Below are 204,743 nucleotides of genomic sequence, written 5' to 3'. Positions count from 1 at the left end.
TCTCCGCCATCATTTTCTCATTGAAACACCACATTGGTCACCCCGACATGATCATGTCCAACTGACAGAAAATGTGCGAAATGTGCAGAGTTTTGGCAGAGCGACCCGGCCGCTTGGTTCTAGCATGTGGAGGCAATTTTCCACCTGCATGGAATTTTGTTGGAGGATGCCAGGTACTTCCTGGTCATTGTGGCGCTGGACCAGCAGACCATGAGGCCTGCCATGGAGCTGTTGTGCGATCCTCCACGGCATGGTAGATTTACCGTGTTGAGGAATTTCCTGCTCCGGAGGCACAGTCTGTCTGCCACAGAACGGGTGGACAGGCTGCTTTCCGGTGAAGGAGACAAAGGAGTTTGGGGTGCATATGCGCACCAATTTTTTGGTTTCAGGGGATGTTTACCAACGGTTGTTAGCGTATTTTCCGTCGCTGACAAAAGGAGGACGTGCCCAAGACTGCGGTGATCACCCCGATTGGCCTGTTCAAGTTTCTGCATATGCCCTCCGGATTGAAGGGGAGACGCCCAGACCTTCCAAAGGCTTATGGACACGGTGCTGCGTGACCTCCCATTCGTCCTGCCTGTCTACTAATGTGCACCTGGAGCACCGAACTCGGGTTTTCAGTTGTCTGGAGAAGCATGGCCTCATTATCAACCTGGCTAAGTGCCAGTTTGGTCTGTTGGTGATTGATTTCTTGGGGCACTGCATTTCACTGTAGGGCGCAGTTCTGTTGCCGTCAAATGTGCAGGCGGTGACTGATTTCCTTTGGCTAGCATTGGTCAAGGCATTGCAGGAGTTCTTGGGCATCGTCAGTTTTTACAGTCCGTTTCTCCCTCACACTGCCCACCTCCTTCTACCGCTTCACGGGGCTTTATGATCCCGACAGGCTAAGGATGGGGTTGTCTGGATTCCAGAACGGGTTCCAGCTTTTGACGGGGCCAAGCGGGCCCTAGCTAACGTGGCCCTCTTCGCCTATCCCGCACCCACAGCTTCCATAGCGTTGGCAGCTGATGCGTATGACGTTGGCGTGGGGGCTGTGGCGTGGCGAATGCCTGGCAACTCCTTGCATTCTTTAGCCACAAATTGCGGGACAGTGGATGCAAATACAGCATTTTCGACAGGGAGTTGCTGGCCCTCCATCTGGAAATGCGGCATTCCGCTTTCTTCTGGAGGGCCGCTCCTTCACGGCATATGTGGACCACAAGCCGTTGACTTTTGCCATGTCAAGAGTAGCTGAGCCGTGGTCCGCCTGTCAGCAGCGACACCTTGCGGCCGTTTTGGAGTTCACCACAGATATTAAGCATGTGGCTGGGAAGTCCAATCCTGTCGAGGGTTCTTGTGTGTTCTGTGTATGCCAGGATTGATTTTGTGGCTTTGCCCGCCGACCAGCCCGGTGACGCGGTCCTCCTCGCCCTGAAGTCATTGCATACTTGCCCTTAGCTAGAAGATGTGGCTGCTTGGGATGGTAGTCCCGCCCTTCTCTGTGACATCTCTACCTGCCTGATGGTTCCTTTGGCTTGGCGGCGTCAAGTTTTCGACTCTGTGCACTTGCTCTCACACCTGGGGGGGCCGGGCGCCGGTGAAAATTGAGCGCGCCATGTTTATCTGGCCTGGCGTTTGTAGAGATGTCACGTGGCCAAAGGTGGCCAAGGTTCACTGGAACGTGGTTCAGCCGAGTATATAGGGGCAATCCCAGTGGTTCATGGTTATTGTTGTTTGTTAGCGTTTCTATATAAGAATATTAAACTCCTCCACATCTCTGACATCGTTTCCTCGTCGAAACACAACTCAACCTTCTTTTTTTTTTAAGCGAAGAAATCTAAATAGTATAAACAGATAATATGTACAGATAATATGTATAAACAAACACGGCAAAATAGAATTGAATGTCAATGACATAAATGGGCATGAGGAAATATAAGGACATAAGAAAATTCGTTTTGTATGTAATCAATTACCTGTAAGTTAATTAGTTAGTCCTCTTGCACAAGATGCGTAGAGCCAAAATTATCTGTAAGAGTGAACAGGATTACGACTGATATTCCTTTAGAACCACCGAGTTAAATACATATTGTATTCCCCTTGCCAGTAATTTTTAAATTTAATTTTACGTCTTTTTTTTTAAATTATTTTATTTATTTTCTATATACTTATTTATTTATTTTCTTTTTTTTCTAGAATTAAACGTTTCTCCCAAACCTTTGATCCTGTTCACAACTCAACCTTTTGTCAGGCCAGGAATTAACCACTAGATGACACTGTACTACTTCTCACTGTTTAACAACAGTTAAACTGCGGCTGACTGAATGTGTGAAGCAAGTAAAGACATCCACAACAACTCAATTACATGTATTTTTAAAAATAAAAGCATGCGTAGCTTTCTTTTTAAATCGCGGCGCTATTATGCACAAATCAGGTATAAAAAAAACAGAGTGTCGTGTTTTGTTAATACAACTTCGGATCTTGGGATTTTCATCTAACAAAAACAAATAAACAAAAAAAATACAATGTGTTTTGAAAGAGGTAAACGATGGCCATCATAAGCTCGAAAAAAAAGTGGTGAATTTCCAAGGGATGAAAGCAAAACTCCATTAACGAGGTGGTAAAAAAAAAAAATGTGGGGACTGAGAAGACTTATTTTACAGAGTTACCGAAACAAAGGTGATCCGAGTCAAAATTCTGTTTTAATTTGAAGAGACACCGGAAGTGCTCTGTGTGTCAGCGGTCTTTACGGTAGCAGCCTTTACGGTGTGTCAGTATCCGCAGACCCGCTCCGCATCTTCTCGGCGGGTAGTTATGTGACTCTTCCCCCCGCCGGACCCCCCGCGACCGGCTCTGTCCCGTCCTGTCCCAGGATGGACCGCAGGAAAGCAGAACAAGACGGGAACACCGGCATGAACACGCTCTACGGAGAATTCACGGTCACCGGTACCCGAAAAGTAAGGTGTGCGGTGAGCCTCACCGAGAGAGACCTCACCGTCCAGAGGCTCACGCCGACACCTGTCGGGCGGAACAAAGTGGCGCTCAGCCTGAAGGACTGCGTGGGTTGCCGGGCTTACCGGGACGGCGACTCCGTGGATCCGGCAGCGTATTTAGCCGTGTACTTTTACCCACTAAGACGGCGTTGGGTGACTTCCGGTGTGTCGCGGCAAAGAGTGGAACACGGCTTCAGGCTCGCGACGCTCCAGGACCCGCGAGCCAATCTGGAGGAGGCGGAGAAGTGGGCTCGCGCCATCCGAGAGCGCGCGCACCGGCAGCAGTACCGGAGAGACGGTGAGACAGGAAAAAAAAAATCTTAACATTTAGATATTTTTTAATATGAATGAATCTCTTTTGTGGATAACTTTATGATCGCAAAGCCAATTGAGAGATTTGGTATTCAACACCGGTGATTGGAAGTCGCAAATGCCTTATTAGCGCGTCATTATCACACAAATAAAATGCTAAGAAGAGGCAAAGAAAAACGCAGCTTAAAATAAACAGACCAGAAAATAACAATAATAATAACAATAATAATAACAATAATAATAATGATAATAATAATAATAATAATAATAATATAGATTAAATTTTAATACAAAGCTCTGTGTCCGTTTCTCCATCACCTATGACCTGCTAGATTGTATCAGCGTTTCCTAACGTGTGTAAACACAAGCACAATGTAACAATGTAAAAACGCAGCTTAAAATAAACAGACCAGAAAATAACAATAATAATAATAATAATAATGATGATAATGATAATAATAATAATAATAATAATAATATAGATTAAATTTTAATACAAAGCTCTGTGTCCGTTTCTCCATCACCTATGACCTGCTAGATTGTATCAGCGTTTCCTAACGTGTGTAAACACAAGCACAATGTAACGTTTCGTGGGCGGTGAAAATTGCAAGGTGTGTAAATGGTTTGAAAGAGCTGGGAGTTAGCCGTTTTACATGTGAGGTGATGGATGATCCGACGTATTTTTCAATGCAATGTAAATTCCTTGTGAAAAAAATGACGGTTATGGTTATTGATTAATCTATATTGACCCCCTGTCCATCATGGTTTAAGTATAGGGACGATTACCCAGTTCGATGTTCCACCTTCTCAGTCAACATCCTTCCAACTGATAACACACCTTTTATTGTGCTGCTTTAAAAAAAATGGACAATAGACCTGATTTGTTTAAATGATAAGAAAAAAAGAACAAACATGAAACATTTTACAGGGCCAAAATTAAAAATATTTACCGGGGTCAACATGATAGGTTATATTCCTCCAATGATAATTTGGTCAAACAAATAATTTCCTAATACCTAAGATGCCTTCCATGGGGAAGATTTTTGGCTCATTATCAGACACAGACAACAAAAACACAGTCTCATAAAAAGAAGTAGCACAAGAGAATAACTTGTCCCTCTCCTGCTCTCAATCGACAAATTGATGAACCCAGTTGTGGCTTTCCGTTCAATGGTCGTGTATAACCTTGATGACCTGCGGCAAGCAGCAGGCCTGTCAGCGCTCCCATGTGATTAAATTAGTGAGCGCGTGCCATAAAACTGCTGTTGCTGATGCAACACTGAATCAGAACAACGCACATCTATGTGAAGTTTCAATTATATATTATGTTGTCAAATTTTTGTGAACATTGTGTGAACACTTAAAGCGTCGGGTCCAGATTGACTTTTCTGCCATTTTTTTATTTAGGGCAGCAGTCATTTCATGAGCCACTATAAATATAATTTTCAGTTTACTAGTATGGTCTTGAGACTGCTGCAATCATCCATTTCCTCACTGGAACAGTGATGGCTGAGGCAGCTACAGGGTGCTGACATGCTTACACACAGCCACATACTGATGGTAGAGACATTTGTGTCTTGTTCAAGGACACTCCACTTAGCTGATGGTTTTTCGCTGCATTGGAAAATGTGTTTCTTTGGCTTTATATTTAGTCCATAAATGTGTTTTTTGTTACGTTTATCAATGTCTGCACCAATGAAAAGTAAATGCACATAGCAGGACTATATGAACCGACTGAGTCCTCATTATAATTAAGAATAACGTAATTCTAGTTTTCCTGACATTCTGAATCATTTCACAATATAACAGCTGAAAACATGTATCCCATTTTCTGTGCTCATGATTTCCCCCCTAATTTCTTTGAAGTTCTTTCCCTTTTTTTTTCCCCTTTCACATAGTTTCATTTTGATTCTCATGTGGACCCCCTTGTGTAATTTCAGGCTTTCTCTTCTTGCTTTTGAAAAAAAAGCAAATTCTTGCTGAATGAAAAGAGGAATAGTTGCCAGTTCACACAGCAGAATTTGTTCAAGACTGAAGTTGATTTTGCACACTAGTAGTCTGAAAGGTTCAAAGCAAAAGAAAAACATTCGTATCAGACAGCGAATCTCAGTCTTCATGTGGATGAAAAAAAATTAACTTGTAATTTTTGATTGAAATAAATATAAAATAATTGTCAAGATGTAAATAATAATAATAATGATAATAATGAAATAATAATGATAAGCACCCCCCTCCCCATGCTGTTGATCTTTTTTTAAGTAAAGCTCAACTGACCTATAAATCAATAAGTTTTATAGGATACAAATGTACATATTTATTCAAATATAAAACCGTGCCTGGCCAGTATTTAGCCATACATCTTATTGATTTTTTGTATTTACGGACACACCATTAATTTAGATGTTAATAGTTGAATGTGTAGGTTGCAATATCTGACTGACCTTTTGTCCCCTATTTTTAGTTGGTTCTTTTGAACGTCACCAAAAAAAAAAAAAATCAAATGTCCACAGCAGACATTTGCTGTTATCCACCATCAACATTAATTTCAAACTAAAATATAACATGATTAACTCCTCTGACATTCAACTGATAGTTATAGTATCATTTATTCATCAATGTTCGTCATCGCAGAATTTTGTTCCGCTTTAACTGTTTTAGTATTTGCTTCAGTGTCACTGATGTCATATTCAGAATCTTCACATATATTATATATTAATAGAGAATATAAGCCATCACTCTAAAAAGTCCAGTATGTCTCAGACCCTAACCTTGACCCCTGGGACTAAGTTGAAAGAAACACAATAGGGCAGGTGTGGTTTGAAGTGTGTAATTTCAGTAACTCCTGGCAGTAAACAAAGGGTTTTATGTTAACATCATAAAAACGAGAGTGAGTTCTGCTGCTAGTGAGGTCATGCGAGGATAGCAGATAAAATCATTGCGAGCAGAGATACTCAAACATTGTAGATAATCCAAATTCATCTGCGTACTTGTCCTAAACTGTGCCGCTCTCTGAAGTTTACCTCGCAACCTTTTTCCTTCACACAGACATCCCATCACTGAACACTCTGACCCAAATAGCGTCTCCCAGTTAGCACAGATGTATTTTTAACCAGATGAAATATTCTGCAATTCTATACTTGCTGGTGTTTGTCAGCGACAAAGAGAGAAGACTTATAGAGAAGTCCGACAGTAAAATTAACTCCGCTGCTTAAGGCCTAACTCAAACCAGCAATGAGAAAAGTTTTCGAAATTGGGAAACATAATCTAAATTTGGAAAAATAATAGACTCTATTGTGTGATTTGCTCGGTAGCAATAGTTCTCTCTCCCCAACCAAGCCTCTTAGGCCATAACAGGTATTTTCTTTTGAAATACTGTCAAAAACTTTCTCTGCAGACATGTAGTTACTGTATAAGGGGTGAGACAAAATTAAACCTGGTTTAAATTAATTTAAATAGGGGATTCCTGAGAACCTTTGTGTGGGTCCAAGGGGGAGTCTGCAAGTCTCAGGTCAATGATAAATAATTTCTTGTGAGTTGAAAGTATTGGCATCTGATTCATGTGAGCAGCTTAGGTCAGGGAAGATTTCATCAGTATTGCCCATCGTCCTTGGATGAAACTGAGTTTCAGGAAGATCACTCACGTGTACTGCAAAAAATATTAGCACACATTTCCTCTAACCTCACCAGGGAACATGCAATTTCTGACCATTTGTGTAGTTAATAGCATAATTTCACACCACATTGCAGTTGCAAGGGACAGTTCCAAATGTGTCAACTCAAATCCATTTCAAAGAGAACAAGGTTGCAGCTCATTTCCTGAAAATCATGTTAATTACATTTGGAGGCTCTGCTTTCAAACCTCTCATGCAAATGAGATTGGTAGTGTTTGTCTGACCTCTCCATCAATATCGGTACTTGGGTCAGCTCAAGATGAATTGGCAGTCTGCTTAATCAATGTGACTTACTATATGTTTCGTAAAATCTAAAATATTTCGTCGTGATAAATATTAGATTATTTTTTTCAACCTGTTTCAACCATTATATTGACATTCACTTTTGTTGCATCTAGCCAAAAGTCCCAATGTCATCTACTTTATAATACCACGTTCAAAAGAAAAAAAAAAAAAAAATGAAGTGGCAAACCCCACAAAGCAAAAAGATGGAAGGTTTTTCTAGATATGATTTTCTTATTATAATAAACCAAATAAAAAGAATCTGTCCAGAGAGCTATTGTAGCTCTCACTCCCACACAAACACTCAGACATGTTCAGAGCACAGAGGTCACTTCAAGACAAAGAAGTTTAAGTTGAGATGATGACAACTTCTGCCAAAAGGATAAAACTATACAGGGTTTGTTTCACTTCCGGGAAAAGGCTAGTGTTTTCTTCCAAATATCAGAATGACAAAAGGCCAAATCCTCCAAAACCCTACATCTACACAACCCCTGACCTCAGCAGAAGCATATAAGGCCTCCTGAATCCTGGGAGAAAATTGGGATGCAATGAAAATTGGTCAGACTATTTCAATCTGAAACCATGAATGGTTTGCACTGACTTCTTGATTCTTGTAAAACCACAGGAATTATCTGTCAGCTGTAGCCCTTGAGATATATTTCACTCCAACTCTTAACAGCTGAACAGCTGAACAGAGGCAAAACACGAGGCGGCATGACGACACCCTTGATTGAGTTTTGCTTGGTCTCCATTGAACTGTTGGTTTCTTGTGGGGTTCTCTGGTTCCCTCCCGCAATCGAAAAACATCCAGAAGGTTCATTGAAGACCCAAAATTGTTGAGATGTGTGAATGAGGGAGTGAATGGTTGTATGTTCCTATACATGGCGCTGTACATGCCTGGTTGCCAGTGACTGCTCAGTGACAGCTGGGAACTGTGTGTGTGTGTGTGTGTGGGGGGGGGGGGGGGGCTCCAGCCCCCCTGCATCCCTGAGTGCAGAATAAGATTTATAGCTAATGAATGAGGGCGTTAACATCTTTGAGTCGAGGTGATCAGTTTAACGTTTAAAGGTCCGACCACACATTTGTGTTCTATTGCCACTCTGGCAATATTTTCTGTTCCTTGAGCTTCTTTTAGAATGTCCTTGATTTAGAAATTCCTTAATATTGATCTGTTTTAGTTAGCTCATTGATCAAATCCAGCATGATTACCATCACACGTCAGCTTATGCAACAAACAGAGAGGGGTTACTAGTATTGATGAAATCACCAACAAGGTTCAAGCACTTGGTCTCCTCTGAGCACTGCCAATGAATTTCAACACTAAAGAGAATACCTAGAATCAATTGGGTTCAAATATATCTGATCGGATAGAAATGTGACACCATGTACACTCAGACTCTTTCTTAAATTACTAACATTGAAGGTCTTATAATAGTTCACTTAATTCACAAGCATAATGATCAATTTTGTCTTGTTAACTTCATACAGATTACGCTGCACTATAAAAACTATTAATGGGTTCATTTTTCCTTGTGGTCGTCATAGTAATAGCTGAAACTAGAGCGAGACTCCAGTTGTATCTACCAGTAGTAAAAGGCTTAGGATTTGTTATCCAGTATACTACAGCATTCTGATAGTGAGTGAACTGAGTCTGCTTGTCTTCCTCGTAGATCAGCCTGGTTCTAATCTGCTGATAATCTTAAAGATTATGTCTCATATTAAATAATTAATCATGTTGGATTTTGGTAGACTACTGAAATGACTAAGCTCCTGGTATGTCATGTGCATTTTTCTTTATATCATGAATCAAGAATAAAACACAGGTATTGTAACAATATATCAATAGATAGAGTCCCTGTTATTGAACTATTGTAAAGGAATTTAAAATACAAAACAAGTAAATGCAATAGACTTTAAACCGTTATCTAATGTCTATGGAGGTTCTCACTCTCCCAGGTCATGGCGAATCCTTGTCCTTATCTTTTCCGTGGCAACCGGACATGAATCTCGTCAGTTCTACAGGTATCTAAGGTGTTTCTGCCTCTACTATACTCAAAATATTCTACAATGATGTTAAGGAAAATCTTCCCAGTTTTCTTGTTATTGCTGACACCAAACTTACGCTATTCAAGTCGTCTTTTTGGCTCTTTTTTTAAATACATGTATGGTATTTTTAGAGTGATTAAAAGTAAAAAAAACTGTGTAAAAGGAAAGTAGATATGGAGACTTAGTGGTGGAATGAGGAGGTGCAGGAGTATATACAGAGAAAGCGGTTAGCAAAGAAGAAGTGGGATACTGAGAGGACTGAAGAGAACAGACAGGAGTACAGGGAGATACAACGTAAGGTAAAGATAGAGGGAGCAAAGGCAAAACAAAGGGCGCACAATGACTTGTATGTTGGACAGTAAGGAGGAGAGAATGATCTGTACAGGTTGGCGAAAAAGAGAGATAAGATGGAAAGGATGTACAACAGGTCCAGGTGATTAAGGATAGAGAGGGAAATGTATTGACAGATGCTCGAAGAGTGATGGGAAGATGGAAAGAGTACTTTCAAGAGCTGGTGAATGTGGAAAATGAAAGAGAGGCAAGGGTAGAAGAGGTGACTATTGTAGATCACAAAGTAGCAGAGATTAGTAAAAGTGAAGTGAGGAAGGCATTGAAGAGGATGAAGAGTGGAAAGGCAGTGGGTCCTGATGATATACCTGTGGAGGTGTGGAAGTGTCTAGGAGAGGCAGCGGTAAAGTTTCTGACTGGATCATTCAACAGGATCTTAGAGAGTGAGAAGATGCGCGAAGAATGGAGACGAAGTGTGATGGTGCCCATTTTTAAGAATAAAGGGGATGTGCAGAATTCGGTAACTATAGAGGGATAAAGTTGAAAGAGTAATGGAAACTGTAGACCGAGAGCAGAAGTCAGCATTTGTGAACAGCAGTATGGCTTCACGCCTAGAAAGAGTACTACAACAGTTGCAGTATTTGTTTTGAGAATGCTAATAGAGAAGTTCCGAGAAGGAATGGGAGGGGGCTGCATTGTGTTTTTGTAGATCTAGAAAAGCATATGACAAGGTGCCAAGAGAGCAGCTCTGGTATTATATGAGGAAATCTGGAATGGCAGAGAAGTATGTAAGACTGGTGCAGGACATGTATGGTAGCTGGGAGACATTGTTGCGGTGTGCTGTAGGGGTAACAGAGAAGTTCAAGGTGAAGGTGGAACTCCACCAGAGATCAGCTCCGAGACACTTCTTGTTTGCAGTGGGGATGGACAGGCTGACAGATGAGGTTAGACAGGAATCCCCATGGACCATGATGTTTGCAGATGACATTGTGATCTGTTGTGAGAGTAGGGAACAGGTTGAGGAAAATCTAGAGAGGTGGAGGTATGCACCGGAAAGGAGAGGAATTAAAGTTAGTCGCAGCAAGACAGAGTACATGTGTGTGAATGAGAGGAACTCAGGTGGAGCAGTGAGGCTACAGGGAGTGGAGACCAAGAAGTTGGAGAATTTCAGGTACTTGGGGTCAACAGTCCAGAGCAATGGAGAGTGTGGAAAAGAGGTGAAGAGACGGGTTAGAGCAGGTTGGAATGGGTGGAGAAAAGTGTCAGGGGTTCTATGCGATAGAGGACTATCAGCCAGAGTGAAAGGAAAGGTGTACAAGACAGTGGTGAGACCAGCGATGCAGTGTGGCCTAGAAACAGTGACAATGACAAAAAGACAGAAGGCAGATCTAGAGGTTGCAGTGATGAAAATGCTAAAGTTCTCCTTTGGAGTGACCTGGATTAGGAGTGAGTCTATCAGATGGGATGCTCATGTTAGATGTTTTGGAGAGAAGGTCAGAAGAGCCAGACTGAGATGGTTTGGTCATGTACAAAGAGGGATCGTGAATATATTATTAGACGGATGCTGGCATTGGAGCTACCAAGCAGGAGGTCTCGAGGAAGACCAAAGAGAACACTTATGGACCTAGTGAGAGAGGATATGAAGGCTGTTGGTGTGAGAGAGGAGGATACATAGAATAGGCTTAGATGGAGAAGGTTGATTCGCTGTGATGACCCCTGAAGGGAAAAGCCGAAAGGAGAAGAAGGAGAAGTTATGGTCCAACTATTAACAAAGTAGGGTGTGTCTTCACCACAGTGAGACTCATTATTGGCATACTGCTGGATTTATGAAATCACCTCTGAACATCTACTACAGCTTTCAACAAGATTATTAGCATGATGGAGAGATACAGCTTTGGAGCCAAAACAGCAGCTAAAAATCAATGTAATGTAGATTTGGATTTTCAGCCTTTTCACTGGGTAATTGAATAACACTGGTAACTCAATGTGAAACCAGAGAAACAGCAGTGATGGAAAGTGAAACTAGAAGCACCTTATTCAGCAATCACAGGGGAACTAGCATGTCTCCTTTTAGCAGCAAAATCCAGGGCTCTTTCAGCTCGCCAGTAGTATGACTAATTCATTTCCTCCGACTCAGACAGTCAAAGATTGTTGAGACTATAGTTTCTATGCCCTTCGACATAATGTTAGATGTAGAAGCTAGGATGAAATATAGCTAATATTATATATTGTAAAACCCGCCTGTCTAAAACATTTTATGTTCTAAGATTTGATTTGATAGAAATGCGATTCCCTTTGATTTTTTTAAAATCTAGCTTTACCTCACTACAAAAAGCTATGTAGAAACATGATAAATACCATAAATGTTCTATCTGCAATTGGGGAGTTTTCTATTGACCTGAAAAAGAGAATAGAGGACAGGAGACAACTGGCCATTTATGTTAAAAGCTTTCTTGCAAGTGAGAATGAAAGCGCCGCATGGTTTATTCTTAAAAACAGAAAGAGTTCTGAGACAAATCACAAATCAGTTATTCCCCCATCTCTAGACTATGTTGCAGACAGACATGTCTGAAAACTGAAAGAGAATGTGAAGATGTGTAAGATTATCCTCACAATAACAAGGATCTGTCACGATGTGCTGGGGCGGACTCGAGCAGGGAACCACACTTCGGGACAGAGATGGGTGGAAAGCGCTTTTATTCGGTTGAAGTTGCAGAACTGGATGCGAACGGGACGGGTTGCAGACTGGACGAGTTGCAGACTGGACGGCAGAGGCTGGGCCTCAACAGTACGGGTTGCGGGAGGGAACAGAGGTCACGCCGGCCGTGACTCGGGAAGGGAACAGAGGTCACGCCGGCCGTGACTCGGGAAGGGAACAGAGGTCACGCCGGCCGTGACTCGGGAAGGGAACAGAGGTCACGCCGGCCGTGACTCGGGAAGGGAACAGAGGTCACGCCGGCCGTCTGGGCCCGGCCATGACTCGGGAAGGGAACAGAGGTCACGCCGGCCATGACTCGGGAAGGGAACAGAGGTCACGCCGGCCATGACTCGGGAAGGGAACAGAGGTCACGCCGGCCATGACTCGGGAAGGGAACAGAGGTCACGCCGGCCATGACTCGGGAAGGGAACAGAGGTCACGCCGGCCAACTGGGTTTCGGCCGTGACTCGGGAAGGGAACAGAGGTCACGCCGGCCGTGACTCGGGAAGGGAGAGGTCACACCTGGGGTCCGGTCATAGCAGGGGTGAGGTCCGGGTTGGCAAGGGTGAGGTCCGGGTCGTGGCAGGGTCCCACAGTAGTCCATGAAGACCACAATCCCCCGGCGCCAGGCAGAGAGTGCCGCTGCCCTTTATAGGGATCTCAATTAGCGGCATCTGCTGCAGCTGGCGCAGATTACAACGGGGATCAGCTGTGAACCCTGACAGTACCCCCCCTCAATGGGTGCCTCCTGGCGCCCCACGGAGCTGGCTTGGGTGGGTGTGGTTCCCCGAGTCCATGATGGCCGGGGGATTCTGTCACGATGTGCTGGGGCGGACTCGAGCAGGGAACCACACTTCGGGACAGAGATGGGTGGAAAGCGCTTTTATTCGGTTGAAGTTGCAGACTAGACTGGACGGGTTGCAGACTGGCCGAGATGCAGACAGAACGGCAGAAGCTGGGCCTTAACAGTTCGGGTTGCAGACTGGACGAGACGGGTTGCAGACTGGACGAGACGGGTTGCGGGAGGGAACAGAGGTCACGCCGGCCGTCTGGGCCCGGCCGTGACTCGGGAAGGGAACAGAGGTCACGCCGGCCGTCTGGGCCCGGCCGTGACTCGGGAAGGGAACAGAGGTCACGCCGGCCGTCTGGGCCCGGCCGTGACTCGGGAAGGGAACAGAGGTCACGCCGGCCGTCTGGGCCCGGCCGTGACTCGGGAAGGGAACAGAGGTCACGCCGGCCAACTGGGTTTCAGCCGTAACTCAGGAAGGGAAAGGAGGTCACACCTGGGGTCCGGTCATAGCAGGGGTGAGGTCCGGGTCGTGGCAGGGGTGAGGTCCGGGTCGTGGCAGGGGTGAGGTCCGGGTCGTGGCAGGGTCCCACAGTAATCCATGAAGACCACAATCCCCCGGCACCAGGCAGAGAGTGCCGCTGCCCTTTATAGGGATCTCAATTAGCGGCATCTGCTGCAGCTGGCGCAGATTACAACGGGGCTCAGCTGTGAACCCTGACAGGATCTAGCTGTACGACCCAAAGATTTAAGGTGCTTGGAAGTAAAAGTGCTATTAAACTTTGTCATTTAATTTTGCATTAGCTACTAAAATCAGTAATTCAGGTATGGACAGTCACAGAAGTTCTATATTAAAACACCTATTATTGCAATTAAGAAACCTCTTGTAACCTCTTGTCATCCAATAAACAGACTCCATCTTCAGTCATGCAAATTAAAGTACGAGTACGAGGAAAGATTTCTCAAACCAGAAGCATGTCAGTTGAATTGTTGTATATCACTATATGTGGCCGTATAATCAAATGGCAACTAGGCCAGGATGTACCCCAATTACAAATGGGGCTAACCCCCCCGTGAAGGTATAGATTATGAATGAATGAATTAATTAATCAATTAATCTTGATGTCCAGAAACGTGTTTTAATTACACAAATAAACCTGTATATGAAACAACTGTGGCCCTGCCATTTATCTCTAAGTTCTTACAGTTGATTGTGGCTTTTAAGTAATATCTATGTGACTTGGTGATATTTGTTAATGATAGTTATGTTTTGTACATTTTAAACAAGGACTCGCTGACTCATAAAGTTGGTAAAAAGGAAAATGATAATCATGATGAATGTGATAAATACATGATTTAGTATTACACCACATGTTTGCAACTTGTTTTTTAACATGCTTGACAGAATGAGTGAAAGACTGAGCCATTTCCTGTCCATTTTGTCATTCTCTTTCATTTAAGCCAAGCAGAATGTTGAGTGTATTTTGCCAAATTTCGCCTGTCCACTCTGCTGCTGGATTTACTCTGGGGGAGAATACGGGCTGGGTGATGTCATTACTGACACAGAGGAACAGAATGAGCATGAGAAGACAAACGGAAAGGTAGACAGAGAAAGAGATAGACAAAAAAAGGAGAGAGAGAGAGACCGCGGTACATCTGCTGCAGACAACCACCAGTGAAATTTGCCTTACCAACTAGGGATACCTATGATACTCCGAAAACAGTTTGTGACATATCTATAGATACCAATACTGTTTGCACATTTTCTTTAAAATGCAACCAGTTACAAATTAAGTCTTTCAACAAACTTGAAGCGTCATCACTCTTGTCCTTTTTAAATGAGATTTTTGATTTTGTGACTCATTAGCAACTCTATTACACAAAGACAAAGTACATCCACAAAGTATCAGTGAATTATTTCACAAATCAACTTTCAAGGGGAGAGTCATTATCTAAAATGAATCAAAACTAACCAATTGAACATATTACGCCCAATTACCCAAGGACACCAATAACTAGACATGATCAGCTAAGTATCATGTGACATTATCTGACTTTTCTAATTATGGACAAGTTCTCATATATTTTATATAATGTATTTTTATATGAACTAGATGATATATATTAGATTTTCCCATGGGGCCTAACTATCCAATGAGCATAAATTGTGCTCAGTGTTCACCCAGTTATTCTCAGAGATGGTTTTCAGATTGGTCCATGTTGTAACAGCACTAACATCAACCACCACTGACAATTCACTCTGAGCTGGTTGACCTCAGAGAGAGTGAGTCTTTGACTAGTCAAAGAACATGTGTTTGCATTTTTTTTCATGGTGGAAAGTTAATTTCCTGCACATACTGGCATGCGGCCCATTTTGTGTTTTTTCCCCTTTTTTCTAACCGTTTACAGTAGTTTCTTGCTCTTGTACTATACATGTGTTTTATTTAAGGCTGTCAAGCAACCGTAAACCTACAACCTAATCTTCAGTCTGAGTTAACCAGTTGTCGGAGTTGAAGTTTATAGTTAAACTCCAGTCCACATCCTTTCACTCGGCCTAATAGCGCACACATCTCTTCACTGAAAAAAGAGCAGAGGATACTGCTCAGACAACTAAACACAGTGACACGGTACAGAAGGATTTTAATAAAAACCTCAATGTCGTAAACCCTCTGCCTTTCTTAATATAGAACCACAGCCAGCTAACCACCAGCACCTCCTCCTCCCTCCACACCCTTTGAGGTCTGGGATAGCACAAATGCGCCTGTGTGCCTGATCATCCTCCTCCGTCCGACTCACACACAGCATAAAGGGAAAGTCTGCTCGCCCCACTGCACCTTGGTGCTACTGCAGGTGGATGCAGTGAGGTGAAGACTGCCATCATAAAGAGACAGCTCCACTCCAAAGATGCTCAAATTGATTGATTGGGCTGTTTGCCACTGTTTTTTGTTTTGAACACAACTAGAAAAACAACTCTGGGTAATCAATTACTTCTGTGGAATCCTTGCAGAATAGTGATTTTTGTTTTGTCCTCACGCGTTTTTCCTGAGCTTTTTATCAAATATATCTTTTTGCAAACTATTCATCGTAACTGGCATCAGTGAAATGATTTAGAAAGTATTCACCGTGTTTACATGATTACCGGCAAATGATATTCACTCGCTACAACAGTCTGTTTTGGTATCTGACAAGAAAACAGACAAAAGCTCAAGGTTGTTTCATCCATTTGTTTACTTTTATTTGTTTTCAGTGTAGAGCAAATTTGATAGTCTTTAGTGGCTCTGACAGTTCAGCTATTCTTTTGTAATGAAAATTTCTGTTAGTGACGCTAGCGGATGAATGAACAAAACCATTTGAAACATGGGAAACACTGGAAATTTCCCAATTAGTGTATCTGTTTTAAACATAATGTTAGTTGACATTATGGTTAGGAAAACACACACACACACACATATATTTAAACATATATATGACTATTACCTTCTTTAGCATATAATATATGACACTTGTTTTGATCCAAACAGATAGGAGCTTCAGGAAAGGCCCACATTCATTCAGCATCCACTGAAAATCTATAATCTTGAGGCATACACGCCACACAGTGCTGTATCTCCAAATTACTGTCATGAGGTTACAGTTGGTATGTAGTTAACTACAGTTTGCTGTTGAGGCTCAGTTCATGGCATGGCTATCAGATGACATGCTCCTATCTGCAAAAAGGGATATCTGAAGAATTTGAGAAAATTTGATTGAGGAGCTGAGATTGGATAATGTGTGTCACATCTGGCCAAATTTAAATCTACCTGTCATTACATTTGCAACTGAGAACTTTAGTTGTTAATTTGCAACTGCAACTTTTATTGTTTCTGTCCGTTTTGGCACTTAACATAATGTTATCAACCGTCCAACATTTAGAGAGAAGCTACACTTAGAAGCTTTGAGACAAGACTAACATTTGACAGATTTTGAGGGGAACTTTATTTCAGATCACAGAAGAGAGGTTGAGAGCAAGCAGGTCAAATTCTCATTATTCGTTAATCCTTTAATCCCTTTAATGGGGAAACTAGATTGCTTTCTAATGGGTGTTTGTCAGGGCTTTTACAGTCAGCATCGGCCCTGAGCAACAGGCTTAAATGTAAGCGTAGTCTTCATTCTCAAAACTGCCAATGGGTGATTAGACATGAAGACGCATTCTAGGAGATTTTTTTGCAGCTCCAATGATGAATTTGTGATACACACCCATTGCAAACATGCATAAGTTGTTTAGCCTGAGCATTGGTTGACCAAGGTTAGGTAGACCTCAACCAAATTTGGAAATTTTATTCAGCAAGCACAAGTTATATAGTGTCTCATTTTGCATTGTAATTTAAAAAAGAAGACTTCCCTCGTTGGATCGTTTTTTTTGTATGAACTTAATGAAACAATTACTAGAGCTCAGTGCTGGTACATTGACTTGCGTTACATTCAGTCATTCATCATCTATATTGTTTATGTTTCACACAGGGTTGTGGCAGTGGATCATATAAGGAGACAAAGAACCTCCTTAGAGCATGATTGGGGGGATGAGGGTAAATTAAAGAGTAAATTAAAATAAGCAGTTAAAGCTGAACGGTAAGCAACACTGCTGATCACTGCTTTACTAACAAAACCATGGTGAAAGGATTTAGTCAATGTATTTGGATGGCAAGACCTGCGTTGTGGCAAAGCGAAGAGGGTTTGCAGCTTGGAATTTTTTACTTCACCTCTGTATTATTCATAATGTGTACATCTAAAAAAAAAACAAGCTAGTAATTTGAAAACATTAGTAAGGGTTATTGTCACAATTGCAAGCAATGGGTGTCTGCTTTTAAATACATTTTAAATTTGCTTAAGAGATGACTAGCACCTGTTTCATCCCATTCAATAATATGAACGTCTCGCATTCCTCTTGTGCTTGTTTTTGATGTCGCTGTGTTTGTGGCAAGTACACATTACTCAGATCTGTGATTAAGATCAAATGCTAGCATTTTTGTTTCATTCTAAGCAATCCCATATTTAAATACAGTGATATCACTTAATGTCCTGACAGTTTACTATAATTTCCTGTGATAAAACATCAAATGTTATCCATTCATCATCCCTCCATGCCGTCTTTATATATAGTACAGAAAATGTTTAGAAAGGGCAGGATGGGTTTAAATTAGATACTTTACAGGGGTCTCTGGAGTTAGACCTAGAAAGCCAAGGACAAAAAATTCTCCCAAAAAATATGGAATTATAGTTTTGACATCAGCATACAAGTAGGCTTATATTTGCTGACCTTTATACAGTACTTTGAGTGAACCTCTAGCTGACAGGATTGTTTGGGTTTGCAAACTCAAGGGGGCTAGTTTACCATTTTAAAAACTGTTTTTACCTGTGTTGTTTGAAAGAAAGGGAGATGTCACATAGGTATCGTCCTTTAACATTCAAATGTATGTTTTATATATATATATATATGTATATTAAATGTATAACAAATTTCATGAAAGAGACTGATTTTGGCCTAAAATGAAGGACTGATCAAAAAGGAAGAGAAATATGTCCCAACATATATTCTCTCACTAATGAGATTACATCCCATCTGACTTGCAAATTTACAGCTGCTGACCCAGCTGAACTGCATATTGAGCTCAGCTAAACAAAAAGACCGCCTGGCCCTTGTTTTTTTTTATCAAAGAATTCAAGGGTGTGTGCACTACTGTTGAGAGGCTAATTAAAAGGAAGTAAGTACAATTACACAGCTTTATATATAATGTTGGAGTCCACGAGTCATCAGTGAGTCAACTGTGACTCGTCAAGCAGCATCGACGTGTTTCGGACCGACCATGAAAGGGCATGAATACAATATGCTGAGTTACCGTTCGCAGTCTTCCCTTTTTTAGCCAATTATAAAGGTCTCAGAATCATAGATTTTATTATCATAGAGAAAAAAGTCTTTCTTTAGGATCGAAAAAAATGTTTTTTGCACATAATATCTGCACATTAACAAGCATGTTTTTATGTAACCTTTATCTCAGTATTCAGTTAAGGCAGTTGTGAAGACTTGACAGGCAAAGCTAAAAGCTGTCTATTCTCAGACCCTGTATGCACCCAGATAGCTATTATAAGGAACCTTGGCGGAAAATGTATTTTTTCCGGCTCTTGGGTTTTTCCCTTTCATTTAGGTTGTTATTTCCTATGCTGAATACCTCACTAGTGATTATTCCATTAAGATCTGGGACAGTTCCCAGGGTTTGGTTTAAATTGAACAGATGAGACGGCTGTAATCACAGATCAAGTAAACGTAGTTGAGATGCAGAACTGTGTTTTATTGCTGTAGTTTTGCTGTTATTACATTATACATATATATATATATATATATATATGTGTGTGTGTGTGTGTGTATATATGTATATTTAGGCGTATGGGAGGTTAGGGGGGGTTAGTTTTGGACTGCTGAAATCATTAATCATAAGTTGGTCAAAACAGCCGTGCCATCAATTTTTATTACTTTATTTAAGGCAGCAATTGAATGATGTTCTATAATTGATTCTTTTCAAAAGCAGTTTGGTATTTTAATCAGATATTATGATAACAGATTTTTATCAAATGACCAAACTATAAAGGTTCACCAGTAAGAATATATATCATCACCCGAGCAATCGGGGTTATACCCATAAAAATAAACCAGACGCCTTTATCTGCTGTTACAAGGAACCAGTCTTTTTTAGGAACGATAACATCCTGTTCTGTTCACTCATCTCAGAATCCTTCGAATGGTCAGTGATGTAATTACACGTCGGGGGAGGAGCAAAGCAAAGCAAAGATCGTATCATGTTTGCATTGTGTTTTATTTGAGTTTTGGTGTGTCACACTTGGGCTCTGTGCCACCACAACATTGCATCTAAGCTAATGATAGAGGAGGAAACCCCAAGCATGGACGGACAGAGACATACAGATAGATAGTGCCCTCAGGAATGTTTTTAGAAGGGAGGGGAGGCACATAGGAAATGGCATGGGATTGGATCTTGCCAACAAGGTCCACAGGGATGTCGGGGCTCAAAGAAAGACAGAGGTCAGGGCCTTCAGTGCGTGCTGTCATGGCAGCTGATTCATGAGGCTAGTTTTGTTTCTTTTATTTTTACTTTACTTTTACTTTTGTTCATTTTTGTTACTTTGGCAGGAGTTATGATATCTTTACTCTGAAGAAATAGTCATCCTACAGAGGGAGGGGAATAGTCAAGATGTGGCTGTCAGAGAGGGGATTTGAGATTTGATCTTCAAACAGTCCATCAACACGAACACAAGTATGTAGTTAATAAGGTCCTTATTTAGTTAGTAAGGCCGATTGTCAAGTGTAAATAAGAACATCGCAAGCATGTCAAACACAATAAATTGCAATAAATTGGCTTGCCATAATAAAAATGAAAACATAAACTAAACTGAAAATAGGATCTTTTGTTGTCACTGAGTAACTCATCTGTTGCAAACCCTTATTTCAATGAAGTCTGCATTTCATGTAAAACATTGATAGAAACTGATTATAATGACTTGAAAATACTTTTTGGCCAGTATACAAATGAATACATAACAAAGACTATACAGCCAGTGATCAAACTGATAACCATCGATCTATTATTTACTACTTAAACTACAGATAGGTAGGTTTGTGGAGATGCTGGAGCCTATCCGAGCTGTGATTGGGAAAGAGGAAGGGCAAACCGTGAGAGACAAGCTGTCATTCACAGATCTGGGCAATTTTTCCAATTAACCTCCTGCGTAGTTTTAGACTGCAAGAGGAAACCAAAACCCTGGAGGAAAGCCGCGTAGACACGGGGAAAACATGCAAACTTCACACAGAAAGACCTCCAGTGGCAATCAAACCAGAGTTCCCCTGACGCGGGAGCGCTAACCATTGTGCCACCTGTGCTACCCCAAACTGATAACCATTATTGTCCCGAAAGACTTCCGTAAAGACTGCTTAAGTTTAGAAATGCTCAAATAAAACAATGTTGAGCTTTCCACGGGTTTAGAGGGTTAAACAAGTGAGGGTCATGATTGGGGCATACCCTGAGGATACAGTCGTCATTTTGCAAACAAATTGTTGAACATTTGAAAAAACAAGGTTCTTCAATTGCAACTTCAGATGCAGTCCATCGTACTATCAAAATATTTCGAGAATCAAAAGAAATCTCTGCAAGCAAGTGGAAAGACTGTAAACTACCATTGAGTGCATTGAGCTTCGATCCCTTGGGAAGCACTGCATTAAAAACAACATCATTTTTAAAAGATATTATCTCGTTGGCTCAGGAGCAATCAGCGAACCACAGTTAGCGGAGTATAGTGCTACATCTATAAGTGTAAGTTAAAATTACAATGCAAAGCGGAAGCTATATGTAGTACTGGGCCGAGCTCATCTGAGATCAACCTATGCAATGTCTGCTATGGTCTGATGAGTCTACATTTTAAATGATTTCTAGAAAACCGTAGACATCGTGTCCTCCAATCTTTAGACGAAAATGACCTTACAGGTTATTCCTTGCCAAAATCTTTTAAGGGCAACTGCCCTTGAATTTCATTCCTTGAATACCTTTTACCTCTCATCCGAAAGGCTTCTTCAGTTCAAATGGACTGTGGGGAGTTTTCCGTATATGACTGCCAGGGTTGGAGGCTGATGTATGGGAAACTCCCTGCATTCCATTTGAACACCATTTATAGCACCAATATAAATATTGTATCATTAAATCCTGGCTTTATCAGCCTGTGTTTGCACATGCCTGTTTAAGAATCCTTGTTCATTGTAATTTCCTGGCACCCACATGGTGCTAGGAGATACAGAATGAATACAAAATTGTACTCAAGACAAACCAGAGCTCTTATCTACACATATTCATATTTGATTTTTAGTGTCTTAGCACCTCTTTCTCTTTCTGATACAAAGCGCAGCTGGCTCCTATAGAAGAATAGCAGCTATCAGGTTTGCACTTTCTGACATAAGCCACCCAGCAGTTCACGTTTAAAGCATTAAGATACCTGACGGAAGGTTAAACCAAGAAGTAAGTTGATAGTAGCAATGAGGATTACGAGAGAATAGAAAACCAGTCGGACGGATTCATTTGCATTAGGTAAAACTCCAGTGACTGACACATTAAAGTGTGGCTTACGCTCTTACCTGTTTCACCACATTCTCTTCCTGTGGCTCCAACACAAATGCAGCATCCATTAAACCAAAGAATGCCATTAGGTTTTAGATGTTTTTTCCCCGAGAGGATTCGCATTTCAGTTGTTCCAAACATACATTAGTCATACATCAACTGTCAGACTTGTTTGAATGGCTTGATCCCTTCATACTGATTGTTCTAATCTTTAGAAAAAAAAATCCAGTAGACTGCACAAAATGAGATCACTCCTCAAGAGGAATAACACAGTTGGGTTTCTGCTCTCTGACTGTTGTCTGAAATTGTTTGTTTTATGTGTGTACCAAGACAAGGATAACATAAGAAACCGTTCCTGTGGAACTTGCTGTTTTTCAAAAACAGAGATCAGTCTGTGTTCTTACCTGAAACAGTATTCCAGTTATGCCATGTGAAGAAAGTCACTGAATAAGGCAGTTTTCTACGCTCCAATGCATTTTTAAAATCATATTTTAAAGGAAAAAGATAATGGGCCCTGCTTTGGGATTTTTGTACGCAACATCTGGATGTAAAGCTATGAGATAAGTGGTGTAATTTGCTTAAATCTTAGAGATACAACCTTTCAATCATCTTTTTGAAATACCAACCATCTTCAACAGAGAAGCTTTCTGATTGTCTTTTCTGATTTATGTCACATCTACATTTAGATCTCATTTTCCTCCTATGGTCTTACATAGAACAGAATTGAATATTTTAGAAATGTAAGGAGTTGTTAATTTGCATCGCTTCCCATCCAGTGAAACAGAAGGCCAAAACCAGCTGCTTCCAGTTCCTCTGCTTTTTAGCCCCCTGCTGTATATCTGTAACACTGTAAACCTTCTTCCTCCTCTTGTGTTAGGGTCGCCAGCGACCCGTTTTAGTTTTTAAATGCATAAAATAATCACTTAAAATTTTTTTATTGCATCAAGGCTTCTTGACTTTGTCAGGAACCTTGCTTTCAACAAAATTCAACAAAAACATTTTTTTTCACTGCATTATAAAATGCTCTAGTTAAAATTATGTCCTTTGTAGTGTTAGGGTCGGTTTCGACCCGGGTATAAAAATAAGATTACAAAGCAAAAATTATAGCCAAAATTTAAATCATAAATGCATTGTCAGCCAACACGATGGCAGCCACCTCCTCCCCCAATCATGTGAGCTCCTGGGGATGCTCATTTGTCCAGGATTGCTCCAAAAAATCAAAACAAACAAAGATGAGCATGTCCAGTCACGTCCTTGACATGACCACTGGACTGCAGGGTCACAATATCACTTGTGACAATTTTTTTACAACCTAGGACTTTGGACAAGAACTCCTCAAGAGAGAACTTACCATGGTGGGCACAGTGAAGAAAAATAAACCTGAGTTGCCTGCTGAAATCGTGCAGTGAAAGACAGGGTTCCACTTTCCTCCAAGTTTGCTTTTACAGACACCACCACTGTTGTCTCATATTGTCCAAAAAGAAGACAGAATGTGATACTTCTGTCTACTCTTCATAAAGCTGCAGCTGAGTCATCAGGAAGTGATAAAAAGCCCACAATTATCCTTGACTATAATGAAAACAAAGGAGGAGTGGACAACCTGGACGAGCTGACAGCCACCTTCACTTGCCAGCGTATGACCAGAAGATGGACAATGATATTTTGTGTTATGACCTGTCCTGTGTTTCAGTGTGTTCATTTTAAAGTCCTATTGCTGACATTTTTTTGTTTCTTTCCATTTTCTTGAAGAAAATATATATGGGTCGAAAATGACCCATAACACCATAGATGTTACTATAGTTAAAAATTTTAAAATGAAAAAAATAAATCAACAAATTCATTTCAGAGATGTGTTCTATACCCCTTACCAATATTCTGGTAACACAACATCCTTTAATTTATTTACAGTGTTCTCTTGAGGTTAATTTTTCTGTTTTTTATTGAAATCGAGAAGTATACTAATAACAATAAAAAGGCCCAGAGAACCACAACAAAAAATTTTAAATCCAATATTTTCATGGATAAGGAAGCCTAACAAGGTAACCAAGAGATGAGAAAAAGAATTGGAATTTAAGTTTTTATTTTTAGTGTATTTTAAAGCTGATTTAAGACACGGGTCGAAACCGACCCGTTAACACCGGGGATGCTACCAGAAAACTAACACAGGAGGAAGGTTAAAAAGAGTTTGAATATTGTTAATAAGAAGTTTAAAAACTACATCATTTCATCCTTACAATTGTAAATCTACCAAATGCGACTGGTGCTATGATGGTTGAGCTAATGCATCGCCAGATAGTTTTTTTTTGTCACATTTTCAGTGTCATTTTTCTTGCAGATTTTTCTTGTATATCTTGCAGACAGTTTGCAGCTGTTCATAAAAAATAATTAAAAAGAGTGATGTTAAAATTATTTCTTTGAACACAAAAACAAAAGCTATTGCAAAATGTAATAAAAAATTAGATAAATGTTATCTCTTTAGTGTTGTAGGACAAGTTAAAAAAAAAAAGAGCGACATATACATATAGTATATTCGGAGTGACCTGGTCTAGTTGAAAACCATGTAAGTCAAGGTCTCTAAGAATTTTGTCGCAGCTTCACGCCGTACTGCATGTCCTGCTCTCGCCACGCTTCCTGCCTCATTCCACCCTGACGGCCATACCCGAGGCATGAAATGACCCAAAAATTTGTGGAAAAAAGACAAATAAATGTGGTCTCAGTTGATAAGAAACCAATGTTTTGAATGTAACACTCTAGGTCAATTTTGCTATGTTTGTGACCATCATGCATTTACTATCGTTGTCCGAAACATTAAGTGTTAAGTATTACAAAGTAGAATTAGATATGAATTGCTTGTGCTCACTTGAAATTGCTGCGTGTGAAGATTGAAAAGCCTAAATGTCAGGCTTACCAGATAATATGAGCAACTGACTGTACTCCCTGTTTTCAAATCGGTTGACCATGATTGTTCCTTTTTCTGCAGGGGTGTTGATGAGTGTGCTGTCTCGTCCGTGCCGCATGATGTTACTGGTGAATCCGCAGAGCGGGAAAGGACAGGCACTCAGTCTCTACAACAACCATATCCAGAGGATGCTCAGTGAGGCTGGGGTTCCACACACACTTTACATCACGGGTGAGTGTACTACATATCCAGGCTCTAGTCATCCCTCGTTCGGACTACTGCAACTCCCTCCCTGCTGGTGCCCCAGCGGTGACCATCAGCGGTGACCACCTCTGGAGCTTATTCAGAAAGTGGCAGCCCGCCTGGTGTTCAACCGTCCCAAATTCTCGCGCACAACTCCCCTTCTTATGTCCCTATAGTAGTTAGTTAGTCCTCTTGCACGAGATGCGCAGAGCCAACCGTGGCTACCAGGTTTCTCCATTGGGGTCTGTCGTTGGCAAGTTGCCGTGCCTGTGCCAGGCTCACACCGCAGGCCCTGAGGTCCTGGGCTACAACATCAAGCCAGCGGGTGCGGGGGGCACCTCTTGGTCTTCTCCATCCGGCTGGCTGGGGATTAAAGGCCAAGATGGAGCTTGTTGGATGTTCGGCAGGCAAGCGGATGATGTGGCCATACCATCAAACTCGCCGCATTGCTGCGAGGCGAGATGCTGGAGGCTGCCGGGTTCGATCCCTTAGGGTCTTGTTGGTGACATGCTGGGTCCAGCTGATGCCTTCTAATGTCCTCAGGGCCCAGGAGTCAAATCCATCAAGCCTGGCTGCCAGCGTGTTGTTCAGCGGCCAGGTTTCGGAGCCATAGAGTAGGACAGAGACGACTGAGGCATTGTAGACCCGGAGCTTTGTCACCCGGGATATGTCCCGGTGGCGCCACAATGGTCTCCACAGGGACTGCATGACTGACGTCGCAAGGGCACGGCGCCGGTCAATCTCAACTTTGAGATCTCCGGTGTTTGACAGGGTTGAGCCGAGGTACTTGAAGGTAGCGACAAAGTGGACAGGGGTGCCGTCGAAGAGGAGTGGCGGTGGATCGGGTCCCTCTCCTATATGCATAAGCTCGGTTTTTGGCCAGCTTATCTTCAGGCCGAGTTTCCTGGACTCCTCATCAAAAACACGGAGGGCTTCACGAAGCTGGTCAGCGATCTCACTGAACAGCGCGGTGTCATCCGCGTACTCGAGATCCCTGAGGGTGATTATGTCCCTATACTGGCTCCCGTTAGCCACCCGCATCAAGTTCAAGTCCCTGGTGCTCGCCTACCGGGCAGTGAATGGGACAGCGCCGTCTTACCGTAACCTGGAGAGGTTACGGTCAAGCCACATGTCCCTACCCGTCCCCTCCGATCTGCCACCTCTGGGCAACCGTCCACCCCATCGCTCAGAGCCCCCGGCTGCTGATCGAACCGGTCTCGGCTTTTCTTGGTCTCGGTTCCTCAGTGGTGGAATGAAATCCCGAAAAACGTCAGAACAGCGGGGTCACTGCCCATCTTTCGACGAGAGCTGAAAACATACCTCTTCACCAAGCACTACCCTACTAATCCCACTTAGCCCCCCCCCAAAAAAAAAACAAAAAAAAAACATGAAATGAATGTATGTATATATAAGGTTCTGAGATGAATTGATCTGAATTGTACTTCTTGTAAGTCGCTTTGGATAAAAGCTTCTGCCAAATGACCATAGTGTAGCGAGTGTACACAATGAGATAAATGGTATATACTGGTGAATCTGTCTGCTTCAGTCCACGCTGGCAGATGAGTGAACCGGTGGATTTCGCCTTGATGAAGCTCTGAGTATTTTTCCTATGTTATAACCCCGATTTTCAGGCATCCACAAGCTGGAAAAAGTACTACTAAATAATGAAAAACATATCATTGTAATACTCGATGTTGTTTGAAGCCATCACATGCATCTTGCTTTTTTTTATACTTTGGTTTGAATTTCTGTCTACCACCAGGATGGGGAAATGATCCAATAGGCATTAATGTGTGAAATTCGGAGGAGTTGGGTTGGAGCATGGGTCAGTGAAGAGTGGCCCGCAGACCAACTTTCAGGAAATGGCAACGTCTAGTTGTTGGTCATTAAGCATCAAGCAAACAAAAATCTACAGTTTTTTTTGTAACGTCGGTGTAATCGCTGCTGATCTTATTTAGCACGAGCACATTGACACATTATGTAATCACGCTTTCACTGTCAAACCCTCACTTATACACAAAACTCCAACAATCAATACTCCTTTTGATTCCCCGGTCCAAGAACATCTCCTCTCATTTTAATCTCCTTGTGTTTTCTTACTGTCAGCAACACCATGCTGATCAACCGCCCCTGACCCCTATGCATGCAAAGCTGTTATGTAATAAACATGTGTACACATGGATAGACATACATATGGATAAAGACATGCGCATGAGAAACACACGCACACAATCCCCTTTTGCCATGATTTGATTTAAATCTTGTGTTCCCTAAATGTCCATATAATCTATACTGGGCAGTTATGATTATACAGTGTAGAATTACATGTTTGACTGTCCCACACTGTAGCGGGACAGATGTGTCAGCAGATGTGCTGGATGCTCTCAGCCTGATCATTTGGGTGGACTCTTTCCCTCGTCTGTCATTTTGATTTCCACACGGAGTCTGGGAGTGAACATAAATCACTAGAGTGTCAGATAACAGATAAAAATGTCTTTCATCGCAATGAGAGGCGCAAAGGGCGCAGAGAAGCCAGACGAAAAGAGAGACACAGTGAGGAGGAATGACAGGAAAGCGCAAGGAAAAAAAGAGCTCTTTCTGATTTTACAGCCGCACTTTTTGACAAGTTAATACTGGAGTTGATTTTAATCCCGAAAATCTACCACAATGAAAAAAAGCATGACCACCAGCAGGGAAATTTGGATTCTATCTGTACAACTCATAGACTTCTGAAATGAATCTTTCAGTCAAATCGGTAGATTTAACCCTGAAATGTAGAAGAGAGTAATTTATTTTTCGGCATGCCGTCTGGAAATTTCTCAGCAATCCTAATTGACCTCACAATTTGACTTAAAAAAAGCAGTTTTAGATCTATTTACATTATCAATCTTTTTCATGTTGACTCAAGTGTTGGGTGCAGATGCTCCCTGTCTTCAGCTGCTGCAGGGCAAATTTGATCATGTTTGTCATGTAATTTTATTTGCTAAACTTTCTAAATTGTATTCTAATCTAATCTAATCTAATCAGTCTTCCCTTCAGACACCTGACCACAAGAGAGCAGCTTCATATTGGAAAAGAAAAAAAAAAATCTATCAGGCTTTTTTTTTTTTTTTTTAATTTCAGTGTAGCGTAACACTTGGTTGTTTATTCACTGTGGATTTATAGGTCCATTGCCGGTCTTGTATAAAGATACTGACGATATCGGACGGAGTCATCACTGCGTCCAGGGGAGAATAGATGCAGGGTGACTGCAGCGCTGGGAGGAGTCCAGCAAAGGCAGTTAGTGTTTTGTGTGTTTTGCAGTGCGGCGGTGCACGTGTCTTTCTGGCAGCAGAGCTGGCACACTGTTCCTCCCAGGCAGTCCCCTCACTGCTCAGGCATCCAAGGATGTCTGTCAGACAGCATTAATTAAACAGCAGCTACAGGCTTGTCTTCCTCTTGTGCTATAATCTCATCTGTACAATGCAAATAATATCCAGAAGGAAAAGCTCCCCCTCAGACCTCACTCTCCGTTGCTCATGTGAGGGATGATACAGCACTGTTTGAAGTTGAGCAGCGAAGGCAAGAAGGGGCTCGAGATGTTGGAAGAATCTTTTTCGTATTTGACCGATCATTACTTTAGCAGCTACGCATGAGGAAAAAACATTGCAAATATCAGCCGAATTTGATATTGTGAAATATGTTCTTTGCATTCTATGTCCATACACGGACCATTGTCCAGTTAAAAAAAAGGTTTGTATACTATTCACAAATCATCTCCAGACATTCACTGTTTATCATGGTTCCCACCATTAATCGTGTGCTAAGATTATGCAGTATATACATATATATATATATATATACTGCTCAAAAAAATAAAGGGAACACTTAAAAAACACATCCTAGATCTAAATGAATGAAATATTCTTATGAAATACTTTGCTCTTTACACAGTTGAATGTGCTGACAACAAAATCACACAAAAATGATCCATGGAAATCAATTGTATCAACCCATGGAGGTCTGGATTAGGAATCACACTCAAAATGAAAGTGTAAAAACAAACGCCAGGCTGATCCAACTTTGATGTAATGTCCTTAAAACAAGTGAAAATGAATCTGTGTTGCTTCCTGAGTGGACACTATGATTTCACAGAAGTGTGATTGACTTGAAGTTACATTGTGTTGTTCAAGTGTTCCCTTTATTTTTTTGAGCAGTATATATGTATACAGAGAAGTTTTCTCTGTATACATATATATATATATATATATACAGAGATCTCCATTGATAGTAAGGAAAGGATATAAGCATTATAGTAGACGATTCAGTTAATGCTGAAACATCAAGTTTGCAGGAATGGTGTGGTAGTCACCCTTTTTCAAATGTATTACAACACATTTCTTCAGCTATAACCTCAAACTTCTACCTGCTCAGATATGGTTAAAGACATCGAGTGGACAGTTTAATGTTAAGGCCTTTTTCAATTCAACCACTGTCCGAGGTGGCGTCGGATTCCTTTTCTTTAATTCAACTTTACTCTGAAAATTGCCTCTCCAGAGAAGAGTGTTACATTGACTTATGGTGTCTTGATGGAGATAATATAATCACTTGGGTATTGCCAATTTAGTTAAATGACAATTTCAATTTTTTTCTTGGGGTAGCTCATAAAGAAAAACCACTGGCTGCATGGTACTTCCTCTACACACATCTTCATCTGGCACAACTACAGTGTGAAAATATGAAAACATAATGATATCATATTGGTCAGCAGCAGTAAAAGTTGATAGTCCTATTTGATATTTCTCAAAATAAGAGCTGATTGGTTCAGTGCTAAATTCCATTTCACGTTTATTCATGCCTCGGCTGCACCTCAGAAAGAAAAGACAGAAACAGAGAATTGATTTTAGAAAGTATTGCAAAACACAAGTGATTGGTTTTTTTCCCTATCACATATGTATATTCTATATATATATACACTATATGGCCAAAGTATTCACCTTGAGTCTGAGTCTGAGTAACTTTTATGTGAAGATTGGCGAGTACAAGCAGTCACAAACACAAACAGTAATTGTAGAAAAGTGTCGAAAACTCGAGGTGTTTTACATTATCCCGATCCCAACATTCACTTGTTAATCCCCCTCGGTATATGCAAAGTTTGTTTTGCAACTGAAATATTATAATAAATATTATTACCATGCTGATAAAAAGCAAGACCAGCAATGGTCTGTTTTTTATTTATAATTAGGTGGTTGGGGGATAGAGTAAGAACAGTCAGGAAACGTGCTCATAGATATGCATGAGCGTGATGAATCAGTCACAATCTACTGTCTCTAACCTCTTCCCATCTGCACTTCTTTATGCTCTTTCCTTCTCACACGTCTCCTTCTTTTCTCCCGTCTTTTGCTTTCCCTTAAGAATGCAATCACTACATTGACACGGACACGTGATATGGTCGGGCCCTTGAGGAGGGGCTCTATTCCTTCATTCTGCTGAGTTAAAGAGAGGAAAGGCAAGATGAGAGACCTAGAAATTAGATCCATCCCTGTCGGACTTTTTGTTTACCTTGTATTGCTGAGGCACTCTAGTACTGCTCTTTTTCAGTTTTGGCGATGTATGTGAGAGCGGCTTTTTAATTTCAGGTCCCTGGATCTCACAGGTCTGAAATGTCTGGATGGATTAGGTTCACTGCCACACCTTACTGGTCGCACCCAGTGTGACTTGCAACATGAAGATGAGGTTGGACTGGTTTGTACTCGGAGAGGTTAAATGTCTGGATTTAAAAAAAAAAAAGTTGATGAATAAATCTCATCGATGTTCAAAAACTATGAATGAACTCTGCCGCAATAAACAGTTGTGTGTATCTTATATAATAAATACCAACTCTAGTTTTAGTGAGATCCTGTGGACAAATTGTTTTCATGTACAAGGACTTTTTCGTGGCCTGTAGATGCGCCATAATAGACATATTATGGTGCATATTTTTGGACTTTTGGAGGAAAACATGCAAACTCCACACAGAGAGGTCAGAATTGAAACAGGGTCCTTTGCACTTTTACTGCCACCCCCCAAGAATATAAATAGAGGTCAGGAGAAAATGAATAACAATAATGAATAAACAATAGCACACACAAGAAGATCAGGTTGACTAGCAGATAAAGGTGAAGATATAATGGCATGGTGGTTGTCTAGTTTGGATAAAAACAACATCTACGACTAGCCGGGCTTTATCTGTGAAACTGCAAGTGCTTCTGGGTTATCTCGTTCTTATCAGATCTTTCAAGATCACCTTTAGTTAAAAAAAAAAAAAAAAAGATAGAACAAAAATTGTATCGCTCCACTAAACCCATCTGGCTTTCACCTGCTCATTTTTCACCCTCTTGTTTCAGAATCCGTAACACTTCCCTGCTGATTGACCATGACCTTTGACCTCTCTCTGAAAGTGGAAAAAGCAATGCTTTTCCTCTACGAAGAAACAGATCTTCATCTCTGTTTCAGTTTTTGCCCGCACATGTGTTTTGCAGAGCGACAGAATCACGCCCGAGAGTTGGTGAGAGAAGCAGACCTGTCACAGTGGGACGCCCTGGTCATCATGTCGGGGGACGGACTCCTGTTTGAGGTAAAGACCAACCAAATGTAAGGTCTTGCATGTAACCTATTATCAGTATTTAAGCTTAACAACAGTAAACAAGAGACATGAAGAGAGTTAAAATTCAGTTGGGTTTACAATTCATTTCCACAACATTCATCACTTCAGACTGTTGCAGCCTTTTTTTCCACCTCCACCGATGTTGCATTAATGTACCTAAAATATATCTGCAGAAGTTGGGTGTGGTTTCTTTTATACATGACTTAAGTTCACAGTTGTCGTTGCAGTCTTTAGACTTTTTTTTCCGCCTCCACCGATGTATTAATGGACCTAAAATATATCTCTGCAGACGTTGGGTGTGGTTTCTTTTTTTACTTGACTTAAATTCTCAGTTGTTGTTTGTTGTTGCAGTCTTTAGACTTTTTTTTTCCACCTCCACCGATGTTTTAATGTACCTAAAACATATCTCTGCAGACGTTGGCTGTGGTTTCTTTTTACTTGACTTAATTTGAGAGATGAGATGAGATGAGAACAACTTTATTAATCCCGAAGGAAATTGTTGTGCCAGAGTTTCAAGTAAAAACACAACAGTAGTAGATAATAGTGGAAAGGAGGAAGAGTAAGAAATATAATGAAATATAAATTGTCTTTTCTGTTTGCAGTAACTACAAAGATTGAAGATTCCCTGAATTAACTTAACAGTTACTAAAGCAAGAAGAAGTAATAGAAAAATAGAAGTAGAGAATTTATGAAAAAGAGACACTAAGGTGAAGAGAATTTCTCAGTCGTTGTTTGCAAAGTACAATGAGATTTTTCAATTTTTGTTTTTCTTTACCCAAACAGCAGAACATTATGGTCTGACATTTGAATCTCCTAAAAAATAATAAGACTGCGGAGATCTTAAATACGATACAGCAACCATCGGGTTCTTGTCAGCGAAACCGACTTTCAGCAACAGCTTCTAACCAACAGCTTGGAAAACAGCTTCTTCCTGTTCAACTCATGGAAACGGTGTTTTGCTGTGCCTCCTTATCAGGTGATAAACGGTCTACTTGAGAGATCAGACTGGGAGGAGGCCATCCGGACTCCCTTGGGGATCCTTCCCGGTGGATCGGGCAATGCCCTGGCTGCATCCATACACCATTATTCTGGGTGAGTGGTGAGCGGAATCTACTCACATAAAGCCAGTTTATTCTACTGTCAGTAATGCACACTGCTCAAAAAACATAAAGGGAACACTTAAAAAAACACATTCTGGATCTAAATGAATGAAATATTCTTATGAAATACTTTGCTCTTTACACAGTTGAATGTGCTGACAACAAAATCACACAAAAATGATCAATGGAAATCAATGAGGGGTTTTTTTTGTTTTTTTTTTGGACAGAGACACAAACGTACACACACACACACTGCATAGCCTAACTTGCTGCCAACCTGATCTGGGGCATCAGTGCAGTAAAAAGTCCTGAAAGAGAAACGTTTTTACCTGTTTCTTGAAGGTTGAGATAGATGATGCTAGTCTTGTTGCTTCTGGGAGTTTGTTCCACCACTGAGGTAGTAGAACTGAGAATTAGAAGTAGAATTTTCCATATTTGTTATCAAATTCAAAATCAACCTGTTTAATAAGGATCAATTAATGTAGTGCTTTCACACCTTACAGTATCAAAGTGCTTTACTAGATAAAAACTTTTGATTTAGACATCAAATTATGTTTCGCTATCTTACACCGCTCGAGCGTCAACTGCTCATCTTTATACCAACTGATTTAGCTTTAACCGTACTGTATGTGTACATACACGTGTGTACATATGTGCAAACATTTTTCTCAAAGTAATGCAATGTACACTGCTCAAAAAAATAAAGGGAACACTTAAAAAAACACATCCTAGATCTAAATGAATGAAATATTCTTATGAAATACCATGGAAATCAATTGTATCAACCCATGGAGGTCTGGATTAGTAATCACACTCAAAATTAAAGTGTAAAAACAAACTCCAGGCTGATCCAACTTTGATGTAATGTCCTTAAAACAAGTGAAAATGAATCTGTGTTGCTTCCTGAGTGGACACTATGATTTCACAGAAGTGTGATTGACTTGGAGTTACATTGAGTCGTTCAAGTGTTCCCTTTATTTTTTTGAGCGGTATAGTTGTGGTACGTCGTACATGGTACGTTACAGGGACACGCAAACATGCACGAGCACACCCACATACACGTCTCTGTGTGAAATCATGATTAATTTACTGCAGCAAACTGGAGTAAGGAAAAGAGTGGAAAAGTGCTGCATTTTAGCATCATGACTGTCATGACTAACCTACCGTGAACCAGTTTATCCAGATGGGTAACATACTGGTTTAAACCGTATCACACAGGCATGTTGCCGTTCCACACACGTGCATAGAGTATCCGTGCACGCAGGTGAGTCAGTTGTAACTCATATTCGGCCCGGCGGTTTGGTATTTATGATCATTCCACCACAATGACTGACATGCGGCGTCGCTTAGGCTTTGGACCAGAATCAGGAACGTAACTGTCAGAAGAAGCGTGCCATGTAAAATGTCGCCTCCCACTCCAGATGCAACTAATGGGTCACAACGTAATTATTAATCACCCATACTGTTTTTTTAATAAGATCGCAGATATATTTACTGACCACCACGACATGATTCCCTGCTGCCTTTTGCTTCAACGGCGAAAGATGCACTTAACCGAATGAATTATTAATCATTAGCTCATTTCAGTGATTGTTTGCTCATTTAGCGACAGCGGATGTAAAAAGAGACGAGGGAAAGCCGAAAGGGCAGAGGGAGAGAGGGGGAAGGATCCCTAAGTGTTTTCCACAAACGAATTAATTCATTTCCTGCAGCATATTGTTTGCACTATTTCAAATATGTAAAACTGTATTTGATTCTCCGAGCTGCTCCTCGCCTCTCCTCACTTTCCTGGCACACAAGGACATTGATAATGGATAGGTCAGTGAAAAAAATACAGACGTTATCCGCTAGACTTATAAGCATCCTTCCAAAGGAGCATTTCCGCTTGCTGTGCACGAATGCGGTCCTGAGAGCATCGAATTCTCTGTGGACCAGAGCTCTACCTTCCTTTTTTCACCACTAGCTGTCACTTGACACGTGCAATTCTACTAGCAACTCTCTAGTAACCACCATCATTTTTATGAAAAAAATTTGACTTTAATTATCTGTTAAATTGATGCTTGGTGATGTAAATAGTTTCACTTTCCGATCTTTTTTGTAGTGTTTTCATCAAAACTAGTTCAAACTTTTAATATCAAAAGGCCTAAATCATCCAAAAATGAATATGTATTCATCCCCCATATCGCTAGAAGGTCAATTAAAGTTTTTCAGTCCATTTAAACATTGCTGAAGTTTCGTAGGAAAACAGCTTTTCAGCCTTTATCAAAACAACTGAAGTGAATGGTGACCTAGATTAAAATGTAATAAAGTAACTTAAAAAAAAAGAAAACACTCTGTACTGCTTGTCTGGTGTAATCTAAGCGTTCAGAAGCCCAGGCATTCAAAGTTGACTTTAAAAGATTTACACCACATTTCCAGTAGAAACATCCCTTGTAATCTCTGCCGATATCGTGGCATCCCATTGATCTCGAGCTGAACCCCTGAGAGAAAAAAACAGTAAGACGTAATTAGGATTTTTGAATCCTTATTCTCCATTCACAGCACATGTTCTTCAATGGAAAACCATTTAGAAATTCCAGTCATTAAAAAACTAACTTACATGGAAACTCCTTGTTTCCATTCGAATGAATAGAAATTTAATGATGATGATACTGTAACTATAATGGCTCTCCTGCTTTCTGAAGACATTGTCATCATGGTCCAGGGTCCATGTGTGTGTGTGTGTGTGTGTTTATGTCGTGAGTGAACGATAGACACAAGGACACACTCGGCGAGGGAACGGGTTTCCCGGGTTTCAGGTGGCCGTCCTGATTCCTGCTTGTCCTTTAAGCACTGAAATTATTGATAAACATTGGCAGGAGTCATCTATGAAGACTACAGGCATCTTGATGCTGGTTAGCAGGATCTAATTGGATCATGAGTGATTTATAGTAATTAAGAGCGGGGAAAAGAGGCAGAATTGGAATCCCTAAAAAAAAAAAAAAAAAAAAAAAAAAATCTTCTTGGGGGGGGGAATAAAAGATGACATTTTTTTATGCGCGGTTATATCCCCCCCCCCCGCTTGACCTTTTGAAATTCACCCCCCTCAACTACATCCGCCGATCAGCCTCCCATCAAACAATGGTCTCCCGGTCATGATGGCAGCAACAATGAGAAGAAGGGACCAGACTAAGTATTGTTTTCCCTCCTCACACACACACACACACACACACACACACACACCCCTGTATCCAGAACCCCTCTTTCTCTCTCGCTGTCTCTCTAGCTGCTGCAGCCTGTCCTGCGGCGGCCCTGACCAGAATATATTTGGCATTATTCTTGGCTGAATGTAGGGTTCACCGAGGCTGCGGATCAAACAAGTGACAGGCGGCTGGAATGTTGCAGGTATCAGACAATGTGGTGGACAGAGGACAGGTTTGCTGAGCGTGTTTTTAAATCCGTGCACAAATATAATGAGTAGGAGCTGGAAGGTCATCGGTGAACTGAGTGTTTTCTGAAGTGACGGAAGTGACACTTACTGATACAGGCGGGAATCTCCCGCCCTCGATGGTTCGGCAGACTCCACATGCGAGTCTGTCATAAAAATATTGTTTTGAAAGCAAAAATACACTTTATTCAGAATGTGGCCCATGGGTGATTTGAAATGCATTAACAAACAGGTCCTGACGGTAAAAGAATAATAGTAATAAAGACGCCCCCCTTCACCGATCGATAGAAACACATCTGCTCCTGGAGTTTTTGGGGTGTCCATGTTTGGATCCGACAGTGGTGTTTTCAGAAATTTTCAGAAAATTTGAAATTGTTTATTGCGGCAAGAAATTAATTGACTTGAAATAATGGCTTTTTTTTTTTTTTTTTTTTTTTTTTGCACATGTAAATGCCGTCCTCAAGTGGTCGTTTGGAGAAACACGTTCTGAATGCGTTTCTGATTGGCAGGCCTTTTGAGCTTCAACCATCTGGTTTTATTGTAGACAAGACCTTAAAAACCTTAAACGCGGACATTTGACGCTGTTCTGGTCTGCGGGAAGAACCTTTGAGCCGGGAAGTTTCACTGACATTTCCACAAGACGGTGATATGAAAAGAAAGAACGTGTTGTGTTGGAAATGTAGATGAGTGTGAAGAAACTCGGGACGTTGAATATGGATGAACGACCTGTCTCCTGCGCCTGTGTATGTGTGTGTGTGTGTGTGTGTGTGTGTCATCTTGACCTTCAACCTGCTTTCCTGCCCAAATATTAAGAGCATTTTCCTCTCACATTTTACTATCAGCATATTATTTTTGAACCAGGATTCCTGGCATCAACCCCCCCTCTGATTTAGACCCTTTTTTTCCATTCCATTCATTTGTAATTGGACAAACAAAGTTAAAAAACATTATTTTACATTACATTACATTACATTGCATTTGGCAGACGCTTTTATCCAAAGCGACTTACAATAGAGGACATAGGGACTGCAAATACACTTGCAAATACACGATGCACAGGAAATATACAGAACAGTAAGCTTGGGTTAATGAGGGGTTTTTTTTTTTTTGGACAGACACACAAACGTACACACACACACACTGCATAGCCTAACTTGCTGCCAACCTGATCTGGGGCATCAGTGCAGTAAAAAGTCCTGAAAGAGAAACGTTTTTACCTGTTTCTTGAAGGTTGAGATAGATGATGCTAGTCTTGTTGCTTCTGGGAGTTTGTTCCACCACTGAGGTAGTAGAACTGAGAATTAGAAGTAGAATTTTCCATATTTGTTATCAAATTCAAAATCAATCTGTTTAATAAGATACTAGATAAGAACTTTTGATTTCGACATCAAATTATGTTTCGCTATCTTACACCGCTCGAGCTTCATCTGCTCATCTTTGTACCAACTGATTTAGCTTTAACCGTACTCTATATGTACATACACGTGTGCACATATGTGCAAACATTTTTCTCAAAGTAATGCAATGTACACTGCTCAAAAAAGTAAAGGGAACACTTAAAAAAACACATCCTAGATCTAAATGAATGAAATATTCTTATGAAATACTTTGCTCTTTACACAGTTGAATGTGCTGACAACAAAATCACACAAAAACGATCCATGGAAATCAATTGTATCAACCCATGGAGGTCTGGATTAGTAATCACACTCCAAATTAAAGTGTAAAAACAAACTCCAGGCGGATCCAACTTTGATGTAATGTCCTTAAAACAAGTGAAAATGAATCTGTGTTGCTTCCTATGATTTCACACAAGTGTGATTGACTTGGAGTTACATTGTGTTGTTCAAGTGTTCCCTTTATTTTTTTTAAGCAGTATATTTGAAGTTCCACACTCTGACAAGGTGGTTTCCCTGCTGCAGAGCCTCTTTGGTGTCCAGCGAGGAGCTCCTGGTCAGCTGTGGTTTCCTGCTCTGTAAAGGACTGGTTTCCCCCATGGATCTGATTTCCATCCAGCTCTCCTCCAGCACGCGCCGCTTCTCCTTCCTGTCTCTGGCGTGGGGTTTCGTAGCGGACGTGGACATCGAGAGCGAGAAGTACCGTCACGTGGGAGCCGCCCGGTTCACGGTGGGCACTCTGGTGCGTCTGGCTTCCCTCCGCGTCTACAACGGCCGGCTGGCTTACCTCCCCGTCCGCGAAAACGATCGATCGCCGATCGATAACTCGACCCGTGAGAGCCGCTCCCCGTCTCTACGAGACCCCCCCTGCCGGACGACCCCGAAGAAGACCTTCCACAACTCCTGCCACTCCAACAACTCGCTTAAAGTCTGGAGGACGGAGAGCGCGCCTTCCCGGAGCGACAGCAAAGTTCAAGGCGGCCTGCCCGACTCTCTGCTGCCTCCCCTGGATCGGCCGCTGCCGAGCGGTTGGGTGGTGGTCCCGGAGGAAGACTTCGTCCTCATGTTGGCCATGTACCAGTCGCATCTGGCCGAGGACCTGCTGGCGGCGCCCGAGGCCGCGCTGGACGACGGCGTCATTCATCTTTTCTACGTGAGGGCGGGGATATCTCGCGCGGCGTTGCTGAGGCTGTTCCTCGCCATGGAGAAGGGGGCGCATCTGACTGCAAATTGTCAACATTTGGTTTACTGTAAAGTGCGTGCGCTCAGGCTAGAGCCGCATTCACCCAAAGGGATAATAACTGTAGATGGGGAGGTGGTAGAATATGGACCAGTGCAAGCAGAGGTGCACCGAGGCCTGGCCAGACTAATCACTGGATGAACACGCTGGCGTGCGGTCACACACACACACACACACACACACTCGCACATATCTACAGGAATGTCCAGTCCATAGGGGAAAAAAAAAAACATAAAGCACATTTACCTTCAGTAATAAATGCTTCACTGCGAGAAAAAAAGTATACAGGCCGGAAAAAATATAAATCAAGGCTGTTTTCGAATCAAAGACAGTGTTCGAAGAAGGAAAATATCACGGCCACGAAACCGAAATAATCAAATGTATTTTGGACAAGTCGCTCACCGCAGTTAAATTCACTTCATATTTTATTCAAAGCATTTTACATTTCATCACTAGTTACTGTATATTTATGAAATCTGTCTGATTTAATGAGCAGGCTGTTTGTCTTATCATCTGGAGCCAGAATGTGCTTTTTTTTCCAAAATTCCAGGACGCTGTTTTCTTCCTAAATGCCATCCGTTTGGGGTCACGAGTTGTGTTTTTTTTTTTTTTTCTGGTAGAAAAATTCTACTTGAGTTGACCCATTTTCTAAATTTTACCGAGCAGTCTGGTTTTGAGCGGTGGTTTCAGGCTCAGAATCATTTGGTACAAAATGCCGATCTCTCACAAAACTTCAGCACAAAGTCTGGTTTATACACAAACACAGAACGATTCATTGGTTTATTCATCCTTTTTACCACCTATCCTACGCACAGGAGTTCGACCAACGATGAAAAAATACCCACGAATAATTTGCGGACCCATAATCCCATCAGATTGATTTCAGTTGGTCCGTACAGAAGAAACTTTCCAACTTTTCCATTCTAAACTCTACGAACTGGACTCTCAGATGCCATTTTAAATATCCATATCTCTGTTAGTGATGGAACCCATCACTCTGAGTGACAGCTTGTTGAGACCCACATTTTTAAGGCTTTTAAAAAACAGCAGAAAAAAAAAAAACATGCTTTAGTAGATGTGCTGGAATCAAGTGACAGATAAAAAAAAAACATTTCAGCATCTTCAGCCTCCAGACCTCTTGTCCTATTTGTCTGAAAGCACAGCAGAGGATTAGATTTATGCTTTCTTGGTTTCTCTGCAGCAGATGTCTGACTGTGAGCATGTGTGTGTGTGTGTGTGTGTGTGTGTGTACGATGCAGCGAAACAGAAACCATTGGGCTTCTTCAAAATCCAGTGCTCATTTGAAGCCAAGCATCACACACCAGAGCTTTGAGTCAGTGTGTTGATCACCAACTCAGACATGAAAAAGAATCGTGCAGCGCTCGCTCACGTCAAAAAATAAAATCTTGAAGGCAGGTGCTGGACTAGATGAATGAGGAAAAGGTCAGTACACTGCTGCTTCTTCCTTCTATTATTTAGATCTAGAGCTGATCTTTTCAGATTGTTGCTCAGCTGGTTGTCTGTTAGTAATAGGAAGTCTGCGGACGCAGAAACACACATCGGTGTATCGCCACAGTCATGCCGTATGTTACGACGTTATGCAAACCCAACTCATATTTCCTGCCTTAAGGCCTCATCAGCAGCATTTCCAGCCATTTGTGACTTTTAATTCATTTCGTATTTTGATCATTTTTACGCTGATTTGAAATAGAGGTTTTTATAGTAACTATCTTTGTCATTTTGTAAAAGGAAATCAAGACTTTGAGCAAATACTGACCCGAGCGCGTTGAATGAGCGCACTACGCAATTCTAACCCCGCGGTTAGATCTGGACAAGTTTCTACTGGGATTCTTTTTTTTTTTTTTTTTTTTTTAGCTGATGGTCTCTTAAAACTTTGCTTTTCTTTGCTTCTTTGGCCTGAAATCTAGCTCCGCTTCAGACCAGTTGACTGCTGTTGTGTAAGAAACACAGCAATCAATTTAGTGGATGCAAAAATAGGGAGGAATTACATGGCCTTACTTTTGTAAATAGACCCTGATGAGCATCCAGTATTTAACATGTAAAAGAGTCTTCCTTTTTAAGTCTGGTTCCGGTCAGGTGATCAGTTTACTCTTTCCTGACACGTGGTTGTCATCACCTCGCTGTCCTCATACTTGATGTTCCACGAGGAAAGAACGGGCTGCAGGGAAAGGTGCTAAATTCCTTTATGGAAGAAAAGATAAGGAGACAAAGAGACTTAATAATTGAACATTAATTGAACATTTTGTTGTTGATGGATTTTTTTAAAAACAAAGCAGGAGTAGGTAGAAGCTTGGAAAGGGAAATCATATTTGAGAGAATATCCTTCTTCATCTTTTCTACTGGGGATGGTGCCACAACTTTTGCGCACATTCCTCAAGTGTCACCTGACTTTTCTCCAAATCTTCTATAAGACTTATCTGATAACATCAAGATTGTGGAAAACCAAAAAAAAAAACATTTCTTCTTTAAAATTCTTGTATACATGTATAATAATGTGACGGTTTTTTTCAGCTTTAAGGCGTTTTTTTTTTTGGCTAATTCCAGTATTCCACTTCAATTGAGTCGTGAATGATGGGATGCTGCAGAAATCCAGCTGAATGAGCTGCAAACACTACTTGAAGACACGTTTCCCGGGGAATAAGGAGTTTTCGACTGTTACAAGATTCCAACGCAGTGCGTTGCCACACACACTCCACACAGACACACACACACACACAATTTAATCCAAAAACTTTCAATAATCGGGTCACGGCAATAATCCAATCTGATGTGTTTACATGCAATTCAGTGTCGCAGTATTAGGAAAAAAAAAAACATTTAAGTCCTTGATTTAAAAGCCTGGGGTTTGCTTTTTTATTGCTCAGATTAAAGCAAATCCAGGCAACAAAATTGGATATTACACAAGAAAGCAATTTGTCGAAATAAGTTTTTACCTAATACATGTTAACAGTCTGTTTACGTGAACACCTGAATACTCGACTCTTCAAAAAAAAAACAATTCACAGGTGGAAATTAAGACACACGCGCAGAAATTTCCAATGTTTGTTGTTGCCTAAAATAAGATCAAGGTTATTCAGATGCGCAAACACTTTGGAGGAAAAAAGGGACTTCACATTGAAAAATAAAGTTTCCCAGTAGGTTTTTTTTTTTTTTTTTTTTTTTGCAATATCCTGCAGTTTAGAAACCAAAATAGGAACTGATCAGAGGACTGAGTTTTTATGCAGTCAGTTTTCTCTTAAGAGTGATGTCTTACTGTTTGATGTGCCTTGACTGTTCTGCCTCCTGGTGGTGAATATGCTGGCGCAGCCACCGAACCCCCACCACCCCCAAATGTTTTGAAACATTGGATATGCATGGCGGAGAAGGCAGGTTGGGTTCACTCACAGCATTTCGGTACGAATGCATAACTTGTTGGTTCATTCACGTCAGGCTTTTCTGTGTTGAAACTCTCCGGCCATCGCCTATTTTTTGTCAACTGTCAACTCCAGGAGGTTCCAGGAGTGACAGCGGTTGGTTCAATATTTTGTTGTGCGTCGTTGTAACTACAAATCCAAGCGTCAGACCATGAAAGAATGAGAAGCCCGTCGGAAACCTGCAGGCGGTCAAGAGGAAATCACTCGGTCAGCCAACTCCTCCGTCTCCACCTGCTGCCTCATAGCTATTTTGTGGTTGATATTGTTTTGTTTGTCTGGCACAGTTAAGACAAATGATTGATTCTTTATTATGAGATCTATTTTTCCATTAGACAAATGTCTGTAATTTATATTGCAAGTTTTTTTGATTGAAAAAATAAAATGACTGAGAGAACCCGGCTGGAATTTTTTTTTTTTGTTTGTTTGTTTGTTTTAATTGAAAAATAAAAAAGGCAGTGTTACTATGATACTGCTTGCAAAGTTTAATACATCACTATACAGCTGTCTCAGCACAACAAAAAAAAGCAATTAAAGAAAGAAAAGAATGAAACTATTAGTACAACACAAACTCAGTATTTTGTACATAACTATCTGCCCAGAACATTCACATGACTTGTTTGAAGTCAGGTTTGTGTTAAATATATAATGTATGTATTTGTATACTTCAATATATTCAGGACATCTGTACAGAGAAATCAGGCTACAAATCATAACTTTATTAAGTCATTTTTTATATATCAATAACAGGCCACTGTGGAAATGTAGACATCATACAGTCAAGTCTTGTGTGTAGCCCATTCAAAAGGCTTAAAGCAACATCTTACATGCTTTGGCTGTAAAACAAACTCTTAGCAATAAGAATAATTATAATAATGGTTGGAATCTTAATAATATACACACATACACAGAAAATTGTACATAGCATCATGTGCTTGAAAGACCTTGTGTCAAGATCTAGTGAAATAGCTTCATATTTTATAATTCTGCAACTTTAAACAAATAAGAAGAGACAGTGTTAACCTTGTAATCCTCTGCAATGTGTTGTGCCTGTACCTTCTCAAGAAACAAAACATAATACCACAATCCTGTCAGGTCTCTGGGATGACAGGCAAAAGATAGGGGGTACTCCATCAAGAACTGAGGCGGGATATTTCACAAACAGCAGCCTGTGTGTGTGTGTGTGTGTGTGTGTGTGTGTGTGTGTGTGTTGGGGAGGGGCATAATCGTCGCTACATGCTGCGTCTTCGGCAGCCACGCAGCGTCTTCTGTAGCCTCAAAGGCAACAAAATCATGAAAAATAACCATAGCAGTGAAACACCGTCGGAAGCCTGATCAACCACATCTGGTACAGGAACGCCAGTTTAAGACGTTTTGGGCGTGGAAGACGAATCAGTTCTATTGTTCTATCTTGTGTTTTTTTTTTTTTCCCTTCTCCGAGTTTATTTTCTCTCTTATGGGTTTTTCTCCAAGCTTTTCATTCAGCAACATCGAGTTCGGCATCGAACTTTGTTCAAGTAAAAGACCAGATAGCCACCCTTCATTTTTTTTTATTTCACAAGCACAACTCTGACCTTTTTAATCATCATCATAATCATCATCATCACTAGAATTGTAGAGAATTATATCTCAAGGAACAAAAACAAAATGTTTTGTGGAGGGGCATTTATTCAAAACAATGTAAACAAAGACTTCTCTGATTCCCCAGGGAAGCACAACTGGACCGGAAGGTGACTTTTCATTTTCTTTCACAATAAATACTGAATAAATCGGTCACTGAGCAGGAATTTGTTGAAATAGAGCCAGGATTCTTTTCATCACTGGGGATTTGTGTGTGTGTGTGTGTGTGCGTGAGAAAGTTAAAGAGCAGAAATGGACAGGTCATGGTGATTGTGTTGTTGTCATGATTTATTAGTGTGTAAAGCGAGAAACAAGCAGCTGCGTCTGTGCTCTGCGGCCAGAGATCTTTCAGAACCATTCAAGTAAGGCAACATGTTGACATGAGATGACGGCATGGATGCTGTTTTTTTTTTCCCTTCTTTTGTCTATACTTTAAATCGTGTCCCATCCCAGTGATGTGGATCGACACCCGGAGCAACCTGGAGCCCACACACACACACACACACACACACACACACAAGTGCAACGAACTCAAACTTATCAAAACTCACCAAAGCACAAAGCTTTTTTTTTTTTTTTCTTCCAGAGAGCAAAGAAACAAAAAAAAAAAAAAAAAAATCTAACTTCTACAGGCGATGAAACTCTTAAGTGTAGAAGCGACAGCTGTGTTAAGCCTTTGATTTTCATAGTGCCAACTCATTGACGGGCAGCGGTCTTCTTCCTGCTACCTCCTTCTTTGACCGGCCACCTGGCTGCTAGCTGGAGGTGGAAGAGGTGGCAAACCTGCTGTGTTGGCAGTTTTACCAACATTCAGTATGTTCTACTTGACTATTCGCGCTTGTGTGTGTGTGTGTATATTGAGATAATTTGGCAGAAAGCGTACGAGTGACTCATGTTTTAAAAAGACTCCTCCTGGTCGACGTGTCTTCAAGGCGTCGCCGTCATTAAACCAGATTGTCTATTCGGCTGTAGTGCAGGATGGTACAGTGAGTGTCAGTAGTGCTACAGACAGTCCAGTCCGCAACTGGGCTTTCTCCGATCGAGCCAACCGAGGCGGCGAAGTGGTTTATCGAGCGGGGGGGGGTGGTGTAAGTCGAGGGGTCATGGCACAGATTTTACATCTCTTTTGGTCCTTTCTGCAGCTGCAAAACCGCTAGCGAGGCTTTTAAAAACACAGGCTCCTTTGCATTTACCTGCTTGAGGCATAAATAACAGAAGGTGGGGGTCTACTTTCCGACGGTAACTCTCGAAGATTCGCGCGGAAGGTCCGCCCCCTCACCGTGCGTTGCGTACACCTGCGGGGGCGCTAGGGGGAGATCAGAGAAATTCTATCAAGTCAAATCCTGACCAGGAGTAGCTCACTCTCCTGACCAAAAGGTGCTGTTCTCCTGCGACAGAGTGAAATGACGGGGGTAAAGGCAGAGAACTGTAGAGGCAGGGCGGGTCGGGCAGGATAGAGACTGATTAAACAGAGGCAGAGAAAAGACGTGTAGGACAGTGCTTCGGGAGAGAAGTGTTGGGGGATGGATGGATCGGGGGGGGGAGGAGGGGGCGGTGCAGCGCCACACAGGGTGTGCAGGAGGTTGACGGAAGTATCTCCTCCTCTCCGGACAAGCAATGACTCCTCTCCAGCTTGAGGTGGATGGAGGGAGAAGAAAGAAGGAGCGGTGCAGGGCAAAGAAGGTCGTGTGGGGCGCGATGAGGAGGCACTTACTTGTCCTCTGTGTGCTCGGGGATGGCGGCGGCGATCAGAGCCGCTCGGTACTGAAGCAGCACACATCGAACGCTCTTCACAAAGCCCTTAGACAGCGGGAAGAGGGGGAAGCCGATGTCCGGGTAGCCGCTGCCCTCCGGGAGGAAACTCCTATAGCTCTTTCTCCGTTTCTTTGGTCGCACCACTTGCTGGTTTCCCGCCGCGCTGACGGCGCCGTCTCCGACCGAGGCGGGACCGGACTCCGTCGCCCCGCCGCGGGCGAGGGAGCCGGGCGCTGCTGCTGCGCCTCCCGCGAAGGTATGACCCTGGCTGCCGTCGCAGTCCGTGCTCTGGCTCAGCTCCAGGTCTGCAATTGCGGTGGTGGAAGGGCTTAAACCCGAATCCTCCAAATCCTCCTCCAAAATACCGCCCGCTCCCGGAACATCTTCCTCCCCGGGCTTTCTGGGGCTGCTATGGACCACCCCCGCGGGCAGCTGTTCGTCCAGATGCTCGGAGAATGAAGGCCAGTCCTTTGGGTGCTGCGGCCTGGAGGGGGCGTGCGCCATATGACACCTCTCTGACGCGTCGTTCAGCTCGAGCCACGCCTCCAGGCGGTGGACGAGGCGCCAGCCGTTGGAAACGAAGTGCTCCTGGATTTCCTGTTTGAAGACCTCCACCGGGCTTTGGAGCAGCAGCGTCATGGACTGGACCATTTTGATGAGTGCCATCTCGTTGTAGCAGCGGCTATTCTCGTACCCTTCCTGTAGGCCTCGGTCGCTGTCGAAGCCCGCCTCGTTGTAGTAAGGCTCGTTGACCAAGATTAAACCTGCAGATTAAGGCATTATCTTCAGCCGCTGAACAATCACCCATCTAGAAACTTCTGCCATACCTGTTCGGACTTAGCGCGCGTTATAGACTTTAGGTCAAACTTGCAAAACATTATACATTTATCGAAACAACTATGAACCCGATAAAATTCCATATTAAAATCTCTGTTCAGAGTCTGCGTGACTGCTAACGTGGGTTGAATTAAAATTAGCCCCGACCCGGTGCTGCGGATACTCTTTCTGTCTGTCTTTGAGGCAAATCAATGACAATTCCACATTGCACTTGTGAGAAAATAAAGATACAAAGAAGACATTTTGGTGCCGGAGAGACAAATAGGGCGTCAGAAGAGTATCAGTTGGTCCGTGTGCCCTTTTCACATTTGGGGTTAGAAAACCAGGGTTGGAAAAGAGTGAGCACCTATAGTTGGATGGGGCCCATTTTGAGAGGGAACCTCTTGACGTTACGAAATAAAGAATGTAGCGCAAATGACGCATTGATTACGTGCAACGTCGGGATTCCAGAAAACACAAACAAACCCAATCCCCAGAAAGGAAATGCAGAGAAACAGTAACCTCGGCTTCTGTTCTAAGAGGCCAATGTGTCTGTGACGAGACAGGAGACAACGGTGACTCCTGCTCTGTGTGCAACCTGTATGTGAGGTTCCTTCGGGGTCAATATGTTTAAGGTTTAATAATTACATCTTATTGGAGACATTTAATCTTCAGTGCCTCCCAGTACGTGTATACGTGTGTGTTTATGCCTTACCTTGTATGGAGATAAGGACCTGCAACAAGCTGGACTTGCTCGTCCATCGTTCAGTTCCCTGCCGATCGAGTAAACAAACAAAAAAAAAAAAAAAAAAACAGATCATTGGGAGAGCAGAGACATAAACAAAGCTGAAAACACAAAAACCTGTCCTTGAGCTGCCACCTTACAGTGGTGGAGGGGTTTGAACGTCCCAGTGATCCCGGGAGCTACGTTGTCGGGGGCTTTGCGCCCCTGGAAGGGCCACTTATAGCAAACAGGTACCAGGTGAGGGACCAGACAAAGAGTGGCTCGGAAGACCCCCCATGAAGAACAACATCATAGAACCCAGTTTTCCTCTGTCTGGAGACGGGTCACTGGGGCCCAATGCTAGAGCCAGGCCCGGGGAAGGGGCTCAAAGGCAAGTGCCCGGTGGCCGGGCTTGCACCCATGAGGCTCAACCGGCCACAACCCAAAGGAACATGAGTCTTTTTGTCCCCTGGGCTCACCACCTACAGAAAGGGGCAAGGGGGTCGGGTACAGGGTGAGCCAGGCGGTGACCGGAGCAGGGGACCCTGGTGATCCAACCCTCAGCTTCAGAGCTCGGCTTTTGGGGCATGGAATGTCACCTCTCTGGCGGGGAGGAGCCCGAGCCGGTGCGTGACGCTCCTGCCCCGGACTCCTTCATTTTACTGCTCACGTGGGTGACGACAACGGCGCAACTTGGAAGGGCGTGATTGGGAGCGACGCCCCCCCCCCCCCCCCTGACCAGAGTGGTGTTTTGTTATTAGACTTCTGTGCTGGTTATGGATTGTCCAAAACAAACACCATGTTCGGGCATAAAGGTGTCCACGTGTGCACTTGGCACCGACGCACCCTAGGCCACGGTTCTTTGATTGATCCTTGTAGTCGAGCGGTCGGACTTGCGGCCGGTCAGACCTGGCAGACCCAAACGTAACGTGAAGGTCTGAAGGAATTTCAACTCCCACCTCTAGAACTACAACTACGTCCCGAGAGAAGCGGGGTACATCGAGTGAGAATTGGCCATGTTCTGTGATTCCATCGTCGAGGCGGCGGACTGCCGGAGCTGTGGCCGTAAAGGCAGTCGGCGCCTGTCGGCGTGGCAATCCTTGAACCTGCTGGTGGACCCCGGCTCCGGTGAGGGATGCCGTCAAACTGAAGGGGTCCCATCGGCCCTTTCTGGCCTGCGGGGATCCAGAGGCAGCTGACAGGTACCGTCAGACCAAGCGGCGTGCAGCTTCGAGGGTTCCCGAGGCAAAAACTCAGGTACGGGAGGACTTCGGGGAGACCAAAGAGAATGACCTCTGGTGGGCCTTGAGGAGATTCTGGTCAACCATCTGGTGGCTCAAGAGGGGGGAAGCAGTCCTCCATCAACCCTGCGTACAGTGTTGATGGAGGACTGGAACTGTAACAAAACCTTTTCAAATGCAACCAAAGCTATTTTGAAGACTGCTGCACATTACTTTTCCCCAATTGTAACGACGATGACACACACACACACACGCATGCTGCTGAACCCTAATCTTCACATCATCAACCTAACCTTGCACATATACAAATAGAGACCTCACCCTGCCAATCCAGGTGCCCAGCAGGCTGACGCACACCTTGCCGTTGTCATAGAGATTGGGGTTGAGGCGGCCGCTGCACTGGGACAGATAGCGGAACAGAGGCGGCACAGCTGGGTAGATGTTGGGCAGCTGAATGTCGAAGAGGAACAGGCCGTCCTCATAGGGCGTGCGAGTGGGCCCTTTGATCAGTGCCGAGAACAGATCCTGTTGTGCACAGAAGAGACAACTCGATTTCTGGGTGTTAGTTTAAAAAAAAAAAAGTGAGCTCACTGAGCTCACTAAAATAAAGCCATCTGCGATCATTCTCCCCTCTTTCAACTCTGGTTTCAAAGAGGAAATTTTCATGTCAATAAACCTATTATTGATCTATTAATCTATTATTACTACCAATAAATGCTCTGGAAAGGAGAGGAATGAAAGTTAGTCGCAGCAAGTAAGCTGAGGAAAACCAAAGAGAACATTTATGGACGTAGTGAGAGAGGATATGAAGGTAGTTGGTGTGAGAGAGGAGGATACAGAGAACAGGGTTAGATGGAGAGAGTTGATTCGCCGTGGCGACCCCTGACGGGGAAAAGCCGAAAGGGGAAGAAGACGACGACGAAGACTGTCAATAAAACTGACAAAATCTTTGTGCCTTATATCTTTTCACACGAGCCTTTTGTGAACAGCCCTTTATTTAAGCCCCCTGTTCAGACAATTTATGCACATACTTTTCCCCGCAGAAGAGGGAAAGCTGATATACAGACATGAGATCTCTCTTTAGAATATCAAGAGTTACTGGAAACCTACCATACGATCCTCAAAGGTTTTGACCATGATACCATCGGGCAGTGATGTCGCGAGAAGAGCCATTTCCTTTCTCACCGTGCTGAAGAATTTCTTAGCCTCGGCTGGCTGGAACTCCATTTTCTTAAACGAGTGTGTGTCTGCAAGAGGAGACGCACGCTTGAATCAACTTGCAGTATTCAGTGTAAATACATCGGGCTTCTCACGACATGCGAGCGCTTGTGTGTGACAGTCAAGTATAAGAGGAAACGGGCGACATGTTCTGTCAGTCAGTGACTGAAATGCGTGATTTTTCTCAACATCTGTTACATTAGTTTGGGTTTTTGTCTTGTGATTGTAGCATGTTGCGGTTCAGCTTTAAAATCTACAATTTCTTTAATATTGACTCAGAGGGAGTTCGACTGTTCTGATTCCGTTTATTTTGTTTTCACTTATTCAGTTTAAATCAGTGATCCAGGCAATATGAGAAGAGAGCACTTTAACCAAGAGAAGTTCGAAAAATAAAAAAAAAGAAAACAATGTGAATATTTTCACCTGGTGCCCACTCCAGCACTGAGAACACCTCACCCTTGGCACTGGTAAAGGTGACGCCAGGTTTGCCACCACTTTGTTGGCACAAAACAGGGGTGTCACTAAGGAACTCATTGGGCCATTCTTGACCTCCTACTGGTGTTTGAGGCTCCTGCTGCAGCTTCTCCTCCCCAACTCGCTCTGCCTGAACCAAACAGACCAAGAATGCACCATTAGGGTGACTTCCAATGTAAAAGTGAATGATAGAATGATAAATAAATGCAATTGCATGTGCTCTAATGCCATAACAAACCTCTATCCCTGGCACAGCACCTCCCCCTGCCTCCACCACAGCCTCCATCTTCTCTTCCTCCACGATGGCCACATTATCCAGTGTCTTCCTCAGGTTCTCGTGCAGCTTTTTGATGTCATCCAGGAAGCGTTTCTCCTTGGTTGGCTTCTCAGCGGCCACAGGAGTCACAGAGCTGGCTACGTGGCTGGTGGAGGCGGGTTCGGCAGAAGTCGGGGAGGTGGGGGAGCCGCCGGTCCATAGCTGCTCCACAGTCATGTTCTTAAGGCTCTCCAGGATCTTGAGGGCCTCTTTCAACTCTCTGAAGCCTCGGGAGGCTCCGTCTTTACTGGTCTTCTCAGCTCCATTTACAGCTCCACCCAGATTGGTCGCTAAAACAGACAGGAATTTTGAAGTTTCTTATGATTCAACTGCACGATGAGCTTCACTTAGGAGCCCAGTTATTAATCCTAAGTTTAAAATGCTAGTTTTCACATCCCTGCTGATTAAAATGCACATGTGCATCATGGATCCATTCGAAATATCAAACAGTTACGGAAGCAATTACAGAAAAATGATTACAAACTATCTTAGAATCTCTTTAAAATGAATAAAATCACAAAAAAAATCAACCTGATACCAGAGAGAACCTCACCAAAAATTCTGCAAAAAAAACTAAAATTGGAATGGCATTTCTGGAAAAATAAATGTTACAAAAAATTGGAGCGATAAGAAATGCGTTTTGTATCCAAACTTAAGGAAGAAGAAACTGTGAGAAAAATCATTTGGTTTTGATGGTGCATTTATGCATATTCAAAATATACTGCTCAAAAAAATAAAGGGAACACTTGAACAACACAATGTAACTCCAAGTCAATCACACTTGTGTGAAATCATAGTGTCCACTCAGGAAGCAACACAGATTCATTTTGACTTGTTTTAAGGACATGACATCAAAGTTGGATCCACCTGGAGTTTGTTTTTACACTTTAATTTTGAGTGTGATTCCTAATCCAGACCTCCATGGGTTGATACAATTGATTTCCATGGATCATTTTTGTGTGATTTTGTTGTCAGCACATTCAACTGTGTAAAGAGCAAAGTATTTCATAAGAATATTTCATTCATTTAGATCTTCTTAAGTGTTCCCTTTATTTTTTTGAGCAGTGTATATCAAACCATAACACGTTAAGTTAATTTCATAAAGGTGGCTTGGTTTTATTATCATCAACCGATTGAGAATAGCATAAATATAGTAGAAAGATCCCCACCTCCTGCTGAAGCAGGACTGACCACAGCCACAGAAGCTTCACCCATGTCCCTGGTGGCCACCTTGGTGGGGCTTGTGACACTGCCCTCCTGTGGGGGGATGATGAACATCATGGAGCTTGTGGAAGTGGGGGTCATCGTTTCGGTCACGTCAGTGTTGTTGATGAGGCTGTCTTCCTCGGTGGTGAGGCCGTTGTCGGTCTCCCAACTGTCACTCTCGTCCTCCCACTCCTCGGTGGACAGGACGCTGCTCGTCTCCTCCACCGAATCATAATCCGTCTCCTCAATCTCAGACTCCACGTTGTAGAGGTGCTGCATGGCAATATATAGAATTCATGTTAGAAGGGAGAGATGTTTATCGAAGCACTATTTTACCACATAAAAGGGAGGCAAAGCACTTGCGGAAGGACGATCGTCATGGAGTTGTCAGCCCAGACCACCTCCACCTTGCTGCTCACGTCCACTCTGGATACTTGACCAACTGACGTCTAAGGGGGAGGGATATATTGTGAAAAACCAGTGCCAGGAATTTTTGCGAATCGTGTTGAGACACTGATTTGCTTATTGTGTTTTTGAGTTGTTGAGAGAGGCTGTATACCAGTGGTCCCCAACCTTTTTATCGCCGCGGACCAGTCAACGCTTGAGAATTTTACTTCGGTCTGGGAGGGGGGTTGAAGTACACATAGATTCTTTATATTGCGACTATAAAAATAAACATGAATCCACTGTGCGGAGCCACCTTTACCCCTTTGAAAAGAAACTTTCTGACATCTGTTTTTTACTCTTTGCTAGCTTGTGGGTTACACTTTTGGCGCTCAAGTGAGATGTAACCAAGAAATTTTGGAAATTTTTCAAAATAAAAGGTTTTTTCAAAATAAAGATTGTTCAGACTCAGATAATAAATCCAACGGAAATGGATTATTTCTTGTACGGCCCGGTACCAATTGATCCAAGGACCAGTACCGGTCCGTGGCCCGGGGGCTGGGAACCACTGCTGTATATCATGAGTTCAGGTGACCTCATTTTCGCAGTCGTTCTGTCCATCCTCCGAATTCCATATTCTGATGACAATGTCAGTGGTACGGAAGTGGAAATCAGGGTGATCTGCGATGTCGTAAACGCTGACGTCCTCCTCCAGACCGATAACCTGGATTCAAGCGGAAACATCACAAGGATACAAAACCAGGGACATTAAGATTTGGGCAGTTGCAGATTTCTAACACTTAAAATTAGCACAAATTTTGAACATAGAATGATCCCCCGCCTAGACTGACCTCCACATCTTCACTAGTGGAGTTGAGTTTGATCCACTTAACAACACATGTTCTGCCTTTGTGATCACCAGACTGGATCACGCCATACACTCCGGGGTCCTGGAGGGCTTGGGCTGCCGCAAAGCACACAAACGTACACACAGCTTAGACACCAGGGACCACTAGACATAGTCACTTTTGTGTGTTGCTGGTATTTTGGCCCATTCCTCCATGCAGATCTCTTCTAGAGCAGCGATGTTTTGGGGCTGTCACTGAGCAACAAGGATTTTCAATTCCCTCCAAAGACTTTCTATGGGGTTAAGATCTGGAGACTGGCTAGGCCACTCCTGAAATGCTTCTTACAAAGCCACTCCTTCATTCCCTGGGCGGTGTGTTTGGAATCATTGTCATGCTAAAAGACCTGGACACGTTTCATCTTCACTCCCCTTGCTGATGGAAGGAGGTTTCACTCAAAATCTCACAATACATGGCCCCGTTCCTTCTTTCCTTTACACGGATCAGTCGTCCTGATCCCTTTGCGGAAAAACAGGCCCAAAGCATGATGTTTCCACCACCATGCCTCACAGTAGGTATGGCGTTATTTGGATGCAACTCAACATTCTTTCTCCTCCAAACACGACAAGTTGAGTTTTTACCAAAAAGTTCTATTTTGGTTTCATCTGACAATAGGACATTCTCCAAATCTTCTTCTGGATCATCCATATGCTCTCTAGCACACTTCAGACGAGCCTGGACATGTACTGGCTTAAGCAGGGGGACACGTCTGGCACTGCAGGATTTGAGTCTCTGGCGGCATAGTGTGTTACTGACGGTAACGGCCTTTGTTACTTTGGTTCCGACTCTCTGCAAGTCATTCAGAAGGTCCCCCTGCGTGGTTCTGGGATTTTTGCTCACCATGGGATTTTGACCCCACGGGGTGAAATCTTGCGTGGAGCCCTAAATTGAGGGAGGTTATCATTTGTCTTATATGTCTTCCATCTTCTAATAATTGCTCCCACAGTTGATTTCTTCACACCAAGTTACTTACCTATTGCAGATTCAGTCTTCCCCGCCTCGTGCAGGTCTACAAATTTGTTTCTGGTGTCCTTTGACAGCTCTTTGGTTTTGGCCATAGTGGAGTTTGGAGTGTGACTGTTTGATGTTGTGGGCGAGTGTCTTTTATTCTGACAACCAGTTCAAACAGGTGGCACTAATACAGGTAATATATGGGACTAAGGCAGCTCTTACAAAAGAAGTTTGTCGGTGACCGAACACTTACTGTCCACAATAATTTTGAAAATAAATTCTTTAAAAATCAGATAATGTGATTTTCTTTTTTTTTTGCCATTCTGTCTCTCATAGTTGAAGTGTACCTATGATGAAAACGACAGGCCTCTATCATCTTTTTAAGGGGGAGAACTTGCACAATTGGTGGCTGACTAAATACTTTTTTGCCCCACTGTATATACTGTACATATACTTGTATATATGTATACACACACGCACACACACGCATATATGTGTGGGTATCCAATAAAAGTCACATTTAAGGTGTGACAAAACAGCAACGTCTTTGCATTTTTTGTCCATCTTCTCAGAAACACACACACACAAACTTTGCAAGGTTTCAGCAAACGGCCCAGATACCACACACACACACACACACACACACACACACACACACACACACACACACACACAGAGTGGCCTACATAAAACATTTCAGCGCAAAGAGACCAAAAAGTAACATGTGCATCTTCCAAGTAATCATCCAAACAAAATGGAACAAATAATACCTGTTCCATAAAGCAGAAATGGAAATATCAAAAGAATATGTCTTACGCCGCTTGTCGACAACAAAGTCCCCAGGACAGAACTCGTGGCTGTCAAGGTGTTGGATGGGGATGAGATCGTTTGATCGGATCCCCTTCTCCACACGCCCGTCCTTCCACATCACGTCGGCTGTCGTCTTTGTGGATACGACTTCCACTGCCACACTGCAATAACACGCGAAAAAAAAAAAGAGGAAGAACCATAGTGAATAGAAATCCTGATAAATACCTTTACCTTGATTAAGAAATAAAAGCAATAAAAACATATAAATGGAAAGAGAAATATTTCTAGTTTAAATTTCAATTTGACTCCATTGCCTCATTAGAGTCCCAATTGTTTTTCTTATGTCATAAAAGTGTTTTACAATGAATATGAAAGGCATGAAGTCAAGACTTAAAATCAACACAAGATCGTAAACAACACATTTAACGCGTGTAAAAAGTTCAATGCCGAATCAGATTATATAGATTAAGATGCGAGAGACCGCAGAAGTTCAACTCAAAAGCATGGACATCTAAGAAACAGCAAAAGTCAAAAATATCCCAAGTTCACCCTCTTTGGTTCCCGCACCTGTCACCTGGCTTGAACTCCCGAGAGAACTTGGTCCTCTTCTTCTTGTGTTTCCTTTTCAAGTTGCGGATGGAGAGGGGGATGCTCTTCTTTCGGTTTGTTCCCAGACCGCCACTCTGAGAGGATGCCGTGGAGCTTGCTGATGACGTCAGAGAGCTGTGACCGGACAAAGAGACCGATCATTACTTTAGCTTTGAACATGTGGGGATCATATATTAAGTGTTTGCCATTTTGCATCACGTGACACCATGTTGCATGTCAGCGGGGAGGATTGAGAATACTTCCCTCAAGCATCCCTGCTGCTTTTCCTGCACTCAGGGTTGCAGGAGATGCTGGAGCCTATCCCATGTTTTTGGACTATGGGAGGAAACCCACACAAGCGCTAACCACTGCACCACCGTGCCGCTTGAGAATACTTGTGCTGAAAAATTTAGCCTGATGTAGTCTACTTCCTAAAGCTTGGGCAGACATTTTATATTTCATTGTTTTGGCCGGAATGTGTTTCAAGAAAAAGCAAGTCTAGCAGTACCTGTAAAATATGACGCCATCACAACCCTTTAAGAAAAAAAAATAAGTATTTCAAAGGTTGACATCCTATTGCGGTCCTGTTCAATTCTGATTTGAGGTGTTTTCTTTTTTTAAAGCACGGAGCAGACGCACAAGGTTCTAGACAGAGTTGTGTTCATACAAAGTGACAGACATAAAGGGAAAAAAAAAACTATTCGAACTTCCGGAGTTCTGTGTCCTTACAAATGAATATAAGCTGTTGTGAATCATGTAGATTAAGAGGAATTAAGAAGTAAAGGCCTTGTGTACTAAGACGGTACGATTTTAAATTTACTATATGAAAGGAATGACGTTGTAAAGAATCATAATTCAGTTTATTTGCAGGCAACTGTCAAGACATAAAATCTCTCAATCACCAGCAGCCGAAGGATGCAAAAGAATTGAAGATCTGTGGCGATTTATCCTCCTCTTCATTTTTCAACAGAAAATCTAACCTGTCCTGGCTGCCATTTGGTAGGAGGCAGCCATTCCCACCTTGGAACAATTTATAGTATTTAATTAACCTACTACATGTTTTTGGATCGTATGGGTAACCAGAGCACCTGGACAGGACCAACACAGGATCATGGAGAACTTGAAAACTCCACACAGAAAGGTGTAGATCAAAACCCACCCACCCACTCACCTCACTCACTCACACATGCATCCCCACAAAGTATTTAAAATCAGCACCAATCGGATGGAACCGCGCAGACCTGGTATCGTCAGTGTCCTCTGCAGCCTCGTCGTCAGCATCCTGCTCCCCGTGTTCACCAGACGCATCATTGGCATTCTGGGATTCTGGGTCGTTCGGGACAGTCCCAAGGGGGCCATTACTGTTCTGGTGGGACGAGTCCGCCTGGTCGGATTTGTGTTCACCTTGCAAGAGGGAATGATAAGTATTAGCAATATTTAAAACATGAAATGAAAATTATTAAAAAAAAAAAAAAAAACAATATTATGCAAGGGTGGGATTCGGATGTGGACCAGTTGTAGTTGAAAGAAATGCTTGGTCAAAGCACTGAAGGTTTTAGGTCTAGATGACAAACACAATCCCGGTTCCTCTAAATCAAGCAAACAAATGCATTTCTCACTCCAATTCTGCTGTATTACAGCAAAACTTCCAGTCAGGCTGTTCTCATGAGCTGAATTCTCCCCAGAGCTTTCAATCATTCAGACACTGCTGAGTACCAAGATGCTATTTAGTTCTCAGCTCCTCCTGGGCTGGTGATCCCCTGCTTTTTGACAATGATACATGAATAAGAAGTGTATGTGCATGTGTGTGTGTGTGTGTGTGTGAGAGAGAGGGAGGTAGCAATTGAGAAATGGAGAGAATATAGCTTCTGTTCTCTGTCTCCCCATCACAGAGGATTTATTGTTCAATTAAATTTCTCAATCATTACTCATCTGTATGGCTCTGATTCCCTCCTTTAATACTGAAATAATTACCATGTTACCATGTTTTTATCTGCGGAACAAATGGGATTTCTTTTCTTGTTAATCTGTGGTACAGTTTTGATGGAGATATAGGTTAGTTTTGGTGACAAAGAAATGTTCAAGCTGAGCTTTCTTTTAATACCTGAAAAAAAAATACACCAGTCATGCAAATATGAATATACATTGAAAAATTAAGCAAGTTTCCATGATTGTACTTTTTATCTGAAGTAAAAGGACTAATGTGGCCACTCATCCAAAAATAAATAAAAAAAAAACACCAGAACTGGAAATAATCTCAGATGAAGAATTATATTCTAAATACAGAGGTTATTACAATCCTAACTCAGACTGACAGAAAGTACATAAGATAGTGTTAGAGGAGTCAATGTGTGTGCAAGTGTGTTTCCTCTGCAGCCACCTTGTGTGTCAGCACTGTCATTCTTCTTCCCAGAATCCTTCTTGAACATTCTTTTCAACTGCAGGAGGCAAATGTGCACACAGTCACACACAAAGAGAGTTTGAGAAGGAGCGAAAATAACTTTCACACACAGAATGTGCCAAAACAAACAAACAAAAAAAAAAAAAAAAGCATGTAACTTGACATTAGAGGGTCACATTCACATGATATACCTGTACACTTTTTTTCTTTGAAAAGTTTTGTCTTATAGCACAGACTTTAGGTTTTAAACAAAAAATTTCAAAAGCAAGTCATAAATTAGGAAAGTAAGGTACGAAAACACAGCTCAATCAGGACTGTGACTTTTTGAGACCTTTCTGACAACAGGGTCCTCTGGCAGGATGGGGGCGCCCTCAGGTCCTTCAGATGTGATGCGGGTGGCATCACCTTTGGTGGGAAAGATGTAGAGCACCCTCTCTCCCAGCTGCCTCTGGGTGTGGTCATAGTAACCCAAACGCCTCACCCTGAACGAGACAAGGAAAAGAACATGTACTGACAGGGATGACTATGTTAGTGCCATTTTCCATTTTTTGTGATTTCGTCTCAGATTCGGATAGAATATTATTGCATTATATTTTGTGATTGTTGATTATAGCATAATTATTTATAATTACTTTATTGTATTTAATTTTGCTTTTTTTGTTGAGTACATGCTTATTCATGGCATATGTATTTATGTTTATGTTAACCAAATAAGGTTCGGAGCGGGCGCTGAGCTATGACGTGATCAGTTCAAATGTGTAAAAAGGGAAAACTGTTGGATACTGGGTGATTCAGTGAAGGACGGAGCGAACACACTGTTTTCTACCGTCGTCAACAGTAAACATGCGTAGAGACTCGTTCTCTCCATCTTAGAGCGGTTAAATGAGTGAATACTTTGGCAAATACTTAGAGGGAACTTTAGCCACTACAGACTAAACTAAATCTGCTGATAAACACACAATGTTATGTAGTTGAATATGACTTATACAAGGTTTTTGTACCACATCTTATTTTTAATTCGGAAAAAAAAATCAAATGGAAACTGAATTGCGTGAAAATATAGTGGACCCTTACTACTTTGCAGTTCGGCTAACATACCCTTGCTACTTGTTTGTTTTTTTTTTTTAATTCGATTCTCTCAATTCAGCATTCTTTAGCATTTGTTTTTGCAGTGTTTGAATTTTCTTCATGATGAAATAGCCATATTCTAGCCTAAGAAGAAAAAAACAGTAAAAAATATACCAAAATTAAACTAAAATGAATTTTATAAGATCAATAAAATACAAGATCTCCTTTGTTAAATAAAGATGCCCAGCATTGCAAGCTCTCGCTCCAACCGTTGTGAGATCTCATACGAAATAAAAGCATGCTCTACGACGCCTACTAAACACCCCGCATTTTCCCAGGAGTTTGGTATCGACCCCAAGCATAGCAGGAAGATGCTGACTACTGATGAAAAGGTAAAACAGAAGTCAGGCAGAAGTTTTGCTGAAGTTGGCCGCCATTACAGTATTAACAAATCTACGGTTTGTTACATTGAGAAACAAGAAGCTGTCATTTGGAAGACAGTGACCTTGAGCTTCAGTAAAACAGCAAAACAGGTGATGAGACAACATAAATTAATTGTAAAAAAAGGACTGTATTGTATTTCAATGTTTGCTGTATATTTCAACCATCCAAAACCGTTTAGTATACTGTATAAGAGTGTGGGACGCATAATACAGTCGATGGTGGGTTGATAACGGTTTGCGGGACATTCGCAAAGGGTTTAAAAAGGTTTGTTGAGAGTTAATATACAGCTAGGCCAGGAAATATGTAGACTGACACAATCTTCAGGATTTGGGCTCTGGCTGCCACCACATCGGATTTGAAATGACACTTCAACGGAATTCAAGTGCAGACTTTAAGGTTTAATTCAAGGGGACAAAAATATATGATTGAGCAAAAATATATGATTAAACGTGTAGGAATTGTTGCTATTTTTATACAGACGCTCCTCATTTCAGAGGCTCAAAAGTCATTGGACAAATAACCATAACCCTAATAAAAATATTACTTTTCAATATTTTGTTGTGAATCCTTTGCAGGCAATGACTGCTTGAAGTCTGGGACCCATGGACATCACCAAACACTGGGTTTCCTCCTTTGTGATGCTTTACTGCAGCCGTCTTCAGTTGTTGCTTGTTTGTGGGTCCTTCTGCCTTATGTTTTGTCTTGAGCAAGTGAAATGCATGCCCAATCGGGTTGAGATCTGGTGAATGACTTGGCCATTGAAGAATATTCCACTTCTCCTAGGTTGCTTTTACAGTATGTTGGATCATTATCCATCTGTACTGTGATGCGCCGTCCAATCAACTTTGTTGCACTTGGCTGAATACACTTCAGAATTCATCCGTCTGCTTTTAAATACAAGTGACCCAATGCCATTGGAAGCCATGCATGCCCATGCCATCACACTGCCTCCACCATGTTTTACAGAAGATGTGGTGGATCATGAGCATGAGCTTGGGATCGTGAGCTGTTCCAATTCTTCTCCAAACTTTCTTCTACCCATCATTCTGGTACATGTTGATGTTAGTCTCATCTGTCCAAAGAATGTTCCAGAACTGGGCTCGCTTCTTCAGGTGTTTTTTGGCAAAGTAAATTCTGGCAATTCAAATTTCTATTTTTGAGTCTGATTAATGGTTTGCACCTTGTGGTGAATCCTTTGAGTTTAGTCTCACGAAGTCTTCTCTTTATGGTAGACTTAGATACTGATACACCTACTTCCTGGAGAGTGTTCCTTGAGTGGATGTTGTGAAGGGGTTTTTCTTCACCATGGAAAGGATTCTGCAATCATCCACCGCTGTTGTCTTCTGTGGACGTCCAGGCCTTTTGGAGTTACCAAGCTCACCAGTGCACTCCTTTTTTCTCAGAATGTCCCAAACTGTTGATTTGGCCACTCCTAACATTTCTGCTATCTCTGATGGATTTCTTCTTTTTTTTCAGCCTCAGGATGGTCTGTTTCACCTCCATGCAGAGCTCCTTTGACCACACGTTGTGTGTTCACCGCAACAGTTTCCAAATGCAAACGCTACACCTGGAATCAACTCCAGATCTTTTGACTGCTTAACTGATGACAGGTTTCCGAGGGTGGAACCCATGCAGACTTAATGTTTTTTGCAGCAGCAGCAGTCTGCGTCAATTGCCCATTTACTTTTGGTTTCTTGAAAAAGAGGCAGCTACGTATTAAAGGGCTGTAATTTCTTACCCTGGCTCCAAATTGGATGTAAATACTCTCAAATTACAGCTGAGAGTCTGCACTTTCAGCCTATATTGATTATATAATTGTATCCTGAATATGTTTTCCTAAACAGCTAAAATTACAAAACTTGTGTCACTTTCCAAATATTTTCGGGCCTAGCTGCATCTGTAAATACCATCAAAATGATCATGTCTTTACTTCACGGAAATTCACTTTTCGCGGGAGGGTCTTAGAATGTACTCCAGTGAAAAGTGCGGGTACAGTGTACAGCAAATATCCCAAAAGGACAAACAATTACAAAGTTGGGATAAATCTGCTGCGCGACATGAATCAACATAATGAAGAAATAGTGAAGTACACAAGAGCAAGACAATTCATTCGAGTAAATGTCATCCCTAAAAGGTCTCTGGATTTGAAGTCGTGCAATATGCGGCGGCACACTGGTTATGATAAGAGGTTTCTACTACACTTATTGTTTTAGTAAGTGTAAGGAAAGAAAAACTTTTACCAGCGATCTGCAGAACTCCCACCTATGGCATATGAGGCGTTAATTTCTGTAGTGACACAAACCTGCAGAGGTTTTCCTGTGTGATAGTAGAGGGGGGAGGATACACACTATCCGATCCTTTCGGGGAGTAACTCTTGGTGATCCATGTCACCTTCAGTTCAGCAACCTTTACCTAATGTGAACACACATTAGGTAAGACACCATGAGGAGCATTGACAAAGAACTTTTTTAGCCAAACAAAGTGTACAGGAGGGCTACAGAGCTGAATGTTGAGCTTATAAGAGAAGGGCCAAAAAAAAAAAAAACACATTTGTCGTGACAGGATGCTAAGCCAAAATCATGAACTTTATTAGCACCTCACTTCACTCACTCCTTCACCAGACTGGGATCTAAAAGCATTTCTGCGGTTTAGCACAAGACATTAAGACAAAAAGCCTATGACCAGCTGTAGATGTAAATAAGATGTGAACACTGATTAAATATTACAGATAATGATATAGTTCTCCTTTTTTAGTTGCAAACCTAAAAGATGACTTTCTCTCAACCCAAAGACTGGATGCGGATATGAAGTGACCGATGTGAAAAAGCTAAATCTGAATTTTACCTCTTCTACCACCACTCTGAACTTGCACTTTCGACAGAGGACAGGCTTGACCCCCGACAGCCACTGTACATTAGAGAAGACTTTCGCTGGACCGATCAGGACTTGGCCAGGGTAGAAGCCATATGCCTCATCAAAGAACAGCCCCTGAAAAAGCAGTTACATGGTATCAAGGCTGGACCCGAGAGACATTTGAGCAATTCAAATTATTGATATTAATACACAAAGACTGAAATAACTTTGGCTACTCTGAGGGGACCAGTCTCTGTATTTCAGTAGTTGAACTCTGTGGCTTTACATTCATAATGTTAATCCCCTAATTTTCCAATGACATGATTTGTTTCATACACACCGAATCACTGACATGTGGAGAGACATCATAAAGCTTGGCACCATCCTCCACACTCATGGAACACCTGGATGAAGGAAAGAGGCGGTCAGATCACTGTCACTGTCGATGCTACTGAGAAGTGTTTACCAGCATGCTGACATTCTGACCAACTAACACATGCTCACTATTATTAGTAATTACCAGGGCTGGGACTTCAACGAGTTAATCTTGATTAATTAATAACAGAAAGAAAATTATACGTTAAGAAAATGAGTGCAATATAATCTCACTTTAATCTGCACCATAGAACGTTTCTCAGTGCGCGAGTTGTAGTCGTAAAGATTACACCGATGTGTAGTGTGATCGCATGGCAAGCAAGGCAGTTGAGACTACGCTGGTTTACCGATAAGAAAATTTTCCAGATGAGAGTTTAAACCAAAAAGAGATGCAAACGGAGATGTGTTCTTTGCATATTAAGTGGGAAGGAGTTTAGATATCAGGAGCAACCAAGCAGAGTGCCATGACACTGGATCACATGTTGGGGTTCAAAATGTCCAAGTCAAATAGATTAACAAATTCAGTGGTGCTGTGGACTGTAGACTGTAGTCTACAGAGAGCCACTGTTGATTGATTCCACTGATGCAAATTACAAACTGATGCCCGAAAGGGTCAGTTGACAATCTCAAAAAAAATCCAGCTGCTGGATGACGATAATACAGGAGTAAAACATGCTACAAATTTATAACACAAAACCACAAATTTGTTTTCCGCACCCCTCTATTGGGCTGTGTTGTAAATTGATGAGAAAATAATCATGATCTTGAAGTTTCAGCTAAAGTATATTGATTCCTGCGTTAAACAAACTTCCAAGTGTAAAATATTGAAATGCGATTATTTTAAGTTGATTTATGACAAAGTTTCTAATGAATTTGATTTTTTTTAACAGGTCCCACCCCTAATAATTACACACACTCTTTTTCGCTCTCTACCTTGCTCCGTTGGAAAGTTTGAGGATGATGTGATTAGTCAGGTCATACACTTTTCCCAGCCAGAAGTCAAAGGCAATATAGTCGCCATACATAAAAGACTGAAAAAAAGTGACATAAAAAACTGTCATTATTGTGAATGAAGTGAATGTCTTTGACTTTTGATTTGTTTTTTCCTCGATACAGGTTAAGCACGCGAGTCATTCTATCAACAACCAATGGACCAAAGTGGTGACAACTTGCTCTTGACAAAATGTAAAAATAACATTGTATTACATTGAAAAGCATCCCTTAATAGGTTCAGATTGTGACTTTTAATTCATTTGGTTCTAGCCAAACACTTGAAAATGTGTCGTTGACTTTGGTCTCTCACCCAGATGTGCTGCAGGTCTTTGCTGTTGACTGGATACAGAACACAATTTGTCCCCACTAGTTTCACCGCACACTCGATGTCAATGTTGGTCACAATACCACACTGGCTGTCCTGTAACGCAGCAGATAAACACCAGATGATAATTTTACCAGCCATGGTGCTCAGAAATATTTTCCTCTTAACAACATTAACACTTTGGGAGGCAGAGCTTGCAGCCACATTTCACTTGTTACCAAGAAGCAAGCTGAAAATATTAGGGGAACAGAGCATTGAACAGTGACATGACTGACAAAGAGCAAAGCAGACTGACTGAAATATGTAACTAACAAGCCAGAATGAGGGATTATGTTAAAGGGGGAAAAGATGTTCACTGGATGCTACTTACATTGGAATTATTACGTCGCACAATGTCCCTGATCACGATGGATCGATCTTCAAGTTTCAACTGTGAAAGAAAGAAAATTAAGAAGTAATTACAGCCTTGAAGAATGTAAACTTTGTGACATTTTACACCAAAAAGAAGCTGCTGAATTAACACCAACCCTATGACAAAAATCTCCAGAATAGAATCAGTCAGACAATATCTTTGTTGTGATGAAGGGTGTCAGTGGGGGGTTTACAGCAAATTTACTCGCACAGCTTTAGCCCAGGACAGACAGTGACTTGAAGAAGTCATCCATAACTGACCAGAACACATTTGATTTAGCTTAAAATAACACACACTAAGAGTTAAGATATAGAATTGTTTGTGCAGTTCCTCACCAGAAACAGCACGTCGCTGCCCGATAAACCAAATTACCAAAGATGTATGTGGTGCTTACAGTTACCTTTGTGGAATGTATCGGTTTTACTAAATAAAGACATGGCAACAACTAGCCTAAATATTCACATTTACAACCGTCCTCTACACAACTTCTTTAATGTCAGTGAAATGCTACACATTGTTCTTTTTTTAAGCAAGACAGTTTTGCAGAAGTGGCAGGTGGAGGTTGACAATTCTGACGGCAATATACTTTAAAATACTGCCTCTAAATTAACCCCTCAGATGTGCTAGGGACATCTCTGCCCTATGATGAACCATTTAACAAAAACAGGGAGCAGAATTAATCACATTCACACTTGGACCATGACAACATGATGCGATTTGTCACACCCTCATTCTGTCTCAGCTCGGAGCAATGAAGACTGCAACATGCAGAGTCAGCGGCGCTGCAATGCCCCTGGAGAGCAGATGAGATTTTGCCATATAAAAAGGGAAAGGACTCTTTCACTGAGTTGGCATGAGCCTCTCAGGAGAACCCAGAAATCTAAAGGCAGACAGTGACACAAAATGAGTCATCCATTAGAAATTATAGAGAATTTTTTAATATATATATATATATATATACATATACATCTATTCGCATATATCAGGGGTATCAAGCTCATTTTCACATCAGCATAATGGTTGCCCTCAAAGGGTCAATGGTAACCATATATATGAAACTAAATGTAACCAAATGTAATGAAAAATAAATGTAACTACTCCTTAATTTTAAATAAAATTCATTACTCATTCAAATCAAAAAATGTTACCTATGCATACCAATTTTTCTTGACTCCATCAAGCCTTCCATCTGCATCAGCTTTTCTCTTCCTGGACATTTAGGGATCATTTGTATTTCTCAATTCTACTTGTGCAAACTTGAATTTATGTGGATATTTGGTGGGATGCAATCACTTTGTGGGTAACATTATCAGCATGAATTGTTGGAAATGTAGTGTATGGTCAATGCATGTGTTTGACTTGTTTATTTTAAGACAATCAGACATTTAAGATGTTCTTGCGGCCCACATTAATGGCGTGGTGGGCCACATTTGGCCTGTTTGGTTTAGAAACAAATGAAACCCTGACAGGTCTGAATTAATGCACACCCTAAGGGCGCATATAACAGGAGACGCTAAGCTATTTTTGGCAACAGGCCTTGCTCCCAGGGTTGCCGTACGAAACGATGTTCCTGTGAGCAAAAACTGCCATGTCATACTTGGACAAAGGTTCACTATAAACCCATCGAGTCCGGCAGAGTTGTGGTTGAGCCCTCGGTAAGGAATCATATAACCCCAAGGAGGAGCAACTTCTCTCCTTGGACTTAAGAGATCATTCGATCAAATTTTATCATCTTTGTACTTCTGTCATGGGCAAGAAGGTTTCATACAGATAGCAGACCAGTATACAACTTCCTGGTCCACTGAAATTACTTTATTTGAATTGACATGGCTTTGCTCAATTGGTAAACACATATTTAGATATTTCTGTCATTACACATCAGAGAGCTAGAAAAAAGCTAGAAAACAACAGGGATGCTGCTCAAGCACACTTTAGTGCTTCTGATCATCCACTGTTTCAGGCATGTGGGTTTGATCATTTTAAAAATCAACCCAACTGACTTCTATAGAAGTCATGGACGCTGGAGGAGTTGCAATAGGTATAGATGGCCAGCAGGAGATTCCACCTACCTGTACATTTACTAATGTGTGTAAGTGATGTTCGTTGCCATATTTACTCATAGTGCTGACCTAAAAACATGCCACATTTGGCCTAATTGAGGCATGACTTTGTAACAGCTTACAAAGTCTATTATTCTGGGTCGACTCAAAGTCAGTGAAAAAAACTATCCCAATAAAAAGGACGCGCTACAAGTGTTTGCAGTTGTGATAAATGGATTAACTTAGTTTTGCATCTCACAGCAAGTCTCTTATTTTCACTGGCCGAACGTAAAAAGTATTGGATTATTTGTGGTACAAAATTCCAATTACAGCGTAATTGTATCAGCTTAGTCCAAGAGGCAGGCTAAGCAAGGGAAATGTCTCTTGATAGTCTGGTTTGTACTGAGATGCTATTGATAGTGGTTGATATATTGACAGAGCCACAGCATGAATTTACGCCGGAGTTTACACCGGAGTTTCAGCAACCCCAGAAGCCTGCTTGGCCTTACTGTTCTTCATCAGCTCCTAAGCAAATATGATGAAGATGTAAAGTGGAGTTAAAATGGCTTTTCTTTTCTGTGGGACAAGAGTAGAATGTTCAAGCAGATTACAACTTAAATCAGGTCAGGGCTCCAAGACTGAGGCATCGATGATAGGCCCTTGGAGTTCATCAACAACATGGCCTTGTCAGGTAAGTAGAAATATCATACTGTGTAAACTGTATGCCAAGTTGCCCCACATGACTATCTCCTGTGTTGGTAAATCCAGCTGAAGTCTAACCCTAATCAGTTTACAAATTAGACAGTCAACCGTTGTACTTTATTCAGGGCAGGCGTGATTTTGTTTACGAAGAGATAGATATAAAGATGCATTGAAATTGTTTTTCGAAAGCTATTAGTGGGAGGCTAAGGTCTACTAACCCCCGCTGCTTGTAAATAAGGTCTCATCGGTGATAGATGGAAGTACAGGACAAGCTTATTGTTAGGGTCGAGAAAGAAATTAACTAAAAAGGAAGACGAAACAAAATTCACAAATATGACAGCAAGGTGACTGAATGTAATCTATGTAAAACATTGTTTATAAGGACTTTATTTAAATGAGTTAAGATTATCATAAGTTGCTGTCAGACAAGAGTTTGGCAAATGTTTCACAACTTGAGTGTAGTGCTATTAAATTGAGCCACTTGCATGGAATTTCCTCCTCTGTTTGTGCCAATATCATCTCAACTACAAGAAAAAGAAAGCAAAAACTACCCCGGATTTAAGTGTCACGTCATCCTCCGCAAGCATGGAAACAATATTTGCACAGCTAGCATTTTTAAGATACTTATACTCGGTTAAATATGTTGACAGTTGGATACAAACCAATTGCCCTACTCGTAACATGCACCAGGAACTGAATGTCAAATAAGGGCACACACGCACGCTCGCACGCACAGACGCTTCCAGTGTTGCATACATTTTGTATCCGCCTGTAACCCTATTCCTGACTGGCAGGGTGTGTGATGGTACAATCAATGGCTCGCCATGTTTTCATATAACCTGTTAGACAGCAATCTGTCTGGTAGTTGACGTATCAACACACAGGCAAACGTGTCTTCTTGCCCTAACTGTCCGGCAGACAGAGCGTTTCTTCAGATGCATTTGAAGAAACACACAAACAAGACTCATTACTATTCCCTCAGTGCATGGTATTTAGGTGGGCATTTCTTCACCAGTCCAAGACAGTACTAAAATTAATACCATTTACCCAACTGAAACAGGAAGTGGATACAGTTATACAACACCTTAGGTCACATACAGTCTTGTAAAAATTAACTCTCATTGCCACTATTGAATCTACTAGCATTAGCAGGTTATTGAAAGGAACTGTCATCTTAATTCAAAATGTCAACAAATATGATAACCTAACTTCAATAGGGCGTGCTGTAACTAACATGTATTGCATACTTCCTTCATATATGGCATAGCAATGTTACAGCTAATGTCATAATTTTAAATCCAACGTCACAAACAGCACAATCAATGCTATATGAAGCACATCTATTCAGAATTGGACATTGTATGAATGAGCAATAAAATGACAAGAGCATGAGAAAATTTGAAAGCGAAGTTAAAATAAAGACGATTAACATAATGGCTGGTTTAGTGACACTTAGATACGCAAGTATGGATGGATGGATATGAGCCATTCTGTGCGCAATGGATATAAAAAAAACTTGGCTGTATCTTTTCTCAGGGTAAAAAGCTAGCAGGTTCCCAAATTGATTGCAGGGATCAATTCCGGGCCAGCGCTTTGAATTCCCGACCAAATTGAACACAAGTCATTACTGAGGTGCAGTACAAGGAGGATGAAGAGAGGCAGAAAGAGACACTGCAGAGGACTGCAGCTCAGGGCCACGCCTTTTCTTCCTCATCGTCCATCAAGCCACCAGAGTCACAAAAACAAGAGGAAGTCAAATGAATGCAGATGGTGTCAGTATTGACAGGTACACATTTTTCTTTCAACACACACACACACGCATGCATGTAAATGCACACACGTTGTCAGTAAGCTTTTCTGATGATCACATTACTTTAACAAAAGGGGTTTTCCACCAGAAACATTGTTGACATACAGCAGTAAACCAACAACTGCAGATTTGACTGAGAGATGACATTGAATTTTACAAAGCAAGAAGTGTACTAAAATGGAGTGAATGCCCTAAGGTATGAAACATACAAGGAGCATTACATTAAATACATAGACTAGAGTATTCACAAGTTGACTACGGACCTGAGAATTGTGTTAAAACTACAGTCTCAATTTTTACGTCTAGAAATATTAGAAAAAATAAATAACAAAAACTTTCAGAATCACAACCAATCTGCTAGGTTTTCATCAGCCACTGCTCATACTTTCTCCTTTGATAAATTACAGAGCAGTCACACAGGAAAAGCAAAAGTTCGAAGTAAGGCAAATGATTTACATTTCAGCAAATGAAAATGCACAAGAAAAACATTGTATGCGACAAAATAAAAAAAAGAAAAACTTTAGACATACTCTGAGAAAATGAGTTGATGAAAGTAACAAACCCTTCTGAGTTCATTGGGTGTGGTAGTCAAGATGATGAGTCAATTTTGCATATATAGCAAACCTAGCCTGAGCAATAGCACTGAGGCTTGAAGTTGCATGAAATCTCAGCAAAACAGGTGGAAACCTCAAGAAAACATCATCAGAAAAAAAAAAAAAACATTCATTCACATATCCATCAAGACCTGAAAAAAAAATCTGTTTGGCTATTTCAATGTTTCATAAACTGGACTGTTTGGATATTAGCCTTGTGCAGAACCAACTAGCTGGCCTAGGCTTTAGTAAACATATAAACATACAGATCATATTCATACTTCTTAAATTTTTATCAATGCTCTTTAATTATCATAACAAAAAATAGGGTAATGGCAATGTGGTTTCCGATGTAATTATCTTAATTCTGGCATTGTAAGAGGTACTTTTACTAAAGGATATTCCAGAACCCCTATCACAGAAGTAAAGTAAGTGAGGGAGAAGAAAAAGGAGATGGAGAATGAGGAGAGGTGCAGAGAGGTAAAACAGGGTGTGACAAGAAGAAAAGAGATGAGATAAGAAGTGAACGCAGCGCCAAGGCAGCAGCAATCCCAACAAGTGGGAAATCGACACAGATCCCAGGAGGGAAGAGATGGAGAGTGAGGAAACGAGAAAAGTAAGAGCCAGAAATAGATAAGAGCAATGTGAACGCCAGGTTGTATGGTATAAAAAGGAGGCGGTAAGAAAAGGGTACGAAGAGGGGAGAGCAGACTGTATCCCCACAGGCTGGGGCCACTGCTGCAGAGGAAAAAGGGAGGAGAGAGCAAGAAGAAAGAGTATTGGTAGGGTAGACGCAAGTTCCAGAACCTATGTCTGTCTATTCAGAAGTGTGTGTGTGTGTGTCCTTTATAGGGAGAAGATCAAATAAGATCCATTATCTAAGGGCAGGAGGTAGACAACCATCCAGTCCATAGACAATTACGTAAACTTTCTCCAATCTCCAACACAAGTCTTCTGGGACTTCAAGGGTGGTGTGGTTGCAGGAGGTAGGTGTAGATAGGGAGCTGAGAAAGGAAAATGTGGAGGAAAGAAATGGAAAAGAGGTAGGAGGGGAAAATGGGGATGGAGAAGATACAACAGAGGAAAAATGTGAGCTGATGGGAAGGACGATGAGTGAGCAAGGACTGACATCGGAGCAGGATGGAAAAAATCTGGGTTAGGTTGAGCCTCAGTGTGATCAGTTTAACTTTGAGCACACACTCCTGCCATTCTTATAATTAGACATCTGTACATGGTCGTCATGAATTTGTCTAAAACAGTATTACAGTATTAACGCTGCAAGAATCTGCCCGACAACAACCAATGAACAATTAACACAGCAATGAATGATATTTGTAGTGGCTGCTTCTATGTAGGCTACAGTATGTTGACAACTTTAGACTGCCTCTAACTACTTTCAGGTTCAATATTTGCAAGTGCTCGGAGTGAAAGGAGAATAACTGTTTTTTAAGAGATAAAGGATAAGGAGAACTTCACGGACAACCGGAGGACTCAGTTGAGCTTGGAATTAATTTCATTCAGTACATCTGTCAAAGCCCTTTTATTTTCTTTCCAATTTCCCACATTTATTATTAAGTATGTGAAGTATGCAACTATATTGTGCGTGCGTGCGTGCGTGCATCAGGAAATGTTGAATGTAGGGTTGTGTGATATATAGGATTTTATATTACACTACTATAAGTATAAGAACCACATAAATATCACAGCACAGTGCATTTCATGTCTTTCAGTGTCTGTTATTTTAGATATACTACTTTCCGGTCTTTTACCGTCATGGCTTTTTAACCATGGCCAAACAACAGACCCAACATACATCCACTCACCCATACTTGCATATTGTTCATCTTGTCTTGATTGGCACATACCGTTTCCATCCATCATCCTAGCATCTTCATCCATCGAATCACAACGAGGCACACATTGTAACATCGCCAACCCGTTATAACCGCGCTTTTCAAACTGAAACGATGCTCGAACTGCTACGCTCTAACAGCTGCACTCTAGAACCATCCCTTCCGTCCCTGGAGCGTCACATCCCTGATCGGCTCATTACAAGAGGCAAGTATTAGCATCTGGGCAAGCAGGAACTATTGATCAGTTTTGTGATAGGGTTGTAACTTCTGTTTTCCTGTCGTCTCAACTGTCTTGGGTAATCACTGCATTCCCATGTCATTGCTATTGTTATCTTGTTAACTTGCTGCTCGTCTAATTCTCTCTGCCTTCTTTTCTTTTACCAACACAAACGCGCTTCCAGGTAATTTTTACACAGGACATTATTCATTGGCATATCATTCATTCCTTTGTGACCTCCAGCCCTGGTCACATGGTAGCACCAGGTGGTAGCCTTTAGGCTACACCTGCCGCCATTTTGCATTTTAGATAAATACCGACTATTAAGTTATTTTCCAGCTTTGCTGGTGGTGCCCAAAACAAAGGTTGGTATCATTATGGAGTTCATGATATTCCAAGAAATTTGATAACTAATGGTGCGCCGTGTGAGGCACCATTACTTAAAACAGTCTGTCACAATATCCACGCATAATTCTACAAATTAATTAATTCATTTTAATTATTAATTACTTTAGAATTGTCTTTTTTTTTTTTCCATTTTCAATTTTGATTTTTTTTTTTTTCTATTTCCCCCTTTTTGTTATTTCTCTCTTTTGCTACTTGCTAAGCAGATACGTAGTGTGCTTTGTGGTTTTGCATTCATTGTGCTGGTAATCGAGGAACTTTAGGAAGTAGATTAGCTGTAAGTAACTAACCCCTAACAGGTGTTAAAAAGATAGGTCGTAGTTGGAGTAATTTTGCAGCTTGTAAGTCACAGGGAGCCTCACCTGTGCATTAAATAACTCAAAACACAGTTACTCACTGTGTAAGTATCTTATAACCGGAAGGATGGATCCCCAGACAGATCAGGAGGCCGGAACTGAAGCTCCATGAGGGCACTCGACGCAATGCTGAGAGCAACAGTTGTTGGCCTCCTCAGTCTTGATGAGACGGAAAAGAAAAGGCTTGACGGCTATAGTCTTACAACATTCAACTCGGCATTAGAAGACTTAGCTGACAATGCCAACAATGCCGCTCACCATTAGTGACCTGGTAGGCCAAATATTCCTGGTGTACCAGCAACATACGATCTGCATGCCAAGGAGCAGGACAGCCGTAAGGCTGTGCTGGTAGCTCATAATACTGACGTGCAGGGCCACCTCTATGAGCATCAGGCACAGATCGCCAGACTGCAGCGGGAGAAAGCCAGCCTAAAAAAGGAAGCTCAGAAGAGCAAGGCTGAGCAGCGCAACACACAGAGGGTTTTGAAACGCCTGCATGGTGGAGTGCACTCTTCGGAGCAGATGGGATGCACCAAGAACTCCAACCCAGCCAGGTGATCTACGCCACCGAGTCGGAGGACGAAGACAGACCCTCCAACGGCAATATGCCTGAGTTGGTGAGGACATTGAAACCTCACACCTTGTTGTCAGACAAGACAACAACTGCCCACCGGATGAGGCCCCTGTCATCCTGGGATGACCAAGACCAAGGCAGGAGGCCTGTGCCCCCCATAACCCTCAGTCACCTCATCTTCGATGCAAAGGGGGAGTACTACCCCCACACCCATAGGGGCATGGAGGACGCAGGGTACTATCGCCATGCCCAAAGGGCATGGAAGACTTGGGGTTTTCCTTTACCCACGAGTCATATGCACCCACAACTCGCTCATACTCCTCGACAATCAGGAATTAGTCAGGCTCATTGCTCTAGGGACCTGAACGATTCTGGGTCATGGTTCAGATCATTGGCAGTTAAACGGGCTCTTCGTCTTGCAATAAGCACCTTAAGGAGCTTGCCATAGAGCATGAGAGTTGACAGAGTTGAGCATTTCGAGCCCAGCAATCCAGGCTCTAACATCAACGACTACCTCCGAGAGATCAAAAGCTGTCTGACGGACCTGCCTGATTCCACAACTCGAGAAAACTCAAGCTGATCTGGAGAACCACGGCAAGGAGCGTTCACATCTTCACTGAAACGCTACCACAAGGGACCCCAAGTTGACTACCTGACATTGCGAAGAGCTTTGCATGAAGATACTCATTCTAAATTGACTCAGCCTCTGCTACCCTTAATGCCTTCGCCATCATGCAGAAGAAGCATGAATCTTCTCGGAAGTACTACAGGCATTTGAGAGCCGCATTCTTCCTGGGTCGTAGCACCCCAGGGCTGGAAGGATACCAGTTCTTTAAATTCTTGTTCATTCATAATCTGAATGCAACGGTCCGCTACGACGTTGGGATGTATAGTGAATCGGGTCACTTGACGATGCAGCAAATTAAGAGGTTTGTGCAGAGGTCATGGGAGATGAGAATGAGATGTGATGAGAATGGTTGTTTCAACACACAGAGCTGTTTGGCCCTCGATTTTCTCAAAGACTGCATCCAGCAGGCAACTCTTCGAACCAAAAAGGGGGGATGTAGTGGCTCAAGTACAGACTTTAACAGAAACTTATTTCTGTGAACCCAACTTGTTTCTGTATTCAACCACCATGTGTTGAACAAAAGGGGTTGAATCCTTTGTTCCAGGGATTGACCCCCACGTTTTAAATAAATTCTCACCTTCCACGTTAACACACTCCAGAGGCAAGGAAAGAGAGGAGAGGCCGCCTGCTACAGGAGGACCCGTCCCAGCGCCATCACCCATTGGACCACAATGAGGCAAATACTGTGAGGTCATCAACCCGTTAAAAACGCAGATTTCAAAATGAAATTGTCCTCAAACAGCAATGCTCCAACAGCTGCACTCAAGTGCACAAGAGGGGGCTGTACAAAGATTTTCTTCCCGCCGATGTGGGCCATTGTTCCAAGCTCGATGTCCCAATCCAACTACTAGAGCTGCAGACTCCAATAGCCTACCGCGTGTCCAGATTGTCAGCAGTCTCTCGTCCCCGGTGGTGGGCCCAGAGGACACCTCACTCCTGCCAACGACTGCAAATCCACTGCGGGCCCGACACAATAGTCATCAGAACCGGCCTTTCCGTCCCCGGAACATCACATCCCTGATCGGCTTATTACAATAGGCTAGGATTAGCATCTGGGCACGCATGAGTTATTGATCAGTTTTGTGTTATGGTTGTAACTGCTGTTCTCCTGTCGTGCCGTGGGCAATCGGTGTATTCCCACGTTATTGCTATTGTTGCTTGCTGCTCCTCTCATTCTGTGTGCTTTCCTTTGTTTTTCGAACACGAACGCACCTCCACGTAACTTTTACACTATTGGCAGCCCATTCATTCCTTTGTGCTTTCCAGTCCAGATCACATGATACCACCAGGTGGTTGCCTTTGTGCTACAGCTGCTGCCATTTTGGTAGTTCTGCATTCAGACCGCCATTTTGTAGTTTTCTTGAGGCCATTACCATTTTTGTAGTCCTTTAATACACACACACCTGCATTTTGGATTGTCAAATAAACTTTATTATATTTTAAAAGGGGAGTTTCTTGAGTTTTCTAAGTGTTAATATACATATATTGTGACAAGACTGTGTGACAGAGTCAGTGGTCGAACTTACGCCTTATTAACCTAAAATATCAATACTGTTAAATATTTTAGATAAATACCTATTTCTATACTGTGTTTCACTATTTTCCAGCTTTTCTGGTGGTGCCCTGAAGCAAGGTTGGTATAATTATTGAGTTAATGATATTCCAAGAACTTTGATTGGTAGTTATTACTAATAACTAATTCTAGCTCACTGTGCCACAAATGGTGACCTGTGTGAGGCGAGACTCCTGATACTCGATCCTGTGGCTACCAAACCGGATACCCACGACGCCCTGGCTGTGCCTTGAAATTCTGTCCATAAAAGTAATGAACAGAAGTTATGAACGGGACACCCCTACAGCATCCAGAGCCTTGTGACAAAGGGAAGCCCTGTCCAACTCTCACAAGAAACGGGTCAGACCTCCAACGGGCAAAGTGGACAAAGCTCCGACACAGATCATACAGGAACTGAACAGCCCGTATAACAGTATTCGATACCCCATTCTCCCGGAGCACCCCCCACAGGACTGCTCGCGGCACACGGTTGAATGCCTTCCCCAGATCCAAGAAGCACATGCAGACTTGTTGGGTAAACTCCCATGCCCCCTCAAGGACCCTGCCAAGGGTATAGAGCCGGTCCATTGTTCCACGACCTGGACGAAAACCACACTGCTCCTCCTGGATCCGAGGCTCATCGAACCAACAGACCCTCTTCTCCAGCACCGCTGTATAGAACTTACCAGGGAGGCTGAGGAGTGTGATCCCCCTAAAGTTGGAGCACACCCTCCGGTCTGCCAGACTAGCAGCACTGTCCCCTACATCCACGGCAGAGGCGTGTCAGCCAGGACAGCATCCACAGCATCCTATAGCATCCAGAGCCTTGAGGAACCCAGGGCGGACCTCATCCACTCCAGAGGCCCCGCTACTAAAGATCTTTTTGACTGCTTCAACAACTTCCGCCCCAAAAATAGGCGTGTCCACTCCAGAGTCCCACGGCTCCACTTCCCCACTGGAAAGCATTTCAACAGGGTTGAGGAGGTCTCAGAAGTATTCCTGCCTCCGATCTACAATGTCCCGAGTTGAGGTCTGGTACAAGGGTAATTATTAAAGCTTTGTCCCCTCTGAGCTTCCCCTGTTACCGCCCTGGGAACTTCTAGTAGCAGCTGTTAAGTTTTTCGGAGGTACCTGGCAAAAAAAGGGATGTGCAAGGGGGCGAGGCGATGTCAGGACTGGGGTTGGAGTGTGCCGTGGTAGACCAGATCATCAGCTCCTCCTTGAATGGAAATCTCCATTGGAGAAGCAGGTGGAAAACAAAGTGAGGACTAGGGGGGGGGGGGCGCAAAAAAGCTATGGGCTGAATTGTGATTTAAGGATGGAAAACAATAGTGGGGAAAGAAGGACTGAGATGAATATGGAAATGTGGGAAAGCTGAAGTTGAAGCCGATGGCATTTTTTTCATAAATCACTGAAAAATTGAGAAAAAAAACAGCAGGGAGAGAGTGAGAGAGGCGATAGCTTGGTTCTGGAGGCTGCCATGGTAATCACCCCCTGTTCTGTGAGCCATTTCAAATTCCAAGCTACTTCTCACTGCTACTTTTGGTGGGAATCCTTGCTTTGCTGTTGTTTCACCGAAAAGTCTGCGAGTCAGAAAATCAGGTTGCACTCTGCACAGAATAACTTTTATTAACGACAGGCATTCACGTGCCAACTCCCAACACCATCCGTGCTGTCAATAAATAATATAAAAAAGGTAACTTGTATTAGGAGATTTTTTCATGGAATAAAGATATCTCATTAGAGTTTTACATTTATATATGTGTGAAGAGTCTTCAAGTTGCATTATAATGACAAGATCTGCAGAGTTACTAAGATGGCAAAAAGCCATGGTGGCTTTCATTGCCTCTTATTTGAACAGAGGGAGGGCTAGGAAGTTCTTTAAATGGCACTATATTCATTGTATTACAAGTATTAAAATAGTCATATATGTACTATTATGTCTTAAATGTAGAAATACATAGCCAGCCATTATTAAGCCACCCACATGACTGTACAGATTCCCAATTTCTTATTGATGTTGTAGCTACAGAAAAAGGTCACCCTGCTCTGCTTCATATATTGCATGTGTCAGGGGCAACAGGGACCAGAATCCCTAAGGGAAGCAGTCGACAGTGACGTGACCTCCATGCACTCATGCTTGACTGGTATTTCTCTTTTTCAAATTGGTTATACAAGAGATTCAAGATTCAAGAATACATTTGAGACCGTAGAAATCCATGTAAAAGACGCAAGGTGGTAATGGAGAGATTGCTGCGGGTGCTGCATCATCAGACAGTTCCATGAGTCCATCGGTCATAGTGCCGTTCCACCCCTCTGACTCATTGAATAGTAAAAATGGTGTCCCAAATGGCCCACTGATTCAACGAGTCATTGAACCTTCTTTGGGCAGGGTACACCCTGGACTAGTCGCCAGTTCATCACAGGGCCACATATGTACTTCAAACAACCATTCAATCTCATTCACAGATCTGGGAAATTTTGGACTGAGTAAAGAAACCAGATGCAGACACTGGGGCAACATGCAGACAACACACAGAAAAGCTCCCTGTGGGAATTGAACCAGGGTTGTTCGTGAGGTGGAAGCACAAACCAAACCATGTTCAATCTGTTTATAGAAGTTCCAACTCAGCCAATTAGAATGATCACATTAGTGATGCAATTTGTATTGACACTGAAGCCATTCATTCTGTTGGCTTTGAGTGATTTTCTTTTGAAACTGCACAGGAACCTTTACATAGTATTTTTTATACAGTAAACCCTCGCTATAAGGTGGATCTCCTTATGCGGATTCACTGTTTCACAGATTTTAGTGCAGTTCTTTTAATGCTTTTTTTTTTTTTTTTTTTACAGTACAGTATGTTGTGTCCTGCATCCTAATTGGCTAAAGGGCGGTAGACCAGTGTCAACAATCTCTGCGTCTTGTCTCGGTACAGCTTGCCAAATTTCCGTTTGCAAATTTTCTCCACGACAAATCCCACAATGTCGACGAAACATTCTGCATCGGCAAAGGCACCTGATGACGTGCCCAAAAGGAAGAGGATTTTAACTATCGCAGAAAAAGTGTGTGGGGCGCCATTACAGAATAAATGAATCTTCGGTTTGTTATATAAAGGAGGAAAATAACATATTGATTACTAAATTATTATTTTACTGTACAGTATTTCTAAAAAGTATATAGCTATTTGTCAGAAAGCATTTATATATTTTTTTTTGTTTTTCTTTTTTTTTTTTTTTTAAATGCTTGGGCCTGAAAACAGGTTTTGATCTTTTGTTTCATTCTACAGTACAGCATTGTATTCTATAATGATTGTAATAAATAAAGCTGACTATTTCGCAGATTTCGCCTATTGCGGGTTATTTTTAGAACGTAACCCCCGCAATAAACAAGGGTTTACTGTATACACTGGCAGTCAATGCTGACACAAAAGTAAGTGCTTCATAATTCTGTTGTTGTAAAGACTGCTCTTTCTCTGAACTTTACTCCTAATTAATGAGCAAATTTAACTCCGCAGACCCAGGTGCCAATATGATCTAGTGACATGATAGGGAAAATAAATCCATAAAAAAACGCATAAAGTATATTTATAGGAACACGATTTTTAATCACACCTGGTTTATATGAGAGGACGTCCAAGAGGGGGTGTGGCAGTCAAGACTAAAAGGGTATGAAATTCTTGAATTACCCTTCTATACCTCCCCATCCATCCCTTCATTTCCTTTCATTGCATCTTTCATTTCATACATTATGGCTTTGGTAGGCTCCTGAAATCACCTGTCTCGCCCTCATGTCCTCTCCTCAATCCTGACCTCTAGTAGCCTAGCATCATCTGACTGGATAGCCAATTTCCAGTGGGTGTTAACATCAACTGCTGACCAAACACCATGGCTGACACAGTTGGCGAGACCTGCACCCAATCAGCTTGAAGGAGTGCCTGGCGCAGCAGCCTATCAGCATCAAAACACGCAGTGGAACAATCAATAACAGAAGCCGAAAGCAGAACATGAGGCGAAGACTGAGGATGATGCCAAAAGGGAATATGGTGTTATAAGATGCTGACAGATGTCAAGCAAGGTTTTTGATTTTTCACCATTTAGGGTGAGATAAACCGCCCAGGTCCTTCAGTCCACTTTGATATTGGTGGCAGCCATCCTGTTTTCTTTTTAATATGCCCCACAGAATTTCACTGAGAATACATCTCGGGTTCTCTCTCCTTGACAGCTACTACCCAGTCCTGGTATCAAAGCTGCCATGTCCGAAATGGCTCGTGGATATTCTTGCATACTTCATTATAAATGTGGGAAATTGGAATGAAAGTAAGAGGGCTTCGACAGATGTACTGAATGAAATTAATTCAACACTCAACTGAGTCCTCTGATTGTCCGTGAAGTTCCCCTTATCCTTTATCTCAAGAAATAGTTATTCACCATCCACTATCAGCATTTGATAAATATTGAACCTGAAAGTAGTTAGAGGCAGTCTGAAGTTGTCAACATACTGTAGCCTACATAGAAGCAGCCACTACAAATATCAATGATTGCTCTGTTAAGTGTTCATTGGTTGTTGTCGGGCTTGCAGTGTTAATACTGTAATACTGTTTTAGACAAATTCATGACTACCATGCATAGATGTTTAATTACAAGAATGACAGGCGTGTGTGTTCATAGTTAAACTGATCAGACGGGGATTCAACCTAACCCAAATTTTTCCCGTCCTGCTCCAATGTCAGTCCTTGCTCACTCATCACCCTTCCCATCAGCTCACCTTTTTTTCTCTGCTGTATCTTCTCCATCCCCATTTTCCCACACATACCTCTTTTCCATTTCTCTCCTCTACATTTTCCTTTCTCAGCCCCCCACCACAACCCCACCCCACTCCTGCCTGCAACCACTCTACCCTTGACATCCCAGAAGAACTGTGTTGGAGAATGTTGACGTAATTGTCTATGGACTGGATGGTTGTCTACCTCCTGCCCTTGGATAATGGATCTTATTTGATCTTGTCCTGCATAGCACACCCACCCACACACACACACACACACACACACACACATAAAAAATTTTGCAGGCAGAAATATAAGTCGGTCATATACTAATCATATACAACTCAGACTGGCTCAGCACTGACAGAGCCAGTAACCAACATGAAAGACGTGGCGAGCAGCACACACAATCCCCCTTGGACACCGGAGTTAACCCCTTTAAGAACGACTTCCACTTTGACAGCCATTTTCATCAATAACAGAAGCAGGGCGGAGGGTTTGGCAAAGACTTTACGAATCCCATTGAACGAGATGAGTCACAACAGCAACTGCACCAGCTTTCTGTCAGTGGCTCCTTGTACAAATGTGATGAGTTAACCAGTTTACTGCTTTGCATCATCAATGCAAGGGTTATGTTTGCCTGGGAAACGGCACAAAACTTGCCTGGAACCACAGGATTATCATAAGGTGTCATGGTGGTTTTTAAAGCAATGTTCCTAAAAGATGCCTCCCCGACAAAGTCATGCCTGATACAGCATGGCTTTGTCAGAGACATGCCACAACCAAATGAATCTTCCTGTACTTCATTCAGCCACCTTATTTAATGGCAGCTTCTTTGTTTTGGATCACACTTTTGTCACACCTCACTATCTCTGCTTCCACTTCTACTCAATACTATTAATCATATAAGTCAGTCTTGTTAAATGGGTTTCATCCGATTGACACTATTGTATGTTATTATTGTCCTGTTTTCTTGTCTGCTCGGAAACACAGTTGCTCTCAGCTGAAAAATTTGAATATTTTGCACCCCTAGCCGCGTTGGGCATATTTTTTACAAGCTAACAGACAGCACCACTTGTATATTGGCAAAACTGCAATTGAAAATGCAAGTTACAGATAGGTTAGCTAGAGCACAGCAGAAATTCTGATGGCTGACACGAGACAGAAACATGTTGCGAGTGGCTAATACGTAGTTGACAGAAGCAGGAAAATGTGGCAGCAACCCTCTCTACAACAAAATAAATTGAGAAATCCTGTGTTTATTGTGATAAAATCACTGTTTCCACTGTTATTGATTGTATTCAGTGGTCTGCTGTCATCTGGTATTTGTGATTACAGAATACCAGGTGTCTCCTCTGTGTTAGAAGTGTCTTTTACAGCTCATGTTCTAGCACTGTATGAATGAACTTCTTAGGATTGTTGTTTCAGCAGCGGAGTTATAAATGTTATAATACAATCCAATACATTTTACACATATGACATCACACCTAGAATGTAGCCAAATGTACTTCAATCCTCAATAATTTGTACCTAATGGCTGTTGCTGTTCCCAGAATTCTCAAAATCCCTGGTTTGCTGTCGATTTTTTTTTTTAGAAACCTTAAATGAAAACTGATTTGAATTAATCAGGTTTCTTGTCCCTAATCATTTCAGCAGCATATATTCATTTTAAATTCTGAATAAATGTAGGTCAAAATGTAAATTAAACTTGTCATGAATTGCTAATTATTATTTTATGATCGTTCTTGAGATTAAATCAAATCCTTTGGAGACTTGGGTGCATGTAGATTAGGAATAGCTGAAAAGAAATCAATGAGGAATGATGCCTTACAACAAACATAGCAAGCAAGAAATTGGAATACATACACACTGGCCCACACTAGATCTAGCCACAGAGGCTAGTAATGACACAGCACTAACAGAGTGTGGGATGTCGATACTGGTATCATTGTCTACTTGAGCCTTTGTTGTGACAAGTAGCTGAATGACACTGTGGCCAGAACTTTACTCATTTAGTTCAAAAGGACAAAACGACAGATCCAAAAATAGTGTTTTTCTAGACCCACCCAGCATCTCTAAACAGGATCTCTATGAGCATTTTCCAGACATTCTCATCCTTTAAACCCCATGACCCGTTTTTACAAAGCCTGGCAGATTACTGGAGAATGTCAGCTACAGCAGGTTTGTCACTTCTATACCAATTCCAGATCATTTTGGGTTGTTTATAGAATGGCAAAGTGCTGTAATGCGATACAACCACATCCAAGCTAGATAAGGCTCTTTCACCAGCCCTCATAAAATTTTGAATTTTTACCTAGTGATTGCCTTCCTGTTTGATTGCCAACTCTACACTGGGGAAATCAAATTCTGGGACCTGATTTTGTTCTAAGAAATGGAGGTTGAAAGAAAATGAGAGTTTGCAGTCTAGGGGTAAGATGTACTTGATGTATCAGTATTAAAGGAAAACCTGTAGGGGAAAGGCTTTAGCTGCAATCACGGAGGAACGCCCTTGGTCCTATGGCAACTGGAGGTGAAAATGTTAACCCTCAAATTACTACCCTTAAGAACTTTCAATCACAAGCTAGTGAATGAATTATGAATTATTTTTGTTATCCACATGTAAACCAACTGTATGAAAAAAGAAAAAAAAACAGACAATGTCTTAAGTCAAGCCTGCTCATCACAGCTAATCCTACATCTCTTGATTCCTGTCTTAGACCGGGGCATTGTTTGTGTTCTGTAATTTCATTGCACAAAAAGTACTGCATTGCCGTTAAAACAGTGTGGGTTGGGGGAAATACCTGGTATGACATTTTATGCTGTCAGTTGATCAAAAATATAGATATAAAACGTGTAAGTCCAGATCGTATGTTTACAAGTCCTTGGTCCATTGTGGGAGAAGTCCTAGTAAATTGAAAAAAGCTGAGAAACTGATGTAGACAGAAGTGGATAAGATGGAATGTGGAGGGAGCTTGGTCCAAGGCCAAGTCACACCCAGCTGAGAGAAACAGGAACGAGCTAATGGTTTGATGACAAGGATGCATCTGTCAAAAAAGCACGTGGAGTAAAAACAAAACTTACACAGCAGGAAATTGCTGTTTGTTTATCTTCCTCCTCTAATCGGCGATAGGGAATTAGAGACCGGCTAACCGCAGACAGGTGGGACGAGCCCGGTTTACACTGCCGGCACCAGGTGACTGACATGAGGCTGGGAGCTAAAGTGCTAGCTTGCGTGTTCGCTAGAATGCTCGCCAGTTAGCAAGCTAGGTTCAATGGGAATATGGATTAGTTGGGCCGTGAGTTAGGGTGAATAGTAGCAAGAAATACATGAAATGAAAAAATTCAGAGGGTTGAAACAGAAGCGCTTTTGAAGTGGGCTCTAAACATAATGTATGACTCAGGGTAAACTGTGACATACTGGATGGAGTGTGGTACCTTTGTCTCCCTGATGTCCTGCTTGCCTCCTTCAGGGTACCACTGGACGCGGACGAATCCCCTGCCAAGGGGCCGACTGGGGGTATCCACCGCACTCTCAGTGTCCGAATCCCACGGGACTCGTCCTCCTCCACCGCCACCACCACCTCCTCCTCCTCCTCCTCCTCCTCCTCCACCCCCTCCGCCACCGCCTCTCCCGCCGCCATCATCGAGATCCGAGTCGGAGTTGAAATCCTCCTCCCCATGGATCATACGTACGAGGCCGAACCTGACGGATCCACGATAGCGCCCGGAGACCAAGTCATGGGAGAACAACAGCCGCTGGGAGCCGTCTGTTGTGGGTGAGAGAGTAGTGGATGGGGGCTCCGAACCAGGGCTTGCTACGGGAGAGAGGCCCGGGGTAGTGGAGACTGGCTCAGCTGTGTCCGTCGCATCCGGTGCTGCAGGCTCCGCCATCGTCGTTGTTGTAGGATAGAGATGCCAGAGCGCAAGGACGACGGTGGAATGAAAAAACGAAAACCTGAAAGCAGGAAAGTGCACGCGTTTACGTAATGACGCAGTGCTGCGTCACGTGACCGGCGTCAAAAAGCGGAAGGAAGTAGTACCGTCTTTCAACACTTGATGACAGCCTTCAGCCAGAATCCGTAACACCTAGGGTTTAAAGGAAGGTAAATAAAACTAAATAAACCCTCTTTTCTTCTAACTATCACCTGACCATGTCTGACTGATCTCTTCCTCTCGGCTACTCCCTTCAGGGGTTGCCACAACAAATAAACAAATCAACATCCTTCACCTTACCCTATTCTCTATATCAGACCCTGGGCATTTTACGTTTTGCTTTTTTATACGGCCCGCCAAACTATTTTCTTTGAATATTTGAATATTTTAACAAGTATTTTCAATCAATATTGAATTTCGAAACTGATTTTTTCCTTTAATTTCTTTCCAAAATAATGTAGGTTGAGATGAGATGAGATGAGATGAGAACAACTTTATTTATCCCGATGGAAATTGTTGCTACGTTATATGCCACGGTTGGTACGTTATATTATTATTAAAGGTTTTAAGGTTGAAATAAAATGCCAAAAAATTGAAATATTTAAATTGCAATTTTCATTTTGTTCACCTAGTTGGCCCGCGCATAAAAATTAGACAAGAAATGTGGCCCACCAGCCAAAATGCCCACCCCTGCTCTATATCCTCGCCTCTCACACCAACAAACATCATCCCCTCTTTCACCACATCCATATGGATTTGTTTGCGGCCATACCACCCTGAACACCTGATCTTGGACGCTAAGCAGGGTCGGCCTGGTCAGGACTTGGATGGGAGACCGCCTAAGATCCCAGCTTCCCCATTTGCCCCTTGGGGATAAATAAAGTTTTTCTGATACATCTTGTCTTTGGTCTTCCTCAAGGCCTCCTGCCTGACAGTTTCCAACCTTACCATCCGTTAACCAATTTGTAAAATCCTCTGTACATGACATACATCCCCATCTCTAGACTTTCCTCTACCTGTTCTTTGCTCCTACTACAGGTCACAATGTATTTGCAAACATCATGGTCTAGGGAGATTCCTGTTTAACCTAAGCAGCCTGTCAATCACCACTGCAAACAAGACGGGGCTCAGAGCTGACCCCAGATGTAGTCCCACCTCCACCTTAAACTTGTCAATTACCCCGACAGCACACCGCACCACTGTCTCACAGCGAGCATACATGTCCTGCACCAGTCTAACATACTTCTCTGCCTCTCCAAACTTCCTCATACAATACCACAGGGTGCATTTCTCTGCACCCTGTCATACGGTTTTTCTAGGTCTACAAATGCATAATGCAGCTCCCTCTAACCTTCCCTGTACTTCTTATTCAACCTGTATAAGATAAGATAAGATAAACTTCATTGATCCCCATTGGGGAAATTCCTTTGTCACAGCAGTGTAACAGTTATAATGTCAAAAAACAGAAAGAGATATGAATATAAATAGAAAAGGCAGAAGACAGAAGATAGCAAGACAAAAAGAAAGTCCACAAATAAATAGATAGCAGACAACTACAACATCAGAGATGACAATGGGCGACGTTGCGGAACAGTGACGGTGAAAAATACACAACTAGAACTAAACAACAATATAAATAGAGTGACAAAAATAAATAGCAATGAATACGATAAATAAACAAAAATAGCCAGGATGGGTGGGCTGGGACAAACAAGGACAAGAGAGACAGCAGTTAGGCCATAACATAAATCATTCTCTTTCCATCCGAACATACAAGTCATTGTATACCCTTTGTTTGATCTTTGCTACCCGTACCTTTACCTTGTGCTACATTGAGCATCACACCTTCAATTTCCAGGTTCAGACTCATCAATCTATCTGTCATTCTTTTCACCTCCAGAGCATAATAAACACCTCCTTCAAGATAACACCTACTCCATTTCTTACCCCATCAATACCAAAAAAAGTACAACTTAAAACCTGCACCTTAGCTTCTAGCCTTGCTACCTCTCCACCTGGTTTCCTGGACACACAAGACATCCACCTTTTTTCTCTGCATCATATCAACGAACTCCCTAGCTTTTCCTGTCATCATCCTAATATTCAGTGTCCCTATTGCCAGTCCTTGACTCTTGCATTTCATTTTCTCTCGGTGCTTCTGAGCATACTTTACTCCTTTCCTTCTTCGACCCAGAATTTTTCCACAAGTTTAACAATGAACGTGTGCCCTTCTTAGACTGCATCAGTCCATAGTCTGAATGCTATCTGAGATAATTTGCCTCATAAGCTGGCAAATGATGCACCTGGTGTTTCCATGTTAAACTTCCAGTCTCTCAGGACATTGATAATTCTGTCAGTTTTGTAGAAGTTTCCATTTTTTGAATGGTGAAAGAAATGAAGAGAGCATTCACAATGACATTAAATGACATCTTAGTAGATGAGGGGGGGGGGGGAGAAAAGAAAAAAAACATCAAAAACGTTTTTAAAATGTAATATTACGTGATATTACATGATATTACCACCCTTACGAAGTGTTCAACTGCTCTCAGGGTTGTTTAGACCACATAACTGATCCCTGTTGATAGTTAAATATAATAATAATAGTAGCAACAACAACAACGATAATTATAGAGGAATACAAATTTAAAAGACATACAATAGCTTTTGTATTCTTCATAAGATATTTTAAAGTTTGGTTAGAAAAGGCAAGCTGCTCAGCTGCTCAAAAATGCAAACTTTTCAGTCTTTACATAGTTATTTAAGCCTGAAGAGGTGACAAACCCCTGCATCGTATAATCCTCTTATATGTCGCAAAAAAAGAATGGAATAACATTTAAGTCGAGTGCAGGGACAATGAACAAGAAGCGGAAGTTTCCTCCAAATGTCTATTAAAAGGGTGCACGTCGTCTCCCTGGTATCACCCCATTTATTTTAAATGGCGAAAAAGCGAGTTTCTATCCACTGATAGCTGACAGATTCGATCTATAGATCGTTATGCCTGATTACTGTCGCTTCAGGATCAGTCCATATGTTGGTCGGAAACTCCAACACATGATCAGTTAAATCCAAATCTGCTTGTCTGATGGTGGCATGACGAGGATAATGCTCGATAAACAAATATCCCCCTGACCCTACTGTGTATTGTTCAACAAACTCACGGGGTGAAGGGTTCGGTCATCCAGCTGGCTTCGGGATTAGAAACGACCACCCCTGCGCACCGGAGGTATAAATACCCGGGATGCGCCACCTAGACGCGTCAGTACCGTTACTTACACGGCTTTTAGGAGACTAAACGCTTGTGGTCAAGCGGCAGAACGTGAGACAACTTAATCTACCAGTACAGTTTCATTCGGTTCGGATAGTTGACGGGGGAAACTTCAAATAAAAAAGAATAACGATGTCGGTGATGAGCGCGGTGCCCCTTTTGAAGCCGCTCCCGATGCGCTCTCCGGTGCCACAGGGACGCCGCCACACGCTACCGGCCAGCGAGTTCCGCTCCCTCAGCCCAGAGGACGCCATCAGCGTCTTCGAGATTGAGCGAGAAGGTACGCAGATGCATCATGTTTTATCAGTGAATGACAGCCATGTGTGTGTGAACTATGTTCTCTAGATGTCTCCAACTTTACGCACACGGGCACCACCGGAACACAGATACCCTGATGCAGCCAGGGTTGCACTAACCTTACAACTTAACTTACGGGGTTTAGTTTAATTATTTGTAATTATCACTCTTTATTTAGCCTGTCGGTAAGTTTAAATGAGGTTACTATGTGACACTGATCACCCCCCCCCCCTCCCCGCCCCCCAGCGTTCATCTCGGTTTCCGGTGAGTGCCCTCTCCACCTGGACGAAGTGCGTCATTTCCTCAGCCTGTGTCCAGAGCTTTCCCTGGGCTGGTTCGAGGAGGGCCGTCTGGTGGCGTTCATCATTGGATCACTGTGGGACCAGGACAGGCTTACAACGGTGAGACAATGTGTGTATGTAATGGTGTGAAATAGGTGGACTCTGGAAAGTTTTAAGGAGCACTTCGGCCCCATTTAGGTTTAGGCAAAGATGAGCTTAAGGAGGGGAAAAAAAAAAACAGTGGCTGGGCTATTGCTTCAGTCTCACCTCATCCGACTTTTCTAATTAATAGCATTTGCTTTTTCACAGAGTAAATATCCAGACTTTGATAAAGGAATGAATAATGTGAAAAAAAAACAGCAAATCTATCAAGAAAAATATCACTTGTGTGTCAACTATATTTAAATGTATGACCAAGATTTAACAGGTTTAATAATGCCAAGGTTTTCTGGAACCTAGGAAGAAAATTTAAACTTGAAAGGTGCAACAGAGATTTCCTGTCCATGACAAATGCAGCGACTCTTTAACTACACATTGAGAAATAAAATGGGAACTATTTATAGCAAGTGTGTAAAAGTCCACCCATCCATCATGTGCCGCTTATCCTGCAGTCAGTTGCGGGGGATGCTGGAGCTTATTCCAGCTGTCATCGAGCGAGAGGCAGGGTACGCTCTGGACAGGTAACAGGTTTATCACAGGGTCACATATACAGTCACTCTGTAAAATCTAAACAAAGGTCGTGTGTGAGAAAATTGAAACCTGAGCGACAAATCCCCCAAAGTGTTGGTTTTTCCCCTCTGCAGAGTTGTGTCAGACCCATAGGCAACAAATGACAGCAACTGACAAACATCTCACCGAGCAGCCAGCAGCTTAGCAGGGTCAAAGTGAGCAGCTGTCTGTTTCATGTGTGAGAGGAGCTGTAGTTTGAGGAGTTTAAAGGGCTTAAAAACCCCTTTATCAACAAAGTCCCACTGATCTAATGAACCAATTTTTGAAATTGAAGGAAATTTTTTTTTTTTTTTTCCCAAAAGCAGTTTTCATTGTGGACTCAAAACATCATAAATGATGCCATATGTCAAGATTTTCTTCAAGACATATTTAGTCAGGTTTTCCCGACTGTTCGCAAAAATCAGTGCGAAGGTATCAGCTGTCGGAGATGCTTGCAGCTCTTAACATCATATACGTTCATAAAGGCATCAAGCTCCAAGTTGACCAACTGGAAGTTCTATGGGCATTCAATCTAATGTAAACTATCTAATCATATAATCACTGTAAAAGTCAAATTTTCTCTATGTAGTATTTCTCTCATGAGGTCTATGATTCTATTTCTCATCTTTAAATACTCAAAAAAATCTTATGTTCTGAAATTATAGGCCAGTTTGGGTTTTGTTTTCAAAGGAAACTGAAGTTTTCCCTTTTTGATATGATTTCACTGTATTTCCTCTTTTTGTTTTTACAAGATTTTTGAACATAGTGTTTGAAGTCATTGACTTTTTTAACAACTCATTTTCCATATCTTTATTTTTCTGTTTGTTTCTTTAACTTACTCAGAAGTGATGTTTCAGTGTTAGCAAATGAAGCACTTGGGACAGATGGGACTTTTATGTCAAGGACAGCATGCTGCTGTTCACTTCCCCATGGTTACAGCCCTCTTTTACCTCTGTCTTCCAGGACGCTCTGACTCTCCACAAGGCTCACGGGACCACAGTTCACATCCACGTCCTGGCGGTTCATCGGACCTTCCGCCAGCAGGGCAAAGGGTCAATCCTGATGTGGCGCTATCTCCAGTATCTCCGCTGCCTGCCATATGTTCGCCGTGCTGTGCTTATGTGTGAAGACTTTCTTGTTCCTTTCTACCAGAAGTTAGGCTTCAAAGTGCATGGGCCCAGTGAGATAACAGTTGGGTCCCTTACCTTCATCGAAATGTTCTACCTAGTGCAGGGCCATGCCTTCATGCGTCGCAATAGCGGATGTTGAGGAAAGAAATACACACTGTGGATTCTCCCCGAGGAAACAGAACAACGGGCGTCCGAGCAGCTTCGTTGTACACAAAACGCTGTGTTTGTGACCATCTCTGTGAACAAGAGATGTGTTCTGACTTAAGTCTACAGAGAAATGAATACACAGAGCCGCCACCCAGCTGCCTGTCAGTGTTGGAAAACAGAAAGTACCATGAGAGCAACCTACTGGAAGAATGTAAACAGTATTTTAAACTATGGTTATGTATTTTGATTGTTTTATAAATGCTGGACATTTATTAATATATTAAATAGAACACAGATGCTCTGTGTCCTTTCCCCCTCTTTAATATTCCTAATTTAACCTCAAGTATGGATCTTAGTTCTTCATTAAGAGATCAATTTTTCATCGGGAAAATCCCTTTTACAACAGCTTCAGCTGCTGTACCACAGCAATCTTCAGCTGTGGTACAGCAGAAGTATTGGTATAACTGCACCAGTAAAATGCAGATGAAAACTTCCAACAATTTTGAATCGAGATCACCAACAAGAGGAATATAAGATGTAGTGTATCCGATAATTTGACCATACTTTTCTTTTGTTTTTATATTTGCATCTGAATGCTTGCACCAAGCATGGACACTTTTCTTTGTCAGCAATCTAAAGTCTGTGAGGCATGAACAATACAAATTGAACTTTATTAAATTAGCAAAATGTTGATTTTATTTTTGATATTGCAAACGCTATCCCCAGGCCATCACTAATATCTCTTTATTTTAAGTATCTGATTTTAATATGTTTCCTTAATAGTTGCTTCTTGCTTTTCCATTGCACATGAGATCGCCATCTCTGCCTCCCAAAGTCTTATTTTGTATGTTGTATGTATACTATGTACATTCCAAAAAAATAAAGTTTTATTTTGTAAATATTCAGTGTCAAGTATTTTTATTTATAATACATGGCAATAGTATCTTGGCATGCATATAAAGAATCTTACCACAAGATAGTTTCAGTCTGTTTTTGAGTTTATACATTTTAATCAAATCATTTAAGTAGTGTTGGCAGTTAGTATTATTATTGAAACACACCCATTAAATGTTGAATAAAAAAAAATCATGCCATGTCAGTTATTGACTGACAGTTAACAAAATTTAATTCGAGCAGCATTCAGACAGCACCCGGACAGAATTACTTCTTGAGTTGCATTTATAACTATGACTTCTTTAACCTTAAAAGGCTTCACATTAAGAGTACAATAAATCAACTCAGTGACCACGATGGCAATTTTAAACTGTCCCTTTTATTCCAATATATAAAAAAGTTAAATCATTTGGTCCCAGCCGGAACAGAGGCAGAAACGACGCACCACCATGAGTATTTATGCAGGTTATCAATCGGATCAAAATAACCACATGCTCAAGCATCAAAGGCACAGTTAAGATGTGAAACTGACTAAAACTATTCACTTGCCCAAAATACAACTTGTCTTTTCAAAAACACCGTATGACCTGTGAGTCAGCTCATAATCTTGTAACTCAGTAACTCCCATAATCCTCAGCACGACTGAGTTCACTGTGGCTTTCCTAACAGCTGGGGTCAACACATGCCACAAACCTACACAACAACAAACTAGAGCAAGGGAAAACTGCAGGTACTCACCCTACTCAGAAGAACCGGAAATGTTACCCAAGTAATAAGCTCTAATAATAAATACGTGGAGAGATAGTCCGCATTTACAGTCTGAACCTTTCCACACCTCTGTGGCGACATGATCACCTTAAAAAGCTTTTAGTTTCAGTGGTTCTATCTTGAGGAGATCCAAAAGGTAATGAAAGAAACTTCTACAGATCAAGTTTTAAGGCTCCTGTGAGAAATAAAGGGTAACTCGTGATTCGGACTGTTTTCATCAAATCTAAAAGCTGCAAGAATAAATTACGATGCAAATCACAAAGTTTGCAATGCTGCAGTATAAAATCCATATAAGATATAATCTATTAGCAAGATACAGGTTAAAATGAAATGCAATTCGAACAATTTATTGATGCATGTCAAATCCAGGGGCCATGAATAAATATGCAAGTTAGGTGAAATTTGAAAATTGGAAACTAATTCCGCATGACCAAAAGTAAAATGATGTAACCGTTGGCACACAGACGAGACTTTCATTGTCATTTTCGACAATCCAAAAGCGTATGAATTCCAGTGCTGCTTTTACCCTTCATCATACAAAAGAGTAGAGTACATAACACGATCGTGATGAAAATATATTTTTTCTTGACAACTGTATAGGCTACGGTCTGCCAATACTGCATGGCAAAGCTTAGCTGATTTTCTGAATTCTTTTGCAGGTAGAAATAATGGTTATTTGGAGGATAAAACTGTCCCTCGTTTCAGGACGGATTAAATTACTTGGTATCAAATTGGTGCATAGATTTGAAAGCATGGAAATCATGTTATACACTTCCTATCGGCACATATCCAAAAGCACTCCGGACAGCAAAGTAGGAATTTCACTGTAACGGGAAACACATTTCTACACTGTGCATGTGACAATAAACTCGAATCTTAAATCTTTCTCTGAGCTGTAATTGTAACTGTGCTGCCCAAAGTACTATCTGGGTACTTGCCTTGATGGAAGAAAAAAAACTTGAATGAGAAAAACTCATGAAAATAAATATATCTTCATTGGTTCAGGTTAGTTATAGAAAAGCAGTTGAGGCAAATCAATTATATCTGTCAGATATCTAATATGAAACATGAGTAAAGCTGAATGGACAAATGCAAAAGCAGAACTAATTGCTCTAACCTATTGGTATCTCAAATAAAATATAGTCATGAAAAAAAGGTGCATCAAAGCAACTTTCGATATTAGCTTTGGTAAATTTGCATCAGAAAATGATGGTTCAGTGACATGATACAACACTGTATCCAAAATGTATGGATCCATGAAATGATATTGAACTTAAACAAAAAGTTACACAATACAACTATGAAAAGTCCAAAACAATTTTTAAGGCAGCGAGTGGTTTGAGATACCTGTATTCAGTTTGCCTTACTTGCCTTCTGTGCCTGTTTACAAGCATTTTAGTACATTTACTTCAATGACATGCGTAGTTAATACAGTGTAACCTTCCAAATGCCAACTTTTGCCGGCTTTTAAAAACTGAACCACGAGAACTCGCTGCATCAAATGCTGAAGAGGTAAAGTTGTAGGCATCAGATGAACCACACGTCAAAGACTACAAGACACAAGATTATCTTGCTCTTTTTCAGCTGTTGTCCAGAGTTGTAGGGCAAAGGGGCTGAGAAAGCATTTATTCGCTTGGCATCTTGGAAGTACTGATGAAGCAGACAGTCTTCTCTTTTTTTAGATTGTTTTCCCGAAGACAGCTGCTCTTTGCATATTGATATCCTGAGTTACTGATTCCAAAGACATGCTAGCTCATTGGCAAACATGCCGTGACACCTTGCTGAGGATTTAGAAATGAAAAGCAAACAGATTTTTTTCTGAGGAGGGTAAACAATAAAAAAAAAAAAAAAAAGATTGCCAGTCTTTAAAGGTCACTTAATAAACTTGGAACCAAGGGACTGAGCAGTTGTATAGCAGGTATTGGATCAGTAGCACAGATGTCATTTCCGCAGGTATATCATCAGCTTCCCCGTTAGTAGTGCACCACCTCATTAATGTTGTGATCTATGTCATAATTTTCACAGAACTTGTTTGTGAAGGGCAGGCAAGTCAGATGTTCTAGCCAATGCCAGTTAATGGGGTAAATATAAAACCAAACGATGAGGGAAGAAAAGAGTCCGACGAAGGCCAAAAGGGAGACGCCGATCAGGATACGTTTCCGGTACTTGTCAAAAGTCCCGAAAGTGACATAGGGCAGAAAGGCAAAGGACAGCAGCAAGCCGCTTAGAAAACCAAAAATGTGAGCAATGTTGTCAATCCAAGGCAGAAGGCCACAGAGGAAGAGGAAAAAAACGATGCCCAACAGTTTGAGAAAGGCCTTCCATGGTTTCTCCAACATCTGCCAACCTTGAAATAGCTCAACAAACAGGCAAGCAAGGAGTCCAAACTGAGATCCAGCTGGACCCACCTGAAAGATGAGAAAATGCATTAGATACATGCCATACATAAAGCGTCCATCATACTGAGTTTTCTTCAGACTCTTGTCAGAATAAGCCTGTTATACATGTTTGAGATGCTTCAGCATCATTAAATCCTGCACACTGCCTTTTCTCTTTATCCCACTATGTTGATAACAATGATCTTATTGTTGAATAGCTTTGAACTATGAATACAGTATTCAATTGTGTTTCAGATTTTAAAAAATTGTACATGCACAGTTGCACACCTTGTACTGGAGCAGAATCAGCTGTGATTCAACCGGATTATAAATATTTGTCAACAAGTTCACATCAGAGTGTTTCATGTTCATTGTGCCCATCACCGTGAGGCATATAATCCAGAACCAGGAAAACTTGTTCACAAATAGTTAGCCACCATTGGATCAAATTACCTATCATGTCCAATGATGATTCACAATTCTTGACAGAAACAAAAATACATAATCATTAATTATAGCCTGAATTATAATATATGCGGGACAGACCGGTTATGTGTTGTTTTCCAAAATTCACATGCCCATATTATTTTTAATTTCTAGTTCTGTGGATAGCTGAAGAGCCTGCTCTGGGTCAGACCCAAAGGTGAGAAGATTAGCGTGACGTCAGCACTCAGTTTGGAAGTTTGCCCTATCAGTGAATCAGTTGGCTAATCTGCGAAGGTAAGCAACACCCACAATCACCCATAACAGCGACACAGCTTTTGGAAACTCTACCCTATTAGTCATGAAGGGAATATTATTTCATCATTACATTTTTCAATAGCCTTTGCATTGGTTCAGTCCCAGATGGTTTTTAAAATGGCCTGGTCTTTGCCAGGTTAAAAAAATGAACTGATTTCATTTCTTCAAAGATTGAAATTGCCCTTTACTCGAAAAAATCCTGAGAAACAGATTTTATTTCTAAAAGAATTGGAGAAATACAATTGTGGTCTTTGGTGGCCATGTATCATTAAAGCAGCTCATCTACAGAAGACTAAACTTATCCGTAGTTGCAGACCCTCTGCTCGAGAAACTGGTGTGGCCCACCGTACCAGTACAACACCGTCACTGCTCCAACATTATACAATAAACTTTAATGGTTTGGGGGACATTTCCAAAAAAGCACATAGCTGCCAGGTGGGCTATTAACCACTGACAATATGAACTATACTTTAAGAATCGATTCACTGACCAGTCAATTTGTCTCTATTTTTAAGTGCCACTCTAGCCCTACTAAACACTGACAGGAACATCCAGCAATTACTTGTGTCTCATTGTCCAAAATATGAGGAGCCATAGCTAAAAACTGGGGGAAATTTCTCTGGTAATAACTTGAGTTTTGGAAAATAAAATGAAATGAAATATTTACTTCATAAAATACACTCTGTTTCCAGCTTGGCTCTGGAACCATCTTTAGTTGTTTTTTTTGCAAAACACTCTCAGCTTTTAATACATTTTTATACACATTTCTTTACTTATTGATAGACCTGCCTTTTTTTTTCAGTTGACAATTAGTTTTCAACATTTTACATACTATAGTTCTGCAGTTCAGATTTCTTTGGGCACAATTTAAAAATAGCATCACTCAATTTCAATTGCATCCTTACAATGTAATTGGACTTTGTACGTTTCAGTTTGAATTCTTTTGACAATTTGATTTTTGCAAAAAAAAAAAAAAAAAAAAAAAAATTATTACTTTTGTGAAATACAAAAATCAAACCCCCTCTTCAATTGAAAAATGATGACAGTAGTGGTAAAGTTTCATTAGAGAGGATATAGCTTGAGACAGTAAACTTTTACGACATATTACAGATGACTCACTTGTTAGAATTGCTATGGTAAAAGCCATAGTTGTTGAGTTTACGCGGAAAAGCCACAGGGTCTTCTTAACAGTTAAAGGTTAATCTGCTTAAATCACCTCTGTAAGTGGCTTGACCGCCCAGTGTTGTGCCTTGCATGTGCTATCTCTGGCTATTCCTGGTGGGAAGACCTGTGAGCTTGTCACTTCTAAGGATGGTGAGATTTCTGGCTCTCACGTCAAAATACGCCATACTGAGAGCCATCTCATGTCTCCCCACTCTAATATCTGATGGAGCAACTGGAGTTGTTTTATGAAGAATGTAGCAGATGTCGTCAACATTGTAGAGTCGAAGAATTTATTGCAATTTTAAATCACTCTCATTGCCGAATGTAAAATGCTGTATTTAGTAGCTTCTTTTGACCTTGACATAAGTGAATAGAGGAATTCTTAAAAATATCAACTACAGAATGACATGAATGAATGGTATGCAGACCTGGAATATTATATGACTGTAATATGATGTCTTTCCTTGGCAACAATTGTCTTAAAGAAAGTCATATAAGAAACAATGTCTTATAAGAAAACATGTAATCTCATTCCCCAGCTACCACAACAGTGGCCTGTGGAAATCCACACAATGGCATTACTCTAAGCCCTGAAAGGAGAAAATGGGCTTTAGAGAGAGGCATACTGGCAAAAACAGCAGTGGCGGTAAAAAGTAGGTAATCCAGACTGTGGTCTACTTGATGGTTTACACAGCTTAACAGGTTTTGGCAAACAACAATATAAAAGATGAAGTTAAAAGATGTTGACTCAACTGCCTCTCTGTTCTGCTGCATCACAAGCATACGTGCACAAACATGTACTCACAAATGCCCACGCAAGTTAATCTTGACTGACACGCACAACTTTCCATCGAAACCTTAAGAGTGGATTAACTTGGTACCAAGACCTCTACAACGTGGCCTTTTCAGGCAGTCTATTTAATATTCCAATGCTTCTATTAATGTACAGTTTCATTTGATTTCTTTTAATATTTGAGTCTGAAATGTGATGTAAATGTCTTGCAGATTTATGTCTGTCAAACATTCTTTGTATTTATTTGGTATGACCCTTTAGACCTGATAATCCTGAGCAGAGGAAAGTGAGCTGAGGTACGTAGTGATAAATAATTATGTGTATGTGGACATGTTTGTCACTTCCAAGGAATCATGAAAAAAAACTGTATAAACCAAACATGTTTGTGATTAATAGTTTAATTGTTGATAAAAGATAATTATCTATTATAATTACCCCTTTATTATTTTTTAAATTGAAACTCACAGTTCATCCTCCAAAACAACACAAAATATCAAAGAAGCATTAGCAAACAACATTGGCAATTTTTTTATGTGTTTATAGTTAGATATCTATTTTTGGCCTAAATGCATTTCATTAAAATGTAAATACCTTCTGATGTGAAGCGGTGAGCTTTTGCAATAGGTTTACTGCCATTTTCATTCCATCTTTTACATTGATATTAACATTCAAATAGAATACATTACTGATGTATAACTGCAAGCAATATTTTCTATTGTCTTTATGAATATGAAATATATGACTATGATCACATTTGTTTTGTTTTTTGATCATTGGTCATGGTTTTGCCAAAAAAAATTGTGTCCAAATTGGGTATATCTTACTGTGTTCAAGCATGTTGCTTTGTCACATATAGAAAATGCCTATTCCAATAATGAATATGCTTTTATGAAAAAAAAAGTACATGCAAGATCCTATACTTTTGGTTATACTAAGTAATGTGACGGTCTCCCTCTTATCTCAGATCATGTATACTGATCTGTTACAGTCTGAAAATTAAACCTTAGAACCTTTTATGAGACATAACCTCTTTTCCCCGGGTACAGTCCACATTTCATGCAACGTTTCATAAAAGCTTCAGTTTTGACATCTGTACATGCATTTATTATTGCAAAGAACTCACCTCAGCTCTGTAAGGCAAGAAAAGGGCAGACGCAAGGTTTCCAGTGATACCACTGAGGATATAAATGATAGCAATGCGGACCCAACCAGCCAGCTTTTCCAGATCCCTCATTATAGTCATCTGAAACACCACTGACACCAGACAATGAAGCAGCCTGAAAAACACAAGCGTGCACATCAGCCTTGGGACAATACACATCTATACATATCTGCACACTGCTCATATCACTGAATTGCTCTATCTCCAACATGCTACTATTAATTACAAGCATTTACTTTGTTCAGAGCTCCATTGGAGGATTTATGACACGTTTTAAAACCATACCTTGGGGATTGCCCATGTGCTCAGACTAAACACTAATAACAGCCATGTGAGATGGCAGTGCACGTGCAGTTGAGACTTATTTAGGCTATTCAGTTGACACTGATATCCTGATTGATGAGAACATAACAAGACTGTTTAGTAACCATTAGAATTACAGTAGAAAAGATTTAAACCAAGATTAATCTTCATTGCAGGTCATTTATAGCCAATGGAAATATATGAAGTATTCTAGCTATTCAGGACACTCAAAAACCCATCAAAAGTAATTTCAAAATGCTTATAAAGAAAGAATGATAAAGAAAGTACGATGTGGTTTAAAATACCCTGCATGGAGGAAGAGGGACAGCCAGAGACGATAGAATTGATCAGGTACATCCGGGTTGAGGAAAGGCAACAAACCACATACATCATCCAAACAGTGGACCTGATAAGACAACTGATTAGATATATACTCTTACATCAACAGGCAAGCTCCTACAATTCACACAAATACAGAGAGACCCAAATCTTACCTGTGAGCAGAGTGTGGCCTCTTCATGGAAGTAACCATGCATGAAAGAACAATATTCCCTGGTTGCTATCTCACATCTGAAAGGGGGAATGTCAGATAAAATTCCAAACTTCTTCAGATGGACAAACAACATCTCGAAGAGATCTACAGGCCTAAAACAAGCAGAAACTATATTGTGTCGCATTTCTCACCTGCCCTTAGTTCCTATGCAGCAAGGTCGCCCCTTGATGTTACAGTCCATGTGCCTTAAGCCTGTGTGGTTCCATGTTTTGGGAACTGTACAAACCTGGGTAACAACATTTAATCAAAAAAAAAAACAAAATAAAGATACAAAAAAAATACAATGTTCTTCATACTTCATTTTGTGCAACATCTGGGATAAATAAATTATGAAGAAAGATGTTTTTCTGATCAAAGAGGGAGAAAACATGAACATCGCAGCGAGCGTTCCCTACCGGCCACTGGGTGATGTCATCTGGCCAAATGTGAGGCACTATAGAGGCAGGTACTTCACATACTCTGAACACATTGTGCAAAGCACAAATAAAAGATAATGATTTTCAAATTTTCATATAATCCCAAAACACCAGAACAGACACATAATAATAGTAACATTTATTGTTTACTGAGAAGCAATACACACATAATCCTGCAAACACTTATCCTTACCTTGGATCCTGGTGACAAACAGAGCCAGAGGTCCTGTTCATCATTTGGATACGTATATTTTTCCATTTAATAAAGGTGGCTAGGGTCTCCTGCATTAGATGAAATGGTCACCTTGATGAGATTCAGCAATGAACAATAAAGCTGTAATTGGCAGTTATCTTGTGTTTCTGTAAGTAATATTCATCTCCTTAACATTTGAAGATTTAGTTGCATTTTTATAAATGCAACTTTTGGTATTGTGCCTTTGTATGTTATTTTAATTATCCAAACTGTGCGTATTTAATTGAAAAGGTTGGCAAAATGTGCAAGACAAAAATAAGTAAAGGGAACTTTTAATGCATAGCAATTGCATTTTAGTGCTTAGATGAGTCTACCCTTTGAATATCTATGAGGAAAGCCTTTACAGAAGAAGTCTATAAAGTACAGTATGTTCACATATGCAAGTCGTGAATAAATTGAGAACAAATATCATATGCATATGTGTTGCTTATAGCAGACAGGTATGAGTTTAAATGGAAGATGTGGGTTAACATACTGCAGCAAAGATAAGGATAAATAATGAGGTGTGTGATAACATACTTACAGAGCAGTCAGAGCTGTGGGTTTGTACACATCCAGAGTTGTCATTCTGAACACAGCAGCCAGACTCTCTCTCCAGGTCCTTAGCCCTCTGGATCAGACTGACAATCTGTGTGTCCTGACGGATACATGGAGAGAACTTTGCCCCTAGGTGGATCAGGTCTTCCTGATAGAGCGGGATAAATGTTTGTAAATATATAAATCCCAAATAGCAAATGAAATGCAAAAAAGACAAATTAAAAAAAAAACAAAAAAAAAAAAAACACTTCTTACATACATGCAAAACAGGCAGGAGATACAAATAACTGACCATGACAGCATAAATCTTCTCCTTTCGGCTTTTCCCTTCAGGGTTTGCCACAGCGAATCAACCCTCTCCATCTAACCGTATTCTCTATATCCTCCTCTCTCACACCAAATACCTTCATATCCTCACTCACTACATCCATAAATCTTCTCTTTGGTCTTCCTCGAGACCTCCTCCCTGGGAGCTCCAATTCCAGCATTTGTCTACCAATATATTCACTATCCCTCCTCTGTACCATCTCAGTCTGGCTTCTCTGACCTTCTCTCCATAACATCCAACATGTCCTGTTCCTCTGATAGACTCATTTCTGATCTTCTCCATCCTGGTCACTCCCAAAGAGAACTTCAGCATCCTTATCTGTACAACCTCTAGCTCTGCCTCCTGTCTTTTCGTCATTGCTACCGTTTCTAGTCCATACAACATCGCTGGTCTCACCACTGTCTTGCACACCTTTCCTTTCATTCTGGCTGATAGTCTTCTATCACATAGTACCCCTGACACTTTTCTCCACCCATTCCAACCTGCTTGAACCCGTCTCTTCACCTCTTCTTCGCACTCTCCGCTGCTCTGGACTGTTGACCCCAAGTACCTGAAATCCTCCAACTTCTTAAGCGCCACTGCCTGTAGCTTCACCATTCTACCCGGGTTTCTCTCATTCACACACATATACTCTGTCTTGCAGCAACTAGCCCTCATTCTTCTCCTTTCTAGCACATACCTCCACCTCTCTAGATTTTCCTCTACCTGTTGTCTGCTCTCACTACAGATCACAATGTCATCCACAAACATCATGGTCCATGGGAATTCCTGTCTAACTTCATCTGTTAGACTGTCCATCACCACTGCAAACAAGAAGGGGCTGATTCCTGATAAAGTCCCACCTTCACCTTGAACTTCTCTGTTATCCCTACAGTAAACCTCCCCGCTGTCTCACAGCTAGCATACACGCCCGCACCAGTCTAACATATTTCTCATCCATTCTAGACTTCCTCAATACAATACCAGAGTTCCTCTCTTGGCACCCTGTCATATGCTTTTTCCAGGTCTACTAAAATGCAATGCAGCTCCCCCTGGCCTCCTCTGTAATCTATTAGAATTCTCAAAGCAAATACTGCATCTATAGTACTCTTTCTAGGCATGAAGCCATACTTCTGTTCACAAATGCTGACTTCTGCTCTCAGTCTAGCTTCCACCACTCGTCTCCATAACTCCATTGTATGGCTCATCAACTTTATCCTTCTATAGTTGCCGCAATTCTCCACACACCCCTTATTCTTAAAAATGGGCACCATCACACTTCTACTGACTTCTACACTTCTAAATACTACAGCTAATAATGCATGAAAGCATGCACAGTGTCTTAAAGCAGTACTTTGGTCTAAATAGGTATTGAAAATAAAGACATTTGTTTCACGGAAGAAAATAGTCTTTCAACATATTCTGTCATTAAAAACACGTGCCTTTTGAAATCTCTTGCCTCCCCTGAGTTAAATGATATAGACATACAGCTAAATCCTGTCTTGATAGTTTCAATTCAACAATTTAACTTACACTAGCAAGAGACTTACAGAGCTAGGACCAATCCAGAAATTCTCCTGTTGGATATACTTGACACTCTCATAAATACCTTTGTTCTTCAGTACCTGTAGAGGGCAACAGAGTGATAAAAATTGAAATGGGACTGGTTGGAGTGAGATATGCCATATAGCACCAGGACAACTGCATTTGCACAATTTATAGAGTGATTCAGAAATATAGAAAATTCAGAAATTTGTAAATAATCAATTTTCCAACCATTTTCAGGAAATTCCAAGCACACTCTAGGAGCAGATTCTAAAGCTTTCAAATTAACTCACCAGTTCAGATGCAGAATGTTGTGCAAACCCCACAGGGGCAAAACCATATGTACAGCAGGCTAGCAAAGTGATTACTATGTGGACAAAAGTTATCCAGTAGGTGAAATAGGGCCTAAAAACAAAGAATATATTTTCAATATAAATCATACATCAATAACAAGCCATCATTTTTTTTTTCAACACACTGATTGACTATGCCTACCAAATTTAGTCAAAATAATTCACCAAAATGTCTGTGCCTTTACAACCCTCCTCCCCCACCCCCAGTCTCTATGCCTTGTGTCTGTCACTTGTCCCCTTCCGTCCCACTTCTGCCGCAAAATACGTAAAAATAAACATGAGCAATCCATTGGCTTCTCCTTCTTTCTGGTGTGCATGTTAATGTAGCAGTACATGAAAATGAGCAATTATTTACTCCCAACCTGTGGCTGTGGAAGTCGTCAAGCTGTTTCTGTACGTTGCTGCTGAGGCTGCGTCGGTAGTGTCGGTTCAGCCACTTCCCCACTACACCCATGCCATATTGACGCTTGTGTTTTTGAAATGCAAAGAGCTTAACTTGAGAAGCAATGCGCCGTCCGCGACGAGGATGACCTTTCTCAACCACCGCCGTAGGCGTTCTAGGTGTTCGAGATATGTCCTTCCTGGTAAAAAGGTAAGAATAAAAAGGATTACGCAGGTTTGTTGAGACTGAAATAAAATTTTGATGAAAAAAATATTAGAATTAGTGGTTGAGGAAAAATGTGCAGAGATCTTTCAGCTTAAACTGTCAAAGAATACCATGGAAGCTTAAATTCAATTGTAGAAGTTTGCCAAAGATGTTTGTAGACAGTATACAATAATCTATTTATACTCACAGGCTTGAAAACGGTTCAAGTTGTTCACATTGAGCAAATGAGGCAGACATGGGAGGCGATTCAAACACATCATCAGCCATGGAATACAACTCATCATGAGCGTCAACCTACCCAGACAGAGAAAGAGACCATTGAAAATTGCTTATAAATAACCAACCAGGAATCACGACTGTTCAGAAAAGACGGGCATATATGATTTTTTTATATGAAGTGGAAATTTCCTGACAATGTTCACCTAACAGTCCTATAGTTTAATTGTAGAATAAGATTATGCTTTTAATGATGTTTGCTGGCTTGACTGTATGTGTCAGCATCCTGAGAATAATTAGTAGAGGATGGAGGGAAGGAAGGTAAACAAAGAAAAAAGCACATAAGCATTTAAATCACAATAAATTGGCCATGTGAGGAAGACTGAAATTCAATCTTGGGGGCAATTACAAATGTGATAAGAGTACGGTAAGAAAACAATGATTGATAATAAAACAAAAACAAAATACAGCAAGGTAGAACCACAGGGAATAAACTTGCTATGATATGAACAAGTGTAGAGCCCGAGTGCTTGCTGACCTTGCTAAAGAAAAGCGACTCCGATGTATCAGCGGAATCCACAGTGTCCTCATCCAGCCAGCTGGGCCTGGCAAAGCTCCTTCTTGGGAAACTTCGTCCTGCTTGGGACCCTGCCAGGCCACTACGGCCCTGGACATGACATTACACACAAATCACATTATTAATGTATTTCTTATCTGCATTATGAATCCTGGAACAGCTAATTGCTGCTCTGAATGGAGCCAAGGAATAAGCAATAGAATACCTGACCATTTTATTTCATTCTTAATCAGGAATGGTGCAAAATGACATTGAGAGTACTTAAAATCTGTGTTGTTGGAAAACTTCTGCATTCCAAAATGATGAATCAAAATTAAGTGTAGTTTCAAGAATGAAGAGCCTCATAATCTGTTAGCCTCAACATTCTTGTAACTACAGTAATGTCATGTATGTATGACAGTGTAGTTAATTCCTTTTTACTTTAGGCCTTCATATACAGGGGTGAAAAAATATTTAGTCAGCCATTAATTGTGCAAGTTCTCCCGCTTAAAAAGATGAGATGTGATTCTGGGATTTTTGCTCACCATTCTTGTGATCATTTTGACCCCACTGGGTGAGATCTTGGATGGAGCCCCAGATCTAGGGAAATTATAGGTGGTCTTGAATGTCTTCCATTTTTTAATAATCGCTCCCCACAGTTTATATCTTCAAGCCAACCTGCTTTGATTCAGTCTTACCAGCCTGGTGCAGGTCTACAATTTTGTTTCTGGTGTCCTTTGACAGCTCTTTGGTCTTGGCCACAGTGGACATTGGAGTGAGACTGTTTCAAGGTGTGGACAGGTGCCTTTTATCCTGATAACCAGTTCAAACAGGTGCCATGAATACAGGAAGTATGTGGAGGACAGAAAAGCCTCTTCAAGAAGAAGTTACAGGTCTGTAACAAGCAGGAATCTTGCTTGTTTGTAGGTGACAAAATACTTATTTTACCAAGGAATTTACCAATTAATGAATTAAAAATCCTACAATGTGATTTCCAGGATTATTTCTCTCCATTCCATCCCTCACAGTTGAAGTGTACCTATGATGAAAATAACAGCCTCTCTCATCTTTTTGATCGGGAGAACTTGCACAATAGGTGGCTGACTAAATACTTTTTTGCCTCACTGTCTGACTTTTAAGATTTTTCATGATATATGCACACACGCGCTTTTGGATACCCTACACACCTTTAGAAGGTTGGACGCAGCTCGGATACTCATGCGGGCGACAGACTCCCTCTTACGTCTTGGGAAACGGCTGTAACCTGAGCGCTGGCTAGTGAAGGAGCTGAGTGATGTTATCCCTGGAGTGAAAGGAATCCCCTGGGCAGTGAGGGGAGTCCTGGGGGAGCGACTTTCCACTTCCTCGGGGTAACGGAAGGCTCGCCCTCGTGCCAGAGGATCCACAATCTAGGTGGGAAAAAAAGGTTTTAAAAAATAATCAAAAATTATTTGATTTGTAATTTGCATGTGTCTGCATAGGCTCCCCTCCAGGTTGTGTTTCCTCCCAAATATCAAAAATATTCATTCATAATCTACTGCTTATCCTGCTTTCAGGGCCACAGCGATGCTGGATAGCTTATCCCAGCTGTCTTTGGGAGAGAGGCAGGCTACACCTTTAAACGGTTATCAGTCTATCGCAGAGAACACACAAACAACTATTCTTTCTTTCATTCGGGCAATTTTCCAGTTTTTCTAATTAACCTTCTGTTATTTATGCCTTCTTGCACAGGGAGAATGTGCAGGCTCCACACAGAGAGGCCCCCCAGTAGGAATCACAACAGGGTCCAAATTTCCCATACATGTGAAAGACAGAGCAACCCGTTTTATGCCTCCAATGTATATGTGGTCCTGTGATCGCCTGGCAGCCAGTCCAGGGTGGACCCTGCCTCTACCCCAGTATCAGCTGGGCAAGGCCCTGGTCCCACCACAACCCTGACTGTAGGAATAGTGGGGAGATAATTAATGATTTACACTATGACATGGCTATATTATCAATTATCTATTTAACTAAATCAACTTTAGCATATTTCAGCTAGCAGAGCCACCCTATCTGGGTTCGACACGAGTGAGATTTATTTTATATTGTTGAAAGATTCAAAAGAGCAAAATAATGAACAAATAATAAAAACAGCTTACAAAAATTTGATAAGAAATGTATGAAAATAACCGCTATGTCCAACAGTATGAAAAGCTGTAATAGTAATAGTAATAATCTACAGTGTATAGGGGACAGTTGAAACACTGTCAAGAAAATTATGTTAAATTCAAATATGTAAACAGGATGTTTTCGTCAACTCTCAAGAGTCTCATGAATCATGAACTTCATATATGATTGACTAAAAATAAATTACATTTTACATCTTGTGTGTGCGTCTGTGTGAGTGTGAACGTGCCAGGAGAGAGAAATTGATTAAAAATGTCCAGAACCCTAAAATTACAAGTTATAAGACCAGCATGTTAAAAGGAGATACTGAATGCTGCGAACATGTATTTCTGTATGAACAGGATTTGAATCAATGTTTCACATGGCACCTGAGACATCACCTTAGGCATCTTGTGTGTGGCTGGTGAGTCCATGCCTTGGTCAAAGCTGGTAGCTGTGTCAGGCTCTCTATATTGAGGCTTCAGCTTGCCATAGCGCTGGTTGCAATGCCGCAGGCTCTTCCTCTGCCATACCTGCTGCTTAGTCTCACAATCCTCGCCCACGCCAAACCACTGAGCTGTATTCCTATAAAAAAAGAGAAGAGGGTGCAAAATGTTTCATGTATGACAGTAATACCACAGATGATATTGAGGAACTGAAGAACCAGTATCTGTTGGATACATAGCTTCGTAATGACATTTTCTGGGAATGTCAAAGATGTCAGTGAAGTACTCTGACAGAATGCCTGGACCCATAAGTAATAGCATAGATCCTGTATGTAATATCAACAAACAAATTAACAGCTGTGTCTGTAAGCAAACCATAATCACCATCATGATACAATAACTCACTTACTTACTCCTCCATCTAACCCCGTTCTCTGTATCCTCTTCTCTCACTCTCTGATTGATCACCTCGACAATGGAAACATGTTACATCCTATGCAATTTGGCTTCCGATCAAACCGTTCTACTGACACAGCATGCTGCTATTTCTTCGAGGTGATCAAATCCAGTCTTGACAAAGGAGGGGTGGTCGGGGCTATCTTTCTGGATCCTCGTAAGGTGTTTGAAACTGTAAACCACTCTGTGCTTTTGACCAAAATGCACAATTTTCATTTATCAGCAAATACTATGAATTGGTTTCAATCATACCTAGAAAATCGCTACCAATGCGTCAAAATAAAAAATAAAACCTAAATGTTTACAGCCTGTACAACAGGCGTGCCCCAAGGGTCCATTCTAGGGCCATTACTTTTCAGTCTATACATTAATGACCTGCCCTCCATCTGCAGCGATGTAGAAATCTTAATGTATGCTGCTGATATAGTCCTTTTTGCGCAAGGTTCTGATGCTAATTCTGTTGCTGCCAAACTATCCATCACAATGGCAAATGCACGAGAGTGGCTCAACATCTCTTGCCTTGCACTGAACACTGAGAAAACGGTCACAATGTATTTCTCAAACAAAAAAACTCAAAATGTCTTCCCAAATATTCACGTGAATAATTGTATGATCAAAAACGCTAAAGAGGTCAAATATCTAGGTGTCATATTGGACCCTTCACTTAGTTTTAAAAATCATACTTAAAAGACCTGTAATGCCTTGAATTTTAACTGCTTTGATGCCATGATCATATCCCATATTTCATATTGCATATCATCCTGGTCTCAGGCTAACCTAACTGCTCTAAAATCTCTGAGATCTTTACATAATCAAGCCCTGAAAGTTCTCGATAAAAAGCCAAGGCGCTACCATCATAGCCATATCTTGGGAAAATATGAAATATTAAGTTTCGACAACTTGATCAGGTACTCTGATATCCGTCTGGTCCACAAAATCTTACATAACGCTGCCCCATCTCCTCTTAAGACCTATATCAAGCCTCGCTCCAAACTCACAAGTCGTGTGTTAAGATCGGTGTCGAGAGGAGACTGCAATGTTCCTAAAAGAAAGTCTGCCATTTCTCAATCTGCCTTTCGCTATAAAGCCATCAAAGAATGGAGTGGGCTTCCAGACAATCTAAAGAACATGACTGATTTTTACACCTTTGCATGGGCCGTTAAAAATTGGATTCTGGAGCACCAAACATGCTCACACTAACAATACCAGACGGGTATTTCACCATCAGATGTTACCCTTCTGGTAACATCTTCTGGTAACGTCTGATGGCCCCAAGATGACCAAACTAATAATATCACAACAATATCACTTTCAACTTGGGTTTTACTTATTTTATTGTTTACATATTGTATAGTTATTTTTATTGCCTATTTGTATATTTTATATATATTGTCTATTTGTACAGTTTTATATTTGTATTGTCTCCCCAGGACTACAGATGGAAATTAGCTATGAGCTACAATCTGGTACAAACATCTCTGCCTCTGTGCTTAATGAAATTGTACACTGTCCTAATAAACTTTTTAAACTAAACTAAACTAAACTCTAACTTTATGTCCTCTTTAGCTACATCCATAAATCTCTCTTTAGTCTTCCTATTGGCCTCCTGCCTGGAAGTTCCAACGTCACCATCTTTTTAACAATTAATTCACTATCCCCCTTTGGTACATGTCTAAACAATCTCAGTCTGGCCTTGTTGACCTAATCTCCAAAACATCGAACATGTACCGTCCCTCTGATGGACTCATTCCTGATCCTATTCATCCATGTCACTCCCAAAAAGAACCTCAACATATTTCATCTCTACTGCTTCCTGTCTTTTCCTCAATATACCGTATTTTCCGCACTATGAGGTGCACCTAAAAGTCTTTAATTTTCTCAAAAACTGACAGTGCGCCTTATAATCTGGCGCGCCTTATATATGGATCAAGATTGAGCTGCAAGAGGTCTCACAACTACGGAAAGCAGCCGCCGACTCCTTTTTCTCCCGTAGAAGAAGTAACGCGGTGCATGCTGGGATATATGACTGCGCAAAGCATGAATTTTCATTCCCGCGCGTGTGTGTGTGCGTGTGTGTGTGCGTGAGGACCCCAAAACAGCTCCTTTCAAGAGACACGCTTACGACACAGAGTTTAAACTCAAGGCTATCAGTCACGCAGTAGAACATGGGAAAAGAGCAGCAGCGTCAGAAGTCAACATTAACGAATCAATGGTGCAGAAGTGGAGGAAGCAACAAGATGACCTGCGCCACGTAAAGAAGACTAAACACAGTTTCCGAGAAAACAAAGCGAGATGGCTACAGTTAAGAGGTTGGGTTGTTGAACAGAGAGCAGCAAGTAGAAGTGTCTCTACAGTCACTGTTCAAATGAAGGCAACAGCGTGAGCTTACAAACTTAACATTACTGAATTTAGAGGTGGTCCTTCTTGGTGCTTTCGTTTTATGAAATGTTTTGAACCGCGACAAATGGAGTTGGAAATATATTGTTTTCAACGAAGGCAGCGCAAATACCGGTCAGAGCTACTGGTACATACGGTACCGTTTTGTGAATGCACTAACTTGTTTTGGGAGTGAACAGAGTCGTCAGAGCGTTGGTTTGTATTCTATTACTAAAGTTTGACTGACTTATCTGACTGTTTTGTTGACATTCCCTTTAGCCCAGGTCCATTTAGTGGATGCATAACGCAACCCCAGCCACTACTGTAGCATTTATTTAGCACATATATATATATATATATAGCAGCTAACCTTTACTATTACTCTCCTTTCAAAGGCATACCTTCACCTCACATATTTCCCTCCACCTGCTGCTTGCTCTCGCTACAGATAACAATGTCATCTGCAAATATCAAAGTCCATGGAGATTCTTGTTGAACCTCATCTGTCAGCCTGTCCATCCCCACTGCAAACAAGGGACTCAGAGCTGATCCATAATGTAGTACCCCATCCATCTTGAACTCCTCTGTGAAACCTACAGGACACTTCATCACAGCTGTTAATTAAAAGGATGTAAGGAGGGTTATTTCCCTTCAAGCTCTTATGCAATACTATGAGGAGAAAGCACAGGCTTTTGTTTACCTCACTGGGTTTGACAGGTTTTTGATTGTTTACTTGAGGTTTCCATCGAAAACTTTAACTTGAAAAAAAACCTATGGCTAGGTGGCACAGTTGCCTATGAACATGTTGTCTTACTTGCGAATGCTTTGTGAGAGTGATGTTTGTCTTCCAAACTTTGCCCGTCTCTCTTGTGCTTCATCACAGGCTCCACTGATGCTCTCTGACACAGAACTGGTTGGCTGGCCGCTCACACTTTTTTTCAGAGATGGCCGAAGGGACTGGTCAGACCAGAAGAGAGAACGCAGAAATAATAGCAGTTTGTTAATAGCAGAAAATATGTTACAAAATGCTGATGGCAGATGCTTGTCACACATTTATTCTTTATAATGGAAAGGTATGTATATCAAATTCAATAAATTGTTTTTTTTTTTTTTTACAGCAAAATGTGTAATGCCTACAACCAAACATGCTCATTAAGATTTTTAGGGGTAAATTTTAGTTTATCAAGACAAAAAAGTAATATCTACATGACAAACATGCAGGGATAGACAGAATTAAGTCTACAACCATAAATACAAAAAAAAACAAATGAATCAGAATGACAACTAAAAGAATTTATACACATATAAAAGGAGAGGATTTTATGTCCCCTCATTCTACCCTGAAGCTTTAATGATACTAAACAATACCACTGAAAGACAAGAATAAACTTTTTTAAGACCAAATAACTTTGTTTCAGCATTAACTCCAGGTTACGATGAGATTAACTTCTGTTTTATAAGTGACTTAGATAGAGCTAGCTAGAGCTCCAGTTAATCTAGTCAGCTGGCATCTAGAGCATTTGGACTTTATAAGTTCTGAGGCCTACATTGGGGGAAAATATGGCCTTGTGCCCATATACTCCAAGACAGCTGTCTGGAGAGCATGCCACTGTGTCTGGCCAATAACATTCAACACAATGGAAGAGAGGGAGAGCATATAACCTCATGAACTAATTTTAAAACAGCTTGAATGTTTAAGAGAAAATAAAGCATAGTTTGGTTTATATCATCTTGTGTGTTAAGTCAAACTTTAGTAGTTAGTAGTCACTGCACCTCCTTATGGTTGCTGTCCACCAAGCACAGAAACAAAAGCAAGTGACCCTGATTTAAGTCTTGCAAGGGTGTTCAAGAATATCAATAGAAACTTGGTTGCATAATTCAGATAAATTGTTAAGGTTTTTTTTTAATGCCATCCATTATTTATACAACTGTCCTGCACTAAGGGGCACAGGGGTGCTGGAAATTATCCCAATTGTCAGTGGATGAGAGGCAGGGTACACCCTGGACCAGTCAACAGTCAATCGCAGGGCCACATATAGAGACGAAGAACAATTTGGGGTCTCTTAACAACCTCCTCTATGTTGTTGGGGGGGGGGGAGACAAGCAGACATGGAGAGAACAAGCAAGCTTCACACATAAATTCCTGCTGGAAACACACCAGCAACATTCTTCCTAGAAAGTGGAAATTTAGGCATTGTGCCACGCATCTTTTAAAGTGCTGCTATGACTGTTTTTATGCCCATTTGTGTAACCTCGTGTCCCACAGGTTAAGTCCATTTCAAGCAATTTAGAGCCACATACCAAATACTTTTTTTAGCTACGAAATTACGTTTAGTTATTTACTACTCATTTCTTTTGATTTGTGCCGTGTCTTACGACAACAATTTTATAAATCAAAATTGGGAAACATCTAACCTTGCTATGAAATATATCAGTGGGATAACTGTTTCAGTACTTCCTCTTGACAAAAGCTAGCAGAATTAAAGAAGTATGAATATTACTTTAGCTTCAATTCTATTTTGGTTTATCTTTCATTGATTTCTTCAAAGACGGTAAATGTAAGAACTGGTCCTGGGCTCAAACTAAAAGATGGTTTTACAGACAAAAAAATTTCTCCTTGATGCTGGCTGTGCTCTTTGGCGAGTAATAAAATAAATGATCAAGTCCTCTTGTTGTTCAGGTTTCTAACAGAATCTAGAATAGCACAAATGCAAAAATAAGTGCACTTTCATTTTAGTATTAGACATTCATTGATAAATACTGATAATTTCAGTGAAATTTGGTGTCAATTATGGTATCTTTATTCCCGTTAGGTATGAAATAATAATTTTAAATCTCTTAAATAGATACTTTAGATAGGGCTAAAGTAAATAGGGCTTTAGATACTCCATACTTTGTTGTTTAATGTGTTTAATCTGAACACCTGATACTAGTAGTGCCCTCTCTCTTTTGTACAGCTCATTTTCTTACTAGTATAACACACCATTGTTTAAGAGAAGCCACTTATGCATCTCACAATTCATTTTCAGTGAGGTGTGAGCAGGAGAGTACTATGGCGTGGTCAGTTGTGTTTTGGGTGTGTTTTCTGCAGCTTGAAAACTGGTAAATGTATTCAAATTTTCCTGGACACTGTGTACCATAGCAGGGGAGAGCAGCTAAAGGTCAAAAATGTCAACATACCTGTTTTGCGGGCTCACGGGACATCATTTCTTCAGGTGGAGGTATTGCTATTACGAGGCTGGGTGGTTTCTTGCTCTTTAAACGGCTATCTTTTTGGCCCTCCTTAGGAGGTGGTTCCTCCTTCTCCTGTGATGACATCCTGCCAGAATTCTAAAGATGAAATATTATGCATGAGCCTTAAAAACACTTGACAATGCAATTTCACCTGAAAAGTTATCAGGCCTTCCTCAACCACATTCTAGTTGAAATCATAAAAACACCTATTTCTGAACAAAAATAATTTTCTTTACACAACAGGTTCATTTATTATCACACAGACACTGATTAGAAAATTAAATACGTAATCTATAACATAAGTCTAGAACCACCACTCTTTTTACAAATTGTTCGTGCATAGGGGTTTATACCAAAGTAATTGCATAATGTTGAGTACCCTGAACCTTTTGCCTTCAGGTAAGCTTAAGAGGAATACATGTACAGGTTAGAACTTGTGGGTAGTAAAATCTCAATAATGAGCAACAGAGATACCATAAAGCTGTGTTTTGTTTGACTTTATTCATTTGAAATGCGGGCCGACAATCCATTGCAAAAATAAAATATTACACAATTTACTTTTAACTTGTAATCCACTCCACACACACACGCACACGCACACACACGCACGCACGCACACATACCTTGTCTATGCATAAACAAACAATCATTTAAATTGGACACCATGAATCTTTTCAAACAAACAGCCAGCTGGATTAACTGCAGCAGACATTGGCTCTCCTCCAGGTCAGTGTACTTAACGACATTGGCAACTTCCATTTTAGGCAATTTCATAAGTGATCCATTAAAGCTGCTGCATTAATTTACACTTTAGAAAATACTGTCATATTAAATAGATACTTCTAACCTTTGCTTGACTCATTAATTTAATTGAGAACTTGTCTAAAAACAGACAGTCAAAGAAGGAAAGGGAGTTAATGCCTCAGACTCTCAAAATATTTATTTGTTCAATGTTTTTTTTCCCAATTGCAAAGGCTAATAGTGTATGAAACTAACTTTCTGCCAGTGATACAAGTTACAATAATACAATTACATCAACAGATAGTAAAACGTTTAACAGATCAGGGATCAGATACTTCTAATGACCACGCTAACAGGAATTTGCTAAATCAATATGAGAGAATGCAAAGTCATAGAATGATATTTAGAATATAATTGACTGAAACAACAGAATGGTGCCTCTATGGAGGTTCTCAGTCAACCCAGGCATGGTTAATATTTTTTGTTAAAATCTTTTCTTGGCAACAAGACATAAATTACCATCCTTGAAGACTGCTCCACACAGTGATTTGTAAAATGTATCTAAGATAACTACAGTAAATAACAGTCCCATTTGAAATGTGATAATCTACACAACCATTAAATAGCTGCCCAAAGCCCATCCAAAAATACCATTCTCCAAGGAATGAAGTAATCAATGGCATTATGAATGAATGAATTAATTTACCAGCTAACTATTTTCAATGAAAATCAATTCTAATCACTATTTTAGTCTTCAATTAAAAAGTAACTGATACTAAGATCTTAAAATTAGATCAGTTAATAGTTATCAAGAAGGTGGCAATCATCTTTCAGGTGAGTTATAAGTTAAGTTATAAATAAAAACTGTACTAGTACTAGTGGAATATAAAGAGCATGTCATTTCTACAAGTTTACTTTTCTTATCCACGTGTTTTCCTAACATAGTGAGCCAGGATACATGATGGTTAATTCTTCAAGTGAAATCTGATTATACTGATGCAAAGAAAAATCAGAACTAAAAAAACACTGCCCACCATAATGCACACAATCTTCACATTAGAGTAGATGTAATCTGTAACCCCTTAGTTATAACTAGTCTCTGGAATTAAAATTGACTGGCTTACATGCTGTAGTCTTCCAAAGTTTACATATCAGTCAACAATAACACATCCATCCAGTCTATTCCTGGTCCAAGAGTGTCTTGTAGATGTACTCTTTGTATTTCTGGAGAAATCAAAGGTACTGCAGGAAAAATAGCTGTAGTGTCACATGCCTTAGACAACAAATCCATTATATAATTTTGGCATAAAGAGCATTGAAGCTGCTACTGAGTTGTGGTTCATAAAATCAATGCGGGACCTTGGCTGTCTGTGGCAGGAGCAGCAGGGGGAGGAAATCTGATACCAGCAGAGTCGATAGCCAAGATTTCACAAGAGAGTCTCACATATTGTCTATTTCACTGAAGCTGACCCCACCCCAAACATTTTGGATTCTCTGATGCTAATAGAGGTGTATATTTCAAATCAGCCACTTATGTTTTAATTAATCGTGATAAATATTTCAAGCTCGGGCTGAAAGCCTGATTTAGACCCCATGAGACACAAAAGCGGTTATTCGCAATCTAGGCTGTGGTTTCATGGAAGAGCAGGTAACAACCCCCCATCTCCACCCACCCTAGCACACAGTCATATGCTTACACACACATACACACACACACACACACACACGCGCGCATGCACGGATAATGAAATAACACAGCTTTTCACTAATGGATAGAGTGCTCAAGACTGCAGAGACTGTAGCCGACCTCAGTCTATCAATGAAGACAGGCAGTTCTTTGGAACCAAAACAAAGAAAAAAAAAAAAAAACACAGTTTGTATCCCCTATAAGTAACAAAAAAGGCATATATTGATGAATAACCTAGAGCTTGGGGGAATTTTTTTTTTTATCCTTTATTAATCCCCATGGGGAAATTCTTTCTGTGCAATTTACCCATTATGGATGAACCATGAGCAGTAGGCTGCCATCTACCAGCACTAGAGGAGCAGTTATGGGTTTAGTGTCCTGCTCAACAACACTTCGACACAGTAGGAGCCGGGAATTGAACCAGGAATGTTCAGTTCCAAAGATGATTGCTCTACCTCCTGCATCAGGCCACCCCCAAATACCAATGTATAGTATATTCATCAAACAAGAATAACATTGCGAGCAAAATTTACTTGAATTGCCCAAAGTAAAAATGTTGAATAATATTGACCCTGTGGAATGTTGTATAAATCTCATGCACTTGCCATTCTATTGATATGAACATGTCAGACAAATTTAAAGATTGAGGCATATTTCATTTTGGAATGTTTAGCGACAATAAAACTGAAATTAGCCGTCATCCATCCATCCATCATCTACCGTTCATCCTACACTTAAGCTCGCTGGGGATGCTGGAACGTATCCCAGCTGTCACTGGGCAAGAGGCAGGGTACTCCCTGGACGGGTTTCCAATCACTCACAAGGCCACATATAGATACAAACAACAATTCACTCTCATTCACATGTAAGGGCAGTTTTCACAATCTTTTTACATTTTTGTTTTCTATACTGTGGGAGGAAACCTATGTGGAGAACTTGCAAACACCACACAGAAAAAAGGCACCCTGTGGGGACTAAAAAGGGGCCCTTCGTGCTGTGAGGTCAAAGCGCTAACCGCTGCAGCATCAAAAGAAAAAAAAAAAAAAAAGTTATTTATTAGAGCTGCTACTTTCTATTCTGTAAAAAAGGAGAAGAAATAGCTTCCAATTCTGATGAAACTGACACTACAGCAGAATATGTGGGAAGGGTAGCCATTACAGCATGAGTTGCTTTTATGGTTGTTGCTTACATTTCTGGCTGTTCTAACACCTGAAAAGCCACACCAATTTACTGTATTAATGTTAATACAGGCCTGTAACACTAACATTAAGGTAATTTTAAATGATCTTGAGAGCTAGAAAGGTCTTTCCGGTTGATGTTCATTTGACAGACATATCATTAGTTCAGTTGAATGTATCAACTAAACCGATGATCATTTGCACAAAAAATATTCTGGCATGATATCATGAGGTCAGCAAATGTTTTCAATGGGTATATAACAACTGAAATGAAGTTAATGAAAGCGTCTTGTATTGAATGAATGTATTTATGTCTTAAGATGGTACAAATTTGAATAAAACTATGTCTTGTTAAGCTAATGTAACATGCTGATTTAGTTAATGGACACATGGTTTTGCACATGACAATAAAGTGACATTTTATGAATTAAAAAACAGCATACTTCGCTTAATATACAATTTTCATGATCTTTGTCTATAATTGGGCAGTAGAATAACTGAGTGTTGAATGATTATAGATTTCTGATCTGTATACATCTTTACAAGCCACACAGATCAAATTCAGTGAGAATTTTTCTTGGGAACATGAGCAGGTCACTTACAGTTGTCACACATCCCACACTGTCCAACATTCAAGCAAGGATGACATAATAGAGTGACATCACCCTTAATATTGTCACCATTAGATGCAATTTCAGTGAATATGCTAGTCTTCATGCTCTGACATTTTTGTTGTTGATTACCTTGAACATACGGCACATTATGCCGTCAATAGAATGAACTGGCTGTGTGCTTTAGCCATGTCCACCTCTTGGAGGATAAATTATTCCTCAGGGGATTTGTCACCATGGCTCAGCCTCTTCCTTGCGGGAAATACCTTTCCTGAGAGTGTGTAAATGTGTTTGTTTATGTGAATTCCCATTTCTCCAATGTTCAAAGCAGGATTAGAAATCCCCCTAGGCAGGACTGGCATCATTCATTCAGACCAACAGAAAAACAGGTTGCAAATATACTAAGGGCAAATCCTTAACATAACTGAGATGAGTGCAGTTCAGATATCTTGTTTCACTTTCTGTAACACTGCATATTGGCTAACACCCTGTACTTGGACAAGCTAAAAGCACAGTCACTTAAGTTTCAATATTGGTAGGGCCTGGCAAACACGCCAAATAGGCTTTAATGACTTAACTAAGGTTATAGTTAACTTTTAATCTTCAGACACATTACACTGAGAGTCATGATTGTGTAAAACAGTGACTAGTCTTTTTACACTACACTGTATTTTAACATGATATTATTAGGGGCTTTGGGCAAAGTTACAGCCTCACAATCATAAAAATTATGTAAAAATAAATCTTGACTTCTTTTGAAAGTAACTAAGCACTTTCACTTATGCGTTAAACTGCCTAAAAAGTGGTAGCACTTATTGGCAAAAACCTTTCTCTTTTTGTGAAAAGACAATGAACACCTTTCCTTCGTTGACATTCAAGGCATCTGTGTCTCCAACTAGAGCAAGCTATAGTTTAGTAAATAACTACAGAATCCACTAAAGTGTCCTGTAATTAACCACAGAATTATGGAAAAGAGAAATAATAGTTTAAAGCAAATGACATGATTTCCAGAGGCTTTATGTTTGAATCTGCTCTAGTTCGATATGTGGACACAGGGGCATCGTAATTTAAACCAAAAAATAGCAGTTATCTGTGCAAGAAGCAGGCTTCAATAGGCAGGTATGCTGCAATATAATCGTCACCAACACAGAGAACAACTGTCCCAAGATTTTTAACCTGTCACGTCACCAAACTTTTCTGCTCAAGAATTGAGGAACATTTTACGATTAATCAGTTAGTACAGTAAAACAGTCACACGTTGGTAAATTTCCAGGCCTCCTATGAGTCATAGGTGACACAGTGAGCATTAACAAATCAAAGAATTAGAACCCAAGTTGATTACATAGCACTACAAAACCACTTGGGATATAGCTACAAAGAGAAGAGTGGTAATTTGCCAAAGATACGAGCCGGGAAATTTGCCACTCTAAAATACAATGGAAAATGAGAAAACACTGGTGAAATTCTATTCTATGTCATGATCTATATTGCAAAACTACAGGATCTGTCATTTGTCCACACAAGATACAAATTAGCTCTCCTGAAATAACACAAATGAACATGGAGGTTTGCAGGACATCCTTATTATTATGAAGGTTAATATAGTCCGTGAATGTATCAAAGTGTATGATAGTGACACGAGATAAGTGGATGTTTTGTGTAGCATTTGTCATTCTTAAATTTCAGTTAATATTTAAAAATAAAAATTTCAGTAAAATATACAAAAATTTAACTTGCTTCAAAAATAAGCAAGGCAAGGCATTGGTCAATATGAAAAATGAACAATCGTCTTACATTGTTTTTGTATTCAACAGAAATAGCTTTCTAAGATATCTTAAATCAGGTAAAGAAAACTGACTTGCTTCATCACCAAGTGTCATAAACAAGATCCAACAAATATTGACAGGGAACGGAATTATTACATCATGTGTTACTGCGCATGTGTCAGTTTGTTTAAACTGTTAGGTGCAACCTGATGTTTACAAATGTTTGCATTGCAGAACATGATTTAGGGAGACCATCACATTTATTAAATATGCAAAAATGTACTGCGCTCAAAACTCACTGCATCAACCTCAAGAACAGAGGTAGTACACACAGTAGAAAAGAACCACTATAAAAAGCACAGTGCTTCCATGATGCAATAAGTACGTTCTCCTCATGAAGCCAGTCTTTTTTAACAAACAGACCTCTTGGATAAGACCTGATAGAACGTGAAAGGGAATTCAGTACACTGGCAGGGAGTCAACTGGCAAAGTGCTATATATATATATATATATATATATATATATATATATATATTTCGATAGATAGATAGATAGATAGATAGATAGATAGATAGATAGATAGATAGATAGATAGATAGATAGATAGATAGATAGATAGATAGATAGATAGATAGAAAGAAAGAAAGGAGTTATGTGCCTTCAAGAGTGTTTCTAGACAAGGAGCAGTGCAGTGACATATGCCCTTATATGTTTTACTGGTGATTCAAAGGCAATCTGCAGCATGTTCTCATGACTGTTGCCAGGCGAGAAGACCTGAATATAATGCAATGCGTAGGACAGTGTGAGTTTCACTTGTTGGTGCTTTGTGCCTCTAAACTATAATGAAACTGCACCTCTTTCCTCCCTTCTCACCACAGTATTATTCTCTATCTATCGTTGCTTTTCCCACCAATGATGACACATTTAAAATGGGTCGACATCAGGGGTCAGCTCTGAGCCTCTTGTTTGCAGTGGGGATGGACAGGCCGACAGATGAGGTTCGACAGGAATCTCCAAGGAACATGTTCGTAGATCACATCGTCATCTGTAGTGAGAGCAGGGAGCAGATGGAGGAAAATCGAGATAGGTGGAGGTATGCCCTTGAAAGGAGAGGAATGAAGGACAGAATACGTGTGAATGAAAGGGACCCAAGTGGAACAGTGAGGCTACAAGGAGGTAAAGGAAGATACATAAGGTGGAGACTTTAAATATTTAGGTCCACAGTCCAGAACAAAGGAGACTTTGGAAAAGAGGTGAAGAAACACGTTCAAGCAGGTTGGAATGGGTAGCGGGAAGTGCCAGATACTCTACTATCTGTGACAGTAGAGTATCAGCCAAGTTGCGAGGAAAGATGTGGTGACAGACGGTAGTGAGACAAGCAATGCTGTATGGTTCAGAGACAGTGCCACTGATTGTCATTAGATGGAATACATTAATTTGCTGTGGTGACCCCTGAGGAGAATAGCTGATATTGAAAGAATAAGAAGAACATTTAAAAGCTATGAGAATACACAGACAAGGAATCTTGCTTAAAAAAGGAAGCGATCTTGACCATGACCCTTTCCACAGAATATGTAACATGACACAATTTCACAAGAATTTGCAAGCCCAAACCTGCATAACAGCAAACTAAAAGAAATACTAAAGCAACAGTCCTGTTCCAAATCCAGCATATTGTTTGTTTGTTAGTGATTTTTTTTAAAACAGTACAAAAGAGCTTCCTTCCACAACTGACAATTCAAAAGTTGTGGATACACAAAGCAAAAAGGATTTCTCGGGTGACGACAATGTATTTTTCTGATGTGTGTGTGTATTGATGAGCCATATAAAACATTGTGTCAGAGAAATGTCTGCTCAATAAGATCGTGTATCCCTCCAGACAAATGGTTCCTGGGAGAAAGAGAATAAAACGTTCTATTCTGCACTAACTTTCTCACAACTTTCCTATTATTATAGCATATTTGCCCCTTTCTTAAAACAGCCCAACTCCCAAGTGTGTTAGGACTGCTTTGGTTCCCAAAGCTTGCAGATGGTCAGTGTGATCAGAAAAAACAACATATTCTATCAATGGCATGCATCTTTTCATCTTTATCATTACCATACATGTTGATGCTGTAAATAAGAACATACTGTCAGTTATCCTTACAGTCTACTGCAATAATGGGTGTCGGCCTTCTGGACAGCAACCAATAGTCTCAGACAGAAAACATTTTAAATTTGTTAGCTCCATGCTACTGTACTGAGTTTAAGTGCAAGAGGGGAATTTGCCAATAACGCTTGACAAGTGAAAAGGACATTTTAAAAGAACCATTTTGACTTCACTTTAACATCTTTACCATTTAAGATTGATTAACTGTGACCATCCGACTGCACAAGCTCTGATATAACACAGTCAGTAATGACTATTTTTAATATTACCAGCATAGTTTATCATGAGTCAATGTATCAGAAAACCATTTTACAATAATATTATGGACTGCATAATCTATGAATACTTTCATACTTTCTGCAATGAAGAGAATTAATCTCAAAAACAGAACCATGTCCGTCTCACTCAGAGTAATTTTTTTAATACTACATGAATAAATAAAATTGCAATGTGAATGGCCTGCAAATATACTGAGATTATCTGCATTATGAGCATTGGCATGCATGCAAGTTACTCAAATGTCTTAATGTGATGACCAATGAATCAGTCTAGATATGATGAAGACCCGAGTTCATTTTAACTATTATTTATCCTGTTGCCAGGAGTATATACACAAAAAATATGTCAAGCCCAAAACTGGGCTGATTGGCGATAACTGCCGATTAAATTATCATGACGGGGAAAGCTTACCACAGCACACTGCAAAAATAGTCAACATGTGGAGACAAAACTTTCCTGATTTCAATCAATTTATTGCTGCAGAATCAGAGTCCAGTAGCACCGAGCCACACTATATTACAATAAATTCCTATACAAAATGCTCATGCTTGCAACTCCTGACAATGCTGCCAAACATGACGATGTTTTAACATTATAAATCAAGTCTTTTGAGATGCGTCGAAAGAACAGGGTAATTTTTTTTTTACATGCACGGCGTAATCTCGGAACTATTCACTGTGTAGATTTGCTAACCCGGGACTGTTATTTAATCCGAGGCGCACATTGCTCGTTTACCACGGGCTTCAGAGACCACCACCCCACCCACCATGCTTCACTCCTCTCAAAACAAATGGAAAGAGGTGTTAGGAGAAGACAACGGGTTATAAATGAGTAACATTAATGGTATGCTGGAGATTTTATCCCCGAGGTTTGAGCAACAAAGGACTTGCCGAGACATGCTTCCAGTCACTCGTGGAGCCCAAACTACCGCTCTCAGCTAACCGGGATACGAAAAGACACGCATTGTTTTTCTACCCGTTTTATGTTTCCATGTTTTTCTGAATCAAAGTTTACACTCAAAAAGACGACGCCATGAATCAACATGCGTCTAGACGGCGGTTTTCATAATATTTTACTACCCCAAACTGACCGCTAACCCAAAAATCATCCAACCCTACATTTTAACGGCTCAATAGAGATTAAGAGTTACATTCCACTCACCTTCGGGAAGAAAAAAGTGGATAATCGTTCATTAGAAGGAAGTATTTATGCGACATTCGGCATTGTTGTGATTTGTCGTCCACCCGTGGGTCACTACTTCCCTCTTTCTGTCTCCTCCAACATCCTTGATTGCGACTCACTTGAGGAGCGAAGGGCGGAGTTTCGGCTTCTGTCGGCAGCAGCGCCCAGCACTGGTCTTAACGCTATACCATGGGGCAGGCCAAACTCAAGTCGACAAAAAAGCAGCCCACTCAGGACCAGTGTTCCCTCTAAATTTTCATATGTCTGGCCATATAGACAACCTCCCTGAGCACACAGAGGATCACTGTGCAATATTAGATGTGCACGCAGTGTGGCCACACACCTGGGATCATAACTTCCATTTAGTCCATATTTTTCCATCAGAAAACACGCTGACTACTCTGGCTTCGCTGCATATTTGCAGAGCAGACCTTTCAAGAACCGCATTTCTTTTTTACTTTGGTGTAGTGAGTGGACGTATCATATTCGCCGTCCGCTCGTTTCGCCATGAGAAGGGGTTAGCACGTTAGCATTAGCGTCATTTAACCCCGCCACATTTTTATTATTGTTATATAGCGTGTATGGGCAGAGCACGTGCGCAAGTACTATCAATGTCGTGATTGGCTGCGTAGCGTAATTGCATTGTATCGTATGATTGGCTTGGACACCTGTCACTCACAGAGTTACACAGCAAAGTGATACAGAAAAAAAATGTAACATATCCAATTCTTTTGCTGTGCGCACACTGCGCTGGATCGGTTTTCTTGTGCGAGTGTGCGAGCAGTGCGCAATTGCGCAGTTGTACGGCTTAGAGGGAACATTGCTCCGGACCATGTCTCTATTTAGCCCAGGGGTACCCAAACTTTTTCCTGCGAGGGCCAAATAACTTTTCCCTTCTCTGTCTGGTGGCCAGTTTGTAACAAAAAATGCGACGATCATAACCAAAAATTAACCCTCTATGGGATCTTGACAGGAAGAAAAAAAAAAATTATTAATGGAATAAATAACACTTTTTATGAAATAAATAATAACCAAATAACCCTTTTCAAGTTTTTCCACAGATAAAAAGACCAAGGACTTTCTTAAAGACACAACTGTTTGCAGCTCTCTCATATCGAATTCACTGGGAAAACCAAAAAGCAAGCATGCTATGAAACCTTAAATACACCTACCAGATTAAATACCTTGCATTCTTATTCTGAATCTATTTTTCTCTTATCTAATCTTTTCACTATTATTCCGTGTTATTTGACAGGAGTGTGTCCAGGACTTTTTTTGTTTTTTTTTGAGGGAGGGGTTTCAGATAAGGCACAGGTTGGAATAGAATGTTATGTTCTATGAATGTACAAGTCATGATTATATGGCCAGAATGAAAAAAAAAATCATAATGCATCTGTTATCGTTCAGGGGCCGGGCAAAATGTGGAAGCGGGTCATATCCGCCCCCCGGGCCGTAGTTTGGGGACCACTGATTTAGCCCCTCTCCTTTAATTAAACATTATTGGAGGGGTAGTGTGACCCGTCCTTGCATTGTAACAGACTCATTACACCCCGAATAATAGCTCCGGAGCCTTACCTCCTCACTTGTGTGAAACCTGAGCTCTGAGGGCCGATCCGGCCGTGACCTCTGTTTGTGGTCTTCATCTATCTCATCATCCCCTGTCTTACTTCGGAGAGTCCCCAAGGGCTTGGCAAGCCTTCCAGCAGAATTCCTACTGCCGTCCCCCCTCCAACTGACCACAGAGGAGGAAGCAAGCGAATTTGCATCTCTACAATGTGTCATGTTTTCGTTTGTTCTTCTGTCACATGACATCAGGAAAGCGATTCCTCCACGCCGAGATTTTACAGCAATTGCTATCCAAAATGTTGCATCTCTACCACCTTTGTTTCTTTCCTCCTCAGGATTCATTGCTCTCCAGGTTGTCTTTTAGTCCAGTTGTCCCTCCATTTCTCTCCAGCTCCCACCATCTGTAATAGTTTTGTTTTCTTTCAACGCTTATTTTTCTTCTTTTCCAAGGCCGCATGGCAGTAAGCATCAGTCAGCATTTTCCTGATGTAAAGTGTTGAATCAATAGCAGTGAAAGGAGCAGTAGCTGGACTGATGACTGAAGAAAATTGGCTCACAATCCATATTGGCAACTGGTCCTTGGTACGAATAAAAAATATCAAAATTTAAATCCATTGAAGAAGAAACTTGGGCATAAATCAAACCATAGAGAACTGTTTACTGAACAACCCGTAATTTTTATGATTACTGGTGTAATACCCTGGGTTAGTTATTACAAAACATCAGAATTTACTTCCTCATGATTTGTGTGTAAAAATACAGCTTCACCTTTATGACATCATAACTTCCCCTTTTACAGTGTAATTACATCACAGGAACATCAAATTCACCATTCAATACCATACACTGTGTTGCTCTTGCTTGACTTTAAAACAGCCTTATACCCTCTTTTAAGTTTGCTTTCAAATTATCGTACATACATCTGTCCATTTAAACCACCAGCATGCTGGCCACTTTGCTTTCAATCAGTGATGCTGTAATATTGATATTACACCAAAAGCTGTCTAATAACAGACAAAACACATGATGTTTAAGACCAGAGTCCAATCTAATGCAGGTCTTTTCCCTTTATTGTTATGCTACTTTATTCGTTATCTACTCATTATTTGAGGAGAGGGTACTACATCACCATACTTCATTGTTGTATCAATCTTCCTTAAGTCCCCACACCAAACAATATTAATCTAATGCCTAAGGTTACTCTATACCCTGTCTTTCTTTCTCTCCAAGTCTTTATCAGCCAATCCTTTAAATGGGGAGTTTGGGCATTTTGGATTTTAAAAACTTGATTATTAAAAGTTAGATCATTTAAAGCACCAAAACAAGTTAATCTGTGACTGGAATTTATCTGATAACCTAAACTGTTTTTATTAGAAAATAAAGTTCTCAGATTCAAAGGAGAATCTGTCACATGATAAGCTATATTAACCAGCTTAGCTCAGGGTGCATCCTTTACTTTCCTCATATAACCCTTTCTAAAGCAGCACTTTCCCCGTAACTTTAGGTATTAGATTTAATCTCAAATTAATTTACAACTTTTGCCACTTTCACTCATGGCTGTTTTACTTTCCAGTCCTACCCTTTTGACTGCATTACAATAAGGACTTCATTCCTCTAGTTAAATCTACCCTCACTTTGCTTCTTGTGTTAGAACTTCATATGGTCTGTGGTCAACATTTGGGTTCTCCCATCTCACCACATTTCCCCTTCTCACGCTCTACACCACAGGTGCATATCTTTAGCTTTCATGTGCATACTCAGTGGCTTATGGGTAACATCTTGGTATTTATTGCAACATAAACTGACTCCTTTATAACCCAACACAATGGCGAACCATTAGAATTCATTGTCCCCTGGATACTATGCCTCAGTGTCACATTGTAGAAACAGGTTTCCATTTTATCATGAGCTTCAGCAAAAACAATTTAGGTCAACCACTGCTCCAAATCTCAATCCTACATGCTTCTGAAACACCTACCTGCCCTCCCACATCATCCTCCTCAATGAACTCCAAGATCTTGTTGTCCATTCCCTTTCCTGGCATCCATCTGTCTATGATGAGAAGGGTAAAAATGTCTTTTTTTACCAGACCTACACTGGGTGTCAGTTGACATTCCTACGCTATGTTCACTGCCTTGCGGCCATGGTGTACACAGGTCCCAAAAGATGAGAGTATCAGAGTGATGACTGAGAAAAATAAGTAAGTAAACAAATAAATAAATCCTCAGTAAAAATGTACGAGCATTCCACTTTATTCGGTACATCTCTCATGCATTATCTTCAGTTACCATTCTTAACAATGTACCTAGAATTTTTGTGTGACTTGAATTAGTAGGATTGTTAAAGGCTGTTAACAAAGCATATATACAAAGATGAACAAAATACATCTTAATTATTTCATTGCTATTAACACAATTTACATGTCAAATCATTTACTCTGTAAAAACTATTACTATTCAAGAAATGAAAGAAACTTATCATGATTAGCCAGCATTTCAATCATCCCATTTCTTACAGCTGAAATTAACTGATACAAAAAATGTTTAAATATTGAAAATGTTGTAAGCCCAATGAGATGATGTTTTCAATTAATTACTTTGAAAGGACAATTTCTTCACATCCTCCTCCCGATCATCTCCATGCTCATGGGCACGTAAGGCCATGGTGACTTTCTCAGGCACATAATAATCTAACAAATCACCATTGAAGTTTATCAGTCATAGTACTTTATAAAAAATATATTGTATCATGTCTTTTACATTCCTTAACTCTTCCACTCTACAAACCAGAAAGTTTAATCGAATAAACTAAACAGAGTAACAACACAAATCACCAATCTCTGAAAAAACATGTCCGGTTGATTAAATTCTAACACATGCTTCTAAAAGGTTTTCATGAAATTATAACAAAAATTATGAAGCTTTAATCTAGACAAGATTGTGGTTTGCACAAGTAAGTCATATTTGTGTTGTCAAGAGTAAATCAGTAGAACTTAGCAGTATGAATTAAACTGACCAGTTTGAAAAACAAAACAATTGTAAGATGGGATGAGATCCCTTTATCAGACTAAGATATCAGGGATATATTTGACGTTTCCTTTGCAATTTACTCTCTTGTGGAAACATCTGTCACATTCAATGCAATGCATGAACAACCTTTGTCGTTCGCTGAAGAAAAAGTCTGGTCTTATCCTTAAAGTGAGGGCCACTGAACGGTTCATTATTGTTTGGTAGATTTTTGACAACCTTCAGGTGAGCTCATTCTGTAGAGCACTGAAAAGCAGTTTGTTTACACGCGTCACTAAAAATGGTGAGTCCAGTAAAACAATTTCTAGGGATAACATAACAGATAATAACTTGTCCTGTAATACCCTCTTTCTCAAAAATCAAAAACCTCAAAACATTAATTGCTTTAGTCATTCTTTCAGACAGAACCTGAAGCTGAAAACCTGACTGCAAAAACTTTATTCAAGCAATAACTTGCATATATTTTATAGACGTACCTGCATCTCTCTTATCAACAGGATAGATACCCTTTGTTTCGGGGTGTCTATGCCAAAGGGATAGATACCCAGAAACAGATAGCTTTGAATGAGTTCCGTTCCAAAACAAAATAGGTATTAATTACTTAGAAAAGGGTCAAATTTGAAAGAGAATAAAAGCTGATTCAATGATACTGACTGAGGTATCCAGGCATAACTTGGAGACCATTGTGGCTTTGCATTGCAGATCAATAATAGTCTTTACACTTGTTGAAACCAATTTGAAAAATAGTACATTATGAACATTAACAAAGTAATATTTTAGAATTGTATTATTTAAAATTGCTATGATTTAATTCGACGACAGCACAATTGAAGGAAAAGTGCATGCACAAATCCCTCCTACTGGCAGAATTGACTTTGGTCTGTAGGTGTATTGTTGTACAACTGCACAACAACTAAAAAAAGTGTTACAGTATATTATGGTTAAATATCCATTTATCTTCGTTTGATGAGTCTTTATTTCCACTTCTGTAATTTGTTTTGTAACCTGTCTGATAGAAATTACGGGTAAGCTGCTATTGCATTAGCCACAATCCATTGATGCCACTGGCATATATCGATTAAGGTAATAGGACGCCCCCTCCAAAATCACTGTTGTTTCCGACAACACAATTTTAGGAAAACTGTGTCATTTGTCATTTGTGTTTCCTAAATGCTTCAAGAATTTTCTTCTCTTTTTGTCTTGTTTTCGGGTTGCATTCACTATTCATTAAAGTAACGTTTGAAGGTCAATTAATGTTGTTGACCCAATCTGAGCTGCTTTTCAGTTATCTACTTAATGCCCTCTGTTATATTAGAGAGGGGACTTGACATTACAGAATAAAACATCCTTTAGAGGCTGATACCATGAAGACAGAATCAAAATAGAAGCTTAATTTCTTCAGCTGAAAACGGTCGGTAAAAAGCACCACACAACGTTTTCGAATTTGTGCCTTTTATGTCGTAGTGGTCGATCAACACCAGGATTAACGATTCACAGGTCAGCTCACAGTTTGGACCGCAGGGGCTTCAGATACTTGTGGAAGGACTCATGGACCTAAGAGGGGGGAAAAAACATAAAATCAATCATTAACTACTGTAATGTCCAATTGCAGGGTAAAAATAGAAGTCTCCTAACAATCCTATTTCCTGCTCATTTCAACAGTGGAAGGTAGGGTTGACAAAGTGTGTTTTTACTCACGATTCAAGATTTTTTTCATCACATATATTGTAAGAATATGGTGATTCTGACAATGCAATGACATTCTAATTTTGCACACTCCCTTTTATACCAGACAGATAGGAATAGGAACAATAAGTGATAATAACACAAGACCATGTGACAACAGTATGGTAGACACCTTACAGAGGTGTACCAAAAAGAAAAAGTACAGGCAGTAAGTAAATTATAGCAGTTATAATTTAAGTAAGTATAAATACCAACTAAGAAAGGAAATACTAACTATTATAAATTAAGGAGGGGGAGTAAAATGGCTCTTGTGTTCTGTTAGCAGGCACTAGGGGTTAGTAGTGTGTGTGTGTGTGTGTGTGTGTGGGGGGGGGGGGTGTTCAGGGGTCTGACAGCCAGTGGCAAATAACTTTTTGGGGTTTTCAGAATCCTGTCCGGATGGCGGAAGTGTGAATAGGGTGTGAAATGTTCTTTGTGGTGTGGTGGGCCCTCCTCATGACCTTTGATATAGAATTGTCTTAAAGTGACAGGAAGGCCAGTGACTTTCTGGGTTGCTTTGATCACCCTCTGGAGAGCCATCCTGTTTTGAACCAGTAAATTCCATGCCACACAGTGATGGAAGAGGTGATGATACGCTCCTCTGTGCTTCTGTAAAAGTTGCTTAAAAAGTACAGCCTCTGCTTTGACTTTCTCAGGAGCTGCTTGGCGTTGTAAGACCAGGTGAGACCCGTGCCAATATGTGTGCAAAGGAACTTCACCCTCTCCACTTGTGTCTCCCCAATGTAAATTGGGGTGCGCAGCTCCTTCTTCTACTCACTAACAATAATCATCTCCTTGGTGTTCTCTGTATTTAAGGTGAGGTTATTATCCTGACACAGGGCCACGAGTTCTGCCACCTTTGTGACCATTATACCGGTCACCACAGGTGATCAGTGCAATGACTGTGGTGTTGTACACAAATTTTATACTTTTATGATGTTGGTGGTGGTATGGGATGCCACGCAGTCATTGGTTAAGAGGGTGTAAAGCAAGGGGCTCAGCACACAACCCTCGGAGGTCCCCATGCTTACAGTTCTGGTGCCAACTCTGTCTGACTGGTGTCTGTTAGAAAGTTCAGCACCCAGTTCCAGAGGTAAAGTGTCAGACCAAGGACGAGAAGCTTCTAAGCAAGTCTATGTGTGGTGACTGTGTTGAAAGCCGAGCTGTAGTCAATAAACAGCATTCTGACATAGGTGTCTTTGCCCTCTTAGTGTGTGAGGGCTATGTTGACAATGTCCTCACTGGACTGGTTCCTCCTATATGCATATTGTAGTTGAAGTTGATCCAGGGTGTCTGGGATGGGTCTTTTAATGTATGTTCTTCATTGCAGTTGAGGTGAATACAACCGGGTAATAGTTATTGTGGAAAGTGACTGATCTTCTTGGGTAGGGGCCCAAAACCAGGTGGGAACAGGGGTCTGAGTGAGGGACAAGTTGAAAATGTCCGTCAGCTTTGATTAGCAGACCCTAGGTATCTGACCGGAGATGTTGTCTGGGCCAGCTGCCTTTTGCAGGTTTATCCTCTTCAGAGACAAGCGCAACTACGCTGATGACATGGAGACTGAACTTGTTCAGCTCACCTGGTAGTGAGCTTGAGCTGTTTGTGGCCCTATTGTGACGCTTCACTGTGATATGCTGCAGGCTGTGCCACATTCGCTAGGAATCTGCAGCAGCAAAATGTCCCTCCAGTCTGTACAGACTTATGGCTCATGAGATGGACCTGCACAAGTCATATCTGGCCTTTTTGTATTCCTCTGAGGAAAATGCAGAGGAGTTGGCATGCAGCATGGCCTGCACATTTGAGTTGACGTCTGGTTTATTTATTTATTTGTTAGGATGATGCTCTCCGAGCATTCAATTTGACTGTTCCCCTTTACACGGTTTATAGATCACAATAAGAGTTGCCTTACTCATGTAACAAAACTCGTGGAATTAAAGTTGTCTATGTCTCACAAGACTTATACTGACCTCTGTGGAGTTAAGTGGTGAGCGGCGGGCCCATTCAAACATGTGCTCATAGACATTCCCGTCATACCGTCCCAAGACAGACTTCAGCTTCTTGTCATTGAAATCGAAGGCATCTACCAGCACTACGGCATTGGGCCTCAGCTGAGACAACAGGTCCTTGATACTAACAGAAATCTGTTGCATCTGGGCCGCATTCAGTAGTCCAGCCTCAAATAAAAAGGAAATATAAAGATCAAGATGTGCTGTTAGACTACATTCAGCAACATAAGCAGTGAGGAAACAAGTTTCAGCCTAGTTTCAAAGCTGGCATAGAGGCTTATGTGAGCCTTAGCTGAAATCTCATTGAAAAAGTATTTGACAAAGAATTGCTATGTTTACTTTGTTTGAAATTCTGATTATAGTTGTTGGTATATTTTCATTAAAATGATTGTGATATTTGTGTTTCCAAAAGATATCACTCACATGACAATTACATCAATAAAGTTAGAAATGACACATTTGGGCTGAATCATTGCTATAGAACAAAAATGGCTCCTTTGGTTAGCATACAGCTCAAATAACATTCAGTCTAGCACTGCATTTCATGGTCAGTATCTCACCAGTAAATACCATTTTTACTACCAAAATGAGAGCAAAGAAATAATTGACACAAATTTCAAATCGAAATAAGAACTGACCAATACAAATAATTTCATACTCCATTGCTTCGGCCTAATTTGATTACGAGCACATGACACATCGTTCTCATGTCCCAAATTAACATGAGCTGATGCTGATTGTCTTACAAAAAGATTCAGTGTGTTGTTAATTTAAAACAAAATAGTACAAAACAGCTCCATGAGGGAAAAGAAAAATCCGACCTTCAACATATATAATTCTATTATTATAATCTTTACCTGTAGAAAATCTCCAGAATTCTTGGTGATACCATGAAGTGTGTAGAGCAGAGCCAGAGTTGACAGCACTGAGTGTATCGGTGTGTCAGTAATCTCTCCTAGCTTGTCAGTGAAGAGCTTCACCACAACGTAATGACAGTGGGCCTAAGAGTAGACAAACAGGTGGAACATGGATGTTGAATAAAATCAGTAAAATCAGGAGAACAAATTTATGAATGATTTAATATTTGTTGGCTCGGGTTAGATCTTTGGATTTGAACGCTAATCCAAGCAAAATCTAAACTGCAAGCTCTTGAAACTTTAGAATACATCTGTGGAAAATCTTTGTATACTAAATCCCACATTTCACATTACCCTATGATTCTGGCTTCATATAGAATGGTGACAGCAATTTCTATGTACTGTATAACGAGTAGCTGGCTGCAATGGATGATACTTATGAAAATGATAATTGTTAATTTGAACATTTATATTCGAAAAATTTAAGCTTCTTGGTGTGAGTGACATACTGTATATTCAGATCAAGACATTTGGGCCCTTTTCCAGTATCAGGTTACTGATACAGGGTTTGGACTCAATTATCATTAATCTGTTTACAAATTTGTTTCAGGGGTAAAGTTATGTTTTGAAAATGGACTAACACACTTGAGGAATTGAACTCACATCCGAGGCTCTAACCAGATCAATAGCGCTGCTGTTCCAGGCATCGTGATGACTCTTCCTGTTATGCAATTCCTGCTGGATACACTTAGCAGCCACCTCTACCAAACTACACACACAGACACATTAGAAGGACAAACAAAAGACATTTGCCCCCCCGGCCCCTGTTTGACATGAACACTTTATTTTTTTGCTTTTGGCTACTACACAGTTGTTGCTGCAAGTGTCCCCTCAATTTGAAAGGAACAAGCTGACAATTATCCCTAAGTCATATATTTAACATCCACCTGCTCTCACTCTGATGTCTGAGACCGAGATGCTACATGTGGACTAGCTTGGCCACTGTTTGTGCAGAGGACACAGCTGATGCCGGATGAAATGTGGCCATGTGAAATAGTATTTGTGAAAGGAGACGTGAAAGGAATAAGAATGGTCAACAGCACAGAATAGTGGATTAATGCAGATGGCCTCGGATGAAGGTTATTAATATTGGCCACTGCTAAAACAGTGGCCAATATCAATGTTAAACTGTTATCACTGTTAAAACATCTGCATTCATCATTCATCTGCATTGGGGACTTAAAAAAATACAAAAAAGCAGACAGATGGTCAGCCATTGCCCACTATCTTCCTTCTTTTGCATCAAGTCAAAATTATGATTTAAAATTTTTAGCAGATGGCCATATCTAATTTCCAAGTACTGAGAGGTAATTCTTAATCGTATTGTACCACAAACCAGCACCATTTTGTAGTCTCCAAGTCAAGGAAGGCCTGTAATAGCTGATAGTTAACCCTAAATACAAAGTCTTTGCAATAAAGCAATACGTACAATAAAAAGTATGAAGCATTATTTACCAAGCCTGCCAATACACGTCAACGAAGAAAAGCCGTCTGACACTTACATGGCAGCTCGTAGTTTGTACAACTCCACGAGGCTTGAAAGGTCATTAATGTCCACAACCGTTGGTCTTGCAGCAACAGGCTGAGGCTGGACCCTCCCATACGCTGCCTCATTCAGGTATGACACAATCCCGCTAAGCTGTCGGCCAGCTTTAGCCTGCCTGTAGCTCTTCACCAAGTATCTGTACAGTCAAAATAGCAGTGACCATTAACACACACATTTTTGAAGTATTTTATTTTCAACAGTATGAAATGAAGGTAATAATAATAAGCTCCTCGTTGCAGGGGACAATAACCCAAGGAAATATTGTAGTTTAGTATATTTGAATCCATCTTCAGTTTGTTTGTGCACTTGATGGACAAGAGATTGTGGCCTATTGGAGAATTATTTAATTGTCTTTTCTGTAGAAATTGTAAAACATAACCGGTTTCTAAACCTGTCTTGCTGAGCTTAGGGTGCTAGTTACATTAAACTAATACAGATTCCAGACTTATTATTTTTATTATGGGGTGAGTGTGGATCATCTTCATCTGTGATATTGTTGAGCCTCAAGAAAGTGTGGTTATGTCTGTAATTGTTTTTTGGTCCTACTTACAGTGGATTCAACCTTTTAGTCTCGACTTGTGTATATCAATGTGTACCAACAATGTGTAAAAGCAAAACAGAGCAATATAATCTTTCCAGCTGCACGTGATTGCAAAGATAAGCTGTTGGGAATTTGACAGCCAGTCAGTTTTGCCTTGATGAGGCCTTGCAGCTGTTGCATACACCTAAGTGTGGAGACGTACCTCGCAGTCTGCAACATCATGACTGTGTTCTCGCCCTCATAAGTGCAGGTAGGAGTGAACTCGACATAAATGTCTGGTAAGGCACTGCTGCGAGAGTAGCCATGGCCTCCACATGACATGCGGCACACCTCAATGGCAGAATTAGCCACCCAAGTGGTGAAGGCCTTCAAACCAGCGGACAGAGCGTGAAGCTATAAAGTGGAGGGCAAAGAGGGTTGAGTTAACGTCCTCCAGGCCAAATATAGGGTAAAAATTATAATCAACTGGTCACCTCAGTAAGATCCAGAGTTTCTAGTGTAAAAGAGAAAAGCTAGGTTTGTCAATGAAGCGAATTTTTAGTCAACGAAGACAATCCAGTGAAAAGAATAAGAGAGACAGTCCGTTGGGTGTTTGTCTTCTTCTAGGTGGGAGTTAAAGCCTCTATAATCCAAACCAGTGATAAAATTATTGATTGAATTAAGTTTTTAGCTCTCTGTTGTTACACGTAGATGGGACAGAGGTTGAATAAACATGCCAAATTCTAAGCGTAACCTTTAATCCAGTCATTCAAGAAAAATTATGAGACAATCATCACACCCAGTCAACAGCTTATTTCCAAACAGAATTTATGTAAAGAATCTTCACTCAGTACCTCAGGCATTTCACTGAAGTCCCCCTGGTTAATATCTCCTGTGATTCGGTGGTAGGTCTGGCTCATGTACTGCCCCACAAATGTGAAGGCGTAGGCCGTAGCAAGCAGCGGGAACAGTTTGTACTGTTGTGTCTGGTAGTCGAGGATCTGGGGCTCAGGCTCTCTGCCAAGGAAGAAAATATTTTGTAACTAAAAAGCACAATAATTTGAGAAAACACATACAAAAAAAAATGTAGGAAGAAAGACTGATATATATATACACGCATATATGTGTGTGTATTTATATATACATATGTATAAATATGTATATACATGCATATATACTGAAGATAGTGAACAGCTGGAGTAGGACAAAGCGGGGCTAGAGAATGGATGGATGGACTTTTGCTTGTTATTTATTTTTAATTGTTTTTCATCAGCCATGTTACAGGTACTGTTCGAAAAAAGCATTTCCGGTACATATTTGTGGATGTTATTGGTATGTAATTAAAAGTTGCAGCCCATATATGTACAGATATATTCATTCAGTAATTTTTAGCTGGTGCGGCTTATATTCAGGTGCAATCTATTGTCCGGAAATTAAAGTACACACACATGTATGTCTATATATATATATACATACATATATATATCTATATAAAATTCTCATCATACATTGATCACACACACACACGTATATATACATATACACAGGACGGACGGACGGACGGACGGACAGACGGACAGACGGACAGACGGACAGACGGACAGACGGACAGACAGACAGACAGACAGACAGACAGATGTGAGATGAGATTTGTAAGGACTGACCCTGGTCGGATTTCAGACTGGTGGCGAACGGCACTGTAGCGGATAGCAATGGTACAGGACTTGGCAAGGGCCCGAGCTGACTCGCCTACAATCATGGAGCGGATAAAAACCATGGTGCCATAGGTCAGCTTGGAACTAGGTGGCTTCACATAGCTCCCATCTGGCTCCACCTAGTGTCAAGAAACAAATAATTTTGTATGCAGAGCTGTTTAGCACATGGAAAGAGCAATATTCACTGACATTTAGTATCTTCTGGTTACAGACTGATTTCTTACAGATGCTTGTGTAACTGGAGTCTTTTAAGTCAATTGAAAATCTGAACTGTATTTTCAATCAAGGGAATAATATGGAGTCCTGTTCAATTCTGTTTAATAATGGACTGATAAATATATCTGTTGACTGTTATGATGAAAAAGCACACACAAAGTCTCGCGTGTAACAAGTATTATCAAAAAATCTCATCATAAGAACTGTGATGATTTGAGATCCATCTCAAAAATGTTTTTGAACTAATAGCCCTAAAGTTAAGAATCTAATCAAATGAGTGAAGGGACTTCCATTCATTTTGTGTCTAAGATTGTGTTATTTTCCAATGAAGCTTCAGCTGCCAAGATCAATCCTGACAACAATCAAATACCCTTCGAAATTTGAAATTGGGCAATTAAGTTGATTACAGTTATTTAAGGCACAAAACAAAAAAAAACAACAACTTAAGACTGTAGTAGGCTTCAGGGAAAATAGAGACTTTAAAGTATCAACTTTAAAACATAGTAAATCACCTTGGCATATTTCATGAGCATGTTCTCTCGTGGTATTCGAACATTGTCCATTTTCAGGAAGCCATTGTCAACTTCACTAAAGCCAAACTTTGGTCCAATATCCCCAACCACGATACCTTGAAGATGGCGTCCGAATAGAGTGGTAAGGGGAAAGAAGATAAAGACAGAGAGCCCGCCAGTTATGACAAGCGACATCAGTCAAAATAAGGACTGTACCAAAAAAGAGCACATCTAGAGACAGATTACAAACAGCTGCTACCTGTAAGGGGCTCATGCGTGCTCATGTCCCGGATAGGTACAATGAAAGCATGTAGACCATGGCAGTTTCCCTGAGTGTAAAGCTGGGCAAGGACTATGGCGTGGTTTGAGGTCTTCCCAACTACAAAGAAAAAAAAGTGAGAAGGTTAAAAGTGTTCTTTTTTTTTTTTGCAGGTAAATAAGGCTTTCTCAGGCTACAAAGAAAATGAAAGGAGGGCACGCTGAACAAAATATCAAAATAAATTATAATAGTGATCATTTTAACAATGCAAGGTATATTTCTAACTAAGGGGAACGGAGTGATAATTTGATCAGTATCCTGTCTAATATTAAAATCTTAATGGCCTTTGGGCAAGTCATATCAATTCAAATTCTCATTATCTGTGAATAAATATCTGTAAGCTACTCCCTTCCATGCCCTGCCTTGTGTCAGTTTCCACACACGCACGCCCAGCCAGACAGACAGAGAGACATACGGGGAAAAAAAACAACAAAAAACAAAAATACAAATATGGCATATTCCAAATGTAAACCAACTGTTTATGAAATGTTTACTTTTCCCTTTTATTCCATCTGAATAAAAGTGCATTGTGTATCTCAGCTTTGAAATATATCTTTACATACAGACTACATATGGTGATATTCGTGTTAGACTCAAGACACAAAGAAATCCAGAATCGTAATTTTAAGAGTGAAATTCCATTCTTTGTGAACTCAAGGTTGCAAAATAACTCTGATCAGTCTTAGTATTGTAAATGTACTTACGTCCTCCAGGCCACCATTTGATGGAACTGACTGTCGGACTGTTCAGGACAAATTCCTGAGTGTCTGGGTCATATGTAGCTGTTGTCTCTAGGCCTCTGAGGTGCGTACCTGGAAAAGGGCAGCATATCAAAGCCCAACAAACACATGTCAGTGTGCATAAGGAATGAACAGCGGAATAAAAATGAATTAAAATTCAGGGATGACTGCAAAACATCAAGTCCATCTGTTAGACATTTTCAGAATATAATTAAACTTTATCACTCAGTTATTTAAAAAAAACTTATATCTGAGGGGAAAAAAATCCCAGTAGTAAATACAGGTGATAATACGTTCAATTTGGTATATCTAATATTGAACAGGTACACCAGTTATTACACCTTTACAAATGCAGTATAACAGCAGACTAATTCTGATCTTTAGGGGAATTATAAAATTCAGCTGTCATTAAAAAATGTAGGAGGTATTCTTTTTTGAAATAACCATTTACAAAAACACCTGATGAAAATATAAGGAACGCCATCGCGTTTCATGTGTTCAATGGAAATAACAGTTTTTTTTCATTTGGTTTGTTTTGGAAGTTTTAACATAAATTTCTGTTGTTTTCCATTGGGTGTATTCTGAGCATAGGGGTTTTTAAATTCACTCTGAAGTCTGACCATGTTGTTGCTTATATTGTGTTTCAACCGCACCACCCCTCCTGTTGTTCTGGGATCTGCTTAGTAGGTTGAAAGCCCCTGAGTTAAAGTGTCTTATATAGACTATAATTTAATTAGATTTGATAGCAATCTGTACATTGAAATGTCCATAAATAATGAACATGTTGCTGTTTTATACTGTATTTGCTTGGTTTAAGTGTACCTGATACATGAAAAGGTGATCTTTTAAAAACGTATAGGAGCTAAGCTGAGAACTTGTAAATGTTTGACAGATCTAAAACGATAAAATAAGGATTTAAAGACATGTACTTCCTGCTGTGTGTCATAAACACGCCTTAATCTGAACATGGGTCTACATAAACAAATTCATTATGGCAGGTTTCCTTATCAGTTTCAATCTCAGCAGCCAATTCATATGAGCATGTGTTTATGAGCAAATCAGCAACATGCAAGCTGGAATCCAGGATTGCCTCATGTTGATTTGAATATTCCAATCATTTTAAAAGAAGCACCATGCATCTTAACCAACAATGAGTATGCAAGACCACTTTTGGATCACTATTTTAACAATTTGCAAGTGAAAACCAAAGAAATGAGGCTTTGATTGCATTTGCAATGTTAGTTACTTTGTTACATTGAAAATTCTCACATATCGATTAAGATATCACCGTGAAAGCAGGCAGCAGACAGATTATTATCAATGCAGAAGAGTTTGGGGTTAATTTATCAAATATTTTTCAGTATGCTGAATGGCACAAAGGGTTCTAAGTCAACTATTGCCATTTTAACTCTAGATGAGTTATGATGAGAGTAACTAAAAAATAAATATGTTCACTTTTAGACTTGAAACCAACGACTGCCAATAAACTTCACAGGGGAGAACTTAATAGGAATACATATACAATAGGGCATTCATATTTATGATGCTTCTCTATTCATGTCAGGTCTGTTTGGCTCTGTACTGTTTGTTTGAATTTGCCACCTGGTACTTTTTCAAGCACCACCTCACCAAGATTCCCAGCATGTCACATTGATCTATAATGATTGGTCAGAGAAAAACTTTACCAATATTGGTACAAGTTGAAACAGTGAAGTAATGATTTATTGATTTCAAAAACTCATACAAACATGTGGAATAACTGAAACTATATGTGCAATAACTCATACAAACGTGTGAAAAGCTGAAACTAATAACGCATACAAACATGTGCAATAACTGAAATTCTATTAGTAAAATCTCTCTAGAAAAGTGTACGTGTGCGCAAATGTACATGAATGCTTAGCTGTGGAGTAATTATGTGCTGTGTGATATAGACGGTCACTTGCTGCTGTTCTCTTGAGGTGGTGTTATGAGAGCAAGTACAGATACCAAAACAGCCAAGCAAAACAGTGTTGAGCTGAGATCAACACCCGAAATGCTCCCTCTTCTTGCTTTTAGAGGAATCAGACCTTGATGATCCTTAGAAACAACGCAGATCAGACTTTAAACTTTCAAGAAAGTATAAGCCAAGTTTTTTGTTTGCCGATATTGCACTTCATTTTTTTAATGGCACTGGCAAGAATATATGTGATCAAATAGTTCTAAGAATCAAAAGTTTCTTCTTCAAAGCACTGGCTCTCAAAAACATGAAATGGAATTTGGACTCCTCTCTGATATTTTACCGTGGCCCATCTCAGTTTGAGCATAGGTGCCGATGATCTCTAGATTCCAGGCAGGCATGAAGAAATGGTCCATTTGGTCTGGGGTGGCCTGGTTAAGCAGTGTGGGCAGGAACATTCCAAGATGCAGGTCCAAGGGGTCTGGCCTACCTGGGTGTACACAACTAGGCCACATACGACAGGTGCGAATAGAGAAGAAAACCAGGTGGCCATATAAAGAAAGAGGGAAAACGTATTGGACATTAGGAGTGATTGAAAACATGATGAGCAGGAAGTGGAAGACAGATGGATACGTTCAGTTGTAAGGATAGAAAGGACAAAGATGAATTACACCAGAGTGTGAGAATATTGTGCATTTTGAAACAACGGTTTTGATGAAAATTTCAGTTAAGATTTCATGTGTACTCAGGATGTGCATGCATTGTGTTCACAGTTTGTTTTTTGGCTATCTGGCAGATAATAGACTCAGGCCTGGCTTTTTCTTTAATTCAAGTAGCTCATTGGGCCTTCATTAATATTTCCATATCCATCGATTTAATTCAGATTCTACTTTTAATTAAACAATGAAAAAAGATGGTTGATGTCAGTGAATCATTTCCAAAGTCAGTGCAAACAGACTGTGGCAGAAAATTGAGAAAGATGGTCTCATTAGGTGATTACATAAAACATATTCTTGAACTCAAAGCTACCAAAATCAGAATAGAAGAAAATGTCTAATATCAAAGTCTGGGTCATAAATTCTCAACTTTTGATGTAGTCTTGAACCAGTGAAATTCAAACAACATTCACTATACTTACTCGCAAAGAAGCATCAAACAATAGCTGCTTGGCCCACTTTCTCCCTCAAAACATATTTCTCAGCGTCTCCGTTTACAAAGGGTTATTCATTCAGAAGCTACAACTCAGCCTCATTACAGGCTGCCAGATTTTTCTGCAGAGCACTGGGCACAGACTAGAATTATGTTTGACTCAGGTTAACTAGTAGATGAGACAAACAAACGAAAAATTCTGCCAACTAAGCACACATTTACAAAGTCAAAAAAAGAGCAAGTTGTCTTTTTGTGTAACATGCCCATTTGTATTAGAAAATGTAATTGAGATAATCAGAGGTCATGCTGAATGCAGACTTGAAGATGAGACTAATGATAAACTAAGACAGATAATCATCTAATTCCTCAAATCAACTCAGTCTGAACCTGCTGAGATTTGCATTCAGTGATAGAAAACAACTAACAAGCATATTGTACATTATTTTTAAAACAAGAAGCTGTTTTCCTGTTGATCTGTTGTATTTTTTCTTATCTATAAATATGAGAAGTAAGAATGGAGTATTCTGTGGGTGTCTATTATGATTTAAACATAATGATTTAAGCTGTCAGTGCCTTGCTGCACTGACAGCAAGGCAATTGTTAAAGAAATTGCTGGCAGAGAAAGTTAGCCTAGCAGTTGATAAGTTCACATGATATGCTCGCAAAATAGCTCGAGTCCTGTTTGTTGACCACTCTGCAAAGCAAAACACACTAAAGACTGATGTTAAAAGTATGCTGACAGAGTGCATGTGTTTGTATATAGTATGTAGGTATGTACCAAAGAAAATAACAGAGAAGAGAAGCAGACCCAGCGCTTTTTGTCATTGGAGTTACTGAATCATTAGTACATTAAGAGAGAGAGAGTTGTTAGAAGGAAAGCAGAACAAACTACTAGTGATGGGAATATTCTCTTGTTGAGGTGAGATACAGACAGCTAACTTCTTTTTAGGTTTCTAGAAATCTTAGGGGTCCACAAGGCACACCAATGTTCAAAGTGCAGTTACAGCTAGGACTATAATTAGTATGAATACTAGTACGAACTCCTGCTAGAGATGACTTGTGAATCATTAGCCAACATGCAAATTTGAAAGATTATTTCGATCTGTCAAACCTCTACAAGAAATAATTAATCCCACTGTCTGTGGTAGAAATGCCTCTTTCTATTTAAATGTGTTTGGTTTTTTAATAACACAAATAAGCTTAGAATACAACCTGCCATAATTTCTAATTTTAAAGATTAATATAGAGACCTAAAAATAACAAAAAAATAACCATAATGTCAGCACATCAACAGCTAAGTCTAGGACTGACCGTGACCCAACTCAGTTTGGGCATATGTGCCCAGGACCTGGAAGGATTCAGCCAAGGGTAACCATTTCTTGGACTGCTGGGAGTCACACTGGCTGTACAGGGTTGGGAGGAACATGACATAATGTAGCCCCAGGGCTTCATGATGGATGCCTAGAAATGTACTGGATGAGGGGAAAGTATAGGATAGACAACTGTGGATCAGACTTGGTGTTATTCAAGCGTTGTGAAACTAGCGTGAGTGATATCGCAATGTTATGGAAGCCCTTAAAGACCTCAATCGGCAAAGTCTAAGACTATTGGATTCATGTTTTGCTAAGGAGGTTCCATATTATCAGTGCTTATTTCTACATTATTTCAAGGACTTTTGGGGAAATCGATTGCTGGTGATACTTAATAAAAGAACAGGATGTAAAACAGTACAACTAATATTAATACGGTCAATATGATTTATGTGAAGGTTCTCAGTCATTCAGGTCATGGTCAATTGTAGCCAAATCTTAACGTGACACTAGACTTAGTTTCTCTCCTTGAAGATGTTTCACCTCACCCCAATAACTGAAGATATGTCTCAGATTTTGGTGAAATGTTTCAAGGTCCAAGTCCAATTGCCAAGGCAAGATTTGACAACGAATGATAAACTTTTTTTTTTCAAGCAGCTGTCAAAGTGTTGGCAAACGAAAACTGTAAAAGCTCTACTTGTGAGAAAAGACTGACAGAAAAATAGAAAATCAAGGTGGATGTAGGTTTATTTTGAAGGACAGCATCTCTACAGCCTAGAGAATTGTTTCAATGTACTTGGTGTTTGTAAAGTAGAGCAAACCCATATATTTTTGAGGCAAATAAGAGTAATTGCGAGCCTCAATGAAATAGAAGTTAATTTTCCATATGAGGGACAGACAGAAGTTACATACCAAGAGTTTGACCATAAAGCAAATTTTGCTGTGATTGGGACTTGGAGAGTCTCTACTTGACATTTCTACATAATGATAGCTGTCTGAAGTCTGTATGATCCTTTAAAAACGGAAACCCTTGGACATTGCACCGAGACAGAATCAAACTAATGAATGATCCATTCCACTTTGAAACCAGCTACAGTGAGCTGAAATGCCCTTTGTCCCGGTTCTTAACCTTCTGCTTAACTTCATCTGTTTAGTAACAGGTATGCATTTGCTCACTCTTATAAAAATGAATCCATACTGCTAGTCAAGTTGCTGTTTGTAAAATGATGGCTTAATATGAATTAGTGAATACAACTGCTTCATTCCTTTAATTTTGGACAAAAAATTAGCAAGTAGAAGTGAAATCATAACAAGAGATTTCACAGTTGTCTCTTCACTTCATCTCATACTTTTTAGACACCTTCTAATAAATTATGATCCTATTAAACAAACAACTTTTGAGTTAGACATTATCTAGAAGAAAGGCGCATTGCTCTTCCTCCCTTGAACAAACATATCATGTTGCAATATCATAATCAGTTTCCAGATCTGAATTAATGAGCCAGCAAAACAAATACTTTTAACATAAAGGTACTTGAACAAACAAGCCTAGTCTCATAACCATGTACAGGAAATGTGAGTGGCTTGACTCTAGGGAGACCTGTTAAATGTTAGTCTCCCATGTGGGTTGTGCTATACGTACCTCTTATAGCAGTAGATCTCCTCTGGGTCTGCAATGCCATACTCTCTTATTTTCAGGATCATTTGGGCACTCTTTCTAACAGCCTGGTCATAGCGCTCACTGCGGGAAAGAAAGTTGGGGTCCTCTTCCTGAAAGGCTGGGTCACTGAGGACAATTGATTCTACAGTAAAGAAGATTCAATATTAGAAGACAGTAAACGAGCAAAGCTTATATCATTTCAACAATGGTGCCCTTACCCAAGTCTGAACATACAGGATTTGTATGTTTGGGAGCTATTGGAAAGTGTTTGGGAAAATCGTAATAGGTATGTATAAAAAAATGAACCAAAAATGGGAATTTAAGACTTTAAATTAAGAATTTAAGACAAAAATGGGAATTTTGACTTCTCCACGGTGACATAAGAAAATCCTTCAGTAAGATTTCCTTATTCATTTGTTTTATTAGATTTTACCTCATTCACATTTGAACCCCTTATCACAGCAAAGGATAAGGATTGGAAAAAGAAAGAAAGAAAGCCCTTTAGTATGTTCATATTCAGTGATAAATACAGTACAACATCTGTGAAATTCGGACACCATATTTAACCCATTGCGGATGAATCATGAGCTGTACCGGGGGGCAGTTAGAAGTTGTGTGTCTTGCTGAACACTCCTGGAGGCTTGATGGAGTGCGGGATTGAAACAGGAATGTTTGGTTCCAAAACAACTGCACTAACCCTCTGAGCCAAGTCATCCAAATAATAAACTTGAACCATTGTGGTCTTTTACCACCTGACAAAACTGTATGTTTCATTGCAAGAAATTTCAAAAATTAAAATAAAATCAAAGGCAGGCACATCGGCTATTGATTTTTTTTTTAGTTTTGAAGTTCAGTTTCAAATCCCTACACTAATTCTTCATTTATTGACACGTTTCTACAAACACTTGGTCCTTTCAAAATGTCCACACTCCTTTGTTTGCATGTGGAGGAGAGCAAATGTACCTATGCAGCAAAAATCAGTTGTGTTTAGAGATGTCTTTGTAAACTTGCTCCAGGGCTGGGTCATGTCCCCATATTCAGATTAGAATTAGCTTCAGGGAAACACGAAAATGAAGATGTATGCATTAGTGAGGAGAGAACCGACACAAAAAAAGGTTGACCGCCCTACCAAACTTATGTTATGGTTGAATGCTTTACCACTAGAATACTTTTTGGGGGACAGTTGACCCTGTAGAAGCTGCATGCTAACACTAGCCTGTTAAAGCATCGTTTGGTTTTGCTTCGAACCACATTGATACCCTCAGCCAACATCGACTGTTTCAGCTATGTTTTGATATTGTCAATACACTAAACTGCAAGTACGTTTTAAGGTGAAGCTGTAAAAGACATGAAATGTTAAACCTTACCGATTTCTCGCCTTCTTGTGGTCTTTTCTGGGCCCCCGTCCAAAATGTTGGTAAGTTTGTCGACGTCGAAAGTAGCACTTTGCCGCTCTTTCAGAATGTCGGGATTCATTGTTTAGGTATCACGCCACAAACCAACGAGATGTTTTTTACACCTGAAGGGTGTTCAGCAAAGATTCTGGACAGGCAATCTGACGACTTGTCCAGTAACACAACCTCCGGTTGAGAGGCAGAGGACGGGTTACAAGTGGCTTTCTTCCATGGTGATTGGTTGTTGGTCCGCAATGAATCTTTGCCACTAACCGTTTGGCGAATGGCACGTAATAGTATAGAAGTCACATGACAAACCAGGAAGTAAACCTAGTCAACCAAACACCAGATGATTTCCAAGCATCCATGCTCAAATATCGAGTGAATTCATCGAGGAAATATTTTTTATCAATGCTTCCTGCGGCTGCAGCTTTTCGTTTTCCCTGGGAGATGAAGTCCGGTGAAGTGGAGCAGGGAGAATCAGTGAGAACCTTTGGCAGGTGGATTTCGTTTGTTCTCACCCCGTGAATACAATAAGAGTTGTGCTGAAAAATAAACCCAGTTAATGATATTTAAAAAGAGCTTCGCAATCAGTCCAAATTGGTTCTCTAAACTGAGTGATTTCAGCTCCATCTGTGTTTCATTCAGTAAAGTAAAAATGTTGTCGTACAGGGAAACATTTTTTTGTCACTGTGCATCTTCTTCTCCTCTCGGCTTTTCCCTTCAGGGTCGCCACAGCGAATTCTCTGCGACCTCTAGCTCTGCTTCCTGTCTTTTTGTCATTGTAACTGTTTGTAGTCCAAACAGCATCGCTGATCTCACCACTGTCTTGTACACCCTCCCTGTCATTCTGGCTGATTGTCTTCTACCTTATAGTATCCCTGACACTTTTTTCCACCCATCCCAACCTGCTTGAACCAGCCTCTTCACCTCTTCTCCACACTCTCCTCCAACTTCTTGATCTTCACTCGCTGTAGCCTCACCGTTCCACCCGAGTTTCTCTCATTTACACACATATACTCTGTCTTGCTGTGAATAACTTTCATTGCTCTCCTTTCCAGCGCATACCTCCACCTCTCTGGATTTTCCTCAACCTGTTCTCTGCTCTCACTGCAGATTACAATGTCATCTGCAAACATCATGGTCCATGGAGATTCCTGTCTAACCTCATCTGTCAGCCTGTCCTTCACTATTGCAAACAAGTCGGGGGTTCAGAGGTGATCCCTGATGGAGTCCCACCTCCACCTGGAACTTCTCTGTTATACTTACAACACACCGCAGCACTGTCTCACATTTAGCATAAATGTCCTGTACCAGTCTAACAAACTGTACTTCTCTGCTATTCCATATTTCCTCAAACAAAACCAGAGCTCCTCTCTTGGCACCCTGTCATATGCTTTTTCTAGGCCTACAAAAACACAGTGCAGCTCCCACTGGCCTTCTCAAAGCAAATAATGCATCCGTAGTACTCCTACGCATGAAGCCTTACTGCAGTTCCCAAATGCTGACTTCTGCTCTCAGTCTAGTTTCCACTACTCTTTCACATAACTTCATTGTATGGCTCATCAACTTTATCCCTCTATAGCAATTCTGCACATCCCCCTTATTCATTAAAATGGGCACCATCACATTTCGTCTCCATTCTTCAGGCATCTTCTCACTCTCTAAGATCCTGTTGAATAAACTAGTCAGAAAGTCTACTGCTGCCTCTCCTAGACACTTCCATATCATCAGGACCAACTGCCTTTCCACACTTCATGCTCTTCAATGCCCTCCTCACTTCACTTTTACTAATCTCTGCTAGTTTGTGGTCTACAATAGTCACCTCTTTTACCCTTGCCTCTCTTTCATTTTCCACATTCATGAGCTCTTCGAAGTACTCTTTTATCTTCCCATTACTCTTCTTGCATTTGTCAATACATTTCCCTCTATCCTGAATCACCTGGACCTGTTGTACATCCTTTCCATCGTTATTTCTCTGTTTCGCCACCCTTTATAGATCATTCTCTCTCTCTTTACTGTTCAACCGAGCATACAAGTCATTGTGCGCCCTTTGTTTTGCCTTCGCTACCTCTATCTTTACCGTAAGTTGTATCTCCCTGTACTCCTGTCTATTCTCTTCAGTCCTCTCAGTTTCCCACTTCTACTTTGGTAATCACTTTTTCTGTATATACTCCTGCACTTCCTCATTCCACCACCAATTCTCCTTATCCACTTTCCTTCCAGATGACACACCAAGTACTCTCCTACCTGTCTCCCTGATAACACTAGCTGTTGTTGTCCAATCATCTGGATCCTCTCTCTGACCACCCAGAGCCTTTCTCAACTCCTCTCTGAAAACCATACAACACTCCTCCCTTTTCACCTTCCACCACTTTGTCCTCTGCTCTGCCTTTGTCCTCTTGATCTTCCTTGTCACCAGAGTCATCCTGCAAACCAGCATGCTATCCTGTCTGGCTACACTCTCACCGACAACTACTTTGCAGTCACTGATCTCTTTCAGGTTACCTCGTCTATACAAGATGTAGTCTACCTGCGTGCTCCTACTTTCACTCTTATAAGTTAACCTATGTTCCTGTCTTTCCTGGAAAAAAGTGTTCACTACAGCCATTTCCATCCTTTTTGAAAAACCGTCTGTCCCTTTGCGTTTCTATCCTGTATACCAAATCTGCCCATCGCTTCTTCATCCCCTCTATTGCCTGCACCAACATGCCCATTGAAGTCTGCACCAATTACCTCATCTCCGGGGATATTCTGCATCGCTTCATCTAGCTCCTTACAGAACTTCTCCTTCTCCTCAAACTCACATCCCACCTGTGGGGAATAGCCACGAACAATATTGAAAATCACACCTTCAATTTCCAAGTACAGACTCATAAGTCTATCTGACATTCTTTTCACCTCCAGAACATTCCCGACAAACTCCTCCTTCAAGATAACTCCTACTCCATTTCTCTTCTTGTCAGTACCATGATAGTACAACTTAAAGCCTGCTCCTAAGCTTCTAGCCTTACTACCTTTCGAACTGGTGTCCTGGACACACAGTGTATCCACTTTCCTTCTCTGCATCATGTCGACCAACTCTCTACCTTTAGCTGTCATAGTCCCAATATTCAAAGTCCCTACTCTCAGTCCTAGACTCTTGCCTTTCCTCTTCTCTCTGCTTCCGAACAGGCCTTCCTCCTTTCCTTCTTTGACCTACAGTAGCCCAGTTTCCATTGGTTCCCTGTAGGTCATCGGTACAATTGGCGTTAGTTGTTAACCCAGGCCTCAACCAGATCCAGTGTGATCTGGTTATTATGGTTGATTAGCATGTTTGGTTTTGGCAAAAGTTTTACGCTGGATGCCCTTCCTAACGCATCATTCTTTTTTATCCAGGCTTGGTACCGGCTCAGGGACAATATTTTGTCACTGTGCATGTAACACTTAGTACTTTTTAATCCACTGAATCCTATAGCAACAACATAAGTTTCTACTCAGCGGCTCCCTTTCAAAAAGGCATGAGTGAATTCACATTTTGATAATAAAATAATTGGCTGTATTTTTATTGTTAGGGTTAGTAAATATTAAAAGCTGTAATGATTTTGAATAATAACTAAGTCATACTTTTATTTTGCTGATAAGGTTTTTTCATTTTTTTCAGTATACTCTAATAGTTAATCAGACATGATAATTGCCTTTGACTTGTTTGCATCTATGGTCGAGGCCAAGGGTCGGCAATCTTTACCCCTCAAAGAGCCATTTATGCAGGCAACAAAACATTTTGAACTCCGAAAAAAAGACGTTGGATTTAAGGTTACTTTTAAGCATTATACTCTGTCTATTTTAGTCCCTCTTGTATTTGTGAAAAAAAAAAAGCCAAACTTAAAATATGCACTGGCAGCAAAACCAAAAATGCTGTCCTCTCTCTATGGACTGTAATCCATTAAACGTACGTTTCATTTTTCTAGACTCACCCGCTATCAGCCAGAAGAGTCCAAGGCTACGCTCTCAACACAGCATGCTGCAGAAGAACACCATGTTGTTATCCACACCTTGTTTGTTGAGCCTTTCAATCCAATAGTTGGTGCCCAGTACATGGTCCTGGGTGAGATAGACAGTGCTGAGGGTAGGTAAGGACTTTCTGGTCTCTTACGACCTGAAAATCTTGAATAATTTAGTACAACTCTGAAACAGTAGTTTCGATTTGACTATTTCAAGAGATGTGAGCCTGCTTCTGTAGCTGAGGGTTGGACTGCCACAGTCCCCTACTTCGGCCACCACCCGACTCAAAATACATCTTACCCCCTTTTCTCCTCACCAAGAGGATTACACAAGATTAGTTTGAACTTTATTGTTTACAGTTGTTAAACTTAACAGTTTACCATTTAACCAGAAGTGCAAAAGACCAGCAGGTGCAGATATGATAAACAAATTAACAATATGTACACGGTATATTATCCCATATTAGTCTCTTTTATCCGTATGTCTTCCAGGCGTCGACGTGGTGGTCCGTGCACGTGTACTAAACTGTGTTGATGGTGTAAACATCGCCCTTCTACAAAAGGCCATCACTGAGCAGAGGAGCTTCTTCAGGGAGAGAGGGAACAAACCACCTGATGCTGTACAACCTACAGATGCAACCTGAACTTGGTCGTAGGGCCTTAGTTGACTAGTTGATTTTCAAACTGTATTGCTAATTATGGTTTTCAATATAGACTGTGCTATTTGAGGAGCTCGGTTAGGTTTAAAGCTGTTTGTACCCACTGAAACCAAAATGATATACTCATTCATGATATATCTAGCAGGCACTAAAACTTTCCTCTCCACCATTGACATTAAAGGTTTTTAGCAAATGAATCCTGGTAGTTATTTGTCTAGCAATTTAAAATCAACGGGTTGATCAGGATACCAAGTTGCTTCCTATTGGAAGCAGATTTTATACAATAAAAAACCTTTCGCATTTGATGTCACTTATATTGCCTTTTTTTCCGTTCTAGCCATCTTTGACACAATTTGCCGGTCTTTAAATGTCCATAAATTCCAGCAATCAGACTGTTTCCAGTGTTCTTTTATATTTCTTTGTCTTTTTGTGTTTTTTCAGCTCCATGTATGTATTATCTTAATGCCAACATAAAGGTTGTTTAGACTTTACAAATTCTTGTGTGCTAATAGTTAGACAACCTTTTCTGTCTTGTCACTTTGAATAGCCTAACAATGAATTAGAGCTTTTCTCAGTTGATTATACATTCAACCACATTTACGTATTTTAGTTTGCCTGTTAACAGCAATAATAAAATGAATAATTATCAGACGTGGATGCTGTGACTCGTGGGCGCTTTCATGACCTGACAAGTATTGAACCTCTGGATTAATTGAAGTTGAAAATAAGTACATCTCTAATTTGGATGTAAATAATGAACTCAGGAGACAAAGTTACAAATACAGTTGTATGAAAAATTTTGGGCACCCCTGATCATTTTAAAGATTTTCCTTTATTAATCATATAGCAGACAAACACAGTGATATTTGAGAAGTGAAATGAAGATTATAGGATTTACAGAGAGTGAGCAATAATTACTTAGACAAAAGTAGGCAGGTGCATAAATTTGGGCACCCTTGTTGTTTTATTGATTTGAATACCTTTAGCACTAATTATTGGAACGCAAAATTTGTTTTGTTCTCCTCTTTGCATCTTCTCCGAAGAGTGGCAACATGGGAGCCTCAAAACAACTGACAAATGACCTGAAAACAAAGATTGTTTGACATCATGGTTTAGGGGAAGGATATAGTGATGGGACGATGAAACCTCGAGGAGCTATTGACACTCTTAACAAATTTTCGGCACTGTATTGATACTGTTTTGGTCACCCAATAGTGACCCCTGCAGTAGTTATAAAATCATTGCAGGTAAAGAAATTCCTTGTTTGTGTAATTGCGAACAAGAAGGGGCTCAGAGCTGATCCCTGATGGAGTCCCACCTCGACCTTGAACTTCTCTGTTTCCCCTACAGCACACCGTACCAGTGTCTCACAGCTAGCATACATGTCCTGCACCAGTCTAACATACTTCGCTGCCACTCCAGACTTCCTAAATGGAGAAAGTTGACTCGCTGTGGCGACCCCTGACGGGAAAAGCCGAAAGAGGAAGAAGTGTAAATGCCAAACTGAGTTGGTATGTAAAATGTAGCAAATTTGAGTTACATATCAGCCGTTATGTACACATTTTTGTCAACGGTTAAATCATATGAAATAAGAGACAAAAAAGTAATTCGTTTCTGATTTTTTATCGAGGAACAAAAGTTTTTGGAGTGTCTTTGCTCCAAGGCGATTTCTCCTCTTAGACACCAGCTCCCCAGCCTTAGAAAATACTCTTTCAGAGCCGACACTTCACCTACAATAACATAAAAAGTTAATTTATCTGAAAACAGTTCAAACCTCTTACCAGAACAGAGTAAAAACTAAGGAGGAGCATTGCATTCACTTGTTGAAAAAAATAGACACCCTATCTCATGATTTCGAGATCAGGATCTCGTAATTACGAGATAAAATAAGCAACTGTAAGGCTCTTTAACTATCATAAGTATCACAGGTCATTCACTTGATAAACTGATAAAGTGAGTGCAATGCGCCACCGCAAAAAAATAGAATACAACAGTAAACAATGCTCAAAGGAGAAAAAGATTTACCATGTTTGGCGTCACAAGATCAAAATTATTCCACACAGGGGGGAAAACTTCTTAAAACGATCCATAATTACGCAAAACTCCATCCAACAAATCCATGACTTGTTGATAGTTTGTTTCCTTATAAACACACTGTATAAACACACCTTATAAACGATACAGTTCCTCTTGAGCGCTCGGCGCAGTGCTGACGCACCAGTGTTGCTCGTCCCATCACTAGAAGGATACAAAAATTGTTTACCTTCATCCTAGTTTCCCGTCTCCAAACGGGAATCTCAGACATTATTGCAGAAACACAATCGGGATTTCAGAAAGGAAGGTCAATCCACAATAATGTAAGGCTTGTCATGGACATCATAGAATACAGAGACCTCATAGAAGATAATGGTTTCATATTCTTCTTGGCCTTTTACAAAGCCTTTGACTCGGTCGAATATCCATTTATCTTAGCAACACTCGAGCATTTTGGATTTGGTTTAAAATGTAGGATTTTTTTTTTTTTTGAAAAATGAACATCAAATCCCAATAAGCGTTGAAAAAATTAAATAAATTTCTAAGGCTTCAGTATTATCATAAAACTTGAAGAAATGTGAACTTTTTCCGCTTCATGACTTGCCACTAAAAGAAATCTGCAATGTTCCTATTACATCAGAAATAAGATACTTGGGTGTTTTCCTTTCAAAGGACCAAAAGTTAAATCAATCGAAAAACATAGAATCTAAACTCAATAAAAGTGAAGCTAAATTGAATAAATGGCTCCAAAGAGATTTATCAATATTAGGCCGGATATATTTATCCAAAATGGAATGTTTATCTAGATGCATATACCCAATGTATTCCACTGCTATTCCAAATCAACTCATAAATGTATTAACCAAATAAATTTCAACTTTATCTGGAGGAACAGACCACATTATCTAAAAAAAAATCACATATGGTGAAAGAAACAAGTGAAGGAGGGCTGAAAGTGATTGATTTGGACTGTCTCAATGGGACATTGAAGGTGAACTGGTTGAAATCCTGGATCAAGCATCATCATTCTTTCTTTTTGGTATTGTATTCCTAATAGAATACAAAAAGAATGATGTTGAATAAGTATTTCCTAACTACTTATTCAACAAAGTCGTTGGCCTAAGCCTTCTGCTTATCTCTGACTTTGATATCAACAAGATTGCTGTCAAAATTTTCAGAGTTCCATAAACAAATATCATTGTACTGGAAAATGATATACGGTATGTGCACAATTTCTCACCACATGGTACAAAAATATGGAACAATAAATATGTACTGCATCGCAACACATCTCTATTTTACAAGGAATGGTTTGAGAAAGGTATATGGTCAATAATTGACTTGATGGATGACAATGGCAGTCTTCTAGACTATGAACAATTCTGTACTAAACACAGCTTTAAAGCTCCCATGTTAGATCTCATAAAGTTACATAACGCACTACCTCGACAATTTGTGTTCCTGACCAAAAATATGATGACGCACCAAACCATACAACTACAGTTACCCCCACTATCACTCCGGGGAATCTCAATTCTGGATAGAAAATGCAGGAACTCCTTTATTAGGAGATGTTTTACAGAAAATTTATTCCCTGGACATCAAAACAAAAATAATATTTTGAATAAATTTGATAAGGAATCGATTGCCACGCTGCGAACTATGTATCTGACTCTACCCATACCCCCCAAGGCAAAAGAGACCCACTTCAAAACTATGAATGACATCTACCCATCTAAAGAATTATTGAGGGTACGCTTTAATATTGACGATAATATTTGTACATTTTGTGAAGACACAATTGAAACCACTGACCATATATTTTTCTCATGCAAAAAAAGTACAGGGCTTTTGGGCTAAAACTCAGAAATGGGTTAAAGAAAATTTTCCATCATCACCAGTTTCCTTCCAGTTTCCTTTTAAGCAACAAAAGAGATGAACGATGTGTCAATGTTATTTTAGGCCTGGCCAAGTTCTTCATTCACAAAAACAGAATGCAAAAGTGTTCCCCCAATTTTATGTTCTTTATAAACAATTTTGAATGGTATAAAATATCCTTAAAACTTATGGAAAAATACAAAAACCAAAAAACATACAGTTTGATGTCTGAGATTTCTTGTGAACCATCAAGTTACATACATGTTATAGTCCCCTTGCAAGTTTTTTTTATTTTTTTTTTATTTATCTATCTATTTATCGATTTAATTATTTTCTTTCACTTTCTTTTTTGTCTAGCATTAAACATTTCTCACAAACCTTTAACACTGTTAACTTCTGATTACATACAGAACAAATATCCTTATGTCCTTTGCTCCCTCATCCCTGGTTGTTTCATTGACATTCGATTCTACCTTGCCATGTTTATTTGTACACATGTATATTTGTTTATACTGTTTATGTTCAATAAAAAGAATAAATAAAAAATAGAAAGATACAAAAAGCTAGCTCAGAGATTTCCGCTGTCAGTTTCCCCTGTGAGAAACATAATGAGGAAATGGAAGACCATAGTCACAGTTCTAGTTAAGCGGCAAGCCAAGAAAAATCTCAAAAAGCAGAGACGAAGGATGGTGAGAACAGTCAAACTCAACCCGCAGACCAGCTCCAAAAGACCTACAACATGACCTCGCTGCAGATGGTGTCACTGTGCATCATTCAACTATTCAGTGCATCATTCAACTATAAAGCACATTTGAACAACCCAGCCTCATTTTGAAATAAGGTGCTGTTGACTGATGAAACTAAAATTGAGTTATTTGGACATAACAAGGGGCGGTATGCATGACGGAAGAAGAACTCTTGCTACCCACAGTAAAAGTTGTTGGTGGTTCCATCATGCTGTGGGGCTGTGTGGCCAGTGCAGGTACTGGCAATCTTGATCGTCGCATGGATTCCAGCCAGTATCAGCAGATGCTTAAGAACAATGTTCAAGACTCAGTGACAAAGTTGAAGTTGCGCCGGGGCTGAATACTTCAACAAGACAACGACCCTAAACACTGCTCAAATTCTACTAAGGCATTCATGCAGAGGAACAAGTACAACGTTCTGGAATGGCCATCTCAGTCCCCAGACCTGAATATTATTGAAAAGCCGTGGTGTGATTTAAAGTGGGCTGTCCATGCTCAGAAACCATCAAACCTGACTGAACTGAAGATGTTTTGTAAAGAAGAATGGTCAAAAATACCTTCAACCAGAAGCCAGACCTTACTGGAAACTATAGGAAGCATTTAGAGGCTGTTATTTCTGCAAAAGGAGGATCTACTAAATATTGATGTCATTTTTCTGTTTGGGTGCCCAAATTTATGCACCTGCCTACTTTTGTTTAAGTATTTATTGCACACTTTCTGTAAATCCTATAAACTTAATTTCAACTTCTCAAATATCACTGTGTTTGTCTGCTATATGATATATTTAACTGAAATGCTGATCTGAACAATCAATGACTTATAAAGGAAAATCTTGAAAATGATCAGGGGTGCCCGAACTTTTTCATAAGACTGTAAATAGGCGGTGCCTCTCACAAAAACTGAGCATTATAAATAAAATCAATTAAAAAAAGGAGTACTTGAAATTAAATGAAGCGCTAATATAAACTTGCTGAACTAATATTTGCATTGACTGGGTGATATATCTGTCAGTATGAAAAGTATTTATGTATGTATTTATATTTACATATTTCAGAATAACATGCGATAAAAGTGATGGAGTCATGCCTTTAGTCATATAATTTAAATTTATTGATGTGAGTCCTCATAAAGTAACAACAAAGATTGAGTTTAAAGTGAATATAGTCAAGGATAGCCCACAAATAATACAGAATCAAATTCATCTTGGCAAACAGCATTGCACCATGTCCCAGTAATTCTCATAACACAATATTATCATCACAGAAAACTGCATTAGATTTTCTGCTGTTTTTTTAATTAAACAAAAAACCTTCCCGCATCAGACATGTATGTTAAGTAAACAATGGCAACCAAGCAGTATTCATTTTTGGCCAAACACAAAGCTTTCCAGTTGAGACATTTCCTGAGTTAAAATGAAAACGGTATGCGTCTAAAAAAATTCTTACAACGTTCAATTGTACTTTTTCCACATATCACTCCACAAACAAGATAAATGCTATGAACAAATCTAGAATCTTGCATATCTGCTTGGACTGTATGGTGTACTGTAACCAGAATCTTTGAAGGAGGCAGGCAGCATTGGTAGGCCCGTAACAGGGTCTTTCTTGCAGCGATCTAGAGCTTGCTTGTAGTTAATCTTCTGTTTTGTAATGGGGTCGACTATATCTTTGATGTAAGTTGTCTCAGCCTGCAGCTCTCTCATCATTGTGCTGTCGATCATTTTGGAACCGAGGGCATCAAATATGTTGATTCTGCTGCCAGTTTTGGGATCGATCAGCCCTCCGGTCAGGTGCTGCGCTTCCATGTATCGAGTGGCGTTGTCCTTTGGCATCCAGCCTTTCTGGACAGCTTCCCCTACTGACAAACACTCTCTTGTCACGGGGTCATCAACACCAGAGTAAGCCTTTTGTGCGTTGAGTAGCCTCTGAAGTTGACTGTCCTCGATGAGACCTTTGGTTTGTGCCTTGTGGACTGTGTATCTCTCTTTGGTCTGGATATCAATAATTCCACCGGTTGCTGCCTGAGCCTCCAGAAGCCTTTGAGCAGTGGTGGAATCGATAAGTTTTCGTAAGGCAGCAGAGCGTACTGTGAAGCAGGTGTCAGTGTTAGTGTCCATTATTCCAGCAACGGGGTAGATTTCTGCAGCGGTTGCAGCAGCAGAAGAATCTGCTTTCCTGTTGGAGGAATTTGGGGTGATGAGGTTGGAGTGGGCCTGCTTTTTACTGTCACCTGCAACCAGCAAGGCAAATTCTGAGATGGGAATTTTACCATCTTTGTATCTCTGTAAATCATAAGTTGTCAGCCTCCCTTCCTTCAGGGCCTTTGTAATGGAGTATTGCTTGCCACTCTTGCGATCCTGCAGAACAGATGTTTCGTTATCCGGCCCTACAGAAGTAATCTCTTCCCAGTCACACTCCAGCTCCTGCAGATGAATGTACTGCTGACGGTCAATGAGGCCCTCCAGGAAGGCTTCATAAGGAGCCATGTCTTTGCCTGTATCTGGATCGAGAATGGTGATTTTGGTGGAGACATTAGTCTCCTTCGTTCTCATTTCCACTTGCTCCTCTTTCTGCAGATTCAGCATGAGCTCTCGGATGGTGCTGTCCCGCTGGTGGATCCTGTCTTTTTCATCCAGGATTTCCTTCTCCAGGCGATGGACATCAGAGTCCATTTTAATGCTTCTTTGCCTGCTCAGTTGGGTTCTCTCACTCAGTAGCTTGCTTTGCTGCTGGAAGGAAAGGTTGGTGTCGTGCTTTTTGGCCTCAAGAGTCCGGAGCTCACGAGTGAGATCTTCTCTCTCTCTTAGTAAGGTGTCTCTGTTCAAAGTAAGAGTGGTTTCCTCTCTTGAAGTGTAGGACTTCGTGCTCGTCAGAACACTTACTTTATCACGGATGCGTTTTATTTCATCCTCCATGTCACGCCTGGCAAATTTCTCCTGAGTCACCTGTACCCTCAGTCGATCCCTCTCTGCCTCCACAGCCTGGTCTTTCTCCACACGGACAACCTCTTTGAACACTGTTCTCTCGCCAGACTTCTCTTTCTGTAGTACCTCAAGTTTTACACCAGTGCTACGGATATCTCTCTGAAGACGCATGATATCGCTGGTTTCCTTGTCCATATCAGTCCGTAAATCATTTGTCATCCTCTCCAGTTTAGGGTCTCTCTCTACCTTCAGTACCTCCTCAACAACAATGCTTTCCTCAACAGGAGGTGGGGCATTTTCCAGCACAGTGATCCGCCTTCTGATCTCTTTGAGTTCAGATTGTGCTTGAATTCTCTTCTGATGCTCATCGCTGTCTCTGAGGATCCGCTCTTTGTCTTCCAACATTGATCGCAGCTGCTGCAGCTCTAGTTCCAAGTTACGTCTGGTTTTTACTTCATTATCCAGGCTACTACTCAGCTGCTCATGCTCAACCACCTGCCTTGGGTCCTTCTGTAAACGCACGACTTCCTGGACAATTACTCTCTCTTCAGGTTTCTGTCTCTCAAGCAGGATGTATTTGTTTTTCAGGTCAAAGACCATTTCTTCCACCGTTCGCCGCGTTTGTGCTTCATCGCGCACGTCTCTCCTCAAGCGATCGGCTTCTTTCTCCAAGAGAGGATCAGGTTCATACTTTATGACTTCTCTGGCCACAAGTCTGGTCTCTATCTTTGACTTCTCGGCCTTCCACTCATCTCTTTCTTTCCTGAGTACATTCACTTTGTCTTGGATGGAATTGTAAGTTGTGTGTAAATTATTCACCTGATCCTTTAGCCTTTGAATCTCTCTCTCATTTTCAGGGCTTCTCTCCTCTTTAACCACTTCTTGGAGAACTTCCTTCAGCTCGACCTTGGGCTTCTCAGAACGGAGAATATTCAGATCAGATGTGACCTGGTTGATTTCCCTTTCCACATTCGAACGCAGCTTGTTGGAATCTTGTATGTCTTTCCTCAGGCGCATAATTTCCACCTCTGTGTTGGGATCTATCCGGTAAATTTCATTAACAATTTCCTTCACCTCAACATTTGGTTTCTTTTCTTGAACTATTCTGTAGCGACTTTGGAGGTCTGTCACCTCTTTGGACAGAATGTTGTTCTCAACCTTCTCATTCTCCAAACTCGATTGAATTCTTGCAGTTTCATTGATGAGTTCAGGATCTTGTTCAATTTTTTTCACTTCCCTCGTGATGATTTTTGGCTGAATGTTGGGAATCAGTCTCTCGAGTGCATTAATCTGGCTCCTAATCTGGAAGATTTCATCATTGATGAGCTTGGCTTTGCTGCTCTCATCTGAAATTTCTGTATCCAATGTTTGCACTGCTCTCAGCATCGTCGGGTCTTTTTCCACTTTCACAACTTCCTTCTTAACAACCTTCTCTTTGATTGGTGGTTTCTTCTGCTGGAGGATAGAAATCTCTGTCTGCATCTGGATCTGCTCTGAGTTTCTCACTCGAATTTCATCTCTCATCCTTGCTAATTCATCTCTAATTTTTGCAGCCTCTATATCTAGCTGAGGATCCTTCTCAAACTCTGTGACTTCTTTCGTCACCAGTTTGGGCGGGGTATTTTTGAGGGTTTCCTCCAGCCCGCTGATTTTCAAGTTGTAAACATCCAACTCACTTTGGATAGTGGTGCGTTTCAGGGTCTCATCGTGTGACCTGGACTGAAGATCATTTAAATCACTTTCCAGTTTTGGATCACGATAGTACTGCAGTACTTCTTTTTCCTCAATGCGCTCCACTCCTCTGCGACTCCTCAGTGACATCATCCTGTCCTTGAAGATTCTGAGATCATTTTCAGTGTGGTTCGCCCGTTCTTTCTCTTCATCCAGCTCTTTAAACAGACTTTCAAGCTCTAGGATGCTCTTTTGCTGACTTTCAAGCTCTACCTGCTGCTGCGCCACCAGTTGTACTTTCTCTTCATTCTGCGGCAGGCAAGTATAAATCAATTAAATTTCAAAACCAGTGATTAGCTTGTGAAAGAGCTTTACATTTAATTTGTTAAAGTTTTAAAGTTCAGAGCAGAGAATTTTCATGGCCTGTATGCTTACTTGTAAAATGAGATTCTTTGCCAAGCCCATTTGTTTTTGGCGTTGGCTGTTTTCAGCTGAGGCTTCAGTGTAACGACTGACCAGATTCTTTTCCTGCGATACAGAAGCAATACAGTAACAACTGTACACTTAGTAAGTGTAACATACGCTGCTCAAAAAAATAAAGGGAATACTTAAAAAACACATCCTAGATCTAAATGAATGAAATATTCTTATGAAATACTTTGCTCTTCACACAGTTGAATGTGCTGACAACAAAATCACACAAAAACAATCAATGGAAATCAATTGTATCAACCCATGGAGGTCTGGATAAGAATCACACTCAAAATTAAAGTGTAAAAACAAACTCCAGGCGGATCCAACTTTGATGTAATGTCCTTAAAACAAGTCAAAATGAATCTGTGTTGCTTCCTGAGTGGACACTATGATTTCACACAAGTGTGATTGACTTGGAGTTACATTGTGTCGTTCAAGTGTTCCCTTTATTTTTTTGAGCAGTATATATACATGATGTTAAAACATAGATATTCTGATACCTCCTTCTCAATTGCCTCAGCAAGTGTAATTGTATCAGGATTCTTCTCGACAGGGGAGTAGGTTTGCTCAGTTGTGCCACTGAACTTATTGACATTGGACTCGTACTCCTGCAAAGAATATCAAATGAAGCATTGATTTATTATATTCAAACAATGATTATTTGTTTCTGATGGTAACATTTTAGATTCATCCTTGTCTTCGCCCTCCAATCAAGCCTTACACTGAGTAAATTCTGTAAATCTCGAGACAGGTCAGCCACTCTGTTCATGTCATCTTCCTTCCGCTTCAGGTCCTCCATCACCCTCTGCCGTGAAATGTTTAACATGTAGTGTTATCCTAAGCATCATCCACTGTTTGATGACGCTGTCATGACTTTGTACTGTTGGAAAGTTCTCTCACCTCCTGCGAGTCTTGCTTGGCAGTTATCTGAGACAGGTCATCGTTGGGGTTTATTTGGTTTACAGTCAGGTTGTCCAGGAAAGAATTCAAGGATTTGGATGTGTTTTTGAACTCCTGGTTCTTGGATGCGGCTTCTTGTAAGATGTTTTCTCTGAAAGCACCCATCAGTAGCATTGGCTCTCAAAATTTTTAACAAGGAAACTTCAAAATAATCCAAGGTTTGCTTGGGTTCTTATTGTAAAAATAACTGTATTAAATCCAAGGTAAACAATTATCAGCCAAACCAACCTTTCAAAAATCTATAGTTAAAGTACAATTCATTGTTATTTTCTTTGGGTCATCAATTGTCACTAAAATATCAATGTAAAAGACGTAATTTTGTAATATGTTACAAGCCAAATTCTCCCAGAAATGCAGTATCTAATATCATTCCCTTAAATTTTATAATGATTGACAATGAATTAGATCCAGAAGAGCCTTCCCAGATATCACATTACAAAACAGAGGAAATAAAGTATATTTGTTTGAGAATATTGATTTGCACAACAAACCGATATACTAAAATCTAAGGTAGAAGTATGATCCTTTAATTGCCAATTTAAATTTTGTTTTATTTAATGTAATTGTGAGCAGCCAAACATGTATGACAATAAATCGCTTTCTTGTTTTTTCTAATATCATCACAACATTACTAGCAGACTGACCACTTTATTAGTACACTGAGAATCAATCTTGCAATCAATAACTGACAACAATAAATTTTATACTCAATAATTTCTCAAAGACAACAAAGCTCACCATTTAGGATTCTTACCTCTCTGCCAGCTGGTTGGCAACATTAGCATAGCGGTTCTGCAGCTGCTTGACCTCTGTCCTCTGGCGCTGGATATCAGGGCAGAATTCCTGGTAACCCTGCTGCAGGGAACTGCATAGCTGCTCGGTGGCTTCCAAATCCTGGCTCAGCTTCTTCATATCACCCTGAGCTTCTGCCACAGATTTACGCTGAGACTAAGTGCAAAAAAGGGGATATGCAAATTTAAGTATTAAAATAAAGTATAATGCACAACAATGCAACTATACTGCTCAAAATAAATAAAGGGAACACTTGAACAACACAATGTAACTCCAAGTCAACTTTCACTTCTGTGAAATCATAGTGTCCACTCATTTTGACTTGTTTTAAGGACATTACATCAATGTTGGATCAGCCTGGAGTTTGTTTTTACACTTTAATTTTGAGTGTGATTCCTAATCCAGAACTCCATGGGTTGATACAATTGATTTCCATTGATCATTTTTGTGAGATTTTGTTGTCAGCACATTCAACTGTGTAAAGAGCAAAGTATTTCATAAGAATATTTCATTCATTTAGATCTAGGATGTGTTTTTTAAGTGTTCCCTTTATTTTTTTGAGCAGTGTATATTTCCTTTATAGAGGTTTCCTCACTTGGTTGTTCTGAACAGCTGCTTGGATTGCGTTTGGTTCATTAAGGACTGGCCCATTTTCATTAAGCGTCTTCTCAAACCCAGACACAAGGCCTTCCACAGTCTTTTTTTGGCTCTCCAAGTTAAGGGATGCATTTGCCCTATAAATATACAAAGTAATAAAAGATTTACTGAATAACCAAATACATATGAACATTGATTTTTGTTGTTTGAATGACAAGACAAAAGGCCATTTTAAACATATGCATTGGAATAAATAAATACATAAATAAAGTTACACACTTCTTGTTGTAGAGGTCAGCCAGTTCAGCAATACTGTCATGCTTGTTGGTGGCAGCACTCAGTTTGAGTGGCAGGGTAGAGGAGGCGTCTTTGGACAATAAGGGCTGCAAGTCCATCTGAGCTGCCAGTTTCTGCTGCTCTAGATCTTTCAGGGCCTTGGTAGCTTGCTGAGCAAGAACGGATAGACAGAGTAGTATCAGGCTTAATTTATTTTCACACATCTTCTAAGATCTTACAGGGAAACAATTTGGGATGTCATCATTTATTGCACAAACTTTGATAATGACACTTGAATTACTGTTAAAGTTAAAATCTCCTGATTAAGATGTATATTCACTTAAATTATTTGTTTATATTTTATATTTGTGTAAATCTCATGTCTTGTGGCAAAGCAACTTATTCAGTATTTTGGTTTTATGTCTCTGACATGCTATGTTAATATTTTTTGTTTTTTCAACAAATGTCTGCCAGTGATCTGCCAGCTTAGCGCACTTAATGTGTTCCTAAAGATCTTAAGTATCTCTACACCCTTTGCTCAAGATTGCCTGTAAACAAAACACAGTGGGTCATAGATCCTTCCTTCATTGAGTCTCTCTCCAGGGCTGTACCACAAGAGATTATTTTTAAAGATGAAAAGGAATGCTTTTATTGGAAGACGTTTCACTCCTCCATTGATACAGATAATAATATCCTATAGTACATTACTATACAATATGTAGCTGTTCATTTGAAAAAATATTCCTAGGAGGGTATATTTGGGTATTGTAGGGTATATTTGTTTATACCCTACAATTAAAGAAAACAAGTAAATGTCTGTTTCTTGTGTGTTTTTGTCCAAGTTTGTTTCACCTCCTGTTCCAATATACGGCTTGCCAGGTCTCCGGTGGGGTCGGTGTGGCTCAGAGGGGCTCGCATGCGGCTCAGCATGCCTTTCTCAGCACTGGCCAGGTCACTGTCCAGCTTGTCTAGCTGCTGTGTTAGTGCAGATAGTTTGGGATCCAGCGGTGCAGATGAAACTGGAGCTGGTTCAGCAAAGAGGGAAACGAGTTTTTTGACATTCTTACAATTTGTGGAACTTCATCCAGAAATATTTAGATTCAGCTATCCATTGACACTGACCTGATTGCTGGACCTTGGAGATTTCTGACTTCTGATTCTTTAGCGATGCTACTAAAGCAGCTCTCCTCTTCTTAATGTCTGCCAGTTCACTTCCCAAACTAATGAATTAAAAAAGTTGAGAGTGTTAGTTACATATTCTTGTTTTATCATAATCACACAGCATTGTGTAACTTACAGGTCTACCGTATCAATGGCCTCAGAATCAGGAGGTGGTATTTGGAAGCAAACTCCTGGGAAGGTTTTAGCTGCTCCGTCAGCAGCAATTACTTCCCAGTTGAGTGGATCTGTGTTGGATTTCAAGGTGAGCCTTTCCCCTCTCAACAGAGAGGCCTTGACCACAGAAATATGTAAAATACATGAAATCAATCACAAGTATATGATATCAACATGGACAGGAGACACATCACACAAGCTGGCTCTTCTAAGTTTAGACAGACATACATATAGATAGATAGATAGATAGATAGATAGATAGATAGATAGATAGATAGATAGATAGATAGATAGATAGATAGATAGATAGATAGATAGATAGATAGATAGATAGATAGATAGATAGATAGATAGATAGATAGATAGATGACTTTATTGATTCCCAGGGGAAAGTTAAATAGCTGTCAGGTACATCAATAAACAATAAAGTAAGATAAATTGAAGTTAAAAAATACAATAAGAAACTTTTTAAATACACAAAAATGACAAGATAATAAACATCTCCAACTTTGTCTGAAATCATTTTCGAGATTGAGAAGCTCCACCTTGTCTGACTCCCAGTCACACATCGAATCCACAGTGATGGGTCTACCAGGTGGGTTTCGTCGTAGTTTAAGGGGTGCAATCTGTGTGCTGCGCCTTCTCAAGTCGGCCAACAGCTGCTCGCTGTCCTGTAGTATAGCTTTCTCCTCCCCCTGGTCAAAGACAAAATGTTGGAAAAGATAGAAGCACATGAGAAAACGGTAGGTTGGGGGGGGGCAACAATAGGTTGAAACAACAACAATAGGTTGTTCTAAATTTCACATGTACTTTGCAAGGAGAACTGTTTTTACTAACGGGTTGTTAATAGCACTGCCCTAAGTACAATGCTTAAATACATAAATAAAATATTATAATGAGGTATGGTAGGAAATATTCTGACTTTAAATAATGTCTAAATTGAAATAAATAGCTACATTATTATTAAACAATGGCAAAAATACTCTGGGACTGACTTATTATAGCTGATCATTACAAGTGAACAACAACCATCTTTCTACACTAATGCAAGACTGTCCTCCATTGTTTTTTTTTCGAAGTAGTATTTGAATACTCCGTCTACTCAGTCTTGTTGAATGGAGTTCTTCGTTGTGCCTGTAATAAGAGCAATAAAAGCTCAATTGTACCTCAAGCTGTAGCATCATCTCTGAGTTGCTCTTCTTGCTGACACTCTTTGGATCCAGACTGATGTTGAGTTGTGTCAGGTTCTCCGACATTTGCTCCACATCCATTTGGTACTGGTAAACCACGAGAAAAAAAAAACATTTTTAAAGCACTGCATGAAAGTTCTTGTCAAATATTTTGCTCTCAGTCTCTTCCTTACCCTTTTATATTCCTCCACATTGTCCAAGTGTGTCTCTTGACAAATGCAGAGATTAAGGAATTTCTGCCACTCACTTCGTACAGCGTCTCTTTGACCCTGCAAACGGAACAACAGCTTCTTTGACCTGAATTTGAAACTCAGATTTGAATGTAAATTGTCTATTAAAATGTAAGTATATATATACAATGCATAAATGAAATCTTGAGGGTTACTCAAAGACCTCAGATGGTCTTTCTACCTGAATGGTGGCACTGGCAGGGTGCTTCAGTTCAACAAGCCTGTCTCCTTCATCCTGGAGTTTGTTCACCTCGCTCTCGTGTGACAGCAGATTGTTGTTCTTGAAGTTCTAATGAAGGTTCAGTCAGAGTAATGATTCATTTGTATAGCTTTGGTACGGTGTTCTAAAGAACATTCTTGACAAACAACACCATTGAATTCCCATCAGGGTGCTTTTAATGCTACTCTTACCTCATATTGTCTGCGAACATCAGGTGGATCCACCATTCGGTCGCTCCAGTCCTGCTTCTTGATCTTATCCTGCTCCTCTTCAAGGAAGGACAGTTCCTTGTTGCAGCCCTGCATGTATTCATACAGGCTGGTCAGGTAGTGGCGACGCCATTTGGAATTTTCCTGAGCGGCAAGAAAAATAAAATGGCATTAAAACCTGACAGTTATTGAAAGCAAAAGTTTTATAACATTGATAGTTTCAAGGCATCTTTATTTTCTGAATTTTTTTGACCAGTTATTATCAAAAAGAAGATAGTCTCAATATCTGTTCAGTCATGTTAAAAATGTAACATTTGTTATTTCCTGATTCAATATATATTAGAAAATAAAAATAAAACATGTGCTTTGTAAAGAGAATACATTGATGCACTTATGGCACTGAAAACAAATGATCAACTTCAACAACCACATGTTTAATTTAATACCAATATTATTTTTCAAATATAAACAGTTCAACTCACCAGCAGGTTGTTGTACTGTTTCTTGAGGACCGTATACTTGTCCTAGAAGACAAAACAATCCAGTCTTTATAAAGGATTTCTAAGGTCTTAGAAACACATTTCATTTATTTTACAGAGGCCATGGACAGAGCAGGGCTTGGGACTTTATTACTATGTATTTTATGTAATTTAACTGGGGAAAAAAATGTTTTTGTTTTTTTAAGAATGTTGATAAATAATTTTGCTGTCTAAATCTTGGAACTTATAGAATGTGAGATTTTGTTGACTTCTTACATAGTTTAAATGTCCAATGAAAATCATTCTGGAATTAATGTTTCACAATTCCCAATCCCAATATCTTAATTTTATTGGCTTGTCTCTTATTTTCCATATCTTGATACTGGAAAAATTACTTTGGCAAATTTGGCAAAACCATGCTTTTTTTCTTTTCACCCAGTCAAATTTCATGTTTCATATTGTCATTTTGGTAACTAGAACAGAATATTTACCTTACTGCCAGCAGAGCTGACGCAGAGCTGTGAGTTGTAGGCTTCCAGTTCTTTGTGCAAAATGTTATGAGCAGCAATTTGCTTCTCCAGGTCCGCCATGGAGGGCCCATATTCCTCAGTGTTTATTTGTTTCTGAGAGCACAAACACCATAGCAACATTTTCTTGAGTTATTGTCTGCTTAACTTCCTCCGCTTTATTTTTGAGAAGACAAGAATGAGTGTTTGACAGACATTCCTACTCTGCCTCAATACATCAAAAATGTAACCCTGTTTCAGACGTACATAGATGTGGGAACATTTTTTTCATCAATCTTTTTGCTATTTTTTTAACTTGGTTGAAAGTCTATTATTAGTGTATATATTACTTTGTCAATGCTATACTGTATATCATTTGCTTTATTTGTTCCTTCATAACATAAAACATACTTATAGCGAAATGTTTATCAAGACACTGTAACCATTCTTAGCTCATTAAAGTGATATGACTCCATAAGAAAAAGCATTTTTCAACTAACTTGCCAAAACGCAAAGACGGCTCCACACTTACTTGCTTCTCATTCAAAACAGGCCCCCAGTCGATCCTTGGCATCAAAGACACGTCATCGATCTGCTCGTAGATGTCTCGGTAGAAACTGCAGTCCTTCAGCCAGCGCTCATGGAGGAGGATAACACTAGAGTGACCACGGAAAACAGAGATGGAGGACTATGTTTGATATATAAGAGGTCTAAAGTTTCCATGAAAAATGTTTTAATCACTACATGAATAAAACATAATACATTTTTCATTCTAAGATAATTCCAATAAAGGCTGAAGAGGAGTGATTTTGTAAATGGAAATATACTCCAGTCCAACCACCCCAATGTTAGTCAGTTACTGAAAATTGAACCTGAATAAAAGTTAAAAAGAATTATCAGTTAATCTTTTTTATAATAGAATGTAAAAGTCCTACTTTTATTGCGTTGCTGTATATGTTTCTTAATGAAACAAACTATTTTAATATTACCACGAGGAGCAAAATAGAGACTCTGGGTCAGCAATTTGTAACAGTATTGAATCATATCATATTTACATGTATTAATAATGTTTGATACACACTTTTATTCTTTCACACAATGCACCTCAAACAATTTGTTAAGAAATTACAATTAAATATCGTAATATATGATGAAAGGGACAAATCTTAATCTGATGTTTAAGTGTAGCTGTCCTATAAACATAGGAGTACAATATTTCAGGATGTGTACTTTGAACTTAATTGTTGTTTCCCAGCATCTCTGATAATGAATTATTTCATTCTTGAACTGCCATAAATAGCGCCTAAGTATTTCAATATCCCTGCAGTCTCTCCACAAGGCATCCTCTGTACTGATTTATTCTTCTGGGACTCACTCGCTCTCTATCTCTTGGGCCTGTGGGTGTTTGAGCGTTTTGGCCTTGTTGACATCCAGGAAGAGGTCCTTCAGCAGACCCTCCGCCTCGCCCAGCTTGTCTGAGATCTCTACCTGATGCTTTAATGGAAGCTCTTTCTTTTCATTTTCATTGTCCTGGTGGGAACAGAAAAGTATTTACTCAACTGGTCAGAGGTCAGAAGTCGTGTGTGTGTGAGTGTCTGTGTGTGTTTTCTCACCACAGCTAACAATTCTTCAGACCGGAGGATGTCTTTCTCCACCTGGTCAGCATTCTTTTGCATCTGGGCAATCAGCAAGGCCAAAGTGTTAGTCTGGGACCTGCAGGGTAAGAGAAGGTAAGAGAACAAATATTAAAATGAAATTGAAAACTTGGATCATAATAAAAATAATAATTTTAGTTTTGTTGTTGCATAGTCTGTTGTTGCACAGTCCAGAATGCTATCCAGAGGAAAGAGGATACTTCCTGAGTAACACTATTCACCAGAGGAACCAGCAAGGACCTCCTGAGAATCAACATTCTGATGTTCCAGAAAGGTTGTCTGCTAAAAACCTCTCATGTCATTAACATATGTCTCTCCTTGTTCAAACACTTATAGTTTTAATTTTCATAATGTATGAAGTATATGTAGCAGAAAATTTTCATTATAATTGTCCAAAGTCAATTTGTTCTCATTCAGAATGGACAAGGTTGTTCACAGCAGGGAGCTGCAGAGCTGTTAGCAAGTTTTTGGACTTCACAAATACTTGGAATGTTTGTGCAGGAAAAAAGAAAAAAAATCACTTTGGGTAATTAATTTATAACCCAGTTCTTCAGTGCTGGCAGGCTGTCAACCAGATCAAGATCAAACACCTCATCTCACAAATGACACACTGATTGAGAGGGAGGCAAAGAAGCACTTTCAACAATTCATTGTGTGGGCCACACCCGAGGCATTCTCTAAATACTAACATTGCACGGTGACTGTCACTTCCTGTGACAAAGCTACAGTTTTCCAGCAGTAAAAAGGTATTGTAGCACGTCAGGCAGACAACTGGAGAAGAAAAACATGTACTGTGCAAACTTTGACTCATTGTTTGAGGAGAGATTGTTTCTTTGATGGCTCCGTTTGGACTATTGTGTTTTCATGGACTGATCAGTTATGGGGACTGTTTTTGAATTCATTAAAATATTGGCAGGCAAATCAATTTATGCTTGTTAGCCTATATCAGTGAAACAGTGAAATATTGATGTTTGGATTTTGAAGTTCCTCACGTATGTTTCATGGCAAATACATTTTTGAAAACTGAAAATACCTCATTTTAAAACTGATATAAGAACCCCTGCAAGAAATCCGAACCGTGCATTATATTTTGCAGCAGGGGCTGCAGATTATTCATTTCAATATCCTCCAAACTCTGATGTTTGTATAATGGCGTCCATTTACATCACATGAAAAAGTCAAAGCAAAGAAAAGCAACATTTCTGCTTCATTAAAAGTTAGAATTACCACAACAAAATACTCTCAATTTTTTACAATCATACTAATCCTTATCACCTCAACAGGCTTTTGCAACCACCTCAAGTCTCATCTGAGATATGCTGAGATAACTCAATTGATAAGTTAAGTTGTAGGTGACTAAATGAAAAAAAAAAAGGAAAAAGTTAAGTGATTTTTAATTGAAGTCAAACATATTTTGCACATTCCATTACTTTGCTCACAATAAATTAACTACCTTAAATCAATAAATGCATGACATATTTTGGAGCAGTTCGGAACATGAAAAAAGGTACTACTCTGCAGTTGAGATATCAGTTTGCTGTGGATGTCTATGCTTCAGATACACAAACATTAATGTGATTTCCAGGTCTCAAATACATTTTCAAAACTATCTTCAGATGTTGAATAAGTCTTGTCAACTTCACAAAATGTGACTCTTGTGATGTAGTTACACAATCAATGTGAATAATAACTTCGAATAAAACAGAATACAGCACGTTCAAAGGTGCCATTCTTGTGTTGTCTGGTGACAGTATGATCAATCAGCCCAGGTTGCATAGTCTTCTTGATGCTACAAGGGATTTGACTTGTGACCACCATAACTGGATGAGCCACATTATTGAACAGGGCTTGTCTGTTTTTTCAATTATTCCAAAGTAACCTCCTTTGAACCGCAAAGATTCTACCATGCAGTGGCAGCGCTTGAATGTCAACCATGCCTATAATTTGGGGTTGAAAGAGTAAGCAACAGTTCAAAAATTCATTCAATATAATTACAGGATTAAAGATTGTGAAGTAATGTAACAGAGCTGCAGAGAGATAAACCAGAACTACACATACACACATACATGCATACTGATCCGAATACCATGGTATATTGTTTCTGACACTTGTTTGTTTTTTTGCCTCTTAATGGCAAGACTAACACAGAAAGACACTGACATGTGCTTTTCAGGACCAATGCCCTCAAACTGTTGATCAGCACCGACCATCACGCCCTCATCAAACCTCAACAGACAGAATGAGGAATGCCCTGGGCTGTTTTATGCATAAGAATCTCTGTGTGTTGATAACTAATATATAATGTGATACCATCCATCCATCTTCTACCACTTATACTGCACTCAGTGCAGACCAAGTGTCAAATAGCATGCTATTATCACTTTATAACCGGATTTAAATTTAACAAGTTTTTCTTTGTTTTCTTATTCTCCATTCAGCCTTCTCTCTATGTTTAAGAGGTGAAAGACATTTTACCTCTTAAATATCAAGTCTACTCTGGATTCTGGATTATTCTGGATCTTGATTTTAGTGAATGATTTTAATTAAAGGATGCTCATGAAATGTTTTTTTTTTCATTTAAAGACACCAATGTTGAAAAAAAAAAAAAAAAAAAACTATAAAGGCCTGAACAAAACACACGCACACACACACACACACACAAAATCAGCGATCCATAAAACTTGCATGATGTCAGAATAAACGTTTCGCTTTTGGTGAACTGCATTTAAAGACGATTTTTACAGGGCTTGAAAGAACAACATTTTCTTGTGAAAAATAAAGAGAAGGCCTTCGGTTTCACTGGTCTCATATATAATTCCATTTACTTTCTCCGCCGCATTCCCATGTGTTAGGTAGTCTGAGAGGATACTTGCCGACCTTATGTTTACAAAGCAAAGATGACCTCGGGTCTTTGTTAAGTTGCAACTTACAACAGACTTCACATCCTCAGAGATGAGCCTTTCTGATCTTGAAATATCTTTTCTGCCAACTTAGCAAGAATTTCACAAGAGCAAACACTAGGGCAACAGCCAGCAAAGGAAACATGACACAGTCCCCAGCTCAGAGGGAACAAGAGGGAGAGGAACTTGACCGAGATACAGTGTGACACATCGACATTCATTCATTCATACACTCATACAAGCTTTGACAAATGCTTACTTAGTGGACTTGACTGAGGTGTCCCTCGAAGAGTCCTTTTTCTTAAACATCCTGGAGGTGGTGGTTGGGGGTCACACAGATAACCCACGAATTCTCACAATTATTCCTTCTTGGTCTCAGTCTTCCTCACCCAGTGGCTTCCACTATGCCTGTCCTCTCCCTTTACTTGCCCTCCAACTCTCACACACACTCACGTCAGCAGGGTGTTGATCTTCACCAGCTCCTCCCAGACAGGTTAGCAGGTGTGTCAATACCCAGACATCCACCTTGCAAGGCGAAAACAGGACCGACCTGTTTTTGACAACCTCCAAACACTGCCTGGTCCTGCATTTCCTTTTTGTTAGGGCCCTGAATCACAAGCCTTTCTTCAGCTCCTGCTTGGAGCTATTTACCGAGAGGAGTGACCACTCTGATTTAAATACAGATCAACACTTATCATTTAAACAAAATACAAAGTAAACATTTCGCTAGTCCCGTTGCTGAAGGGCAAGTGGAATTGACATATCATTTTATTTGGCTTAAGTAATGCAATCTTGGTTATATTTTCATTTTCAAGAGAGAAATAATATTCCCTTTTTGGATGATTATAAAACTGTTCCCTCGTGAATTCAAAGTAAATATCTGTCCCTCAAAATTGCAAGTATTGTTTGTGTGCATCTGGATTCATTTGGGGAAATTAATAGGGTTATTTTTAGCCAAATTTCTATATTTCAGTGTCAATACATAGATATTTTACATTTTTAAATTCGGAAAAATTGCAGATTTATCTTGCTCATTTTGGTTTACTTTACTTTCTTTTTGCTAATGTGTTTTCATGCTGATTTTCTATATATTCATGGCCATTTCTGACAAAGACTATCATTTTGATTTTCAGGAAGGTGGCCGGGTGATTATCTGCTATTTTATGCTTGGGGCCAACATTCCACTCCAATGCGTTACTAATTGTTGTATTCGTGAATGTTTGCATTTTTTCAAGATATTCATTTTCAAAATATGCCAAACGCCAAAGATTTATCTTAATAATGTAGTGCTCCTAACTACCTGGTACATCCTGACCCCAACCCAAGACACATCTCTTGTCTCTTATCAGGAAGGGCTTTTGTAAGGAAAATAATAGCTAAATTTTGAGCTTGTTTAAGAAATTTTTAAGTCCCTTAGATTTATATTTATAGATGTAGATCGATATCATCTTGACATTTATTCATAAAATCAAAAAAAGGGACTCTCGATATTCCTGGATGATGGTGTTGACTTAAGGTGAGTGTACCTGCCACAATTTAGCTACAATCTATTCATACTAACCAAGCCAGACCTACTGTAGCTCATTACATTAGATGTTGCCTCCTTTTCACAGAACTTCATGGCAATAAAGGACATCCGTACGAGGCTCCACAGTGTTGTTATCTGACATCATACCGAAAAGCAGAATAAGTCAGTGACTTTTTGGTTCATACCTGATATTTTCATCCTGAAATTATCAAGAAATATGTAGTAAAGTATTCTTACCTTACACTGAAACCCAACTACACTTGGATTGTAGTTTAGCATAATATCTTGATAGAATAGTCCATTTTAATTTAAAGCGACTCAATGTATTGTTCTGCAAAAAAGGCCCCAATTCCTCAATATGCAAAAGGATAATTCACTTTTTCAAGCAAAAACAGAGTCCAGCATCTTGACTGTGCCTCCCAAATAACTGGAAGGGCACCTGAAGGCAATTGATATTTTTTGTTGTTTCCGTTTTTTAAAAATTACATTTAATTTCTATCATGTGAAATTTTACTGAATAATTACAATATCAAGTTATCTTTAAATTGGTTGTTTAAATTGGTATCAAACACCAGGAATAGATTAGTACATAGAGTCAGGTTAGGACTAGATTTTTGACATGTCAAATGCCATGGATTAATGTATGTTTTAATATTTGAAGGCAACTCCCAGGTTTCTAAGTCCTGTGCAGTACCTGCAACTTGGAACTCTTGGGTAGGAATGCAGCCTGGCAGCTTTTTGTAGAAAGAGAGAATAGAAGACAATCTTCATCAGTCCAGCGTCAGAGTCCCTCTTAGGGTGTGTCGGTCATCTGGAAAAACAGATACTCTTTTTGTTGCCTGGAGATAGTCTGGGCTCCCCATGCCCAGTTATATTATCCTGGGTTTAAACACCAGTGTAGATCAACCCAAATGTTTTTGTTATAATCACCACACAATGAATAAGGGTTGAAGTTTTTTTTTATTGTTTTAAGCAAGAGGCTGAAGCGTATGTGTGGAAAAGTTTTATAATGGACCTACTAGTGAGTGACATCCTGTGTTGGAAAGTGGTGTGATGTATTTCTAAAATTATATTTTGTTTGTTGCACTTCTAGCTGCATTTTCTGATGAGTTGTTTAGTGTCTTCAGATATTCTGGTCTCTTATATGTTATTTTATGTATATTGATTTATTTACTTTTATTCCTTCCAAGCTAGCAAGAAAAATTCAGTCTTATTGTTGGGAATAAACATCACGTATTAGGGGTTTCACAAAAGGTAAGTGTTCTTCAGCTAGCTAAATAGAAAGACAGCTAACATTCAAATGGGTGAAACAACAGACAAAATAATTGCCCTTGAAAAAAAACAAACTTTGGTGCAGGACAATATTCTGTTTCGATGTCTGCAGTTAACATAAAACTATTGAAACAAAACCACTCAAAACATTGCTGACAGTTGATCAGTATGATCAGAAAAAAAAAAAGAAAAAAGAAAAAAAACTGCAGTATCATTGTCAAATGTTGAGTTTGTGAAGTTAAACCTGTTTTAAAGAAATCCTTAACACCATCTAAAAGTACCAATGAAGATGCAATAAAACTGAACAAACGTTGACATTTCCAGAAATTAAAATTGTTCTGTCTTTAAACTAGATACTATGAAACCCAGAACAAACTTTCTTTCTGGGCCCATTTCACTTTTCTCTGAGCAAGGAACAACAGTGAATAGCCACCACTTTGAAACTGTGCCATTTTTTGAAATACTTTAAAGTAATTTCATCTTGCATTGGTGAAGCGCATACGTGTTAAGTATGTGTAGAAGGGAAACAGACAAGAAACCATCACAAATGATACAGCAGATAAGCATTTATCACCACCTCACCATCACATGCATCTTCAAGTTCATCCAGAAAGAGCACATTTCTCTCCAACACAGGAATGTGACTAACATAAAACACACCAGGATGCTGAGTAGATGAAACAGTGGATTAACTCGTGTCAAGTCAAAATAATATAAAAAATATATAATTATAGATAAAAATATATAAAATGAAAACAAACACGGACACCTGGAGGTATCCTACACACTCTCCACATCCTAGTGACAGGTTCTTAAGATTAGGCCCATGGTCCTTTGCTATATGGCCAGAGTAAGTCCTTATTAGCTTAATTTATTTTTTTTTCCTTTTTGGACAGTAAGGCTGTTTGTGGATCATGCAGTTTCATCACAAGGGAGACAAATAGGACACCAAGGACTGTAAAACATGGATTCACTGACAAACTGTCAAAAAAAGAAAAGTCAAGAGGGTGTCTGACAAAAGGAGTTATCAACAGGGCTTTATCAAGCAAAACCATTTAACATATTACTGTAACCATAACCATTGTCTTACAGCTTCAGCTGACATTAAGATCACTGGATTTTCCATAGAAGAATAAAAAGGAAACAGTTTGGTGTAAATACATTTTAATCACAGGGCTGGAAACAAAATTTCAAACATTTTCTTTTTTTCCACCTTAAAATACTACTCATTTTGACAAATTGTTTCCTTGTAAATCAAAGTACAGTGCTAAGTATTCCAGCAGGCCAAATCATAATTGTATTCAAGATGGACAAATACACTGGGTAGTGAGGATAAAATAAAACAATTAAATTAGTGGACAGGAGAGTGACAGAAAAACATCTTTCAGCAGAAATCAAACTCTGGTGTGGAGAGACATTAAGATAAGTAAATGAAACAGAAGTAAAACATGTTAACAAGCATCATTAACATTTCCAAACATTTAGCATTCTCTTTCAGCTCCAGCTGGATTAACAGGCGGCCTGTGATGAAATTACATGTGCAGACGCAATTCTGTAATTTACATGAAGACGTCAAAATAAACATGTATAGGAATTCATTTCAATCCCATGAGATACTACCGGGCAGTAATTTCTCACTGCAGTGCTTGTCTAACACAAGACATCAGGCAAAAAAGTAACCCTGAAAATGGGCTATTTTGATAAAGTTAAGCAGTTGGCCCCTCATCTGACACAATAGTTGTTACAAAATAAAAAAAAAAAAAATTACCTGTGTAGGATTGTATACACAAATGCAACCACACAACTTTAAGAGAAGCAATATTTAGTTGACTGTGTTTATTACTCCATTACCACCCTTAAATCTGGCCTTATTCTTCCATTTATGCTGCTCTTACTCCAGCCACCCTGGGGCAGCTGGAGCCCCAATAAATGACTCATTTGAAGCCATTTAAGGTTGCCAAAAGGTCTTGAGTCATCTTGAATGCTCTTGTACAAAAAAAGGAAAAAATATTTTTCTTCCCCTCAATCCTATTGATAACAATTTACAAAAGAATTAGAAGCCGAGAGAAAGCTAAATGGTTGAATGGAGATTAAGTATTTTAAACGACAAGGATTCAAAAGCAATTTGAGTTCACAGATTAATGCCACTTGAGTCATGATTCACTGAAAAGATGTGGGCAAAAACATCTCACCATTTGCAAATCAGCACAGACAAACTACATGTTGACCTTCGCAAGACTTGAAAATCACAAGCTGACAAATTTCAAATGTGTAGCAGTGCTGATACCAGGTTAATCAGCCACAAATTAAAAATAAAATAATGAACGAGAAACAATGACAAGGCATAAGAGGAGACCCCATCTGTAAAATCACAACTCTGTGTTTTCACTGGTAACACAATTTTGATGCAACTAAAAAAACAACAGACACTCATTAATAATGAAAACAGATTATGAACACCGGTGCAGGGCATAATCCGTAGTGAAAACTTCATGATTTTCTTTCTTTAATGGCTTGCTACAAGTCAATACACAGACATAATAATTCCTTGTTTTCATTTTTGGAAGTGAAAAGATCTAGCCTCAAACATATCTTTTCATTTACTCTCTGTTCCCCCATGTGTTTTCATGGCAGAACATGAACCTCAAAAGAAAATATTGGTGTGTTGTGTGAAAATTTCACTTGTCTGACAACTTAAACAGCTGTGCAGTTTGAGCTCTATGTTACTATCTAACAGCTGGTGCCAAGCCTGCTGCGATATTGGAAGAGTCATTTAATTAAAGACCACAGTTGGATGACAACAAAACAAACTAATTTGACAGACGAGTATCAAGACAGTTGACTGTGACCTGTGAAAGTCAATGGTTCATTCCATCTCTTTGAACCCAGGTATTGTCATCACTAAGGGATGGCAGGTCAACTTGAGTCAGTGTGTGATTTAAATGTAATTATTTTTACTGTTTTTTGTTTGGAAGTTTGATCCTAAATCACTTTCCTTAGAACTGCAACACTTGCATTTAGGCACTAAAAATTACACCAATCTAATTAAGAACAGATTCAAGTTTGGTTGTTTTCAGTACATTTGTAACATTTACAGGCTCTACAGAAGCCTTGGCACAATTTAGCTGCCAAAGCCAAAGATGCCCTTGATATATCCAGTCAAACCACCCTTGCCCTTCTGCTCAACCTTGTCGTCCATCGGTGGGAAGGCCACATGGTTGAAAGCAAGGTCAAAGAACAGGGGCTTGCAGGGGATTGGTTGAAAATCGGGAGGGAAATGGACCAGATTGGGCTGCTTTCCTACAAGTGCTGGGTCGAGGCGGAAGGTCTCCAAGCGGTCACAGAGAGGCTGCATGAAAAACATAAATTTAGCCTTTTTATCAAGACAAGCAAGCATTTAAGTCTTTTACACAAATCAGCTAACATCAAAGACCTCTAGTTCATATGGTTTCATTTTCTGGAGTTCTTTTTACCCTCTTTTGTTAAAGTATCTCAAGGCCAGTATTTATCAGGAAGGGGGTGGGGATGTGAGAAAAATAATGGTATTGGATGTGGGTCGGCAACCCACATTACCGAAGCCGCGTGCAGAACTTTGATCCCTCTGATGTGGCTCCCTGTGGCTTTTGAAAATAATTAACCAGTATTTCACTAAAATTTATTTTACTTCATTTTTAAAATACAATTTGAAGATTATAGTGATCTTGTTAATATCCAAATAAAACATGTTAAATATTTTTGTTGCTCTTTGCCAACTGCATGCGGCAATAAAAGGACGACACCACACACAGACAGCATTTTTGGTTTGCCTCTGGTGGATAATTTAAGTTGTTTTTTTTTTTTTCCATAAATACAAGAAGTACTCAAACAAATATTTAGTATTTTGCTTAAAAGTAACCTTTAGCCCAAAGTCTTTTCTTCAAAGCAGAAATGTATTTTCATTTTCTCTCCAGTTGTTCATTAATTTAAAAAAATGCAACACATATTTTGTTTACACATAGCATAAAGGCAAAAAATAAAATGCGTGCTGTATTAATTCATTTTAAATTTCAAAAGAGCTGTGTGGCTCCCGGTGTTTTCTTTACTGTGGGGAAATGAGCCCAAATAGCTCTTTGAGTGATAAAGGATGATGGCCCCCGGTACAGGAGGTAATGTATTATGAAATAGCACTAAAACCCATTTGGGCAAAAGGTTAAGAAGCAAAGTTTACCAGTATTCATGAATTACCTTGTTGTCTTTCGCTTGCTGCTGAGAAGGAACCTCAGTTGTCTCTTCACTGTCTGAAAAAAAAAAAGCAAAAAACACCAAACACATAAAGTCAGAACCAAGTAGAAAAACAATTTAATTATCTGTCCAAGAGTCACCACTTTACCTAAAATTGCTGCAGCTTGAAGAGAATATTTTTCAGCATTGACCTCAGCTATGAGCTCCTGAACATCAGGGAGATCCTGTAGACACAATAAAACAGTTCATCCTAAAAGTACAGATTTGATTCAGACTAATCAAATCATGCATAGAAACATGCAAAAGTTAATATAAGGATGTTGCACTGGTGAACAAAAACAGACAAGTAGAACCTCTGTTGATAATCACAAAAGCCTAATGCCAACCTTGAGGCTGTTGTTGAGACCCTTGGCCTTAGATTGAACCTCCTTGGCATATTTCAGCACCCTTTCATACAGCACCAAAGCCTCACTCCACTTCTTTACCAGCACATACGACTGAGCTATAAAGAAACACCTGTAAAGAAAGCAAAAGACAAAATGTAGTATGGATTATGGACTAAATGAAGCTGCTTTTAACTAATATAACGCAACTCAGTAACTAGAACACTTCTCTGTGAGACATAGAGAGGGTTGCAAAACCAAAGCATGTTGGTTGCTACTGTACTTAAAGAAAGAAAAGAAAAATGACACACCTATAGGCCTTATAGACCAATGTCTTGAGGGAAACCTCCTTCTGGAAGTTGTGATCATCCTCCAGACCCTGCAGGGTGGATAGTTCAGCCAGACTCTGTTTGGCAGAAAACACAAAAATCAAGGGGGGAGGAGGGTCTACCTGTCACAAACCTGTGACACAGTTGAACATCATTGAACTGTGTTGCAACTAGACAACACAATGGGTCATGCCGGGCAGTACTGTTTACACAATATGCATCTGAACGAAGAGCACATTCTTTGGTTCAGTGCATTGTAAAAAAAAAACGTAACAGTGGGGTGATTTTTACAATCATACGCTCTAGAATTGTAGGGTGATCCAGAAAAACCCAAAAGGTGCATCGCTGAGAGGAGGAATTTACAGTCAAATGAGGTGAAGCAACCTTCCCTTCTCTGTCAAAAGCAAAACCAACAGACCATTTTGCCTGACAGTTGCTCTGTGCGAATTATTGTTTACACTGAGGTTAAAAGATGCTGCTATTACAAACAGCACAGAAATAAAACTACTAAATATTTTTAGTATTTTCGTAACAGTCTTCTATGCTAGGGTCTTGATAGAAACAATAACTGTGTTTACACAAGTTTTAATCATACATATAACACTTGAACCATACCAAAGTTGGCATTTTCATTTAGATGTGTATACAGTATTGAGTTGTTGGTAATGCCTTGTATCTCACTATGGTCTAGAATCTAGATCCTTCAGAAAAATATATGAAATTGAAATTATATATATATATATAATTTTTTCATAAAATCAGTGGGTATTTCTTTTTTTTCACATGACACATGCATTTGTTTTTCTGTCATTCTTACACCATATTTACACAGCATATCATGAAAAAGAACTGAAGACTATTTTTTTTTAACCTGCAGAATGATGTCATACAGGCGGATAAGATCCTGTGGGCGGGGTCCCCTCTTATTCTCATCAGCAGCCTCAGTTTCCTTAAGCTTGGCCTGCAGAGTGTGGGCCATACTCTCATTTCTCTTCACCAGAGTACACAGCTTGATGTAGGTCAGGTAACTAGGAGGAGACCAGCATCACTTTACTTATTGGTTCATTATGTTGATTAAAGAAAACAAAGATCAGGAAATTAAGAATAATATTAATAACCCCAGATAAGACATACACAGATACCTTTTAGTTTGTTTTTTTAAAGAGTTAACACAGACTGAATTAAAGCACATTTAAAAACACAGATGTGGAACCCCACATATTGTATATGTTGTATATACAATATTGTTGTAGGCACAGGGATACTACAGGTACTAGCTAATGTAATTTAATACCTTCTATGCCTTTTTTAATGTCATTTTAATTTTATGTACATGTCCAATTGTAGAGCTGTTTATTTTTAATGATGTCACATTTTTCCCCACACAACACTACTCTCCACTCTTTCACTGCGCTCAACGTCTGCGATTGTAACTCGCATCATCAGAACTGTGGCCATAAATTATAGCCAATCAAAGGATTCTGCCCGTCAATCATCAAACTATTCTGGTCAAAATTATTAAATGTTATACAGGCTAATCAAAAATAAATTATGAACAACAATGTCCCCCCACCCCCCAATCATCAAGTGTAATAACATTTTTAATGTCTCTAGATATTGATTTCAATGCCTTTTAATGGTATTTGACGTCTTTTTGCAAAACCATTTCATAACTTTTAATGCTTTTTAATGCTCCGCAGAAACCCTGATACAATGTACACTGCAACCTAATGTATATCCAGAAGTAAATCAATCATCAGAAAATTAATCTAGCCAAATCTGACCGTTTACTGGCATCACAGTGTCAGGGCAGTGATCTATATGATATCTATATTGCATCAAACATGTTAAAATATGAGAAGACACTTTGGGCTACCAGTGCTCTTTTTACCTGTGCAGGAACTGCATGTTGGACACCTTTCCATTGTCAGCATCAGAGCTCCTGTCTCGCTGCTTCTACAAATGTATTATTGAAATTAGAAGCAAACAAACAATTATTAATACCCTCAAATATTATTAAACACAATTGTTAAGTGATAACTGAAAAATAATGCAGAGCAACCACGTAGGTTTTATCTATCATTGTTTTTGCCTAAAAATAAAATAAAATTGGATGGGTGTCGGAGTATACCGCCTCATTCTTGAGTTCCTCCCTAACAGCCTGAATGGTGTCTCTGCACTCAGCCAGCAGAGTCTCGTACAGATGCTCTTTGGTCTCCTCATTGGCTGCCTGCATGAAACAAATCGAGACCACATGGTTTAACAAAGAATCAATTCTCATCGTGCTCTTATGCAGTTGAGGGAGTAGGATTCGGTGCGCAAAACTCTGAGGGCATTCTAGAAATTATCTGCAGTAGGTTGCAACTTCTCCCTTGACATTATTTTCTGGTATTGTGATACCTTCAAGGACAAATGACGGCTTAAATTGCCAATATGGCTTTTTGTAGACAAAGATGAACTAAAGTTCCACCTCGAAGGCCGGTAAATGCAATCAATTTTCAAACAAAATCGATTATTTATATCTAATTAGATTCCAAAGAGTGTGATTTTTTTTTTTTTGTAATAGGACCAGTTCTTCAAATGGCTCCATAAATTAATAAGTACAAAATGAACACTATCAACTTTTCACGCAATTAGTTACAAATGTCTCATAAAAGTGAATCAAAGAGCTGGAAAAAAAGCTTTTAAAAGCTGCAATAGGTTGACACAAAGAAAAACACTTTCAGGAGTGGCAGAGTGGAGGGGGGCAGGTATGTAACCCAGCAAGCTGGTTGTACATTCCTACAACCAGACACTCTAATGGCTCAGAGATCAAATCTTGGAGAACGACTATTCTTCTTCACCTCACTGCTCTTAGATAAACACTCAGCAACAGACCTGACTCTTCGATGTTGACAAAGATGAATAAGGAGCATAATCTTAAACTTTCATAGGTAACAAAAAGAAGTCATACTGACTAAATATGGCTGGGAAAAATGCCCAACATTATCTCAATACGGTTTTGTTTGGACTTACTTGTTAAAAGCGAGATCGTATTTGCACACAAAGCGAAACAACTTAGGAATCTTACAAAGAAATTCCTTGTACTTCCCTTAGGCCCAATGCTATGAAGTTACTATACTGCCAGCCGCCATGGCAACGCCCTGCTAGACTGGTTCTACCTGTGTAACATAATCTGCTGATGAATGGCTGGGTAGTATAAAGTGATTAAAATGGGGTGGAGCTCTTTAGTGGTGTGGTCAAATGGACAACTATAGCTTAAGTGATCATGGAGACAGGTGGGAGAGTACTTGGTGTGTCATCTGGAAGGAAAGTAGATTAGGAGATTTGGTGGTGGAATAAGGAAGTGCAGGGTTATATACAGAGAAAGAGGTAGCGGGACACTGAGGGGATTGAAAAGAGCGGACAGGAGTACAGGAAACTAGACATAGCAGAAGTCAGCATTTGTTAACAGCAGTATGGCTTCATGCCTAGAAAGAGTACTACAGATGCACTATTTGCTTTAAGAATGCTGGTAGAGAAGTACAAATAAGTTCAGAGGGAGCTGCATTGCGCTTTTGTAGACCTACCAAAATCATACAACAGAGTGCCAAGAAAGGAGTAATGGTACTATAAGAGTCTGGAGTGATAGAGAAATAAGTTAGACTGGTGCAGGACATTTATGTGAGCTGTGAGACAGTGGTGAGGTGTGCTGTAAGTGCGTAAGAAGTTCAGGGTGGGGGTGGAATAACATTAGGGGTCAGCTCTGAGCCCCTTCTTGGTTCCAGTGGTGATGAACAGGCTGACAGGTGAAGTTAGACAGAAATCTCTTTGGACCATAATGTTTGCAGATCACATCGTAATCTCTGGTGAGAGTATGAAACAGGTGGAGGAAATTCTAGAGGGGTGGAGGCATGCTTTTGAATGGAGAGGAATGAAGGTTAGCCGCAGGAACACAGATTCATATTTGTGAATGAAGAGGAGCCAAGTGGAATTGTGAGGGAGTGGAGATAAAGAATACTAAGTATGTAGGGTCAACAGACCAGAGCAATGAAGAGTGTGGAAAAGAGGTAAAGAAACTTGTTCAAGCTGGTTGGAACTGGTGGAGAATCTGTCAGGGTAACTTGGGATATTAGTCGTTTTCTTCTTCTTTCGGCTTTTCCCTTCAGGGGTCGCCACAGCGAATCAACTTTCTCCATCTAACCCTATTCTCTGTATCCTCCTCTCTCACACCAACTACCTTCATATCCTCTCTCACAACGTCAAATCTTCTCTTTGGTCTTCCTCGAGACCTCTTGCCTGACAGCTCCAATTCCAGCATCAGTCTACCAATATATTCTCTATTCCTCCTTTGTATACGACCGAACCATCTCAGTATGGCTTCTCTGACCTTCTCCCCAAAACATCAAACATGTGCTGCTCCTCTGATATGCATTCCTGATCCTATCCATCCTGGTCACTCCCAAAGAGAACCTCAACATCTTCATCTCTGCAACCTCGAGTTCTGCCTCCTGTCGTTTCGTCATTGTAAAAGTTTCTAGTCCATACAGCATCGCTGGTCTCACCACTGTCTTTTACAGCTTTCCTTTTATTCTGGCCGACAGTCTATCACATAGTACCCCTGACACTTTTCTGCACCCATTCCAACCTGCTTGGACCAGTCTCTTCACCTCTTTTCCACACTCTCTGATGCTCTAGACTGTTGACCCCAAGTACCTGAAATCCTCAATCTTCTTGATCTCCACTCCCTGTAGCCTCACCGTACCACCAGAGTTCCTCTCATTCACACATATGTTCTGTCAACTTTCATTCCTCTCCTTTCATCTGCAAACATCATGGTCCATGGAGATTCCCGTCTAACCTCATCTGTCAGCCTGTCTAGCACCATTGCAAACAAGAAGGGGCTCAGAGCTGATCCCTGGTGGAGTCCCACCTCCACCTTGAACTTCTGTTACTCCTCACAGCTAGCATACATGTCCTGCACGGGTCTAACATACTTCTCTGCCACTCCAGACTTCCTTACACAATACCAGAGCTCCTCTCTTGGCACCCTGTCATATGCTTTTTCTAGGTCAACAAATATACTGCTGTTCACAAATGCTGACTTCTGCTCTCACTCTAGTTTCCACTACTCTTTCCCATAACCTCATTGTATGGCTCATCAACTTTATCGCTCTATAGTTGCTGCAATCCTGCACATCCCCTTTATTCTTAAAAATAGGCACAGTCAACTTCATCTCCATTCTTCAGGCATCTTCTCACTCTCTAAGATCCTGTTGAACAATCGAGTCATAAAATCTACTGCTGTATTGTTCCTCTGATAGACTCATTTCTGATCCTATCCATCCTCTTCACTCCCAAAGTGAACCGCAACATCTTCATCTCTGCAACCTCCAGATCGGCTTCGGTCTTTCTGTCATTCTAACTGTTTCTAGGCCATTCAGCATCGCTGAGCTTCATCTCAAGGGTAAAATATCGAGGCAAGCCAAACTTTATGGAATGGTCAAGCATGATAAAAGTGACTGGGCTTCTGTTGTTGAGCCACAAAATACTGAGAAATCTCTAACCCGGTATAATAGGGTATAAGCCAGAATTAAAGAAAAGGTATACAACAGTGGTCCCCAACCTTTTTAATCACGCCTGACCAGTCAACACGTGGACAATTTTACCGCGGACCAGCGGGACAGGTAGATTGTTTATATTGCAACTATAATAATAAATGTGAATCCACTGTTTACTCGTATGCAACTTTATTAGCAGTTTCCTCATAACGTTGCACCGACATGAGTATAATGAAGGCTTTATCGCCTCATTGCTGTATATTATGCAGAGCGGCTTGGTCTGTGGGAATCACTTGTTATGATAAATCCACATTTCAGGTAGAACTCCTGGTATAGTCAGTCAAAATCTTTCTTTTTCTTGGAAGTTGTAGGCTCTTCTTCTGTCTCTTCACTAGACCTTTTCCCCTTCGAAAAGAAACTTACAGTCTGACGTATGTTTTTTTTTTTAACTCATTTTGCTAGCTTGTGGGTTATATATTTGCCGCTCAAGTGACCAAGACAGAGATTCTGGTCATTTTTCAAAATAAAGATTGTTCAGATTCCGATAATAAATCCAACGGAAATAATTAATTATTTCTCAGGCGGCCTGGTACCGGTCAACGACCCGGGGGTTGGGGACGACTGGTGTACAAGACAGTGGTGCGACCAGCGATGCTGTATGATTTCGAGACAAGACAAGGAAAAGACAGGAAGCAGAACTGGATGTAGCGGAGACAAATATGACAAAGTTCTTTTTGGTAGTGATAAGGATGGATAGGATTAGGAATTAGTCCATCAGACGATCAACTGTTAGGATGTTTTAGAGAGCAGGTCAGTGAAACCAGACTGAAATGGTTTTGGTCATGTACAGAGGAGGACTAGTGAAGATATTGGTAGAAGGATGCTAGGCAGGAGGCCTAGAAGAAGACCAAAGAGAAGAATTATAGATGTAGTGACAGAGGACATGAAGTGAGTTGGTGTGAGAAAAGAGGATATAGAAAATAGGGTCAGATCAAGAAGGCTGATTAGCTCTTGTGACCCCTGAACGGAATAGCCGAAAAGGAAAGAAAGAAAATGATCCATCCTCAATCATAGAGGTGCAGGAAAATGTTCCTCTTTCAACTTTATGGACCACGATATATTTGCTCAAGTAAAATCTGCATCTGGTTTACTTAATAAAATATAGGCTGGTTTATAATACCGAAAGGCATATTTCATGTTTCTCTTAACCAACCAGGTACAAGATATCAATAAAAAAACAAAAAAAAAAAAAAAAAAAACACCCTACTTTCTACTGTATGCTCCCTCACAACTAAGAGTTAATTCGCTGAACATTCTGAAAAGAATTTCATTTTTAGATCTAATACCTTAATATGGTTATGCATGTTTTTTTGATGCCTTTTCCATCAACTGATCCATCAAAGCACACCTTTTCTCTGATGCAACCATCCTGATTTACAGGTTGAGAACTGCTAATAACCATGTACAGCATACAAAGAAGCTTAATGTGTTGAAGTGACTGCTGCTGACAAAAAGGATCTTGAACTTTGTTTTTATCTACAGTGTTTGAGCAAACATATTGATAGAAATAGGACTGCTATGGCTCCTATGGGTTCTTCCAAAAATGAAAGGTATTTCAGTAATTGAGCATTTCTGTCATTTGACCAGCTGGGTGTAGTTTGCATGTGTGTGGGCTGAAATGCACAGAATGCAGTCAAGTGATGAACAAGGCTGCATGCCACAGGTATTAGTGACTGTGGGTGTGATAGGTGTGTCTTTGGGTGTGCTGAGCCTTTGGGCACAAGACAAGAGTTTGAGGTACTTGGAATGTCAGAGTGACAGGCCATGACACACTGGAATGAGAAGAGCACCACCTTCTGAAATTTTTATAGACTGCATCAAATACTTCAAAGCAGGGACTTAATCACATGCTCTAACATAAAATATGCATGCTTCACTTTCATAAGGGGCCTCCTTTTGTTAAATGTAACTTTTCTTTCTTCTGATGTCAAACTAAGACGAAGTTGTTCATATGATTGTGCACATGTGCATTTCTACCATGTGTGTCGTGCACAGGACCGGTTACAAACATGGTCCTCACCAATGACAATTTACCTTTTACGTCCATCACGTAAAACAAGCGGGCTTACAAAAATTCATTGACAATCGACCTGATGGATATTGAAGATCAAATATAACCGCAACATTTCTCACATAACAGCTATAAATGACCAGAAATTACGGCAATGAGAAATCTGGACTTACGTGCAAAGTTGATCAGGTTTTGCTGTGATATTTCATGATCTTTCCCCATACAAGTTCAAGAGCTGAAATTAGTTGTCAAAACAATAAAGGTCAAGAGCCACTCACCTGAGCAATGGCAGCCTCATTGTCTGCCAGACCAAGCAGAAAAATGCGGGCCTTGTCGAGCTTAACGGGCACAGTCCGTCCACGCCACTCCACCTCACTCATAGTGGCTGCCTGCTTAGTTCTTGCCTGAGTAATCAGGGCCTAGAGTAGAAAGAAATAGCTTTACAGCATTCTTGTGGATAATTGAATTAAAACGATCAATTTAAACCAGGAATATCTCACATGGCATGTGTGTATTTATGGATAACTAAATGCAAATAAATCCTGATTATTCTAGTGATACAGCTGCGATACTGTTGAATCACACCTCTAGTTTTTCTGCCATCATGCCTCCGCCTCCTCCTGTAAGTCTCATCTGCATCAGGTCATTGATGGCATTTTGGTCACCTGTCAGGTCAGGGAAAGAGTTACCCACTGAGTGTTGGAAGATTTTCTAATCTCAGAACAAGAAGTCTTTTACTTGGTCACACACACCAATGTTGTAAGCACAGTAGCGGATGTTGGGTGATATCTCGTCCACTCGATGGCGGTAAAGCACGGCCAGCTCCTCGGTGAAAGCGCTCGCCAGCTTCTCATAGATAGTCCTGACAAATGAAATATCAAAATCAGCGTGCTTTCTTATGAAGTCAGTCTTATAATAGGTGATACTTGTAATGCACACATGTTCACTCACAAATTTAGAAGTGCCGATCATTTTATTAACTCACTTGCACTTATTGAAAGCTTCCATGGCACACTTCCATTCCTGCAGTTCAAACTCCACCATGCCAGAAAGGTACGCAGTGTAGGCCTGCAATCAAAGTGTAAGTTATTAGTGGCTAGGGTAAACAGGAGAAATGAATGAGCATGTATTCAGATAAAACAAAAAAAGCTGCTGTCAAGTGAAAGAAACAGATCTATTTCAAGCCTCTTCAAGGTTTCTCTCTCTTTGTAACACTTTAAAAATACATATATTTCAGTAAAGAAATGGCCGGCATGGCCACAGGGATTCTAGATAAAAATTGTGAGTTTCTCTGTGATGACTATCTTTCAGTGTAATACTTATTCCAAGATAGCTAAATGGAGGCTATACCTGTGCTTCCAGTTTGGTCTTGGCGTCTACACAAGGGCTTTCGCACAGCTTCTCCAGCTTCTCACTATGCTTGGCTGCCTTGCGCAGCCGTGCCAGAAGATGGAAACGCTTGCGCGGCTCTGTATTTGCCTCCTGTTTCAGCTGCATTGCGTAGCTCCATGCACGCTCTGCCTCCATTAAAACCAGCAACAAGTACCTGAATTGGAGAAAATTGAAGAATGAAATATATTCACATTAAATCTAGCAGCAGGACACACTTACAAATGATCCAGACAACAATGAGAATTAACTACAGTGCATCACTTAATTTGTTAAAATTCTAAAGCGATCATGTGTAACAACATTCTTTAAGAGGTTACAACACAAATAATTCTCTCTGCTAGATTTTTTTTTCCATCTTCGTGTCAGCATGTTTAAAAAAAAACAAAAAAACTTCATGTCAATGCTATATGACTGCGCTATTATACATACACAAAACATACAAAAATTAAGAGACCACTGAGAATTTTTTGGAAACCAGTGTCTCTTGAATTCCAATACAAGCACACCTGTTTCTACCAAATAAGGTACTGATGAGATGATACCTGAACCAAATCTGATCGAGAAAATGCATAAAAAAAATGCATCATTGCTGTGGTCAACACTATCTTTTCGTAATAGGACCAACTGGAGGGAAAAAACCTTGCCAGTAGTTCATCAAAAGTACCTTCCTACTACTACAAAACTACTGACCTTGCGAAAAGAAATGTTTTGTGTGAGGAAACGAAGGGCTCATTCTGTCTTTACTGGCAGAGGGATACTAGCCGCAGGGACTCTTCAATCTTTGTAGTTACTGCTAACAGCTAAGACAATTTATATTTCATTATATTTCTTATTCTTCCTCCTTTCCACTATTGTCTATTACTGTTATGTTTTTACTTGAAACTCTGGCACAACAATTTCCTTCGGGATTAATAAAGTTGTTCTCATCTCATCTCATCCAGTGAGAATTGGATTACTTCAATCCTTAAAATTTTCAGACAGCAGTTCCTAAGAACAAGGTCAAGCAGCAGACATTGGGAACAGCAAAGCTACGATCTGGCAGAGGTCGAAAACAACTCTCTGATCAGGATGACCGTCACCTCATTCGAATGTCGCTCAGGTAATGTAGAATGGCATCAATAAGAATGGCAAAATGGCATTCGAAACAGGCTCTTTAGAGGCAAGGCTCAATTCTTACAAAGCATAGAAGAGTTTGCAAAAGACCAGAAGGACCATTGAAGACTAGGGTAAAGTCCTCTTCTCTGGTGAGTCGAATTTCCAGCTTTGTCTAACACCTTGTTGTCTGAGGATGCTGGTTATCACCTCATAATAACTGCAAATTCAAAATATAAGTTTCTCTTACTGAGGAATCTGTCCTATGATTTGATATGACTTTATGGAACAACCGAGGCAGACATGATTTTAATGTGGAGCGCAATTTGCTTTATATTGCATTTTGTCTTCCAGCATCAAATACAGTGCCTATCGTAAGTATTCACCCCCATTAGAGGTTCTACCCTTTTAGTGCCTTCATAAATCAATCGTGGTCAATAAAATTTGGCTTTTTTTAACACAAAAATTTAATGGAAATAACTCTTTAATATCAAAGAGAAAACAGATTTCTTCAAAGTAATGTCTATGAAATAAAAGTATATGAAGAAATATAATTGTTTGCAATATTAATCACCCCATTCCAGTCAGTATTTTGCAGATGCACCTTTGGATGCAATCACAGTAGTGAGTCTGTGTGGATAAGTCTCGAGAAGTCTTGTACATCTGCCCACAGCAATTTTGCTCCATTCTTCCTTACAAAACCGCTCAAGCTCTGTCATCCCTTTTTAAGTCCGGCCACAAATTCTCTATAGGATTGAGGTCTGGGCTTTGACTCGGCTACTCCAGAACCTCTACTTGGTTCTTTTTTGAACATTCCTGTGTAGCTTTTGCAGTATGCTTCGGATCGTCTTGCTGGAAAACAAATCTTCTCCCAAGCTGTAGTTCACTTGCAGACTGAATAAGATTGTCCCTCAGGATTTCAGTGTATTTTGCAGCATTCATTCTGCCCTCTATCTTTACAAGCCTTCCAGGTCCGGCCGCTGAGAAACCTCCCCACAGCATGATGCTACCACCACCATGCTTAACAGAGGGGATGGTGTGTTTTTGGTAGTGTGCAGTGTTTGGTTTCCGCCAGACATGACATATTGTCTGATGGCCAAAAAGCTTGATTTTGGTTTCATCAGACCAAAGAATCTTCTTCCACTTGACCATGGAGTCTTCCACGTACTTCTTAGCAAACTCTAGTCGAGATCTAACACGACTGTTCTTCAACAGTGGCTTTCTCATTGTCACTCTCCCATAAAGCTTTGACCGGTGAAAAACCCAGGCAGCAGATGTTATATGCACTGTCTCCCATCTCAGCAGCTGAAGCTTGTAACTCCTTCAGAGTGGTCGTAGGGGTCTTGGTTGCTTTGCTCACAAGCCTCGTACTTGCACAGTCACTTAGTTTACGAGGGCAGCCTGATCTAGGCAGATTCACACAAATGCCATATTCCTTCCATTTCTTGAAAATGGATTTCACTGAACTTCAGGGGATGTTCAATGCCTTGGAATTTTTTTTGTATCAATCCCCTGAATTGTACTTCTCAATCACCCTTTCCCTGAGTTGCTTGGGGTGTTCTTCTGTCTTCATGACTAATTGTCACCAGGAATACTGATCCACCAGTCTGGACCATTCGGACACAGGTGTTTTATACCTCAATCACTTGAAGCACACCCACACCACTCAGGTGATCTTCATTTCACTAAATGTGAAACTATTGGCAAGAACTTGATGGACCTCTATTGAATTAGACCATCAACTTAAAAAGGGGGTGATTAATTATGCAAACAATTATATTGCTTTATATATTTTTATATAATTGACATTACTTGTCAATTATATAAAAATTGAAAAGGTGAAAAGGTCTGTTTTCACTTTGACATTAAAGAGTTTTTTTCCAATAAATGTTTGTGTTAAAAAGCCAAATTTTATTGACCATGATTGATTTATGAAAGCACTAAAAGGGTAAAACATCCAAGGGGGTGAATACTTATGATAGGCACTGTATGAGCTATGCTTTTCAAACTTCAAGCTGTGCTGGTCTCAACCTGGTAATTCAGCGCTAATAAAAATAATGCAGTACTCACCTGCTGTCCGAAAGCATTTCTACGGTTATTTTCTTTCCAATGAACTTGTGACGATTTCCCATCTTGAATCCAAGAGTTTTTCGAAGGCGACGAAGTCTGCGAGAGCAGTAGCCCCTGAAAGACATTATGGTATTGATATCTGAAGAATGCTCAAACAAACAAAAAGCTGTTCTCCCACAAAGATCCCTCGATCTATTCAACTATATATCTTGATAGAGCTGAAATTTCATTATGAAGTGTGAATACGTTTGATTGTGAACACAATGCATACAATCTAAGGGAACGATATTGATAGCTCAGCTCTAAATGAGACTCTTCTACCGTACACCACACGTGCTTCGGTCAATTGATTTCATAAAACAAGAAGTTTTTCATAGGTTTTCATAGTGTCTGAGACTGAAGTACTTTTGATAACAGCAGTCCCTTTTAGAAAAGAAAAATACTTCCATCTTATTTGTATTATAACGTTCTTCGATTGTTTCGGAAGTTGAGATACATCTTTAAAAAAACGAGTATGGGGGTGCAGAGCTGTGAGGTACAACTGAAACTGTAGCTGGGGCATGTAGTAATTCACATTAAAGGAAATGTTTGATATCCTACCTCCCTGGAATATAAATTAAGAATACAGAAGAAAACTTTGATGCCCTATTTCAAGTAGCCTGTATGGCTGCTACCATATGTTCAGCTCCTTTAACACGTACACCAAGTAGGCCGCAAACATGGTTATGCAGGTTTTTAGCAACGTATTGCCTGAATTCGATTATCATCTTGGAAGTCTCTGTGAGTAAAGGATTGGGGGGATTGTGGACATAATAAAGATCTTGAAGGGGATAGGGCAGTCCTTTAACAGTGACTCCAAGCCCAAATCAATCTTACCTATATCTCTGATAGTCACCGTGCCGGAGGCCATGCTGCTGCTGGGACTCCTTGATGATTTGCAGGACTGAGAAATCAGGTTAAGGAAGATTCTTCTTGCCGTAATAATGCATTCGCTTGTAACAGAGCCTGACAGCATTACTGTGACAGCGAGACACATGACTGACGCTACTGAAAAACATTTACGTTTGTCGTATATAATAGCCAAATAAAAGCTATCCCCCCCGACCACCAGCGAGCCAGTTTCTCTATGACACGTAGACTAACGGACGCTAGCTAAGGTTAACGCTACACTGGGTAACAGATAGCAAGGAGGCTGTTAGCTATAGCTTTAAAAAAATAACGCTGACTAATATGTTAAAACATTCCAGAATACTTTCCAGTCCAAGTCCCCCGTCCGGCAGATTCTCCTTATTTTCGTCCATTGCAGAAACTTTAGATTCGCCCTGCCTGTCTGCGGCCATTTGTATGTGCTAACACTTAACACATGCTCAAGGGATCCGGGAACCAATGGGAGCACAAGGAGGGGCGATAAGGAAGGATCCAAAACTCGCGATAGCTCGCCTTGTTCCTTTTTTGTTGCTCGCCTCAGTAATATGTGCATTACCGCGACCAGCTGGACAAAACTCGTGGTTTCAATACACTGTGGATCTTCTTCTCCTTTCAGCTTTTGCCTTCAGTGGTCGCCATAGCAAATCAACCTTCTCCATATCACCCTATTTTCTGTATCCTTTCAATACCAGCCAGGGAAGATCACATGATAAATGTTGAGGAACGTTCATTTGAAACTCCTTCTTTGAGATAACAAATAGGGATCCTATCTAAACCTTACCTCAGAGTTGGAGATAATAATAATCAAAATACTCGTAAGCCAACATAAAAATAGAAGTCAGTTTTTGTGACATGATTAAAGCAGTCTAATGGAAAGGTGAGGACTGCTAACAGTCAATGAAATTAGGAGCAAGGCAATCCTTTTGATAATCAGTAACAATGATGGACCATGCGTGAACCCTAGAATCTAACAGTGGCTAGGCCACTGAATATCTGCGAACCACCCCAAAAAAGATTTCCCTCCCCATTATTAATGAGATCAGTGTGAGAGAATAATGGCTTCTCACTGGGCAAATATTACATCTATTTCCCAAAATGTGTGCGATATGGAAAATAACTTCAGTGAAATCCTTCCGATAGACATGTTTACAGATAAAGGAACAAACAAAAGCGGTAACAAACAAACAAACATACACATCCTTTTCAGGAACAATGACTGGTGTAAATGACTGTGTGCAATATGTCATGTTGTAAACATCACCCCCGTTGATTACTCATGACCAAAAACAATCTGCGCAATCATTTGGAAAATATACATGAATAGAAAATTTATTGTAGACATGACTATCCAAATCTTCTGGAACTGTATTTATTTTCTTAAAAGATTTTGGGGAAAATTGAGTCCTTTTCACTATTTATTATTTCTAAGACAGATTATTTCCCATAATTTCTTTTTATTACTTTTGTATTTAAAAAATACAAAAATACTGAATAACTGTGAAAATGCCCTTTCAGTGGCAGACAGTTACTTTACATGTTGCCTGCAGCGGAAATGTATCTACAGAGAAAGTTCTTGATCTCAGAGATGTGCATGGTCTCCTTGATGGTGGTGTCTCTGCTGCGCACCTGAAGGAGGCCACTCTCCAATGTTTTCTCACTGATGACGACAGTGAAAAGCACTCCCATCTCATCATACCTGGAAGGTGGTGACAAAATGGTACATCAGTAAAAGTTGTTCCAGCTTTTTCAGTCACCAGGTATCAGCCAATATTCTACTAAAGGACACCTTACTTCAGCTGTTTCTCAAAGACTACAGAAATACTTTACTTTGCATTTGGCTGCTCCATTGATGTTGCCATAGTTTCAAGGTATCCAGGCCATGCAGAGATTTTAGCTTCCTTAAACTCCATCAGAAGGCCTTCACAAACCTTTAAAGGAGATCATATTGACAGTCATGTACATTCATCAAAATTCATTATATTTATCATGTCTTCAACATTTGCATCTCCTACCAGATGTGTATTTATACATTTGAATGAAGATGAATCAATTCCTTATACCTGTCTCAACTCCATTGTAGGTCCCCTGCTAATGTCCAGAGCAACTTTGACTGGAGCCAAAACTGGGTTCAACTTTAGAACCTGATATCAGTAAAATATAACCAGTTAAACCTCTATTTGGTAAATGAAACACTGATGAATAAAACACATAGTAAATAAAGGCAACCAAATCAGCTGTGTGACGTGAGTCACAGATTTCCAAATGGGGTCACTCATGTCAAACATCTTTACTTTTCTCTGCTGCAGCTTCCGCTTGCTGTCGTCTCTCCTGTGGAGCTGGAGTGAGTTGGACAGAATGGCCATCATACCTCGGTCCATGTTTCCCGTTAAAGACACAACATGAGGAACTGTCTTATGCCGATCTTGGCACTAAGGAATGAAAAAAAGAAAAACACTATATAATTACTCATAGCATCCAATGAACTTACAGCATTTTTTTGGACGATGGAAGGGAATCAGAAAACCCCAGAGGAACCCCACGAGAATGTGGAAAACATGCAAACTCTATTCAAATAATCCTCCTGTTCAAATTGAACCAGCAGCCTTCTGGCTGTTAGGTGTAAGTGCTAACGCCATTCCACCATGCTGCCCAGGAAAAAAGAAATAAAAAAATGAACTCACACGAACACCACTCAAGACCCATATACAGCAGCAAACAAGTCGGTCTTCAGCATTGCTTTAAAGCAGGGGTATCAAACTCATTTTGGTCCGGGGGCCACATACACCCTTATTTGATGGGGCCAGACCAGTAAAACATTACCTAAAAGTAGCACTAAGTCCAAATTTTTCCTTTGTTTTAGTGTAAAGGAGGTAAACGGGTATATTATGAAAATCTTTATATGTAATGAACTGCTCCTCTAAAAAATACATGACAAATTAATATTAAAAATGACTATTAAAAAAGAATTAATGGAATTACACCCAAAAAATATTGTTGGGATAAAAGAGAAAATCTTGTCACTGTGGGAAAATTTGCCACTAGAATTTATTAGAAAACTGATTAGTGGCATGGGAGGAGGTATGATGTTTACAGGGTTATTGGTTGCTATTCTGGTTATTAAATCAATGTTTTTAATTTTGCTGTTTTTTTTTTCCTATCGTTTTTCTGGTTCTTATAAACATAAGAAAAGAAAGATCTTTTTCAAAAAATCGTTTGTTTTCAAATTTGGAGCAAAAAATACATTGCAAAGTCCCTTTTTTTTTACATGCCTTTTTTTTTCTATGAAACCCACTGTATAAAACCCCCGATGCATGTGAGAAAAAACGCGCGGATCGCACTAACACAAAGATTTGACTTCAGGGGGCCGCAAAATATTGTTCCGAGGGCCGCATTTGGCCCCTGCTTTAAAGACATCAATAGAGCCAGCTCGCCAATGTCAAAAGGCAGACGGTTCCACAATATTGGTGTACAAATAGAAAGGACCCTCTCAAAACAGCCTTTTTCTGGACACTTGGGACACAAAAAAAAGACTAGAACCCCGGGAGCACAGAGCACATGCAGGCACATATGGCTTCACCAAATCAGATCGATAAGATGGTGCAATGCCATTGACTATTTACAGGTGAGAAGCAACTCCTTAAATTCTGCTCTCGCCTGAAAAGGGAGGCCAGTGGAAAGAGGCCAGCACCGGAGTTATGTGTTCAAAACTCATCACTCTTATCATTGATTGGATTATATTATACTACTATCTCTGAATACTTTAGAAATATAAAGATAAGGATTAATAACAAATGTTTTCTTTCTATAGTATTGATGCCATCGTAATTAAATAAAATGAATGAACAAATGAGGTAGTAGTTTTCCATCAGGTGCCATTGCCTACAGGATATTTACTAACTCCAAGCAATTTTTTTGTTGTTTAGCTGCAAAAGAAAGGATACAGCGAGAAGATGACTCTTACTACTCCAAGGAATATGTTAATGCTGTTTGTGAACTTTGGCCCAAGTGTGATTTGTTCACTATTTGGTCACTCATGAGGAACTTGCTTTTTAATAAAATTGAAAATTTAACATTGTAAGACTTTTATTCTGCAAAAAATGCAGTGGGAAATTGAGAGGAAACATATTAGGCTTTGTTTTAATCTCAAGTCACATGACAGTAAGTGCAACTGATTCATTATATAGTCACTAAGCCAGTGTCCAGGGGAAGACATAATGAAACAACGAGCTGACCTGCACTTTGGAGCGGGCTCCACTGTGTGTTTGCAGGAGCTCTGCATCTCCTCGGCTACACAGCGTCTCCAGTGTCTCCTGACCCCACGGGAAACTGTAGACAATCCTCACACCATGGGTTACCATCTCTTCAAGTTCTCCCTCTGGAATGTCACAACTCCTGAAATCTGATGGCGACAGGGCAAACTGGACAGAACGTGGATTAAAGGACAAGGAACAAAATGACATGGGATGTAACCAGTGTTGTCCTTGATAGTCTGGATCTTAAAGTTAATCATAGATCGTAGTCCACCATGAATATTTTTATGATGATACTAATGCTGGTTTATAATGTACTGCAGGCTGTAGATTGTATAATATCCGTCTACCGGTTGCATTATACTGTAATTAATTTTTGATTTATATATTAATAATACATTTAATTTTACTGTAGCGTTGGGGAACCCCAGAATCTTTTGCGAATGATGGTGACTGTTGGGAGCTCATCGTATCTTGGTTCTATGTTAAAGAACTCCATGGTTGAATAATTGTACAATGTTGTGTTCGATGTGTGACACTAACATGCACCTTTAATTTATAAAAGGGAACTGCACCCTCACGCTAGCTGTTAGTGCTGAGAGAGACAACCCCCAGATTTCAGCTGTTTGTTGTCTGTTAAATTAAACCCATCTTGTAAAGAGAATTTATCTTTGACTCTGTTGTTTGCTAAACCCCAGCTCGCCATAATACATTGATTTCTGATTGACAAATTGTGAATTAGCGAAATAAGAAAGGAGGCAAAGAAATAATTTCATTCAAAAATCAAAGTGCATGTGATAATAACATCAAACCTGACAACTAAATTACTTCTTTATTCATGATACATGAACTAAATTAATTGACAAAAAAAATTACATTGCTCAAATTTTAACAATGAAACTTTCCGCAGGCAAGGGGGTTGCGGCCCCTGCTATGAACAATCTTTCACAAAAACAGCGTCTTCAGACACCTACCTTCCTCCACCATTTCAGCCTCTGTCGTGCCCAGTGATCCAGCCACTGGGTGGCGGTTCGGGGGGAGCAAAACCACACAAGGGACGCCAGGGTGACTTCAGCTGGACTCACAGACACAAAGATATTTGTTTATAGTCACAGCATCAGTTAATAACATTGTTATTACCAGATTCAAGTTCCAAATTTATGTAATGAAATTTGATAATACTTTGTCTGAACCTGAGGATACGTGAAAGGAGTCGTGCACACTTTGTTTCTCATTTGTGATCCTTTACTTGCCATTTATTTATTCATTCATTTATTTATTTATTTATACCTGCATATTTTTAGGTAGTTTGACCTTGTTTTCTCAAGGGTGCATTTTATATTTTAAAATACAACATGACTTTTAGATATTTTTCTTCTGCTTTGAAAGTTGAATAATTGCTTTTTACCTCAGGGTATTCAATGTTGAAATCAATCAAACGATTAAATAAAGACAAGTGACCCTTATTGTTAAAAGTAATATATTGCAGCTCAATCTTTGTTACATTCTTTTTACAGTATGTAAGAGTTACATGATATTAAACACTCTGCAACCCTCAAACTCAAATAAAAGGATGATGAGGTTGCAATAATGATCACACCGAAGCTCTGGAACAGTCTCCAATTTAATGATCATCAGCAGACACCGAGGGAGAAACATAAATGCACACTTTTTTAAATCCCAGACCTTTCTTCACTAACCTAAACTGGGTAAAATGATAAAATACACCCGAGAGGAACTTCTCCAACTGAGAAAAGGAGCCGGACTTCCCGCTACGCGCATCCTTGAGTAACTATGGCGGAGCACTGGCGCAAAAGTGAAAGAACCGACCGAGAGAGACAGGAAATGAAAGCCTTTCCTGCCCTGGGTCATCATGGGGAACGTGAGGTTGCTTGCCGACAACTTGACAGCCCTCGTCGACAGCCAGCATGTCTACAGGGAATGTAGCATGCTGTGCTTCACAGAGACCTGGCTACAGATGAACATACCAGACAGCGATCAGCTTCACGCTGATACACGCGGACCAGGTGAGGCAGAGTGGCACGAGGAGAGGAAGAGTGCTTGCTGTCTGCAACCCCGGTCATATCACAGTGAAGGTCTCTGTGTACATCCCCGATGTGGAGCTCATGGCGGTAGGACTTCGCCTCTACCAGCTCCCGCGTTTGTTTTCACACTCCATCCTGGTTCTCGTCTACGTTCCTCCATCTACGGCCGCGGCCACGTGGTGATGTCATCCACTCGGTGATCGCGGACGTGCAGACACGCCACCCCAGCGATCAGCGGGGTCTTCAACCACGTCCCCCTCACTCACGTTCTCCCCAGCTTTCACCCAATACGTAGACTGTGCAACTAGAGGGAATAAAACCCTGAACCTCCTGTATGCAAACGTGACGAATGCATACAAGTCTTCCTCTTCCCCCCTCTAGTCAACTCGCAGCATAACCTGGTACTCTTAGACACCGATGGTGAAGGGGCAGGTGGCCAGCACCAGGTCTGTGAAGATCTGGTCCAAATCCACAAAGGAGGCATTGCAGGAGTGCTTCGATGTCACTGACTGGAGCCTTTTTGAAAAAGGCTTTAGTGGCGACATGGAGGGCCTCTCCTGTTGTTTAACAGACTATATTAACTCATGCAAAGACAACATAGTCCCATCAAAAAAGGTCAGTTGTTTCAATAACAACAAGTCATGGATCAACAAGAACATCAAAAGCCTTTTTAACAGAATGAAGAGAGCCTTCATGGCGAAGGACCACCAGACCTTCAGGGTCGCCCAGAAGGAGCTGAGAAGGAAACTGAAGGAGGCAAAACTCAAGTATAAGGAGAAGGTTGAGTCCAAAATGGAGCAGAGCAAAACAAGAGAGGTTTGGAGGGAGGTGAGGAAGAAGACAGGCTGTGGTAAAACCACACCTGGAGCCAAAGGTGGCCCTGAGTTTGCTGTGGCGCAAAACCTTTTCTTCAATAGGTTTGAGATGAGATGACAACAACTTTATTTATCCCGAAGGAAATTGTTGTGCCAGAGTTTCAAGTAAAAAACATAACAGTAATAGATAATAATAGAAAGGAGGAAGAATAAGAAATACAAATTGTCCTAACTGTTAACTGTAACTACAAAGATTGAAGATTCCCTGCGGCTGAGGGAAGAGGAATTAAAAAGTCTGATAGCCTCAGGTAGGAAAGACCTCCTCTGGCATTCAGTGGAGCTCCTTGGTGGTATCAGTCTACGACTGAAAGAGCTCTGACAGGACGTCAACGTGGCATGCAGGGGGTGATGGATGTTGTCCATGATGCTGAGGAGCTTACTCATCATCCTTCTCTCTGAAACCTGCACAACAGACTCCAGTTCCACTCCCAGGACAGACCCAGCTCTCCTAATGAGCTTGTTGAGTCTGTTGGTGTCAGCTGTCTTGAGCCTGCTGCCCCAGCACACAACAGCGTAGAAGATGGCGCTGGACACCACCGAGTGGTAAAACATCTGCAGCATGGTCCTGCAGATGTTGAAAGATCTGAGCCTCCTGAGGAAGAACAGACGGCTCTGACCCTTCTTGATGATGGCATTGGTGTTAAAGGTCCAGTCCAGTTTATTGTCCAAGCGGACACCCAGGTATTTGTAGGTGTCCACAATGTCCACTTCTGTACCCCTGATGGTGACCGGATTCAGGTGGGTCCTTCGTTTCCTGAAATCCACCACCAGCTCCTTTGTCTTAGACACATTGAGCTGCAGGTGGTTCAGTCCACACCACTCCACAAACCTGTCCACCACGCTCCTGTACTCCTCCTCCTGGCCTCCGTTGATGCAGCCCACGATGGCAGAGTCATCTGAGAATTTCTGCAGGTGGCAGGACTGCGAGGAGAACCTGAAGTCTGAGGTATAGAGCATGAACAGGAAAGGAGACAGGACCGTCGTCCCCTGTGGCGTCCCCGTGACGCTCACAATGGTGTTCGACGGGATGTTTCCCAGCCTCACGTACTGCGGTCGACCTGTGAGGTAGTTGTTGATCCAGGCCACGAGTGGAGCATCCACCTGCATGTCCAGAAGCTTCCTGTTCAGCAGGGCAGGTCGAATGGTGTTGAAAGCACTGGAGAAGTCAAAGAACATGACTCTCACAATGCTTCCTGCCTCCTCAAGGTGGGTGTATACTCTGTGCAGCAGGAAGATGATGGCGTCTTCCACTCCAATCCGGGGCTGGTAAGCGAACTGCAGGGGGTCCAGCGAAGGTCCGACAACATTACGAAGGTGCCTCAGGACGAGCCTCTCCAGCGACTTCGTGACATGTGATGTCAGGGCCACTGGTCTGTGTGTGCTGCGATTCTTCTTCTTGGGCACTCGGACCAGACATGAGGTTTTCCACCAGTCAGGGACAACCATCTGGATCAGGCTCAGGTTAAAGAGATGGGTAAAGATCCCACACAGCTGCGAGGCACATCCTTTCAGCACTCTTGGGCTCAGTCCATCAGGGCCGGCGGCTTTCCTGGGATGAAGGCGACTGAACTCTCTCCTCACCTCCTCAGCGGTGAAGGTAACAGGAGGGGATGGTGAGAGTCCCATTGGGGGGCAGGAGGGCTGAGGTGTAAACAAGACATCAAACAGGGAAGCAGAAGAGGTGCGTGGGGGAGGGGTAAAAGTCTTAGAGGTGAGGGGTGAGGGCGCAGGGGGAGGAAAGTCCTGAGCGGAGCTGGAGGGAGGGTGGGCAGAGGCTTCTTCATCAAACTGTTGAAAAAGGTTTAGTTCGTTGGCCTCATGCAGGTCTCCAACCATCATCTGGCTTCCTTGTTTTCCACGGCCAGTGATGGTTTTCAACCCACTCCACACCTCCCTCATGTTGTTCTGCTGGAGTTTGCTCTCCAGCTTTCTCCTATAACTGTCCTTGCCCTCTGCGATCTTCTCCCTCAGCTCAGTCTGCACCTTCTTCAGCTCCTCTTTGTCTCTGCTTGGGTTTGATACCCAAGTGAGCTCTGGTCTCCCATCCCCCCCTCCTCACTCCCTCACACCCCTGCTGTATGCTCTGCCCCCCCATTACACCTTGCCTCCCCCCATCCCCCTCCTCCTGCCCACCAGCAGCAGCTTCTGAGGACAGCCCTCCCTGACCCTGCCTCACCCCCACCTCTAGCCAGGTGCAGAGGGAGTTCACCAGGTTGAGGCAGAGCAAAGCCAGTGGGGCGGACAACATTGGCCTCAGGGTCCTCAAGGTGTCTAGATCCTGGACTACCTTACAGGATGGCTGCAGTATGTCAGGGTGAAAGGCTGTGTTTCTGAGGCTGTGGCGTGCAGCACAGGAGTGCCCCAAAGTACCGTCCTGTCTCCATTCCTCTTCACCTCTGACTTCCGGTACAACTCCAGTTCCTGCCACCTCCAGAAGTTCTCCAGTGACTCTACCATCATTGGATGCATCAACGATGACAACGAGGAGGAGTGCAGAGGTCTGATCACGAGTTTTGTTGAGTGGAGAAACCAGAACCACCTCCTACTCAACATCTCCAATACCAAGGAGGTGGTTCTGAACTTCCGGAAGAATCGGAGGAGACAGGTACCAATCACCAGCCAAGGTAAAGGGGTGGAGATAGTGGACTCCTACAAGTACCTTGGGGTCCACATAAACAATAAACTGGACTGGTCACACATCACTGGTTCACTCGACAGGAAGAGTCAGAGCAGGATGTTCTTCCCGAAGAGACTGAGGTCGTCTGGTGTCTGTAGCGGGCTCCTCAAGACCTACCAGTCTATGATAGCCAGCGCACTCTTCTTTGCTATAGTGTGCTGGTGGGGCGGTGCAAGGACCGGTGAGGTCAAAAGGCTCTACAAGATAGTGAGGAAAGCCTGCTCATTGGTGGGACTGAATCTGGACCATCTTCAATTGGTGGCAGTAGGGATGGTGATGGACAAACTGGGAGCTATCCTGCTATCCTGGACAATCCTTCCCACTCTCTGCATAACGAGCTGTGGCTGATGGGCAGCTCTTTCAGCCAACGGTTCATCCCACCATGGTGGAGAACTGAACGCTTTAGACGCCTCTTTCTGCCCATAACCAGGACTCCCTTGAAAAAGAGGTTTTTAATCTCAATGGGACTTTCCTGGTTAAATAAAGGATAAATAAATAAAACCATCAGACTGTATAACAGCAGTCTGGATGGCACACAACTCTGACTGGCTTAAGGTGCATCTGTGCTGCTACCACAACCTCACTACCTCACCCATTCACATGTCATGCACTAACTCTGCTGTCTTTTTTTATCCTTCTTGGTCCTGGCCATTCTGCATCCTGCCAATTTTTGTGTACTTATTGTATTCTTGTCATTACTATTGTCACTCTACTTATGTTGTCGTTTAGTTTTGGTAGTCTATTTTTCACTCTTACTGTTCCATTCTATTGTCCATTCTCAATACCTGATGTTGTTCCCTCTACTGTCTATTTATTTGTGGATGTCTTTGCTATCTTCTGTCTTCTAACTGTCTATTTATATTTGTATTTATATTCATATTTATTTCTGACATAACTGTAACACTGCTGTGACAAAAGAATTTCCCCTATGCGAATTAATAAAGTTTAAAATCCTCCACCTTCTTTATCTCTAGGTCAAACTCCCTGTATCCTCATCATTCTACTTGGGTCACTCTAAGGTCCCTCTCATTCACAGTCACACATTTCTTAGACTTTAAATCCAAACGTTTATGATCAGTTTTAGCACAGTATGAAACACCATAGTGTTACAAAGCAAAACACACTTGCACAGCACAGATCAGAAGAGGCCTCACCAACCAGAGCCATCTGTGGGCTGGAAGCATTGCCCGACCTCAGCAAGACCAAAAGGAAGTTTCCTGTTCACCAACTTGAACAAGGGGACGAACTGCTCCAAAGCCCCTGAGAAGAAAACCACACATGTAGATGTCAGGTCACATGGAAAGCATGTGCATGAGCGAAGAAAGTTCTCCATTGTCAAAAGTTTATCTGCTCATCTTCTAGCTATTACCAGTAATTTTAAGAACATTATTCAATCAGATTATTATAATTTCTGTCACACAAAGAGAGAGAAAGTATGTATTTGCTCTTTGTTTGCTCTGGGTTTGACAATTGAGGATGTTCCACGTAAGTTATAAATTCAGTTTTACTTATTAACTTCTGACTGCAAAACTGTACGGTGAGTAAGTCCGCTTGAAGAGCGTAGTGGATACCTGAATACTGACAAATTAATCTATATTCATAAAAGCTAGAAGAAAGAAGCAGGATTCATTATTTTGATTCTATCAAGTTTTACTCAAACTACTTCTGCTAATAAGAGCAATTGTTTTCCAATATTTTCACATGGAAGGGGAAAGCAGAACATTCACTACCTGTTGGGAAGGGTTTCTGCAAAGGAAAGTTTTTTTAAACTTTATTTAACCTTTAACCTTTTATAAAGGTTAAACAGCTGGAAGTGTTAATTGTAAAAGCATTTGTGCCCAGACAGCTTCATCTGACAACTCGTTAATGATGTCGTTTAAATATCTGTATCCAGTGAACGTTGCATGTTTGTGCATTTTGTGCTTAAAATGTTTGGGCTTGTAACAAGCATTACACGAGCGTATAAAAATAGTGTATTCATACCTTGGAGCAGGTTAGTTCTCGCCGACGGGGACCGCTGCAGGAGCAGGAGAATCTCCTGAATGAGCTGCTCCTTGTTTAACGCCTGCTTCAGCACTTTTTCCATCATTTCAGACCTCACAATTCTTACCTGACCTCCTCCACCCGCGTCACCCTGCTGGACCCCGGTGCTCGCCGTGTTTATCCCAAACACCTGAGCTGAAGAGCCGGTCAACGAGTGCCACCACTGCTCCAGCATGTTCCTCTTAAGCTCCGTACCCAGGGGTCCGTAGCTGCATCGTAACCCACGCGTGAACAGCTCAAAGTTAGTTTGACCAGGGGAGACATAGAATCTGTCCTCAGCCAGTTGCAGTAAAGTTGTGAGTTGATCTACATCCTGAGAGCAGCGTGCCCTTGTTAGGAGTGGAGACGGATTGATGCGACGACGTTTGGTGTCAAATGTTGACACGCGTCGCGGCAGGACGCTTCCGGGACAACGAGTAAACATGACAGTCAGTAAATAAAAAACATGAAAGTCATTAGTGGACGCTGGCAAGCCCCCAAACAATTTATCTGACGAGAATTATAAACATAACTGTACAGAAACACGGGAGCTACACGGTGACATGTGACCCGGAAGTACCTCCAGTATTTCTGGCTAGGGATGGACAAACGACGTAGGAGGGTTTGAGCTCGTGCCGGTCTTTCAGTAGCAAATTGTTTTGAAACAGTGTATCGGAACTTGCGTCAAAGCACAGGAAACACGTGACCCATGGCGTTCAACGCTTCATACGTCAATGATTTTTCAGGTAAGTTATGAATGACATCTCCCCATCTTACGCTTTAATATCGAAGATGATATTTGTATTTTTTGAAGACAACATTGAAACCACAAACTCTATATTTTTCTCATGCGAAAAAGTACAAGGCTTTTGGGCTAAAAATTAGACAAATTTCCATCGTCACCAATTTCTTTCTCAAGAGATTGTTTAACATTTTAACTTTTTAACTTTTAAGCAACAAAAGTGATACACTATGTGTCAATGTTATTTTATGTCCGGCCAATTTCTTCATACACAAAAACAGAATGCAAAAATATTCCCCCAATTTTACGTTCTTTGTAAATGATTTTGAATTATGTAAAACAATCCTTAAACCTTGATATTCCTTTAGAACCACTGAGTTAAACACATATTGTATTCCCCTTGCCATTTATTTATTCATTTTTTCCATTTTTTTTTGTAGAATTAAACATTTCTCACAAGACTTTAATCCTGTTCACTCTTACAGTTATTTGATTGCATACAAAACGAATGTCTTTATGTCTCCTCATTCCCGTTTGTATTATTGACATTGGATTCTATTTAGCCATATTTGTCTGGAGAGTCCAAACAAGTGACGTCAGAAGCCGTCCTCCATGTTGGCTGCTACCGCTGCTGTGACTCCGTCAGCGCGCGTCCTGTAACATTAAACCTCGACTCTTAGTTGAAAATAAAAAAAATAAAAAATAAATAAAAACTATTCTACTGCGTTTCATTGATTTGAAATTGTGATGCTCTGTTAGTCGGTTTAACCGTCGAGCCTCAATATTTTGCGGCAGGTGTCAGTGGAAAGCGGTGTCCTAACGTTTGGGATAATTTTACAATTTTAATTTTACAATTACAATTGTTTGATGCAATTGTAATATTACTTCTATTGATAAATGTGTCTCACGTGTATAACCAATAATCGAAATTTATTCGTTGCCTTTTCCCCAGTGCGGTGCTTACTGTGCACCCAACAGTTGTACAACACCTCATCCATATTGAGACACTTGCGTGCCAGGTATGACAGTCATGCCCAGCCAGCTTGTAAGAGTGTCTATACTGGGCATCCTAACAGTTAGCTGTTGTTTTCTAATGAAGTGAAATGAACACTAAAGTATGAAATCTGAATTTATTTTTACACTCATGATGCTTATTTAGAGTCTCCAAACTGTAATCTTACTGTTTCCAGTATCAAGAATGAGGCCTGGATAAACATAATTGTTAATGTTAAGTCTTTTAAAATGGTTGAGGATGAGGATTTCAAAACATCGTTAACATCCCCGATCTTGACGACACCATTCCTAGCAGGGAAGCTGTGAATGCAATGGCGGATGCAAAGTACAGTGTGACAAGAGAAGCAAGAGAAGCAATAGTTGACGTGAAGCTGACCCCAGCCGTATGCCCCAACTGCTTTCATGTGGACATCCATTAATATGGGGCGGAGATCTTCCAGTTACATGCCACTATATCAAAGATGACTGTAATCTGGTCACTACAATTCCAGGGGTACAACATTTTCAGATTCACCCAGCAGCTCAAATTGGAGAAGCGACAGGCAATTTAATGGCTGCGTGACATATTGGAGAAGGTAAGTGGCATTGTAACTATTACATCAAGCACGAACCAGTTGAACCCAAGTCACATTTACCGCTTTACGCACTCGTTAAATCTCATGGTAAAGAAGAGTATTCTCATGCCAGAGCTGGAAAAGATGCGTAGCGGAGCTTGCAAAATGATTGGCTATTTCAAGACACCACCAATGCAAAGTTGTGAACCATACCATCAACTATGGGAATGCCACAAAAAATAATCCAATCGGTGGAAACCAGAT

General features: G+C 40.4%; 9 protein-coding genes across 12 annotated transcripts; 3 read left to right on the top strand and 6 right to left on the bottom strand.

The window, feature by feature from the left end:
* Positions 1-2,786: 2,786 nt before the first annotated feature.
* Positions 2,787-39,921, top strand: LOC147228080 (sphingosine kinase 1-like). The gene is made up of 5 exons (XM_086156281.1): positions 2,787-3,270; positions 25,189-25,338; positions 31,851-31,945; positions 32,952-33,067; positions 38,425-39,921. Exons 1-5 carry the CDS (start codon positions 2,853-2,855, stop codon positions 39,278-39,280), a joined length of 1,635 nt encoding a protein of 544 aa, XP_086012407.1. The 5' UTR covers positions 2,787-2,852; the 3' UTR covers positions 39,281-39,921.
* A 3,119-nt stretch (positions 39,922-43,040) lies between these two features.
* Positions 43,041-84,106, bottom strand: LOC147228079 ((E3-independent) E2 ubiquitin-conjugating enzyme UBE2O-like). 2 transcript variants are annotated; one of them, XM_086156271.1, is made up of 23 exons: positions 83,377-84,106; positions 64,408-64,467; positions 64,023-64,133; positions 63,653-63,750; positions 62,685-62,748; positions 62,336-62,479; positions 61,794-61,903; positions 58,311-58,461; positions 57,959-58,016; positions 56,820-56,982; positions 55,558-55,713; positions 54,997-55,151; positions 53,176-53,288; positions 52,920-53,048; positions 52,300-52,389; positions 51,904-52,213; positions 50,657-51,024; positions 50,368-50,548; positions 49,837-49,973; positions 49,048-49,251; positions 47,477-47,534; positions 45,905-46,709; positions 43,041-45,496 (listed from the first exon to the last, which is right to left on the bottom strand). In XM_086156271.1, the coding sequence occupies exons 1-23, from the start codon at positions 83,830-83,832 to the stop codon at positions 45,466-45,468; spliced, it is 4,152 nt and encodes a 1,383-aa protein (XP_086012397.1). In that variant the 5' UTR covers positions 83,833-84,106; the 3' UTR covers positions 43,041-45,465. The 2 variants fall into 2 exon arrangements, with proteins under 2 accessions (XP_086012397.1, XP_086012398.1); XM_086156272.1 differs by having other exon boundaries at positions 43,041-46,709; positions 83,377-84,103.
* Positions 84,107-87,022: 2,916 nt separating this feature from the next.
* On the top strand, positions 87,023-90,382 carry LOC147228078 (serotonin N-acetyltransferase-like). Its single transcript, XM_086156286.1, has 3 exons — positions 87,023-87,419; positions 87,683-87,837; positions 89,389-90,382. The coding sequence occupies exons 1-3, from the start codon at positions 87,272-87,274 to the stop codon at positions 89,692-89,694; spliced, it is 609 nt and encodes a 202-aa protein (XP_086012412.1). The 5' UTR covers positions 87,023-87,271; the 3' UTR covers positions 89,695-90,382.
* A 423-nt stretch (positions 90,383-90,805) lies between these two features.
* On the bottom strand, positions 90,806-121,629 carry LOC147228077 (inactive rhomboid protein 2-like). The gene is made up of 18 exons (XM_086156275.1): positions 121,478-121,629; positions 111,852-112,001; positions 109,486-109,628; positions 105,795-105,978; positions 104,436-104,657; positions 103,231-103,359; positions 102,664-102,770; positions 102,232-102,450; positions 101,810-101,921; positions 101,522-101,596; positions 99,651-99,812; positions 99,068-99,156; positions 98,854-98,917; positions 98,590-98,684; positions 98,400-98,475; positions 98,211-98,311; positions 97,564-97,717; positions 90,806-93,772 (listed from the first exon to the last, which is right to left on the bottom strand). Exons 2-18 carry the CDS (start codon positions 111,987-111,989, stop codon positions 93,338-93,340), a joined length of 2,505 nt encoding a protein of 834 aa, XP_086012401.1. The 5' UTR covers positions 111,990-112,001; positions 121,478-121,629; the 3' UTR covers positions 90,806-93,337.
* A 3,663-nt stretch (positions 121,630-125,292) lies between these two features.
* On the bottom strand, positions 125,293-143,978 carry LOC147228076 (peroxisomal acyl-coenzyme A oxidase 1-like). 2 transcript variants are annotated; one of them, XM_086156277.1, is made up of 14 exons: positions 143,732-143,978; positions 142,347-142,506; positions 140,706-140,866; positions 136,271-136,378; positions 135,507-135,626; positions 135,248-135,363; positions 134,469-134,638; positions 133,659-133,821; positions 133,028-133,218; positions 132,241-132,420; positions 131,342-131,447; positions 130,679-130,822; positions 129,783-129,989; positions 125,293-127,644 (listed from the first exon to the last, which is right to left on the bottom strand). In XM_086156277.1, exons 1-14 carry the CDS (start codon positions 143,838-143,840, stop codon positions 127,594-127,596), a joined length of 1,986 nt encoding a protein of 661 aa, XP_086012403.1. In that variant the 5' UTR covers positions 143,841-143,978; the 3' UTR covers positions 125,293-127,593. The 2 variants fall into 2 exon arrangements, with proteins under 2 accessions (XP_086012403.1, XP_086012402.1); XM_086156276.1 differs by lacking the exon at positions 140,706-140,866 and adding an exon at positions 138,589-138,749.
* A 99-nt stretch (positions 143,979-144,077) lies between these two features.
* Positions 144,078-149,152, top strand: LOC147228075 (CST complex subunit TEN1-like). Its single transcript, XM_086156288.1, has 3 exons — positions 144,078-144,258; positions 147,709-147,866; positions 148,234-149,152. Exons 1-3 carry the CDS (start codon positions 144,125-144,127, stop codon positions 148,383-148,385), a joined length of 444 nt encoding a protein of 147 aa, XP_086012414.1. The 5' UTR covers positions 144,078-144,124; the 3' UTR covers positions 148,386-149,152.
* A 5,002-nt stretch (positions 149,153-154,154) lies between these two features.
* LOC147228074 (envoplakin-like) lies at positions 154,155-169,916 on the bottom strand. Its single transcript, XM_086156266.1, has 22 exons — positions 169,735-169,916; positions 166,534-166,633; positions 166,296-166,450; positions 165,453-165,576; positions 164,906-165,037; positions 164,418-164,459; positions 163,918-164,079; positions 163,688-163,795; positions 163,450-163,545; positions 163,253-163,363; positions 162,632-162,781; positions 162,049-162,203; positions 161,874-161,971; positions 161,604-161,776; positions 160,755-160,921; positions 160,474-160,612; positions 159,841-160,034; positions 159,027-159,177; positions 158,848-158,931; positions 158,627-158,734; positions 158,088-158,180; positions 154,155-157,961 (listed from the first exon to the last, which is right to left on the bottom strand). Exons 1-22 carry the CDS (start codon positions 169,782-169,784, stop codon positions 154,566-154,568), a joined length of 5,988 nt encoding a protein of 1,995 aa, XP_086012392.1. The 5' UTR covers positions 169,785-169,916; the 3' UTR covers positions 154,155-154,565.
* A 3,506-nt stretch (positions 169,917-173,422) lies between these two features.
* On the bottom strand, positions 173,423-190,754 carry LOC147228073 (signal recognition particle subunit SRP68-like). Its single transcript, XM_086156279.1, has 16 exons — positions 190,626-190,754; positions 190,250-190,316; positions 189,374-189,487; positions 186,170-186,365; positions 185,805-185,887; positions 185,572-185,681; positions 185,405-185,484; positions 185,098-185,238; positions 179,340-179,438; positions 179,100-179,164; positions 178,080-178,236; positions 177,191-177,285; positions 176,883-177,012; positions 176,645-176,720; positions 176,500-176,552; positions 173,423-175,624 (listed from the first exon to the last, which is right to left on the bottom strand). The coding sequence occupies exons 1-16, from the start codon at positions 190,711-190,713 to the stop codon at positions 175,397-175,399; spliced, it is 1,782 nt and encodes a 593-aa protein (XP_086012405.1). The 5' UTR covers positions 190,714-190,754; the 3' UTR covers positions 173,423-175,396.
* An 862-nt stretch (positions 190,755-191,616) lies between these two features.
* LOC147228072 (DNA polymerase subunit gamma-2-like) lies at positions 191,617-202,767 on the bottom strand. 2 transcript variants are annotated; one of them, XM_086156283.1, is made up of 9 exons: positions 202,258-202,767; positions 202,131-202,164; positions 201,306-201,407; positions 195,525-195,625; positions 194,533-194,718; positions 192,592-192,729; positions 192,361-192,441; positions 192,128-192,228; positions 191,617-191,996 (listed from the first exon to the last, which is right to left on the bottom strand). In XM_086156283.1, the coding sequence occupies exons 1-9, from the start codon at positions 202,612-202,614 to the stop codon at positions 191,831-191,833; spliced, it is 1,266 nt and encodes a 421-aa protein (XP_086012409.1). In that variant the 5' UTR covers positions 202,615-202,767; the 3' UTR covers positions 191,617-191,830. The 2 variants fall into 2 exon arrangements, with proteins under 2 accessions (XP_086012409.1, XP_086012408.1); XM_086156282.1 differs by having other exon boundaries at positions 202,131-202,766.
* Positions 202,768-204,743: the final 1,976 nt, after the last annotated feature.

This window comes from Fistularia commersonii, chromosome 12, assembly GCF_037954325.1.
Source record: "Fistularia commersonii isolate RoL2024-O1a breed Wild chromosome 12, RoL_Fcom_v1.0, whole genome shotgun sequence".
Classification (NCBI taxonomy): Eukaryota; Metazoa; Chordata; class Actinopteri; order Syngnathiformes; family Fistulariidae; genus Fistularia; species Fistularia commersonii.
The sequence above is the reverse complement of the archived record's forward strand: the minus strand, read 5'-3'. Positions and strand labels throughout refer to the sequence as shown.

Coding starts and splice junctions, on each gene's coding strand:
- LOC147228080 (XM_086156281.1), top strand. CDS start 2,853: ATGGACCGCAGGAAAGCAGAACAAGACGGGAACACCGGCATGAACACG. Junction 25,339..31,850: donor ACACACACTTTACATCACGG/GTGAGTGTACTA, acceptor TGTGTTTTGCAG/AGCGACAGAATCACGCCCGA. Junction 33,068..38,424: donor TCCATACACCATTATTCTGG/GTGAGTGGTGAG, acceptor TCCCTGCTGCAG/AGCCTCTTTGGTGTCCAGCG.
- LOC147228079 (XM_086156271.1), bottom strand. CDS start 83,832: ATGGCGGAGCCTGCAGCACCGGATGCGACGGACACAGCTGAGCCAGTC. Junction 53,049..53,175: donor CCACTAGTGAAGATGTGGAG/GTCAGTCTAGGC, acceptor GCTTGAATCCAG/GTTATCGGTCTGGAGGAGGA. Junction 52,214..52,299: donor TGACGATCGTCCTTCCGCAA/GTGCTTTGCCTC, acceptor ATTGCCATGCAG/CACCTCTACAACGTGGAGTC.
- LOC147228078 (XM_086156286.1), top strand. CDS start 87,272: ATGTCGGTGATGAGCGCGGTGCCCCTTTTGAAGCCGCTCCCGATGCGC. Junction 87,420..87,682: donor CTTCGAGATTGAGCGAGAAG/GTACGCAGATGC, acceptor CCCGCCCCCCAG/CGTTCATCTCGGTTTCCGGT. Junction 87,838..89,388: donor ACCAGGACAGGCTTACAACG/GTGAGACAATGT, acceptor TCTGTCTTCCAG/GACGCTCTGACTCTCCACAA.
- LOC147228077 (XM_086156275.1), bottom strand. CDS start 111,989: ATGTCATCACAGGAGAAGGAGGAACCACCTCCTAAGGAGGGCCAAAAA. Junction 98,918..99,067: donor GTTTGTCACCAGGATCCAAG/GTAAGGATAAGT, acceptor CAATGTGTTCAG/AGTATGTGAAGTACCTGCCT. Junction 98,476..98,589: donor TGCATAGGAACTAAGGGCAG/GTGAGAAATGCG, acceptor TCCCCCTTTCAG/ATGTGAGATAGCAACCAGGG.
- LOC147228076 (XM_086156277.1), bottom strand. CDS start 143,840: ATGAATCCCGACATTCTGAAAGAGCGGCAAAGTGCTACTTTCGACGTC. Junction 136,379..140,705: donor CCAAACTGAGTTGGGTCACG/GTCAGTCCTAGA, acceptor GCCCTTTTCCAG/GTACGCACCTCAGAGGCCTA. Junction 134,639..135,247: donor TGCTCATGAAATATGCCAAG/GTGATTTACTAT, acceptor TCTTGACACTAG/GTGGAGCCAGATGGGAGCTA.
- LOC147228075 (XM_086156288.1), top strand. CDS start 144,125: ATGCTCAAATATCGAGTGAATTCATCGAGGAAATATTTTTTATCAATG. Junction 144,259..147,708: donor TCAGTGAGAACCTTTGGCAG/GTGGATTTCGTT, acceptor TCATTTTTCTAG/ACTCACCCGCTATCAGCCAG. Junction 147,867..148,233: donor TGAGATAGACAGTGCTGAGG/GTAGGTAAGGAC, acceptor TATGTCTTCCAG/GCGTCGACGTGGTGGTCCGT.
- LOC147228074 (XM_086156266.1), bottom strand. CDS start 169,784: ATGTTTAAGAAAAAGGACTCTTCGAGGGACACCTCAGTCAAGTCCACT. Junction 163,364..163,449: donor ATGTGGAGGAATATAAAAGG/GTAAGGAAGAGA, acceptor GTGGTTTACCAG/TACCAAATGGATGTGGAGCA. Junction 160,035..160,473: donor CAGCTGTTCAGAACAACCAA/GTGAGGAAACCT, acceptor TTTTGCACTTAG/TCTCAGCGTAAATCTGTGGC.
- LOC147228073 (XM_086156279.1), bottom strand. CDS start 190,713: ATGGCCGCAGACAGGCAGGGCGAATCTAAAGTTTCTGCAATGGACGAA. Junction 189,488..190,249: donor GGTGACTATCAGAGATATAG/GTAAGATTGATT, acceptor AATGTCTTTCAG/GGGCTACTGCTCTCGCAGAC. Junction 177,013..177,190: donor TTGGTCTATAAGGCCTATAG/GTGTGTCATTTT, acceptor CTTTCTTTACAG/GTGTTTCTTTATAGCTCAGT.
- LOC147228072 (XM_086156282.1), bottom strand. CDS start 202,614: ATGTTTACTCGTTGTCCCGGAAGCGTCCTGCCGCGACGCGTGTCAACA. Junction 195,626..201,305: donor CCAGCCCACAGATGGCTCTG/GTTGGTGAGGCC, acceptor CTGTGAGTCCAG/CTGAAGTCACCCTGGCGTCC. Junction 192,442..192,591: donor GGAAGCTGCAGCAGAGAAAA/GTAAAGATGTTT, acceptor TACTGATATCAG/GTTCTAAAGTTGAACCCAGT.